Raw genomic sequence first — 288,358 nt, forward strand, 5'->3', positions numbered from 1 at the left:
GAGATGTCAAAAAGCAAGCAAAACGTTTCTCCTCTCTCATTGAAAAAACAAACAAGAAAAAGAAACGGTATTTACAACTATGCATCTCCATAATGTTCCGTTATTTTAACACAAATCTATCAAAATAAATTCGTAGGTACATACATATGGGTACATAGTTCGCAAGTATTGTATTCTTATTGCAGTTTAATAAATCCTTGGAAGGTTATTTTCCGCATACCGCAATTTATCGAATATTAATTCAAACTTTAAAAATTCTCCTTGGAAATGTGCAAAAGTGAATTTCTACTTTAATACAGTGCAAAGTGCGTAAGGAAAGGAACTCCGAGCCTCATGATCGTCATCGACATTCATATTTGAAATATCTTAAATTAAATTTTGTAAATTTTATTTTTCCTACATTTTTGTAGATAATTTTCTTTCTATTGCCCGTGTGTTGTGTCCGCGTCTATTCTCAACCCTGAGCCTGATACTGAGACTAAGATCTACGCTTATCTTATTTGAAAAACGATAACAGAAAGACTCAAATATTTAAATAAAGTTTGTATGGAAAAAGTGAGCATCGTGTCGGTTTGGTTGTGTCTGCTGTCAGTGAATTGGATAAGAATTCAGTTCGTATTTAGTTTTGTTTCATTAAAATTATTTTAATTTCAAATTCCAATACAAATTCGAGTCGTTTATTTTATTGTTGTTAAAATTATTTAAAAACTATCAAGAACAAAAGTGCGGGGAAAACTTTGTTTATACGAAAATAACAAGATACCTACCAAGTCAACATAAAAAGTTAAGGAAATAAAAATGGACAAAAAGGAGGACTCACCATTTGTTATGTAAGTACAAACTATCAAAGTGTTCTTTTGTTTTGCTTAATAATATTTTTAAATTTTTAAATGAAGCTACTATTTAAACTATTTTAAAGCAAAGTAAGTGTGATTTCGTTTTTTAAGTTTTGTTTAAAGTTTTCAGCAATTTATCCTCGTGAGAATATAGTTCAGATAGTTACATTATTTATTGATATAATGAAATTGTCAGAAAAAAGGAGCTTTAAAACCAAGGTTTAGAATGAGGTCTTGGTATTATAAAAGGTGCAACAAAACAAAAGAGAATAGTTTTTTTTAGTTTGACACAAAGTAGATGAGTGTTGGCTATCCGCCCCAAAAAAAGAAGCAATGTAACAACTCACAGTATAGAATAAGTAAATAGGGCATTCTCTAAGCTAGTGGCTACGTAGGCAAAGGGATTCTGCTTGGCTAAATGCATCTACAAGAGTAGTTGAAATTTTCCCTCCGACCAACGCACGGCTACGAAGTTAGTGGACACTGGTTTTGACTGATTTTAACGTTTCGGAATTCGGAATTTTGCTATTAAAATACAAACGTAAATCAGTCATATTATATTTTCTATTTGGTTTTATTGAATTTAAAAAGAAGAAAAAAAGTTTTAAGTTCTGAAAACCCAAATGTTTCTTATATTTTATGTATTTATCATTAATATGACAGCTAAGAATTGACTAGCTTTGTAGTGCAATTTTGCATTCGCAAAGCTAGTTGAATTTTTTCTAAGTAGTTACCCACTAGCTATGAATGCCCCCAAAAAACATCACACAGGAAAAAGTCCTTAATTTGGACAAATGGTAAACGAATCTGCCGTCTTCTGACATTTGACGAGTAAAAACTGAGCCAACACTGGATGGCTTCAACAATGCATTTAAATTGTTAAAATTCACTACAAAATTGGTCAGTATTTTTGTTACGTTCGCGACCTACCAAACAAATCCCAGGGGATATTCAGACGACATAAGGTGCTTAAAAGTTTCTAGTATCTGATTGGCCAACTGCCAAAAAAGCTGAACTTTATTGCTCTGTGCTTTATTTTTTTTTCACAAATCTGTTTATTATTAGTAATGATTATCTTTGTAAATATTTTTGAAATGTGAAATATTTATTATATTTCAAATATACGAGCACAGATAATAAATTTATACAGATGTCTCATCCCAGCAGGAAAAAATGAAACATTTTTTTCTCTTAACAGACAAGCCTTAACAGACAAGAGCTTTTAAAAATAAAGCTGAGAAAGCTCTTTTTGCCTTGCTATTTTTTTTCGTTTTAGAAACTTTTCTCTTCTCATTTGTTATTTTGTTTGCCAACGAATACAAAAACAAAGTCTAGTCCGTTGCAAACAAATGTATTTCTTTTTTTTATGCGCGTTTTGATGCGTAAAAGAAGAAAGGGGTGATAATGTTGGATCTTTTTTTTGTTTATTTTTTTGTGAATGTCGATTGTTAGGTGTCCGGTAAGGAGAATAGAAGAAGTTGCTTGTGCATTGCTATATGAAAATATTGTGTGGGCAAGAAGGGGCAAGTGAATGTGCAGATGATTTGGTTTCTGTGTTTTACGTTCGTACGATCGTATGATCGTACCTTCGCGACGTTTTTCTCGTCGTCCATAGCTCAAAATCAGAAGAGATATCGACTTCAAATAAATGTTGATATACAGATAAAAATATATTTTTTGAAAAAAATCCAATTAAAGGTTTTTTATAAATCAAAAAAAAACTAAACAATGTTACCTCGAAAATTTTACGAATACAAAATTATTTTATCTCCAAACCAATTTTGTGCAACGAAAAATAAAGTTTTTAACATCTGGTAAAATTTTGAGAAAAATCTAATTGACAGTTTTTTTTTTTATAAAAAATAAAAACCTGAGAAAACACTACTCAAAGTTTTTAAAAATTGAATTTCGACTCAAATATCTTTTCAAAACTTTTAGATATTTGCTTTAAACTACTTTTTAATTTAAAAAAATATTGTTGTCAACATTCAGTAAAATTTTGAGAAAAATCGAATTGACAGTTTTTCTTACAAAAAATAAAAAATTAAAAAACAACTCAATAAAAGTTGGTAAAATTGATTTTCGACTCAAATATCTTTTCAAAAATTTGAGATCATGGTTTCCAACCAATTTTAATTTATAAGAAATATTGTTTTCAACATTCTGAAAATTTTTTAGAGAAATCAAATTGACAGTTTTTTTTTACAAAAAATAAAAACCTTAACAAGAAAATTAATAAAATTTGGTAAAATTTGATTTTTGACTCAATACAATTTTGAGAAAAATAGAACTGAAAGTTTAAAAAAAATGTTAAAACCTAACAAAAAAACAATTTTAAAACTTCGTAAAAATTTACTTTCGACTCAAATAGCTTTTCAAAATTAAAAATATTGTCTTCAACTCTTTCTTATTTCACAGAAAATATTGTTTTCGATAATTAGCAGTTTTTTTTATTAAAATCAAACATTCCGTTTTTCATAAAAAAAAATCTGCAAGAAATAGTACGCAAATTTGGTAAAAATGGTGTTCGTTTCTTTGATTTTTTGAACGGTATGGGAAGTAATCAGTGTGGGCCGCATCCGAGCCTTTTTTTAATATCTGACAGACAATAATGGTAGATTATAAGGTTGGGTTGCATCACAGTCTGATTCAAGAATCTCAAGACTAAGATACTTGAAAAAAAAACTTTGAAAAAACTGGACGAAAAGCAAAACAATTGAAATGCACGATTGGATCGCACGAACCTGCTCATATAATGGCTTGTGCAGAAAAAAAAATCGGTTCATTAGTTCTAGAGAAAACTTAAAAACGAAATAACGGTTCTTTTCTGGAGAAATACAAAAATATGACAAATCAAAAATCTAAAATAAACATGTTACAGAAAATTAGTCGACTTAAAAAGAGTAAAAAAAGGCTTTGGTCTGATGAAAAGAATTCTCTCGAAAGAGAAATCGATTTAATGGAAGGTACAAATCAAAACACCAAGACTTTTGCGAAACTTATTTTATCGCAAACGTTCGTCCTGCAGTTTCAACTTTCTCAGAGATCAACCAGGATTACACTTGCCCCATCCATCTTCCTTATATAGACGTTACAATATATAATACCTATACAATTTAATTGAAGTCTCTAGCGTTATTGGTTCGTGAGATATTTAGGGTTAACCAAAATGTTCGCCTTTTGTTTTAACTGCTTTTGTAAAAAAAAACCACCCACTCAATTGCATCTTTCTACAGTATTATCTGCATAACAAAATTTGCAGTCGATATCTCTTCTGGTTCTTGAGCTATGGACAGCAAAAAAAAGTCGCGAACTTACGAACGTAGGTACACACGCACAGACATTTTCCCAAAATGCTTTTATTTCCACTATATGGACCTTAAAAACGTCGAGAAATGTCAACATTTTCAATTCGACAAATCGGACCCATTACAATAATCAAAAAGGAACACGTTTTTTGTATACAGTTATGTCAAGGAAACATACAAATCAGACAATACAAATCTACAGGAAGACCCTTATTCGAAAACAGTACATATTTTATTTTTTGCTGTACAAAATCTACTTGTCCATTTTGAATAAAAAAAATAAGATCAGTTCTTTTTAAACTAGAAAACAAATATTATTTTAATTGTTGACACATTATGTACAATGAGGTACATACATGTACATTGGACATATGTAGGTACCTCATCATCCAATTGACACCAGTCAACAACACTTCATTACGTTTAAAAACATATAAAACAGAAAAATTTATTGGTGGAGATTTTACAAAATTGAAGAAAAAGAAGAATTTATAAAAAAAATCCACATGAATGCACGCAACTAGCATTTACATTATAAGAACTCGAGCTATAAAGACAACCTTGTCCTAGCTTTGTTTCTATTTCCAAAGACAACTGTAAATATTTTTTTTCTCGTCGTCGACAAGCGATCAACTCTCCTGCACCTATTTTCAACGCATCACCACCAGCCACACCACACCACAAAAAATCAAAATAAAACAGTTTTGTTTTCATTTGTGAAGAATGATCTTGGTGTATTATGTGTAACTGTGCATTAGGATTATGAGAGGAAAAGAACGTACAAAAAGATTTCAGATTTTTCTTTGCCTTAGTTTTCATTCATAGGAGAAAAGACGAGCAACATAGCTTTCGGGTATTCATTTAGTGAATGTGTTGAACTTTTTGAAAAAGCTCTTTTTTTGGTTGATTTCAGTTTCATATATCATTTCTCGCCATAAGGGTGAGACATCTGTATATTTATTATCTGTGATACGAGTATATACATACAAAGCCAGATTAATTTGTTTTTGCAATCAGAGCTTGCGCTTCTGAATAATGTGACCGAGCTAACGTCCCTTATATTTCGCGAGAGGTCTGACACAAATTTAAGTTCAAACTGTACTGAGCCTTTATACATATTCAGTTACAAATTTGATATTTGTAAAAAGATTTAAAATGTGAAGTGAGGTCTTGCAAAACCAAGTAAGGTCTGGAGATTTCAAGCTAGGTCTAAACAAATCAAGGGAGGTCTGGAAATATCAAGGAAGGTCTAGAGATTTCAAGGGAGGTCTAGACAAATGAAGGGAGGTCTGGAGATTTCAAGGGAGGTCTAGAAAAATCAAGGGAGGTCTGGATATTTCAAGGGAGGTCTAGAAAAATACAGGGAGGTCTGGATATATCAAGGGAGGTCTAGAAAAATGAAGGGAGGTATGGAAATATTAAGGGAGTTCTGAAGATTTCAAGGGAAATCTGGAATTATCAAGGGAGGTCTAGAGATTTCAAGGGAGGTCTGGAAATATCTAGGGAGGTCTAGAGATTTCAAGGGAGGTCTGGAGATTTCAAGGGAAGTCTAGACAAATGAAGGGAGGTCTGGAAATATCAAGGGAGGTCTGGAGATTTCAAGGGAAGTCTAGACAAATGAAAGGAGGTCTGGACATATCAAGGGAGTTCTAGACAAATGAAGGGAGGTCTAGAGATTTTAAGGGAGGTCTAGAAAAATTAAGGGAGGTCTGGAAATATCAAGGGAGGACTGGAGATATCAAGGGAGGTCTGGAAATATCAAGGGAGGTCTGGAAATATCAAGGGAGGTCTAGAGATTTCAAGGGAGGTCTACAGATTTCAAGGAAGGTCTGGAAATATCAAGGGAAGTCTGGACAAATGAAGGAAGGTCTGGAAATATCAAGGGAGGATTGGAAATATCAAGGGAGGTCTGGACAAATGAAGGGAGTCCTGGAAATATCAAGGGAGGACTGGAAATATCAAGGGAGGTCTGGAAATATCGAGAGAGGTCTAGAGATTTCAAGGGAGGTCTGGAGATTTCAAGGAAGGTCTAATAAAATCAAGGGAGGTCTGGAAATATCAAGAGAGGTATAGACAAATGAGGGAGGTCTGGAAATATCAAGGGATGTCTGGAGATTTCAAGCTAAGTCTAAACAAATCAAGGGAGGTCTGGAAATATCAAGGGAGGTCTAAAGATTTCAAGGTAGGTCTGGAGATTTCAAGGAAGGTCTAATAAAATCAAAAGAGGTCTGGAAATACCAAGGGAGGTCTGGACAAATGAAGGGAGGTCTGGAAATATCAAGGGAGGACTGGAAATATTAAGGGAGGTCTATAAATATCAAGAGAGGTCTGGAGATTTTAAGGGAGATCTAGAAATATCAAGGAAGGTCTAGTAAAATCAAGGGAGGTCTGGAAATATCAAGGGAGGTCTAGACAAATGAGGGAGGTCTGGAAATATCAAGGGAGTTCTGGAGATTTTAAGCTAAGTTTAAACAAATCAAGGGAGGTCTGGAAATATCAAGGGAGGTCTAGAGATTTCAAGGAAGGTCCTATTAAATCAAGGGAGGTCTGGAAATACCAAGGGAGGTCTAGACAAATGAAGGGAGGTCTAGAAATACCAAGGGAGGTCTGGAAATTTCAAGGGAGGTCTGAATATCTCAAGAGAGGTCTGGAAATATCAAGGGAGGACTGGAAGTATCAAGGGAGGTCTGGAAATATCAAGAGAGGTCTGGAGATTTTAAGGGAGATCTGGAAATATCAAGGAAGGTCTAGTAAAACCAAGGGAGGTCTGGAATTATCAAGGGAGGTTCAGACAAATGATTGAGGTCTGGAAATATCAAGGGAGGTCTGGATATTTCAAGTCTAAACAAATCAAGGGAGGTCTGGAAATATCAAGGGAGGTCTAGAGATTTCAAGGGAGGTCTTGAGATTTCAAGGATGGTCTAATAAAATCAAAGGAGGTCTGGAAATATCAAGGGAGGTCTAGACAAATGAAGGGAGGTCTGGAGATTTCAAGGGACATCTGGAGATTTTAAGGGAGGTATAGTTTGTACCATTACTTATGTATGAGACACCCTGTATACAAAGAAATCAGCATATCACTTTTGGACATACAAAAACCAGCTGTTCAAGATAAAAATGAATTACATTTTTATGGAGAAATAGCTGTGCAATTAAACTTTTTTTCTCAACCAATTTTTTGTGCGATTTCCGATCGATCAGCACATAATGTGCATTTCTAATCAAAAGGAAACATAGTCAACTATCCATTAAATTTGTTTTCCAAATTTGTTTCAATGATAGCTATAACTGACATTCTTCGTATCTTAAATCGATATTTAGCGTTTTATAGAACAAATATCGATCTGAAGGCTATCTTTTAACTTGCTGGTAAATTTTGGGAGCAGAATTATTCAAAATTGTTTTTTTTTTATCTGTAAATAATGACGTCAACAACACACAATCACAATCACTTAATTTACGTCGAAATTAAAATTTGTATAATTTCAGGTCTCGAATGCCATTTTTTTCGATTAAAAAATATAAAAATTAAAATCTTTTATTTTCTTGCATTTCCCCATAGGTTAGGTAAGGTTAAAGTGGTTGTCTATCATGGAATCGGACACACTTAGGCCAGTTTAATGGCCCATTGAATGAATCTTGAGGCTTTCTCCTAAGCTCAATGGAACCAGTTTGAGCCCCTACGAAACGTGGGAGGCTCATTATGCTAATATTATTTAGATCTTAGATTCTTGCGTTTTCGAGCTAGAGCAGGGCATGTGCAGAGATGATGAAGAACTGTTTCCTCCTCTTCCTCTCCCATACAGCTTCTGCACATTTGACAATACGCCCAGCGTGCTGTCCTATTAGACAGTGTCCGGTTATGGCACCTATTTTCGAGCTTATATGCCATCTGCTTAGAGACAGCAAGCACCGTGATCGCTTTAAATCTAGCGTTGGCCAGATGTTTTTTTGACCTGACACAAGGTGGTGTTGTTCCACCTTGTGTTTCCTCCTTCTTCATAGCGTCTTGCATTTGCAATAGTTTACAAGTAGCGATTGGTATGCCAGCATTTGCCAAACGTGGTAAAATGGGCTGTACTGTACTGTTCCTGGCGAGTTCACCTGCCTTACAGTTACCTGGAATGTCTCTATGGCCCGGCACCCAGAAAAGGTGAATTTTAAACTGTTGTGCCATCTCCATTAGAGATGGTCGAGTTAATAAATTTTAAAACTGAAAAAAGGTTACTAAATTTTTTCAATCATGTTTTTTATAACACATACATATATGTATGTATGTAGGTTTAAAGACTGACTTTGTCAATCCGACAAAGCATAACCTTAGTGTGTTATAAAAATTCATAACTATCCAGGGTAAAATTCACAGTTCCAAAAAGTACTTATCAAAGTTTTACTGACGACAAATTTTTATTTTAAAACGTCTACGTTTGAATCACCCTGTAGTTTCTTATCTTGATTTTTATTTTAAAACAATTTTTTAACATGCAAATCAACTTTAAACTATTTTAATAAGTAGAAAATATTATTATTTTGTTTGTATAGATTATATAGTGTTCTATATAAAAATAAAATAAAATACTTCGAGCAATGTCTTTTTTTATTACCTCAGATTCGTATCTCAAAAAGATGCTCTTCTTTCGATTCAGATTACTTCTTCCAGTAAAAAGAGTTTGTCTGATAAAATTTAGAGGAAGCACAGTTTTAAATTGTGAAAGAGAAGTAATTTAAAATTTTAATATTGACATTGCACACGGAACACATTTGTGCTTAACATACAAAAAATACGTATAAAGAAAGCACATGGTTTTTCTTATAGTCTGAGAATTACAGTAGATTGAAAAAATATTTTTGAGATGCTGAAATTATTTTTGAAGATACAGTTTTTTTATGTAAACAACAATTTCCACCAAAAGAGAACTTGAATTCAAATTTTCAATGCGATAGGTATATAGATAGCAATATTTGGATATGTAGCCAAAATACGGGACGGATGGCGTTATATTCTTTTAAAACTTTAATATATTCTTTTATCACTATGAAATTCACAATTTTGAAAATTATATTTGTGAGCAAAAAAATCGACACTGGCATCCCCTGTCTAAGAAAGTCATTTAAAAAAAGAAAAGAAAATATTTTTTTTTTAATCAGGCCTTCGCTGGTTTTTAAGTCCAACAAGAGCTCAGAAAAATACGAGGATTGGCTGGACAGCTGAATAAAGACTTAACCTTCAAGCGAAATGCTAGCTAAAAATCGACATCAGCCCACGGAGAAGCCCGTCTACGATTTGCCAAAAGACGACGTTATTTCGACTGACGAACATTAGAGCTCCGTTCTCTTCCCAAACAAAAGTATAGAGTGTAGACTGACGAACATTAGACCTCCGTTCTCTTCCCAAACAAAAGTATGTATAGAGTGTGCCCGCAAAGTAGCGATAGAAAACATAAAGAATACAAAAGACAGAAAGATTGGCCCTAGTATTGCATAAAAGAAAAGGGTGTTTTCGAAGGAGGTTTATGTATGATTTGGGCACGTTTTTCAATGGAAGCAAAAGCCAAGTTAGTTTTTATTCAAACTGACGGTTGAGCGGGGGATTAACCGTCAAATAGAAAAAAATGTAAGGGATTAATCCGTTCCCTACTTCAGATTCATGCTCAAAAACTTCGTCCTAATGCGGTACAATGCCCATCGACATACTGCAAATTCGGTACGGATCCATTTATGTCGAAATTACAGCTATGGAAAATCCTAAACAGCATTTTTAGGATGAAATTAAGAGAACATTCGGGTTATTTATCATTCACAAGTTAAAACTACCTTCCCTGCAGAATTGAAGGGCATCGGACAAGAACGCTTACAAAACTTATTAAAACCATGAAAAAGCGATTAAAAGCTGTTTTAAAACCAGGTTTATTTTATGCTTATACAAATTATTTCTGTTCGTACCAATTTTTCAAGATCTTCTTAAGTATGTACATACATATATTGAAAGTTATTTTTCGAAGCCTTGCCTTTGTGTTATTTAAGAAACCTCCATAAAGTCTTAAAAACTACAAATGCCTTGTAATATGAATAAAACTAAATTTGTAACTCTACTTCCTTGACTATCCTGTTAATGTGTGCTAACAATTTATCTTGGATTTGGATTATTCATAACACGGCTCTTCTTAAGATAACAAAAATGATGTTACACGCTTATTCTATATCAACCCAACTAGTTATTTAAAAATCATGAAACCGTATTCAAGTGTTGCTTTTCCTGTTCATGTTTTGTCTCCCGATAGATCGTGGGTGCGATTAATTGACTCAAAGTATGTTCTTATAAATCTTTTTATAAAAATTCCTTATTTTTAGTAAATTTTCTTAAAAAGAAAATCCAAAAATAAAAAAAATCATAATTTTTTTAAATTTTAGTATCTAATGTAGTTTTCAAAAAGATTTTCCAGTAAGAACAAAAGGATTGGAATATAACAGTCAAACAGTTTTATGTGTTAAGACTTTTTGATGACATAATTTTGTGTTAAAAATGACATATCTTTCAAATTGACAAAAGATAAAGCTTTAATTATCTTGGGCACATAAAAAGAATTAGGTTACCGAAATTCGCATGTCTTAAGGTTCCTTAGCTCTATTTACCAAATAAACAATTTATAAGAAGTAACTTTGTTTAAAAAAATAAAAAAAAAGAGGCTGGGATGAGACCCATACTGATAACTTCCCATCTCGTCTGTCGATTTGTCTTGCTTAAAAGTTTGTCTATATGTATTTTTACCAAATTTGCACACTATTTTTTGTAGATTTTATTTTTTATGAAAAAAACGGACTGTTGGATTTTTATATAAAAATTACTGAATATTGAAAACAATATTTTCTCTGAAATAAAATAAGTTTGAAGAAAATATTTTTAATTTTTGAAAAGCTATTTGAGCCGAAAGTAAATTTTTACCAAGTTTTAGTAGTTATTTTTTTTTTAAATTTTATTTTTTGTAAAAAAACTGTCAATTCGAATTTTTTAAAAATTTTACCAAATGTTGAAAACAATATTTCTTATAAGATAAAATTAGTTTGAAGCCAATATTTAAAATTTTTGAAGAGATATTTGAGTCGAAAGTCAATTTTTACCAACTTTTATACATTTTTTTCAGGTTTTTATTTTTTGTAAAAAAAACTGTCAATTCGATTTTTCTCAAAATTTGTCCTAATGTTGAAAACAATATTTCTTATAAGAAAAAATTAGTTAAAACCTATTATCTCAAAGTTTTTAAAAAATATTTGAGTCGAAAATCATTTTTTACAAACTTTTGCTATTTTTTTTTCGATTTTTATTTTTTTGTAAAAAAACTGTCAATTCGCTTTTTTTCAAGCTTTAACTGAATGTTGACAAGAAGATGTTTTGAAAGATAAAAGTAAATTAAAGCCAATATCTCAAAGTTTTGAAAAGATATTTGAGTCGAAAATCAATTTTTACCAACTTTTATACATTTTTTTTTTAGGTTTTAATTTTTTGTAAAAAAAACTGTCAATTAGATTTTTCTCAAAATTTTATCAGATGTCAAAAACATTATTCTTCGTTTCACAAAATTGTTTTAGAGATGAAATCATATTTCAGTCGTAAAATTTTGGAGGTGACAAATTTTTTTTTTTCAGTTTTATTGATTTATAAAAAAAACCTGTAAAAAACCTCAAAAAATATACCGGTTTAGTATCACGTTACAATATATTATATAAAATTAAATTCAAGTCTCTAGCGTTTTTGGTTCGTAAGATATTTAAGGTTCACCAAAATTTTCACCTTTTTTTCAAACTGCTATGGTAAAAAAACCACCCACGCAATTTTCTTGAGAGCCCTTTCTGCATTTTTCTGCCTTATTATCTGTATAACAAAATTTATTTGATCAAATTTTTACAGAATGTTGAAAACAATATTTCTTATAAGATAAAATTAGTTTCAAGCCATAATCTCAAATTTTTGAAAATATATGAGTCGAAAATCAATTTTTACCAACTTTTAATAATGTTTTTGGGGAGAGTACGATAACTTTGGCGACAAAGTTTGGTAAAGGATTTGTATAGAACAGTTAAAAACAAGCATTTTTTATTATGGGAGGGGGGGTGTCTATCTCCCCCCGTTTAGGCGGTAGGGGCAATTTACAAAAATATGTACAATAAATGGAAATAATATAATTAAAAAATAACGGTAATACTTACAATTAAGTATTATACTTTTTTTTAAAGCCAGCATTTTTGTCTATCAGCTTGTTTTTAAATCAAGTCAAAACTATGCATAGTTTTTGAAAAAAAACAGTTTTTAAGTCAAAATTTGTAATATAGTAAAAAATTGTTGTATTAAGCCCCTCTACCAAAAGCCGTTATTATATCTTGTCGCCAAAGTTATCGTACTCGTGCCATGTTTTTTTTAGGTTTTTATTTTTTGTAAAAAAATATCTTAAATTTTTGAAAAGATATTTGAGTCGAAAGTCAATTTTTTACCAACTTATCTTTTTTATTTTTCGTTAAAAAAAACTGTCACTTAGATTTTTCTCAGAATTTCACCAAATATCAAAAACCTTATTTCTCGTTACATTAAAATATTTTGGAGACAAAATGTTTTTTCTTCGTAAAATATTCGAGGTGAAAGATATTTTTTTTCAGTTTTTTTCATTTATAAAAAAACAGTTGGTTGGAATTTTTCCAAAAATATATAGGTTTGGTATAACATTGCAATATATATTAAAAAAATTAATTCAAGCCGTTTTAACCAAAATGTTTACCTTTTTTAAACTGCTATGGTAAAAAACCACTCACGCATTTTTTTGAGAACCCTTTCTGCATCTTTCTGCATTATTATCTGTATAACAAAATTTATTTGAAGTCGATATCTCTTCTGGTTCTTGAGCTATGGACTACGATAAAAACGTCGCGACACAGACATCTCTCTAAAAATTTCGACCCTAGGGACCTTGAAACGTCGAGAAAAGTCAAAATTTTCAATTTGACAATTTTGGGAAGTTAATAATTAATTTCTAATGGACTAAATTAAACCATACATACCTAGACGGCATGTGGTACCAGCAGAACACCGCTAAGTGCCACACAGCAAACGCCACGAAATCGACCCGACCTTATTGAAAAACCCTATATTATGGAAAACTCCCTTATCTTATCGGAATCCTTAATTCATAGACTTTACCATAAATATACGAGAATATGTATGTATGTTTGAGTTGAACATGCACTTTATCTTAAATCCATCTTTCATAATTATTATTTTTCAAAAAGAATAATACCCCAGACCCACCTATAATATATCACCTTTTTTGATTAAGTGAACACTGAAAGTCCGATAACTTCTATACTTTCCCTCATTCTCATGGTGTCTCGCCCAATCAAAACATACATCATTCAGATTTTAATGACCAATTTCTTGATCCTTAAAATGCAATAAAAAATATTTTATCGTTTCTTGTGGCCTATTCCCTGAAAATTATCATAATTGACCACAAGCAAAAAAAGTAGAACTAAAGATTTATTGCAAAAATATTTTGCACTAAAAAATAAAGAAGACCTCAAAACATTTGTAAGGATTTCAGGTGGAAAGTCTTTTGGAAATATTTTGATAAAATTACACATAAAAATCAAAATCAAATCTTACATAAATCTTGAGTCCTTTTTGTTTTTCAATTTGTTTTTGTCTTACGGAAACACATTTATTTATAATCCTTTCGCTCTTTGAAAGTAGATAATATTCAAATGAAGTCAATATTCAATAATATAATTTATGCACTCTGCACTCTCTGTCTTCTTTGGTTTTATATATATGGACGTTGTTTGGGTTGAAGCCAAAGCTAATTCAGTTCTTGATCTTCCTTCGACCAAAAGTCCTTGTCATGAATTTCCTTTAAACTCCAACAATACCTCTTTCAATACCTATACCTAACTATTCTGTTGTATAAGATTCGATAAAAGGATATAGAGTTTGTCGATGCCTAAAATAAGGATATTCGCCGGTTTGGCACGAGCAGCTGGAAATGACTTAAACTTCGTTTCGTTAAGGAATAGATGTACATCTTCTATAAGTCTGTTGTAGTACGTGTTCGATTCTTGCATTCAAAAGAGCACACCACCAATATCTATACCTATACCACCCGCCAGCTCGCGTCACCCCAAAAGAAACTTCCTGTCGATGTCCTGTGCACACTTAAAAGTTTCTCCAAAAAAAAAAAAAAAGAATGACAACTAAAAAGGAACAAGAACTCCTTAAGGAATACAATTCAAGGTGTGTAATAAAATAAGGATTATCGGATTGCACACGAATAAGATGTCAATATATGAAGGAGTAAGAGGTTTTGGCAATGGAGATTTCTCAATTTTTGTTGTTGTTTTTTTTAAGAGAGAACAGGGCAGAGGTTAAGATGAAGAAGGACGACCCATAAAGACGACGACAACGAGGACGATGATGACGATGAAAACGTGTCCTCGTGTAGTCATAATAATTCAATTTTATATTTTCCTGGAACAGAGAGTTGGCGGTGTTCGACAGGATTTCCTTTTTACGATTCCAAGTGACTAGTCATAGAAATATTATGTTGATTTTCTCCCCTATCATACCTTCTTAAGGACCTGCTTCTTAAAATCTATATAAGAACTCGAGATAGGTATGAGAAGATCACACCAGGTCTAGCCGATTCTTTTCACTGATGGAAATAATATTTCTATGCGATTTTCTAATAAAAGGCTCAAGGATGAGTGATAATAATCTGTGCTATATGAACAAGAGAGAGACATGGAGGGAGGGTGATTTGAATACTTTTCTCAAGGACTCAAAGCGTGAGACGTCAGAAAATCACTTTAAGCCAATCATCGATAACGTTTTGATCTACCCAATGAATATCATTATTGTCGTTATACACCAGGTACACGTATTCCGAGCACCGAGTACAGTTCTACACCCATATGTACATTGTACATATCTGTAGGTACATTAGGGCTTTGAAAAATTCAGACTTTTTTGCTCCATAACAAGTAAGGTGGTGCGCGTAGGAAGACGGGCTCCAAATTGAATGAATAACATATTATGTTAAATTCTATAAAAAATAGAAGAAAGTCTTTTGGAACTGGAAGAGAACATTTTGCGGGAAGTGGGAATGAAAGAGAAAGAGGATACCAAGCCTGATGGTTTAATGGGGAGTTATGGGAGCTGGCTGGAGCTGGTGGCAGTGGGTATATATCTAAGTAATATAAAGAACGAAAATATGTAAATAAGTTCAAGTATATATCCGAACGTGTCGCATTCATATTTGAGTTCACCAGGTGTGTGCTAAAGTGAAATGGTGTTGAAGAGGAATTTATTCGAGGCGATATGGAGAGGTTGAGGTTCAGGGTTGGTTTGGTTTGGTTGTTGTATTTTCGATGTTATGTTGGCACATGAAGGCGATAGGTACGAGTAACCTACAAGGATATCAATTTCAAGTAGGTTTAGGTATAGATGAGCGTGGAGGGGTGTTTCAATAGGTTTTTACCTATACACAGCTTTATATATAGCTTATAGGTATCTTAACTATATTGTGATAGAGTCTTTGGGTTTGTTGATTGAATATAAATGAGGAATTGCTTTGCATATATTTATTTAGTATAAGTAAACATGAACAATAATAAAAGTAAAGTAAAAAAAAAATACACGCATATATAAATAAAACCAAAACGTGATTCATGAAGAATTTACTAACTTTACAGGGTTTTCTAAACACATTTTATATCAAAATGTTGAAATATTGATATATGTAGAGGCATAAGGTGTACGAGTATATCAGTTTTTCTTATAAGAAAAAAAAATGAAGGTACCTACCGTGACAAGTATCTGACATAAGAAGCAATAAGAAAATACAAGAAACCTGACCCGAATAAGAAAATACACATAAATCCAGGTTAAGCTTAAATCTTTGATCGAAGGTCCGTTAAAGAAACTCTTGAGTTGATGAGAAAAAAATGATAAGTGTTATTTATTTTTGAAATTTCATCAAATACATACTAAATAGGTTTTTGAAGAAATTAAGAGCTTAAAGGTAAAGAAAATAAAAGGAACATCCAATTTTCAGAAATGTTCAATGTGTGACATTTCTTATGCCACTTTTTCCACACAAAATACGAATTCCTAAGAAAGTATTTCTTCGGTAACCTAGAAGAACTCGAAGGATAGATACATAGATAGATATAGATATTCTTCATTTTCGTAACAGTTACATTTGGTATGATATGTCGATATATATTCTGATATGTCGATGTCCAAGCGCCTCTGACCTGTCCTACGCCACAATTTCTGGACCAGCGAATTTTAAGGATGTGACGCAGACAGCGGTTCACAAAAGCCTGCGATTTTCTCGAGATGGTGCCGAGACTTTCCATGTTTCACAAACATATAATAGCACGGATTTCACATTGGATTCGAAGAATCCCAGTTTAGTGCGTAAGGAGACTTGACTGGATTTCCAAATTCGGAACAGAGCTACAAAGGCAACGCGAACTTTATTTATTCTGCTTTTTACGTCCAGATCCATAGCACCATTTGCTGATACAATACTTCCGAGGTAATTAAATTGTTCGACCTCTTCAACAGGCGTGTCATGCAGAATAATACGATGTTGAGTTGGGGGGCCTGTTGGCATTATTTTTGTCTTTTTGCTATTTATTTTAAGACCGCACGATTCTCCTTTCACCCGTAAACACCTTGCATTGTTGTAGGGCTCCTTTATAATGGCAACAATTTTTGGCGGAATTCCTCTCCCAAGAAGTGATCTCCATATACATTCTCGGTTAACTCGGTCAAAGGCTTTCCCAAAATCTACAAACATGAGTTTTAGCGGTGTTTGAAATTCTGCAAACTGCTCAAGAACAATGCGTAAGGTGTTGATATGTTCAACGCACGACCGACCGCTGCGGAAGCCAGCCTGATTTCTCTTGAGTGTAGTCTCAATTCTAGCCTTTATCCTTATTTACTTACTTAAGGTGGCGCTACAGTCCTGTGTGAACTAGGGCCTCACCCAACAAACTTCTCCATCTAGCTCAGTTCCTAGCTAGATGTCTCCAGTGTTTCGCGCTCCAAGTTGGGTGAGGTCACCTTCTACTTGTGCGCGCCATGTGATCCGCTGTCTTCCTCTACTGCGCTGTCCTGTGGGTGCGGATTCGAAGACTTTCCGGATCGGAGTATTGGTTTCCATGCGCTCTACGTGACCCAGCCATCTTATTCGTTGGTCTTTTACCCTTATGGCTAAGTCTCTCGTCGTTCCATCTTCTCCTCCACTCCCCTTCGATGCATACGGAATCGTAGATCACACGAAGAACTTTTCTCTCGAAGCGACCCAAGGTGCTTTCATCCTCTTTTGTCATGGTCCATGCTTCTGCAACGTATAGCCTTTATCCGTTCCAGAATTAAAGTTGCCATTAGCTTTGGGAAAACGGACAACACGGTAATACCACGCCAATTATTGCAGTTCTTGAGATCATCTTTTTTTGGCAGCTTAACAATCACTCCATCCTTCCATTCCCTGGGATAGGTTTCGTTTTCCCAAACAGTTTGTATAAGCGGATGCAAGATACTAGCTGCTGTGGCGGGATCAGCTTTCAGGAATTCCGCTGGTACTTCGTCAAGCCCGGCTGCTTTGTTCTTTTTGTTCTGTTTCAATTTCCGCAACTGAAGGGGGTTCGATGTCAATACCCCTGCAGGATCTGCGTATCTCATTAAGTTGGGGCACTTCAGCACTCTGTTCAACGGGGTCCTCATTTAACAGGGCACAAAAGTGATACTTCCATCTTGCGAAGTTGATCTTCAATTGATACCAATAGTATTTCATCCACATCCATTACAGGATGATTGTTGTTGCTTTTTTTCCCGGCAACTTCTTTGGCTATTTGGTACAATTCTCGGATATCTCCTCTTATTGCAGCGTTTTCAGCATTATCAGCGAGTCCATCTATCCTCACTCTCCTGTCACGTCTCACACAACGATAGAACATCTTGTGTGCAATCCGATATTCGTTTCGCAATTCAGCCTTTCGTTGAGCGTCTGTCTCGGCGTTTATTTGCAGCTTCAACGATTTACGAAGCGCGATTTTTTCCCAGGTGTTTTGGGATGTCCAAGAGTCACTAACTTTCGTAAGCTTAGGTACAGTCTCGGATCCTGCCTCCATAAAAACACTTTTAATTTAACCCCACATCTCGTCAACATCTGAGTCAACACTCAAATTTAATGACGAAGCTCTGTAGTTAAGGGTGTTGATATAGCTACGACTTATGTTGGGATCAGTTAAAGCATTCGTATTGAATTTTGGATTTCTTGCTGCATTCTGCGATTGTCTTAATTCAGCCGCGGTTTTCAATTTGAGACTCATGACAACCAAATGGTGGTCGCTTCCCACATCGGCATTTCTTATATTTCTGACATCACACATAGACTTCCTCCATCGATGCTGAATCATGTTGTAATCAAGTGTGACCATCTGGGTGCACCCATTTGACTTTGTTGCACGTCTCATGTTTAAATACACCCCCACCAATTAAAAGACGACAAGCATGTCACCATTTTCATTACGTGACCCCAAGGCATTTTTTCCCATAACTCGTTCCAGACCGTAATTGTGCCGTCCCACGGGATTAGATTTGAAGACCTTTCGGACTGCAGCGTCGTTGGATTTATATTCTTTTCAGTCGGTATCACTGTACAGCCAGCTCGTCGTTGTACCTTCTCCTCCACAGTTCATCTATGCAGACGGGACCAATAATCACCCGAAGATTTTTTCTCTCGAAGCATAATAAGATGCTCTCATCTCTTTTTGACAGAGTCCAGTGGTCAGTGTTACCACAAATGTGCCCATTAAATTAGCAAAGAATTAAAAAGAAATAAGCAAGACAAAATTGCTCTTATACAATTTTTGATTAAATTAACTAAACAAAATGTCCACATAAGCAAACAAAATGAACGCAATATAAATTTTCCTGTCATTAAATTCCTTTTTGAGTGCTCTATCATAAGACTACCAATGCTAGCTATTCAAATTTTCTCCGATATGCGTCTTAAAGTTGCCTGCGTTGGGCGCCATCCAGGACCTAAATCTACAAAATAAAAATAAAACATGTAATGTAACCCAATACAAAACACTCGAAGTCCAGAAATAAAAATAACCTTTACACAACTAGTATCTGTATAGTAACAAACTTGTCTGTGGGTTTATTTCCACACATAAACCAGATCTTTTACTAAAAGTGTTTTCCAAAAAAAAGTAACCAAATCATTCTTGATGCATTTTCAATACCTACATAAATGTATATACATTTTTACCCATATGTTGATATTGATGCTGATATTTTAAAGATTCATCCATCTTCTTATTACACCCGATGGCAAAAAAAGCAAAGAAAAACTTGAAACTCATGACGAGCAAAATTCAGTTGAAAACTTACCATCAACATACACACACTAAAAACTTCTTAAAAACAAAAATCTCAGAAAAAATGTACCCTTTTGCTGTTTAAACTGAACTGACTCTTCTGGTCGGGGAACCAGAAAAAATAAGAAGTAGAAGAAACAAAAAAGGACTAACAGCAGAGCTCATTGAAAGCCCTTAAGCTCTATCACCTTTCCAAAGTCCGGAAGTTCTTCATAAACATTGGACGAGAAATTTTCAACATCAGTTTTGCGTCCCCATCTCGCCATCACTGGAGACTTTTGAAGTAAGGGAAAAAATGGCAACACATCCGTATCCCGCCATCATTATATAGCTTTTTGCATTCACTGCCTGCGATGCATTGCGATGATTTCAACAACAAAAAAAAAGTAAAATAGAATAAAACAAAACTTTTTCTCTGCAATTCTCAAGCGATATTGTTTTCTTCACTTGAACAATACGTTAAAATCTAAATAAACTTGTGCGGTGGTTGATGGTGGACTTGGACTTGGACTATGGTCGGAGATGGACCAAAGTTTTCTCATCATTCTTTTTATTGAATTTTTTTTTTCATTTTCATACAACAATCAGAAAACCTCGCATCCTTATTTTTCTTTCATCTTGATTCTTGATTCCCGATCCTGAATCCTGAGTCCTGAGATGGTTGATGTTGCGAATTCAACTCAATCCTCAGCGGTCAGTGTTAGACGTTTTGTTTGCCTTAGTTTCAGCGTCAGCCAGTGTGGTTGGCAGCAATATGGTGGATTGGTGGGTGATTGTGTAGGTGTTTGTGTTGGGCGGAAAGATGTGAAATAAAGAAAAAGAAGTTAAAAGGAAAGAAGTGATATCCCGCATGCATCCCTGGCAACATTCTCTCTAGAGTCCTTTGCGTATACTCGTAGTACTAGTACAATAAAAGTTTTGTATGAGCTTAACCATTTTCATGTCTGGTCTTAAAATTTATTTATACCTAAATGCATGAGCATTATTCATGGTTGCCACTTTCCTAAAATACATTTTTGATATCGCAATATTTATATCAGTTTGGGAGGTTTTTCTAGACTTAAAATAGGTATTTTTCCAAATTTCTTAAAAAAATATTAATAAACTTCCATTTTTCTTTCAGGAAAAAATAAAAACATCACAAATGTCAAAGTTTGAATTATCTATCGAACACATTTTTCTAGCCATTTTTAAGTGTCATCTTTCTCTTCACGGTTAATATCTTGACTGCTAAATTCAAGGATAATATTATGCAATGACACTTTTCTAACTTGTGATAACTGTCATAGTTGTCCCTTTGATTTGATTTTAGAATAAGTTGTCAACATTTCCAATGTTTTGAGCAATTAAAGTTTGATCAAAAAAATTAACGTCAAAATTATGAAGTTTTTGAGCAATGCTAACAGTAACCGATCTCAAACTGCGAGAAGAATTAAGTGTCAAAATTGCAAAATTTTCAAAATGTTTGAACTAATTTAAGAATTTGATACCCAAGGTAGGTAGGTAGAAATGGCGATCTCAAGGCAACCTAGCCTAAGATCCAATTAGCGCTGTAGTGCGCCGTTTTGATACCAAAAACTCGTTTGACCTTTGATTGAAAGGGATAGATTGATAGAGAAGCTTCATAGCGATTATGTTAGAGCCATTTTGTCGCATTGAGAAAAAAGATTAGGTCTCTAATCTTTGTCTCAGATAGCTAAAGTTCTTGAAAGAATGCTTTTCCAAAGCATTTCATTCTGGTGTTTGCCAAAGCAGGACATTTGCAGAGGAAATGGATTATGGTTTCACTTTCTCTTCGGTCACTACAGCTACGGCAAAAGGTGTTGTAAGAGGCACCCAACTTCTCTGCATGAACTCCTATAGGCCAATGTCCGGTATAAACAGCAACAATGCTGGCTATGTCTTGCCTTGGCCTGCATAGAAGATCATTTGTACGGGTTTTGTTATAGGTGGGCCATATCTTCCTAGATATAATGCAGTTGGGTAAATTGCTCCACCTTCGGTTTGATTCAGTTTGGTAGATAGAAAAGATTTTACCCTTCATAGCACCAAGAGGAATGTTAACCATTTTCGCAAGTGAGCTATGAAGGGCCGATCCTTGCCTGGCTAGCTCGTCAGCAGATCAGGGTGACACCGAGGTTAATATTCAGGTTCGCAAGCTCATCGCGACATTGCTGGACCAATTTACATGATCATATGGCCGAGTTAATGGCTTTGACAGCTGCCTGACTGTCTGTAAAGATAGCCACATTTTGGTTTTGGTTTGGGTTTTGTTTAAGTATCTTACACGCCCCCCTTTTTGCCAGCAGTTTGGGCTGAAAAACGCTAGCAAATTCAGGAAGCCTAAAGGATTTGGCTACATTTAGGGACTCAGAAAAGATCCCAGAACCAACTTCGCACTGGATCTTTGAGCCGTTAGTAAAGATGGTTGTGTCGAAACCTATCGACACAATGTCATCTTCCCAATCTTCTCTGGATGGGAAAATAACCTTAAAACCCTTACTTAGGCTCAAAGTAGGAGTACAGTAGTCAGTGTCTACCGAGATAATATCTGAGGGAAACAATTTCGTTGTGTTGCTGTGACCATAAGGTTTTGACAACCAGCTGTTTGATTTAACGAGAATTGCATCCATGACCAGAAGCCATAGAAGAGGCGAAAGGACACCACCCTGGGGTGTTCCCCTACTCATGTGTTTTGTTGCGATTGTATTGCCTAGAGTGGCTCGAATCTGCCTACCACTGAGTATGGAAATAATCCATTCTCCAATGAAGTCTTCTTCACCGAAATTAACGAGCGATTCTTCTATGGATTCTGTAAGGACGTTGTTAAAAGCACCTTCTATGTCTAGGAAGGTGGCAAGAGTAAATTCTTTATAATGGATTGTTTGTTCTACAGTACGCACTACCTCATGGAGGGCAGTCTCCGTAGATTTGCCCTTAAGATAAGCATGCTGAGAGCTTTCGAGAGGTCGTCCAACTAGGATTTCTGTAATATGGTAATCAAGAATTAGCTCCAAGGTTTTAAGCACAAAAGATGTTAAGAGATTCCGCTGGAGAGGCTGTCTAGGTTCCATCAGGCTTTTTTAGAAATGAAGGATTACAATGTTCCTTCGACAAAACTTTGCGGAGTCCTTTATGTCTTCGATTGATTGACAGTATTCTCTCCAGCCTTGTCTTTTGGCTGATGACTTTTTTAAGAGAGTCTTTATACGGTTGGTAAAACTTATGTTTGTGGCAGAAATTGTCCTCGTCATTTTCCTAAGACTGGACAGTTCTTCATTCCACCAAGAAGGAAGTGTTTTACGGCTATATTTAACTGGGCAAGACACTCTAAAAGCTTTACTTATAGAAGTTTCAAAGGTTTTCACCTTTGATTCAAGGTCTCCTATCGATTCAGTGATACCCAAGTTACAAAACTCTTGACCTGTCACAGCAGTTCGTTTTTAAGTAAATTGATATATTAAAATTTCAGAACTTACAAGTTTCTTTATTGACAGGAGACGGGAAAGAGTTGAGTACCAAAATTATTATTTTTAAAGCTAAAATTATTAAAATGCTTATGAAATATTTAAATATTGTCAAACCAAATAGAATTTGTACCTGTTCGAAATTATGGGTGTTATTTTTTGTCTTGTTGTATTGCTTTTTCGAAGTTGGCCTATTTAATAGGTGTCACTTTCTTTATGCTCAGATTGGTGACGTGAAATACAGCCGAGTGAAATGAGGCCAAATTTCAAGAATTGATCTTATTTCACTTTTGTTAAGTGACTCAATTGACTCAATTGTCAAGTAATCATTATAACTTTTACAAAAGCTAATTTTAATTAATTTTTAAGCATTGGCTTAGCCGTCAGCTCGACTGGTAACTTTAAAATATTTAAGTATACAATTAAACAAGTACATATGTTTAATGTTATAAAATTAAAAAAAGGAGAAAATGTATGATTTGATTTTATAAATATTTACCTTAAATGTTTTATGTATATTCCGTTATTATAAGCATTCTGTAGTGGTAGCTAGCTCTGACAAATTTGACAAGGTTTGCCCTATTTGATCCATTTAAAATTTAAATCGTTTCCTGTACTGATGGGGATGGTTTACCAAAGCTTACTCTTCTTTGCTGGATAAGAATTGGACACACACTGATGAAATGAAAGCAATCTTCTTTAGCTCCCAAGTTAAATTGCAAAATTGGTCAAAGCTTTCGTTGTATGGTTTTCCATTTAAATGTAGAAGTTCGCATCTTGATTTAAAAGTTAGGGAAATATCTTTATAGGAGAAAGAATCTTGGAAGTAGTGCTTGTCACAGAAGTTATACCTATGCTGGATATAGAGTTATCTGCTCTCCGATTGAAGGGCATATTCAATCATCTGATTTCGGTTAGATTCTTCAAGTTTTTGGATGATTTCGTAGAACTTCGTTTTCATCTGAACAATATTGCTGAGATTGATCTGCACAACTTCCCCACAGGAAGCAGCAATGTTTTCCCATGTCCTCATCCACCAGTCCTTATTCCGAATATCGTAGACCATCATTATCTTACATAACCTAGTTTCCTGAAGGCCAAGCACTTTTATTAAATAATCAGCCTGTAATTTTAGACTTAGGGTAAAAAGTTTTGACAGGCCTATTTTCAAATAATATTGGGAATATTCAATATTTTCTTTAAGACATTTCTTTGAAACCTCATATTTGTGCCGCATAACAAAGCGAAGATTTCACGACTGCATTGAAAATATTATATTTTGTTGAAAGGTTTATGTGATCGTTAGGAAAAATCTTCTTCCAAGTACCATTAATTAAGCTTTGTGAAGTTTTTGTGTTTTCTAAAGGTTGCTTGCTATAATCCAGGGTTGGATGTAGTAAAACTCCCAAACGCTTGTATTCTTGCGATATTTCTAAACGACTTCCATTAAGTATCCAGGTGATCCTAACTTCACTCACATTGGAACGCGAAAAGACCATTACGTTCGTTTTGTCTGTGTTGATGACTAGGCCCCACTTGACACAATAGTCAGTAAGACGATTAACCATCAATTACAGGGTTTCTGCTGATTCGGATAACAAAAGAAGGTCATCAGCGTAGAGTGATCTATTTAGTACGATACCCGCAATTCGGACACCTCCTGGAGTGTGCGTAGCTGTATCATTAATAAAACAAGCAAATAGAAGAGCATTGAGTAGACATCCCTGCTTTACTCCACTAAGTGATTTAAATGGTTTTGAATAAGTTTGGCCATCCCAGACTGGAACTTCAGTATCTGCGTACAACCAACGGATTATTCAGATGAATTTTGTTGACACTCCAAGTTGGGAAAGTTAATAAAGCATTTCGATTCACCTAATCAAATGCAGCCTTAAAATCCAAAACAATGTGTATACTTTTTTGTTTCTATCTGGAAATGTTTTTTGTATTGATGTTAAAGTAAATCTGTGGTCAACCGTCGAATAGTTCTTTCTAAAGCCTACTTTTATAAAGTGTAATTATGCTAATTTCGAACATTTGTTCTTATTTCACTTTTGTAAAGGTTATTTCACTTTCAACGGTATGGTTTGTCATTAATACAAAGAATATTTACATGCTCTCTACCTCGCACCTACCCCAAATCCTATAGTGTGCGCAAGAAAGAGGTTTCCAGAGGGCACCTTGACCCCTTAACATACCACACCGTAAAAGTAGTTTGGTTTTATTTTTCAAAAAGAAGTTTGGAATTATTTAGCTTCGTCAGCGTGCAATGTAATCAACTGCTGAAAATTGGCCTTATTTCACTTTTGTAAAGTGCAATAAGGCCAAGTCTTGAAATTTCTTTTTGGAAAAAGTGTTATTATTTATTTGCACTTACAAAAAATTGAATGTCAAGATTATTATTTTTTTAAAAAACAACATTTCACACATAACGTTTTTTTGAACAGTCACAACATTTTTAGGCTTTAACAAAAATCATTGTCAAAATGAATGGTTTTTAAAAAAGCCTCGATTCGTAGAGTTTCTAAAACGGGTTTCAACACAAAAATATGGATTAAAAGTATTTTTGTTTTTGTAACGAATCCGTCGTCTAAACAATTTAATTCATATCACGTTTCGAAAACAGGTATTTTTAAAACTTGAGATATTGAAATTCAAAGAAATGAGCACTCAAAATTAGATCAAAAACGTATTTTTAAAAACTATGGAAGTATTAGATACAGGGTTTGTACAAAGCTTCATAGAGAGCATTTTCAAAATGAGATATTTAAACAAACTTATGATACAGAAATACTTAAACAGGAGATGGAATCTATGAGTTGCTAGTCCTTTAAAAGTGTTGTTTTGTTTATGCAACAGAAACTTGCCGAATAGTGTAATTTAAATACTTAAAAGCATTACTACTTACTTAAGGTGGCGCTATAGTCCTGTGTGAAATGGGGCCTCACCCAAAAAACTTCTTCATCTAGCTCGGTCTCTAGCTAGATGTCTTCAGTTTCGCGTTCCAACTTGGGTGAGGTCACTTTCCACTTCTGCGTGCCACCTAATTTGCGGTCTTTTTCTACTGCGCTATCCTGTGGGTGTGGCTTCAACGACTTTGCGGGCCGTAGCATTGGTTTCCATGCGCTCTAAGTGCCCCAGCCATCTTATGCGTTGGACTTCTATCCTTTTGGCTAAGTCTGCGTTTCTGTACAGCCCATACAGCTTGTTGTTTCAATTGTCCCTCCACTCCACTTTAATGCATTCGGAACCGTATATCACTCGAAAAACTTTTCTCTCGAAACGTCCCTTGCTCTGCACCGTAAATCAGGTCGGAGATAATGAGGGCCCCATATAGCGACACTTTGGTCATTCGTGAGAGGGCTTTTCTCCTTAGTAGCTTTCTTAGCCCAAACCAAAGCTGTTAGCAAGATTTATTCTTCATTTGATTTCAGCGCTGGTGCTGTTTTCTGCGTTCATAGCAGAGCCTTGGTAGACGAAGTCTTTAACTACCTCAAAGTTACGTCTATCGATGGTGACAGTGCATCACCTTGTCTAAAGCCTTTTTTGACATCGAAAGGTTCTGTTAAGTTGTTTCAAACTTTAATGAAGCATTGTCATCTTCCACAAACGGAAGAGTTTGGCAGGGATGCCAAAACCAGACATGGCTCTATACAGCTCGTCCCTGTATATGCTGTCATATGCGACCTTGAAATCGATAAAAAGATGTGGATTTTCCTGGTCTAAAACCATAAGGGTCTATCACGTTGTTAACGATGAGCTTTAGACGTTCACATATTACGGCAGATTTTGTAAGCGATGTTAAGTAGACTGATTCCTCTATAGTTGGTGCAGTTTAGAGGGTCTCCTTTTTCAGAATCGGGCAAAAAATACTGAGGTTCCATTCATCGGGCATGCTTTCTTTCGATAATATCTTACAGATAAGTTGGTGCATGCTTGTTAACAAATTATCGCCATCTGCTTTGAAGACCTCGGCATTCAAGCCATTTGCTTCAGAGGCTTCATTAGACTTCAGCTTAGATATGACAAACTTTATTTAGTCTAAGTCGGGGGGACGGGATTGCTGGCTTTCGTCGTCTATGTTGAATGGATCATCCTGCCTGTGAGCGGAATTGGGTTCATCGCCACCGTTATACAGTCTGCAGAAGTGGTCCTTCCATATAGTCAGCATTGACTGCGGTTCCGCTATGATGTTTCCAATTTCGTCTTTGCAGCCATCGGTTCTAGGTTTGTGGACTTGTGAATTCCGTTCATAAAACTTTCGAACTTCAATCCTGCTTTTGAACCTCTCAACATCTTTGACCGCACGCTTCTCATGCTCTCTCGCTGTTCCTCTCGCTTCTTCTGATAATAGAGTTCATGAACAGCTCTCGTCCTCTTATTGCAGCGCCGCTTTGCGTGCCTGTTGTTTGGCTGCATTTGCCTGCCGACATTCCTACTCAAACCAGGTGTTCCTTGTTGGTGGCTGCTTGAAACCCAGTATGTCAGAGGCAGCTTCTCTGATGGCATCTTGGCAATGTTGCCACTGGTTTTCGATACATTGTGTTGGCTGCAGAGAACTTCAACAGAGTTTACTTGTAACTCGGTCGGAGAAGGATTTGGCGATCTCTTGCGATTGTAGCCGTTCGACGTTCTACCTTCTCCCAGCATCTCCCTGTTTTGCTTTGGGTCTGGAAACCCGAAGTGCTACCTTGGCTATAACGAGGTAGCGATTCTAGTCGATGTAAGCTCCTCGGAAAGTTCGGACATCCATGATGCTAAAAGTGTGTCTAGCGTCGATCGCAATCTGGTCAATCTGGTTGACGGTAGATTGATCTGGAGAACTCCAAGTTCCTTTGTGGATGTTGAGGTGTGAAAAACTCGTACTGGCTACCATGACGTTTCGCCTAAATCCGTTGTCGGAAGTGTTGTCATGCAGGCTGTTCTTCCCGATTATTCCACCAAAGATATCTTCCCTTCCTAGCTTGGCATTTAAATCGCCCGGAACAGTTTTAATATCGAAGGTAGGACACTGCTCATATGTTTTGTCTAAGAGCTCGAGGAACAAATCTTTGGTGTTGTCAACCTTCTCTTCTGTGGGGGCGTGCGCGCATATCTGGCTAATGTTTCCGAATTTACTCTTGATGCGGATGGTCATGGGGTGCTCGTTGGTGCACCTGTAGCTCAAGTCTTGTTGCCTAAGTCTGGCATGGTTTTCTCGGTAGCAGTCACCACAGTAAATGTCGCAGTTTTTCATCCTGGATGGCGTTGATGTCTGCTTTATAACAGTCTAGCGCCTGCGCTTATTCTTCGGCCGCACGTAGTCTGTTAAGGGACCACGTACAGATCCGAAGTTCGTTGTCCTTATTTCGTTTGCTTGGGTTGTCAACAGTGAATCCCTCCATATCCAGGAAGTCACCCCGACGGCACAACCCCTAACCTAAAGGGGCCAGATCCTTAGTATAAATCCAAGGACGCGGAGCCAGATAAACCGCTCGTTATAGGTCTGGGCTGCGAATACGCCGTAGAAGCTATATAACGTGTTCACTAAGTAGTTCAGCCTTACTGGAACTGCAGACGTTACCGTTGATTCCATCTCTGGAATTCCGCCGCTGCCGTCTGGATAAGGAGAGGAGCCTTAGTGGAAACACCGCCCCCATCTTCTGTTTAAAAGCATTGCTATTAATATATACAAGTTTATAATGAACTACCTTCCACAAATATTCATCGAATTAAAAAATAATTCATAAATATTGAATATAAATCTAACCTAAAATGGCAACCATATTCTATATAGCTTCTATTTCTCTAGATATCTATATAAGGTCGTATGGAAGTCGACTTTTTACTATCAATCACTGCACTTTAGACTCGTTTGTCTAAATTTCCTGAAGAGTTAGACAATCCCAAAGGAAAACAAACAATCATCAGGATATTTGATTTTGCACAAGAAAAGAAAAGAAGAATCGACTCTTGGATAGGAATTCCTTTTCTCATATCCTATATTTCCAGGTATACCTATACCTTACCTATTCTTAGTTCTTGGTCCAAAGGACCAAAATAAAAGCGTGCGATTTTTTTTTCGTCCTCGGTTTTATTTTCTTTGCTTTTTCATTGTTGCAACTAAGAAAGAAAAAAAAAAACAAAAAGAACTTTGAGGCAATTCTTATATTTTTGTTGGCACTTGAGATTGCGAAAGAGAGTAAAAAAAGAAAACTGGAAGGGAATTGGACACATTGGACCATGGACCACAAATATTGGCAGAAGCCAATACAGCGGAAAAATGGGATGACACAAAGGAGCAAATAATAAAAAAACTAGATGAATATCCTTCTTCGATAACGATGTTGCCTATTCTCTTGCCTGTGCCTGATGCTGATGATCATCATATCATTTTTCTTGATGGAGGCCGTCTTCGTCGTCGTGGTCGTGGTCGTAGTCACTGTAAGTATGTGCCTATGGTTTTCTATAAGGACTTAAGAGAAGCAGCAGTGCAGTCAGACAGTAGCGTAAACTACAATGTTCAAAGAAGCGTATAAGAATGATAGACGAGAATAAAGGTACCCATGCTCTACCTGCCTATACACCGACCGGGCTTTTGGCCGTCCAACAAAGCCAACGGTGATACCACACTCGACAGGCATGCAAACTCTCCCTTTAGTCCCTATATAATATGGCAATGAATTCATCTTTCGAGTATGAGATGGGAATTCTCTTTTTGAAAAGTCCTCAACTCAAAGTTGTGATAGGGTTCCGGACCAAGTGATTTTGTTGGTTGGGCTTGGGATGTTGGTCCACACGGAGTGGTGGAGTTATTCTGATGCTCTGCTGCTGGCTGATGATGATGACGTTGTGATATCATTGCCAGGGGGTTATTTGCGGATAAACTTTGTGATAAAGAAGAAGAAAAACTTTTGCCAAAGATTTTTCTTTTTGTTTTTTAAGATATTTTTTTTACTTCGTCGTTGATGTTGGCCCTGGTATGTTTATTCTCGTAAACTCAATGCTTAAGTTCGGTGGGTTTTTAACCTCTCAGTATCTTTTGTTTTGTGTAAACATAAAAAACGTGGCATTTTTTTTTGTATCTCAATCTGACAATGCGGTGATGGTGGTAAGAACATCGTGTATCTTGTATCTTAGTATCTTTTTGTATCAATAAATATACGAGGGTGGTTGATAGTGAAAGAATTTTGGCTCATATTCGTGGTCTTAATAATGTTTTCCTTAGTTAAACATAAAATAAAGAGGTAACGGTGTATGTTTAAATATAATATACATTTCCTTGTTAGTCAGGAACTCGGTCGACAGCAGCTTTGCCGATGGTAAAAACATAGAAAACTTAGTCTAACTTATTGCAACCGATTACTCTAATTGGCTTACAATCTAAAAAAGAGGCTGCCGATTTGTCTTGTTAAAATCTTTAACAAAATGTTCACAAGAATATTTTGTTTGAGACAAGTAATTTGAAGTCATTTGATTTTTAAGTTTCCATAGGATATTTAGTAATTGGTTTGATTTGTCAAATTGAAAATTTTGACATTTCTAGACGTCGAAATAAAAGATTTTTTGAGAGATGTCTGTGCGTACGTGTTTACGTACATTCGTACGTTCGCGACGTTTTTTTCGCCGTCCATAGCTCAAGAACCAACAGAAAGGATTCTCAAAAAAATGTCAGTTTCAATTTACTTATTTATAAAGCTTACACGGTAAGACAACAGATATCTTATAAATTTGTAAAAGCCTATCACTTAACTTAACTATTCAAAATACAAAAGCAAATAACATAGAATTAAATTAAAATAAAGTTAAAGAAAAAAGAAAAACTAAAGTTATCGAAAAAATATTATTTACTTGAAAACAAAGAAATAATAGAAATAGAAGAAGAAAAAAAGGAGAAACAGATAGTTAGAGTTAAGAAGAGAGGATAAGCTAAGTTAAGTTAGTTGCTTTGGTTAAAAAAGAAAATTTTAATACTTTTTTGGAAAATGTGCATATCACTTATATCCCGCAGATGAGGGGTAGTGAGTTCCAGAGGCGACATGCAGCGATGAAAAATTGCCTTTCTGAGTTCAAACACGAAAAGCGTGGCAAAATTACCGATGTCGATCTGTTCGATGTTGACATTCTGATTTTTTCAAAGAGATAGACTGGTTGACGTGTTTTCAAGATTTTAAAAAACAGTATCAATGTTCGATGCTTCATAAAGTCGTTTAAAGGCATATTAAGTAGTAGTAGTACCCGTGGCATAATGGTTAGTGCGTTGAACTCTCATGTCAGATGTCTTGGGTTCGATCCCTGCCTATGTCATCTTAAGTCTTTTCACGGGTACTGCCTCTTGCGAGGAATTGACAAATTCTCCAAGAGTAACTCTTTTCATGAAAAATTGCTTTCTCAAATTAGCCGTTCGGAATCGGCATATAAACTGTAGGTCCCCTCCATTCCTGACAACATTACTCGCACACAGGAATGGTTGAGAGTTGTAAGTCACTAGGCCCTAGTTCTCAACGGACTGTTTCGCCATCCAATTTATTTATAAGTAGTAGTAGTATCTTGCAAATGTGAAACTTGGTCGTACCTTCTTCATCCAAAGATGAATCGAATGATACTTTTAAAGGCTATGTTTACTTTATTTTTGCTCATGGAATCGCAGTTGTAAAAAATTTCGCATCCATGAGTGAGAACAGGTATAACTAGGGTCCTTGCTAGCATTAATTTGGTTTTAAATGGAGTGATGTTTTGGGCGGTCCACAGCGTTCTAAGCGTTCCATAAGTTTTACCTACTAATTGGTTGATGTGGTCATTCCAGGTCAATGTTTTATTGAAGATTACTCCTAGATTTTTACTGAAATTTACGAATTCTAATGGGTTCTCGTTTAAAATTATGGAAAGAAAGTATGTTAAGTCTAATTCTTTTCTTGATATAACCAGGCATTTGCATTTGTTTGCGTTGAGAACCAACCCATTGCACGACGCCCAGTAGGATATCTTTTCTAGTTCTTGGTTCAGATTGAAAGCGCAGTCTTCAATTAAACCCAAATGACAGATTTGTAAGAGAGATTTGAGATTTGAATGTCATCGTCATAAAAATGTTTTGATACTTTATTTATAATGAAACCGATTTCTTTGAAATATAATAAAAATAAAAGAGGGGATAAAATTGATCCTTGGGGAACTCCTTGTTGAATCGGAAAAAATCGGAGAGATTTTCATTTAAGAAAACGGCTTTCTTTCTATCATCAAAAAGGAAGAAAGCAGTTTAAAAGCTTCTGAAGATATGTTGAATATGTGACGCAGTTTATTCAGAAGTATCGAGTGATTCACCATGTCGAATGCTTTTGAAAAGTCTAGGACTAAAAAAGTTACTTTGTCAATATGGAGTTCAGTATCTATGTCTTCGATTATTTTAGTGCCGTAATACAGCTGTGAACGAAAACCCGATTGAACATCGACTGAAAGGTTGTTTCGACTGATAAAGCTGCTTAATTGTTTTTGCAATATCCTTTCACATACTTTAGATAGGAAAGGAAGTATTGAAATCGGTCTAAATTAATTACAAATCGAGTTATTGCGAATAGAAATTATTATGGCTTTTTTTCATTGATGTGGAAAAATGTCAGTGGTAATGATTGTATTTATTACATGTGTAAAGTAAGGCAGAAGCAGTGGAAGAATAGTTTTAATGAAAATTGGATTCAAATCATCAGCACCAGTGGCATTGAACTTTATACTTATGCAACTTTCAACTATGTCTAAGGCGGTCACACAATCGAAACTGAACAAAGTTTCTGTAGAAGTTGGTGGTATGGTATTGAGAGATACATGATCTCTTGGAGTTACTAAAGGTGTAGAAGCAAATTTACTGTATATTTATATATTTATTGCAGCTGGAAAACTATTTCTTTGTTTACCTTTTCCTACGCTTAAAGTGGAATTGTAATTTTGGGCGTCTAAACTTTTGAACTACTTTATTTCGCAGTGATTTGTACGACACACTGAGCTCGTTTACACGGAAACGTTTCCAGCGATCACGCCGATTTATTAGGTCTTTAATCCTACTAGTAAACCATTGTATTTTTTTCCCCGAATCCTAGTTTGTATTTTCAATTAAACGTGTTGATTAAAAAAATTACTAAGATTTGTGTTTAAAAACTTGACTTGGTCATCTGGTGAAGGCATTAGGAAAATGTCATTCCATGGTATCATGTTTATTTTCAAGATGTGTTTTATTGATATTCTTAAAATCTCTAAACTGAATTCTAGAAATCACTTAGTTTACACTTGAATTGAAATAAGATCGTGTCTAGAAAAAATTGGACTTTCGAGCTGATCATATAAAAGTACTCGATCGATTTTACTTACATAGTAATGATCTAATAGCGTACAAGATGACTGAGAAAAATGGGTTGGTTGAGTATATTTAGTAGTATATTTTTGAAATTCCAACTAACGGTTTTTTTATAAATCAAAAAAAAAAACTAAACAAAAAATATTTGTCACCTCGAACATTGAAAAATAAAAGATGTTATCTCCAACATAATTGTATGCAACGAGAAATAACTTCTCTGAAATCCAGTAACATTTTGAGAAAAATCGAATGGAGAGTTTTTTACGAAAAATAAAAAAAATAATAAAAGTTCGTAAAAATTGATGAATATCCTTTCAAAAGTTTAAGATTATGGCTTCAAACTAATTTTATAAGAAATATTGTTTTTAACATTCGGTAAATTTTTGAAAAAATCAAATTGATAATTTTTCTTACAAAAAGTAAAAACCTAAAAAAAGCTACTAAAACTTGTTAAACATTTACTTTTGACTCAAATAACTTTTCATAAATTAAAAATATTGGCTTCAAAATAATTTTATATCACAGAAAATTGGATTTTTCTAAGAAAATTAAGCACATAATGAAATCATTTTGAAATCAATACCTTTATTTATTCACTAGATATTCAGAATCGAACATCAATTTTTACCAATTTAGAGTACAATTTTTTGTAAATCCTAATTTTTATGAAAAAAATTGATTGTCTAATTTTAATAAAAATTTTACCGAATGTCAACTTCAATATTTTCTATGAGTTGTTATTAGTTTGAAGCCAATATCTTAAATTTTTGAAATGAATTTTAAGTCGAAAATAATTATTTACCAATTTGTAGTAATGTTTTCTGTTTAGACCAGATGTCAAAAACGTTATTCTGCGTTGCATACAATTATTTTGAACATAAAATCTTTTTATTTTTCGTAAAATATTGGAAGTGACTAATATTTTTTTTAAGTTTTTTTGTTTTATTAAAAAAACATTCCTGAATTTTTTCAAAATCGTTTATTTAGACTCTAGGGACCTTGGAACTTCGAGAAATGTCAAAACTTTTAATTCGACAAATTACCAATCATAATAACTTCCTGTGAGAAGTTAATAACAAAAGAGACCAAGATGCGTACCACACTGAAAACGTCCATTCGTGCCTGCCTGTAGATATTTCTAAAAGTTTTACAAAATATTAGATAATAACAATATTTTGTGTGAGATACAAAATTTTAAGTCAATATATTTCTTTGTTTTCATGATACTTTAGTCGAAACGATTTCTCATCAGTTTATCGTTATTTTGAGAGATGTTTGAGCAACAAATAAATACCCACTTAATTTTTTTAAAGTCCTTTATAAATCTGGCGATGATATTATTTATAAAACACCATACATATATTTAAAGTCGATATTTCTGCTCGTTTTCGAGATGTGGCCGACGAAAAAAGTAAGTTAAGTTAAAGAGAGGATGTATTGCGACACACACTGTCAAATTCCCATTGGTCATATTAAAAATTTGCAAATAAAGGGTTTTTCAATAAGGTTGGGTAGATGTTAAAATGGAATAGAAAAAGCTTTGTGTGAGGTATTATCCGAAAATTGTTTTTATTTAAAAGGCTCATGTATGTCATTAAGTGTGAAATATGACATCAATCAAATGCCCGTCTTAGCTTCTTACGGTGGCTCGGACCCGAGTTGTTCAATTTTCCATGACCCTTCCGCATAGATCTGGTTGAATTTGAGCGATGGCCTGTGTTATGTTCACCTTTAGGGCATCGGTTGATTGTGATTTATTTGCATAGACCTGCGACTTCAAGAAACCCCACCGGAAAAAGTCTAGCTGGGTCAAATTGCATGACCTTGGCCATTCACATCACCCCTGCGAGAAATAACCTTATCCTGAAGTCGTTCATGCAAAATGTCAATCGTGGCGTTTGTTGTGCGGCACGTAGCGCCGCGCTGCCGCCGTCCTGCTGGAACCACTTGTCGTCCAGGTCCACATGGTTCAATTTAAGCCATACAAATTTGTTATAACCGTTATGTAGCGGCCGCTATTGACTGAGCGCCACACTAACGTCGTTTTCCAAAAAGTACATAACAATTATACCGTCGGCCCAAAATTTACACCAAACGGTAACTTTTTGACTATGCTTTATCACTTCGTGAACCTCGCGTGGGTTGACTACATCATCCCCCAACTGCAATTCGACAGCAATTTCCAGATTTCTATACCTCCCAGATCTTTTTGGGAGGATAGGACATATCTGGATGATGGGTCACTGAATTTGTATAGATGATAGAGACATTCCAGGTAACTGTAAGGCAGATAAACTCGCAAGGACCGGTTTGGCTTATACTGGCATACCAATCGTTACTCGTAAACTGTTGCTAATGCAAGACGCTATGAAGAAGGCAAACACCGGGTGGAACAACATCACCACGTAACAGGTGACAAAAAACATCTGACCAAAACTACTCGTTTAAGCAGATCGCATATATGCTCGATAATAGTTTGTCATAACCGGAAACTGTCAATTTCAAATATAATCGCAGATTATTTAAAAGCTGCCTTTGAAGATTTTTCTTCTACAAGGACTTTAGAAAGGTATTTGAAAAATTCTTCTTTTCCTTAATAAATAAAATATGATTAGAATTAGTGCAGCGACCGTTACGCTATCTGGATTTAATTGTATATTGAAGATAAATATTATGGCGTCATGTTCAAGAGTAATCTTCTCATCAATTAAAAGTCAATTCTGGTGTACCTCAAGGAAGTCAACTTGGTCCATTGCTGTTTATTTTTTCTTACGAATGATTTACTTTCTGTTCTACATTATTCTACGAGTATATCGCTCATCTTTGCAGATAGTATTAAAATACTTCGAATTATTAACTTCATCATTTTGACATGCACTAAAAATCGTTTGATTTTAAATATTGACAAAAGCAAGACAATATGTAATACAACAAATTATGACTGCTTTTCAAACTTGTCAAGTTTCAACAGAGAATCCAGTTCTTTCGATTTGGTGTTGAGCTAGACTAAACTATAAACAAATTGTTACCCCATTAACCAGAACCTCTGCTACATGCAGAGCATTCCTTACAATTTAAATGACATCTTCAGTGCTTTTTCTAAAATGCTAATGTGTTCAGAGGATTATGTCCTTTGTAATGAGCAGTCTTTTTTGTGAAAACATCATATGTTGCGAATCTGTACTTTATATTAAAGTTTTGACCTCTCACTGTTTAAAAAAAAGAAAGCCTTAGATTCTCTTACTCTAAGGCTAAGCTAAAGCTGACTCTCTTTTATTATATAAATTTAATCCAAATTCTTCAACTACTGTTGTATACCTATATCGTATATGCGATGAAAACTTATGCTCAAGCTGTCAACGGATTAAGACTTTCCCACACTTTATCACTCAATCATTTTACCTTTTTTTTTATTCTGTTGTATCTTGAATAATAAATCCTGGATGATAAGATTCTTCAAACTAATTTAAAGTTTTTTTCTGTCCCTCCTCTCAATCCTTACTTCTGTATATCACAAGGTATAGTTAGGTGTAAAGGTGTATACGGATCAAAGCATAACCAAGAGTAGCACCTTTAAAAGTTCTTTCATTCTTTTTTCTATTTTTTGTTTAATCTTTCCGATTTTGTAGGTGGAAAGGAAAGTTCCAACAACAGTTTTATAAAAGATAGATAGACAGACATTAGCATTAATAAAAAGTACATTTCCTGGTGAAATGATTGCAAAAATTCTTCCTTGGAAGCATTTACAGATAGTCTGTGTGTCTCTGTTTCGGTTTTCTTTTTAACTCCTCCTCAGTCCTTCTGACCATGGACATCACCAACTCTTCATACACATACACAACAACTCTATAACTCTCGCTCTTTCATTGAGAATTAAAACGGATGCAATGTGAAATGCCAGGTGATGGTCAAAAAGGAGTTATCCTTTTTTTTATTTGAGCCATCATCATTATCATCATTGCCGTTGCAGCCGCCACCTCCGTCAACCGTTTGTCCGTCGTCGGTTGTCAGTTGGTGTGTTAAAATATGCAAAACCTTTTATTGTCTTGTGGATGAAGGACTTTCCCATTTTTTTTCTTCCTTTCCATCTATTTTGACAACAGAAGGAAGGAGAGGGAGGAATGAGTTTGCTTAAGTATTTAAACCTTCTTTTGCTATTTTTTCACTTTTCTATTCATATTCCGTTCGTTTAAAAGAAAATATGAATTCATAAATCCTTCTTTTTTTTTTTCTTACGACCGACGACGGCGAAGGATGTGAAGGACGACATCGCATCGGCGGCGGCGGACCAAAAGAGCACAAGGTGGCAAATCCTGATTGCATTTCCCACCCACATAGCCTATCTAATACTTACTGCGCCTCACTGATGAGGATGACCTCAGCTATCATTATGGATTATTGCCCCAGAATTAGGTTATAGATAATTCGCAGTAATTAGCGCAGCATCAATTTCCTACTTGTTGAATGTTTTCTGTAGGGTTTAAGTCCTTCGTCTTATAACCATCTATACTATCGTGTAAACCTACTTCTGGTTGGAATTAACGAGAAAACTTTTTGAACAGACCCTTGAAATCTTTAAAATTCTATTGGAGTTTGTAAAGAGATTTAAGATACGAGTACTCGCATTGACTGCGGGGGTTTTGAGTATCAGAACAAAATAAAATAAAAATCAAATCTATGGCATTAAGAAGAAACTTTTTCATCGATGAAAAAGTTGAATTCGTTCTATCTCTTTCACTCTGCTTCTAAATGGATCAGGACCAAATACCCGCAGGATTGCAATTCAATCGTTTTCTATTGTTCAATGATTTTCCGCATTAACCAAACAATACTCAGTTCAGCTCAAGTTCAAAAATAAAGTACCATAAAATCGATTCTGGTTTGGTTTGGTTTTCCTTTAAAGTTTTCTATTTGTATATTTATCCTTTTTCTATTTACATTTTAAGTTAATTCAAAACAAAACGAAAGAACACAAAACAAAGCAAATATAGTTTTATACTCGTACTTCGAAAATAAAAGTTATGTACTTACATTATTTTTGGGGGGTGTTTACATTTTCCAGCAACAAGAAGTTTGAATGCAGAAGAAAAAGATTAAGTTGATCCTTGATAGACATCATCATAATATTATGAAGAAAAGTAAATCAAATAAATATAAACACAAAGAGATTTTTGACACCGTTGTGACAGATATAAGGCCACGAGTTTATGTACTTCAGATTCTGTGTCTGTTGTGTTGGATGCTGGACAACGTGTTTTTTTTATACCATGATTTATGAATTTTGACAAATGGTTAGGAAAATAATAAAGACACTTGTGGAATGTACTGCATCAGAAGGAAGCATCAGATTTGCTTAAATCTCATCAAAATGACATAAACCTAATGACTGCGTCTTATTTGATGGGAAAGATTTTGGTGAATTTGTAAAGAAAATCTTTTTAGATTAAGAGTAATATGTTGGCTTTTTGCATTCTATGGCTGAAAGAAATAACTTGTGGTCAAGCTGTTTGTATGATGATTAATTTTAGGATCTTTTAATGTAAGTGCTAAAACCACCGTGTATTGAGAAATGTTGTCTTACCAATTAGGTAATCATAGGAATATTATCATGAATGTTGATTTATCTATGAATTTTTGGTGATCTCTCTTGTGATGTGACTATCTTGTATTATTGTGTTAATAAAATATCATACTTTTGTTAATAGAATTAAAAAATATTCTTGACTTTTAATTAACGGACCAATAATAGAAATATTGGTTATATATAATCAACAATGTCTGTCGCACCGCCAATCACGTCGGACAAAACCTTCATGGATTTGTTCACTGCGTTGATAACAAACCGGAATACTTTAATTGGTAAACTGGTCGAACAAGTGATTGCAGAGAAGAACGAAATGTCATCTCCAAAGTATGTCTTGGAAGTATTCAACAAGAACATTCAGGAATTCAGATTTGACAAGGCAAGAGGTACAACTTTCGAGCTTTGGTACGTGCTCTACAAATCCTTGTTTGACAAGGATGCACATGTGCTGGACGATGCTGCATCAGACATCACAATAATACCAAGCACAATCTGGAAACAAATCGGACGACTATAATTGGAGCCAAACAACCAATCTGCCAAAGATGCTCAATATAACCAAACAAGAATGAAAGGTGTACTGAGAGCTACTCAGAATCGACTAAGTGAAAGGTATAAAATCTCGAATTCGACCTCTTCAAAACGAGTTTGCAGATGTATTTAAATGCACCATGGGCCACTGTACAAAAGAGTCGTTCCAATAGTCCGCGCGAAACGTTCGGTTCCCTATGCATCATTACCAGCCATCGACGAAGAGCTATCCAGATTAGAACAGTCAGGTTTGTTAACACCTGTTGATTTCTTAGCCTGGGCAGCGCATGTCGCTCGTAGCGGTGGGAAAGGCCAATGGTAGTGTAAGATCTGTGCGGACTATTGAACAATGAACAGGTCTTAACTACGCGCTTCAACCTCATCATCATCCTCTTCCACTTCCCGAGTATATTCTCATCAAGCGTGCAGGAGGAAAGATTTTAAGCCACATAGACCTGCGGGATGCATAATTGCAAGTCGAAGTTGAAGACGAATGTAAGGAATGGCTTACCATCAACACTCATCGAGAATTGTTTCGTGTGAATCGTCTTCCTCCTGGTGTAAAACCTCCATCTGGAACATTCTAACAGCTGATGGATCAGATCTAGTCTTTAAGGGAATCGATGGTGTGTCTCCATACCTTGATGGCATCCTGGTATCAGCCAATAATGGAGAGGAAGATTTACTGAGACTCAAATAAGTCTTTACCCGTTTTCGTGAGTGTTTTAGATTAAACTTGAAAAATGTCCCTTCTTTCAAGGCAAAGGCGTTGATCCAGAAAAGGCGAAGGCAATCATGGCAATGCCAGAGCCTCAAAACATCTCACAGCTTTGTTCGTTCCTGGGAGTAGTTAATATCTACAGCCGTTTCATCCCAAAAATAAGGAGGGTCAGCGCTCCACTCAATAAGCTTCTTACAAAAGACACCAATTGGGATTGGACTCCAACGCCTTCAGAGAATTTAAAAATATTTTTTCATCGGATCTGGGTTTAATGTATTACAACCAGCAGTTACTTGTGTCAGTTATCTTGTAAGCCGACGCATCAAACAAAGGACTTGGAGCCTGCATTTCACATCGGCTCTTCAACGGATCTTTCAAAGCTTTGTAACTTGCTTCAGTCTTACGCAATCAGAGCAGAACTGCAGCCAGGTTGAGAAGGAAGGACTGGCTATCGTCTTCGCAATAAAAATAAAATGCACGACTGGGTCGCACGAACTTGCAAAAAGTCTGTTTAAAAAGTACTTATATAATATTTTAAAATATACCTGTAAAATAAGTTTGTCTTCAAAGATAAAAAGCCCATTTGATTTGTCAAAAAAACCCGCAATTCATCCCAAGACACAACCCATACTAGGACATTGCATCCCGCAAGTGAAATATACTTGTAAGCGTACTTAACGAAAGCAATTGTTTATGTATTCAACTATTTCGTTCAATTGGATAGCCTTATTTTAATTTCATATTAGAAGAACCAGGATGGAAAGTAAATTATCTGAAGATAAGAAAGAGGAAGAATATGTATGTTTAAATTGTAAAGCGATCGCCTATTGGTTATGTGGTTAGATAGGTGTCTAAAACGAACATAGAATAGTTCACTTGGCGTGCTAGCTTTATGCAGATAGATAAATAATGACTTTTTTATGATGATAGTGAAAGAATGTTATTGGTAGGTAGAAGATACTTACTACATTCCTTGTTTCCTACAAGTTTTCAGACAAACATGGATTTATTACGTTCAGTTTATTTTTGTCATTAAAGTACAAGAAATTGCTATTCATGTGTTGGTTACAGTCAGGCTCTTGTGCGTTTTGGATTTTAGTTATGAAGTGACACGTAAGCAGTAGTTGTAGAGGTTCTACGTTTCTTTAACTAGTACTTAGTATTGCCTTTATAGGCAAGTAAAATATGTGTTAAACAACTTTATTCTTAAAGAGTAATATGTTAAAATCATATAATACAAAAGTACCAAGATATTAATTCTTGATAGGCACTTTAAAATAGATTGTTGATTAAACATATCATATTCGTTTATATGATGCAGTGGCGCTACACGGCCGTAGTTTGTATTTACAATAGTTATAGTTATAAAAATCCATAAATATGTACAAAATGCATTAATTTGGATAAAAGATAGAATTGTAATTAAAATATTTTCAAAATAATTTACTTTAAATACAGTAAAAATAATTAAAAAAAATTTAATATTCAAAATTTCACCCGACAAATAAGTTTGTTTTTAAAACTTTAAATGCCATTTTATAAATCAGAAAACCGTTGATTTTTCAAATTATTTTTTTGAAAATCGTTAGAGCGGTTTTTTTTAAAATAATTTTTTATATATAAAATTTTTAAATTTTGTTCTAAAAATATTGTTGGTATGCAGTTGTTTAGAAATTAAAAATATACGGTTTACATTTGAATTTTGTAAAAAAATATTAACCCGTTTTTGAGATATTGAATTTTGAAAAAAAAATTTCAATATTTTTTTAAAAATCCAAGCAATAAAAAATTGCACTTTTGATAATCAAATATTATGAAGGCAATATTAGCAATGAAGGTACTTCGTGAGTCAAAACCTAGAATGAAAATCTTCGTCAAGGACGATAGGCTGCATGTGGAAGATGCTGTTTTTATACGGTATGAATCGCTTGGGCTCAAGAATGGGAGAAATAAGGACAGTTTGGCTATAATAAACCACTTCATGGAGGAGATTCCTCTTTCTCTAACAATATTATTAAACAAATTGCAATTTGAAAATATAAACAACAATAATGAAGTTTCAATGTCAGCCACTGTCAAACTGCAAAATGTAAGAGGTGCAACCACAATGGAACCTAGAACCGCTTCATCCAACTGAGAAGAATCCGTCTGCCAGGCGAACTTTAATGTTTTAGCACATAAAATCATGAGCTATAATGTCGCCGCGCCGAAGCTTCAATGGAAAGACAGCTATGGAGAGCTATTCCAAAGAAACCTAAACAGATCGAAATGGTAAACAGCGTGAAAAACTTAATGAAGTTCTCGAAAGAAATTAGGCTTGTGAGTGGAAAGAAGGAACCAGCAACAGTACTGCACATTGAATGAGGTAAAAATACTTATTGATAAAGCAAAAAAAGATAAAGCCACAGGAAAAGATAGAATACCGTATGAATATTTAAAAATATTACACCAGATTTCTTACGGCTTCTAACTTTGGAGCACAACAGAATTTTCGACACCGCTGACGTCGATCCATTAAATTATAGAGACATCTAAATACAGCAGTAAAAATCAATGGCTCGGTATTATATAATAGACTCAACGAGTGGCTCGAATCTGAGGAAATATTAAACGTATTCCAAGCTGGCTTTACGAAAAACTGCTCGACAATTGACCAAATTTGTTCATTAATAAATATTTCTGATATTTATAAAAGTAAAGTAAAAAAGCTTAACACTTTTTTGTGGATTTTCGAGCAACCTTCGATTCAATTCCCCGGGAAGAACTTTTTTACAAGCTTTATAAATATGGAATCTCAACTAAACTTATATAAGAGCCATATCCGAAGAAAATGTCGCACGAGTTTGGGATGGAAATTCTCTTTCAGATGAGTTTGGTACATCAATGGGCGTTAAGCAAGGAAGCGTTTTAAGTACTCTTCACTTTATCTTATACAATATACATAAATGACAACTGATTCGGTGAAAGGTGGTATTGATATAAGAGGAAAGAATATTGCCGGACTGTTGTTCGCGGACGATATAGTTTTCTTGGCTGAAACTATAGACAGGATGCAGCTAATGATAAATAGGCTTCAAATTTATTACAAAACATGGAATCTGGCAGTAAATCTTTCTAAATCAAAAATAATTATATTCAGAAACTGTTGTCGGAGATATTCGAGGAGGGAGAAGTGGACGTTTGATGAGAAACCGATAGAAATAGTAAAGGAATACTAGTATCTGGACGTTTGGATTGCACTTAACTTGAATCTAGAAAAACATTTACAATCCAAATTATCTAAACCAAAGCGTGCTATGTGTTCTGTGTGGAGAAGCTGCATTCTAAGAAATAGCGTTTCGCACTTAGCTAAATTCAAAGTATTTCGAGCTACCGTAATTGCAATACTGTTTTACGGAGCGCAAGTATGGGGGTATCGATCGTGGAAGCGGTGGAAAAGTTCCTCCGTTTTTTTTTTAAATTAAAAGTACTTTTAAGTTGACAAGTACGACGCCCAACTATATGTTACATCTTGAAACAGGACTAGGACCCCTCTTTTTAGACACAAATAAATTACATTTCAACAAAGTGTAAGGAGTTTAAGCGATGTGTTACGAAAGAACAAGCTATCAATTCTAAAGTTTCGTGTGTTAAAGAGTGGAAGAAACTGGCAAATAAATGCTCAACTACGTTTTCAATATCAGCAGAAGAAAGTATCGAGGTGATTAAGTTGAATTTTGATAACTTGTTGAAAAAAGTCGGCAACAAGATGTACGATAAGTTTATGAGTGAAGCTGAAGAATCTATTTACAGATCTTACTACAGTAAAGTTAACCATTTCTTGAACCTCAACACCTACTTCTTGGCCAAAAAAAGTACACAAAAAATAAGCTTGTTATTTAAAGTAAGAGGTGAACTCATCAATTTAAACTACATTCCTCACCGTCCAGAATTGCCCATATTGTGCCATTTATGCAATCGCAAAGAACGTGAAGATGTATTTCATTCCATGGGAGTTTGTCCAATACTCAAGGAGTTCCGAAAACGCTATTTTGGGATAGATATACTCGGTTTAGAAGAAACGATCAACATCTTGAATGGAAAACTAGGTTGCGACCTTCTGTATGAATACTCATTGAATGCTCTTTGCTATAGAACCAGAATAGTTAAAGACATTTTTTAAGGTTTTAAAGTTTGAAAATTATAAAGATTATTTTATTGAATTGTTTCTAATCAGCTTTTTTTCGTATAAATATTTATATAAATTAAAAAAAAAATGTCAGTCTGGTAGACGGCGCCTTCGGCCAAACCACTTAAAGACTTGTGCAATCTTACCATTAAGAATGTAATGTTTTGTATCTTTTGAAGTCAATAAAACTAAACTAACTAACTTATTGTAAGTTACCTAATATAGAGGAAATTTTGGACAAACTTGGAAGAAGTATGTATCTCAGTAGCAGTACCCTTGACTTATCTTCCGGTTTTCACCAGATTGAAATTGACCACACAGATGTTGGTAAAACAGCCTCCACAGTAGACAATGGCCACTTTGAACTCCTTCGTATGCCATTGTGCTAAAAAACGCTCCATGTACGTTTCAAAGAGTTTAATAAATTTCGATTTATTTCTTTTTGTCTTAAAAAATTATATAAGAACCATAGATGCCGAAAAAAACAGTCGGTCAAAAAGTATACATTTCCATACTGCGTTGATATTAATTTACACAGTTATCTTACTAATATTCTAGGCAATTTGTTTAATTTTATTTTTTTTAAATGACGACACGAGTTTCAGCAAATCACGGTTCTTGAAGTTATAGACGTTCTTTGATTTTTCCCGAGCTGCGTTTTGTGTGTGACCCCTTTTTTTTTTAAACAAACATATGAAAAATGTTTATATCTTATATTTTTTTTGCCCACTTGAAGAAGGCATTTTGAAAATTAATGATTTTTCGAGACTGAGATGGTGAAATGAGATAAGCCGTTTGAATATCATTTTTTTAATTTTTTAATATCTGTTTTTGTTCCTGAGATGTTTGGTCGAAATGAAATTTTTATATAAAATAACACAGATAAGACCATTGCCTTATGTTGACAAAAGAATTTAGCCTAGAATGAAATCATTATGAGGTCAATACCTTCTCGAAATATCAAAAGTCGAACATCAATTTTTACTTATTTTGTGTAGTATTTTTTTAGATTTATATTTTACATTTTTTAGGTTAACAATTGTCAATTGCTTTTTCTAAAAATTTGATAAGTGGTTAAAAATAATGTTTTATAAGATAAAATAAGCTTGAAGCCAATATCCTTTATTGTTGCCTAGAAATTCGATTCGAAAATCTATTTTTACTAACTTCGACTATAAAATAACTTTGTCTTCAAAAATTTAATTACCTACCAGATTTATATATCATTTAAACCGGTTTTTATTTTTGACAAAAGGAGCAAAATAACGTTTTTATGGGAGCAATAGGAAAGAAACTTCTAACGCAAATCTTAACACTGAAGTACACGCGCCCTATTTTTGTACACCAATGCACGCGTGGCCTACTATGGTAGACCATTTAATAATGTTAATAATGTTTTATTTTCAAAACATATAAATGAAATAAATATTTATACGTAATATTCAATTAGCCTTAAACATTTAATAACCATAATTTATGAATTTTAGATTGGAGTGTAAAGTAAAATAAAAATTATTTGAATTCTTATGTTAAGTTATGAAGAAAACTATTACTGTGGTCTACTATAGAAGGCCACGCGTGCACTCCAGTGTTAATTTTTATTTGAACTCAATCGATCAAATTGTTTGGGCTGTATGGGCGAGGACAAACAGACGGATAAAGTTGATGGACCCATATTTTTTTCGACATCATTACCATCGTTATGTCATGTTCAATTAAAATCTGGACCTTGGATTTTTTTTTTGCCATATAGTTGATCAATCAACCGTCAACCAGATTGACCACATTGCGATCGACGCACGACACTTCTCCAGTATACAGGATATTCCGAGAGGCCAACATTGACTCGGATTACTGCCTCGTTGTAGCCAAGGTGCGTCTACGGATATCCCGATCCAAGCCATGAGCCATTTTATCAAATTAAATACATGTCACTCGGAACATTTTACTATACCTTCTCACAAGCAGAGGGTGCAATTTTCATTTTTTCGGTTCGTATTTTTGAATTGTTTAATGTTTGTGCCATGGCAGGTAAATATCGTCAGTTTAAATTAAAACAAGGTGAAGAAAAAAAAACAGAAAATTTATATAGAACAAGGAATGTCTTAATAGTGAACTGGTTATGTCGATAAGTTTTTGATACGAGCCGAGAGTATGTGTATAAGGAACTTCCGGAATTAAAATTATAAAATTTGTGTATAGTTTTTTTGTTTTGGTTATTTGGGGTATTAATTTATTTATGATTATTGCTCTTGTGGTTTTATAGGTTTTTGAAGATGTTTTTTAGTGAAGATATTTTGTTAAGTGTTAAGAAATGTAGACATTTTCTTTTATCCATTATATATATACTACTCCTTTGCTTGCAGTTCTGTTCTGGAGCCCATCTGGTTATGACAGTTATTGGCTTCTCGTGTTTATGTAATGAGCATATTATTCGTAATGATGCTCAAATGGTAGACATGTACATTCAAGAGGACACAAGCGTCCACAAGTTTTCCTCAAAGCCCACCTCTGTCTAGCAGCAAACGAGAGAGTGGGGAGAGTTTTTTCAACTAAGGCGCTTCTAATTATCCAGACGGCCGCGGATGAGTTCTTGAGATGGAATCAACGGTGGCGTCTACAGTTCCAGTAAGGTTGAACTACTTAGTGAACACCTTATAGGGCTCCTTCGACATATTCGGAGCCAAGGCCTATAAGCAGCAGTTTATCCGGTTCCCCATCCTTGAAGTTATACTAAGGATCTGGCCCTCCAGGTTGGGGGTTGTGCCGTCGGGGTGACTTCCAGGCGACGTACAAAATTCCTTACTTGCGAAGCACCAACAAGCCTCGGATACAGACGGATTCACTGTTGACAACCCACGCAAACAAAATAAGGACAACGAACTTCGGATCTGTAAGTGGAATGTTAGGTCCCTTAACAGACCACGTGCAGTCGAACAATTAGCGGAAACCCTAAACTGCTGCAAGGCAGATATTATCGCCATCCAAGAAGTTCGATGCGATAGACCTGGCAAACGCGAACTAAAAGACTGCGATATCTACTACGGCGACCGCTACCGAGAAAAAAGGAAGTGTCTATTTGGGTGTGGATTTGTTGTTGAAACTAGACTCAGGCAAAAAGCCTTGAGTTTTAACAATGTGACCGAGCGCATCACGACAATTCGCATCAAGGCTAAATTCGCCAACATAAGCCTAATATGCGCGCATGCCCCAACAGAGGAGAAAGATGAAGACACCAAAGACATTTTCTCGAGCTCCTGGACAAGACATATGAGCAGTGTCCCGGTTATGACATTAAAATTGTCTTAGGAGATTTTAATATCAAGCTAGGAAGAGAAGACATCTTTAGTGGCATAATCGGAAGGTACAGCCTGCACGATACCATTCTCGACAACGGATTCAGGCTGATCGATTTCGCTGCAAGGCGAGACGTTCTGGTAGCCAGTACGCAGTTCACACATATCAATATCCACAAGGGGACATGGAAATATCCTGATCAATCAACCTTCAACCAGATTGACCACATTGGGATCGACGCACGACACTTCTTCAGTAAACAGGATATTCCGAGGGGGCCAACATTGACTCGGACCACTATGTCGTTGTAGCCAAGGTACGGCTACGGATATCCCGATCCAAGCCAAAACAAGAAAGTACTATGAGAAGATTCGACGTTAGACGTCTACAATTGCAAGAGACTGCCATGTCCTTTTCTGATCGAGTCTGTAATAACCTCTTAAGGAGTCCTATGCTGCCTACATTAAGCATTGAAAACCAGTGGCAACATTGCCTTGCAGCCATCAGAGATGCCGCCTCTGAGAGAGCATGAGAAGCGCGCGATCGAAGAGATAGAGGGATGTCACAACAGGAATGAGGTTCGTAAATTTTACCAAAAGATAAAAAAAGCTCCCAAGGGTACCAGCCACGAACCGAAGCCTGTAAAGACGATCAGAAGAATATCGTAGTAGAACCGCAGTCGATGCTGAGAATATGGAAAGATCACTTCTCCAAATTATATAACGATGACGAACCGAATTCCGCTGTAAGGGAGATAGAACCACTCAACCTCGGCGACGCAAATCAACAATTCCGCCTACCTACCCGACCTTGACGAAGTGAAGATAGCTATATCTAAACTTAAGTCAAACAAAGCTGCTGGAGCTAACGGCATCGCTGCCGAACTATTCAAAGCAGCAGGCGATGACTTGTTATTGAGCATTCACGAACTCATCTGCAAATTATAATCCAAGAGCTTCAATAGGGAAGAGCTCTACAAAGCAATGTCTACTTTTTGCATCCCTGTCAAGCTTATTCGTTTGTGCAGAATGACGATAGAGAATGCACGCTGCTCTATCAAGGTCGGAAAAAATCTTACCGATGAATTTGATGTCAAAAAAGGTTTTAGACAAGGCGATGCACTGTCATGCGACTTCTTCAACATCGTTCTGGAAAGAATTGTGCAAAACTCAACCGTCAATACTAGAGGCACATTCTTCCAAAGGTCCATCCAATAACTCGGATAAATAGATGATATTAACATAATTGGAAGATCAAAGCGTGATGTCAGTGGAGCATTTTTGAGCATTGCAACGGAAGCGAAGAAGATGAGTTTAGTGGTCAATGAGGGCAAGACCAATTATATATATAAAGGACACTAAGCGACGACGTCTTGGACAAAACGTCACTATTGACAGCTATAATTTTGAAGTAGTTAAGGACTTTGTCTACCTAGGCACCGCTATTAACACAGACAACGACACCAGCGCTGAAATAAAACGAAGAATAACTCTTGCAAATCGCTGCTTCTTTGGACTTAGAAGGCAATTGAGAAGTAAAGTCCTCTCTCGAGCATCTAAACCATCATCTATACGACACTCATCATCCCGGTTCTCATTTATGGCGCTGAGGCCTGGACCCTGTCAAAGAAAGATGAGAGCGTCATAGGATGCTTCCAAAGAAAAATTCTTCGGGTGATTTTTGGTCTCGTACGCATAGATGGAGAATGGAGGAGAAGATATAAAGACGAACTGTACTGGCTGTACAGCGACACGACCCAGTTAGCAGAATTAAAGTCTTGGGAGCGGAGACTGTAATGAATTTTCACAATTTCAACGCGTTTTTGAAGCGAGTGTCGGTCGTTCCATTTTTTGTAAAGGCGTGATATTTCTTGGTGGAATATCTGTCTCCTCTCTATCTTAAACTAAATAGTCGTCATATATTAATGCAATACAAAAATCTTACATAAATGTAGGATAAATGTTACCGTAAATAAAGCCTATTTACCCATGTAACATTCAAAATATCACGACCAAATTGACCTTTTTGTTCAATTGTTGAATTTTAATACCATTTTTTAGTTACTCACCATGTTCAGTTTCGTCAGTATTTTATGATCCAAAAGGGTATATTAAAGTTTACACCAATGGTTTAACAATGAGATGGTGGTTTTGCCCAGTGAAGCCATTAACATACCCTTTATGGGTTTATGGAATTACTAAATATTGTGACATACTCTCTAAATCTTTTTGCAGCTGTCATGCAGAAGTCATTGTTATAACATAGCAATTCGAAAAAAAGTCTTTGCTATTTCTTCCAATCATAAAAAAAGAGAATGTTACGCATACGCCACAGTGAACATTTTTTAAAAGACTTTTCCCCATTTGGATCTCTAGCTTAAGCTCAAATTTAGTGAATTTATTTCTTAACCTTGAATTCAAATTGCCTGCATCATCTTTTGCATCGATGAGTAAAGCTAAAATTTCTGTAAATTTCAAAGTTTTATGGTCTGTAACCCTTCGGCTTCTATTAACTCCAGACGACTGTCTAGAGTTTTTGACCTATGCAGATATACAAATCTTGTGATCAAAATCCTTTCCATTTAAACCTAAGCCAAAACAATCTTCCATAAACTTGGCCATGAAACTTCTAACTAAGAATATTAAAAATAAGAAAAGGCATCTCAACAAAACTGTCGAGACACCTCAAAACCCCTTAAAAACAATATTCTTACAATGAGATATTTTATAAAATTTATATTTACTACAATATATTTCGCAATGCTGTCACTTGCAACAATTATAGGTTTTCTCCTGCCCGCCAAGCTTAGTTCATTTTCATTCAAAACTTTTAAACAACTGGAGTACAAATTTTCAATTGCATATAAAATTAATGAAAATTTAACTTTTCGTCTTCTTCTATAAAGTAAACGTTTTCACATCGTTTTCTTATACCTAACAACATATGTATACATTACATACATATAGCTTGAATATTTATGAAAAATAATTCGTTAGCACTGTTTTTGGCATCTTTTATCCATAACTAAAAAAGTGTTCATAAGCCATCAAGCACGCCACACCACACCACACCATTAGGGTCTGCAGAGAGGTATAGGTTTGTCTGTATATTTGCTTTGACATGCCCAAAATTTATAGCAAGCAAGTTTCAGATGCAAAAGTAATTTTAGCAAACTATTTCAATATTGTTCTACTTTCAAAAATAAATTCAAAGAAAAGTGCAAAAAAAAGGAAATGTCAAAAATGTTTGTTTTCTTGCCTCACTCTGCTTTTTCACCCTTTTGTCTATACCTTAAAAGTTGTAGTTTTTTGGTTTCATTTTAGTTTCTTTTTGACATGATAAACATTAAAAAATGTCAACTACTTTAGTTTAAAGTTCATGAAATGATTTTGTGAAGGTTTAAGAAAAGGTATAAAATGCACTCCCATCTACGAAACTTAACTACCTGCATAATATACGGAGTCGAAAGTACCTATTGGAATTGCATTCAAAATTGCAATCACTTTTCTTATTTTTCGTTTTCGTTTTCGCACTTTAGAACTCTCAAAACTTGCATATAGGAACATTATATGACTTTGATTCCATATAGAACATTGCTTCGTCGTCATCTTCGTTTTCGTCTTTCTTGAGGATCTGAAAACGAATCCCATTCTAACAGACTTTATTTCGAATCTAATTTTGAAAATAAATAAAAGAAACAGAGAAAAAACTTACTGCAAGAGAAAAAGAAAGGAAGTAAACGAAGAAAAGGTCGAGCAACGATATGTGTGTGTACTCGTACGTATGGCAGCGAAAGGAGAAATATCCTTTTTTATTATGCGAAGCGTATAAAAATGTGAATTTCATTTTAACTGCGAACGTAAACGGAAGCAAGAGGTGATATTTTTTTCTTCATTTATTCGTTGTCGAAGTATTTTAAAAGATGTACACACACCACCGACAAAATGTGTATAAGGATATGTTGCACCTTGGATTGTTTAGTTTGCATACAGTTGTGGTCATATATATTAAGCCAATGAAATTAAAGTAATCTTACTTACTTTCTTAAGGTGGCGCTAGCCATCTTAGTCGTTGAACTTTTACCCTTCATTCCATCTTCTCCTCCACTCCCATTCGATGCATACGGGACCGTAGATCACACGAATAACTTTTTTCGCGAAACGACCCTAGGGGCTTTCATCCGCTTTTTGTCATAGTCTATGGCTCTGCACGGTATAGCAGGTCGGGGATGATGAGGGCCTTATATAGAAACACTTTGGTGGCTCGAGAGAGAGCCTTGCTACTTAATTGTTTCCTTATCCCAACGAAACAGCAGTTAGCAAGATATATTCTTCGTTTGATCTCAGCGCTGGTGTTCTTTTCTGCGTTTATAGCGGAGCCAAGGTAGACCTAGTTCTTGACGACCTCGAAGTTACGTCTGTCGAAGTGACGGTTTGACCAAGACGTCGTTGTTGTAGGTCCTTTCTTGACGACAGCATGTACTTTGTTTTGCCCTCATTAACGGTTAAGCCCATTTTTGCCGCCTCTGCCTCAATACTCACAAAAGCTCCATTGACATCACGCTGAGTTCTTCCGATTATGTCAATGTCATCAGCATATGCTAGTAATTTCTTTCAAGCAAGATGTTAAAAAAATCGCATGACAGCGCCTTAAACCTTTTTGACATCGAAATGTTCTGTTAAGTTGTTTCCAACATTTATGGATCAGCGTGAATTCTCCATGGTCATTCTACACAAACTGACGAGTTTGCCAGGAATGCTTACACTAAAATTGATCTTTACAGCTCTTCCCTTTAGATACTGTCATACGTGGCCTTGAAATCGATGAAAAGATGGTGGGTGTCAATTTGTTGTTCTTGGGTTGTTTTGCAGGATCTGCCGTAATATGAATATTTGATCGACTTTGGACTTTCCTGATCTAAAACCACACTAATAAGGACCTGTCAGGTTGTTGACGATGGACGTTCACATATTACGGCAGAGAAGATATTGTAGGCGATGTTAAGAAGACTGATTCCTCTATAGTTGGTGCAGTCTAGAGGGTCTCCTTTTTTCAGGATCGGGTAAACAATACTGAGGTTCCATTCATCGGGCATGCTTTCTTCCTACCATATCTTAAAGATTAGCATGCTTCTTACCAAATTATCTCCAGCTGCTTTGAACAGGTAGGTATTCAAGCCATCTGCTCCTGCGGCTTTATTAGACTTCAGCTTAGATATGGCAAACTTTACTTTGTCTAAATCGAGGGAAGGGGATTGTTGGCTTTCGTCGTCTATGTTGAATGGATCATCCTGGCTGTGAGCGGAATTCGGTTCGTCGTCGCCATTATATAGTCTGCAGAAGTGGTCCTTTCATATCCTCAGCATTGACTGCAGATCCACTATGATGCTCCTACTTTCGTCTTTGCAGCCTTCGGTTTTAGGTTAATGTACTTGTGAATTTCGTTTTACCTGTTCATAAATCTTCCGAACTTCACTTCTTCTTTTAAACCTCTCTCTCTTCGATCTCACGCTTTTCTTGCCCTCTCTTTATCCTTCTGAGAAGCCGGTGTTCCTCTCGCCTCTTCTGCTGATAGAGCTCATGAGCAGCTCTCGATCTTTTATGCAGCGCAGCTTTGGAGTAACCGTTTTTACTTTTTTTAAAAATTAAGTATTGGTTCGATGAGTTTTTCCAACATTTAAGGCCGTACATCGCAAATATTGTCCTCCGGTTAATCGGTTTAGGCTTGTCGATATAGACTATCGACTTTATACATCCCCATACAGATAATAGTCAAACGACGTTAAGTTTCACGATCTTGAAGGCTAATTCACGGATCCGTAACATAAAAATATGAGGTTATGTAACGTATCTTTATACTAATCAATAAAAAAGTCAGTAATCACTGACAACATAATTTTTAAAGAAGTACGGACTTATTTTTCCACCCATCTATAGATCCATAAAGCACGTTTAACAGTCAGTTCTTGTAGTTAAATACATGAAGCCCAAGTAGGTGAGAATTCCGATTCTGCTGAATTTTGTATTCATGGGTATGGCTTGGTGCCTTTGCCATCATATCCTCGCCAAATACATTAGGAACGATGTTGCTTATCAGATCTTGCCACAATATAAACTTTGCAGCTACTATTTCCTTCATTTACCTCTAATAAGTATATCATTCTCTATTGCTTTCTTTATTGAAGCCCTTATCTAGACAGAGTAAGAAGCTCCCGTGAATTTGATTATTTGTCTGATTCCATCCAAAGAATTGTTTTGTTGTCCTCTGCTCGCACTGAAATAGTAGTTACAGGCGATTTTAATATACACAACGTACACCATTCTTCTAACATTCAATTAGACCTACGGAAAACGCATGGTTCGATGCGGGCTGTACAAAAGTTTCCATTGTTATGAAGGCCACTTTTGAAAGTGGGAAAAGCTTTAAGCAAGTTAGGAAGGCCTGCAACGCCCGACGGCAAAAAATACTGCAATGTCCCAAAATTAGTACAAATTAGTTGGTCCTTCGTAAAAAACATGAGCAATTTTTCATCTTTCTCGGTTAATAAGCTCGTTGTCAATTACTCGGTCTTCCTCGGTTAATAAGCTCGTTGTCAATGACAACCCATTTGTTAGCCTTTTAGAGAAAGCAAATCTCTTTGCTAGATAGTTCGCAGCCAATTTATCGCTGCCAGTGAGTTTTATGATTTAGCCTGTACTTGAGCCTGTTAGTTATTCCATGGGACCAATCTTTATTCGCACTTGTACTTTGGTCAGTGACAGTCCTTAGAGATCTTAACTCACATAAATGCGTTGGTACGGCTGATCTCTCCGCTAATGTTCTTCAACGCTGGCAAAACTACTTCGTAAGCTTTTTCATCTGTCTTATTCCTTTAAACTCGATCCGAGCTGGTGAAAAACAGCATTTGTGCAGCCCATCCCCATAAAAGGCGAATCTTCTTCACCCTCTAGTTACTGAACGATTGCACTTACGTCCCTTCCTTCCAAAGCCATGGAAATATTGATTAATTATCAGTTCAAGAAATATCACGAAGACCGAAAGCCTCTTAATGATCATCTCAACGATAAGTGGAGTAAATCTGTACATCGCTTTGGAGGAAGTAAGATTATTACACTTTATATTGCACAAGAATTTGATAGAATTTTACATCAGGACCTCTTTGGGTTTTCATGAATCCCTCCTTCATTGGATGAGTATTGAGTAATTACATTCCGGATTGTTCAATTCAAATAGTTTTGGATGGGTATAGGTCTGAAAACCACAAAATAAATACTGGTGTGCCATAAGATTCTACTCTAGCTCTAATGAACTCCTTTCAGCAAACGCTCATCCAGTACATTGTTTCGCTGACGATAGTACTCTTAGCTTTTCACAATCCTTTTTTCGTTGATACAATGGCACCAAGTCTCTAAATGCTTTAAATCACGTTTTACAATTTATGCAGCTGGTTTTTCGTTGGAAATATTTTTTTGTCGCATAACTTCTGCACATATTTTCGCCACTGTATCGATTAGCCAAATTATTTTTTCCAAGAGTAAAACCAATTTGCTTACTCTAAGGGAAAATCAGTAGAATCAGCATTTCACTCGCTGGTACGTATCATTGAACATTCCCTCGAATACAAAAAATTTAACTTAGTAGCGTTCCTAGATATTGAAGAAGCTTTCAACAACGTCAGTTACCAGCCGATCACAAAAGCAATGGATAAGCTGAAATTAGAGAAATCACTCATAGATCTTATAAGTCTCATGCTCAAAAGCAGAACAATAATTTCTAACATGAGAAGTTTTACTACCACCAGATCGGTGAATCGAGGCACTCCCCAAGGTGGGGTCCTATCGCCTCTTTTATGGAACATGGTAGTAAACGACCTACTTACATCATTGGAAGCAGAGGGTTTTAAGGTGATTGCCTATGCTGACGACGACGTTGCGATATCCGTATCTGGGAAGCACCACCAAGTTCTCTCGGAACTCCTACAAATGCCCTAAACAGGCTAACTAAATGGGCTAAGCAATGTGAATTGGACGTCAACCCACACAAAACAGAATTAATACTCTTTTCGAGAAGATATAAAATTCCTCAGATTAGCCAGATTAGCCCACCCAAGATTAGAGGAATAACATTAAGCTTTTCCGACGAAGATAAATATTTAGGCCTCATTTTAGACAACAAAACTAAATTGGAAGGCAAATATTGATGAAAGAGTAAAAAAAGGCTACTGTAGCGCTTTTTACTTGTAAAAAGGCCATAGGATCAAAATGGGGCTTCTCCCGAAAAATAACCCATTGGCTATACACTTCGGTAATCAGACCGATACTCATTTATGGTGCTGTCATATGGTAGACCGCACTGGACAAGATGGTAAATCTAAATAAGCTCATCAAAGTCCAGCAGTCAGCAGGTATGTGCATCACAGGAGCACTTCGGTTAATACCAACCGCAGCACTGGAAGTGCTTTTAAACCTAACACCTCTTGACATCTTCTCCAAAATGGTGGCCGCCAACTCATATGTAAGGCTCAAAGATACCTCTCAATGGACCAGTAACAATACTGGACATACTACTATTCTAGACAGTTTCAGATCTATCCCAGATCGCTTAGACTATACCACCCCAAAAATGGTATTCGGTAAAAGCTTCCATGTGTCCATCCCTTCAAGATCCTCCTGGGAAGAAGAAAGACCCTTGGAAGACGATAGGGTACACTTCTATACAGACCGTTCAAAGACCGATCATGGAGCTGGAAGTGGTATCTTTTCGGAACAACTGAATCTCAGTCTATCCTATAGACTTCCCAATCAATGCAGTGTATTCCAGGCAGAAGTAATGGCGACAAAAGAAGCACTATCCTGGCTCAAAGAAAACGTTATATCTTATAAGGATATACGAATCTTCTCAAACAGCCAAGCTGCTCCTAAATCTCTCGCGCCTGTCTCCACAAACTCTCAAACAGTCCACGATTGTCAATCATCTCTGTAGCAAGACTACTGACATTTTTCTTAACTCCCAATCATTTCCACACGACGTATTCGTTTTGACAGAAACGTGGCTTAATTCAAGCTTTTCCGACACTGAACTTTTTAGTCAAGAGTTCGAAGTTTACAGAAAAGATCGTCATGTTGGTAATGCAAAGGATTTAGGTGGAGGTGTTCTCATAGCGGTAAAAAATACATATTTCTCTTCTTCTGTATCTTTTCCATTTGTATTATCAATTGAACTGGTATGTGTAAAGATAATGGTACAGACTAAGACTTTTTTCATTTTAAACGTTTACATTCCTCCAAAAAGTTTGGAGTCTGTTTATAACGATCTCTCCTTGGCATTAGACTATCTTATAAATTTGTCCAGCTCTGACACCAATATCTTACTTTTAGGTGATTTTAATTTACCACACATTGACTGGATTCCATCCGAAGACGAATCCTGCCTTGAAGCCTCTCCTTCTTCTTCACAAATGGGACTATCTCTTCTCGATAAAGTCCTTCTTACTGACTTACAGCAAACAAGCTGTATTAAAAACTCAAAAAATCGAATTCTCGATTTAGTCTTTTCTTCTGACGCTATTAGTACTCTTGTTCTAGAGTCTAGATCAGGAATTACTAATATTGACAAATATCACCCCCCTTTGGACATTTTTTTTGATTTAAGTAATCACCTTACTAAACACAGTAATTCTTTTGATTGCTTATATAATTTTGATTTCAGAAGAGCCAATTTCCAGCAGTTGTCTGAAGATTTAACCAGTTCTGGAATTGCTGATACACTATCATTTTCTAACATTGACGAAGCAGTTTCAACTTTTTATAGGATCCTTAATTGTTGTTTTGGAAAAAATGTACCGATAAAGAAATCAAGAAATACAAACTTTAGCCATCCTTGGTACACGAAAGAATTGCGTTTACTGCGTAACAAAAGAAATAAGGCATGGAAATCGTATCTCAAAACTCTGTCTCCAGTCAACTTCTCTTTTTATGTTGAACTCTTTAACCAATTTAAATCTCTTTCTAATTATTTATATGCTTGTTATGTTACTGATATGGGCACCTCTTTGAAAGAGAATCCTAAAAAATTTTGGAATTTTGTAAACTCAAAGAAAAAATCAGATGGCTTTCCAGTTATCTTCAATTACAAGAACCTTTCGTTAGATAAAACTTTTGACATCTGTAACGCTTTCGCGACGAATTTCCGTGAGTCATTTGTTAATAGCCCTCAAGAAGTTGATGAAGTATATTTTCATAATAATCACACTTTTTCGCAAACTAGCTGTAGCCACATACCTGTGCTACAGAGTACGGTCCTTGATCTTTTATCTACGTTGAATGATGACTGCTCAGCCGGTCCTGTTGGTATTCCCCCGATAGTACTAAAAAAGTGTAGTAATGTTTTAGTTGAACCCCTTACGTTTTTATTCCAACTTTCCCTAAAAACAGGCAAATTTCCCAGTATATGGAAGAAGTCATTTCTTACACCAATTTTCAAGAAAGGTAACAAGTCGGATATAAGCAACTACAGGCCCATTGCAAAGCTTTCTTGCATTCCTAAAGTATTTGAACAAGTTGTTTGTGAAAGCATAGCATATTTTAGTAAAAATATCATTTGCGAACAGCAACATGGTTTTGTGAAAAAAAGATCAACCGTTACTAATCTCCTCACATTCTCAAACATATGTTCAAACGCTTTAGAACAAGGTTATGAAGTTGATTGTGTATACACCGACTTTTCTAAAGCTTTTGACCAACTAAGCCACGAAATTATTTTATTTAAACTTAAGGCTCTTGGTTTTCCACCATTTTTCTTAGCTTGGATTAAGTCATACCTTGAAAACAGATCCTACGAGGTAAAATTTAGAAATTGTCATTCTGAACCTTTCGTTGCTCAATCTGGTGTTCCCCAGGGAAGCCATCTTGGCCCTTTTCTGTTCATCCTGTCTATTAACGATGTATCGTCATGTCTACGCTCAAGTGAACTTCTTATTTTTGCTGACGATATGAAGATTTTCAAAATAATAAAGTCAAACCATGATCGTATTCTTTTACAAGCCGACATTGATAGTTTCACATTTTGGTGTGGGAAAAATAGCCTTTTACTCAACCCTTTAAAATGCCAGACTATAACTTTCACTAAAAAACTAATCAGTAACGTATTTGACTACTGTATATCACAGCAAAAACTCTGTCGTGTCTCCACATTTAAAGACTTAGGTGTACATTTCTGTTCCAACTTAGAGTTTACACATCACATTAATGTTATTGTTAATAAAGCAAGTTCTATGCTTGGTTTTATAAAACGCTGGGCAAAGGAGTTCAATGATCCCTATGTTACCCTTTCTTTGTATAATTGCCATGTTCGTCCTCATCTTGAATATGCTTCGCAGGTATGGACTCCCTATTACGAAATTCATAGAAAACGTATTGAATCAATTCAACATAATTTCATTCGCTTTGCTCTAAAAGGTCTTCCTTGGGAAGATCCCTATGATCTGCCTCCCTATGAACATCGTATTCTACTTCTTCAAATGCAATCTCTCCATCAAAGGCGTGTTAATAATGACTTAGTATTTTTTCATCAACTCATTAATGGTGAAATTGATGCACCTTATTTGCTATCTTGTGTACATTTGAATTACCGGGGCGGAACTCATCACCTGCGCACGTTTGATTTTATACATATTGACTTCCATAGAACTAACTATGGCAAGAATGAAGCTTTAAGTCGAATGAGCATTTTATATAACTTAAACTGTTCATCGATAGATTTAAATTTAAATAAGGTGGGATTAAAATCATTGTTTAGAACCAGTGCTTCACTATCGTAATTTTTTGTTCTGTAATAGTTAAATGCTAATTTTGTTTTGTATTTTGTGCGTGTGTTAGGCTATATTTGTATTATTTTTTACTAACAACTAACACATGCACTTATGATGAGCCTCTGATCGTAGTTTGACGCTTGCTATAAGCTTACTACTTTCTGAAATTCTGAAGTGTAAAAAAAAAAAGAATGAGATGACGGAACAGTTTAACATTCACCTCATTTGGGTGCCGGGCCACAGAGACATTCCGGGAAATTGAAAAGCCGAGAGCTCGCCAAAAACGGAACACTTCTGCCTAATGTTAGATAAAAACATAACAAAGGAACACCACTGACTACATGCAAATATCTTCTCAAGCAATATGCTCTAGAAACAACAAATGCTAGATGGTCACAGAGTACCACCTGCCTAGCAACCAAGCAAATATGGCCAAGTATTGACTTAAAACGGTCAAAAGGCTTGATATCACTTAGCAGACAAAGTATAAGCTCTACAATTTGCCTCATAGACAGCCACTCCAACCTAACCTAACCTAAGACCAATTTGTAGCAGCACAACTACTCTTTGAAAAAACTTTCTTAAATTGTCCATAGGGCTTATATCAAGAATTTGGGCAAACCACATTTGGATTTTAATTGAATCGAATTCGAACCAATGTTTGACAATCCGAGAGTACTGCTTCGGATCGTTATCTAGTTGAAACTAGGGTACTGGTACGGAAACTCCTGCAACCAAATTTTGCTTCCAAGTGAAATTATTCAAGCTTTTTGTCCAGCCCATCCCCAATTAAGTCTCAATTTGTCTTGCCTTTTATAAAGTTATTTCCACCTACCTGAAATTTATCCTAAATCATCAACAGAAACGTTATAAGTTATCATGGTTCCTTAGATATAAAAAATACGCATTGCTTAATTCTAGTTTAAATATCCCAAAAAATTAATTCTTCATCCACGCTAATAAAACATTCAATAATCATTTGAATTAACCTTAAACACTAACAGGAAATGAAAAGATACAAACCGTTAATCTGCAATAATATTGATTACCTGTGTTACATTTTTCTTCGGATAAGTTTGTTTGCTGCTTTGACGACACAGCCCACTAGACAAAACATTCCGTACGCTTTCATCCCCTGGTCTAGCTCATCTTAATACCACTTGTAACGTAAGAAAGAACTCATCCCAAAAATTATGAAATACGGGGATACTAACTTATCGTAAGAAAATGGTTTGTGCATTCGATTCATTTGTTCAAATATACAAACCATTTATATTGATATATTATTTTCCCAGTATTTTAAATTTACATTGTAGGAAAATGTTAAAGTTTTCAATAATTCTTAAAGTATATTCAATAAAAATACAGTTCACGAAATCTATTTACAATTTTCTTTCTTTTGACAACTTATTTGATAAAATTGATTGTCAGAAAAGGGGACTTATCATAACTTCTAAACACTTTGAAATCGAAACGATCATTGTCCAAAAACAAAAGCTTCTCTAAAGATGTCTTAGCGTAGAACGATGGCTTCGACAAGTTTTTTACTTTACCAAGTTTCTTTTTTTTTTTTAATTTTGGGAACAAATCTTAGATTGTAGTTACTTTGACAAAGTTTTTGAGTTTTTTTTTTATAGCATTTCCAGACAATTATTGTGTTCCATGAAGTTTAGCCCATTGAAGTAAAGTATTACTTTTTTTTTGTAAAACTACACTTCAAATAAATAATCGGATCAAAAAAAAATCAAATGGGGTGGCGCAACAGTCCTTTGTGAACCAGGGCCTAGTGACTTACAACTCTCAACCATTCCTGTGTGCGAGTAATGTGGTCAGGAATGGAGGGGACCTACAATTTTTATGCCGAATCCGAACGGCTAGTTTGAGAAAGCACTTTTTCATGACAAGAATTACTCTTGAAGGATTTGTCAATTCCTCGCAAGAGGCAGTACCCGCGAAAATTATTTTTTTTTTTAAAATTAAGGTGACACAGGCAGGGATTGAACCCAAGACCCCTTGCATGACAGTCCAACGCACTAACCATCATGCCACGGGTACTACAAATAAATAATCAGATAGTTTGAAAATATTGTTAAAAAAATGTCTTTGTTCATCTTGTGGCTTAATTATGTGTCAAAAACTGTATGTGTGTAAGACTTAGAATATATATTGCTCAGACAAACGACCTACTGTCCCAGACTGCAAACTGCATTTATCGTCTTTTCGTATTTTTTCATTCTTTTTCTTTTTATTTTGGAATGGAAATGGAAACTAAAATAAAATGAAATAAAATAAACATAAATAGAACTTTATTATAGAAGACAGAAGGAAGAAAATGAAGCTATTTCTATTGCATTTTGAGTTCACTTGGTAAATTGTACAAGTTTTAATAAATATTCGTAATATTTTTTCTTTTAAATTCTAGATTTCTTTTACTTACCTATTTTTGTGATGAATTTATTATCTGAACTATGAGTTTAATAAAAATAAATAAACTCTTTCAAAATACATATAAATATTTTTTTAAAGTTAATTGGAAATCTATTTAATTTCTTGATTAATCTTCTGAGTTGACGAAAGTTAATTTCGTTAAAAATAATCAACACGACTTTTTATATGCATTTTGGAAAATGAAATTTCTAAGGCAAGTTCCATAATTTGCAATGATTTACATTACTATTTTTAGTAGTTTGAGTATTTGTTCATTCGTAAAAAGGATTTTTATCTAAAGAGTGATTAAATAAATAGCTATGATAATTTTTATAATTCTTAAGGTTTTGAACTAATTAACTAACTTATAGTTTGCTATTCGTTAATGCTTGCTGATGACACAAGACTGATAAATTTTAATTGGTACTCTCAAAAATGTTTAAATGATATTTTTTGTGATCAATAATATTTTGTTTCAAAGACATTTAATCGAAAATTGAAGATTAAGATGTTTTCTAAAAAATGTTTACAAAATTTTACCAAATTTTCCGAATATCGAGTTTAAAAATATTTGTTTGAATTTTTTTTTTTGATTTATACAAAATTTGTTAACTTCCCATAGGACTTTATTGTAATGGGTCTGTTCTTGGCGCTTCAAGATCTCTTAATCAAAGGTTGTTGGAGAGATATCTAAGCTTGCATGTGTACGGAGGTATAGGTGTCCTTCTGATAACTTTTTTTGTCAGTTAGTCTAAGGGACCATTACCACCAAATATTTGTCACCTCTAATATTTCGAGGTCCGCAAGAATATTTGAATGCATTAAAGAATAAGATTGGATTAGATTAGGTTGATTTTATCTAAACATACTATTAAGTCCATTGGGAACCCCTTAAGGGTCTCTACTACGCCTACGCAAATCGTGTACGGTTTCCGGAGATGTGTTTCAGCTCCCTCCAACTCTAGCCTAGTGACGCTGATTCCGCCTTGACTATCTTGCGCTATGTGCTTCTCGGTCGTCCAGCTCTTCTTTCTTCTTGTGTTAGCGGATACCACTGGATTGCTTGGCCTGCAATGCAGTCGTTCGAAGCGTATGTCCAATACATTGCCACTTACGTCTTCGTTTTATAGATTCTATACACGGAAAGAATAAATACATTGCAAATATTACAATTTCAGTATGAGTGTGAACGCAATACTGTATGGCTTGATTAAAACTGTATCTTAGTTATTTAAGTTGAGGTAAGGTAAGGCACTACAGTCCTGTGTGAACTAGGGCCTCACCAAAAAAACTTCTCCATCTAGCTCGGTCCCTAGCTAGATGTCTTCAGTTTCGCGCTCCAAGTTAGATGAGATCACTTTTCACTTGTAGCCGCCACCCGATCCTCGGTCTTCCTCTACTGCGCTGTCATGTGGATGTGAATTCGAAAACTTTCCGGTCGGAGTATTGGCTTCCATGCCCTCTACGTGACCCAGCCATCTAAGTCGTTGGACTTTTACCCTTTTGGCTAAGTCTACGTCCCAGCTTGCTGTTCCATTGTCTCCTCCACTCCCCTTCTATGCATACGGGACCGTATACCACATGAAGAACTTTTCTCTCGAAATGCCCAAATAGCTTTCATTCGCGTTTGTCATAGTCCATGGCTCTGCAAAGAACAGCAGGTGGAGGATGATGAAGGCCTTATATAGGGATACTTTGGTCCCTCGAGAGAGGGCTTTTCTACTTTATTGCTTTCTTAGACCAAAGAAACATCGGTTAGCAAGAGATATTCTTCGTTTGATCTCACCGCTGGTGTTTTTTTCTGCGTTCATAGCGAAAATTAGGTAGACGGAGTCCTTAACTACCTCATAGTTACGTCTGTCGATGGTGACGTTTTGACTGAGACTCCTCGTCATCGGTGTTGTAAGTCCTTTCCTAATGACAGTATGTACTTTGTTTTGTCCTCATTAACCGTTAAGACATCACGCTGAGTTTTTCCATTTATGTCCATGTCATCAGCATATGCTAGTAATTGGTCAGATTGTTGAAAGATAGTGCCTCTAGTGTTGACGTAGGAGCTCTTCGCTATTTTTTCAAGTACAATGTTAAAAAAATCGAATGACAGCGAATCACCTTTTCTAAAGCCTTTTTACCATCGAAAGTTTCTGTTAAGTTGTTAACAACCTTTATCTACGAGTTTGGTAGGGATGCCGAAACAAGGCATGGCTCTATACAGATCGTCCCTGTAGATGCTGTCATATGCGGCTTTGAAATCAATGAAAAGAGGGTGGGTGTCGCTTTGATGTTTTTGGATTTTTTTGCAGGATCTGCCGTAATGTGAATATTTGATCGACCGTGGACTTTCCTGGTCTAAAACCACAATGATAAGGACCTATCGGATTGTTGCGATGCTAAGTAGACTGATGTCTGTATAGTTTAGAAGGTCTCCTTTTTTCAGAATCGGACAAACAATTTATCGGGCGTGCTTTTTTCCGACTATATCTTACAAAGAAGTTGATGCATTCTCCTTACCAAATTATTTCCAGCTGCTTTAAGGAGCTTGGCATTCAAGCCATCGGCTTTGTTAGACTTGAGCTAGAGTATGGCAATCTTTACTTCATCTTAGTCGTGAAGACGGTATTGTTGCCTTTCTTCGTCGATGTTGATTCGGTTCGTCGCGTCGTCGCCTTTATAAAGTCTGCAGAAGTGGTCAATCCATTTCCTCAGCATTGACTGCGGTTCCACTATGATGTTTCCACTTTCGTCATTGCAGCTATCGGTTCGAGGTTTATGTACCTGTGAATTTCGTTTTACCTGTTCATAAAACTTTCGAACTTTATTTTTGCTTTTAAACGTCTCAACATCTTCAACCGCACACTTCTATGTCCTTCTATGCAGCGCCACGTTCCGTGCCTGTTTCTTAAAACCAGGGTTTCCTTGTTGGTGGTTGTTTGAAACCCAGCACATGATAGCGACTTCTGTTATAGTGTCTTGGCAATGTTGCCACTGGTTCTTAATATATGGTGTTGTCGACAGAGACCGTCGAGAGAGGTTACTCAGTCGAAGAATGATTAGCGATCTCTTGTGATTTTAGCTGTTCGACGTTTTATCTTCTCCCAGCACCCTTGTTTTGACTTGGGTCTAGAAACCATTAATTAATTATATATATAAAATGAAAAAAAAACCCTTTTGAAAAGTTATGTTTCCATAATTCTTAAGCTTTGATTGCAATTTTAGATTTTTGAATCCTGCGAACACAATAATATGTATAAGACTTGTATGTAATAACTCCTCTTAATCTTAAATAATTGTTTTTATTTTAATTATTTTCTTGTATCTTAATCCTTGCAAATTTTAAAATTGACTCCAATTCTTAAATAATGTAAACGAATAAGTTGACATTTTCAAAAAGACAGCATCCTCAAACCCAGTTTAGACTTCTGACCCGGGAATTGTTTTTGTTTGTCTATTATTTTCTTATGTTTACTTATTTGTATCTTATATTTTACTTTTCTTTCTTTATCCTTTGTCTATGTCTATAAAACTAAATTGTTTACCTTAAGACAGGAAATTTCACTTTTTATTGAAAAAGTTTTATAATTGGTTTAAGATAGACTGGGATTTTATAAACAGTCTCCTTTCCGAGTAAATATGCCTGCGGTTAATAAATTTATATTCAAGCAATTAATTTCGAATACATGTTTTATTAAAGAACAAAAAAAAAATGTTATTGATATTTTGAATTTATTTGTTTTTTCTTGTTTTCTTTTGTAATTTCAGTGATTTTAAAAGCACAAATTATGGAACGGCTAGCAATAATAACATTTCTTCTTCGAATCGTGGAACTTGCTGCAGTGGTGTTAGTTCTGGTAGCGTTGCAACTCCCGGAACACCAACAACGATCTATTGTCTACATGGCCAAGAACATATTGAATGTGAGTTTTTTTAAAAGATTTTTTTTAAACTTCAGAATTTTTCCAGAAAGCAGTAAGCTTATAGCAAGCGTCAGGCTACAATCAGTGGCTTATCATAGGTGCAAGTGTTAGTTGTTAGTAAGCAAAATAATAGAATTATGAATTTTATGATTTTTATGAATTTCGCAAAATTGAGTCCATACTTGTGAAGCTTATTCAAGATAAAGTCGATCATGGTAACTGTTTAAAAAGAGGGTAACATAGGGATCATTAAACTTATTTCCACAAGCATAGAACTTGCTTTATTGACAATACAATTAATGTGATGCGTAAATTATTAGTTCTAACAGTAATAAATTCATTAATCCTTTCAAATGTAGAAACTATAGAGCTTTCGCTGTGAAATACAATAACTAAATAACGATTTACGATTCTTTTTTTTAAAGGTATCGTCAAGTATATCAAAGGGTGATTGAGGAAAGGGCTATTTTTCTTAAACCATAAAACAAAGAGCCCGGGCTCTATTATTTTTAAAATTTTTATCATCAAAAAAGAGAATCTCACTTGAATGTAAATATGACCTAACGTTGTTAATAGGCAAGCGTTAAGATCGTTTACTTGGGGAACACTAAAGCAACAAACGGTTCTAAATGACAATTTCTAAATTTGACCCCATAAAATCTATTTTTAAGGTAAGATTTGATCCAGGCCAAGAAAGTGATAGAAAACCAAGACCTTCAATTTGTATAAAATAATTCCGTGGCTAAGTTAGTCAATAGCATCAGAAAAGTCAATGTATACACAGTTAACTTGATGACCTTGTTGTAAAGCGTTTAAAAATATGTTTGAGAATGTGAGGAGATTTTTAAGGATTAATTCTTTTTTTTCAAGAATCCGCGTTTCTGTTGGCAAAAAAAGTTTTTACTGAAAAATCCACAATTCTCACATATAACTTTTTCAAAAAGTTTAAGAATGCAAGAAGTAATGTTGGGTTAATCAGCTTGGCTCTTGAAGATTTTGAATCTCTTTGTAAGAAAAGACAACCAAATGCAATTTAGAACAAGTGGTTCTTTATTAATTAAATTAGTTTAAAGAAGATTAAAATTCCTGAAATATATTGTTATGCTTTTAAAGTAATAATAATATGATTTAATAATAAACTTACTTTATGGTTTAGAAACCAAGGATTCAAGCACAAATTTAAGATTATTAATCAGACAAAGTATAATCAGTTTGGATTGAATTTGTAAGATTAAATTATAAGTAATTCAAGACATCGGAAGTAAAATGAAAATGAATATTATAATATATATAAGATTAAGTTAAAAAATATTAAGAAAAAAGGGTATAAGAAAGTTTGAAACGAAATGTAGTAGAATAAGTTACAGGGTGTTGACAGTGGCGGTAACAAGTAAGTTTGGGCCCGTATGTTGCTGTGTCCGTCTTGTTACCTGTCTTGAATATTGACATAAGAAATTACTTCTTTCATATATTGTCAATTCTTCCAGTTTTGAAAGAAAGTTTTAAGGGGTTCAACTGAAGCATGTCTAGATGCTAGACGGGACGCAATCATCATTTAACACGGCAGAAGATCAAAGACCATGTTCTGTTGCACAGGGACATGACTAAACTTCATCAACTACTTCAGGACTATTAACAAATGAAATGAAATTAATTGTGACAGCGGGGAAGACATCAACTGTTCTTACAAGTTTCCCAATTTTTAAAGGATTCATATTTTAAATTCAGTAAAGCGTTTATAAAAAAAGATTTTAGTTGGGTACATAGGGAAGTTTGCACTGCCTTATTTCTTTTGATTCGCAGTGCAGGCATTTTTTTTTTCATTTTTTTTTCAATTTTTTCCAAACAATTTTTAGGGATTTCATAAAAATTTAAAATTGCTTCGTCAATATTATATAATCCTAATATATCAGCAATTCCAAAAATCGTTAAATCTTCAGCTTAAATTAAACCCTTTGTAAGTTTGATTGATAGTACCCGAAGCGTGATGGTTAGTGTGTTGGACTGTCTTGCCAGAGGTCTTGGGTTCGACTCCTGCCTGTGCCATCTGAAGTTTTTTTCACGGATATTGTCTCTTGCGAGGAATTGACAAATCCTCCAAAAGTAGTACTTGTCATGAAAATTGCTTTTTCAAATTAGCCCTTCAGATTCGGCTTACAATTGTAGGTCCACTCCATCCCCGACAACATTACTTGCACACAAGATCGTTGAGAATTGTAAGTCAGTAGGCCCTAGCTGTCAACGAGCTGCTGAGCCACTTAATTTAATTCTTTATTTTTTAATCTCGATTAATAAAGCCAAATTGGTTGCACCACAGTTGTTTTTGAATCGACGTTACCGGAGAGTGTTATGAGTCCTGTTGTTCTTGAGAGCTTACACCATTTTATGGGACAAGTCTTCTTTCGCAATCGTGTAGTTGCAAGAGTACTGAAATACCTTGACACACACAAATCCGCTGGCCCGTATAGTATCACCTATTGTTCTGAAGAGGTGTTGTTCAACGCTATTTAAACCACTGTGTAATATTTTTTATCTGTCCTACTTTTCATGACTCCTACCGAGCAAATGGAAAACAGCATTTCTCCAGCCCATCCCCAAAAAAGGCGAATCTTCCTCACCCCCTAATTACCGACCGATTGTGCTTACGTCCCTTCTTTCCAACGTCATTGAAACACTGATTATTTTATCAGCTTAAGAAATAAGTCTAAGAACGATAGCTTGACCGGGCTGCGGCGGTATGGCATTGATAGCAATAAGTCCACTGGAACAAATATTTACACTTGATATTTCAAAAGCATCAAGCGGGAATTTATCGTGTCCTCGACTCCCATTAAAAATCTACGGAAAATCTCATCGTTAGGTTTGTAACGGTTAAAATGTCTTACGGTCTCTCTTCGACTACTAAATTTCTATAACAGAAAATGAATGAGTCCGTACTACAGGTTTAGGCAATTTCAATGTGGATTGCTCTTTTCTATCTTACGGCCATAGACAATGTCAAATGGACCACCTTACGAAAGTGTTAAAATTACCGGTTCCGGAGGGGTCACCTTGGCTAAATTCATCTTGCAGCGAAAACAGTGTTTCCTCACGCAATTTCGTTTCCGATTCTTTATTTGAATAAAAAAATATATTTGTGTGATCGCAGAAGATCACAATCAACAATTAAATAAAACGCATTCATGTATTTTAAACTTAATATTATTTATTAAATCAAAGCTTCAGATCCCTTACCACTGGTGGGGGGAAGAATGACTAACTGTGCACTCAACTTGAATTGATCGATGAAACCCTTTTTATACTTATAAAATGTTTACTAAGCAAATCTATCTTCGACTGAAGATCGTTTGCTTTCCTTTGTCTTTTAAAATTGCTGACACAAGAATTCTTTTAGAATTATTTAAGATGCTTTGGACACACAAGTTACTGAAGGCAAAATGTGCTGATATGATATTTATAATATCGGATATCATCATTCGCTATGAGATGAAATTATGAATCAATGTGTGAGCATTACATTTTGTTTATATAAAGATACTTTGTATCTTTCTTCATTATTATAGGGTGTTTAATAATTTTACAAAGTTATGTGAGGGTCAAACATTTTTGTCAAAAACGACATTATATCCGAACTTCGTGGAAACATATAACTTTGCGAACAAAAATTACAAATAAACACCTTATTGTTTCACACAAACGATTTAGTCAAATTAACGAAAAAAAACAAATTAAACATTAATTATAAATGACTTACACGTGAATGCATTTCGGACGCTTCAGTGGCGCTCATCATCAGCACTAACTCAATTGACCCAAACAATTATTAGTTTTGGTAAATCCAGAGCGAAGAAGAAACAGTTACATTTTTTGTAAGTAAAAACTATACAAGAGAGAACAAAGGTGATTGAATGTCTCCTCCATCCACATTCAAATTGTTGTTTTCTTTTTCAATAAAATAGCTTTCATAAGCATCAAGTCTATTAAAGTTGTTTACATTTTTTAGTAATGTTATGATATGCTCTCTCTCATCAGAACCATGACCTTCCGCAATTACATGATCGGCAAAAGCCGATTGTTTTTGTTTTTTCTTTTTGATGCAATTGCAATGTTCTTTAAATCTTATATTCAAGCTTCTTTTTGTTTGTCCAATGTAACGTCGTTTGCAAACTCCACATTCAATAGCGTAAATTCCCGATTTTTGTTCTTGGTCAACTTTATCTTTTGTAGATGCAAAAATGTTTTTTAATTTTTGGCTATTAGAGAACACTGGTGAAATGTTATGTTTATTTAAACGGTTTTTAAATTTGTTCATTATTTCTGGAACATAATTAAAGACTTCTCTTTTCATTTCATTCCTGGAATCCAAACAATTTTTCTTAAACAAAGTTGATTTTTCATTTTGGTACACTTTCATTGAATGCTTTTTTATAATGGAATCCACAAGAGTCTTGGAATAACCATTTAAAATAGCTACATCAAGTATGTACTCATATTCTTTTTTAAAATTTACTATAGATAGTGGGAGATTGACAATACGATGTGCCATGGAATGAAACGACGCGTGTTTATGTTGAATAGGGCAATAAGAATCACTAGTTATTATTCTTTTTGTACTAGTTGGCTTATGGAATATTGCCACATCAATTTTGTCCAACTTTCTTGTCAGTTCCAAGTCTAAAAAGGCTAGTTTTTTATCCACTTCTTTTTCACTTGTGAATTTTATTGATTCGCATTGATTATTTAAAAGATTTAAAAAATTATCACTTTCTGACTCTTTTAAAATTGTAAAAATGTCATCCACATACCGATAAAAAACTTCTGGTAAACTACCTTCAGCTTTCAATTTCATTTCAAGCTTTGCCATATAAATTTCAGCAATGAAGGGGCTTAGTGGGTTACCAATACTTGTACCTTTTGTTGACTTAAAATATTCACTGCGAAACTGGAAAAAACTATGGTTCATACACATGTTGGCAGCTTTTGTATAAACAGATCTTTTGTATAAACAGATCTTTTTTCACTTGGCACATTATTTTCTATAAGATAATCATCTAATGCCTTAATAGCTTCATCAACAGGCACACTCGGAAAAAGAGACACAACATCATACGAAAACATCTTTTCACCCGGTCTTAAAACTAGGTTTTGTATATTTTTACAAAACTGTAGAGAATTTTTCACCGATGCACTTTTAATGGGATTTAAACAACTCATTTCCCGTACCAACCACTTAGCCACTTTGCTACACGCAGTATCTATGCTCGGAATTATGGGTCGTAAAGAATTTCCCGGCTTGTGAATTTTTGGCAAACCGTGAATACGAGCAACTTTTGGGTTGGGTACAATTAACGAAAACTGCAATTTTTTGTTATTAAACACATCACTTATTTCTTTTCTTAGGCTATTCACTTCATCTATCATTTTTGGCAAGGGATTTTTTTTAACTTTTTGATAATTTCCTTCTTCAATTAAATTTTTTTTTTTTTTTTTTTTTTTTTTTTTTTTTTTTTTTTTTATGTGAGGGTGTTCTGATAATGTAACCACGCGTTTCAGCAGTTGTCGTAGTTTCGGGATGAAATATTTTTTTCTTAAGTGGTTCACGACAGATTCGTAGTTGATATGTCGGAGTTTCTCCTGATAATGTCGAAAAAAGAGTCTTGTTGCTTGATTATTGTCGGGGAGTATTACTGGACATCTTGTGTATATGTTCAGCCACTGCATTATCAATTCGACTCATGGATCTCATTAATCCGTTTTCGTCTAAATAGGGTTTCATTGGGAATATGATACTCGAACACTGGGCTGTCTTCTTTGTAAAGTTTCTCGGTGATGAATCGAATTCCAATTCCGATGATGTTGGGAAAACAGATTGCACTTTCTGTAATTCACGTAACCAGCGTAACCAGTCTTTTGATATTCGTCTAAGATCTCGTCGCCCCAACTTACATCTTGCATCAAAACTTTCAAATAACTCGTAAAATGGTCAATCAAACCCAGAGGATCGAAGATCGACATCATGATTCTTAGCATCTCGCGCTTAGTTGGTTTTATGGTACCGTTGAGGACTCCTTGGTTTCCTTTGTTAAACTTTTAGGAGGAAGTCACTCTCGGTATCCCACCACATTCCAAGAACTTTCTCAGTGGAGTACATTGGTTCTATATCAAGATCGATTCGATTATCGGGCGTCGACGTAATTTCGTTCATCGCAGCCGTCACTTCTTTTGAGTTGGACTTCCATTTACGAATGTGAAACCCACCTGTGGAGTGTTGGCTTGAAAGTAGATGATGTTAGTTTGAAAGCTGATGCTGTTGGTTTGACAACTGAATTTGCTACTTTGACAGCAGATGGTTTGAACGCTAGAAATGCTGAAACGATCACGTTTCGACCTCGTTGTTGTTCGCCTGCCTCACAATCGCAGTCCACTTCTTCATCACTCGCCTCGTCTAGTAGCTCATTAAAAAGTTCCTCTTGACGTTTGATAAGCTCTTCATCTTTTCGCAAGTTATCGCGTTGTTCCTTGAGGAGGTCCCTTTGTTGTTGGGTTGATTGAGTTCAAGCTTGGAAATTTCATCCATTTGCTAAACATTATCATCTGTCGTCAAAATTAACCACTCAAGGTCGTTTGTATACGTTCACGGTAAACTGAGGATTTGTTCCCTTTTCCTACTGTCTTCAATTTCAGTTAAAATTTTCTATAAAGGTCTGAAAAATTCTCTAGAAAGCTGGAGGCAAGTCCCAGAAATTTAAAGGGAGATATCGATGTATAGTCTTGTAATTCGAGAATAGATCCAGATTTGAAGGAATTTTTGTTTATCTTAGGAGGTCTGATCTCAAGAGACAAGCTACAATGGGCTCTCAACAGCTTTAAACCTTTTAAATCTGCAGGACCAGATGTTATAATACCAGCCGAGCTACAAAAGACTTCTGACATAATTGCACCAATCCTTGAGGCAATTTTTATCAGCTGTCTTTCCCTGGTCTATGTTCCCTCGGCATGAAAAGAAGTTAAAGATGTTTTTATACCCAAATCAGGTAAATGCTCGCAAGTCATCTATCATCATTCCTTCTAAAGACCTTGGAAAGATTGATTGATATCCATTTAAAGGCAATTAATGATAAAAGACTTGTCTTGGTCTCAATATGCCTACTGTACGCACCGTCAAATATTCCCTCCATCATAAAGAGTTTACTATGGTTGCTTTCCTTGGCATCAAAGGTGCCTTTAACAACGTGGACACATCTGCAATCACATCTGCACTAACAATAGTTCATTCATTTAATGCTGAGTAGCAGAATAATTTACTCAAAACTAGGCAACTCTTCTGGCAGACGAATGGTTTCAGACGGATGTTTTCAGAGTGATAGCCTATGCGGACGACGTTGCTATAGCATTTTCAGAAAAGCATCTTAACAGCATAAAAGAACTCTTACAAAATGCCTTGGACAGACTAATACTTTGGGCTGATCGGTGTGGACTGGGTGTTAACCCACACAAAACCGATCTGGTCTTATTTTCGAGGAGATACAAAATTCCATTTATCAACCATCCCTATATTAAAGGAATCCAATTAAAATTCTCAGACTAGGCTAAATACCTGGGTCTTGTCTTAGATAAAAAACTAAATTGGAAACACAACGTACAGGAAAGAGTCAAAAAAGCTACTGTAGCTCGCTTTTCTTGCATTAAAAGCTATTGGTAATAAATGGGGCTTACAACCCAGAATCAAGCATAGGCCTTACACATCGGTAATTAGACCGATTTCAATGTACGGTGTGGCAGTATAACGGCACCAGTCTGTCTAATAAGAAAGCCTCAAGAATCATATGGTATCACAATGAGTATGTCCGTTTTCATCTTGGACAGCCACTTTAACCTAACCAAACCTAGGAGCGCGAGTATTATGTTTAAACTGTTTAAGAGGAGGAATGTAACTGGTTATTTTTCTATAGCGTAAACCGTTAAAATATCGGTAAGAAAATTTAGGCAAGAATGAACCATTGATAATATTATCAGTTATCACTACTCAATTTAAATGCTCTACGTTCAATACTTTCCAAGAGGCTTAAGGAAGTCTTAGGAGCACCAGCCCCGGTATTTTTAGCTATTTTTCGGCTTCTTTTCTTAGAAGGCCTTTCTTTTTTGTCAGACACACTTTTTGAGTTATTAACACTTGAACCTGATTGCATAAGAATAGCTACATCTGAAGAGTAGAAAGTATTGGGACTCATCACTAATGATGGATGAATGACTTAAAGACCTTTTCAAAATCTTTGGAAAGTTTTAAAATGTCAGAATTCAAAAACGATTCTTTTTAAAATCTAGTTGGAATATAGAGAGCTTTCAGCAGTCGTTTCAGTATCAGTAAATAAATTTCGAATTAGCCATTTTTTAATGAATGAATTCGTTGAGACAACACATTTTCGTATTTTTCTTGGTAAAGAATACCTCAGTTTCCGAAACAGGAAAATAGAATATTAGTATTTAAATACTCTTGGACATTTTTATTGCAGACATCAACACACAAAATAAGTTGTATTGATTGTCCAATGTCCTTTTAGCTTTTCGGAAAGACTGTACAGAAATCCTTCGATATTTAAAATTGATTTTAAGAATTATTCCAAAAAATATAGAAAAATATTTATTTTAAAGCTTTGACCACTCAAATTCTTTAATCTCCAAAAAGTCCATGGCCACCACCTCGCTCTATCTCGCTCTCTGTCTCGTTTTAACCAAATCCACGTCCAATATTTCATTTTTTCCAACAAGCTCATTTAAAAAAAATAATCTTCAAATTGATAATAAAACAAAAATACAAAAATCACATATCCTTGAAATATGAGAATAAAAAAAAACGAAAAAATCATTGTCAGTTATATGTACTCAAACAATACGCAGCTATATACATCAGTAAAAACCTCAAAGATCATCCTTCTACCCTTAATAACAATCATTCATCCTTGAACGTCATTTTTCTGCACACATATGCGGACGAACGCTACGTTATATTGCTGCAGCAGCACTTTTATCAGCCACTAACGCACATGTACATATTGAGAAGCAGAACCCACTCCGCCCTTTCTCACGACCTTTCATAACTTGGTGTATAAGGTTTCCTCTATCCAACTCGACTGACGGCGACCGACGACCGAAGTAGGAAAATTCCCTCTCTTGAGCATCTGCCTCACCATTTATCTACATATAGGTTTCATTACACTTACGTCTATTCGAAGGACATATGGTTTTAAGTTAGGTATCCAAGCTTTCCAACCACCACAACCAATACCACCTTCCAACTTTTGTCGGGGCTCATAAAAAAGCCAACTAATCTGAATTCATTCGTTCGTGGGAGTAGGTTGATGGTTGGTGTAGTTGAAGTATATAGGAAGTATCAGAAACTAGTGTTTGAATGTCCATGGATGAACATCAGAGAGAAAGTCCTTCGGCTCATAAATCTACGAAAAATCCTCATATTTTATGATATTCCTGTCAAAGTATAGTACTTGGTGCGATGCGGTGCAAAGTGGGGTGGGGTAGAGCAACGCGAAGCTACGTCGCTCGTCGTCGTCGTTGACGTCGACATCGCTTGGCAGGAGCAGCAACAGCAGCCATGGTCAGGAGATGATGATTCATCTGGGAGTTGAAGTGCTGGTCAATGCAAACGGACGGGCTGACTCAATGGGCTCTTTTCAAAATCCTGCGTTACATATAACCAAAATAATTTTTGACATACTATATGTGTACCCTTAGCTACACAACAGACTTAAATATGTGTTGGTATGTATATCTGGAGAACCACACAATGGATTTGGAAGAACTTTTTCGCCTTGCAACCCTGACCATCAGAAATGTGTCGACCATTTTTTTTTTCAGATGGGATATAAAGAGTTTTGGTTTCAGAAGGGGATACAAAATGAGAGGGGGTTGGTGGTGTATAAAGTCCAGTGGATTGTAAATTATCCCGCTGATGCTTCTCTATACCACCTCCCCTCTACTGTGCACTGCTGATGGGGTTTGTAATAGCGGATGTGTTGTGGTGAATTTTTTGATTAACGATGAAAGGTGAAATGAAAAGTTGCATGTCTAATATTTTAGTTGGCAGAGGGATTTTATTTTTATTTATTTCAATTTTATTTTTTGCTAAAAAAGATATAAAATAATTTGAAAAAGGCTTCAATTGAATGAAGGAGAGTGGTGCTGTGGTGCTTTGCTTGCTTGTTTTTGAAGGTGAAGAGCATTCTCTGTGCTGGGAGTTTGTGGTTTTAATTAAAGTTTTCATTTGGTGGATTATGATGTGGTGCATAAGGCGTACAAGTAACATAGACATATGTAAATGTTTCGTTTCAATGTGTGTGTTGTTATGTTTTTTTTGTATTTTGTTATATATTAAAAATAATATTTTTGAATTATTTCAATGGAATTAGTTATGAAATTTTACTAAAAGTTGAAGTTTTTATTGTAGGAGGTATAAAGTTATGTTTATATAAAGGTGCACTTTTAAGGAATTTATAAAATTCAAGCGACTAATTTTTTATAGGATCTCCTACCTAAGTGTACATAATATGATTATTAAGGAAAATACAAAATTATAATTTTGTTATTTGAGCGATTATTAGCTTTGAATTTCGTTAGTTTTTTTTATAGTAGAAATGAGAGACTTTAACTTTAAGGGGGCTTCAAATACGAATGTCTATAGAGAGAAAAAGTGCATTACTGACTGTAAAAAAGGCTCTGATGGTTTCTAATTCCGCCATACACGTGTATTGCATTCGTACCAAAATTCTAACTGAAGATTTTGATTAAACATTAAATCGCCCAAAACCATATCGCTCAATTTCAAAAATGGCACAGCGCCAAAAACTATTTTATTAATATTTTGTTGTTGTATGATTTGGGCAATATTACCAAACCCTTCGTCGTTAAAACTTTTGTTAGGTTTATGACATTCCAAGTAAAAAGAAGGTGTGTTGCCCCATAAAACAACGCCCAAAACTTTGTCAGAAGAAAATGGCAGAAAGCCCAAAATCAGTGTCATTTTGCTCAAATCAATGTTTATAAGCGTCTCAAAGCCCACAACCACCCAAAATGTTTGCTAATTTAAAATGTTTGGGTGATATGACATTTTATTTGGGCTTTGTTATGTTTTCTTAATGATATTTTTAACGACTTTTCATTTGTTGGACTTTATGTTTTGGGTTATATGTCATTAGATAATAAGACATAAGACATAAGACATAAGACATAAGACATAAGACATAAGACATAAGACATAAGACATAAGACATAAGACATAAGACATAAGACATAAGACATAAGACATAAGACATAAGACATAAGACATAAGACATAAGACATAAGACATAAGACATAAGACATAAGACATAAGACATAAGACATAAGACATAAGACATAAGACATAAGACATAAGACATAAGACATAAGACATAAGACATAAGACATAAGACATAAGACATAAGACATAAGACATAAGACATAAGACATAAGACATAAGACATAAGACATAAGACATAAGACATAAGACATAAGACATAAGACATAAGACATAAGACATAAGACATAAGACATAAGACATAAGACATAAGACATAAGACATAAGACATAAGACATAAGACATAAGACATAAGACATAAGACATAAGACATAAGACATAAGACATAAGACATAAGACATAAGACATAAGACATAAGACATAAGACATAAGACATAAGACATAAGACATAAGACATAAGACATAAGACATAAGACATAAGACATAAGACATAAGACATAAGACATAAGACATAAGACATAAGACATAAGACATAAGACATAAGACATAAGACATAAGACATAAGACATAAGACATAAGACATAAGACATAAGACATAAGACATAAGACATAAGACATAAGACATAAGACATAAGACATAAGACATAAGACATAAGACATAAGACATAAGACATAAGACATAAGACATAAGACATAAGACATAAGACATAAGACATAAGACATAAGACATAAGACATAAGACATAAGACATAAGACATAAGACATAAGACATAAGACATAAGACATAAGACATAAGACATAAGACATAAGACATAAGACATAAGACATAAGACATAAGACATAAGACATAAGACATAAGACATAAGACATAAGACATAAGACATAAGACATAAGACATAAGACATAAGACATAAGACATAAGACATAAGACATAAGACATAAGACATAAGACATAAGACATAAGACATAAGACATAAGACATAAGACATAAGACATAAGACATAAGACATAAGACATAAGACATAAGACATAAGACATAAGACATAAGACATAAGACATAAGACATAAGACATAAGACATAAGACATAAGAAACGATAGAAATCATAACTGTTGTAATTTCCAAAATAAATGTCCAACCCCTGTGTCACACCCAAATTCAACATTCTTTTGGGTGAATAGACAAGTAACTAATTGGGCTTTTTTTCTTAAAAATGTATTTTGGGCTTTTGTTTACAGGCAATTTTTTTTTACTTTTTAAACTTTGTGACCAATTTTGGGCTTTATGACATTTTAGGATTCGGGTGCTATGGTTTTGGGCGAAAAAACCTAACGTCTAAAGAGAAGTTGAAGAAAGATTGCCGAACGATTTCAACCGTATGCCTGCCAATCCTCTCCAATACAGTCTAAGCCATTGGGTCGTTAAAGTTCAAAGTTTGAAATTAAAGTTTTAAGAAGATTTGAATTGGGCATTTATTTTCAGTTTATTTAAGACCAAAAATATAACAGTATTCCCCATCATACAATTTTTTTTAAAAATTTGAAAATTCGAATGAACTCAAAACCGGCTAGATGGGAACTAATTTCCGATTTGAATATACATTTTTCTGAACAAAGAATATTTTTTACTAAGAAATGTCAAATTTGTTTGGAGTTTTAAAAAATTTTAACTTTTTTTCAATATTCTTGGTCTCGAAAACGGGTCAAAATAATGGTAGTATTTTGAAGCAGGCTCTTTAGATACAGTGCAAGTTCGTCAAGATTCTTTTAGAAATACGTTTAAGCCTACTTCAAAATTAACTTTTGAAAGCCCTAAGCACAAAACCAAGAAAAAATTATTGTGAATTCGCTTCTATTTGCAAAAATTCTGTTTAAAATTTCTAAGGCAGGTCTGAAAATTCCAAAATGGACCTAGAAATTGAATCTGCAGACTTTAAACCAATACTTGAAAATTTAAAGCAAGCTCTAGCAATTAAGAGGGAAAATGAATTTATGCTCTTGTAATCCTACAGTCCTGAAGATCTGTAGAAAGGGACGGATAGAATTTTTGATAAGAGTTCCTATCCCTTTTACTCTTCAGAATAGGCTTGACAATTATGGGTCTATGCAATAACTTCTAATGCATTTATGTCTAACAAAAGAATTAAATAAAATCTAATGTTTTTCGTACAATATTAGAAGTAAATTCACATGAATGAAGACCTAATTGATAAGGAATATCATCAGTGTCAGATTTGTTTCCATTTGCTATTGTTGGAAAATATTCCATGATGAAAAAGCTTTAAACAGTAGAGAAATGAAATATGTCCTAATAAGAAGTTATTTCATTTTCCTTAGAATTATGTTCATTTTCGTAGATTTTCATTTTGTACACTGTTTTTCAAATCAAATAGGGTGGCGCAACAGTCCGTTGTGAACCAGGGCCTAGTGACTTACAACTCTCAACCATTCCTGTGTGCGAGTACTGTTGTCAGGAATGGTTTAATTTTGTATTCCTAACAGGAGTTGTGAGAAGCAATACGTGGCACGCACTCGCACCTATGCGAAAATGTTTTAACTTGCCCCAGGAAGCTTTAACTTGAAATTTGATTTTTATTCAAAGTGGTTGACGTTATCCCGGTTATTTGAATCAAGTTTTTATCCACACTGTAGATTTTCCTTGAAAAACATATCCCTGGACCTTGTTTCACCGAACACTTCACTTTGCAACTTTGCAAAAATAAAAAAAAATATCCTGCAAAGTAAAGTGCAAAGTGTTTCACAAAGTTTACAAAGTAAAAGGACTTTAGAAAATTTGCAAAGTAAATCTTAGATTAAGTTCATTAAGATGAAAAATATGCGTTGAAAAAAATTGGTAAATTTCGAGGCTATGTCTGAACAATTTGATGCCCAGAAATTGTATTAGAAAGAAATTCATCAATGACAACATTCGACACTTAATAATCTGCTCTGCAGACAGTTGCCTTGCTTATTCCGTTCATAGATGCAACACTGTGATATTGGGCTCCATTCGCAGCCCAAAGTAATGTACACAAAATTTCTAACAATAGACTTAGACACATATTCCTTTGGCTTTTTGATTGTAGGTTGTTTATAATTATAGAAAACCCACATTCGATAGTACTTTACGTTAATCAAAAACTTTATTTTGTCAAAAAATCTTTTCCGATATCGAAGTTAGTTTTTAGCATCACTGTTTTTAACTTTTAGTTTAATTACAACAGCTTTTCAAAAGAAGCATTTTCTTGCTATAAACTGTCAGTTTTCATCGAAGGATGGTTGCGACGTTGATGGATTAAAAAACTCTTTCATAATAAGAAATTTTTAAATTCAGTTTAATCAACGCATAAAACCTAAAATTGTATATATGCTTTCGACAACTTTTTTAAACAAATTCATATTAGCAAGAACAAATATTCTTAGGTTACTGATAAACTTTCAAAATTCTGAATAAAATTTGAAAAGTTAATTGTTTGTTGAAACAATAAGAACAGTAAAATAATAAAACTTTTCACTTTTCCAAAAATACTCGGAACTTTGCAAATTTGGCTTTTTGATAAGAGGTAAAGTTTTCAATTCGTTAATTTGCAAAGTAAGAGACTAAAGTTGGAGAGCGAAAAGTGTTTGTTGAAACAGAGCCCTGTTTTAAAACCCACAAACTTAACCTGCGAAATCTAGATCTCCCTTAAAAAATAGAACTTTCTTGAAAACTTAAGCCTAATTTTCAAATCTCCAGCTTTGTAGAAGCTACCATTATTAAAAATCAGACACTCTTAATCATTCATTAAATCTGTCCTGAAATTCTTGAAGATCGACTTTGATTAATCTAGTTGTTCTTCGTAGTTTCATTTGTGTCCACTACTTCTATATTTCTTTTTCTATACCTATTGAAGAATTGCAATCTATTTCAATCTACTGTTTCGTTATCAAAGCAGATTAACGACTGTAATAAGTTTACACTAAAGCGTATTCTCTAATTTTCCTGTACCAACCTTATTTTGTGGACATTACTTTGGCTTTTTTTGCTGAGCCTGCTTCAAAAGAACCATCTCTGGTTTCGGTTTTTCCTCAGTCGACTCTGCTGATGTTGTTGAATCAATTCTCTTAATTTAATCAAAAGCCGTTGGTATTGACGATATACATCCATCATTTCTCAAAACTTTACTGCCTGTTCTTCTACCTTACTTAACCCATATTTTTAACATCATCATGATGTCTGATCAATATTCTATGCAATGCAAGCTAGCGAAAATCTTTCCAAAAAATTCAAAAGGGATAGAGTCTAGGCCAATTGGTATTTTGTCCTTTTTGTCTAAAGTCTTTAAAAGACTCATTCAAAAACAATTTAATAATATTCTTAATGCCAACAATCTAATTACTCCTATGCAATCTGGTTTCCGGAAGAAACATAGTTGTATCACTGCCCTTATCAATGTTATTAAAGACTTGAGGATGTCAATGGATAAAAATCATGTGTCATTTTTAGTTGACCACACATTATTACGCAGTAAACTTATTAATGAAATAAATTGTTGTTCTGAGGCAGCAAACTTAATTTGTTCATACCTTACAGGTAGATCACAAGAAGAAGAAATAAATGGCTCGCTATCAAATTTCCTTTTGAATTTAAATGGTGTTCCACAAGGCTCCATTCTAGGTCCATAGTTGTTTTCAATGTATATTCATTCAATTCCAAAGTTCCTTAGATTTGTACGCCTATGATGTGCAGCTTTACTTAAATTGAATTAAATTGAACACTACATTGAATACTTAAAGGATCTTGAAAGTATCAATAGGTATTTCCCGAAAACCTCTTGATCTGTCTTACTTTCCTCGTATTGTCATGAACCATATCCCGATAGAATTCGTTGAGACGGCTAAAAATGTAGGAATAATATTTAACCGTTTTTTAACATGGGACAGCCACATAATCAACATAGTTGGTAAGACTTATAGAGCCCTGCGTCCATTGCTTGCTCTACTCCCATAAAAACGCGTCTTTTAACTGCCAAAACCTTGATAATACCAATTCTTACTTATGGATGCAATTTTTTTTCTTCTTGTAGTTACCAAAGTAAACGAAAACTTACAGTCGCATTTAACAATACTGCCCGCTTTATTTTTGGACTTCGAAGATATGATCACATCTCAGAAATTTCAAATCATATTCTAAACATGTCAATGGAAAACAAGCTCAATTTTTGGACATTGTCCTTGCTTTCTGATATCATACTTTCACAGAAACCTCTCTATCTCTTCGACAGAGTACGACGAACCTCATCTGGCAGATCATTTCAACTTAATTTAATAATTTTGTAAAAAGCCCTCTGCAATGTAGTACCTTTTATATACAGTTCCATATTTTTGTTTGATACTACACTTATCACTAGCTTATAAGATATCTTATCTTAATGTGTATAAGTTTTCGAAATTGAAATAAATAAATAAATTATCTATTGAATTTCAAATAGTAGAACAACGTCTAACGGGCCAGCTAGTTGAAATTAATAAGCAGCTCAGTTGCTCCCTATTGATCGTTTGAAAATAAAAGCTACCTGGATAACGATTTAAGAGGGGTGGTGTCTCAAAAACCATTATAATTGGCAACAAAATATTTTATTAATAAGTACTATTACAGTTTCAATTCTATTACTATTCTTTACCAAAACGATAGCTTAGTTCATTAGCCCATAGATTGTGAGACACACATAAACACAATTTTTGCCGAGTCTAATTGTCTTGCCCCAAATTACAAAATTTTGTTTTGGACGCTGAATTGTAGTAAACTCTTTGGAAAAATACAAAATTATCTCCTGAAGATCTCCAAAAAACTCGGCTCATGCGACATCGTACAAGAAACAGATGTTTTTTTTTTTAAGAACCAAACTTGTTCTTCATATTGCCCTTTCTTTAAAGTTCACCACCATCTCGGTTGAAAGAACTTTTAGCGCCTTGAGGAGAGTTAAAACTATGATCTAAGATCAACCATAATTCAAGATCGTTAGAATGGTATATTTGAATAATCTCAAAATCATAGCTTGTAAATATATGTTTGAATGTTTTAAGTTTCGGGACTCACCTGGCGTCGCTTGGCCTTTATATAACAATAATGATATAAATTGTTAATCTGTATTAAATACATAAATACAAACAAATTTACAAAAATTCTTGTTAAGTTCTTGAATGAGTTTTAACCAACACCCCCGCCACATTCGTAGATCTTCGTTCAAAGCTCAAATGCCATACTTCGTAACACTGATTATAAAAACTGCACAAGAAAAAACAACAATCTGGTTGAAATTTTAGTACAAATTCTATTCAAAGAAACCTTTGATATAAACACCTTTGGATGGCAGCAATTTCTATCTTAGTAAATAAGTTTCTACATTGGTCAAACTTGTAAAGTAAAATAAATTCACAATCATTTTAAAAACAAATATTCAGCTTGGCGTCCTGACAAAAATTTATAAATTTCTATAGAATTTAAAGATAAATATTGGAACTCAAAAATCTGAAATGTTCCATAACACTTTTTGAAGCCACGTGAACTAAATAACAATAGCTTTATAGAATGTACTTAGGGCTTGAAAAATAAAACTAAATTCTATTGAAATCAACTCGAACTTGAAAAGCTTCCTCTATATACATACAGTACTGTGCAAAACATTTCCAACTAGAACCTTCAACCTTTTTCATTAAAAAAAATATTGTTTAGAAAATCAAACAGCAAAATTCTTACTATAGTTTTCTAAACTTTTTTATATTGCGTTATAATTGTTGGAAAAAAATTAACACTCTTCACTTAAACAAAAAATAACTAGCTAAATACTTCAATAGTCGGTAAAATTTCTGTGCAAAATATTTAAAACTGAGACCTCACAACTAAATTTCAAACTATTTTCTTACTTCATGTCAAGGAAATGTTAATATTTAATTGCGTACCCTTTATTTTTTCAAAGGCTGTTTATGGTCTTGGCATCGAAGTTATAAGGTTATTAATAACTGTTTTGGAATGTCATTTCACTATCTCTGAATTCCAGCGAATAGGTCACTTTTGTGCTAAAAAATGTTGTTTACAATTCTTCTCTTCACAATTTCCCACAGGTTCTCTATTGGGTTTAGGTCGGAGAATTGGGATGGGCGTGGTAAAACCTCAATTTGTTTTTCTGTATTCCACTTTGTGTAAAACTTCGACTTATATTTGGGATCATTGTTTGAACCTCCATTTTACAATAAGGCATAAGGCAGCATGATGTTACAAAGGACATCTACATGGTCTTCAGACTTCATACTGCCCTCCACGTTTCGAATTGGCCCGATTCCTTGGCCAGAGAAGCAATCCAAGACCAAAATTGAACCACCTCCATGTTTGACCCTTAAGTGTATTTTCGATTTAGTCTATCAGCTTTTGGCCTCCTGACATATTATTTTCTATCCAATCCGTGTATATTGAACTTTGATTCGTCAGAAAACAAGACCATTTCCCATTTTTGGTGACTCCAATTGAGATGAGTTTTTGCAAAAGCCAAATAAGCTTTAACAATTTTTTAAGAAATATTGGCTCTTTTGCTATAAGAAAACCACGCAATCCGGCCTGCAGTGCATGGCGTCTGATAGTTGATGGGCCAATGGGTAACCTAAGTTCAATTTTTGCTTCCCTGGATGATGCCATGGGGTTTCTTGGGAAGAAGTCCCACGAGGCCTTCCTCCTCTATGATGGCATAACACCTCTTCACTTTTGATGATTGTACAAAAAGTTGATATATTAATACGGAATATTTCTTTAAAATTTCTTTTTGTGATGCTCCTCTTTTAAAACCACTCAAAATTCTGGATTTTATATGCGATAAATATTGTTTTTGTAAAACCAGTGCATTTGTAGAATTTGCCTTTCGAACAGTGCTTTAAGATTATGAACAGTAAGGTGAAACATATTAAGACAACTTTTATACATAATACGAATGTTCGTTTTTTTGATAGGCGGTGATAGTTTTGCACAGTACTGTATATTATTTGTGTTGCTTTTATTCCTTTAAAAACTATGTAAATATGCAAATTCTGTCAAAGCTCCCACACAGAGGCATCCGAATCCTTACCAAGGACCACAGACCAGTTAAAACTTCCCACTTTTCAAAAATTAAAAAAAAATATAAATCATAACATTTCATATAAATGTGTTCTTACTGCAAGAATGCAGTTGATTTTCAACAAAAGAGCACAAAGAAAAACAAAAATATTACCATACCGTACCATAACCACCACTGTACACTACACCACCGCCCGTCGAATATTATTTTCTAGGATGTGAACTATCCACTCTCCTTGTCCGCACACAAAACCATTTAAAATCTTTTATTTTCCGCATATAAATCAAAACCATTCCAGCATATGATTTCATAATGATTTACTGCAGCTTCAACTCATTAACATTTCGAGTTAATGAATCGCTAACTCTTCTCCATATAACCGAGCGACTGTGAACTGATTTTAGCCAGCTGCACCATACCAACTACTCAAAAACATAAGAGTGAGAGAGATGTAGGATAAGAGAAAGAGAAAAAGACCCTTCAATAATAATATAAATATAAATGTAGTTCAGTCTCCAATTCAAACCCTTTTGTACTATTACACCCTATACTCTACACCGCCATTGCCATAGACCCTTCCTCGTCGTCGCGTCGTCGGTCGTCATATCGTGCCATTCTATTTGGTTTAATTATAAATTTCCTTTAGCTTTTGCTTTTTCTAGGACCAGCTATGGATGAATCGAATGGATTTGCGTATGTTAATTAAATTCAACCTCGATTCTATGAGTGCAACTTTCATCAACGTCGTCGGTCGTTGGAACAAGTACCATCATCCAATAACAATTGTACAGAATATCTGGGATTGTGGTTTGAGCATTTGCTCGTAAAATCTGTAGCACCTACTACTACTCTTTCTCTCTATAAAATAAATGCTATCGTAGACGTACGGTCTGAATCTCAATTTGAACACAATTTGTTTTCCTGAAATTTGCATTAAATGAGCTAATTTCTAGGGAACAACGAGCATTTGATTTTGGCGGTGGCCAACAGCCGGGGCCGGCCGGACGGAGTGAATGCAGAGGTGCAGCTTTTCAAAAACATCAAATATACAGAGTTTAAAGGGTTTAACGAGTAACCTCAATGCACATCATGAAGAAGGGGCGAAAAAGTTTCAGCCCTCATCATCATCATTATCATCGTCATAAATATTATGCATAAATTTTGATTTGAACCAACGCAACTTGCAACGATTCTGCAGCTGATGAAGCATCAAGAGTTGATGTCCCTATTTGTCTGTCCGCGCTTCGCTTTCTAGTACTGTAGTCAATGGCCAGTTGTTCTCATAGAAACCACATCCATCGATGATGATGATGATGGATTTGAAATTCTAGGATGATGGTCATTATTTTGATGCAAGGTTCATATATAAAATCTAACTGGAGAGACAGAGAGAGAAAGAGAGACACAGTCAGAATGTTCCTGTCACATTTACATTGTATAGAACGGAAGCTCGGCTTTATATTAGTTCTGTTTGTTTTCGTTTTTTATTTTTGCTTTTTAAAACTTTCATTTCAAAAGATCCTTTTGTTTATGGATTTGGTTTTAATTAGTGTCCGGTTTTGGAAATTTTCAACAAACATGACACATTAAAAAGTTGGGGGTGTTGGGAATGTGAGCTGCAGTTGACATTTGCCTTGAATTGAAGTGAATATTGTTTTTTCAAAATGATGTAAAAGTTTTGCTGTTGTGGTATTTATGTATATGTGTAGCAGATTTACTGATTAATAAAAGTGAAATATGAACAAATGGAAAAGAATTGGTGAAAACCACGTTAAAGAGGTTTTGAAGGATTCCGTCCAAGCATTATTGCACTTTGTTTTTACAAACGTCAAAGTCATCATTTTGTGGAAACTGACATTTTTATCAATAAACATGTTTTTAATAACAATAATTGTTTATTCACACTAATCCAGTTTTTTAACATTAAAATATCAAAATGATGATCTAAACCTTTACGAGTAACTGATGTGAAATGTTAATTTTATCTCTTATCTTCTGTCACTTTTATCAGAATTGACTAAAATGGCTGCAAATGGTTCATTAGTTATGGGTGGGTCATAGTTAGTTTTAGTTTTAATTACTTAGTTAGTTTTATTGACTTCAAAAGATACAAGAACAAAACATTATATTCTTAATTGAAGGCCGTCTACCAGACTGATTTTTTTTTTAATTTATATATACGAAAAAAAGTTAATAGATAAAATTTAATAAAATCTATACTTACTTTTTTAATATTATAAATGCAAATGTAAGTTTGTTTGTTACGCTTTCACGCAAAAATTACTTAATCGATCATCATGAAACTTTGCACATACACTCTTGAAGGTATTAGAAGTAACATAGGATACTTTTTATTAAAAAAAAATTACGAAAAATAAGAAAATTGTGTGTCAAAATATCGTCAAATTTAGCTACTTCAACGCCATCTAGCATCATAGTAATGAAGTTTCAACCCTGAATACTGTAATACCAACCCACTGTATTACCGACGGTGACGACAATATCTAGTTCAATATATAATTCAATTGAATATAGTTTCAACTGTTTCTAATTTTTCTATATTTATTGTTATTTTCTTCTGTCGTTACATGCAGTATAATACTATTCACATTTTTGAGGTTATCCGTAATTTTTGTGGTTAGCAAACCAAACTTACATTCGCATTTATAATATTAGTATAAATGTCCGTCAGGAAAGACCAAAAAATAGCAGTTGCTGTAGCTTCGTTAGGTATTGCCACGACGCTATTAAAGGGCGGTCGTACGCCACATTCCGTTTTAAAATAACCATTGAATTTGGCACAGGAAGATTCGCCCATCTGTAATTTTAGTAAAAATAGTTCACGAGGTAGGATGCTGCGAGAATGCAAGCTTTTAGTGTGGGATTCAAGTGCAATTTCTCACAAGAAGGCTATAGAAGCCTTAAACCGGACCCTCCAGGACTTGCTAGATAGTACAGATATAATGGGAGGCATGGTAGTTTTATTGGCTGGTGATTTCCGTCAAACCTTCCCAGTGATTCAAAGGGGGACATTAGGAGATGATATTCAAGCGTGCATTAAATCATCAAGCTTATGGCCGACAGTTGAAAAACTCCGCCTGAAAACGAATATGAGAGTGCATCTTCAAGGTAAGGGTAGGGAAATAGTGTTATAATACCTCGGATACCAATTATTCCCACTGACCTTCCATTCCAATTTAAAAGGGTTCAGTTTCCCGTCAAGCTTAGCTTTGCTGTTACTATAAACAAGGCACAAGGACAAACATTACAGGTAGCAGGAGTGCATTTAGAAAACCCATGCTTCTCTCATGGTCAACTTTATGTAGCCTGTTCACGTGTATCTAATGCCCGCAATTTACACATATTTGCACCAGACGGGAAAACTTATAACATTGTCTATAAAAATATCATAAATTAATACTTTGTATTTTATTTTTTTAAATTGTTAGAATTCAGAATTATTTATTTTTGTTACGGTGAAATATATTTTAACATTTGTTGTTGCATTTCAATATATGCTTATTGAAGGTGTTGAAACTTTATTGTCTGTAGTAGTTTTAAAAAATTGTTGATCTCAGCCAAGCAATAAAATTTAGTTGGTATATTGATTCATTTCTATTATTACACCCACCCTTTATCTTTCATTGTTATTTAATTTCTCCACTGCGGGCGAAGCTGCGGGTAAAAAGCTAGTAATCTTTATAATTTTTAAACTTTAATCCTTACAAATTTTCTTCAACTATTCTGGTTCTATAGAGAAGAGCGTTCAATGAGTATTCATACAGAAGGTCCCAACCTAGTTCTCCATTCAAGATGTTAATCGTTTTTTTTAAACTCTTACTCTTACTTTAAATAACAATCTGATTTTTTGTGTACTGTTTTTGGCCAAGAAGAAGGTGTTGTGGTTAAAGAAATGGTTAAGATCTGTAAATAGATGCTTCGGCTTCACTTATAAACTTATCGTACATCATGTTGCCGACTTTTTTCAGCAAGTTATCAAAATTCGACTTAATCACCTCGATACTTTCGTCATCTAATATTAAAAAACTAGTTGAGCAATGAATTGCCAGTTTCTTCCACTCTTTAACACACGAAACTTCAGAATTGTGTTAGTGCTATTCGCGGAATTCTTTCGTAACCCATCCCTAAAACTCTTGACACGTTGTTAAAATTGTAGTTTTTCCTAAAGCCAGCTTGGAATTCGTTTAATACTTGCTCATTATTTGAGCCACGGGTTGGCCCTATAGTGGTTTCTTTTTGATTCATTGGTTATTTTGACACTGAAAGCTGTTTCCCGCTCTAAATCTTTTGATAGAAATTAAGTACCATATATTTGAGGAACGAAATGAGTCGCTTTACACAGGAAAAACATTCGGGAACATTGAAAACTTATTATATGAGTGTTGTGAAGCTCAAATAGTCGTTTTGAACTTCTCATATTAAGTTATTCCAAGCGAAGCGGTCCGATGTGTCGAATTGAAAATTATGACATTTCCTGAAGTTTCAAGGTTAATCGAATCTAGATCAAACGTGTGTTTGCCCGTAGGTTAGAAAAAATCTAAAAATGATGGTTGTTGACTTTAAAATTATTATATTCTAAGGAAAAGTTTAAAAAAGGGGGAATTTTTTCATAATTAATAAAAACTTCCAACAAATGCTAATAAAAAGATAAGTAAGTACAAACTGGTTTCCGAAAAAATTATCACGGGAATTAAAACAGATATTGAATTAAAACTTATTTTATGATATATAAAATATTGTTGCTAACTTTTATTTATTACCATATTTCAAAATTATAAATGATTTATGGGCATTTGAAAATGCATCATGGATTTTGTAAAGAATCAAGTCCAATCAAAGCACATCTTGACGGATATGAAGGAGTATCAATTCTCCATTTCAGTTGCCTACCAACGAATCTTGTGAAAGCCTTCTGAACTCTTTCAATACGAGTTATCCCAATGGAAGTAGAAGGATACTAAATAATTGAACAATGTTCAAGGATCGGACGACTTAATGACATGTACATTGATTTCAGAACTCGTTGCAGTTTCGCTTGACGAAACCAAGCATTGAATTAGCCCTTGCAATTACATAATCTATATGTAACGAAAAAGACAACTTCGGATTAAAATTGACTCCAAGACCACGAATCTCAGATTAGCGATCGAGAATCTTGTTGAACATATGGTAGTTGTATATCATTGGAACTTAAATACGATGTGCCGTTAACACATTACATTTTGTGATATTTAATGGAAGGATATCCCTATCACACCAATCAGATATAACATTAATATCATTTTGAAAATTTTGCTGATCAATTCTATTTTTGATACAAAGAAAAAGGAACTCCTTATGAAGCTTGTATGATATTAGAGAAGAATTTTGTTGTTTTATAAAGGTAGCTGGAAATCCACTTCAGAAGCAATCCGTGAATGCCAAAAGCTCGAAGTTTAGCTAGAAGAATTTCATGACAAATAAAATCAAATGCTTTTATAAAGTCTGTGTAGATATTATCTACCTGATAACCAGAATTTAATGAATCGACGACCTATTTACAATAAAGCATGAGATTTGTTGAAGTAGACTTGTCTGACATAAACCCATGTTGTTCAACCCAAATATGCTCTTTTATACTAAAATACAAACGATTTTTTACTATAACCTCAAATAATTTAGATATTGCAGAGAACTAAGTTATAGCGCTGTAATTTGTTACAAGATTTTTTGGACCAGCTTTGTAATTAGGTCTTATATATGAGAACTTCCACTCATCAAGAATTTTGCCAGTACAGAGGGATTTATTAAAAATTATTAGAGAAGGAATTCCATCTGGACCAGGATTTGAACTAGATTTTAATTTTGAGATACCATTAAGAATGTCAGACTCAAAGAGATGAAGTTTTGAGATATTAGCATTGTTAATGCATACATTTTTTGTTTGATGAAGTTTCAATTCGGAATGTTGAAAAAAACCGACTTAAAAAATTTGAGAAAAGTCACACTAACTCTGTAAATCAGAAGAAATACTACCATCAAATTCCATATTTTCTTGAAGAGCTAAAGAACGTTTCTTTCCATTTAAAAACGTTCAAAAAGTTTTGGAACCCGAAGAAATACGGCTTTGAATGTTGAATATGTATTGCTTGTAAACTGCTACTAATGCAAGACGCTGCGAGGAGGGCAGGCACCAGGTGGACCAACATCACCACGTGTCAAGCCACAAAAAACATCTGGCCAACACTGGATTTAAAACGTTGAAGGTCGATAATAGGTGTCATAACCGGACACTGTCTAATAGAAAAGCACGTCACGAGACTAGGCGTATTCTCAAATGACTTTTGCAGAAGCTGTATGGACGAGGAAGAGGAAGAAACGGTTCTTCATCTTCTCTGCACATGCCCTGCTCTAGCTCGAACACGCAAGAATTACCTAGGAGAATTCTTTTTTAACGATCTAATCATATCAATATAATCAGCCTCTCACGTTTCGTAAAGGACCCTAACTGGTTCCATTGAGCTTAGGAGGAAGCCTCAAGATTCATGTGGTATATCACAATGGACCATTAAACTGGCCTAAGTGTGTCCGTTTCCATCTTGGACAGCCACTATAACCTAACCTAACCTAACCCTATTGCTTGTGCCAACATTTGTTTAGAAAATCATATTCTTTACGAAATTTGAAGAAAAGCTTTCTTTCCGCTTCAGAATTTGATTTTTAAATTTTTTTAAAGGTTTATTTTTAACAGTTTTTAAATTAACTAATCGTTTATTAGACCAAGGTGTCTTAAATGATTTCAAACATTTTAATATTTTGCATATAATGAATTAGTTTGGTTTTAAAATCTATTTTTGTCGAAAAATAATTTTTACCAACTTTTAGTAATGCTTTTTTTTAGGGTTTTATCTTTTGTAAAATGTTTGCCAATAAACAAACATTATTTCTTATAGAATATAATTATCTAAAAGCCATAATATTAATTATGGCTTATTTGACTCGAAAATCAATTTTTACCAACTTTGAGTAATGTTTTTTTTATTTTTTATATAGAAACAACTGTCACTTCGATATCAATTTGGTATTGCGTTACAATAAATAATATAAAATTTAATTCAAGTTTCTAGCGTTATTGGTTTGTGAGATATTTAGGGTTAACTGAAATGTTCACCTTTTGCTATGGTAAAAAATACCACCCACTCAATTTTTTTGAGAGCCCTTTTCGCATAATAATCTGTATAACAAAACTAATTTGAAGTGGATATCCCTTGCCAACGTACGGACGTACGAACGTACGTACACACGTACGCACGCACATACATCTATCTAAAAATCTTTTATTTCGACCCTAGGGACCTTGAAACGTTGAGTAATGGCAAAATTTTCAATTCGATAAATCGGACCGATTACAATAAATTCTTATAGGAAGTTAACTAGGAATTATCGTGCAAGTGGTTTTGTAATAATGTGTCATTTGAAGAAGCCACATTTTGACAACGAGTTTGTCCGTTTCCTTTGTCTCTGTTACGATTTTTTTCCTGTAAGTCGTTCCTGGTTCATGGTTCTGATAACATTATTATCATGGCGAATGAAGTTTTTTTCTTAAGTTTAACGAAGGTGAAGCAATCCAAGTTAAAAGTTACAATCAAGTTCGTAATTACAAAACTCAAATCGGTACCGTCACGTTGTGCACTCAAACAAAGGCTCTAAAATAAGTATATTCCACGAACAATGGCTGTTGTACCGGAAGAAAATGCAATATCAGGTTGAATCGACACTAAAATTAGTGGCTGAAGCTTTTGGTGACAGTTGTGATGAGCTATTTGACTGTAGCGGGAAGTGAATTTATGAATAGGGTTTCTCAGCTGGTTTCCTAACAGAATTTTCGACAATTTATTGATTGATAGATTTTAAACCAGAATTTGACAAAGTCAATAGAGAGGCTTTAATTTAAAAATTGACATCGACAAATGCAATGGTAAGGAATAGATACGATTTCTCAAAAGAGTTCCAAACAAAAGCAGGTTTTCCTTAAGGATGTATTGAAAGCTGTTACTGTTTTTTTTTGTACTTGAATGATATCTGTGATCTCCTTTCCATAGTAGCTTTTTTTTGTCAACATTGGCATTATGTATTGTTATATGCTGACGATTTGACAATGTTAGCGGACGATCCGTTTTCTCTTCAATTTCACATAAACCATCTTTCTTCATTCTCTGAGACCTGAAATCTGCAAGTTAATGTCCAAAAAAATAATATTGTCCCTTTTAAAACGAGACAATCAAGAAAACGTTCTGAAGACAAGTGGTTTCTTAATAACACACGTATATATGTATATTGTGTAAGAATTTAAGTATTTGAGTGTCACAATTGAAGCTATGTCAAGAACTCTTAGGCAAAAATGTTGAGGCTAAATTGACACCAAATATAATACGGCTAAAGTTTTATTTCAATCCAAAAATTGATCATACGTCGTATTATAAAGTATTAAACGCAGCTCTTAACTCTTGTATTTCTTATGGTGTACAAGTTTTATAGACCTCGAAGCTTTTGAAACCGGGCAAATATATTTCTGTAAGCGCCTATTTCGTTTGCTGAATTCAATATCAAATTATGCCTTATATGTAAAAAAAAAGTTGTTCCCAAATAATGCATCCATATATAACACACATTTTTACCGAAATCAAATTCGAGCTATTGTAATTTATCTCATAATAAAAGTAAAAACAGTGCTAGTGACACTTGGTGAGAGGCCTACCAAATCAGCATCGACATTTTGCATTGATTCTTCCCTGCCTTGACTATCCAGGCAAAATTGACAAACGAACAATGTGAAATTCTAAGAAAAAGTACTGAAGACATTGGGCAGGTATGCCAAAACTGGACATGGCTCTATACAGCTCGTCCCTCTAGATGTTGTCATAGGTTGCCTAGAAATCGATAAAAAATGGAGTGTCGATTTGGTGTTCTTGGGTTTTTTCCAGTATCTGCCGCAATGTGAATATTTAATCGACTGTGGACTTTCCTGGTCTAAAACCACACTGATAAGGACCTATCACGTTGTTTACGATGTGCTTCAAACGTTCACATATTACGGCAGAGAAGATTTTATAGTTCTCTGTAGTTGGTGCAGTTTAAAGGGTCTCCTTTTTTTAGGATCGGGCAAACAATACTGAGGTTCCATTCATCGGGCATGCTTTCTTTCGACCACATCTTACAGATAAGTTGGTGCATGCTCCTAACCAACTTATCTCCAGCTGGTCTTAAGAGCTCGGCATTCAAGCCATCCGCTCCAGCTGCTCTGTTAGATTTCAGCTTAGATATGGCAATTATTACTTCGTCTAAGTCAGGAGGACGGAATTGTTGGCTTTCGTCGTCTATATTGAATGGATCATCCTGCCTGACAGCGTATTTCAATTCGTCGTCGTCGTTTTACAGTCTGCAGAAGTGGTTCTTCCATATCCTCAGCATTAACTGCGCTTCCACTATGATGTTTCCGCTTTCGCCCTTGCAGCCTTCGGTTCTAGTTTTATAGATTTGTGAATTCCGTTTCACCGGCTCATCACCATTTCAAAATTCATTCCTGCTTTTAAATCTGCTTTGCATGCCTGCTGTTTGGCTGCATTTCCCTGCAGATATTCCTTATCAAACCAGGGGTTCCTTGTTGATGGTTTCTTGAAAAACAGCACATCAGAAGCGGCTTCTCCGATTGCATCTTGGCAATGTTGCCAATGGTTATCGATACATGGTGTTGGCGGCAGAGAACTTCGAGAGAGGTTACTTGCAACTCGGTCGGAGAAGGATTTGGCGATCTCTTGCGATTGTATCCGTTCAACGTTGGACTTTCCCCCAGGATCTCCCTGTTTTGCCTTGGATCTGGAAACCCGAAGTGCTACCTTGGCTACAACGGAGTAATGGTCCGAGTCGATATTAGCGGTGTAGCTAAAAGGGAAAGTAATTTCGTCAAGCTCAGTGAGAAAAAGGCTAGTGGAAAACAGGATTTCGAGCACTTAAGCAGGTACTGAAGCCGGATTTTCCAAAAAGATTCAAAGACAAACGAATGCTCTGGGCTCAGAAGCACCCAAGCTGGACTCAAGACATGTGAAACAATGTCATCTTTTCGGACGAATCAAATTTCAAGCTCCATGTTGGAGATAGAAGGATCATAGAAAAATCTCAAAATTCGCATTGTATCATAAAACGATTTGAACAGCATAATAAAACAAAACCTTATAAAATATGTTGTTATTTCTACACATATGCAAAATTTGAAAAAAAAAAAATCGGGAAGAAAAGTTTGACCAACATTTTTCGAACGGCACTGTATGTATATAATTCAATTTTAATTAAATTCGTTTCTTAATTTATTGCAAAAATCAAAATGAAAAAAAAGGAAATATTAAGATTTAGTAAGTACCGAATAATTGCATTAAAAACCATTAAAAAACTTTCAAAATTTTATTGGCGAATCGTGTTTCCAACTAAAACGAGTTAATCACACTCATTCTGAAAACAATGAAAAATTTCTGGCATTTTTTCAAACTCATATAAAAACTACTTAATGTTTGAAAATATTCTACAATTGCCAATTGATATTTCAAAAATTATAAACCTTATAACCCTCTAATAAATTTTGTGCTCATATAATAATTGTCCATAAACGTTAAGGAAAAGATATAATTTACTTTTTGTTTCATTTTATTTTTTCATTAAAATCTATGAAAACCCGGATGTATGATGAAGCAATAATCAAAGTGGGTGCTCTTTTGCCATATTATCGTTCCAAATATATAATAAAATCATAGAACTGAACAAGATATTTTTATGGACAACCATTTCAGCACACCATTCATTCTAAAATAGCAAATGAAATAAAAAAATGGAATTTTCAACTCCTGTTGCACATTGGAGTCACCAGTCATAGTCACAATAGCAGTCACAGTCACATCGAGGACGAGGACACCCTTGAAAATAGAATTTCTAAATGTAGACATTAAAATAGTTTTCCTGCATTCCGAATCCTCTTCTCGCCTCGTTCCACTTCCTCTCGGGCCATATTCTCCTCGTTGTTGGTGGCGTCAACTGTGTGTGTGTTTGTGGATATATATTAACGTTGCAACTCGAAATGAATGACCATTTTAATTTATACCCATTCTTTTGCCAACATGGCGGCCATCCTTATTGCAACGGTTATCGACCGTCACATTATTTTATTGCCCTGGTCATTTTATACACGATGACAGAAAACTCCCTCCAAACGATATGGTGTGATGAAAAAACACTCAAACACAAAGAAGGATCTACAAAAAGGATATGGAATACCAAGGATGACATCCCCAACGAATGACATTCAATTTGCTTGTGCCAAGCACGTTAAATTTTTGTGGTCCTATAGCTGCTTCTAGCTTCGTGATCCTGATATTGAACGACGAAGGAGGTAGACTTTGTAGAGAACTAGAACATTGCCCATTGCCCACACACTAACTGGGACTGGGAGGATCGAGGACGTTCCAAGCCTAGCATTGATTTGTGACAACCATTGATGGGACAAATTAAAAGAAAGAGATAAATATATATGTATATGTGTCTATGCTGTAGACATATAGAGACATCGTCGTTGTCGAGAGGCGATGGAATATTCTTAATCCTGATGGGTACTTGTGCTACTGCTGGTGCATCCCATCCTAGTCTTCGTAGTCAGCATCATCCTAAAGTATGCTATAGTTACTAGCAGCCGTTGTACCCGTCCTCCTCGTCGTCGTCGTCATCACTCGTTGTTTCCTGAGAAAGATTGTATGACTTCGCATATCCTGCAATGCAACAGTAATATGTGCGGAATTAAAATTAAAGTGTGTTTTTTCTGTTCGTGTTTGTTTTTTTCTTTCTTTGTCTGTATTTTCACTTACAACAGTCATTCATCGTATATTTGTTCACATTCTTGAATCTAATATCATGCTTTCCTATCGCCTGATATTGGCAATTGAGAAATTTAATTAAAAATGGAATATATACGATCTGGGATGGAGAAGAGGAAAAACTTCACAGTTGAGTACCTACTTTATGCAGGAACCGGAAACGGAAGCCATGGTGACTTGACTATAAGTTGCAAGTAAACAGGAAAAATTTAACACACATTTTTAAATATTTACATTTTTTCATTCATCATACTTAAGCAAAACTTCTAAAACAATCCGATTATGCGTTCTGTATTTTTTTAAATTTCCAAATACGGTAGAAAGTTTAAACATTTTCTTTGTTTCTGTCGAAAATTAAATTTAGAACAAAAAACAGTCTTAAAATTCTCGGAAGATGGTCACCCTCATAAATAAGGACCCATTTGTAAGAAGCATTTAATATGGGGATGGGGAATGAAAGATTGCAAGTGGTCTTACCAAACGTGTAATGAATTTCTTAAATCTATATTTTTAAATCACATGGAAGAAATCATGACTTAGTAATTTTATTTTTAATACGAAATGAACGTTGCCTTTCTAAAATAGGAAGGAAGTACAAAATTAAACTAAATTATATAAAAGCACATAAAGTTTGAATTCATATATAAAAGTTCGATGACATAAAACACACAATATACATCAAATTTTAAAATATGATAGTCTAAAATTCAAATGGTAGACATGTGCATTCAAGAGGACACAAGCGTCCATAGGTTTTTCTCAAAACCTACCTCTGTCTATCAACTCCTACTCTCACCTCCCCGCGGTGAACATCGGGTGCCTAGTACCTCAACTGGAGATTGGGTTCTAACCCCAGTGGAAAGTTGTTGGGGGCAGCAAACGAGAGAGGGGGGAGAGGTGTTTCCACAAAGGCACCTCTCCTTATCCAGGCGGCAGCGGACGAATTCTCGAGATATAATCAACGGTAGCGTCTACAGTTCCAGTAAGGTTGAACTACTTAGTGAACACCTTATAGGGCTTCTACGACTTATTTGGAGCTCAGGCCTATAAGGAGCTCCCCGTCCTTGGAGTTGTACTAAGGCTCTGGCCCTGCAGGTTGGGGGTTGTGCCGTCTCGGGGTGACTTTCTGACCATGTAAAAATACCTTAGTTGCGAAACACCAACAAGCCTCAGATACGGACGGATTTACTGTTGACAACCCAATCAAACGAAATTAGGACAACGAACTTCGGATCTAAACGTAGAATGTTAGGTCCCTTAACAGACCACGTGCAGCCGAACAATTAGCGGAAGACCTAATCGGCTGCAAGGCAGATATTAACGCCACACACATCTTAATACCCATAAGGGAGCATGAAAAACTCCGGATCAATGAACTGTCAACCAGATTGACCACAATTCGAACGAGCCACGACACTTCTCCAGTATACAGGATGTCCGATCATTTCAAGGGGCCAACATTGACTCAGACCACAACCACGTTGTAGCCAACGTAAGGCTACTGAAATCCCGATCCAAGCCAAAACAAGGAAGAACTGTGAAAAGTTACGACGTTAGACGGCTACAATCTCAAGAGACTGCCATGTACTTTTCTGATCGAGTCTCTAATAACCTCTTAAAAAATTCTATGCTACTATTGAAAATCAGTGGCAACATTGTCTTGCAGCCATCAGAGATGCAGCCTCTGAAGTGCTAAGTTTCACACGGCCACTACGGCGAAACCCCTGGTTTGACGACGAATGCTGGCAAGAGCAAGGAGTTAAACAACAGTCATAGAAAACTGCTCTGCATAGAAAGACCAGAGCTGCTCAACAGCTCTACGAGCAGAAGAGAAGAGATAAAATTGGTTATATTGACATAATTGGAAGGGAGGTCTGGAGATTTCAAGTTAGATTTGGAAATATCAAGGGAGGTCTGGAAATATCAAGGGAGATCTAGAAAAACCAAGGGAGATCTGCAGATTTTGAGGAAGGGTTGAAACTATCAAGGGAGGTCTGGAGATATCAAGGAAGGTCTGGAGATTTCAATGGAGGTGTGGAAATATCAAGTTAGATCTGGAAATATTAAGGGAGGTCTAGAAAAATCGAGGGAGGTCTGAAGATATCAAAGGAGGTCTAAAGATTTCAAGGGAGGGTTGGCAATATCAAGGGAGGTCTGGAGATATCAAGGGAGGTCTAGAAAAATCCAGGGAGGTCTGGAAATATCAAGCGAGTTCTAGAAAAATCAAGGGGGATCTGGAAATATCAAGCGAGTTCTAGAAAAATCAAGGGAGGTTTGGAAATATCAAGGGAGATCTAGAAAAATCAAGAGAGGTCTGCAAATATCAAAGAAGGTCTGGAAATATCAAGGGAGGTCTAGAAATATCAAGGGAAGTCTGGAAATATCAAGGGAGGTCTGGAAATTTCAAGGGAAGTCTAGAAAAATTAAGGGAGGTCTGGAAATATCAAGGGAGGTCTGGAAATTTCAAGGGAAATCATGAAATATCAAGGAAGGTCTGGAGATTTCAAGAGAGGTCTGGAAATATCAAGGTAGACCTAGAAAAATTAAGTTAGGTCTAGAAATATCAAGGGAGGTCTGGAGATATCATGGGAGGTCTCGAGATTTCATGGACGGTCTGGAAATATCAAGGGAGGCCTAGAAAAATCAATATAGGTCTAGAAATATTAAGGGAAGTCTGGAAATATCAAGGGAGGTCTGGAAATTTCAAGGGAAGTCTAGAAAAATTAAGGGAGGTCTGGAAATATCAAGGGAGGTCTGGAGATTTCAAGGTAGGTTTAAAAAAATTAAGAGACTGAAGTAACATATTCTACTCGAGTTTTTGACAAACATGGGATTTATAATTTGTAGCCAGATTAGAAGGATTAAAAAAACTTCATGAACTTTTTACAAATATATGTTTTGTGATGGACAACCTAAAACATGGTTTTTGATTGTATAATGAAAGACATACATTCCAAGGTCAAAAATGTGAATTTAAAGAGGGGTATGAAAAGCTCAGGGTACCTTGTGGTCAGCGAAACAAATTAGTGGATTAGATGTTTCCGACAAAAGAACATAAATAAAAAGAAAGTGTTTCTGAGACAAAACTTAGCCCGTTTACTTATCAGCGTTTATTTTGTATATATCATATTGGAACCCGTACAATACTCCTTGAGTAAAACGGTTTGAAAGGGCGATCACCCAATCAAAGGACAAAAAAAGAATTGAAATATTCAGAAAACCTGCCTATTAAAATTTAAATCTTATCTTTACAGTCATCACAAACAGGTTTTAAAAAAATGTATAAGCCTTAAACAATTGTGAAAACAATAAACTTATTAACAGGTCACTCATTCATTACTTTTTTTATAAGATATGAATTTATTTTATAAGCTACTCATCATCACTGACTTTTTTTTGCACTCATTTCAAATAACAATAAGAACAATTCCAATTTGCACACGTTGCTTATGAAATACAATATTTTTGTAAGTCAGCTGTTTTCGGAAAGTTCAAATATTTTTCTGCTTCATCTATCAAATGTTGGAATTCTAATGAAAACTGATACTATACATAAATCAGTTACTACTATAATATTATATTACTTGTACTACCCACCTGTCGAATAATAATTTATCCATAGGAATGTATATCTAAAAGATACATAAGGTAAGAACTAGTTTATTTTTAAACAGAAGGGTTCTGATTGTGCTTTGAAAGTCATTGCAGTCAGTGGTGTCGTCGGATAATAAAACCACTCCTCACCACAGTAGATTTACCCAATTCAACTCATCCCGTAGATGTATCTCAATCCATTGATAAACACTGCACTCGTTCCGTTCTGGCAACATCATCGTGACCGTGTGTTGTCGTCAAATTCAAATAGAAGCTACAAAAAATTCCAACAATGACGAATGTTTATCTTTCGTAGTCGCGATATTATATCTCATAATAATATGCTTTGACAATACAACAATAATAAAGGCGGGATATCTACATATATTTGTTTGAAGTTAGATACTTTTTTTTCCACATTTGTACCCGCAGATACATCTCAATCTGTGGGTTTGTTTTGATCTACATATGTAAATGAATACCACCTTTACTCGTATTGACATTTGTTTTATCAATGAATATAGTTTATTACTTTAAATGATTGACAGAGGTTTTATTTATAAAAATGAATGATCATAACGATTTAATTAGAGACTTCGTGATTTAATTTGATACCTTTTTTAGGTCGGACTAGATCGCATGAACTCGCTTTTGTAGTTGAAGGAATTAAGTTTTAATAGTTTTTTTTATATTTGTACAACAAAATTTTGAGAACATCTTTCAGTCTGCTCTTAAAATTTTAAAAAATGAGATATCCTTCATGATTGTTCCGAAAGTAATATCTATCCGTTTTTCGGATACAATATTTTAAAAAGTCGTTTTTTATGACATTTTCTTAGTATTAAATATAAGCGATTAAGTATAAATTTTCAAAAATATTTACTTAATTTTTTTATTAGGGCAATTCAAAATAAAAATCCATTTTACTCAAATTTGTCATGAACAAATATTGCTATCATCTTTTTAGTCAAATGTTATTGTACTGATAATGACACCATAAAGAATAAAATAACAGAAAAGTCTGCTCTGATATTGTCTTCAAATCAATTTTATGCTACACACGCTGATGAAATTAATATAATTGGTAAACATTATTTAAAAAAAGGCTAATTATGTGGCCTACATTCTGAATATTCTGAAAATCATCAATTTATTTAGCAGAATTTGTATCTACAGAACTTAAAATGTGAAATACGAATTTGAAGCTTAAACTATTTTCTGTCCAGATATTCCAGATATTTAACCAATTTGGTAATATTTTTAATTTGACTTTTTGATTTAAAATATTTGATATATTCAAATTACGCAATTCTACAGTGGAAATGTACAGAGGCTTGCTTTGACTCTGTTGTCACAAAACTTCTAAATAAAATAGCAAAATAAAATTCTATGATAAAAACTAAAGGTAAAGGTTAGTTTGATTTTCACGGAAATATACAATTTTTTAATATTAATTTTCCTTTTATAAAAGGTATTCAATCAAAGTTTTCAGATGAAGCTTAATATTAAGGTCTCATTTTAGAAAAAGGAAACTAATTTGGAAACATTATATATAAGGTGATTTTTTAGCTATTATATTTTTGGCAACACTGGTTTAAACAGCTGACGCACGTTTCGTGCTTTGTTTCACTGTCAAACATCTTCAGTTTGGTCTTTATTTTAACCATTAATCGTGTTACAAACGAACAACGCTTGAAAATTATTGAATTTGATTATCAAAATGCGTGCTCTGTTAAGAAATTTTATCGCGCGCTTCTTCCATTTTATGGTCAGTTTAATCGATCCACTGAAGCAACTATTCCGGCTATTGTGGCTACATTTCGCACCAAATTTCAATTGTTGGACATTTTACCACCAACAAGTTTCGTCGTCGTTCGCAGCAATTGGGCCTCTGTTACTTAAGAATGTGGAAAATTTTGCGGAACGATTAAGGCGTGATGTCTTTCAAAATACAGCTAGTGCAAGAATTGAAGCCAAATGATTTACTGCAATGTACAATTTTTGGTGAATGCGCTCTTGGAAAGTTGGCCGAAGATCCACTTTTTAACCGAAAAAATGTGTTCAACGTCGAAGCTCATTTTTGGCTCAATAGGTACGTAAATAAGCAGAATTGTCGATTTAGGAATGAATTTCAGATAGAAGAATTGCAAGAGCTATCAATGCATCCACAATAAGTCGCATTTTGGCGCGGTTTATGGTCTGGTGGTATCATTGGACCGTACTTCTTCAAAGATGATTCGAATCGTAACGTAACTGTGAATGGTGAGCGGTACCGTGAGATGATATCCAATTTTTTTTTTGCCCAAAATGCAAGAGCTTGACTTGCATGACATGTCGTTTCAACAAGAAGGTGTCACACAGCACGCGCATCAATGGATTGAGAGGCGAGTTCGGTGAACATTTTATTTCACGTTCGGGACTGGTCAATTGGCCGTCTAAATTTTGCGAATTAACGCCTTTGTTTGTGGGGCTGTGTTAAAGCTCATGTCTATAGAGACAAGCTAGCTTCAATTGACGCATTGGAAGACAACATTAAAGGATTTATTCGTGAGATAATGGACGAAATGTTGGAAAGAGTATGTATGGACTAAGCAGATGGACCACTTGAGGCGCAGTCAAGGTCAACATTTGCATTAAATAATCCTCAAACATTAAATTATAACAAGATTTCATGTATTTTGCAAAAAAGCCATTAGTACCAAATGGGTCATGAAACCCCGAACTACGCATTGGTTATACTCAGCAGTTATCAGACCAGTTCTACTGTACGGTAAAAACTGCAATAAGCTTAGCAGAATTCAGCGTTCAGCTTGCTTACGCATAAGCGGATCTCTTCTGGACACCCTACTTATTTATTATGATAAAACGAGTCAATCCGCTTTTATTCAGATGAACCAAAAACTAATGAACTTATAGCGACAAAAGCAGTCTTGACCTGATGACTCAAAGAAAACGTGATATCAACATCTGATATCTGGACTTTCCCGGATAGATAGGCTGCAATCTTTGGACTCTGTCCCCAAAAACTCTATAATATCTCAGAAACGTCTTTTATTTCTAATGAAGTTGACATAGCAGTTTAACATTCATCTTTGCTGATAGAGACATTCCAGGAAATTGTAAAGCAGACACTTACAATGTTGCCCATTCTACCCTTTCATATCAATCGTTACTTGTAAGTGTTTGCTGAATCAAGATGCTATAAAAAAAAACTAACATCAAGTAAAATGACATCACCACCTGTCAGGCCTCTTAAGATCAAGCTTGATATCTCTAAGGAGATTACATTTAAGCTCAATAATCGGTGTCATAACCGCACACTGCTTAATAGGAAAGCAAACCAAGCGGCGAGGCTTATTCTCAATGACGTTTGTAGAAGCTGTATCTTCACAGAGGACTGTACGCTTACTGTTCTACCTCAAAAACGAAAGACCTAAGTAAGAAAATAATTATGATTACTTTGTCCTTTGTGACGTCACTAAAACTTGGATTGTTAGTGGTATTGAGAGGAGTGCTAGTATTTTACACACGACGCCGCTTTTGGTGTTGGTGTGGCCCCATCTAGAGATACTTTTTGCGCATTCAACGCCAGAGGTTTTCTGCGGTATCCCTCCATTTATACCCAAGATGCCTTCAGAATTCTTGTAGCTTACCGCCTTTGTGTTAATAGGCTTTTTGAGAGTCTCTCCTTTCATTTCTGGACTTTTGTAATAGTGGTGTACTCTCAGCAGTAATGGTAGGACGATTGATCACAACTTTGCCACTATTAGGATTAGGTATCGCTACCTTTCTGTTCTTTTTGCTTCCAACAACAGAAGAGGGTTTATGGATAACCACTGCTCCCTTTTCTATGTTGGCCGCAACAGAAACGGCAAAAGACCTCATCTCTTTACTTCTTTTTTTTTTATTTTGGTTTATATTGCTCCCAGGAATTGCGAAGAAAGTTAGTTCCGTCAGTACAGAGATTCAAATTATACTGAGCTATTTTTTTTTAATTGGGCCCCCAGCCAGGCTTATCATCGGCACGGGTCGTTTAGCACCTTACATCCAGCCCAATAGTAATAAGATGCAGTTGGAAGGAAGAGATAGGGTGACTCAGTTGATGTTAAGAAAATCAGGCAGGGATTCAACCCAAGACCTCCGGCATGACAGTCCAACGCATTAACCATCATGCCACGGGATCAGTAAACAGGTAAGCTATATTGCCTAGGGTTAGAAGAAATACCGGAGAAAGAAGCTTTATAGCGTGAGAGATGGGATGAAAATGAGATCAGGGCGGGCTTGTATGCCGTGCTTATGTGGGAGTGGGTATAATGTTTGTGGAAGGGTAGAGGATATGAACGTCCTTTGGTTTCATGACTCATCTGGAGAAAGTTATCGAGAATATTGGCCTTATTCAACTTCTACAACTCGACAAGTTCAACGCTCAAGTAGAAGTCTTTACACTTTTAAGGAGTCAAAACTTTTTTGCACTTTCAAAAATTCAAAACCTGGAATTGACATCGTCTGCCATATGTAGAGGAAAAATGTTTTCGGCTATTTAATTCTCATTACTCAAAATAAACTCGGATGTATTATTTTCAAATTTGTGTTCAAATAAAATGATTTAACGATTTTTTGAAATCTTATTTGATTCTTTTTTAGATACTAACCCACTGTACGATTCTCAATTCATTTCGTATACTGAGAGTGATATAGAAATGAACATTAAAATGTCTTCTAGAGAAACGATAATAGTAAACGTTAAATAGACGGAAAATTCTTCAAACTATCTTCCAGAATTAGATTCCAAACTTTTTTACAAATTATTTTAAGTCTGTCTCAGAAGGTTTTTCTTCTTTAAGCACCTTTTATCTTATTTTTTCTAACACAAAAAAAAATAAAGTCACCTTACATCAAACAATGTATCTATGTATATCTGTTTCGGTCCTGGTCCCAATGGACAACGATAATCAATTTTGAAAAAAAGTGTCTTATGTTTCCTATCCACTGTTTTTTTTTCAACGTTATAAGTTCTCTGATCTTTGGAAATATTTATACCGCTAACGCCATGTCAGTCCATAAAAAAGGTTCTACAAATTTAGTTACGAATTATCGTTCTAAATTGTTTGAATCCCTTGTCTGCGACACAATTTCTTTTAATTGTTGTTCTGTTAGATGTTAAAATCAGCGTGGGTTTGTGAAAAAAAAATCAACTATCAATAATTCATTACAAGTATTTGCTTTTTGTTGGGATGCATTTGAAGCAAGTCGATTGCATTTTAAAAGACTTTAACAAGGCATTTGACAAATTATAAATCAAAGAATCATAGTCATAAAATTCTTAATAAATTTAGTGGAATTGAACTTAACGAGCATTTCGTTATGTTGATTTTGTCATATTAAATCTAGTGTACCTCAAGCGAGTCATCATCTTCTGTAGAGATAGATAGATAGATAAATTCTTTATTTTAAAAGAAGATTTTACAATATAATTTCCTAAGAATAAGGACATGGCATTGACTGCCGTCTGCCTGAATTGACATTTCTTAAGTAATACAAAAATATATAAATTAAAAAGAAAATGTAAAATTATTAAAATAAAAATATTAAAATAATTCGAACAATTTGTACGTAATTTGAAACACAAAAATACAATTTATAAAAATAATACAATTTTTTGAATAGTAGGCTTTACTCAAAGTAAAGTTTTGACAATTTTTACGTGATTTGAAACCCAAAAAAGACAATTTTGTATGATTTGCAAAATCTAATGAGATAGGCTAAAAATTAAATTAATAAGTGAAACTATTCCGTTAGTTAAGAGCTTGTCGACAAAATTTGAATACGTTTAGCCAACCTAGTGCTCCATTTAGGATTTCGTAAAATTCTTGCATTGCTAAAATACTTTTCCGAAAGTGTAATCTACGAAATATTTGTAAACTTGGACAAATAGCTAAAAAGTGGTAGATATCTTCGATTTCTCTTCAGTTGCAAAGGTCACATAGCTGAGGCAAATCACTTTGGTGTGGTATAAAGTTTAGGTTTAAGATTTCTACTCTGGCTTTAAAAATAATACTTATCTGAGCAACTGAGCAATGATTTCTGAAGTAGTTCATGTCTGAATTCAATTGATGATTTAAGTTTCTATAAACGTTTCTGAGGAAGTTGCACTAAAAAGATTTTCTATATACAACTTTTGGTCAAACTTAGCAATAACACCTTCGAAATTTTCTTGCCAGTCGTCAGCATTGGTTTCCGAAAGGTTGAGGGAAGATTCTGTTGCTATTGCGAGTTGGTTCCAGTCTTTAAACGGAGATGCATTCGACTGCAGCAAATTTTTTCAAAATTATTTTGTGAAGGCACAGTTCGCTTCTTTTCATCACCTGAACAATAAAATCCGAATTAGACTTTACATTTTTTATATAAATAAGGGTGATGCCTGACTCTACGTAAATGGCGTAATTTGGAGTTGAGATAGGCAAACGAAACAAGCGCTTAAAAAAGTGCTTTTGCAAGCTCTCGAAAGCATCTAGGTTCAAAAAACCGAAAACTTGAATTTATTGTTGCATTAAAGACTTTATATTTAGATATGTACTAGATTAATGTTGGAGTTGGAGAAGAACTTAGGCCACATTAAATTTAGTGCCAACTTGGCTTCTTTATTTTTTATTTTAGCATTTTTAGCGAAATCTAAATTGTGGGTAAGAAAAACACCCAAGTATTTAAATTCCTGGACTATTTCGATAACGGTGTTATTGAGCCGGTTAATTTGCATCTGTAGCGATACTGGATTGTCGGCAAACATAACCAAATCGTCGGCATATAATAAAACTTTGACAATGCTGTTACCAAAAGAGACTCCACCAGAAAGATGATCACAAATATCATTAATGAAGAGAGAAAACAGTAAAGGGCTCAAAATACAACCTTGCGGCATACCGGCTGTTGTTTCGAAACTGTTCCAGAAATCATAACCATCCCATACCCTTGCATTTGATGCGAAAATTAGATTTTCGTACTTTAATAAAAACTTGCGAGACACAGCTACGCAGGACATTTTATAAATTAAAGCCTATCTGTTGACTTTGTCAAAAGCAGCTTTAAAATCGGCAGGTTGAGTAGAGTATCGAGTCCTTGGTATTGACCTAGATTCAAAATTAATGTTAGCATTTAACGTATTCGAAAAGTATAAATAAAATTCATTTATAATTGTCAAAATCAAACTAACAATTTAAACTCACCCTACACCACCAAAAGGTAAGATTTTTGCATTCGGAACCACACTACACTTTATTTTGCTGTTGATGATAATGATAATGTTGCTGTTGCTGTCTGTCAACCCATTTATACATTTGCATCACAGAGATACATGTTCCTAAACATGTATACTTACTCATCTCTCGATCGTAAACAATTTATCTTCGTTTAATTGGGGCCTATGATTTGATTAAATTACCTGGAGAGTGTAATTTCGCGTATATTAATTCTATACAAACAATCATATGGGGGTTAGGTGATGAATTGCTAAGAATCATTTCTTTTCTGTAAGACAACACAATCGTTTGGTTTTTTAATAACAATAACTCAATTATTTGTGGGGCTTTGAACGCTACGGTTACCCGGTTTGATACAGCGCAGCAAAGACTTAAAGCGTGTTTTTTTATTGTATTATAATATTGTTTAAAATAGTTTGTGCTTTGTAATTAGTGTTAATTTTGTTTCTATTCTGTTTTTTAAATAATAAACTAATTGTGCGGTTAAGTGAATAAATCAACTTAAGTTTATTCAGCTAAAGATAAATAGAGAGACGTTAAAGTTAATAAATTTCTTGAGTGTTCAATTAAAATTACATTGTCTCTATTAAGTGTGTTTATATTATACCCACCAGTGTTGAAATTGATAATATACAACTTAATTGAAATGGAAAATAATGATGTACAAATTAGAATTGAAGTATTGGGGAAAGGAGGTAGGTTTGCATAATGCAGAACTAATATAATTATAACTTATTAAAATGTTTTTTTGTTTTTATGTGAGTTTTTGAGATAAACGCTTTTTTGTTTTTTAACTCTTTTTTCCTAATGGCATTGGATTAAAAATATGCTATAAAAACATGTAAACAATAAATACAAACCATTTGAAGGTTGTTTACCTTAGTTCAATCAATCACAATTGACAATCATCAACGATTTTAAAATAACGTATTTTTTTTTCTGAGATGATTGATGGAAGAATAGTGTGTTGTTTTATTCTTCAATAAAACGACATAGAATTTAAGAGCTGTAAACATCCAATAAATTGAATTAATTTTAAGTTAAATATTTTAAAAGTCAAATTTCCATTATTTCAATATGATGAATTTGTAAGTGTCTTAACTTCAGAATTTTGTGAGTTTATACTGTAAAACGGGGTTACTTGTCTCCCTCTATTTTTCGGACCATTTTTAGAAATATTTTGAAAATTATAAAAATATAGAAATAATTAGTATTTTTATAAAAAAGATATTAAATAAAGAAAACGATTTTTTTTTAATGATTAAAATGCCCTTTCTTGGAATCTCGCTTTTAAGTTTTTCTAATACATCAGGTTTTAAAAATATGCTGTTTCAAAATTGCTTAAAACAACTACCAACAAATTGTATGATGATTTTTCAAAGAAAAAATATTTATCTTCTAGACACAGTTTACATAATTTTAGTATATTACTTAAGTTCTAAAAATTCTCATAAGTTATGAGTCTTTATTTGACCCTAAATAAAGAATTCCTACGTAAATTAATAAAAAAGAGGCTGGGATGCGACCCACACGTCTGTCGATTGGTCTTGCTTAAAAGTTTGTAGGTTTTCGTGTTTCGTCAAAAAGGTTGACAGTTGAGTTATTGTTAAAATTTTAAAGATTACCAACAATATAATGAAAAAGTTTGATTACAATTTTTTTTTGTTAACAAGATTTTTAGTCGAAAACCAATTGTTACCAATTTTAGTAGCTTTCTTAAAAGTTTTTTTTTCTTATATAAATTGAGTGAGAGAAATCAATTTAAAGTCAATATCTTCTATTGTTCACGAGATATCGAGAACCGAACATTAATTTTTATCAAATTTGCTTACTATTTTTTGTAGATTTAATTTTTTTTAGGAAAAAACGGATTGTTGGATTTTTATAAAAAAATTACTGAATGTCGAAAACAATATTTTCTGTGAGATAAAATAAGTTTAAAGGCCATATTTTAAAAAGATATGGGCCGAAGGAAAATGTTTACCAAATTTTAGTATTGCGTTTTTAGGTATTTATTTTTTGTAAAAAAGTTGTCAAAACGATTTTTCTTAAAATTTATCTGAAATTTTTGAAGATTCGAAAATCAATGCATAGAATGCTGTCATATGGCTTCAATGATCTCTCTGATGTTTTGGTATTGCTGTCGTTCTGTGCAGATTCTATGGTGGGTTTTTCTTTATTTGTTTGGTGTCGTATACGGTTTGCCTTCTGTATCACTGAGAAACAGTCGATCTACTATTATTTACCCCAGCTTCTGCCTTGAAGTTTGACCTTACATTCATTGAGGACCATGTTAATGGCGTCCCCAAAGTTTTTCCACACAGTGTCCTTATAGGAAGCTTATACTCCTTACAATCATGCATCCCAGAAACCTCAAATTCTCTCGATCTCTTTTTACAATTTGTTAATTTAGTTCATGCATCCAATCCTATTCAATGTTTGTTTTTAGATGATTGCCTGCCAGATCAAATTTTGGTTTTCTCGTTATTGATAGGAATTTGGCTAACTTTTTTCGAAAAATCCGTCAATACTGACAGATCTTCCAATGGCGTATACTTAACTTAAGATCTGAGAGATTTCTGTATTCTTTGAACTTCTTTGTTACTTTTGCTGTCAGAAATTTGAGAATAGATAATTTTGTATTTGATTTATGAATTATTGAATATTGAATAGTGTTTATATTTTGTTCTTCTGTTCTTTCAATCCATTTGAGAAAATTCTTAGAATTCTAAAATAGTCAAACGTAAATTTAAATCTTTTCAATATTTTCTTAATTTTATTTTATTGTTATGTTATTTTTGTTTTGGTTTCGATTTTAATATTAAAGGATTAAAAATATTTAGTTTACTATTATAGCTTGAAGTTTTTTTATATATTATTTCGGGAATTTGTCTATTATCTGTCATGTTTTTGTGAATGTGGACTTCTTGACTTAATTTATTTAAAAAAATGTTTGAGTTAAGGTCACTCAGTTGTGTTCTGAAAGTCTAATTTTCAATATTTCGGAGTTCCTGATTTGGTATTCAAGTATTTGAAGTCAATATTTTTAATTTTTCAAAAGTTATTTGAGTCAGAAGTAAATTTTTACCAAGTTTTAAAATTGTTGTTTTTTTAGGCTTTATTTTTTGTAAGAAAATTGTCAATTCGATTTTTTTCAAAATTTTATCGAATATTGCAAAACAATGTTTTAAATTATTTAAGAGCCAATTTATCAAACTTTTGAAAAGATAGTACAGTTGAAAATCAATTTTAACCAACTTTTATTGATTTTGTTTAGATTTTCGTTTTTTTTTTTATAAAAAAAACTGTCAATTCGATTTTTCTCAAAATTTTTCTGAATGCTGAAAAAAATATTTCTTAAAAGATAAAATTAGTTTGAAACCAATATTTTAATTTTTAAAAAGATATTTGTAACGAAAATGAATTTTTACCAATTTTTTTTGTTTTATTTTAGGTTTTTAATTTAAAAAAACTGTCAATTCAATTTTTCAAAATTTTACTGAATGTTGACTGCAATATTTTTTTAAAGGATAAAATTAGTTAAGAGCTAATGTCTTAAAGTTTTGAAAAGATGTTTGAGTCGAAAATCAATTTTTACTAACTTTTAGTCATGTTTTTTTAGGTTTTTATTTTCTATAAAAGAAACTGTCAATTCCATTTTTAATTTGAAGCCAACTTTTATTAATTTTGTTTTTAGGTTTTTAGGATTGAGTTCAAATTTGAAAATTAAGGTTTTGAGCAGATTCGCGTTAGGAGTTTTTTTATTTTCTTTTTAAGATCAAAACTATCAAAAAACGAAAATGTGAATTTTCTCAAAAACAAACCAAAAGTTTTTTTTTAATAACTATTGTCGACGTTACTATTATGGCCAAATTAACTATGCTTACAAATTTGTATCCAATGGAAATCGTGCCTTTCCAAAATCTTCATGTTGCTGATTAGTAGAAAAAAGAACGCCAGTGAATTCTTCGAGTGATGAGAAAATTTCCATTGTAGTAGTCAGCCCCAGAACCCATTTGCTAAGTACACTATCAGTGATTCCACGCCCCGCCCTGTTGTCAAGCCACCCACACTCTTCATTCCACGCATTAGAGTTTGTTCAATCGTCTGGTCCGACCGCACCCCCAAAATCGGTCAGTTCTTCTCATAGTAAAGAAACCCTCTTGCACAAAGTTTTTAAATTCATCTGGGTTCATCACAGAAGGCAGTTATATCATGTCCTGCAAATACAGGTGACATGATTTGGTGCACAAGAAGTGTCATGGAATCAGATTCTTCACACAGTCGATATGGGCATTTCAATCGCCAGACCGCTAAGCGTGAAAAATATCTTTAAGCAATGCTATCATTATCATATTGAACAACTGAATCCATAAGGCTTCTGTCCATTTGATTTGAGTTTGTTAAGATTTGTTTGTAGGTTCTCAATATTGGATCAAATGAAGGTTTTGCTTAAATGCACATAACGATGGATAATTTATGTGATGCAACTGATCCTTGCATTCAACAGAAACCGGGCCGCATATAGTACTCATTAACTATTTGCAGGCCACTTCCACTCACCAGAAAATCTATTGGAATTGGAACGGGACTCAGATGAAGCTGCGGAAACGATTTCTTTACTTTGTATATAAAGATACTGGTCAAATGTTACCACCAATTTGCAATGCAGTGTAAAGTTTATTATAGTCCGAACGTGGAGAGTTTATGAACGGAAGAGGAATGATTTTAGTTTTTGCACTAAACAAGTCTGTTGTTATTGAGTGTATGTACCCTTTCCAACCTGGAACATCTTTAATGCCAATAAACTTTAATGTGGATCAAAGAGTGTCATATGGTTTCGCCTGTAACATTCCTTCGGACATGCATTCACATTCTCAAAAACCGCCATCTATTTCCAAAGGAAGTTGATTTAGCACAAGGTAGTTTTTTTTCAGCTTTTGCCTTCGTGTGTTTTCTTCCTATGGAAGTAGATACAGCAATGCATCTTATTCCGCCCAAAGAATGTATTGTATTTAGTCCATCTAACGTTGTGACTTTATCCATATTATCAAACAGAAATTGGTTAAATGAACCACTTGAATCTGATCGCATGTGGCAAATAGCTGATATCTTCAACAACTGGGCTTCATAACATTTTCAATGTTCGTTTTCTTTATTTTATAAACTAAAACAAAATTAATATCATAATTCTTTAGAAAATTTAATGAGCTTTTCTTTTGTAGAAGATTATTTTTTTAATACGACAAATAGTTTTCAAGATAAACCCGAAAAACCTAAAAAAACGTATGTTTCCTTTGAGTGCCCCTAAAGTTATTTTATAAACTATAACAGATACGAACAAAATTATGAAACTTTTTTTTATAAAGTTTAATGAGCTTTGTGGAACAAATTTTTTTTGATACGACAAATAGTTTTAGAGATAAACGTGAATAACTGAAACAATCTCCTTGTTTCTCTTAACTGCCGCTAGAGCTCACGTCAGATTTTTGGGTCATCACCAGACAGCCCTAAGTAAGTGTGCCAAGTTTCAAAACTGTTGCATTTTTTTGAGGTGAAGGCTTGAATGTATTCGTAATGAAACATTTTTTTTTTGCTCTGGGTTCCGGTTTGGGAAATACCGTCATAAGCTATATTAGCTACGTAGGCCATATTTGCGGCACTTACTCTAAACGTCTTAAAAAACGGGAGGCTTAGGACGATTTTCAAACAAACAAAATTGAACAATGGAGGTTTTTGTGTCAAATCAAATGGCGCTTATATCTTTGAAGACAAACTTATTTTACAGGTATATTTTTAAACCTTATATATGTACTTTTTTAAACAGACTTTTTGCATACAGAAGCAAGTTCGTGCGACCCAGTCGTGCATTTTATTAACTTCCCATAGGAAGTTATTGTAATGTGTCCGATTTGTCAAACTGAAAATTCCGACATTTCTCGACGTTTCAAGGTCCCTAGAGTCGAAATAAAAGATTTTTAGAAAGATGTCCTTGCGTGCGTGTGTACGACACGTACGTTCGCGACGTTTTTGTTCGTTGTCCATAGCTCAAGAACCAGAAGAGATATCGCTTTCAAATAAATTTTTTTATACAGATAATAAGGCAGAAAGATGCAGAAAAGGCTCTCAAAAAAATGCGTGGGTGGTTTCTTTTTTACCATAGCAGTTTGAAAGAAAGGTGAACATTTTGGTTAACCCTAAATATGGTACAAACCAAAAACGCTAGAGACTTGAATTAAATTTTATATGATAAATTGTAACGTGGTATTAAAGAAGTATGTTTTTGAAAAAAAATCCATTTAACCGTTTTTTTATAAATCAAAAAAACTGAAAAAAAATTTGTCACCTCCAAAATTTTACGACTGAAATATGATTTCATCTCCAAAACAATTTTGTGCAACGAAGAATAATGTTTTTGACATCTGATAAAATTTTGAGAAAAATCGAATTGACAGTTTTTTTTAATAAAAATCTAAAAAGAACATTACAAAAAGTTGGTAAAAATTGAATATCGATTCAAATATCTTTTCAAAAACTTGAAATTATGGCTTCAAATTTATTTTTCCTTATAAGAAATATTGTTTTTAACATTCTGAAAAATGTTGAGAAAAATCTACTTGACAGTTTTTTTTTTACAAAAAATAAAAACCTTAAAAAAATATGTAAAAGTTGGAGAAAATTGACTTAAGACTCAAATATCTTTTCAAATATTGTAGATATTGGCTTCAAACTAATTTTATCTTATAAGAAATATTGTTTTCAACATTCGGACAAATTTTGAGAAAAATAGAATTGACAGGTTTTTCACAAAAAATAAAACTCTAGACAAAAAAACAATACTAAAACTTGGTAAAAATTTACTTTTGATTCAAATAGCTTTTCAAAAATTAAAAATATTGGCTTCAAACTTATTTTATTTCACAGAAAATAATGTTTTCGATATTCAGTAATTTTTATATAAAAATCCAACTGTCCTTTTTTATAAAAAGTGTTTTAAGCAAGACAATCGACAGGCTATGGTAAAAAAACCACTAAATCAGTTGTTTTGAGAGTCCTTTCTGTATCTTTTTGCTTTATTATCTGTATTACAACATTTATTTGAAGTCGATATCTCTAATTGTTCTTGAGCTATGGACCAAGAAAAAAACCGTCGCGGACATCTCTCTAAAAAAAACTTTTATATCGACTTTGAAACGTCGAGAAATGTCATTCCAGGGGGGTCTGCATTCCCCTGGGATCTGCCAATGTATAAAAATCAAACTATTAAATCCCAAAAAAAATTACTTAAACTCTTAAATGATGTCTTTCAAGTATATGTTTTCGGTCCTTTAGTAAATCTGACAGTTTGAAGACTTAATTTTCAACACTTTTTTAAAATCTAATTTTTATAAAAAAGCTTAAATTGTCTATATAACGCTGACTATTAAAAGCAATGACATATCATGGAATTGTTAAACTTTTATAGAAGTTTTATTGCGTTTTTTCTTAAGTCCAATAGCCTTTTTAGTATCAAAATTTGCAAACAAAAAAAACATAAATTCTTCTAATAAAACTTCAAAACGATTTCGTTATGTCAATAATTTTTCATTTAAAATCCAACAACTGTTATCCTTTTGTATACATAAAATAATTTTCAAAACAAACCATTAATGTGTTCAAAGCTATAAATGATGTATTAAATAAAACATACCTTTTCATGTAGAAAATTACCTTTTGCTCTTGTCGTTTATTATACTTACGAGTATATATTATGTATGTATGCCTCTTTCTCTGAATTCACATAAATATTTACTGATGTTTTTCTAAAATGAACATAAATTCGCTATGTTATTTTCCCACACTATATTCACCTATAACACCACCTTTTCACTTTTCCACCTTCCCTCCAAACTCATAAATTATATCCTAATAAAGGATTATTATTTTCACAGAATTTCAAAAACGATTTAGATTTGAACGTAAACCAAACGTACCTATATAAACAAACCTTTGTATAGGTATTTTTGGAAAACTTAATAATTCGTATCCAAAGGCAATAATCCTTTTACACACCATAAATTTAATGGTTTTGGTTTACATATAAATGTTTATTTTTTTTTGTTTTATTAAAATGTTGAACGTCGTTTGTTATTTATGTGATGTTTTTATAAAAAAAAATATTTGTTTTCTTCGTTTATATTTTTGGTAAAAAGGACTAACATTTTGCACCCCCTTTACTGGAATAGATTTATATCACACATATAATATTTTTTGTTGATTTAAATTTTTGTCAAAAGAATAAATCAATCCTTTCGGCTTTAGTTAATGTTTGACACGTTTACCAGGAATTAGCCTCAAAAATCCGAGATTGACTTGTTCCTTTTTTTTCCTTCCAAAAAAAGGAAACAACAAACTAAAACAAAAACCAACACATGGCTAGAAAATGAAATAAATTTCGTGGTCCTGGTTCCGAAACGAATAATGGGGAACATACACAAAAAAAATGAAAGCACCCAAAGCCCCAAAATTCCAGAGACACATTTCCCGAGGCTGCGACTGCAATTTTAATCGTCGCACCCTACACAGACTACTTCTCGTCTCTCTCTCTCTCTCTCTCTTGTCCAATATTCAAGCGAACACCTACATAATATTTCATTTGCTTTGCCATAGGATTATCCTTGTGTGTTATTGTCGCAGAATTCGCCTTTTCCTTTTTAGTCAGTGTGTTAAAAACATACAGAAACACCATATCATCCACCATAAGGCTCCTTCCCGCTTTCCAATTCCCTGTCGTATGTAGTGTTTGGTGTAGGTATAGGGTGCAGTACGGCCTGGGAAAACTTGAGCCTTTGTACGGGTACGGTTATGGGTAATGGCACAACTTTTGCTTATAATAAATGATGCAAAAATGCAGAAGAATATAGCCGAATTGTATGCGCATTGTATATTAATTGTTATCCTGAATTTATTATCCTGATTCTTGTTTTTTCTTCTTCTGTGTACACGATGCAAAATCAAGAACTACCACCGCCAAAATTCTGCATCCTTGTTGTCCTCGTTCTCGTCGCTTTTTAACCAAATATTACTGCATGAGGTAATTTTCTTTCCAAAAAAGTGGGTGCACCGATATTTTCTTTTTGTTGGTTTATTTAATGAAAAAATAAAAAACTCTAAGGATTAAGTAATTTTCCAAATTATCTTGCAGACATATGTTTTGTTTTTTGGTTGGTATTTTTGCTTTGTACTTTGTTTAATTCTCAAGAAATTATTATTCTATTTTTACGCCTTGGAACGAGGACGAAATACGAGAAAATTAATGCAAAAGTTTTCCTTAAAATTCAATTTCCATATTAGTTTAAGTTTTCATCGTGTTTTCTTCAGCAATTTGTAGTTATTTTATTTCTTTTATTTTGTGAAAAGAGACAAAATAGAAAATTTTCTTGAACTCCTGCCAGGATATAATTTTTTCGTTTTATTTTGTTTTTTGGATCTTTTTAAACAAAAATTAAGTTTGATTAATTATTTTTTTTAACGTTTCGTTCGTCGTTGCTTGCAAGGACACAAATAAAAAGAAACATCAGAAACTTCTTTTACTAACTTGTTTTTATTTAATTTGTTTTTTCAAATAATATTTTTGTGATATTTATGTATTTTTTTTTAATTTCAGTAAGAGGACATTGCCATCGCCAAAGAAGTGAAGGCGTCGATGTGAAAGCACGAAAGAAACTCATTATAGCCAGTATTTTATGTGTATTCTTTATGGTAGCGGAAATTATTGGTAAGTTTTTTTTATTTTGTTTTTCTGTTGTTTTCCTTTTTCGTATGTCTAGAAGTTTTGTTTGAATGCATAGATATTTTCTTATATAGTGACAGTTAAGTGGTACTCGTTATGGTTTTTCTTTTTTTGAGCAATTAGTTATTACTTTCGTAAAGAAGGACATTCATTATAAAAAGGATGTCTTCAACTTTTTTACATGAATAGAATTTCAAGACATTTTGGTAGTAAAGAAAAACAACATTGATAAAAAAACAGAAGAACGCATAGTGAAAACTTTGTTTGTTATTTAACAATACTGATGGTCAACAAGGTTTTTTGACTAGCAATCAATTTATACTTTTCCTACGGATTTTGATATTCTGATGGCCTAAGTTTGAATACGACTTCAAAATTGATCGATGGGGTTATATTCAAAGGATATATTTTTTTAAGACTATTTCAAAATTTATAATCTTTATATTCAATATTCCGTCAAAATATTTTGAGTACCCTATTACCTTTTCAAAAACATCCCCATTATGTATTAGGCTTTAGTTGTATACATACACCTTAAATGACCGGAGACTTATTTATGTTGGAACGGTTTTTAACAGAAAAATTAATAGTGATCCAAAAGTTCTTGGGTGTTAGGTCTTTTCGCCCAAAATTATATTGCCCGAATTAAAAATGTCTTAGTACCCAAAAATGGATCTTTTTTCCAAACACTTTTTGTCTAGCCCACAAAAAGTCTAGTGGTTCAACATTTAGGTATTTTAACAAAATTTTTAAGATCCGTAAAGCTGGAAACACCAGAATCGAATTTCAAATTCTAATGATGCAGAGATTTATGGCTCTTTTTGTGTTAATTAAGTGCTCTAATCACGACTTGGTTCAAAATCCCCCCCCTCACACTTGTGGTGTTCCCAGCTTGACGTCAAGCTGGAAACACCACACTTTTAAATTCATAATTTCAAAAAACTGATGATTATGGAATTTAGGGCTCTTTTCCACTCCTAAGTAAGTGAAATCCAATTTGGTATCTTAAGCCCTTTCTCCCTTAATCACGTCGCAAAGTTGAAATTTGTGGAGACTTTTTAAACCAAACAAAATTTTAAAAATTCAATGATGGGGTAATTTAGGGCTCATTTTATGCTAGTTTAGTGCTCTTATCCCCGTTAGGTTCAAGAATCCCTTCCCCCTAAAAATTAATTTCAATTTCAAAATGTTTTGTATTGCATTACCCTAACGAAATTTGAACAATCTTTAAATTTGAAACTTAAAATAAAATTCTGTACCCGTCTTAGACTTAGCCCTATAGGAAATAATCTAACGGCGTCAAATCGGTCCAGCGGTTCGGCGACTTCGTGAGACAACACGTTATCCAAACTTGGCTTCCAATAAACTGATTATGACATTTGCTGGTGGGTTGTGGCGCAGTCCTGTTGAAACCAAATGTTCTCCAAGTGCATGTCATCCAATTGGGGCTAAAAATATTCGGGTATCATTGGACGGTAGCGATCCCCATTCACAGTAACGTGCCGGTCTTGATCATCATGGAAGATGTACGGATTGCTGTCTGACCAATTCCGCATATTTTGTTTATTGATAAGCCATTCAGCCAGAAGTGAGCCTCATCGCGAAGATGATTTTTCTATGAAAATCCGAATTATTTTGAAGTTGTTGCTCAGTGGTCAAGCGGATTCAGTTCTTGTAACGATGTAAGCCAAGATCTTTTCGCAAAATTCGTCACAACTACGATGTCACAGAGAAGCCCGACGCTTGAGAACGATGTGTGAGGGACACATTTGGGCTTTCTGCAACTTTTGGTATAGGTGCGAGGTTGTGCGTGAATGCAAAGTTTTTTTAAATCGAGATTATTTTCTCAACTTCGCATTTTACCCAAATCCTATAACAGCCCATTCATTGAAATTGCACGGGTTAGCATATCCCCCATAAATACCTCACTCTTTATTCGTCTCTCAAAGCTCAACCAGCAAAATTGTTTGCTAGATAAAAACAAATTTTGGAAGTTGTGACATTTATTCATTTTTTCTTTACGACATTCAAAATTGGTTTGTGTGATTTGACACTTGGTATGGGCTTGTGACGTTTTCTTGATGGTGTTTTGTATGAAGTTTTGGTCATATTTTATGATTTGGGTTATGTGTCGCTGGGTGACAAGACGTAAGAAACGATAGAAGTCATAATTATCCTAATGTCTAAAATAGATGTCACAAAGCCCAACCCTCATTTCATTGGATCCAAATTCAAAATTAATAATTTGTTCGGGCAAAATGAAAACTAACAATTTTAGCGTTACGACATTGTGACTTTTTTTTGGGGTTTTGTGGCCAGGTTTGGGTTTTATGACATGAAAGATTTAGACGAAAAAACTAACTTCAAGATTATCGCTCTAAGTTTTTGTATTTTTTTAAATACGTTGATAAAATTTGTAAAACATTGATAAAAATGCTCGAAATGAGTATTTTTAAATTTCAGCATTATTAAATCCAGCATTATTAAATCCAAGCATGATTGGTGAAAAGGTTCTTCATTCGCAATGGTATGGGTTTAAGGCTGGCGGTATGATTGCACTCCACTTGCAAAAGGGTGAGTTTTTAAAAGCTATAAGAAAGTTTTTCAAACAAAAACACAAACAATTCAAAAATTGAATACAATCTTCATTTGAATCAATAGTACGGTCCATATCATTTAATGCTTGAAGATTACTTCATGCAAATGTTGACCTTAGCTGCGTCTCAAATTTTCTATCCGCTTAGTCCAATTTTGGGCATACTGTTTCCAACATTTCGGCCGGTATATCACGAATAAATGGGTCAATGTTGTCTTCTAAAGAGTCGTCTTGTTGAGACCACTTTTCATGCAAGTCAAGCTTTTGCATTTTGACAAAAAAAAGTTCGATATCATCTCGCGGTAGGGCTCACCATTCCGATTCGCTTCTTCTTTGAAGAAGTACAGTCCAATGATGCCACCAGCATGTAAGCCGCATCAAACTGTGGCTTTTTCTAGATGCATTGGATGCAATGCTTCTGGCTGATATTTACTACAAAAACGACACATCTGCTTATTTACGTACCCGTTAAGCCTTTCTTAACAGAGAATGCATTTTGATAATAAAATTCAATAATTCGCAAGCCCTCTTCGTTTGTAAGACGATTCCTGGTTAAATTATAGACCAAACTAAAGATGTTTGATAGTGAAACAAAACATGAAACGAGCGTCAGCTGTTTAAACCAGTGTTGCCAAGAAGATAACAGCTAAAAATCACCCGTCATAACGATGAATTCATTCATTGTGCTTAATTTAGCCTTAAATATGGAAAATAGTCCTAGACATTTTCAGTTAAAGGAAATGGTGCTGCAATCGTAGATGTGGCGTCTTTTGTTAATAGCAAACCAACCTCTTTACAGCAAAATAAAAACTCATTGATTCACTCAATATTAAAATGAAACCTCTTGAAGTCTTTTTTAGAATTAATTTGTTTTAGATATGTAGTGACAACTTAATAACTTAGATTTAATTTGACAAATGTTTGTTAAATTGTCTGTGGCCAATTTTGTTTTTTATATGCAAATATTGATGGCATGTTATTTCAACTTTAGATGCACACATTTTTGTTGAACAATGGAATGGTTAGCAAATGTAAATTAATTCTGCATAAAATTCCGTTGTAAGCAACTGGTACAATTTTTGAAAAATAATATTAATTTCCTCACTTTACTAAACTAAAAAAAATATTCAGAAGATAATACTACAAATTGGTAAAAATAGTGTTTTGACTCAATATTGACCTTGGAATAAATTTACTTTATGTTGTTTACATCTCAGTCCTTATTTAACTTCCCATTAGATGTTAATGAAATTTGAAGTCAATATATTTATTCATTCTTCTAATACTTGAGCGAAAAACCATTTCTAATCATTTTACTTTTCTTGTTTTTGTAGATTTTCGTTTTTTTGTAAAAAGAGCTTAATAATTGGATATTTGTAGAAAAGTAATCAAAAGTTAGAAACAATATAAGTTTGATTTAAAATACTGTTTTTTTTTTCTGGAGATTTTTTATTCTAAAGTCAATTTTTACCAAAAAAATGTTAATACTAACAAAAAAAAAAACAAAAATAAAAACAATGACACTTTTAATCATCAAATATTATTATTGAACCATCAAAAGAGCTCTTGCAGAGAAAAAAATATTGAAATTGGTTAGTTTGTTTTTATCAAAAGAATTTTTTTTAAATATTTCCGTTCGTTTAAAAAATAAATTAAAATTTTCGATTTTTGGTACAAAAATTTGGATGTAGATTAGATTTTGCTTACGAAGAACAACGAAATTCAAAACGGAATGAAAAAAAATTGAAATTTTGAATTCGTCAAAGCTTCCAACTTGGAGATATTAATTATACATGACTTAACTATGGTAAATAAGCCGAAGAAGTGTGTCCCCCGATTCGTCCAAAACCATTTTGTCGACTGACTTCAAATTTAGAAATTAAAATGTTTAGTCTATTCGCGTTGAAGGTTTCCTTTTTTAAATTTTTGTTTAACATTAAAAATAACTGTAATTCACATATAAATTTTTGGTCAAAATCGAAAATTTGAATTTTCTTAAAAACGAACCTATAGATTTTTATTAATTTTCATTTCTTACTTTGGCTTCTCTCAATAAAAAAATGTACTTTTATTGCTCCAGAAGGGTACCTACCCCCCATAGAACCCTATGTTTTTTAAAAGTGTTCTTTAGAACTAACTATTTCAATAATTTATATACATTCTCAATAATGCAAAATTTGCATTTTTTTTTGACATTCGACATGTTAGAAAAGGGTAGTAATTTTCTAACGAAATTAAAATTTGAAATGTATATTGATAAGCTCGAAATAACTGCATACTTAAAATATTTTTAAAATAAAACTGAAACATTTTTACCTACAAAAAATAATTTAAAAAAATAACGCTCTATCGATGTTCAAATACAAATTTTTAAAAATTAAGGTTTTCTTTTTGAAAATCAAATAGCATTCAAATTTTTGAATACAAACATATAGCAAATATTTTTAAACGGACTCTTTTGATACATGATCAAGTTCTTGAGACCCAGTTGGTCATTTTATTTCAAATGATATTCAGAAACGAACATAGATATTTAGCAATGTTGTGTAGTATTTTTTGCAGATTTGAATTTCTGACATTTTTAGAAAAATTTGACCGAATATATTTTTATATCATTCTTAGTAATTTTTTTAAAGTTTTTATTTTTTGTAAAAAAACCGTCAATTTGATTTTTTTTTCAAAATTTTACGAGATGTCGTCCTTGCATATATTTATTTTGGAGGTGAAAACATTTATTGTTACAAATATTTGTTTTATTTTTATTGATTTAAAAAAAAACTGTTAATTGATTTTTTCTTTTAATAATATAAATTTGGTATTACGTTATTGTATTAGTATATAGTATTGACACTTGCTTTATAGCCTTTTCACACCAAACCCGAAACCGGGTTTTCGACAGAAAGTTTTGGAAAACCCGAAAATCATTCACATCGAACATTTCCATGTTTTCATTTGACATTTAAATTTGTTTAAAACCGGCAGTCAAATTTTGTATTGATGAAAAAAAATGTGAGTAAAAATTTTTGTTCTTCTAAAATTATTTGTGAAAATAAAATGAATTCTAACTAATTCAATTTAATTTTAATACATAAAAGAAAGTTAAACAAAATATGAAGATTTTGTTAAACTTTTTTTCATTATCTCAAGCCTCCATCATTAAAAAACCGTCGTTTTCTTTTGCAAATTCTGGAACTTCGCAAAGAGAAAAAAGCTTCAATCGTGGACAAAGGTTAGCTCGTTCTAACAATTCAATAAATAGAAAGCTATGCATATACCTAAATATTTTATGCATGTATAATAGGTACTTATCAAGTTGATTTTCAGGAAGACAAAGATCTATACGAGCTCCAAAAGAACGAATGGGATCACATTATTGAGTGGTTTAACAAACGTTTCAATACGAATATACAAACAAATCCCAGGATATCACCACCCACCGTCTCGAATGCGGATAAAATGAATGTATCCAAATATTTCCTTTCACGCAGTAAAGATGTTCTGTATAGTAGTGGAAGTCCAAACATCCCCTAAGAATTTAGCTTTGCCGTCGACTTCCTTAAGTCGATAATCCTTTCCGTGTCTTTTCTTGGGCATCAGCGCAGACAAGGCAGTAACACTAGCTCGTCTCGAAGAAGAGTTTCAACTGAAGTTCTGGGGACGGGTGAAATGGGCTCAAGACATGAACCAACAAGAACTACAAGTTTGCTTAGCTGCAGCTATGCTCTTTGTTCACTTCAACCGGTCCCAGCCCTTCACTAAGCTTATTGTCTAGAAAATATATCATAAAATCAACATCAAACAAAACTGTTACAGATATCAAAGACATGCTTAACGTGAACACTTTCCGTTTAGGACTCATTTCACGGTGGGCCTACCCACAATATCAGGACCAAGAAGAGTACTACCCCAGTACAATTTCCACAGTCATGCGTAAGGCATTAACTGCATCCCTTGTTTAAGAGCGAGGTCTATCTTGCACCTCTTGTATTCTAAGGGCCATAGGTGTTAAACAGAACCTTTAGAAAACCATTTAGCTCCGCATACGGCAACCACAGGCACTACGATGCTCCCACTAGGGGGCCTACCTCTCAGACAGGTGGTATCAGGTCGCCCAGTGTATATGAAACACTAGAAACAACAAGAACCAGGGCTCCTGTCTCCCGTGGTACCCGAATATAGCTTCAGGTCGAGCTTCGCAATCGTTAAGGTTACTTCCAGATAGACTCCTTACAGTCCAAGGCCTGGCAGCCCTCATGTTATCCTGCTCGACCACCAGTTTAGTACTGGTAGTAATGCAGGACAACATCACGATGCAAATAAACAACAGTAGAGAACAGCGACAATTACATGATACAGCCTAGAACAACCTAAAGCAACCTAACAAATGCTGCTAGATTTGCAGTAGCCTCCACATTGAAGAGGATGCCACTGAAATTCCAGCTTCCCTCGGAACCTTCTACTCCCATACAAGAGAGATCCCTTATATCCTCGTAGTGGGATTATTCGGTAATAACGTGTAGCCAATTCTCGAACGCCCCTCCACAAGAACATCCAGACGTCAAGGCACGATTAATTTTATGCAAAAATGCATTAAAAGAGCCGTGCCATGTCAACAAAAAACCTAAGAACATTGAAAAACCAATGTTCCCCCTACTAAATGCCTGCCTTACATTGGGAAGGAACTCAAAAGTAGTCCTTCCCTCCTCACAACTAGTCCATCTAGATTGCCATCTAGCAAGTCAAACTCCTGGAGAAAGAATTTCGCTTCCCTACTTCTCAAACCTACAGCACCTGAAGCCTCTTCCCAGTCAGTTGTAGCCAAGCTCATTCCTCTTTTCAACCTGAAGGCAATACCAAGACGTACTGCCACCAGGTCAAGAGGTGACGCCCCAGCCAATATTTGCAATGCCACCGTAGAGGCAATGCGACACACTGGCAAGCAACCAGGAGCATGACCCTCTGATAGGAAAGAATTTTCTTCCTACCCAAGACCTGTTTGGCAGTGTCACACCAGATTGGCGCACCAAATGTTGCACAAGCAACAAATAGCCTCTCGTAAATGAGGCAAACTGCACTCCTGGTTAGGTCCCAATGCGCCTAACCATTTGCATGACCGCGTTCAGTTTATTTTTCACCCGGACGAAATGTGGGAGAAAATTCAACCTCTCACCAAAAGTGATACCAAGATACGTAAATTCCTTCACATAGCTTAGCGAAACTTCGCCAACTCTTACAGTACGATTTCTAGTGTCCGATAATTTGCCTTTGAGCAACATCATGGACGTCTTATCGACCGTTATTTCAACACCTACACTCTCGCCCCAAGCACGTACTCTACTCATGACCTCCGTGCCCCTGTGCTCTATGATGGCACGAGATTGGCCTTCAACAAGAACAAGGAGATCATCAGCAAAAGCGCTACAACTAACGCCCTCAAATTCAGTGCTAACACTGACAAGCAGGGGATCCATCATCAGGTTCTAAATAAATGGACCTGCAATCGGCCCCTGCGGACAACCCCGCTCTACCCTAACCGACACTTCATCTAACCTACCAGCTACTCTGGCCTTCTTTTTCGAGAAATAGCTATCCCAGAGAGCCAGTTCATGACAACCGAGCTCGACTAACCTCGACCTGACCGAATTCCAATTTAAGTAATCGAAAGCGCCCTTAAAGTCGACAACAAAACTTTTACAATAAGAATTCATTTTATTTAAACAATTTTTTCTTTCACAACAAATTCAATCCAATCTGTTAGCCAAATGTGCCTTAAGAATCGAAATATATTGTGGCCTTCCGAGCAAATTTTCCTAGCCCGCTGCGATTTTCTTTCATACTTATTCTCCTCCACAAATAAACATATATCATATCTCCCAAACCCTTGTGATTGAACGGAGTTATCGGAAAGTCATTCTCCAGGTAGTAAGCAAAAGCGTCGAACATATTTGTGTTGACGAGTTCGAAGACGAAGCACTTGGAAACGTCATTACGAACTATAAGCAAGTGTTCCTCGTCCTTGGGGCTGTCACGCCAGTGGCCATAGTGAATCCCGGTTCCTCGCTTAACAAAGAGCGTTTGAAACTCTGGGAGATCATAAAAGAACTACCAGTGCCGTAAATAGTCACCAGGGCTTTTACTCTCGACGTTGTCAAATTTTCTCTCAATTTTTGCTGTTGCCACGCAGCTCCTCCAAAGTTTCCTTTTTTTGTTTTTTTTTTCGCTTCCATATTCTGTATATAAAAAACAAAAAGCAATAATTCTTGTTTTGTAAGGAATTTGTATAAATAATATTACTAACCACGACCAAATTTATTTCAAAATAGAATATTTGACAACAGCCATCAGCTGTTTTGTTTACATTAATTTGAGCGCTGAATGTTTCGAAAGGTTTGTTTGTATAGTTAAACTTTGAATTGCTACTAGTTTTTGAGAGAGTTTTTATATAAAACTTGCGGTTTACCAAAAATGTATCTGAATTTCAGGAAAACCGGGTTTTGGACTTGGTGTGAAAAGCGACTTTCTAAAATTCTGAACTGTAATAACAAAAATTAAATAAAGTACACAAATGCACTAATCACACATAGCCCTCTTAATACAATCCAAATAACTGTCAATCACTTCTTGATTGATATCACTATCACTTTCTGATTGATGTTTATTTTTTTAACAATCAAACTACTAATTAGATATGTGAAAGTGAAACATTTTCATTAGCGGAGCTATTATATTCAATACAAAGAAAATTGTTATTTTATTCTCATCCTATCCTTATACACCACCATGCATTTTAATGTTTTTTTCTAGAAATGTTTAAGGCCTAAGTATTTCAATTCTAACGTCAAAATTTATAAATATACTATTTGGTCACATCAGAGAACTTTTATAATAAAATAAAATTTTATCTCTATACATCACTCTGATAATGACGTTTAATATTATGTTAATATTTGAGTTATACATGTGCTGCGTAAAATGACAATAAATTATGCAAATGAACAATCTCTCTCTAGTCTCATTGTATATATGTAGCAATCGATTGTTGTAATGCAAAATAACGAGCATCATTTCAAACAATAACTTGGCTCTTCCAACTTCTATACTACCAACTTCAAGCTCTACAAACCACAACAGCAACACACGTGAATGAATTTACGAGCATCAAGCTCAAATAATGTAAAAGCCTACATGCCTCCTCACCCTTAAATATTTTACTTACATATATATATATGTATGTTCTTATGCCAAAGGTAGATGTAAATTGTAAACCTACAATTATCTACACATAAAGGTAGAGACGTAGAGAGTGTCAACTGTTACTAATTAAATTGAATTAACAAACATTTTCACAAACTCAATGTAAGTAACACTTCCGAGTGACACCATGAGTTAAGTTGATTTGAGCTCGAATATACATATATTTGTATCTATATAATAAGTTGAGACATTCAATAGGTAAACTGATGCTCGTATAACATGTACACGACACCGACATCGAGACCCCGAGACTTAGACGTATCTAACGACTCAAAGTATCTATGTATGTAAGTATCTTTGATGTGCTGCAATGTTTAATTCATGAAAATTATAGCCATCAAGCAAAGCATCAGTGATGAAGAGTCGAATTCAAATAATAATTATTATTGATGATTTGTTAATAAGTACTTTTGTTTAAGAATTCAATTATTTACGACTTTACGAGCAAGTGCGGATTTGAGTGACAATTAATTTGTAAGAAAAAATGTCTCATCTAAGATGAATCGATTAAAGCTGTTTAAAGTTTGGGTAGGTCTTGAGTATAAGCGACAGGCTCTATGTCTACCACAAACCTAATCTATTATAAATCTGTTTTAATATTTAGACATGACAACTTTGAACTTGATTTTTAAGATTCAAACTTGACAACTTTTAATTTTAGCTTTTGAAAATATACTTTAAGAAACTTTTTTACCAGGCGGAGGTTTATAAAAAAATTATTATTAGGTATTATTATGTATTTATTTAAAGTCATATAAAATTACAGAAAATAATAAATAAAAATCGTTAACATTTGTAGCCATCAGCTTTCGTTTTTAAATTTGTACTAATGTAAAAAAGGAAATAGAATTGCGTTAGATATAGGAATATTAAAAATTACAAATTTGAAATTAAATTAATCTTTTTCATAAATGCAATTACTTTGATGCAATAGTCTAATGAAGGGTTTTTGCTGAGTTCTAAACGGTGTCCCAAAACTAACGCAAGATTTGAATTTGCCGCCATTTGTGCAGTGAAGTGTTGGCAACCCTGAAAAAAAGCAATTTGACAGCTAACAGTATAGGGTTATTAAAAATGTAGCGTTACATGATAGAACAACGTGTCTTCATTATTAAAGAATATTTCAAAAATAGTGAAAGCTTGGCGGCTGCAGTTTGAAAATATCATACAAAATATGGTCGGAATAGTGTTTTAACTTCGTCAACTGTGAAGAGATTAATTGAAAAATTCATGGAGACTGGATCTGTTGGAGACGCCAAACACACTGGTCGTCCAAAAACAAGCCGTTCAAATGTGAATGTCGAAGCAGTGCGTGAGAGTGTTGCTGACAATCCAGGAACCTCAATTCGACTTCGTGGACAAGAATTGCAAATTTCAAGAACCTCTCTACAGCGTATACTTACCAAAGATCTGTGTCTTCATGCAGCCTAATGACCATGGACAGAGGAGAGAGTTCGTTGAATGGATTATTGAACATCAACAAATGGACCCTGATTTTTCGAGCAAAGTCATCCTAAGCGATGAAGCACATTTACATCTTGATGGCTTTGTCAATCGCCAAAATTGCCGCATTTGGGATTCGGAGAACCCACATGTGATTGTCGAAAAACAAATGCATCCACAACGCGTGACTGTATGGTGTGGATTTTGGGCTGAAGGCATAATTGGGCCATATTTTTATGAAAATGATGCTGGTCAAGCAGTGACTGTTACTGGTGCTCGATATCGCGACATGATTACACAGTTCTTTCTGCCAAAATTGGATGATATTGATGTGTCCAATATGTGGTTTCAACAAGACGGTGCCACATGTCATACAGCCCGTGAAACAATTCAATTACTGCATGAGACATTTCCAGGTCGTGTACTCTCTCGTTTCGGTGATCAAAATTGGCCTCCTAGATCGTGTGATTTAACACCATTAGACTTCTGTTTATGGGGTTATTTGAAATCACAAGTCTATGTCAACAAGCCCACAACCACCCGTGCATTAAAGGAGGAGATTCAACGCTGCATCAACGATATTCAGCCACATTTATGCAGAATGGTCATGGAAAATTTCAACAAAAGAGTGCGTATGTGCATGCAAAGCCGTGGAGGCCATTTGTCCGATGTGTTATTCCATACATAACCCTATCCTATGTACTTTACGAGTCAATAAAAATATAACTATGAAAAAACTAAAAACGGCGTTTTCTATTTAATTCAAATCTTGCGTTAATTTTGGGACACCCTTTAGTAAGGCGAAACTGTTTTGATTTGCTTGAAAGATAGGGTAGGTGGTTAGAAGGTGTTCGATTGTAATTTTTGTGGGTTGCTGAGCAGGAAACATTTCTGAGGTTACGATCAAATAGGTGCTGATGAGTGAGGCGTGTGTGGCTCAGTCTCAGTTTCAGAATGGCTGTAGTTTTTTGTCGTGATGTGGTGGATATTTGACTGGAATTCACAGAGGCTAAATAAGGTTTAAATTATAATTATTTATACCTATTAAAGTTTGGATGTTCGTTTCATTCAAAGATGACGTTGTATATATTTGAGACTGGATACGAAGAGTTGGTAGCTTGCTTGGCAGCATAGTCATCTGCTTCATTACCTGCTATGCCTATGTGGCCTGGAATCCAGGATAATTTAAGTTTGTCGGGGTATTGGGATAATTTGTTACTAATCTTTGTAATCGGAAGTTGGTTATTATTTAAGTTGAGAACTGCCTTCAAAGTTTAGAGGCTATCTGAGGAAATACAGAAATGACCACGTTTCCTTTCTGCAAAGTCAATAGCACTAATTATGGCAGCGGATTCAGCTGTAAATATTGAGCTGAGTTCAATAAAAATATTGTTTGAATCGTATTTCCTCGTTGATCAACGACTGCGTGTGCCGAGGTGTTGCTTATTTTTGAGTCGTCAGTGTTCCAAAAGACAAAATTGTTCGATGCAAGATGGTGTCCAAGTTCATTGTAAAGCTGTTTGAAGATGGCAGGATCCAAAGAGGTTTTTTGATATGCAGCAAGAGTTGATGTTGATGCTATAATTTTGTAGACACCAAGTCGGATAAGGGCATGGCTTTGGATTAATATAATTCATTCCAATGTGAAGGTCATTCACGCTTTTCTTAGCGTGAGTTTAAGATATTTATGTATACGTGAACCTTGAGAGGTTAGAAGCTTTGGTATAGTTTTGGCTGTGCAAATTTAATACGATTTTCTAAAAAGGGAAAACCAGATTCGGCGAGCTTGTTAAAAACTGGGGTGGTAAGATATGCATTTAACGCAATTCGAATTGCAACGTGGTAGGGTGATTTTAGTTTTCCTAAATCGGTCTTGGAGTTGTTGCCATAAATTGGGAGAGAATAGTCAAATTTAGAAAGAATTAGGACTTGCACTGGATTTAATAGGGTGTTGATAAACACACCACTTTTTATTGCGCAAAAATATTTAATGATATTTAGGCGGAGTATGAGTGAGTTTTTCTGTTTAAGAAGACCATTGATACGATCTATTGATAGCGAGACCCAATAAAGTTAGTTCAGTGATGTTTTTGACGATGATGTATGGGAAAAAGTTTAAGGTAAAATTTGTCCAACTTGTCTTGCGGCACAAATGCAAATGTTTGCTTTTTTCTAAAGATAGCTTTGCTCCAGACGACTCTGTCCAAGTTTTGAACTCTTTTAAATGATTCTTGTATGAGAGCTTGGTCTTTAACTTGGCAATTATTATGAGGTCGTCAGCGTATAGACCTTGTTCAATAATTTCTCAGTATTGATGATTGTACTGATATTGTTGAACGCAATTATGAATCGCATCACCGATAGCGGTGATCCTTGGGGAATCTCTTTCTTCATTAGATGTATTTGGGAATACTCATTGTTAACCCTGGTTCCGAACTTGTGATTGTTAAGAAAATTTTGTATACATTATATAATTTTTGGGCCTAGCTACCATTCTTCTAGCTGATTTAGAATATTGTGAGTTCCGATCCTTTCAAAATCGATGGCTACTAGAGGGCCATGGTTGATTGTGTAATCCATATGAAGCAGTGTGTCTAGAGTACCTTTTCTTGGTCTAAATGCCACTTGGGATATGTTTTATAAAATGTCTTTTGCTTAGGAAACCAAATCAGTCTTTTTGAAATTATTTTTTCTAGCATTTTAGCAAGACTGGGAAGGACCGAAATCGAGCGATATTATAGTAGCGCGCGTTTTGGTTTAGAAATTGGAAGAAGAGTCGTAAACACTGCGAACACCCGAAATTTCTCCATCTGGGACGGGCAACGTTGAACCACACAGGACAACCATAAACGATATTCGGCCGTATGAGGGCCATGTAGCAAATTACCTTCACTCTGGGGTCAAGCCGACTGCTGTAAAACAGCCGTTTCGTCAGAGCGAAGGCTTCTTTGACCCTGGTCAGAGCACCATTTATATGTCTGTCGAAATATAAATACTGATCTAACCAGATACCGAGGTATTTCACTACACTTTTCCTCGTTAATTTCTGTCCGGAAAGATCAACGAAGACCACCTTGCGCCACTTCTGCATGTATCCCTCGTGGCCCTAGCCAACGCAGTCCGGAAAAGAATTGCCTTCGACTTCTGGACATTTAATTCAGTTTCCAGTCGTGGCAATACCGCTGAATCTTGCCGAAATCACGCTGCAAGAGAATTTAAATAACCTCAACCTTGCTGTACGCAATTAGATTGTAGGCGTACGTAATTGCCTTTGTAAGACTACCTTTAAGACACTAGAGAGATGTCTCTGCGTGCAGACAGATAATAATGCAGAAAGATGCAGGGCTCTCAAAATAATTGAGTAGGTGGTTTTTTTACCTAAGCAATCTAAGAAATAAGGCAAAAATTCTGGTTAATCCAAAATGTTTCTCGAACCAATAACGCTAGAGACTTGAATTCAATTTTAAATTATAAATTATAACGTGGTTCTAAACAAATGTATTTTTGGAAAAAAATCCAATGACGAGTTTTTTCTTAAATCAAAAAAAAAAAATAATTGTCACCTTGAATATTTTACAAAAAAAATACTGATTTTGTCCCCAAAATAATTTCATGCAACGAGAATAATATTTTTGTCATCTGGTAAAATTTTAAGAAAAATCGAATTGAAAGTTTTTTTTTCATAAAAACCAAAAACCTAAACATTATACTCAGAGTTTTTAAAAATTTAATTTCGATTCAAATATCTTTTAAAAACTTTTATCCTTTAAAAAATTGTTGTCAACATTCAGTAAAATTGAGAAAAATCGAATTGAAAGTTTGTTTTATAAAAAATAAAAACCTAAAAAAAAACATTACTAAAACTTGGTGAAAATGATTTGCACCTCAAATATATTTTCAAAAATTTGGTATATTGGATAATATATTTATTGTATTCCACATTCGGTAAAAGTTTAAGAAAAATCCAATCTATAGTTTCTTACAAAAAATAAAAACCAACAAAAAAAATCATTACTGAAGGTTGGTAAAAATTAATTTTCGACTTAAATATATTTTCCGAAATGTACTATTATAATTTTTTCCCAAAGAAAATATTGTTTTCGACATTTAGTATTTTATAATCCAACATTCAGTTTTTTTTATAAAAAAAAAATAAAATATACATAAAGTAGTACGTAAGTTTGATAATATTGATGTTTGGTTCTCGATATCTCGTGAACAATAGAAGATATTGACATCAAATTAATTTCTCTCTTCCAATTTATATAAGATATAAAAACTTTAAGGAAAGCTACTAAAATTGGTGAAAATTGGTTTTCGAAGAAATGGAAAGTTTTCAGTGTGGTTCGCATCCCAGCTTTTTTTTTTAATAATGAAATTTCAGACAATTGTTTATCACGTTAGTCTATGGTCTCTAAATGTAATTGTATTACGATTGTTTGGGTTCTTGAATCCGTTTCTCTTGCAAAATCGTGACGATACTTCTTTATCAGGCCTGATGGTATACCAGCTACTATTTTCAAAAATTATTCAAGTCGCCTTTCGTTTTCTTTGTCCTTTCTTTTAACTTCTCACTATATTCTTGTACGAGTATGTTTCATTTATTTTAAAAAGCTCCTATAATATCCCCTCATAAACCCCTCACATAAAAAAAATAAAAAAGACGAAGTTAGGACTTACAGACCTATTGCTACATTATCTGTTATTCCTAAACTCTTTGAGTCTATGGTTTGTGAATCACCAAGTTTTTAAATCTGTGATCGTTACAAATTAACACGGTTTTACAAAAGGGGTGTTCCACAGTAACTTTTTTAATGAAAATATCTTAAAACTGTATTGACTCATTTCAAAGCTGGATTTTATTAAAGCATTTGCTAAACTCTCACATTAAGTTTTGCTAGTTAAATAATTAAGAAAGCTGGGTTTTAGAAAATGTTTTTTAAAAATGGCCTCAATCTTATTTATTGCAAAGATCATTGTCCATACTTTTCAATAGTTTTGAATCAAACAAGTTCAAAGTTATCTCTGAAATTCCTCAAGATAGTCATTTAAACCCTATTCTATTTACTTTATTTATAAACGATTTACCATCTGTGATGAAAATCTGCACTTAAAATTAACTCCAAAAGGTATGTTTCAAATCTATGACAATATTAAATTCAAGGTTTAATAAAAACTTCATGCAGGTAGAGTAGTATAAAGACTCATTACGTACTAATGGGAGTTTTCAGAAAATGATTTAAACTCTATCTTGAAGACAAATATTTGTACCGTGCAATATCATAATACAGTGTATTGTTAGGAATATGTTGATTTTAAATAAGAATTTATAAAAAACTGTTTTTGGTTGTCTTTAGTATTTAAAATTGTGATATTTTGAAAATCTTATTTAAAGTATATATATAGCATATACGAGTATTATATAAAACTTTCGTATATTAAGAAGTTGGCGTATTTTTCCTACTTAGGTTTTCCTGCTTTTTCCAAAGTCTTGTACCTGATGAAAAATTTCACATTTCTTCAGTGCATTACGTCAAATTTTAAAGTTTTGTCATTGGTCACACATCAAACTTCATCTAAAAGTATTCATTTCATATGATTTAGAAGGTTTTCTACTGAATGATCACAAATAAATAAAATATGGGGCGGATACCACGCCCGCTGAGAGTATGTTCTCAGATTTTGTATTTCTATTTTTGAATGAAAATGAACCACTTTCACTCTGGTAAGTTGTATTATTCCGAAAGGATTAGAAGTATTTCATGGTATACCGCTCCCAATTAGTGCATAACCTCATATTATAAGAAATTGTTTAGGTACGCGCTTTTTGTTAACACATTGACAACTTCCCCTGCGTTAATTTGCATTATCATAAAAGTTCCTTGTAAATAACAAAAAATCCTTGAAAACTGGGTGCATACCACGCCACCTGTTTGTGCAATTTGTGTGCCATGTGTTAGGGACATTGTTGAATGTTTGTTGGTTGAAAAGGCCCAAAAATAAGTTAAAACCTTTCCTTTGTCAAATAACACAATATCGAATATAGTCGAATTGGAGACTTAGCGGAGAATTTGAAAGCTACTTTACTTTCACGAATAAAAGTCACAAAATTTGCGCTGCAAATGGATGATTCCACAGATGTTGAAGGATTGGCTATTTTATTAGAAATTGTGCGCTTTCAATATCTACACAGACCTTTCAAGAAGATCTACTTTTGTGCAAGCCGTTGCCAACTACCTCAACTGGTACTGAAATTTTTAATTTGATTGACAAATTGTAAATGATATACCATGGGTTAACTGGAAAAACGTCCGCTGCCGTCGCAAGAATAAAACAAATTGTCAAAGGATGCATCAGTAGCCATTGCGTTCTACATTGCCTGCAATGAAAAAAATGCCGGTCTCCCTTTTAAATCACGGCCAAAGGATACAACCATTTTTTAAGTATTGTGTGATGACATGGGTAGTCTACACAAGTCGTTACACCTTCACCTGGAAGTAAGGTGGCGGAAAAACACTGACGCGGTTTTCGAAATGGAAGCTGAAATTAGAACCTTCCTCATTGACGACAAATTATAATGCATATAGCATAAATATGTAATGCCTTATTAAGATAAGTTGACATTGTTCTTGCGTTTTTCGCTGTAGGAACTGTTTCTTGAATTCAATATAATTAACGAAATTTGAAAAAAAAAGTTTGCTACTACATGTAACTACGAAAAATGGCATATGCGCATCGAAGTGGTCTCCGTGAAATTTCTACCGCAAAAAGTGCTCCGCGACTAAGAAAGATTGGGAACCGCTGCTCTAATCTATTGAAATGGTTTGAGTTGTATCTGAAATCTGAGTAATCGAACCCAATTGGTTCGTATTGGCAATAGGGTTTTGATGCTATTATAGTTACATCCGGTGTCTCCCAAAGAAGTCATCAGGGTTCTTTGTTGTTTCTTCTACTTGCCAATGATATTCAGAAGTTCTAGTTCATTCACAATGTATTATGTTTGTTGACGATTTGAAAATGTACTGCATCGAAAAAAATGTATCAGATTGTTTAGAGTTGCAAACAGACTTATTCAATTTATATTATTGGTGTTTAAACAATAAGCTATTTTTAAATGTATCTAGTCAGAGCCTTACATTCTGTTGTCGTTCATCACCTACATATGTTTTGAATAATGTAATGTAATGTAATGTAATGTAAGAAATGTTTGACTAAGTGTAATTTTAATAGTCACATAGATTATCTAGCTGCCAAATCAAGTTCTATGTTAGGATTTATTAGAAGAAATTGGAAGGAATTTAAGGATCCCTTCACTCTTAAAACCCTGTATTTCTCATACGTGAGGTCTATTTCGGAATATAGTTGTATAGTATGGAATCCTTTTTATTCCATTCACTCAAATAGACTAGAAAGAATTCAAAAATGCTTTCTAGATACATGTTTTATCTATATTATGTTGGAATATTCTTCAACGTTGATATGATGCCCGATGTTTGCTTTTTGGACTACAAAGTCTTGAAATTCGACGAAAATATGTTGATGTAATGTTTAATAGAAACTTAATACATTCTAAAATTGATTGTCCATTTTTGCTAAGAAAAGTTTGATTTAATTGTTCGGGGTTTACTTTAAGAGTGTTTTATACCTTTCGTGTTCCTCAACACAGAGTAAATTAGGGCTTAAATGAGCCAATTTCCCGTTGTTTAAGACAGGCAAATTCAGTGTTTAAAAATTAAAATGTAGATTTTTTCCAATGTTAAATATATTTTTAAGTCATATTTAATGTTTTTTTTTGAGCTATGAAGTTTAATAATTTGTGTTACTATAGTTTATTATTATTATTTATCATTTTGTAATAAGGAGTCTATAAGAGCTGTGTACTCTACTTGATGAAATATATGTAAATATATAATAAATAAATTTAAAAAAAATAGCTTATAAGTGTTCCAAGCGTAAAAAGAGAGTAGTTACTGAACTTTGCTGGGCACTACCATAGCTTTTGATTATTACCCTTGGTATTTCTAATTGATCAGACTAAACTACATTTGGGACCGTTCAATATAAATTGGATTTAATTCTTATAGATCTGATATCCACAAAATAAGTGCTGGTATACTACAGGGCTATGTCTTTTGTCCTACACACTTTTTCATTTTCATTGTCGCTTGTCTGAAACTTTTAATCCTATAACTTTCTTCACCAACTGCAGTTGTCTTAGTAATTGAGCTTTTCATATCCCTTTTTTTGATTCACAACGATGCTCTCCGAATGCGGATCTTAAACGACAATTGATAAGAAGCTTAATAAGTTGTATCTTTTATAGCATTTTTGTATGGGAAATAAAAACAAGTAGAAAAGTTAATGTGTCGAAAAATAAACAGAACTTCAACGCGTAGAACGATCACTTAAATGTCAATAATTTGACAGAAAAGTTGACATTTTCCGTTTAAAAGAAATCAGTTTAATCTTGGATCAAATGCCTGTTTTCGATAGAAACAAGCAAAATTTAATCCGATCAATTTGCTTTATAGGGAATTGGTCTTTTCGATAATTTAAAGATTTAATACTTTTTTAACTTTTTGTTTGGAACTTGGTTAAATTATAGCTCAACTTCTTAGCTCTTTTTTAAAATTAACCACCCAATGAGGCGAAAACCTTCTGTACGCGTTTCTATTTCCGTTACATTTTTTTTTTTTTTTTTTGGAATTGAAACTCAACTCCTATCGAGCCTAAAGAATTTTCATTTCCGAAAAATTCATATTCTATTCTATTTGATATAATGTTGTATTCTACTTTGCATGAAATCCACCTTAAAAATTAAAATGGCTCTCTCCATATTGCATAGACGCAGACAGTAAAATTGTTTCCAGAGTTTAGCCGACAAAAGCATAAGACAAAAAAAACCTAAAACTCAGGAAATGTTCTTTCGTATTTTATAGAATTAGAAACTTACTTCCCCATTAGACCAAAGAAAAAAAAGAAAAAAATGTACAAAGAAAAAAGACACAACTTTGAATACGAATACAAAGGAAAAAACAGCGCACCAGATGCAAACTTTCACATTTTTCACTTTATTTCAAATTTCCGGAAAAAATTGACGAAAGTTGCTTCACTGCAAAAACCATATTCCACTTCCACTTCCACTGTATTTCCAGGACTCGCCAACACATCGCTCCCATCTTCTTCAATCTAACTACAATGTAGGAATATATAAATATACATCCTCCAGCTCCTCGCGCATAGCTCCTTAACAGTTCCTTATCTTTCTTACTCCGTTTTTGAATTTGAATCCATTTGCACAAAAGACCAACTAACACACCAACTATCCCATAGAATAAGTTTTTCTATTCTTAAAGTGCCAAAACAATTTTGTTGAAAATAATATGAGATAGAAAAACTCTCGGCTGTCAGACAAAACTGACAGACGACGAGCGGCTCATGGTCGAAAGTGAGAGAGAGAGAGATGCATATACAAATGCATATGCCTAAGTCTATACATACCGTTATGCAAAGCAACTTCTATACAAAACTGCAATTCACAGCATCAGCGGTTACAATCAGTGCTGCGCGCATCCAACGAACAAAACGAACAGAACTTGCGAACGAACGAACCAACGAAATAATGCAAATAATAATAATACGCTCGAACACCGTTTTGCCAAAAATAGCGAAAAACTTATGAAGCTGAAGCATCTAAGAATCCAAACTTTCCAGCTGGCTGACTGACCAAAGATGGATTTAAAATGTATTTTAGAGGAAATGAAAATGAAGATGGCGATGAGATGAGAATTTCCCTTGGGGGTTTTTATTTTTTGTTTCGGTGTTTTGTTTCTTGAAAATTTTGTTTCTGCGATAAGAATGATTCCTTGAGTATTTTATTTTTTTTATGGTTAATTTCATATTCGCCTTGAGAAAAGACATTAAGCTAGATTGTTGTATAACACGGATGCTATGTTGTATAAATTAACATATGTAGCGGGTGTTTATTTTTATTTTTTAAAGGCATAGGACTTTAAGTTGGCAACACTATTTTAATAGGTGGCCAATTTGTCAGCTGTGAAGTGATTTGTTCTCAGTTTTATTTGTCATTTCAACGTGAATATGTTTTAGTTGCGACTTATAAGAACTTTATTGCAAGTTTTATTAATTAGGTGGTACATCATTCCACATAATTTATTTATTTTTTAATTTTTATTTGTGACACATTTTAGACTTTATGACAAATTTTGGACTTTGTGACATCTAAGGATTTGAGACTTATGGTTTTGAGCTAATAGACCTAACGCTTTTTTGAGAGATGAAATGTCATTTACATTTTTGAAGAACAAATCGTGCATTTTATTTTATAAACGAAGTTAAATGGGTACTGCAATAAAATAGTCCTCGAATTTTCAATGTTTGGTGGCCAAATTGAATACGACCGATTTAGTTTACAATCAGCCAACACCCGTACGTTCAAGGAACGCGCGATCGGCCGAGAACATCACCTAGGTCCGAATGTTAAATTAGTTCACGTCACGTTCAAAGAAATACGACATTACCACGATCTTATCACAACTCAAGTTTTAAAAGATAAACCCCCAATTAACATCCAACAACTCGAATTTATAATAACGCATGCCTTAACCCTAGAACTTTAGCAATGTTTGGAGCAGACATTTAGTACCCTGGGTGCCACGGCACCCTGTTTTTTATTTCAAGGTATTTTATTAAATAAAAGTACTTTAAAACTTTAAGAATACTTTTATTAAAATTTCTATTTAACACATTTAGTATTTTAATTTGAGGGCCTCCACAAATATTATCTATCAAATAAGTTACAGGGTGATGCAGCATCATGGGTAGGGTTTAAGGAGTAATTTAAGATATTTAAAAGCCACTGACAACATTTTAGCCACCAATAGAAGGAACAATAACAGACCAATATCGCATTTATATTAATCATTCTTAAAGTTTTTAAAAGAACTCCTTTTGAAAATGTTTAGCAAAATAATAGAAGAAAGTTGACTTAGCCGAAACCATCAGTTTTGATTTAGAAATAAATATTCGACAATACACCAAGTACATTGTACATAGCTTACAGCTATCTTTTTCACTTGAAGAAAAATAAGATGAAGAAAAAGTACGGCCGAAATTCCTCGGATATAAAGAAAATAGAATTAGGTGTAACACAAAGAAGTGTCCTGGGACCAACCTTTTATCTTTCACATACATCCAGTGGATATCAACGCTACCATATAAACCTTTACTTTACTGATATTACTGCAATGTTGTTGCCACACAGATGCTTTTCAAAGATTACGCAAAAATTCCTAAATGTAGTTAATAATGTTGGCGTTGTAATACAAAAATGGCGTATCAAACGAAATGAAACAAGTGGACAAACATTTTTAGTTCTAGCTCCACAGGTAACAGGAACTTCTACACGCGCAATTTGAAGAGTACTGACTCGTCAGGGAACCCCTATAGTTTCATCGGTAGGTTTAAAGTTAGGTTAGGTAGCTTTTAGATTTTAACTTAGTTTTTTAGATAGCGACGAAGAGTAATAATTAAAATCCCAGCCTTAACTTTAAATCTGTTGTTTTATTTGAGAGTAAGTTGAACGGTTTGGCTGTGCCCAAATATCTCATCCTTTAGCTCTTGAATTGTTGCTTTCTCATCGAAGTACACCTTTTCTTTGTTAAAAAAAAACTCCAAAGAAAGAAGTTCATCGGTGTCAAATCGCATGATCTTGGCGGCCATAGCCACACGTCCATTAAATCACACAAAAGAGTTATTCTTCCGTTGGATGTGTGTGTAGTGCCACCGTCCTGTTGAAACCACATATCGTCCACATCCATTTCTTTCCTTTCGAGCTATACAAAGTTCTTTCTCATCTCACGACAGCGAAAAACCTATTTAGTAAATTTTTCTACACATTTGTCATTTGGACGATTAAATTGGCCAACAAAATTACGAGGTTCACGGTATGCATTTTGTTTTGAGGGCTCATATTCTTAATAAGCCTGGATAACTTTAACGCGTTGCTCGCTTGTGTATCATTCCATTGTTGAAATTAAATAAGTCTGAAATTGAGAAATGTCAAATAAAATGTGGTTCACATTTCACATCGGCCCCTAAAATTTAACCACCCCTTAAATTGCTTAAAATGTTTCCTTAATTATGAATGTACACTAAGGCGTATGCGTACTTAAAAAAAAAAAAACTATTTTTTCGCCTGGTTTAAAATAAATTTTTACTCAAATGCAATTAATCCTACTGAAATCCATCCTCATGAAGGATTGTAGGACTTAATGATACTTTGAAAAATCCAAAAGCTTCTTATCCAAATTTGACTTACTTTTTAGTTTAAGTGTATACCTTTGCCACGTACAATTCCATACATGCATATCTTATTTTCACACAAAAACCCAATTTTTCTCACAACGAGTGACAATACAATTTGTATTTCCAAATCTCTATACATACATACATACAAAGGACAGAAAACAGGTAAGTTATGTCGCTATGTGATGGTAAGTACAATGCACTCCAATAATCTTTAAGTGTTATACCTAACAAATAACCCATCAAAAATCGAAGAAAGAAAGCATAAACATCCTTGATTCCTTGTTAAAGGAAAAAGGATACTCACTCGAGTGAATTGTGATATTTTCAATTGCACACTCGAATACCTTTTCTATATAAGTAAAAAGGACCTACCTATGCTTTTCGAATATACCTATGTACTCTTATATTATTTTTGAATGACTATTCGGCATGAAAAAAATCTATCACAATGTCTGAAATTCCTTCTGGTCCTTATTTTTCAAATGCTTTTATTTTTTTGAATTGCAGGTGGCTACTTATCGAATAGTTTGGCCATAGCAACAGATGCAGCACATTTACTAACAGATTTTGCCAGTTTTATGATATCATTGTTTGCCATATGGATTGCAGGACGACCATCTACTCAAAGGTAAGTGCATAATATACCATAGCTTTTTAGTAAAGGTACATAAGGATATATATTACAAGAACAACAAACTGAATATTGAAAGAAAAATCAAAGATTCTACACATGTCCTGAATGGTAACATACGACGGCTGCATGTAGCTGTGTAGGTATATAAAAAGGATGTATCTATCTGAAGGATCATTATAAATGTGTCCTGTGCCCAACAATAATAATTCCTTGTCATTTTGCAATTGTAGGTATATCTCAAGTGGTTTTCATCCTGCCAAGGATTCTTCCTTTTCAGTTTCCCACAGAAGTAAAATCAGGAAAATTTTGTATTGTGCACAGTTAACTTTTTCTTACTTTTGTGTATGTGTGGTTTGTTTGTTGTAATAAAGGGTTTTCGGGTTGGTTAAAGGAAGAGTAAAAAGAACGACAACAAACACCGAACATCGAACGAAGACACAACGATGAACACAAAAGTGATTGGAAAAAAAGGATGTGGTTGAGAATTTTTATGAAATTTTGATTTTCATCCTTAAAAATAGATGTGTTTGCCATTTATCCTGAAATGGCAACGACGACGATTACGACAAAGACGTAGACCAAGACGAAAACGAAGGCAACGTGAACGTGAACGACGACGATGAAGACAATGACGATGATGGCGATGATTGCAATGATGAGATTGCAAATTTGTTTCCTTCATGTTTGTTTGCTTGTTTTGTTTTTTTGTTTTTTTGTTTTTTTCCTTTTTTTTATTTTTATGACCAATGAAATTTTGGTATTGATGATATTTTGTTTTTGTTTACATGCAAAATCTACACAAGGAACCTAAAATGTTTGGTTTTATTATTCATTCACTGAATTGGTATAAATGAGAAACGGAAGGACTCTATAGGCAAGAAAATGTACATAACGATATTATCGTTGTGGAATTTTACTTTTTTTATTAATCACAAAATATGATTTGAATTTTCTAGATACATTATGCATAATGTTCATCATATGCATAAATATAGCTGAAGGGTTGTTAATTTAAAGAGAACCTTATTCCAATTCAATTTTTATGTCCTTAAAGAGAAAATAAATTTTGATTTATGATTTTAAAGGGAGTATGTGCAGGTGCACAGATCGAATTGTTAATATTTATGTATTTTTTATTTTTTTTTTTTTTTGAAAATTGGATTGTTTTTATTGAAAATCTAATTTCCCATTATTTTTAATTTTGGCATTTTGAAGTCAATATTTTTGAAAAAAAATCACAATTTTTTTGTAAATAACGGGGTGAGAAATTTTGAAAATAGTATGATTTAATCATAGATTTAATTTACCGTATTAAAGCAGCATCGTAGGTCCGCTTTTTTGAAACATTTTTTTATTTACTAAAAAATCAAGTAGTCCTAACTTCAAGCGTAAAACTTGTTTGGAAACATATGCATTTAGGATCTTTTCCTACAATTGAAACAAAAATTATTGAATAAATACATAAATTCGATGACCATACAGGGATGGAGAAACAGGGATAAGAAAACACTCTTCAAGTTTTCGATTCTTGTTCATTCCTCGCAAGAGACAGCACCTGTAAAAAATTTGTAGGTCGCACCAAAAACTTTTAAAATAGAAACAACTTGAATTTTGTAACAAAAACATTTAAAAATGTTTAACGATTTTAATCAAAGAATTTTAAGCCTCAAACTTTCTTTGACTGCCAGCAACAAGGAATCACACACGAGGAAGAGCAAGTGGAGGAAGTTTCCTAGGATTTAAAAAAAAACTTAATGCAAGCTGCGATATTTCGATTATAGAATTTAAAACTTACAACATACGTCTTACGGTACTACCGATGTATTCGAATTGTAACAACTGCGAAGACGACGTCGACTCTATCATAGCAGAAGATTGGGAACCGTTCGTGACAGATTTTTAGTACACCGCAGTATCATATTCAGACCAAATTCCTGTTGTTGTGACAATACAACTTCAAACTAAGCATGCTGGGCGGTTCCTGCCCAAACTGAAATTGAAAGAGGCTTAGGCTCAGGAATATCGACGATCTTTAGACTTGGAACTCCAATCACTTCAAATCGAGGACTTTTCCCTCTTAGAACGGATTGTGAAAGCCTTATACCCACAAGAAGGTCTCAACCAAATGAAAAAAAAATACAAAAAAAGAAGTCTGGTTTGACGAAGAATGTCTAAAACATTATTTGATTGGTTGAGGATCTTCCGTTACTCCACCCAAGGATTATTTATGGGTTGAAATATAGAGGCCAGTAAGAAGTTTAAAGAGCTTTGTTAGACAAAAAAAAGGTATACGCTGAAAAGCAAGCGTCTTGTAAGAGTTCCGCTGATTTTTCGAAACTGGCTAGGGAGCTGAATGGAAAACGTTTTACTATCCACACAAAATTGTCTTCAAATGTAATACACTCCCATTTTAAGGATCTTTTAAATCCTGTAATAACGCCGACAAAGTGGCAATCCGCAGCACCTGGATTCGTAGTCGCCTCTCTGGACTGTGCATTTACATTTAGCGAGTTAGAAGAAACACTGGGGACGCTTAAAGATAGAAAAGCAGCCGGTTCGAATGGTATTCCAGTGGAATTTTTTAAATATGGGACTGTCATGCATGAAAGTCAATGAAGAACTCGAAGTAGATCCATGAAAAAAGATAACATATTTGCAGAAAAATGGACATCATACAGCGCAGATAATACCTTTCAAGAGAATGTTCTAGCAAACAAGTTAAACTTCGATCTACCAACTCTTCCTCCAAACCAAGACTCTTGATATCTCCTTACAGAAAAGATTGAACTTATCGAACTGGAAATGACACTTAAAACAGCAAAAGGAAGCAGCCCGGGTGGAGACAAAATCACCTACAAGATGGTTGAAGTTAGCGATACTAGCCTCAAAAACAGAATCTGTGCATTATTCAATGATATTTTATCGACTGGGAATTTCTACATGACTGGAAAAGAGCAAAACTCAAGCCGATACTAATTGATTTTTTGAATACCGCCCGATCTCACTTCTCCCCGTTCTCTCCAAGATTTTTAAAAAAATCTTAGCGAGACGAATTTATTGGTTACTACAGAAAAAGGTTAGCACCGAACAACAGGCTTACAGGCCAAATAGAGGAGTATCAACGCTTTTGCATCTATTAGAACATAAACTAGCAGAAAATTTGTCGAAAACTAAGCACAGTATTGTTGTGTCATCGGACTTAGAAAAAGCTTTTGACAGAGTAACAATGGTTCCCGTAATCGAGCAGCTTTACAAATGGAACCTTTAAAGTAAACGTGGATGGATACGATTCTATTCTTAGGAAATTGGACAATGGCACACCTCAAGGTTCACCACTTTCAGTAGTGGTACAACGCATGCATAGACTCCTTGATAGCTATTTTATGGAGAAGCCCGATTTTCGATCCTTTTTTTTTTTAGACATTTGGGGCGCTTGTCAGTCAACAATAGCGCGCCGAACATTTTCTTTAAAAGCGTCAATAGTCTCGGTTTTATCTGGCTGGACTAGCGACAGCACACAATCCAATACAAAATAAATAGTCTAGCTGTGTTCAATTGCACAAAATTTTAGGATATGACCAATGCCAATGGTGAAATATAACAGGTTATTTATTTGCAGTTGCAAAAGTGTAAGGCTGCAATTCACCGTCACCGTCGACGACTTGGAGAACATGTGCTTTATTTACGTTTACTTTTGAAACCGCAAAATGGATAACCCTGTAAAAACAATTATGGACCAACATCATTATCACAATAATATATAAAGTATACTCCAAATGCCTGTAACGTAGACGTGAAACTACATTCAACTGTAACCAACTAAAATATCAAGCAGGTTTTCGGTCAGAATATTCTACAACCGGCGTCTGTAGAACATGTTAAAATAATATAAGGCTAGAAACTAAAGCTATCCCACATGAAATCAATCCAATCTGGAGAATATCAAAAATAATAACTGATTTTTAAGGGCCAGCTTTTACAAAAGATCTTTATCATCAGCACTCACTTATTTGTGCAATGTTAGAAGAAATATTAGAGGCATAGACATTGAATAAATTGGGCTTAAAATAGACGGAAAAACTGTCTAATTTTCGTTTTATAGACAATATACTTCTTTTTGCATAAAATCTAAAAAAAAAAATTAAAACATTTTCAGAAAGTTGTAAAACAACATGATTTTTAAAATCTTGTCATATCAAATCAGACTAAAACTAAACTTATGACTAACAGTGTAAAAATTCAAATAAGATAGGAAGCGATTTACTCGAAAAAGTCCAAGAATATATCTTCTTGGTGCAAATCATATCTTGGAGAAAGAGCCATAAGGATTGAATTAAAAATAAGTAAAGCATCAAGAAAATATGTGTTCGACATAACTGTCCTTCTTGTTTTAACTAATGGATCACAAACCTCGAGCTTGAAAGAGTTTGAAAAAAAAACTCGAAATTCGACTATAGAAAGATCACATCTGAACATATTAGAAAAAAATTATTGAAATCGTCTTATGAGTTCGTAAGAAAGTTCAAAAAAAAATAACGGCTTTTTGAAGCAATTCAAAAATAATTTTTTTTATTGAAAGAAGACAAGTTAAGAAAAAAAATTTTAGAGAAAATGTAATAAGATCTATCGGTTTGTTTTTGAATTAAATCGATTTTCGATGTTGCACAGAAAAGTTTATTTGTTGACTACTGTTGTTTTTTATCTTAAGAAAATGCAAACGTGAAATCTGTTTTAAACCTTAACTTGCAATTTTAAACTTAATCGACCCAATGACGACAGACATACGAACGGACGGAATCGTGGAACCCTCTTATGTCAACTTCTCTGCCATCGTGAAAAATTGTTTTAAAATGTTTACGAATGCTGTTTGTACGACATACAAACAAAAAGAGGCTGGAATGCGACCCACATTGATAACTTCCAATCCCGTCTGTCGATTTGTCTTGCTTAAAAGTTTGTATGTTTTCGTGTTGAGACAAAAGTTGTCAGTTAAATTATTCTTAAAATATTTAATATTACCAACAATTTTTTCCATATAAAGAAATAGTTTAGTCTGAAAATCTAGTTTTGTTAAATAGATTTTCAGTCGAAAACACATTTCTACCAATTTAAGTAGCATTTCTTAAATTTTTATTAATTGGATGAATGAAATTAATTTGAGATATATCAAGAACCGAACATCAATTTTTACCAAATTTGAGCACTATTTTTTGTATATTTTTTTTTTGTGAAAAAACTAACTGTTGGATTGAAAAAAAATATTTTCTGTGAAATAAAAAAAGTTTGAAGACAATATTTTAAATTTTTGAAATGATATTTGATTCCAAAATCAATTTTTATCAACTTTTATTACTTTTTTTGTTTATGTTTTTATTTTTAGTAAAAAAAACTGTTAATTTGATTTTTCTAAACATTTATCTGGAAATTGACAACAATATTTTTCAAAAGATAAAATTAGTTTAAAGGCAATATGTCAAAGTTTTGAAAAGATATTTGAGTCGAAAATCAATTTTTACCAACTTTTAATAATTTTTTTAAGTGTTTATTTTTTTTTTGTAAAAAAACTGTCAATTCTGTAACATTTTTCTTAAAATGTTACAGAAAGTTGAAAACAATATTTCTTATAAGATAAAATAAGTTTGAAGCCATAATCATTTTTTTTTAGGTTTTTAATTTTATTTTTTTTAATTTCTATAAAAAAAAAACTGTCAATTTAATTTTTCCAGATGTTAAAAACGTTATTTTTCTTTGCACAAAATTGTTTTGGAGTTGAAATAATTTCGTATTCGTAAAATTTTTGGTTTGACAAAGTTTTCTTTTCAGCTTTTTTGATTTATAAAAAATCCGTTAATTGGATTTTTAACAAAAATATATTGGTTTGTTATCACGTTACAAAATATAAAATAAAATTAAATTCAAGTCTCTAGTGTCATTGATTTAATTGAGAGCCCTTCCCGCATCTTTCTGCATATCTAGTCTAGCCATAAGTTCTGTTACACGATTTCAAGAGTGCATTGCTTAAACTTCCACTAGAATTAGTACCGATAATTATTTTTTTTGAAACACGTCATCTTATAAGTAAAGAATGGAAGCTTGTTTGGATTCAGCTTTTGATTGGAAATCAGGGAATGGGGCCGTATTACATAAGTGGGGAAAAAATTCAAATCAAATTTTCCAACTTTTAAAATCTTTTTGTTTATGGCGAATGTTTGTGGATCGTACGTTTTGATGAACTGTGAAGAGTAGAGGACAGACCAAGAAGTGGTCGTCCACGCGTCGTTCGAACGAGCGCAAAAGTTAAATCTGTGCGTGACGAATTCGTAGGAATCCTCTCCGGAAGCAGAAGATCATGTCCAGACAATTGGATATATATACCCTAGATCCATGTCAAGGCCATATGAAAGCCTTTTGTCGAGCTACAGGACATCTTTTAACTCCAAGTCTTAAAAAATAAGACTTGAAAGTAGCAAAAAGTATTTGCAGTGGCATGCGGTTAATGGACATACAAATATCTTGTTAACGGATGAAAAAATCTTCACAATAGAAGAACTTTATAATAAACAAAATGATAGAATTAATGCGACATCATCAAAAGAAACTAAAAAAGTTGTTCCAATAATTCAGCGTGGACACCACCCCGCTTCAGTAATGGTTTGGTGAGGGGTTTCCCATAAAGGTGTCACATCACTACACTTTTGTAAAAAAGGCGTGAAAACCGATGCAAAAGTGTATCAGGAGAATGTTCTCTAGGGTGAGATTATTAAATACTCTCTTCGACGGGGAAAGATGGGTCTACCAAAAAGACTGTGCTCCAGCACACAAGGCCGATACCACACAAGAGTGGCCTAAAACAAATATTCCAGATTTTATTGCAGATTTGCCGCTGAGTCCAGATTTGAATCCATTAGATTACAGTTTGTGGTCCGAACTGGAGAACATGTCTGTAAGACTCCCCACCGAAATTTGGATAGCCTAAAAGCTGCTTTGTGAACAGCAACGTCATCGATACCTATGGACACAGTCCGTGCCGCTTTAGACCAGTGGCCACATCGTTTGAAAACCTGCATTGAGGCTAAAGGCGCCCATTTTGAGTAAAACTTTTTTTTTCTTAAAACTAATATTGTGAACTAATAAAAAAAATTTATGACATAAAATGTACTAGATTTTTTTTATTGCGCTGTTAAAATGTAACAGAACTTAAGGCTGGACTATGTATTATCTGTACAACAAAATTTATTTAAAGTCGATATCTCTTGTGGTTCTTGAGCTATGGACGACGAAAAAAACGTCAAGAACGTGCGAACATTCATTTTATTTCGACTCTAGGGACCTTGAAGCGGCGAGAAATTTCAAAATTTTTAATTCCACAAATTGGACTCATTACAATAACTACCTATGAAAATTTGCTTATAAAGTGTGTTTAAGCTTTATTATAAAAATAGGGGCTTGCATTATGTTTTGAAAATAACTTCGGGCAAGTGGATGCCACGACTTGGTTCAATAAATTCCAGCCATACCAAAACTCTCTGAATTCTTTCTTTCAAGGTGTCAATAGTGACTGAGTTATCGTTAAGAGCAAGCGACTTCACATAACCACACAAAAAAGGGTAAAGCGGTGTTGAATCCTACGATATATTAGAGTACGCGAAATACTGGTGACAATCCGCTCACCAAAGGTCGCCGTCAATAAATTGATTGTTTCGTTGAATTGTTGCATTATGAAAATGCAAACCAAAGTGAGCAAACATAAATCAAGTGACATCTGTCAAAAAGATTGACTCCGACCAAAGTTATTGCTAGATTAAAAACCACAAACAAAGACAAAAATGTTTCTTTAAGTGCTGTGAAGAGTGAAGTTGGTTCCAAAATTGGATAAAGTTAGTAAATCTAGGACTAATGAAGATTAAAATGCATATATGGAACATAAAGATAAATTTGCCAACTACAATACTTTTATCATTTCAGAATTTATTGCAAGAACTGAAAGTTAACTTAAATCAAATCCAAAATATTTTTAGAAATAAGTGGATAGTAAAAGAAAATTGGCGGTTAACCATTAACTTTGACCCATGAAGCAGTCATATTCCAGAGATTATATCTAAAATGTTTGCGGGTATTTCGAAAAGTGCCTTCGTCCATTCTTTGTCTGCAGATGCAACAGACAATTGTTCCACAACGGAAGAGTTTTCTCATCTGTCGTTACTTAAGTTTTCAATGTCTGGGGACTAAATCGTAAGATCGCTTACCTGCTTTTGTTCTGTTTTAACCATTTTATCTCTTGTTCAATGAGTTGTTAAAATGCTCAAAATTGTCTACTGTATGAAAATATACTTACCTCCGACCGATTCATACAAATTTCCGTAAGAATTTGGTGACTAATTATCGTATACTTAAGCCAAACTGTCTGTTCTTCCAAAACTTTTTGAGTTGTTAGTATGTGACATCTTACTTTCAATTTCTGGATTTCTAAAGAACAAATCGACGATAGCAAACTTACTAAGCTTACAATGTTTAATAATTGAGATTATATGAGGTCCCATATCTTCTACAGTGCTGGATCGACTGGATTTTGATGTTGGGTGTGCTGGTGTGAGGAAAAAAAAGAAACACCAGCTTGTGTGGTTTTTAGTTTTGAGGAGGGTTTTATGTCTTTTCAAGATTTATGTAGTTTTCTGTTAGTTACGAAATAAAATATTATTTCCTCCTTTCTAGGAGCTTCCTGGTTCCTACAAAAAATACCTGTTCTTACTTAATTAAAAAAAATATATTGAACTTAAAAAAATAGTATTCTCACCCCAAAAACAGCTTGGGAATATTGAAATTCAAGTTTTTCTTTCAATATTGATAAACGACGAGGACCTGAAAATTACAAAAAAAAAATAAAATTCTTCTTCCAAAAACTTTTTTCTTTTTCTTTTCTTACAAAATCTTTCTGCAAATATCCTTAAGTAAATTTCTATTACGAAGATAAAAGAAATACCCATCAGAGAAAAACAGAACAAAAATCCCAAAAACTCAAGTTTTATACTTTCAAACTATTGACAAAACATGTCAAACAACATTATATTTGCCAAACATACCTCCAGGTATTCCACATACTTTTACTCTTTGCTCTCAGTAACTTCTTTCATATTGATACCAAATCGAAAGAAAAATCACTTGAATAAAACTTTTTCCTATTTTCTTTTTTTGGAAAAATATAAAAAAGAAAAACACATGAAACAAAAAATTAATCTTTTACCCAAAGAGTTATCCTTGATTCTCCGGTGTATATGTTGTCGCCGTAATGCCCTGTGGAGGAGCTCTCCAAACACGAAACGATACGACACAGGCTTATAAAAAGAGTATCCTCCGAATATAACTACATGCGCCAAAGTTTATCCAATAAAAATCAATCCATAAGGACGAACGAATGTTTCCTTCCGTTTTAGATGTTTCTGTTCCTACTTTTTGTATAACATCTAGTTATGTTGTTTGTTGTGTAGGTAGGAACCCAACTAATGTGTTATGCCTTACAAATGTTTACCTTTTATGTAGGTAAGAGTCTTATGTTTGTTTTTGTATTGAGAAGAAGAAGACACAATTCTTGAAAGTCGCCTGATGGTGGTATTTCAACATTAGTCCCCACACCCTTAACCACTATACAGAAAGATAAGATGTCTCCAGGTCCTCTAGCAATGAAATTTATAAAAAACGTTTCCCAACGAAGAAAACCGTTTCACTAGAATGACCAACCAACAATATAATAAAAAGTACTAATGTTAAGGACATCAACATGACCATGAATGCACCTGATGTCCTATTGAAAAGTTTTGCCCCCAACCAAAAGAAATATGTATACGTATCTACATGGACACGGACACGAATCCTTCTAAGCTATGTGTTCATAATATATAAATACGTGTATATGTTTGTGTTTCTTTTTAACCTCTTTGATAATTTATTGTTTGTTCAGGACATTGAATATGTGGGCAAAGGGCATTTAGCTGGCCGGTTATCCTTTTATAAAACTTAAACTTTATAATATAGGAAGTTTGAAATAGGTGCGGCGGAAACCCTCCCGCCTCATAACAGTATATTTTCTAAATAACAAGGGAAATCCAATTTTTATTATTTTTTTTCTCGTTTTTTAAACATTTGCCGACCAAAAGCACTCCATCATGGCAAAATACACTTCTTGCCGGCTGCTGGCAGTGCTGGCTGCTGATGGTTTGAGAAAAAGTTATTCTCTTCAACCACACACACAAACTCATACATCCCCTATCGTCCACACACACACTACGGATTATGTAGGTATATATACTCATATGTCAGGATATCCTCAAACACGGAAGGCAATTAACCTCAACGCATATCAAACACACAAAGGCTTTACTATAGGTTTATGTATAACTTATACGATATAAAGCTGTGCTCTTGAGTACCACAAGTCCAGACCGGTAGCGGAACTGACATTTATGATAGCTTAAGGCAATTTGAAACGACAACGACGACGACGATGACTGCGACTCTATCTATTCCTTATGGTATTGAGATTGAAGATTTTTCATATGAAAAGATGATTTGGTCCTGAATATGCATTACTTTGCTTAAATTTCATTCAATATCATTCAATATGGTTCTTTGGAAAATGTTAGTTTATTTCATTCATTGTAAATTTAATTCAAATGAAATCGGTTTGACTCTTTGTTCATTGAAAATAAGGAAATGTCAATGTCCAACCAACATTTTAAAGTGCGAGTAAACAAAAAATACAAAAACAACAAAATAAATGTCTTGATTTGTATTTAGGAATATGGGTTCATTCGTTAAACTACGTCGCTCGTCGTTATTCTATTAAAAAAGAAGGGGATTCTTAAAAAAAAAAACACTTCTATCAAAAACACATTTAATCTTAAACTTATGTTTGTAATTGCCTAAGGCGAAAAAAGGAGATAAATCTAAGTTTTGAAATCAAAATTGATCTTGCCAGTACTGAAACCTTTAGTTTTCAATTTTAAAACTATGGGCTTCAAGTATTAGAACTTTTATGGTTTACCGATGCCATAAATATAGTTTTTCTCATTGTCGAATTTATGAAGAATTGGTTTTCATGTGTTTTTCCTTTGATATTTAAAAATAGCTTTTTTTTGAAAAGTTAGTCTATGCCAAATTAACTCCTTCTCTTAAAGCGATGGTTTCACCATAGGTTAGGTTGGAGTGGCTGTCCAGATGTCATTGACGCACGTAGACCTCAAGGGTCCATTGTGATACCACTAATGAGGTTACTCATGGGAGAGTAATGAACTTAAACAAACCATTTCATACTTTTAATAAAGTTGGAGAGACGTTTTGTGTCAATCGTTGCCAGTTCACTGGTGTTATCGAAGAAGGGATTACCGAGTAAATTATTACTTCTAATGGAGAGTGCTGGACATGTACATAGAAGGTGTTGCACCGTTTCCTCTTCCTCCTCGTCCATGCAGCTTCTACAGAACCCTAGCCTCAGAGCATGTCTTCCTATGAGGCAGTGTCCTGTTATTACTCCAATTGCAGAGCTTATACTTTGTCTGCTCAGTGATATCAAGCCTTTTGACCGTTTTAAGTCTATACTTGGCCATATTTGAATATTTGATTGGTTTCGAGGCAGGTGGTACTCTGTGACCATCTAGCATTTGTTGTTTCTACAGCATATTGCTTGAGAAAATATTTGCATGTAGCAAGTGGTGTTCCTATGTTATGTTTTTTTGTCTAACATTAGGTAGAAGTGTTCCGTTTTTGGCGAGCTCATCGGCTTTGCAATTTGCCGGAATGTCTCTGTGGCCCGGTACCCAAATGAGGTGAATATTAAACTATTCCGTCATCTCATTCAGAGATGATCGACAATTGTGGACCGTTTTAGAGTTTGTGGAGACAGACGCGAGATATTTAAGAGCGGCTTGGCTGTCTGAGAAGATTCGTATATCCTTACAAGATATAACGTTTTCTTTGAGCCAGGATAGTGCATCTTTAATCGCCATTTCTTCTGCCTGGAATACACTGCATTGACTGGGAAGTCTATAGGATAGACTGAGATTCAGTTGTTCCGAAAAAATACCACTTCCAACTCCGTGATCGGTCTTTGAACCGTCTGTAAAGAAGTGTACCGCATCGTCTTCCAGGGGTCTCTCTTCTTCCCAGGAGGATCTTGAAGGGATAGATACATGGAAGCTTTTACCGAATACCATTTTTGGGTTGGTATAGTCTAAGCGATCTGAGATAGATCTGAAACTGTCTAGAATAGTAGTATGTCCAGTATTGTTACTAGTCCATTGAGAGGTGGCTCTAAGCCTCACACATGAGTTGGCTGCCACCATTTTGGAGAAGATGTCAAGAGGTGTTAGGTTTAAAAGCACTTCCAGTGCTGTGATTGGTGTTAAGTGAAGTGCTCCTGTGATGCACATACCCGCTGACCTCTGGACTGATGAGCTTATTTAGATTTACCATCTTGTCTAGTGCGGTCCACCATACGACAGCTCCATTAATGAGTATCGGTCTGATTACCGAAGTGTATAGCCAGTGGGTTATTTTTGGGTTTCACCATACCAACATGGTTTTGTAGCTGATAGATCCACTGCAAATAACCTCACTATTTTTAGTAATTTAGTCTTGAATGCACTTGAGAAACGTTATCAGTACGATGTTGTCTGTACTGACTTTTCTAAAGCTTTTGACAGAGTCAATCATGATGCTTTACTTATAAAGATAAATAAAATAGGTTTTCACTCAAACTTTTTAAAATGGCTAAATTCATACTTAGGGGATCGTATTCAGTACGTTGCGTTCGTATAAATAACATTTATTCTGCACCGGTATATGTTACAACAGGTGTTCCGCCAGGAAGCCATCTTGGTCCTCTTCTTTTTTTTTTTGTTTATAAACGACATTCCTGATATGTTTTTAAATTCAAAGTGCTTGATGTACGCAGATGATCTTATGGTATTTCGTTGTATAAATTCTGAACATGATTGTTTTCTTCTGCAAAAATGTTTTGATCTTTTATCGGACTTGTGTTTAGCTAACTGTTTACTTAAAAACATTTCCAAATGCCAGAGCCTAACGTTTTCTCGAAACCATTGTCCAATAAAATCAATCATATACCATTGTCCGTTATAACCTTTAAGAAAGATCTTGGTGTGATTTTTGACAGAAAACTTGTGTCTTAACATTCGTAGAAAGTATACGGAGGTTATGTTCATTCGTGACATAGTAGCAAATCTTATTGATTTTGTTCACAAATTTTAGCTCTAATTGGGATTAATGTTACTGCGAGATTGCTTAGAAACCAACCGTTTTTTAAAGCTCCATATCATAGAACTGTGTATGCTTCCAATGAACCAATATCCAGTTGTTTAAGAGAAACAAATACTGTTTGCAACATGATTGATTTCAATGTTTGTAGATATTTATTTAAATCAAATTTATTGTTAATTCAAAATAACTTTGCTAATGGTAATGTTTAAAATTTGAAATTGTATGTATTATAATATCTAGTAATCACTCAAGTACCTATTGTAACTTTGCTTGATGAATAAACTAAACTAAGCTAGAATTAGAATACAAAATTATACTAGACACTTTTAACTGTCTCCTAAACTCGTTATTTTGATAAATCAGAACTCGCTGCCATCATTTCTTCATCAAGTTCTGTTCTTCAGTCTGATATAAAACTTTGATTGAATGGGGGTCTAGGATATTAAAACTTTGTTTAGCAATGTTTTTACTTATTCCAAATTTTGAAAGTGCAATAATATAATATTTTTAGAAAATATATAAAAATGGCAGGTGTGCATAGTTTTAATTATGTCGAGAAATTACATCCTATCTAAAATACATGACCTAATAAAAGTTTAGATAAATCTGTTTAAGACAAGACGCCCATTTTGACATTATGTGCACCTGAAGAAATATTTAAAAATACAAACATTTTATCAATATTGTTTCATTTTCCATTTCGACAGTAATCTTTTTAAGCTAAATCTACTAAGCACACTATATCTTGAATTTAAATGTTAACATGTTTGAAGTTGATAGTTTTCGGAATTCGATTTTTTAAATTGTTTGGTAGTAATTTTCGTGGATTAATCTTGGTTGCAAAAAATCTATCAATTGATTTTTTTTTTAGTTTTAAAAAAATGTCAAATCGTCTTTCTTATATGCATGCATAAAATTATTCTGAAGATAATGTAACTTTTTGTTCATAAAATATTCAATCTAATGCAATTTTTTTTCTGTTTTTATTTTTTTTACAACCTTTTTTTTTAATTCTTTCCAATTTTGAATGGCGTTGTAAATAATGTATTTATTGGTTCGTAGGTCAACCGAATGTTTCTTCTTTTTTTTTTTAATTGTTAGCATAATAAACCTAACACATTTTTATTAAAGTCCTTAGCCCACATTTTGATGCTTTTAGCCTTAAAACATAATATATTTGAAGCCCTTCTCTCAGCTGATTTTTATGTATAGCAATCTAAACAATGTATCAAAAAATACGGAAGTACAAAAGAACACATAAAGACATCTCTCCGAAGTCAATATATTTCGATCTTAGGATTGCTAAATCGACGCAAAATGTCAAAATTTTAAAGATTTCAATAGAAGAAAATGGATGGCCTAGAGCCCTTAATAACTTTCAAATGTAATAAGTGTCTGATGCAAATTTGTCATATAATTCTAAATTAAAAAACAATGATTTGTACGCCTTTTAAGCTTTACGTATTTTTTACAAATATACAGTTCTTGAAACATTGAGGCAAGAAACAAAGTATTTAAGAAGTTTTTAGACATTTCTTTTATTTTAAGCCTTATTGTATCTGATTAATCAATTAAGAGGACTTTTAGCGCCTGTTTTTCGGTTGAGGGATAATTAATCAATATAGACAATATCGGTTGAAGCAACCTAATCACAAATTAGGGTCATAATAACGATGTACAAAGAACCCTTATGTACGTGATTGTATCCTTCTCAAAGGGTGATTTTTTAAAAGCTATAGAAAAGTTTAAAAAAAAAACACATACAATTCATAAAATCTTTATTTGAATCGATAGTACGGTCCATATAATTTGATGTTTCGAACTCCTTAGACTAATTATGGCATACTCTTTCCAACATTGAAGCGAGCTTCTGTATAGACATGAACTTTAACATAGCCCCACACAAAATAGTCTAAAGACCAGTCCCGCACGTGAAATAAAATGTTCACCGAACTCTTCTCTCACTAAGTCCATTGTCGTGCGTGCTGCGTGGCATGTGGCACCGTCTTATTGAAACCACATGTTATGCAAGTCAAGTTCTTGTATTTTGGGCAAACAAAATTTGATATCATCTCAACGTAGCGCTCACCATTCACAGTTACGTCACGATTTGCATCATCTTAGAAGACGTACGGCTGATATTCACTCCAAAATCGACAATACTGATTATTTACGCACCCATTGAGCCAAAAATGAGCTTCGTCGCTGAGCACAATTTTTCGGTAAGAAAAGTGCATCTTCGGCCAACTTTCCGAGAGCCCATTCACCAAAAATGTTACTTTTCAATAAGTCGTTCGGCTTCAATTCCTGCACCAGCTGTATTTTTTTTATTACTACCTTTATTATGCAGAGGCACAGGGTGAGCACTAGGAAGAGGAGAGAGACTAGGAAAGACAGAGTGTGGTAAGGCATTCCACATTCGCGTAGTACGGCTAAAGAACGAATCTCTGTATTTGACAGTACGGCCGAAGTTGGGCTCGAGGGTATACTGATGAGCATTCCTAGAGCATAAGCCTGTTAAAATAACGGTAAAGAAGGGTCAAACAAGGGACCTTACCACGATGTTCAAGCGACGTAAATGAACTTATGATGATATTATCATCTATCAATTTACTCTACATTCAATACTATCCAAGAGGCTTAAGTAAGTTGCAGGAGCACCAGCTCAGAAATGAGAGTTATACTCTACCTTTGGATGTATGTACCGATATTCTCGGTATTTGTGTTACCAACATTCCACAAGAGGTGGTTGGTAACACAAATACCGAGAGTGTTCACTCTCATTGATGCAAGTGCCATCCATGGATAATGGCAAGGATAATGAAAAATGCTGTTTAGGTCGGAATTTAATGAGTTTATCATATTATGTCGTTGCAGTTAAAGATTCGAAGAAGAGGGATGTATATCTGAAAGGCATCATACCTAAATCCTTCCAGAAAATTTTCATCATTAACACTGCGATATTTCCTCCAGTTCGCACTTTAAGCAAGTGGTTTAATGTCCAACAAGGTAAATTTGGTGCGAAATTTAGTCGCAATAGCCCAAATAGCAGCTTCAGTGGATCGATTAAACTGACTATAAAATCAGAAATTAAATAACTTGCAAGCCTTGTTCGCTTGTAAGACGATTCATGGTTAAATAATAGATCAAACTGTAGATGTTTGACAGTGAAACAAAAATAGAAACATTCATCATCTGTTTAAACCAGTATTGACAAAAAGATAATAGCTTAAAAATCATCCTTTACTATTGTAAATCTATGGCATATGCATAATGTTGTTTTTTTTATTTCGTCTTTAAATTTTATTTGTAAAACTTGTTTGTTTGTTTCAAAAGCTATGCCTTCAAGTGAACATTTTGGAAACTACTCATTTTCCGAGTCTTATATTCAGTTTAAAGATCAAAAACTTTTTGGAATATAAAATGGCACTTTTCCAAGTATTACAGCACCTTTGCTTTCAGAAAAGTTATTTTATATGATCGATTCGTTATTGATAATAAGAGTAACACGATCTGTTTTACGCTTTCAACCATTTTCCTTTCAAAATAAGTTAGATTTTTTTTTAAGAAATTAAAATAAGAAGATTCCAACTTCATTTCAGATACGTTTGATATGTCTTATTTACACTATGCCAAAACTATAATTTTATTTTTCAACATTCATTTTTAGGGAGTTATAAATATGCAAGATTGATTAACTCTTAAGTATGAAATCGACAGTTAAAAATGTCCATTTGAAGTGAATAAAAACAAAATCACGAGTTGATAATAAAAATCCTCAAGTGATGTTCAACTTTGACTTAACAAAATCGACCATAATGCATCCCTGTTAATTTAGTGTAGTAACTTAAATAGCTGATTAAATTAACATTTATTGATTTCAAACTCATAACGATTTTTTAAAAATCTAGATAACTGTACACAGACACAATTTAAAGAAATAATACTCGTAAATGCGGGTGGTGGTTATGTTAATAAGGCTTAAATGACATGGGGAATAGCGGTAGCATCCGAATTCATTACATCATAGGCATTGTATTCAACTCCATTCAGCTGATTTAAGCTAAAAGGTGGAATGAAGCAGAGTTCGTGGGGAAACAGACATAATCATTTATCAAACTTGTTAAGTGTTATCAAATAACTCAATAAAAGATGAGTTCAACCATTTCTCAGTTAGCACGATAACATCCATGAGAGATTTTATTTATATTTTTATTAACCTTACATGTTTTCGTCTTTATAGTCCATTGACATTAAGGTTGTAAATAAGTACTTAAATAACAATAATTGGGTGGCGCAACAATCTGTTGAGAGTGACTTACAACTTTCAACCATTCATGTGTGCGAGTATACAGTTGTCATTGGGGGAGCGGACCTACAGTTTTATGCCGAATCCATACGGCTTATTTTAGAAAGAACTTTTCATGACAAGAATTACTCTTTGAGAGTTTGTCAATTCCTCGCAAGAGGAAGTACCCGTGAAAAAAACTTAAGATGACATAGGCAGGGATCGAACCCAAGACTTCGGACATAACAGTCCAACGCATCATGCCACATGTACTACGTAAACTTGTGTATGCTACTTCGAATTTCTGAATTTTGGCAAACTTGAGTCTAAAATATTAGTTTTTGAATGAATATCAAAGCGTAGACTTGAAATCTTCTCTTCTGATCTTTATATGCATTTAGCCCCTAAAATAAGTATAATAATTAAAACTGTTTAAATTAAAAACTTCCAAAGTTTTTACCATGAAAATGTGAAAAAAGCGGAAAAAATGGTTATGAATGATAGCCGGATCACAATCAGAGAAGTTTTTGATGAAGTTGGCATATCAATTGTCTCATCTAATCACATTTTTTCAAATTTTTTGGGCATGAAACGAGTGACAGCAAAATTCAATCCAAAACTGCTGAATTTTGACCAAAAAAACAATCGCATGAGCATCGCTCAGGAGCTGTTAAATGACGTCAACGAAGATAACTGGTGATGAAACATGGTGTTGAAACCAAAGCACAATCGTCCACCTAGAAGCAACCATCGTCACTAAGAGCGAAAAAAGCACGTCAACGATTGAATGTGAAGATTTTGCTTACTGTTTTCTTCGATTATAATGGCATAGTGCATCAAGAGTTCTTACCACAAGGTCCTACACGTAACAAGAAGTATTACCTTCAATTGAAGTGACGTTTGCGTGAAGCAATCCGAAAAAAAACGCTCAGATTTATGGAAAAGCAATTCATGGCTTTTGCACCACGATAGCGCACATGCTCACTCGTCGTTGCTTGTTCGTAATTTTCTGGCCAAGAACAATACCGTAGTCATGCCCCAACCTAAATATTCACCAGACATGGCTTCGTGTGACTTTTTCCTTTTTCCAAAATTGAAGAAAGGACGCTGTTTTTCCTCGATTAAAGAATTAAAAACCGCTGAATGCTCAAGGACATATCGAAAACTGAATATCAAGAGTACTTCGAAGATTGAAAAAATCGCTTGCGTAAGTGTTTTATGTCTGGGGGTAACTATTTTGAAGGGAACCACATCGATGTAAACGAATAAATATATATTTTTTTATAAAAACTAAAATTCCGGGTTCTTTTTGAACAGACCTCGTATATTCTTAAATAAACCCTTTTAAAAAAATCATACTACTCGTCCTTTTAACCGACAATTAAGAAATGTATTTGTAAGAAAAATACAAATTAGACATTGAAGCATTTATTGGTGAGATACCGGCTGAAACGTTGAAAAGACTAAGCGGATGGACCATTTGAGGCACAGTAAAGGTCAACATTTGCATGAAATAATCTTCAAACATTAAATTATAAAGATTGTACTATCTTTTTAAATAAAGATTTCATGTATTTTTCTGAATTGTACGTGTGTTTTATTTTTGAAAAACTTTCCTATAGCTTTCAAAAAATCACCCTATTACCGCCATACTCACAAAGACTTTCTCTCACAAACCTTCCTTCTTTGTCAAATCATAGAAAGTTATTCCAACTTTGTTTGAATATTCAGCAAGCCACACAACTCGACTTTATTAGGTACAAAAATTGTTGGTAGGGAAGTTTTAGTTTTTGGGGATTTTAGTTGATAGCTAGTATCATGCGATTTGACTTCTAGAGCAAAACCAACATTACATACCAGAGATATCGGCAGAAATAAACAAGAAGAGGTGTAAATTGTTTGGCGTTAGGAAAAGGACGTCCAAAAATTGCATTTTATATTTTTGATTTAGTATAACGGCCTTTTGTGTGTCTCTTTCGTGTAATACGAACAACTTGAGCTTAAAACAACTGCTAACATTCGTTTTAATTTGGTGTTAAACCTCAATCAACTGAGGTATTTAAAAAAAAAAAATGTAACCATTCTTTTAGTACATGCTATTAGATTTTACTTAAACTAGGATTCGTGTTGCATGGATACCTTAAGAATAGCGCTAAGCAGTGGTTAACTCTGCCATGATACTTTCCTTAAACCATTTAACACATTTGAAGCAAAATTTTAAGTTAAAACCCTTAAGCCATCCCATAAAAACAACTTTTTAAATTAAAAAATGTAATGTTTGAAAGTAGATTTCTACTTTAAGTGATTTATTTATGCCTAAACTGACCTTTGATCCTTCAAACTCCTTTAAAAAAAAAAAAAAAAAAAAAACAAAACAAAGATATAACTTTTTCAAAAAACGAAAAGTAGCATAAGCTTTCAAATGGACCCGTCAGAACTGATTTTTTAGGAAATTAATTTATTTTCTAAGAAGAAAACATCAGGAACCAGCCCTGGACAAAAAGAAAAAACAAACTTTTCTAACAATCATGTCACGCCTAATTTATCAAACAACAAAACTAGGTAGGCAAGTACCTACCTACCTACAATCGTTGTACCATTTCCTGATGGCTTAAAATTTTTTCTCTTCATTTTTTAAAACTTTAATGTTCTGCTGGTTTAATTCAGGGTATAGGTTAGGTCTAGGGGGTACATATATTTCTTATTTCTTCTAAGAAAACTATAGCCATTCGACTTAGACAGGCACGTGAAATATTTATTTTTTAATCTTCTCACCATGCAATACGTGAATTAAATCCAATACAACAACAAAAATACATGTAATCGGAATCAACATAACTGAACTGATTGCTCACAATGACTAACCAACCTTATAATGTTCAAATAAATGTGGTAACATTACTTCAAATCACAATCAACTTACCTATAGCTGAGGTAAATTTTGTTATTTAGAATATTTTAACTATGAAAATGGATATCATTTAGGTAAAGGGGGATTGGGATCTTGAATTTCAAGAATACAATTTCCCGCAGTTGCAGATAGGAATGTGAAATTTTTTTAGTGCGTCTTATAGGTATAGAAGAAATAAAAGTTCCTACCTACATTCCTCTACGTAACATTTATATATTCGTACATAGGTACATTTGAATAAAAATCGAATTTTTTGAAATTCTCTTTTAAAAGCTCATTTCTATGTCAGCAATGGAACAGCATTAAATAGTGTGAGAAGTCGAGTTTTCTTGTTTCAAAATTTAAATGCCTTATAACTTCTAGAAAGGTGAAAATAACAAAAGTTGTGTTAAGGTCAACTTGATAGGAACTAATTTTCCAAAGAGATATCATAAAAAAATATGTCTGTAGGACGTCTAGAAGCTGAGATATTCGCAAAAAACTATAATACAAGATGGCTGTCGCTTCTCAACACCATCTATGTTCCGTTTAAACGTTACCTCCGCGACTATTTGCAATGTAGACCTCTTGAACCTGCACACACAAATAGGCACACAATAATATACATAGCTTCTTCTGGTCTTTTGTGGTTTTATATGCATTTTGTTGAACTGTTGCATAACCGTTTCCTAGCGATAAAACCTCAGGATGTATGTTTTCATGTGCGATGTGTAGTTGTGTATGATGTTGTTTAGGCTTGAAAAAGAATACGCTTTCAACTTCATTTACGTTTGGAATTTTGTGTTAAAGTGGTACAAAGTGGTTATTCGATATCATTGAAGCCAAAAACCCATATCCATCGCCAGTGACGTGCGGCAGTCCATTTGACTGGGTAGACACAAATTTTGATTCATTATTTCGCATTGTAATAATGAATTAATAGTTATCTTATCTTCTATAGGTAGCATTGAAAACTTTACATTTGTATCATTTGAGAAATACTCAAAAATATCACCATTTCCTGAAAAATCCATTTTACAAATATGTACTGATTTACACAATACAGGTTGGCAATCTCAAAAATTTACAACCTTAACTTGTCCTGTCAGAGTTCAATATCAAAATGAAATGAAAATAATTTAATTCACATGTAAGACGCAACGTCTTCCGACAGAGCTCAATATCGATAATTCGATTTTTTTTTTTCAAAAACAAACCGATAGATTTTTTTAAATTCTTGCTAAAATTTGTGTTCTTAGTTTAGCTTCTTTCAATATAAAAATATATAAAGGCTATCCCATCCCAGCTAAAACCGTTATTTTGTTTTTAAGTTTTCTCAAGAACTAAACTTTTTTTTTCTGCAAAAAATATCATTGGTTTTTATTTTTAATTTAAAAAACAAATATTATTCTTTTCGAAATTTGATTTCTTGAAAATGGGTTATCATTTTTTACAAAATTGAAATGCCAGTCGTCTAATAATAAGTTCAAAATTATATTCCAAAAATATTTTTAAACTAAAATTCAATAACTATTTTCAAACGCAAGTTTAAAAAAATTGTATTTTTTCTTGAGAAATCAAATGGCATTTACATTTTTGAAAACAAATTTTTTTGCAGGTACATTTTAATTTAATACAGGAAATAGTTTTAGACAGACATTTTTGAATACATGAGCGAGTTCATGCGAACCAGTCGTGCATTTTATTAACTTCCCATAGGAAGTTATTGTAATGGGTCCGATTTGTCAAATTGAAAATTTTGACATTTCTCGACGTTTCAAGGTCCCTAGAGTCGAAATAAAAGATTTTTAGAAAGATGTCTGTGCGTGCGTGTGTACGTACGTTTGTACGTCCGTACGTCCGTACGTCCGTACGTCCGTACGTCCGTACGTCCGTACGTTCGCGACGTTTTTTTCGTCGTCCATAGCTCAAGAACCAGAAGAGATATCGACTTCAAATAAATTTTGTTATACAGATAATAAGGCAGAAAGATGCAGAAAGGGCTCTCAAGAAAATTGCGTTTGTGGTTTTTTTACCATAGCAGTTTGAAAAAAAGGTGAAAATTTTGGTTAACCCTAAATATCTTACGAACCAAAAACGCTAGAGACTTGAATTAAATTTTATATAATATATTGTAACGTGATACAAAACAGGTATATTTTTTGAAAAGAATCAATATAACGGTTTTTTTTATAAATCAAAAAAACTAAAAAAAAAAATTTGTAACCTCCAAAATTTTACGACTGAAATATGATTTCATCTCTAAAACAGTTTTGTGCAACGACGTATAATGTTTTTGACATCTGATAAAATTTTGAGAAAAATCTAATTGACAGTTTTTTTTACAAAAAATAAAAACCTAAAAAAAAATGTATAAAAGTTAGTAAAAATTGATTTTCGACTCAAATATCTTTTCAAAACTTTGAAATATTGGCTAAAATTTACTTTTATCTTTCAAAAAATATTGTTGTCAACATTCAGTAAAATTTTAAACAAAATCGAATTGACAGTTTTTTTTATAAAAAATTAAAAACCGAACATAAATTAACAAAAGTTGGTAAAAATTGAATATGGATTCAAATATCTTTTCAAAAGCTTGAAAGTTAGACTTCAAACTTATTTTATCTTATAAGAAATATTGCTTTAAGCATTCTGAAAGATGTTGAGAAAAATCTAATTGACAGTTTTTTTACAAAAAATAAAAACCTTAAAAAAAAATTATAAAAGTTTGTAAAAATTGATTTTCGACTTAAATATCTTTTCAAAAATTGTAGATATTGGCTTTTAACTACTTTTATCTTTCAAAAAATATTGTTGTTAACATTTAGTAAAATGTTGAAAAAAATCGAATTGATAGTTTTTGTACCAAAAATTAAATACCTAAAAAAAATTAACAAAAGTTGGTAAAAATTGATTTTCGAATCAAATATCTTTTCAAAACTATAAAATATTGGCTTCAAACAAATTTTATCTTATAGAAAATATTGTTTTCAACATTCGATAGAATTTTGAAGAAAATCGAATTGACGTTTTTTTTACAAAAAATAAAACTCTAAAAAAAAACAATACTAAATCTTGGTAAAAATTTACTTTCGGCTCAAATAGCTTTTCAAAAATTAAAAATATTGGCTTCAAACTTATTTTATTTCAGAGAAAATATTGTTTTCAATATTCAGTAATTTTTATATAAAAATCCAACAGTCTGTTTTTTTCATAAAAAATAAAATCTACAAACAATAGTGCGCAAATTTGGTAAAAATACATATATGTAGACAAACTTTTAAGCAAGACAAATCGACAGACGGGATGGGAAGTTATCAGTGTGGGTCGCATCCCAGCCTCTTTTTTTTTTTGTTTGTTACAGTTTTAAGTTATGCCCTAGTCTTATTTTGGATTTGATTGTTTGTTTTCAATATCAAAAGATATTTTCAAGTTGTCTAAAAACAAAGATAAAAGGTTTGTTGATGTACTAAAATTGTATTACGATTCCAATAACTATTTCTTGAAGAACTCGTCCTTTGCAATAAAAACATCCTAAAGTCATTTGATATTACCAACACTATCCCAATCTTTGCTTTTTCGTTGCTAACAAGCAAGATTTAATTTAAGAAATGTTACATTAACATCTTGAAGTATATGATATGAAGCCTTAAATAATTAATTTTTTTTTCTATTTTTTATTGAAATAATATAATTTAAAAATATGTAGAATAATTAAGAAAAAGTTAATTTTTGAAATCTACTTCCATTTTTCTCAATCTACTTCACTTTTTTCCTAAAATCTACTTCCACTTTTTTTTGAGAAGTGGTAACACTTGCCTGCTGCCGCTGCCGCTGCGTGCTGCGTTGATCACATTCACTGTGCTACTTACTCCTCCTGACTGACACTCGTTCTCTTCATGAAAAATTCGAATTAAGAATTTACTTTCAAAACAAACAAGCGATTAGACAGATTCACTTATGTCTACTAGCTTCCATACAAAATCAGTTTTTGGGAATGATAAGCTAACCCTTTTCCCTTCATATAACTTTAAAGGGAAACAAAGACACTGTCTTCGTCTTTACTCGTGTGTCGTCAGTCGTGTCGTGCCATTTCGTACTTTCGGTATTCGGTGTTCGTTCGGGAGGTTCGTTAATAGAAGTCAGTCATATATGTAGAGCCAAGCTATCCATCATAGCATAGCATGATGTTGGTATATGTGAGGTAGTGATAAATAAAAGTAGAAATAGGTGTGAATGTAGATTGTAGATACACATATAAATGGGTTAGACAAAAAATGACAAGAAGTAGGTACTATGGGATAGGAAATATTATTCTTAATGAAATCAAAATAGGAATTAGTATAATTAGGTACAAATTTTTGTTTTTTTCCACGCATATATCATTTTTAAAGTTATGTATTTAGGTACTGTAGAGAGTAAAGTATTGTTTCAAATCTGAAGGGTAGACACTGTCTAAAACGTCTTATTGACGCACCGTCACTGTCCATCGCATTGCTATCCAAACCTATCTACAATTTCAAACTTAAATGCACCAAAAGTACACACGCCTACTTCTGCAAACGTATACGAACATACAAACATACAGATATACATACATACATACATACATAAGTAAATTACTCTATTAGATTGGAAAAGTAGGAGAAAATTCATTTTGGATTCCGGTTTGGGAAAACTGTTATTACATTTTCTTTTTGCCTTTTCTCTGTGATGTCTAGATTCTGTGCGGTTCTATATTATGTCCTCACGACCTGATAGCCTAGGTCTAGCAATATGTAGAGGAGGTGTAGAGGTTCATACCCAATACCAGACTCGTATATTTTTGACTGGCCTGGCCTCATCCCGTTGGCATTTTAGCGGCAAGGAAAACAGCAATATGTGTTTTTATGATACCTATAGTCTCTCGGTTAATAGTTCAGGGCGGAGGACATACTCGTAATATAGTTATGTGGACGCTGTTGGGTGGAGGCAGTGGGAAAGGTAGGTACTATTTGTTAGGAAAAGAACTTTTTGAAAATCAATTGAGGTTTAATGTCGGGCAATTAGAAAGTTTTTGGTTGATTCGTTTTTCAACTTTTATGAATGGATACGTAACATTTTGTATTATGGGCGGACGCAGAGCGATAGAGTTGAATAGGTCTTGATTTTTGTTTGTTTGTTTTTTAATTTAAGTTGATAATGATCTGACTGCAGAGGTGTTGTTTGAGGTCTTAAGTTTCCTCAAAAATAGAATGAGTTTAGATTTACTGTAATTTTTTTGGAAAGTTATAATGATACCTGCGAGAAATTTTATTTTGAATTTCTTCTCGTTTTTTTTTTTATTGTTGGTAATAAAAATGTAATAGACAATTTTGATTTACCTGGAAAAGGAAATAATAGAAGTTTTCAAGTTTTGATAGCAAATATGAATTTCAAAGACACTTTTCTTGTGTTATTTAAGTTGAGATGTTTTTGAAGATTAGGTTAACTTATTTTGATTGTTTTGAGTGGTTTGTTTTGAGTTTTGTAATTTTATTGCGATTTTTCAAAAAGTGTTTGACTTCTTTTCTGATTTTTTGTTTAAATGTATGTTTCTCAAAACTTTGTTGTACAAATATTTACAAACAAAATACTATGTTTCAATTAGGCCTTTTCTAGCACTTCTATTATTCTGCTATGAAACCCTCGGATTGCTGCTTAACAGCACTAGTGGCCAGTGCCCTTTCACTGTTGAAGATGAGTAGAAGAGTAGAGAGGGTATAAGTAAAATATATTTAGAAATCGTTTAACGTTAAATATAATAAAACGATTTTAGGTTTTCAACAATTGGCGTTCAGTAGACGTTATGTATAAGATCCGGTTACATCCAAGGCGCTATAATGACAAAACTACTTACTCTATTGGTATTTTTAAAACGGTTTTAAGTCATGAATTTTTAATTAACTCTGCTTGGAATCATTTTGTTAGAAAAGTCAAAAATATTTGTCTTTTATTCTCCTACGATAATTAAGAGATTTTCGCACACTGATTACCAAAACAGGAAATCGAAAAAGATTTTTTTAAAGTTAGAATTTTCGTGAGGTCATAACATAATTCTTAGATAATTTTCTTAAAGATTATGGCATTCCGAATTAGAATTAATAAGGTATTTTTTGACATCTCCAACATTTATATTGAAAATCATAAAAGAATATCAGAGTAACAGAATAAAAGACCTCTTCGAAAAGGCCTAAATAGTTTAATAGATATTCAAACCAAATAAAAGTACGTATGAGGATCAAAATCACCAAGGTTAGGTTAGGTTAGGTTATAGTGGCTGTCCAAAATGGAAACGGACACACTTAGGCCAGTTTAATGGCCCATTGTGATACCACATGAATCTTGAGGCTTCCTCCCAACCTCAATGGAACCAGCTTGAATCCCTTACGAAACATGAGAAGCTGATTATGCTAATATGATTTAGATCGTTAAAGAAGAATTCTCTTAGGTAATTCTTGCGTTTTTGAGCTAGAACAGAGCATGTACAGAGAAGATGAAGAACTGTTTCCTTCTCTTCCTTGTCCATACAGGCTCTGCAAAAGTTATTTTTGAATACGCCTAGTCTCGTGGCATGCTTTCCTATTAGACAGTGTCCGGTTATGACACCTATTATCGAGCTTATATGCGATCTGCTTAGAGAGAGCAAGCACCTTGAACGTTTTAAATCCAGTGTTGGCCAGATATTTTTTGTGGCTTGACACGTGGTGATGTTGTTCCACCTGGTGCCTGCCCTCCTCACAGCGTCTTGCATTAGCAGTAGTTTACAAGTAGCGATTGGTATGCCAGTACTTGCCAAACGTGGTAGGATAGGCTGTACTGTACCGTTCCTGGCTAGTTCATCTGTACCTGGAATGTCTCTATGGCCCGGCACCCAGCAAAGGTGAATATTAAACTGTTGCGCCATCTGCATTAGAGATGATCGACAGTTATGGGCTGTTATAGAGTTTGTAGAGACAGAGTCCAGAGATTTGATAGCGGCATGGCTGTCGGAAAAAATACGGATATCAGATGTTGATATTACGTTTTCTTTGAACCAAGACAAGACTTCCTTAATCGCCAAAAGTTCCGCCTGGAACACGCTACAATGATTGGGAAGGCGGGATGAGAGACTTAATTTCAGTCGTTCAGAGTACACACCACCACCAACCCCTTCTTTGGACTTTGAGCCATCTGTGTAAAAGTGGATTGACTCATCCTCTAAGAATGTCCTATCCTCCCAAAAAGATCTGGTAGGTATAGAAATCTGGAAATTCCTGTCGAATTGTAGTTGGGTGATGGTGAAGTCTGTGTGCTTTGGAATTGATTCTAAGTACCTTAGAATTACGGAGTGGCCAATGTTGTTGTTAGTCCACTGCGACGAAGCATTGAGGCGAATAGCAGAGCTTGCAGCTATTTGTTTACTAAATATGTCAAGAGGTGTAAGGTAGAGCAAGGTGTCCAGTGCCGCAGACGGGGTCGTGCGAAGTGATCCGCTTATACATAGGCAGGCTGAACGTTGGACTTTATTTAACTTATCCCTGTTTATACCTTTCTCTAAAGCAGTCCACCATACTGCCACACCGTACGTTAAAATCGGTCTGATTACCGATGTGCATAGCCAATGCGTGATTCTGGGTTGTAAACCCCATTTATTACCAATAACTTTTTTGCAAGAAAAGAGAGCTTCAGTAGCTTTTTTGACTCTTTCCTGTACGTTGCGTTTCCAATTTAGTTTTTTGTCTAAGACAAGACCTAGTTATTTAGCCTCGTCTGAGAATTTTAATTAGATTCCTTTAATATAACGAGGGTTGACAAATGGAATTTTGTATCTACTCGAAAATCGGTTTTGTGTGGGTTAACACCCAGTCCACACCGATCAGCCCAAAGTATTAGTCTGTCCAAGGCATTTTGTAAGAGTTCTTTTAGGATATTAAGATGCTTTCCTGAAACTGCTATAGCAACGTCGTCCGCATAGGCTATCACTCTGAAACACTCCGCATCCAGACTAGTTAGGATTTCATTCACCACTAGGTTCCAGAGGAGAAGGGATAGAACACCACCTTGCGGTGTCCCTCTACTAACGAATCGTCTGCTAGAAGAATTGCCCAGTTTTGAGTTAATTATTCTGCTAGTAAGCATTAAATGAATTAACTCCCGAAGCGAACTCTCTACATTTAGAGATGTCAGTGCAGAAATGATTGCAGATATGTCCACGTTGTTAAAGGCACCTTCGATATCAAGGAAAGCAACCATAGTGAACTCTTTATGATGGAGGGAATATTCGATGGTGCGTACTAAAGTGTGTAACGCTGTTTCCACCGATTTACCCTTCCAGTAGGCATGTTGAGACGAAGACAGAAGTCTTGTATCGATACGTGCCCTTAAATAGATATCAATCAATCTTTCCATGGTCTTAAGAAGGAATGATGATAGACTTAGAGGTTGCAAATTTCAAAATTGGTTTTATGGCAGACAAAATTGCAAGCTAAAATGATGACAGGGCTAAAACTTTGACGGGGCAGCGCACAGAATTCTATACTTTATTAGAATATTGTTTAGTATTAAATATCTTATAGAATTCGGGAACTTTTTTCCTAAGTGTAATAAAATCAACAAGAAAAAAACAAAGCACATACTTTAAGCTTTGATTTATAACATGGGTGTATTATGTATCTATATTTAATAAGCAATAATGAAAACGATACATACAAAATCTTCTACAAAGAAAATACGTCAAATCATGTCCGGGAACGTTCACGAAATGACGATTGCAAATAAAAGCGCCCTGTGATTATCAGCGGCCATCTTAAATGCGATCTGACTTTGTCAATAGGAACATATTTGAGGTTTCTTTGTTATTCCGAGTCGTAATAAAGAATTTCATCAATAATTAAATGTAATAAATACGTTCACGGAATGACGGACTATTGATGTACGCTCTACGAATAATGAATAGAAAGGTACTTAACATTTAGATATAATTTATTTTAAGACAGCCGGCTTTGTTATTGTTGTCTTCCTCGACTGACGTTTGACACCGAATGGCTAGACTTACTTAAAATTATTTTTGATCGATTATCGATATGTTCACTGAAATGACTTGTGCGGAATTGGATAAACTATTTTTGGAATTTTATAATTAAAAATAAATAATATATTAGTATCCTCTCTAAAACTAGATCTTGTATAAAATATACGACCGGGGTTAAATACCTTAAATTTTTCAATTAAATTTTGGACTTGTTATTGAAAATTGTAAATAAGGACGCGTTCCCGAAATGATTTTAATAATTTATTGATAAATTATATAGTTTGATGGACACACAAAACAGTTTAGTTTTAGTATTTTATTCATTTTTTTTCAATTAAGTCAAAATTTAAAGCATTGCTAGCAAAGCCAATTCTGCACTTTGGTGATTTTGAGTCATAAGCTTAAGAGTACAATTCTGCGTCTGTTAGAATTAATATGGTGATATTTTAAGACCAAAGTCCTTAAGGTAATTTCAGTTTGTTAATGTCTGTATTCTGGCGATATAGTTTTGAGATTATAAAGTTTATGTTCTTTTCAAATAATGTCCCGTTTTTATTAGGTTCCCTTTTTTAATTTATGGCATGGATTTTTAACTTCCCATAGGAAATTTCTCGACGTTTCAAGGTCCCTAGAGTCGAAACAAAAAATGTTTAAGGAGATATCTGTGCGTTCGTGTGTACGTACGTTCATACGTCCGTATTTTCTAGACATTTATCGTCGTCCATAGCTCAAGATAATATTGCAGAAAGATGCAGAAAGTACTTTCAAAACAAATGCGTGGGTGTTTTTTTTTACCATAGCAATTTAAAAAAAAACAATAACTAAATAAATATATTTTTGGGAAAAATTATGATTAACGGTTTTTTTTGTAAATACAAACAAAACTGAAAAAAAATATAACAAAAATGATTTTATCTCCAAAATAATTGTTTGCAACAAAAAATAAGGTTTTTAAAATCTGGTAAATTTTTAGGAAAAATCAAATTCAAAGTTTTTTTTTTTACAAAAAAATGAATACCTACTTAAAAAAATATACGTATTAGTAAAAGTTAGTAAACATTAATTTTCGACTCAAATACCACTTTAAAACTTTGAGATATTGGCCTTAAACTAATTTTATGTCTTAAAAAATTAAAAACCTTAAATAATTAACAAAAGTTGGTAAAAATTAATTTTCGAATTAAATATCTTTACAAAAGTTAAAAATATTGGCTTAAAACATATTTTATCTCAAAAAAAAATATTGTTTTCGAAATTCAGTTAATTGTTTATAAAAATCCAATAGTCCGATTTTTCATAAATAAACAAAATCTACAAAAAATAGTGCGCAAATTTGTTAAAAATTGTATTCTATTCTCGATATCTCGAGAACAATAGAAGATATTAACTACAAATAAATTTCATCCAATTTGTATATGCTTATACATATAAGAAATAAAAACTTTGTTTTAGAATAATTAAGTACGCAACTTTTTTTTAACAAAACACGAAACCTACAAACCTTTTAACCAAGACAAATCGACAGACGGGATGGGAAGTTATCAGTGTGGGTCGCATCCCAGCATTTTTTGTATCTTTAAAATGAGAATGAATTCAGAAATTTTTTCTCCAACCGTATCATTACCAAATCACAAGTTCTCTAATATTTTCTTTGAGCACATTCCCTTAGCTGTATTATAGATGTACCGCTTTTTCTATAATATGTATATGTATATATTATTATATGGGAATGTAATCCAAATTTTCAAAAAGCACGTAATTCGTCAATAACTGTTTACATAGAACCAAATATATCTGCGTTTTTTTAAATTCTACTCTCGTACAGCCAATATTTGTTAGATCGTTACTTACTTCCTTTACCGGCTTGCACAGTGTTTAGTGACTTTGTCATATATGCCACAACCTGGATTCGGTCCTGGCCTTGTTCAACATGCTTTCCCACCTTTTTCTGTTGTGGCCTAATGCTATCCAGATTCCGAGCTGAGGCAATGTCTTTCCCGATGTTTTCTACCATAAGTTGAACAGCAAAGGGCTTTTAAGTGGGCTTTTTTTAGCCCACCGGAGTCTACCAAGCTTTATATCAATGAAAAGGAAAGGACGTAGGTCGCTCATCGAATTGTTCGAGCCAATTAACTATTGGTTTGGATAGCAATCCGGAATCATCCTCCATAGTCTTATCAGTTTATTTGGGATACCAAATTGTCTTCAAATTATTTAGAGTTTCCCCATCTTTAGTAGGCACTCAAGGTATGTACTTCTTTTTATAATCTGAATTCGTCAACTTACTGACTTAATTAATACATAATAATACATACGCTTTTTTTACTCGCTGGTATAGGGTTTTTAAATTGGGGCCCCGCCGCCGTGGCGACCATTTTGTTTTGGTGGCTTCTGTCAAATCTTTTGTTTATATTATTCAGCTGTTTTTGTCAAATCATCATAGCAAGTTACACGATTGAACAGCACGTTCAAATGATAAAACTTTATCATCAAAATAAGTGTTCGTTAACGCAAACGTTGCGCGAATTCCACTGGTTCAGTAAGCAATCAGCAAACACACGTACTATCAACGAATGCAAGATCGGCCGAGAACATCGCCGCGTTCCGTGAAAGTGTACAGCTAAATCAGAGATAGTCTATTCCTTTACTTTAACTTAGCGAATTTTGCTTTTGTGTCGGGACTTGGGCCTACACCCGAACAAGACAACGCCGTTTGTTCCCCGACCAGGTTTCGAATCGTTTGGAAGAGGACCCCAATTTTGACTTGAAAAATCATCTTTAGTGACGAGGCACTTCACCAGGTTATAATGCATCTTCAAAAAGGTACCAATTGGTGTGGATTAAGGGCCAGTTGGGTAATTGGTCCGTCTTTAAAAACGACATAAGCGAGCTCTGTATAACGATGATAACTAATTTCTTAGGGCCCAAATTGAAACATAAGGAACTAGACGACAGGTGGTTTGAGCAGGACGGAAGTACGTACCACACAGCGAACGCCACGACATATACACATAAACTTTTAAACATGAACTGAAAATTTGAAGCTAATTTTGTAGGCGTGACTTTCAATTGATACTAAGCTCTTATGCTCTTGACTAGAAATATTCTGTTGTCTAGGATTTTGTTTGCATTTTTTAATAAAACTTTTTTTTTCAATTCCGAGAAATTTTTACAGGAATAAGAAATCCTAACATATGTATATATATGTCTTCATATAAAGTTCTTCATTGATGTACTATTGAGCCAGAAAGAAGGTTTACAATTTTCTGGAAATCGTTTACTGATATTTTCCAGATCTTGTATCAGTATATTAGTACTGTTTCGATGTTTAATCGGAATAGTCGTAGCTTTGTCTTTAAGCCTAGAGAGGTGAGAGCAGTCCTAGATTTTTCCATACCCTCAGCGTTTTATTGTTTGGTTCCACTTTCATTAGAGATAACACTTGGATTCTTTTTACTTTTTCTACTGGTTGCTGAGCAATGTTAATCAGGGAGGATGATTTGGTGATTCCGAGGGTCAACACCTAAGTTTTGCCCCGTGTTGTTTTTCAGTCTTACAACTTCTGCATATGTTATCATTTGAAGGAGATCAATGATTACTCCGTTTCCTGCTAAGGCTGCCCTCAGATCATCACTAAATCCATTAAGAACAGAATTGGTGATATTAAGCAACGCTATCTGTCTTCACTTTAGACATCAAACTCTACGGATAATCTTTACTCGTCTAAGACGTGAATTGTAGACCCATCATAAATTACCTTTATAATTGAAATAAGTTTATTCGGTATAAACCTTCCCCGTAAAGCAGCCCACATAAAAGCCTGCTCAAAGTGGATGAGCAGCAGTTGAGGTGGTGCTATATGACGCAAGGGTTCAATGCAGAAGGATCTAGTGCAAAATTTTGTATGTTGAGTGTTCTCCTTTCACAATAATTAATTAATCCACTGTTACAGAAAGAGTTCAGGGCCACATTCTATTTCCATAAGCGTTTGCAGCATTTCGTCTAATGAAGTTAGCGCCTTTGTTGTTCTGCAGTGCTTTGATAGTGTATATGTGTTTTTCGTTCTGGAATTTGTTGCATTTGGCAACTCAAAATATGTCAGTTGCGTGTTGCTTTTGAATACATTGCTTAAAACCAAAGCAACAAGTTTTGTGCACCTTCTTAAATGTTTCTCATCCGAAATCAGCAGGCAACCATCTATATCTTCCACGGGGTTTTGTTTTGAGCTCTACAGACAGTGTTCTCTGTCGCACCAATTAGTTGCAAATTCTTCTGTTTCTTGAGCCAAAACCTTAGTGTAATTGCACTTATCACGTCTTATGATAAGTTAAACGCCTTTCGTCTTCATCCGGTTCATGGAGATTCAAGCTCGTTTCTATATTCACTTTGAGCAGCTTCTAAATAATTCGATAGCTTTCACAATTTTCAAATGGTAGACATGTGCATTCAAGAGGACACAGGCGTCCACAGGTTTTTCTCAAAACCCACCTCTGTCTATCAACTCCTACTCTCACCTACCCGAACATCGGGTGCCTAGTACCTCAACTGGAGATTGGGTTCCAACCCCAGTGGAAAGTTGTTGGGGGCAGCAAACGAGAGAGGGGGGAGAGGTGTTTCCACTAAGGCACCTCTCCTTATCCAGGCGGCAGCGGACGAATTCTCGAGATATAATCAACGGTAGCGTCTACAGTTCCAGTAAGGTTGAACTACTTAGTGAACACCTTATAGGGCTTCTTCGACTTCCTGGCCACGTAAAAATACCTTAAGTTTCGAAGCACCAAACACGCTCGGATACGGACGGATTCACTGTTGACAACCCACGCAAACGAAATAAGGACAACGAACTTCGGATATGTACGTGGATTGTTAGGTCCCTTAACAGACCACGTGCAGCCGAACAATTAGCGGAAGCCCTAAACTGCTGCAAGGCAGATATTACAGCCATCAAGAAGTGCGATGGGATGGACCGGACAAACGCAAACTAAAAGACTGCGATATCTACTACGGCGACTGCTACCGAGAACAAAGACAGCGTCTATTTGGGTGTGGATTTGTTGTTGGAACTAGGCTCAGGCAAAAAGTCTTGAGTTTCAACAGTGTGAGCGAGCGCATCACGACAATCCGCATCAAGGCTAAATTCGCCAACATAAGCCTAATATGCGCGCATGCCCCAACAGAAGAGAAAGATGAAGACACCAAAGACATATTCTTCGAGCTTTTGGACAAGACATATGAGCAGTGCCCTGGCTATGACATTAAAATTGTCTTAGGAGATTTTAATGCCAAGCTAGGAAGAGAAGACATCTTTTGTGGGATAATCGGGAGATACAGCCTGCACGACACCACCTCCGACAACGGATTCAGGCTGGTCGATTTCGCTGCGTGGCAACCAGATTGACTACATTGCGATCGACGCACGACACTTCTCCAGTATCCAGATATCCGAACATTCCGAGAGGCCAACATTGACTCCGACCACTACCTCGTTGTAGCCAAGGTACGGCTACGGATATCCCCATCCAAGCCAAAACAAGGAAGTACTGTGAGAAGATTCGACGTTAGACGGCTACAATCGCAAGAGACTGCCATGTCCTTTTCCGATCGAGTCCCTAATAACCTCTTAAGGAGTCCTATGCTTCCTGCATTAAGCATTGAAAACCAGTGGCAACATTGCCTTGCAGCCATCAGAGATGCCGCCTCTGAAGTGCTAGGTTTCACTCGGCCACCATAGCGAAACCACTGGTTTGACGACGAATGCCGGCAAGCGCACGCAGCGAAACAAGAGGCATACAAACGACGCTGCACAAAAGGACTAGAGCTGCTAGCGAGCTCTACAAGCAGAAGAGGAGAGATAAACACCGGCTTCTTAGAAGGAAAAAAAGAGAGCATGAGAAGCGCGCGATCGAGGAGATAGAGGGATGTCACAACAGGAATGAGGTTCGTAAATTTTACCAAAAGGTAAAAAACTCTCAAGGGTACCAGCCACGAACCGAAGCCTGTAAAGACGATCAGGGGAACATCGTAGTAGAACCGCAGTCGATGCTGAGAATATGGAAAGATCACTTCTCCAAATTATATAACGGCGATGACGAACCGAATTCCGCTGTAAGGGAGATAGAACCGCTCAACCTCGGCGACGCAGATCAACAATTCCGCCTACCCGACCTTGACGAAGTGAAGATAGCTATATCTAAACTTAAGTCAAACAAAGCTGCTGGAGCTGACGGCATCGCTGCCGAACTATTCAAAGCAGCAGGCGATGACTTGGTACGGAGCATGCACCAACTCATCTGCAAAATATGGTCGGAAGAAAGCATGCCCGATGAGTGGAATCTCAGCATAGTGTGCCCGATACATAAAAAAGGACACCCTCTAAACTGCACCAACTACAGAGGCATCAGTCTCCTTAACATTGCGTATAAGATCCTCTCTGCCGTATTATGTGAACGTCTGAAGCCATTCGTCAACAACCTGATTGGTCCTTATCAGTGTGGCTTCAGACCAGGAAAGTCCACTATCGACCAAATATTCACACTACGGCAGATCTTGGAAAAAACCCAGGAGCTTCAAATCGATACCCACCATATTTTTATCGATTTTAAAGCTGCGTATGACAGCATCTATAGGGAAGAGCTCTACCGAGCAATATCTAGTTTTGGCATCCCTGTCAAACTTATCCGTTTGTGCAGAATGACGATGGAGAATGCACGCTGCTCTATCAAGGTCGGAAAAGATCTTACCGATGCATTTGATGTCAAAAAAGGTTTTAGACAAGGCGATGCACTGTCATACGACTTCTTCAACATCGTCCTGAAAAGAATTGTGCAAAACTCAACCGTCAACACTAGAGGCACAATGTTCCAAAGATCCATCCAATTACTCGGATACGCAGATGACATTGACATAATTGGAAGATCAAAGCGTGATGTCAGTGGAGCGTTTTTGAGCATTGCGACGGAAGCGAAGAAGATGGGTTTAGTGGTCAATGAGGGCAAGACCAAGTATATGCTGTCATCAAAAAAGGACACTGAACGACGACGTCCTGGACAAAACGTCACCATGGACAGCTATAACTTTGAGGTAGTTAAGGACTTTGTCTACCTAGGCACCGCTATTAATGCAGACAACGACATCAGCGCTGAAATCAAACGAAGAATAACTCTTGCAAATCGCTGCTTCTTTGGACTTAGAAGGCAATTGAGAAGTAAAGTCCTCTCTCGAGCATGTAAAATCACCATCTATAAGACACTCATCATCCCGGTTCTCATTTATGGCGCTGAGGCCTGGACCCTGCCAAAGAAAGATGAGAGCGTTTTAGGATGCTTCGAGAGAAAAATTCTTCGGGGGATTTTTGGTCCCGTACGCATAAATGGAGAACGAAGGAGAAGATATAACGACGAACTGTACGGGCTGTACAGCGACACTGACCTAGTTAGCAGAATTAAAGTCCAACGGCTTAGATGGCTAGGTCATGTTCATGTAGAGCGGATGGACATCAACGCTCCAGCCCGGAAGGTCTTCGAATCTAATCCTGAGGGGCGGCTCAGTAGAGGAAGACCGCGACTCAGGTGGCGCACGCAGGGGGGAGAGGACCTCAACCAACTTGGCGTGCGAAACTGGAGACAGCTAGCTAGGGACCGAGCTATCTGGAGACGCTTGTTGGTTGAGGCCCAGGTCCGCCCCGGACTGTAGCGCCACCTTAAGTAAGTAAGTTTCACAATTTTACATTTTTTGATACAATAAATAAACTTGGTGGCACAACATTCGTTTGTGTCCTTGTTCCTTTGTGCGCGAATCTAATTTCGTATAGTTACCGAAAAAAAATATTTTTTTGTAATGTGTATTTTTATCTTAAATATTTATTTAAGTTTTATTAATTATTATTTGAAAATCAAATTTAAAAACATTCACTTCTACATTTTTCAGAATGTCCTTTGGTTGGTATCGAGCGGAAGTAATTGGAGCTCTAGCATCCGTTGTTATGATCTGGTTCATTACCGCCATTTTAGTTTGGCTTGCCATTCAACGTGTCATTCATGGCGAGTTTGAAGTCGATGCTGAAATAATGCTGATAACTTCAGCACTTGCTATTATAGTCAATCTCATGTGAGTACTATACCTATACATAAACACAAATAACACACATTCAAAAAAATTGCCCAAAAAATAAAAGAAAAAAAAACATTTCAATCAAATTTAAAATTGAATTTAAAAATCCTTGCACGTTTAAAAATCCCCATAAAACTCAACTAGCATCCTAAATCTCTCCAACAAAACACAATCCAGGTGGAGGTTTAAGGTACTTTATGTCTATCGTTTAGAAAATAGAAAATATACACCCCACCAAAAAAATGTACATATAACAAAAACATATAGATATATACATATGATATGTATATAAGTGTATAACGGAAACAAATTCAGCGCCATCAGCTCTTTTTGTGATGGTTTCCGGTTATGTTGATTTTTTGTGTGCTGTAGCTGGTGCTTTGCTATGGTGCGACGCTTCGACGGCTCGGCGGCGTGAGGGGCTATTGCAACGCCTCTGTTTGATTTACGTGACGAGACGATAGTGCCTATTCGAGTTTCGAGCACCTCTAGACTATTTGTCAGTGCTGGCGCATATACATAGCTTTGGGTGGTTTGCTCTCGGATAAAAGGAAACTAAAATAAAATTGAAAACTAAAAAAAATAAAGATCTCGCGGTATTTGAATTGTTAGAATCCTCGCCTCTCTAGAAAATAGTAAAATATTTAAGAGCGAGATATCCTTTTTTTTCTTCCTTTGTCAACTAACTCTCAATCCATGCCAACATCAACATGGTGTGGACTTTGGAATAGTTGATTCAGCAAAGTAAACATTTGAAGGCTCTTCCTCGTCGTCATTGTGGGTCTATATATTGATGTGAATAGGTGCTATACACTATATATAGACAAATATGCAGACATGTGTGTATATCTGTATCAAAGGACACTCAGGAAGGGGTTTTACCATCTGTGTACTATGCTGCTCTATGATGACGTATGTTTTTTCTTTTTATTATTTTATATATTTTTTCCCTTAAAAAAGTTGTACGGAAATGAATTGTCAGGCCTGATGATGTGTCTATGAGGTGAGAGATGATAGTTTTGTTTTGTGAATTGAATGATGATGACAAAATGTGCAATTCCCACTTTGAGTTTGAGCTTGACTGCCAAAATGGATTTTAGCCAAGTGAGGGCGATTAGGGTCAATTTGTATAATAGGGCAGGACAGTTGGATAGGTATAGTAGTCAATCACAAACAAAGGATATTGTTATTGATATGGAATAATAAATATTTTTGTTTTGCTTTCAAAAGTTGACAAGGTCGATGAGATTCTATTTGAATAAATAAAGGGTGATTTTTTAAAAGTTATAGGAAAATTTTTCCAAAAAAAACACACGTACTATTCAGAAAAATGCATGGAATCTTTATTTGAATCGATAGTACAATTTATTGTTTAAAGATTATTTCATGGAAATGTTGACCTTGAGTGCGCCTTAAATGGTCCATCCGCTTAGTCCAATTTTGGTATACTCTTTCCATTTCTTTTCGGCCGGTATATCTTACAAATAAATGATTCAATGTTGTCTTCTAATGCGTCAATTGAAGCGGGCTTCAAACGTTAATTGGCGTTAAATTGCACGATCTAGGCGGCCAATTGACCGGTCCCGAACGTGAAATACAATGTTCACCAAACTCCCCCTTAATAAGTCCATTTTTTGCGCGCGCTGTGTGGAATGTGGCACCGTCTTGTTGAAACCACAAGTCATGCCAGTCAAGCTCTTGCATTTTAGGCAAAAAAAGTTGGATATCATCTCACGGTAGCACTTACCATTCACAGTTACGTTACGATTCGCATCATCTTTGAAGACGTAGGGCCCAATGATGCGACCAGCCCATAAACCGCACCATACTTCTGGCTAATATTCACTCCAAAATCAACAATGCTTACTTACGTACCCATTGAGCCAAAAATCATCTTCGTCGCTGAACACATTTTTTCGTTAAAAAAGTTTATCTTCGGCCAACTTTCCAAGAGCCCATTCATAAAACATTTTATGCAGTAGGTCGTTCGGCTTTAATTCTTGCACCAACTGTATTTTGAAAGGCATCACACCTAAATATTTCCGTACAATTTTCCACGTTTGTTGAGGCAGACAGAGGCCCAATTGCTGCGAACGGCGACGAATCGCTAATTGATGACATTTTCTTCAATTCGCACTCTACGTAATCGTGTTGGTGGTTTGATATCCAACAATGTAAATTTGGTGCGAAATTTAGTCAAAATAGCTGGAACAGCCGCTTCAGTGGGTCGATTAAACTGACCATAAAATGGAAGAAACGAGCAATGAAATTTTTTAACAGCGCACGCATTTTGATAATCAAATTCAATAATTTGCAACCGTTGTTCGTTTGTAAGACGATTCATGGTTAAATTATAGACCAATTTGAAGATGTTTGGCAGTGAAACAAAAAAACACGAAACATGCGTCAGCTGTTTAAACCCGAGTTGGCAACAAGATAATAGCTAAAAAATCACCCTTTATTTTTTGAGGTTTAAAGTTGAATGTCAAATCTCTTACCTGTTGAGAACAAAGTTTTAGCAAATGGTTAAAGTTTTTCGAAAGTAGTCAACAACTTATGAATACCATCGATTACAAGGTTAAATGTCAAACGGTTGATAAATTTTCCATCGTCATCGACTCGACCTGAGTCTGGTTCTAGTCTCATTTAAAAGGTCATTACACTTATGATACTAGAAGTTTTTACACTATTAACTTAGGATAATAAACTTAGGTTTGTCAAATTAAAAAGAGGCTGGGATGCCACCCACATTTATAACTTCCCATCCCGTCTATCAATTTGTCTTGCTTAAAAGTTTGTCTGTATGTGCTCCTATCAATTTTTACCAAATTTGCGTACTATTTTTGTAGATTTTATTTTTCATGAAAAAACGGACTGTTGGATTTTTATATAAAAATTACTAAATATCGAAAACAATATTTTCTGTGAAATAAGTTTGAAGCCAATATTTTTAATTTTTGAAAAGCTATTTGAGTCGCAAGTAAATTTTTACCAAGTTTAAGTATTGTTTTTTTTTAGAGTTTTATTTTTTGTAAAAAAGTCAATTCGATTTTTTTTCAAAATTTTATCGAATGTTGAAAACAATATTTCTTATAAGATAAAATTAGTTTGAAGCCAATACTTTAAATTTTTGACAATTTTTGGGTCGAAAATCAATTTTTACCAACTTTTGTTAATTTTTTTTCGGTTGTTATTTTTTTGTAAAAAAACTGTCAATTCGATTTTTCTCAAAATTCGGCCTCATGTTTAAAACAAAATTTCTTTTAAGTAAAAATTAGTAAGAAGCTATTATCTCAAATTTTTGAAAAGATATTTGAGTTGAAAACCATTTTTTACCATTTTTTGTTAATTTTTTGTCGGTTTTTATTTTTTCTAAGAAAACTGTTAGTACGATTTTTTCAAAAATTTACTGAATGTTGTCAACAATATTTTTTAAAAGATGAAAGTAAATTAAAGCCAATATCTCAAAGGTTTGAAAAGATATTTGAGTCGAAAATCAATTTTTCCCAACTTTTATTAATTTTTTTTAGGTTTCTATTTTTTTGTAAAAAAAAACTGTCAATTCGATTTTTTCAACATTTTTCAGAATGTTGAAAACAATATTTCTTATAAGATAAAATAAGTTTGAAGCCTTAATTTCAAGTTTTTGAAAAGATATTTGAATCGATATTCAATTTTTATCAACTTTGCGTAATGTTTTTTTTAGATTTTTATTTTTTATAAAAAAAACTGTCAATTCGATTTCTCTAAAAATTTTATCAAATGGCAAAAACATTATTGTTCGTTGCACAAAATTGTTTTGGAGATAAAATCATATTTTAGTCGTAAAATTTTGGAGGTGACAAATTTTTGTTTCAGTTATTTTGATTTATAAAAAAAAATCGTTAAATGGAATTTTTTTCAAAAATATACTTCTTTGATATCACGTTACAAGATATTTAGGGCTAACCAAAATATTCACCTTTTTTTCAAACTGCTATGGTAAAAAAACCACCCACCCAATTTTCTTGAGAGCCCTTTCTGCATCTCGCTGCCTTATTATCTGTATAATAACATTTATTTGAAATCGATATCTCTTCTGATTATTGAGCTATGGACGACGAAAAAAACGTCGCGAATGTTCGGACGTACGAGCGTACGTACACACGCACGCACAGACATCTTTCTTAAATTTTTTTATTTCGACTCTAGGAACCTTGAAACGTCGAGAAATGTCAAAATTTTCAATTTGACAAATCCGACCCATTACAATAACTTCCTATGGGAAGTTAAAAATTGACGTTTCTCGACACTTCAAGGAGATAGACCGATATCGTGTTTGAGTGTTTCATATCTCAAGAGTTAGCAGATACATATATCGAGTTAAATAAATTTTGTATGATAGATAATAATACCCAAAGATAGAGAAAAGACTTTCAAAGAAATTGAGTGAATGTTTTTTGCTATAGTATTTTTAAAAAAAATTGACAAATTTGACTGACTCAAATACTTCTCGAATATTTACGCTAACTACTTTAATAAAAAGAGGCTGGGATACGACCCACACTGATAACTTCCCATCCCGTCTGTTTATTTGTCTTGCTTAAAAGTTTGTTGTGGTTCAACAATTTGTTAGTTGAATTATTCTTACAAATTTTAAAATTACCAACAATATTTTTCATATAAAGAAATAGTTTTATTTAAAAATCTAGTTTTGTTAAAAAGATTTTTAGTGGAAAACAAATTTTAACCAATTAACCAGGGACATTTTAAAATCTTAAAATACAGCACATATTTTTAAACAGACTCTTTGGATACATGAGCAATGGCGTCTGACTTAGTCGTGCATTTTACTTTCATTACAACAGTATCACTTATCACTGAGTTTACACGGCCCAAATCTGTATTTTTCAGGAGCCACCTAGAGGTGGTGTAATAAAGGGATGCCAACGATTGGTTTACATAGATCACCCTAAGATGACTCAAGTTATTCAATCAAATACAAACACCGGTTTGACTTCCACACTTGGCTACAACAGACCCTTTCTTGTGTACCGTACGATATATTACCGCGACTTTGAGTGTTGTGCAACCAGCACACCAGCCGCACGAACTTTTGCAGAACACATTTCCATATAAAAAGCGCACTGTTTGAACTGCTGTTTGGAATATAATTTTTCAACATTTCGCTACGCTTCGGGAAAGAGCTACATTTCGAAATAACCTGTGAGGTCTGTAAATAAATAAATAAATAAAGTGGCGCAACAGACCTTTGAGAACTAGGGCCTAGTGTAGTGACTTACAACTCTCAACCATTGCTGTGTGCGAGTATTGTTGACAGGAATGGAGAAATCATACAGTTTCAAGCTGATTCCGAACGACTTATTTAAGAAATCACTTTTTATGACAAGAATTACTTTTGAAGCATTTGTCAATTCCTCGCAAGATTCAAAATAATTCATTTTAATTAATTGAATCTTGAAACAATCTTAAAGCTAGACAAAAATGTATAAAACTAGCCTAATTAACCATAACTTACAACTAACTTACTGGTACTTACTCTAAGTTAAACAATAATACTTAATATTAATGCCTTTCGGCAATAAAATCCATTTTACTACAATTCCATTTTATTTATTTTTGTATTTATTAGAAAAAAAAACTAATTTTAATATATTTTTTCATTTTTACTTAAAAACTACTTTATATAAGGTCCTTAAACTTAAACTAAATATTCTACCTATAAACTACTTAAAACTAGAGCAACCACAGAAGCAAATCTAACTATCTAACATTTTTTTTTCTCTTTTTTTTTTCTTATTCCATGTTTTTTTTTTAAATTTTGTTTGTAATAATTTTTGTTTGTGCCACCATGCCTATTCTACTTAAAACTAAACGCTAAAACTATACAACAAGAATGTAAGCCGGCCAAGGCTTAAAACCTCCCATCCCGACTACCCACCATCAAGTGCCGATTAAAGCAACCAAAACTGGTTCTACTGCTTCACCCTATCAGTTCGGTCCCGTTCGGACACACCCCTACTGAACCGAAGGAGCTTTTCTCCGTCTTGTGGCATGACGTCCTGATTGTACAGGAGTTGCCTATCCACGGTTTGTCGTCTGACGGGGAAGATTAGCGAAACTGCCAATCTATTCTGTATCAGACCTCATTTGTCTAAAAAGAGAAATGCCTCTGGTGGAATGAAGCCGCTCAAGCGTGCACTCTCAAAATACTCGACGTTCGGATAGAAGGCCCAAAAAATAAATAGCGCTTGCAATGTGACCTCGAACGAGTTTTACCACGAAATTGTCAATTCTGTTGATTCGAGCCCCGTTGTATAGGACCTCGTTGTAGTAGTAATGTACGTAAGAACATTCCGCTGTTCGATATAAGCCGGTACAGCGTCGTAAACACTGCCGCTCGAACACCCGAAACTTCTCCATTTGGGAATGGGCAACGTTGAACCTCACATCCTGTAGGACAACCATAAACGATCAACGGCCGTAGGAGGCACATGCAGCAAATTACCTTCACTCTGGGGTCGAGCCGACTGCTGTAAAACAGCCTTTTCATCAACGCGAAGGCTCCTTTAGCCCTGGTCAGAGTATTATTTATATGTCTGTCGAAATAAAAATACTGATCTAACCACATACCGAGGTACTTCACTACACTTTTGCTAGCTAACGGCTGCCCGTGAAGATCAACGATGACCATCTTGCGTCAATTCTTGCACGTATCCCTCGTGACCCTATGAGATCCGGATGAGAATTGAAAATGAGCTGAAGCTCAATCTTCGTCACTAACAAGGGACTTGGTCCCCTTGCTCGGCGATTATAACATTTGCCAAGGAATCGTCATTGAACCGCATGAAACCGCGGTTCTCAGATCGCCATTGTGTCATATCATTTCGAAGGCAAAAGTGATTAAGTAGGGCTCTGTTTTCCAGATCGTGGTTGGGGCGAATGCTAACATTCACCTTGTACACTTGCTGGAAAGCAGCTCTTACCGCTTCCACTTTTTCCTTCGGATCTTCAATTATAAAAAAAGTCATTATCAAAGATGGCTTTTTCTGAACCTATTAGCGCTGTCGTCTCTTTTCTAGTCGTTTCTTTGGAGTTTCAGACTCGGAAGGTCATTGTCGTTCTTTTTCCTGAATATCTTGTTGATTTTAGGGAACATACTTGGGTCACTTGAGTGACCTGACCGGATCTTACGGTCCCAGTACTTCTTAATTGATATCATATAATTCTCCTTAATCAACAGATTGACATTTTTTATTGAAGACTTCAGTGTCCTAACCTCCAAGTTGTGTGGGCCTGTAAGTCGTCTGTATAAGTTTTTAAGTCTTGTCAGTAAGCCACTCCAGTCGGTCCCGTTCTTTTTACTTTGGTATTGTCCATTACATCGTTCGTTTTATTGTTTCGTCCATCTGTTGTAAATGTTGGTCAATTTCTGTATGTGTCAGGTTTCTGTTGTTTGGTGGGGCTATGTCACTCGAACGAAGTACTCTCGCTTAGGCGTTGGTGAAACGAGGCCTAACCATCACGCCACGGGTACTACAGTTTTTTTTGTTTAAACTACTATCTAACAAACGATATTGAAATTTTGTTAATCATAAATATCGTGTTTTCTAACAGAAGCCATAAATCAAAAAATAGATACAGCAAAAGTCTTGCTCAAATCATTTAACTCATCAATGATTTGTGTGGTGCTAAATATAGAAGTCGACTTATTTTGTTGGTGAGTACAAAAACCCTTAATCAGATAATTAAATCTCATGAAGACATGTTGTGGTTTTCTTGGAAACTATTTCTTAAAGCCTTTTTGTTGACTGTAAGTCAATAACTCTGATGGTGATGGGCGAGTTTGTCTATACGTTAGTTACGTACCCTACATATGTTTGTGATTTATAAACTTCTAAGATTTTTCACCAAACATACTCCTAAGCTCACTCTCCCCTTTTCATTAGTATTCCATCATGTAGTAGGTATAATAAATTTTCATTTCACCACCCCAATTCAATAAGACATATCAAATTGGACATACCTATACACATAAAGGACGAAAACTTCGAAGGTCAAAAATGAACAAATTCGTCTTCATAAACATTAGTTTCCTATAGATAGATACCCATATTTGGCTCTAGCCAATCAGCCACACCCGTTTTAGCAACCATCAGCCATAACGTCAAGGTACATATACATATAGATATATTTTTCTTACCATAAATCCTTCTTGAATAAAATGAAAAAAGTACCTACTAACATGAACTCAACAAATAAAACAAAACAAAATAAAGCCCCAATCCCTCTCACGAAAAAGTGTCAAACAAAAGTTTCTAAGTTTCCGCACCAGATCACCCCGCTAATGCCCTTGCTGCTTAACACAATTGTGTCCGCACATAACTCAAGCTATACCATCACTAAACACCTGGACCTGGAAGTTTGAAATTCGGTAATAATTCTTCTATCTTTCTTTCTATACATGAAGCATGTCCTTCAAACTATTTTTATACGAAAACGAGCATTAATAAATTTAATGCAATTCATCTTTGGGAATCAGCAAAGCTCAAGAAGTCAAGCACTATAAATACGGTGTGTGTGTGTGTGTGTTTACGAGTTAGACAGTTATAATTTGAGTTCAGTCATTTAAGGACTACAAAAGGACATAAATACCAATGTGTCTCTGTCTGGCTTTCTCTGATGGTGTTGTCGTTGAGGTCGAGTTCAAAATCCTAACAACTCAAGGACTTTATTACTTTATCTCTATAACGTAAGTCTATCAAAAGGACAAAGTACCTTATTAGGTACCTAAATAAAAAGGTTTTGTGTTGCATACAAGCGAATAAAAGTCGCATAACGAACATAATTTTGTTCGTGCAATCATAACGCAGCAGGGCAGCAGCGCAGCAGGCGACTAATTAAAACATTCTTGCGTAACTTCCATCATTCGAAGGATCATGGAACTAATCTGATGGTGATATAATCTTGTTTATAACCAAGCGACTTGGGTGTCCTTTTTGTACAATAAATCTCATATTGCAACACAAACACAAGTGAATGAAAAAAAGCTCTACATTTTATCTTTATTCAACCATAAGCATTGGGTACATATATGGCAAAAGAGTTACATCCTGCCTCCTACAAAAAGTTATCCCCGTTCGTCCTTTTTCCATATAACTTACTAACAAACTAACTAACTAACTGAGTTCATGTTACAGTTACTGATGCTGGGCAAAAGCTAAAAGCGTGTGGTGATATATGTTCGTTGTCAATTAAATCAGGACATGAGACTCTCGCTCTTGATTTTCTCAACAAAATCAAGGATGAGTCAAGTAAATTGTGGTGGGGGAGCGGGTGCAGGGTTGAGGTTTTGTACGATTTATAGAAATGGTGATGAAATGACTTTAAAACTTTCAGCGGTATAAACTCGGAGTTAGTTCAATTCATAGACTTAGAGTCGTCTCACACGAACATTTTCACCAGATTGCAGGTTCATGAGAGAGATGGTTATCGATAGAAGACACACCATAAGGAGTCATCTCGACTCGGTCCTTCTACTGTCTCCTCTAATTCTAAAATGGAAGATGCAGAAAATCAAATGAATCAGAATGCATCGGTTTGGTTTGATGGTTCCTTGCACGTTGCGTCTTAGGTCGTAACTCGTCGTATTCGTCGCCCTAGAAGCACACAACATATTGACTTAAACGAAACAATCTTTCTTCTGTTGAGAGGTGACAGCACCAGGACAAGGATGAGGATAAGGACGAACACGACAAAAGACAAAAGCCAAAGTCACGAGATACCAAGTCGTTAAATTCATTTCAAGTCTGATCTCTGACTGAGTGAACTTTATTATTATATAAGAAGATTCATAAAAGATGCCCCTTTTATATACTTTGTGTGATGTGAATGTGATGTGCCTGGATGATTTACAAAGTTAAACAAAGAAAGCGCCCATAATCCTTCTTTGGTCGTAAAGTTAACGACAATTAGTGTGACGAAATGTTGTTTGATAGCTGTTTTTTTTTTGCTGTTTTACTGAGAGGATTTTATTTAGTGAAGTTGGAAGTTCTTTTGTGATGTTGTATATGATTGGTGGTTTAAGGACTTCATTTTTGTTTGCTTGTTTGTTTGTTTGCTTGCTTGTTTGAAGCAGAGATATCAAAAAGTAAATGCTTTTTAACGTGCAAAGTTTTTGTCAATGATTAAGACGAGAACAACGACAATGATGACATCGTAGAGGGTATTGAGTTCGACAGAGATAAAAAAAAGGTTGTTTGTGTTATGTTTTTGTGGCTTGTTGGGTTTGATGTGTGTTTTTTTTAAAACAATGACAACAACTTAACTTGAATTAAGGTACTTGAAAATTTTAGGGATGTTGAAAGGAAAGTTCTTGAAATATAGAAATTTCCATTGAAGAGACAATAAAAAAAACGTAAAATATTGTATTTGAAACTTCGTTAGCCTTCCGCTTGAAGTTTATGTTTCTTTTTTTAAAACACTGTCAGACCCTTGCGTAAGAAAGACGAAAGAATTTTCAACAGAAAAAATTTGCTTAATTTTCTCATCTTTAGGTCTTTTTGCCCAAAACCGCATATCACCCAAATAAAAATGTCTTATCGCCAAAAATAATTTTATTAACATCTTGTTGTTGTACAATTTGTGCAATAGTACCGAACTTTTGGCCGTTTAAACTTTTTTGAGTTTTATAAAATTCCAAATAAAAAGAAGCTTTCGGTGTTATTGTTAAAAAAAATAAGATCAAAATATTAAAAATGTCATATCACCCATAAATTCTTTAGGCTTTAGGGCAAAATGACAACTAACAATTTGGGCGTTCCTTTATTTAAAATGTATTTGGCCGTTACGATATTCGCTTTAAGTGGGTTGGCGATTTGTTTTTTACCTTTTTAGGCTTTGTGAGCAATTTTGGTAAAAAGGTCTAACGTTATTTTAAAGATAGGAAGAATAAGGAATAAAGCCAATTGCCTTCAGATTAAATGCGATAATATCATAAGCAAGTTGTTCAAAAACTTAGAATAATCAAAGTGAAATTAAGTCTCTGTGTCATGAACTTTGAAACGAAAGCTGCAAAGATGAACATGAACAAATCATACTAGAACTGCAGTCAATGCTGAGGATATGGAAGGTACACTTCTGCAGACTGTATAACGTCGATGTCGAACAGAGCTTGGACTCAATATAGACGACGAAAGCCAACAATCCCATCTTCCTGATTTAGACGAAATAGGGATTGCCTTATCTAAGCTGGAGTCTAACAAAGTCACTGGAGCAAGATTGCCTTTCAAAGCAGCTAGATTTGGTCTGGAGCATGCAAAAACTTATCTATAATTATGGCGAAAGAAACATGTCCGATAAATGGAATCTCGATGGAAGCGAAAGGGATGACCGATACTGAAAAAAGGAGACTTTTAACTGCACCAACTAAAGATGAATCAGTCTCCTCAACAGCACATACAAAATATTTCCCGCTGTAATGTATGAACGTCTAAAGCACATCGTCAACAAAGTGATATGTCCCTATCAGTGTGATTTAGGACCAAAAAACAGTCGATACAAAAAATTCACATTACGGAAGATCCTGCAAAAAAAACCTAAGAACATAGAATCGACACCCACCATCTCTTCATCGATTTCAAGGCTGCATATGTTCGCATTTACAGTGACGAACTGTATAGAGCCACGTTTTGCATCCCTGCCGTTTTGTGCAAGATGAATTCGCTCTGCTCCATATGGTACAACTTACCCAAACATTTCGATGTCAAAAAAGGCTTTAGATAAGGTGATGCGATTTTTTTAATCGGAAGAATCGTGATGGTAATAGGACTTTTGTGAGTATTGAGACAGAGACGGCCACTCATCTCATCGAACAGTGGAGCATATCTTTACATAGCTTTAGCGAAAGTAAGATTTGATATTTCAAAAGCATTTGATAGCGTTTGGCATCAAGCTCTCTTTTCGAAAATGCCTGCTTTCGGTTTTCATGAATCCCTACTTCATTGGATTAGTAATTACCTTTCGCATCGTTCAATACAAGTTGTATTGGATTCAAGTCTGAAAATTACAAAATAAATGCTGGTGTGCCCCAGGGCTCTATTCTATCTCCAACACTCTTTTTAATTTTTATTAATGATCTCCTTTCGCTGAATATAGTACTCTTAGATTTTCATATTCGTTTTCAGGTTCACATCCCTCTTCTTCGGATGTGGAACTGGAACATCAAAATATAATAAGCTCATTAAATTCCAACCTAAACAGCATTGTACAATGGGGAATAAAAAACAATGCTTGTACAATGCTTCAAAAAACCCAATGCTGATCTCCATTTACTGAGTATGTATATCAACAACCACCTTTATGGAAGGATCACATATGCGATGTTGCCAAAATGCCGCAAGATGTTTGGGTTGAACAAGCAGTTTTTCTCCACCTCTGATCTGGCTTTTATCTACAAAACTTGTATACGTCCAAAGCTTGAGTATAACTCTCATCTTTGGGCTGGTGCACCTGCAACCTTCTTAAGCTTCTTGGGCAGTATTGAACGTAGAGCATTTAGATTGATTGGTGATATACGTCGCTTGAACATCGTCGATATTTGTCACCCTATTTTCCCTATTTATTTTAACGGTTTAATCTCTAGCGAAATAACCAGTTGCATTTCTCCCCTTAAACAGTCCAACATTAATACTCGCGCTTCTAGGAATGCTCATCAGTATACCCTCGAGTCCAACTTCGGTCGTATTGTCAAGTACAGGGATTCATTCTTTAGCCGTACTACGCTAATGTGGAATGCCTTTCCACACTTTGTCTTTCCCTGTCATTGCAATATTCAGGAATTCAAAACTTTCTCCCACTTTCCTAGTTCTCACACTGTGTCTTAATAATAAGGAAAGTATTATCCCTTTGAGTGTGCGCTTATTATAAAAAAAAGCAATTGAATAGTAGGTCTCTCTAGTAACCTAAGTTTCCCTATAGAACCTAATCATCCCCGTCTGACTAAGATGAAAGCACTTTGAGTCGTCTCGAAAAAAAGTTCTTTGAGTGATCTACGGGCCAGTATGCATTAAAGGAAATGGTAGGATAAGATGAAACATCGAACTGTTCAGCTATGTAAACTCAGCCAGAAGTATAAAAGTCCAACGCATGGCTGTGTCACGTAGAACGCATGGAAACCATGGAAATCCACGCTCACAGGACAAAGCAGTAGAGGGAGGCCGTGAATCAGGCCTCTCGCATGAATGGAAAGTGACCTCTCGCAACTTGAAGAGCTCAACTAAAGGCCCTCAGCTATAGGTTCCGATCTAGTTTGTTGGGTGTGACCTTAGTTTACACAGGACTGTAGGGCAACCTTAAGTAAGAAAGTGTCTATGGCTACATTTACATCAATGTTTTCCGGACTTCTTACGCACTTTTCTAAAAATATTTACAGAAAGCTTACTGCGGATGAACAAAGTAATTTTGTTCTTAATTTTGATGCCATTTCAAGTTCTGCTAAGACTTTTAATAAGACTTAGAATCTTAAAGTTTTTTTAATAAGGTATTTGGTATTCAAATTTTTATAAATAGAACTTAAAAACATTTGATTGTGCTTTCATTTTCAATTGTTACCATATAATAGCAAAAAACATTACAAAATTTGCAAACTTTGACAGTAAAAATAGTTTCGCAAATTTGCAAATTCTGCTAATGCAATTTTTAGACAGCCAAATGAATTAAATTTCATTAAATTTGTTGAGGCAATCAGGTAAACTATAATAAAAATAAAATCGCATAGTAATAAATATTTTAAGGTAAAATGAAATTTTGCGAAACGTAAAATTTTCCTGTCAAATAACCAAAAGTAAGATCTTTAATTCTCAAATTTAAAAATCAAGAGAAATTTTATTCAAGTTCTACAGTATTCCATTTCATTAAAGTTGTAAAGTGCGAACTTTAAATTTATATTTGCGATTGCAAAACGTTGAGAAATGGGGGAAACTCACATTTTTCACATACATCACAATTAATTAAATTGGTTTATTAGCTCAACAAAAAAACAAAACAAATAAATAAAACAAATCTTCTTTAATCTTCTTGCAGCATGGGATTCCAATTGCAGCATTCGCATTCCCATGGTGGCGGTGCTGTTTCGAGTGGTGCCGGTCACGGCCAGGCACATGGTGGTGACACTACAAAGACAAAGAAACCATCATTAACAGAAGCAGCAGAAGTTCCTTCCATTCGTTCAATTGATTCTCTTCCATATCCAGTGGCACCACCACCAACAAGAATACCAACACCAGGATCATCTACAACGCCATCGGCCATTTTACATAATTCTGAAAATGGTCTTATCTTGGCCGAAACAAATCTCTCTACAAACAAAAAGACATACTCCTACCAAAATAGCGATGGTCATGAGCATGATATAGGACTAGCAGCAGGACCTACAAACGAAGTCGAGAATATTAATGTACGCGCCGCACTCATTCATGTCGTGGGCGATGTCCTGCAGAGTGTCGGTGTATTCCTCGCCGCAGTGGTGATTTATTTCAAGCCCGAATGGGCTATTGCGGATCCAATTTGTACATTTGTGTTCTCTGTGATTGTCCTGTTTACAACGTTCTCCATTATGAAAGACGCACTTTTGGTAAGCCAAACCACCACACCGAACTCCCCATTGTAGTATTTTAGTATAGTTGTTGCGATGATGGGTTATAATGCCACGCTGCCTCTACTACGTCAACCCAACCAAAAGACACAACACTACACGAGACGAGACGAGACTGAATTGTTTTAATTTTCCATCCCAATTTGTCAAATCCTTGTAGTTCGTATGTCTATAGTAAGTTCGAGTTCTTATTTGGTACTGGAACTTGCAAACAAGTGTAGTGGCAAGGAAGTCCTCGTCATGATGGTTGGCGACGCTATGAGACGGCGGCTGTAGCGTTATATATCCTTGTTGAATGTACCTTTGGCAATAATTTTTCATGTATTCTTTTTTATTTTGTTTTTCTTTTTTGACAAATATAGGTCCTTATGGAGGGTTCACCCAGCTATTTACATTACACCGAAGTTATGGAATTATTTTTAAATATTCAGGGTGTAGAACGTGTGCACAACCTGAGGATATGGGCCTTGAGTATTAATAAAATTGCACTCTCCGCACATTTGGCTGTTGGTAAGTTCAAAATTCTCCACTTATGTACCTTCTTACATCACATATCTTAAGAATTTAAGTTAACCTCGTTAAATATGATGAAAAAAAAACTTCCCAAAACCAACAATCATCACATAAGGGAAGACCCAAGGTCTTAAACGACGTTGAAATAGTTTGTATCCTTTTTGTAAGACCTATTTTTACACTGTGACTAGGGCTAATTTACCTAAAATTTCATAGGTATAAGTTATAAATCTTTTATATATATATCAAATTTACCCTTTTCTGAGTCAAGGCATATGTAGTGTTAAAATTTAAAGTCCCACCGCGACACTTTAATTTATCGCACAGCACAACACGAAACATGGCAGTGAGACTCCAAAGTCATCTTACAGCGTGAATCCTGAAAACTAAAACATGACTGAAAATTGTGAAAACATGTGTACTGACTTGAGTTTGTATTATGGTGTAGTATAGTGTAGAAGAGGGAGTGTTAGTTTAAGTATGTGTGGGACAGTTAGTTAGCTAGCTTCCTTTGATTTTACCTCGTACTCTGTTTATGTGTCCCAAGGACAATTTGATATTCTAAAAGTAATAATAATAATAAAGTTTCACTATCGTTTATGTTCTTATGTTGTATAGGCAAGGTAATGGTGGTTATAAGAGCAAACAAAGAAGATACAGTGTATTTTTTGGTTCATTGTGTTATGTTGAAGGACGATTTCACCAGGTCTTTCATGTGGAAAATGTGACGTTTTGGTTTTAATAATCAAATAATTACTTACAAACTTTGGGGTTTGCTTTCTCAGAAAATAATAATTATCAATATTTTAAACGTTTTTTAAATTTGGAAAAATAATAATGATTTTTGGAAGACAAATCTTTGCTTTCAATTTTTTTGTTTACTATTTTGTGGGTGTTACAAAATGTGTATTAAATCATGACTCAAACCATGTTTTTTAAATAAGTTCAGATTCATTTCCGAACGATCGAAATTGGTTTGTTTCAACTTTGCTAAACTAAATTTTAAAATTGAAAAGTTAAAATGTTTCACCGGATTCAAATACAATGAATTCGTGTTTTGAAAAGTAGCGAAGTTAGATTGTGTTTATTAAGATCAAATCTCCATTGTAAAAATTGGTGAATCATATCTACATAATACTGCAAAATATCAAACCTTTTCATTTTTATGAAAAAAAACTACCACAAAGTGAAATGTTTTGTTATTTTGCAAAATATATTTTCTTTTGTTTCACCAAAAAATAAACTTCGCAAATTATATATAGAATTTTGTGAAACTTTTCAGTAATAAGCAAGTTTCGAATCTTATGGTTTACGCTTTGATTTATCTCAATTTCACAAATGTCTGATTTTTTAGAAGTTTTGTAATCCATCGAAATCGTAGCCATTCTTAGATGCAGCGCCGGATTAAGATTTTTTGAGCCCCAGGCTTGAAGAGTAAATGGTGCCCCCTTCATACAAAATTAAATACATACTCAAGAAAACAAATTACAACGAATTCCATAAAACTAAAATTAATTTTATTTATACTGGTAGTTACAAGAATCACACGAAACGCTGGGCACAGGCTAAAACTTAACTTATCGATAATAATATAAAAAGCGTTTATTTGAAACTTATCCTTCGAGCTTAAATCATCAGGTAGAATTTCCTTAGAACGCATTTTAGTAGTGTCGAAATTATCACGTATATTCTCCAGTTGATCGGACAATGATCTATACAAATTCGAGCATGTCAGTAGTGTTACGTATTCGCTTTTCTGAACCTTACTGACTTTTTGAAAACTTTGTAAATCCAAATCACAAGCATTAAGACAAATTCTAGTTCATTCATTTTGTTTAGTAGATCACCAGCTTCCTTTCTAGCATCGCCTTTTAAGAGCAGATTTTTTGCCATCTACTAGTTGATGCAGAAAAAGAATTGTAAAACGAGTGTACGACAGAAAAAAATTCATAGACATACATAGACTGCATGTAGATTTGTCAGTAGAATTTGCTGTTGCATCCCTTTATACTGACCGGACATAACCAAAAACGTTAAGAAGTGTTCAATAGGCAGGCCATCTTCAAACATACCGCCTAAAAATACTCAATTGATCCACATGAGACAAATCTGGCGTAGAATCTACAGACGAGCTAAAATACCCAGAAATTTGTATCTGTTTAATGATTTCCTAACGAGCCCTTTTGAGCCATTATTTCAATCAATTCCTCATACACAGTTCTTCATCATCGCTTCTTAATGAGAACTCGATTTTTCATGATTATTTATTAAATTCACATTTTTGCAATCAGAAAAACCTTCACGATTTATTAAAGTTATTCCTGGTCTACTGAAATCAGGAAATAGCTTACAATAAAAGCAGAACAATACTCCTTTTGAGATGTAATACAAAATCCATTCACGTTGATAGTTTTCGCCATTTGCTTTTTTACCAATAAAATAAGACGATTGGCAAAAAAGGACCATCATGATTATTGCACTTGCTAGGTCCAGAGACGATCCAATATTCAATATCATCAGCGGAAAACTTACTCCAGGGTCAGGATTTGTATTTTCATCAGCTCTTTTATTTCATTCGTTTCATTTCCCGATTTTCCATTGTTTATCATACTGTCCGATCCAGATGGAACGTCATCTACATTTCCATGAGTACCTTAATTTGAAGATTTGTTAAAATCTATTATCCATTTTAATTTTATGAGTAATAAAGATTCAGTTGCTTCTACTTACTTTTATGGTCCCTTTTTCGTGATGGCCCAGGTCAGGGCCTGGTTGGCCTAAGGGTAAATCCTGGGCTGCTTGGATGGAATTCGATAGTTCATAGCAAAGCAAGGTATCTTTCGAAAAACTGTTGTCAATAAAGCGAAAAACTTAAAATTAGTGACCAAAGAGTAGTGAAACTAAAAATAAACTTCGATACCGAAAATGATTTTTCGACAGAAGAGAGTTTTCGGTTAACGAAAACAAGTTATTGCTTAAAATTAGACATAAACTACAATTCAATAGCCAAAGGATTATTAGTTTTAGTCCCTTGCAACAACTTTTGTGAACACTACAATGGGCTGAGAATGATGGAGCCCAATATCACGGTAGTACATCTATTTAAAGAATAAGCAAAGCAACCGTAATAGAATGTCGAATATAAGCATTGATAAATTTCTCTCTAACACCATTTGCTGGGCACAAAATTTTTCAAACATTGATTTAAAAATGTTTACCCAAGGATATATTGATTCACAATCTAAGATTGTCCATTCAAATTACAAAGTTGTATTTCAAATCAGTGAAACATTTTTACTTTTCACTTTTTAAATAAATTCTGAAAAATTAAAAAGCGAAAAGTCGAGAAGTTCAAAATTTTCTAGAAAAATATTTTTTTTAAGACTAATTCTAAAATTACGACATTTCAAGCAGACTTAATCAGTGATCCCGATATCTAACTTTGGAAATTTTACTTACTTTTGTACGTAAGACAAATTTTTCAAAAATGTTGTTCAACATTCCCTGAAAAATGTGGAACACAGAAAGTATCCTGAATAATTCAAAAAATATTTTGAAATAAAAAATCATTGCATTAATTTGTCAAAAGTCTAATCATAAATTTTTAAATGTTCATTACAGAAAAAAAAAACTTAAACTTTAAACTTGTCTAAACAAAACTGTCTTATTCTGATTTTGAAATTTAAGTGGCTTTTTAAATATTTTAAAAATCTTTGAACAAATTGTCGCTACCAATGATTTTCAACCATTAATGCCTAGCAGAGAAAACGGAATTATAGAATTTAAAAAACAGAAGTCGAAAGGTTACCAAATTGAATAAACTGTATTGCTCTGATTCCATTATTAAGCATATTTTGCGGTATTAATAAATATTGAAACTTATAGGTTTTGGGAAGAAAGAATTTAGTACCGATTCGAATACTTTAAATGATACAGTAACAAGATTTGACCTTGTTTTGAGTAGTTCCTTAGAATAGAGTCCTACTTTATACTCGGTCCCAAATTGATAAGTACTGGTATGAAGAAATGAGTTTATACCGATTTAAGTACTTGTTGTAGAACTGGTGCCGATAATAATGTTGACATGAAATAAGCAATGTACAAATTAAAGGAGAGAGTTAGCTTGATTTTTCAATTTTGCGGTTCCTGCAACATTTTAAAGTGCGTACATAAAAATCCAGGGGAGTCATTCCGTAAAACGATTATAGTTTAACGATAGTGTTTTGACGATAGTCTCACTTCACGTTAGACGATACTCGTCAAAGTGATATCGTAAAAACTATAGCGTTTGCACGATAGCTAAATAGGTATCATCTGAATACCGTTATGGAGATAGTTAAGAGATAAATCAGACACTCTATCTCATTTAACCTATGTGTAAGCATTTTCGTTTTTTATTTCTAACTTGTCGGCAAATAATTTAAACCATTTTAGTTTTGTTCAAAGTTTTTTAAAAGAGGCCTTTATAAAGATATTGGAAATAATGAATTTGCCATACGGTTTTCTGTGACTATTAAAACTTTGAGAGGCTGAGAGTACCAATGTTCTTGCACGAAGCACATTATACAAAAAAGTTTCAGACATATGTAAATAACTTACATGTTGAAATTATAGATACATCGTTGGCAAAAAATAAAAACTGTAACAATAAGAATAAACACCGCAAAATAGTTGGTAAGTTTCGTAAAAAGCTATTTGTTGCAAATTTTCATAACTATCCAGACAAAAACCAAGGTTAATAACATTTTCAAGTTATCGAAGAAGCATTATCATTTGTTGAGTTTATTTTCACATTTATCTTATCTTGTACTAAAAATGATAGACGAGACGATAGTGACAAAGTTACTTAAAGCAAATTGTTGATGATATCGTTAATGATAATCGTTTTGAAAATTTTGGAATGTCTCCCCAATATTTTTCTAACATCTTGCAGAATTGTTATATTTATAAGACATTTAAGCATGATTTTCGAAGCTTTTTATTTTTTTACTTACATTTTTTGTATTTAATTGACATGTACTCGTATGACATCAAAAACAAGTAAAAATTGTTCCAATTCTTTATGACTTATTCTTTAAAATAATAAGGGTTATGTGACTTGTGATTCACTTAAAATTGCTATACTATTTTCTTGGAAATTCAGATTCAACAGTATACATTTTTTAATTTGACATCTAATTGTCTGTGTTTTCTATCTAAAATTATTCTTCTTAAGCCTAGTGTGGTTCTTGGTCGGATTAACTCTTACTCTAGAATAAAAATATCTTAATAGCTTGAACACTTTATTTGGGCGATTTTTAAACGAACTGCCACTTTGTATACCGAAACAAATTGGGTTATATACTTTTAAAATGTATTCCAGAAGTGTTACCAAGTTATCAGTCAGATTTGATGTTGTTTACAATCTTGAATGGGTCAATTTCCTCAGATTCCTGTTTCGGAGATTTATAGGAATCCTTTTATAGAGTTTGAAATAAATATATGTCATTCGTATTTTTTATATTCTTGATACCTGGAAATTGTATAAACAGATAGTTTGTTTAGGTCTAGGCTTATGTCTGAAAAGAAGGAATTTATCAAATCGACTATTTTGTTCATTGTCTAAGATTATAAGAAACTACCTCTGTGAGCATTAACATGCTTTTGCTCAAGTCATTTTGTAAACAGAAAACCTCTTTTCAATGTTATGTTACTTTGAACCAAAAGCCTGGTTAAAATTTCGTCGTTTCATCTATTATTAAAAAACAACAACAATTCCATTAAAAATACAAGAAAGTCATAATTTCCTTGTAGTTTTAATAGCCAGTCCGATCGCATTTTTGCAAACTCTAGAGTTAATGAAGGGAGCCATCTTGGTCTTTTGATATTATTGTCTTAACTATTAACGACTTTATTAATACTAATGACGATTCATTGATGACATAAGAATAGTGAAGACTATTTTTATCCATGTGATTCTTACATACGATATATTACTCCAAAACGATCTTTACTCATTTCATACTTGGTGTGACAAAGTGTTTTACAACTCATCGTTGCTTAACGCCAATTTATAACATTCACCAATTCAAAGTAATAACTGCGAGTACTTCCTTCCCCAACTAACAGTCTGCATGAATCAGCTCATTAACCAGGTTAATTCATAACCTGGTTTCATTACGCGTTGGTCTTACGAATTCTCACTCTCAAAGAATTGAATCTATACAACACAAATTTTTAACTTCCAATAGGAAGTTATTTTGATTTGCTTTCGGTCGTCTTCCTTGGGTGATATTCTAAACTGTTCATACCACCTTATCAAGATCGTTAAAAACTTACTAATCCATAAACTCTTCAAGAGCAACACGAAGTCACTGATTTTTTCTTTGTACATCGTCTTTAAGCTGTAGATTGACAATTTCTGTTGTTGCGTTTGCTGTGTGGCACATAGTGCCGTCCTGCTGGAACCACATGGTTCCCTTAGGCCATACGAAATTAGTCATCATTGCTATGTAGCGCTCGCTGTTGACCTGACAGCCTCAATGACGTAGTTTTCAAAAAAGGACGGACAAATTACACCGCCGCCGCGGCTGGACCGAAACCCACCCAAAACATAACTTTTTGAGGATGCTTTATAACCTGGTGAAACTCGGTGTGGGTTGGTGTCGTCTGATATACTGCAATTTTGCTTGTTAACACAGCCATTCATCTAAAAGATGATTTTTCTTTCAAACGGTTCGAAGCCCAGTCAGCGAAAAAACGGCGGCGTTGTCTGGTTCAGGGTCTTGAACGGGTCCCGAAGCAAATTTGTCATGCTGAAGTCTGTGAAAGGTCGAGTTCTTGTGCACTGCGAGGAATAGACTGCCTCGGGTTCTAATGTACACTTTCACGGACCACAGCGATGTTCTCTGCCGATCTTGCGTTCAGTGAACGTACGGGTGTTTTTAACTAAACCGCGCGACGTTTGTGTTAACGAACACTCATTTTGATAATAAAGTTTTATCATTTGAAAGTGCTGTTCAATTGTGTAACTTGCAAGGATGATTTGAAATAAACAAAAGATTTGACAGATGTCACAAAAACAAAATGGCCGCTTAATCCACAGAACTTTAGAAATGCTGCATCTTTCACCTTAAATACTGATAATAAAATTAGAAAGTCAATTTGCTTGTTTCTTTGTCCATCCTTCACGTCGCAACGGAGCAATATTATGACATTACTTTTTGTGTGAAAGTATACGCAAGGCTGGATAGAGTTTTGATATACTTTTTACTACGGTAGAATATTTCATTAAATAAATAATTTTTTTGAAACACTAATTAGTAGCATATCATTAGGTGCTTCCAGCTTTTGCACCTATCATCGTTGCCTAAAAATAGGAGATACATACATACATGACGATCAATTTCTCCGTCAAATTGCGATTTCAGCACCAAAAACCGATATTGTTTTGAAAATAAATCCAAACATATTTGATGAAGTATCAGAACAGAGCACTCCATAGCCAAAAAAGTTTAAATCACTTAAGCTTTCCGGTTTGCCCTTACATAAGTTGCAATTGAAATTAGGATTGCCAGCAATGCTGCCTGTGCCACTTTATGTTTTTGTTCACGGGTACTGCCCCTTGCCATTAATTGACAAATTCTCCAAGAGTAACTCGTGTCATGAAAAGTACTATCTCAAATTAGCCGTTCAGATTTGGCATAAATACTCTAGGTCCCCTCCAGTCCTGCAATAACTCGCACACAGGAATGGTTGAGAGTTGTAAGTCACTAGGCTCTAGTTTTCTACGGACTATTGCGCCACCTATTTTACTTTATTTTTACAGGAATGTTATTCATAAATTTAGATGCCCCTCGATTATATAACGGTACAAGACTTTGTGTCACACAACTTGGGCGAAACATTATTAGTTCTAATATATCAACCGACTGCCGTCGTTGAAAAGGGTCCTAATGATTTCTCCGGGCTTACTTCTCCAATTCAAATGGCTTCAGTTCCCCATTACAGTTAGTTTCGCTAAGACTGTTATTCAGGCGCAAGGGCCAACATTAAAAGTAGAGGGGGTTGACCAAGAAAAGTCATGCTTCAGAATAGACAGCGTTACTTTGGTTCAATTTTGTATATTTTCATTGTGAAAAGCTTACCAACTTAACTCATGTACACTTGCCCCTAGAATATCTATAGGTGATATTGTAACATTCTTTTCCAACGCAGCAAAGTTGCGTCCACATTGAAGGTCCCATGGACATTATTGCCATCGATATTATTTCAACGCAATGAAATATTTTGTATTTTACATAAAATGCTTTAATTGTAAATATCTCTGTAACCAACTCTGCTAACTATTTAAACAAATTTATAAAACATACCTTGACCTTAAAGCAAAGTAAATTTAAAATTTCTTCAATTCACATTCCAAGTCGTCTTAGTACATCGCTCCAACAACCATCTAAAGCGGTTTGTTGAAATTTACTCATTAAATTCAGAATTTAATAAATCTGACCTCGAAGTCTATCCACGAAAATGGAGGTTATCATCATCTCATCATCATCGTCATCACCATCATCATTATAACCATTATTATCTTTGCATAAACGGTATGTACTCAAAGCATCCTACCAACTAACCGAATGTCATTATAGTATAGTGTTTCTAGTCCAAAGCCAACCACCCCCCGCAATGACAACAATTTTCGGTGGTCATTCATAATTGATTTTCATGGTCCTTGTAACTCTTTCCTTGATGGCGGGTGGTTGGCGGTCCTGGTCATATACATTCTTACATGTTGAACGAGGTGAACAAGGAGCTAAAGCAGCTCCTTCTTTCTTGAGTATGAATACCAAAAATTCTCAAGATAAAACAAAATCCCACTTGTGTGTCTCCTCGGCGCAGCCACCTCCTCTCCGCCACCACGTTCAGGCCAAAGCGACGCAACCAAGAAGATGATAAAATGTTAAAAGTTCTTCCTACGGTAAAATTCAAGGAAATGGGGGTGTATAAGGATAATTTACTGTTTGCTTCTTTTTAATTCTCCCAATTAAGGCTAGAGAAGGCGCAGAAGGATGCCATGCTAAGGATGACGCAGTCCGTGGGTAATGGAAATGGAAGTGGTTGGATGTGTGATGGCACTTCGGTATTCGAATGATGGGTAATCCTGTTTTAAAGGTGCCATAGGAAGAATGAGAATTAGGAACAAGTTACTAACGCTACCGAATTCCAACACCGTCAATGCTTTATACGAAAAAAGAAAACAATTTTATGCAAGTTGTACGGAAAATATGTAATCCTTGAAAACGAATCCTTCTCTTTTTGATGATGGTGATGTGATGGTATGATGGTTGTGCTGTGGGTATGGTGGTTTTTGAATTAACTTCTATTTTTGGAAATTAAAACCAACACAAATAACAAAAAAAAACTTATGAAGTTACGTTTTGGAACAGAACAGAAAATGGAAATAAAATTTATACTTCGTTGCAATGGCTGGATGAGTTTTATTACGAATCCTTTTTATTGTCCTTGCTCTCTTTAATTTACAATGGCACACAAAATTTTCTCCTTCGCGTGTTCTTTTCGATTTAGTTAGTTTAGAAAAGACAAAATAATAATAAAAGACTAAAAAATTAAATTCTTTTTCTCCTTCTACTAATGACGAAATAACGAGATAGAAAGAGAAGGAAGGGATTGAATTCTTAAAAGAAAAACAGGGATAGAACGCAAATGAACAGGGAATTTACGACATGGAAAAGATTTGTGATCCTGAACCATTTGGAAACATTTACATTGTTTTTACTTTTTTGGTTCCCTTGTTTTCGAGCTCGAGTCGTCTTCTTTACATTACATACTTTTGAGGTTAAGGGTCACCAAAGTTATGAGATAAATTGTCACAAAATTTTTAAGATGATATTTCAATTTCAAAAAAAGGTCGCAGAAAACGAGAAGAATGAAAATTTTAACTTCTCTTCAACAGGAGATCTTAATTGTTGGAAAAGTTTTTCACGATTTTTGTTTTTGTTCAGGTTGCTTTTAGATTTATTCGTTTTTGAGTTATATTTCTTAGACTTTAAATAAGTCTAATATTTTCTTTTTACTTCTGCAAAGTTATTATCTATCTATTGCTTGACGTTTGACAACGATGGCAACATAAACTTTGTCTTTTTGTAATCCAATTTAAAATCTAACCAACTTTCACTGTCGCTCCATCATTTGAAGTACTTACTTTTGAATACGTTACTGCTACATAAGTCGGTAGGGTGTAATATTTCTCAATATTCTTGCAATGAATATTATTATTAATAATATTATTTTAGTTTTTATTAATTTTTAAAAATAGAACCTTGAAAACTGGCAAGGGGAAAACCAGTAGTAGAATGGATGTTCAAATGGTAGCCATGTGAATTCAAGGGGACACAAGCGTCCAGAGGTTTTTTCTCAAAAATTACCTCTGTCTATCAACTCCTACTCTTAGCTCCCCGTGGTGAACATCGGGTGCCTATAGTATCTCAACTGGAGATTGAATTCTAACCCCAGTGGAAAGTTGTTGGGGGCAGCAAACGATAGAGGGGGTGACAGTTTTTCCACTAAGGCATGGCAGCGGACGAATTTCGGAGATGGAATCAACGTTGGCGTCTACAGTTCGTGTAAGGTTGAACTACTTAGTAGTCCTTATGGGACTTCTGCTACATATTTGGACCCATGGCCTATAAGAAGCCGTCTATCCCGCTTCCCTGTCCTTTGAGATAAACGAATGTCGTTTGAAAAGTCCGTGCAAAGTCAGACAGATGGCACTACTGATGCATATCGAGGTTATTTACAGTTAGTAGCATGTCTTGAAAGACCACACCAAGTCGGTCTATTGGTTTGTGTTTGACATTCCTTTGAATTGAAGAAGTCAAAAAAATTAACGAAAAAGAATTTCGTGTGTTGGTTAATCATTACTTTATGAAAGGTAAAACTCCTCAGGAGACTAAACAGAAGCTTGATATACATTATAGAGACTGCGCCCCTTCTAGTAGAACAGTTTACAAGTGGTTTCAAAATTTTCGGAGTGGCTATATGAGCACAACAGACTCTGAACGTTCTGGACGTCGGCTGGGAAGTTTATGGCGACTATCATCGACTATCTGAAAAAAGGGTAAAACCATTAAAAATTAAATTGGGTGGCGCAACGGTCCAGGGCCTAGTGACTTACAACTCTCAACCATTCCTGTGTGCGAGTACTGTTGTTAGGAATGGAAGGGACCTACAGTTTTAGGCCGAATCCGAACGGCTAATTTTGAGAAAGTACTTTTTCATGACAAGATTTATTCTTGAAGGATTTGTCAATTCCTCGCAAGAGGCAGTTCCAACGAAAATATTTTTTTTTTTTAAATTAAGGTGGCACAGGCAGGGATTACACCCAAGACCCCTTGCATGACAGTCCAACGCACTAACCATCATGGCACGGGTACTACATATGAAGAAATTGCTGGAGATAAAAAAAATTATATTCAAACGAGGAGGTGATTGCAGAAACCAATGACTACTTTACAGACTTGGACAAATCCTATTATTCGGAAGGGATCAACAAACTAAAGCAGCGTTGGACAAAGTGTATAAGCCTGAATGGAGACTACGTTGAAAAATAAAAAAGGTTTTTTCCAAACAAATTAAGCAGTTTTTATTTTCGCACGGACTTTTAAAATGACCCTCGTACTAAGGATCTTGCCCCCTCCAGGTTATGGGTTGTTTTGTTTTATACAAATATCCTAATTGCGAAGCACCAACAAGTCCCGAATACTGATGGATTTACTGACATTCGACATCAATCAAGCGATATAAAGACATCGAACTTTGGAACTGTACGTGGAATGTTAGGTCCCTTAATAGACCACATACAGCCTAACAGTTTACGGAAGCCATAAACTGCTGCACGGCAGAAAAAACCGCCATCCAAAAAGTGCGATGGAATTGTCTTAGGAGACCCACAAATAGTTCAAGCTAATCGATTTCACTTTGGGGTTCAGACGTATGGTTCACACATCCCCATATCTACAAAGGGACATGGAAACTTGCTGATCAATTAACTATCAGCCAAAATTACCACATCGTGATCGACACAAAACACTTCTCTAGTGCACAGGATGTTCAAACATTCCGAGGGGCAAACATTTACTCGGACCTCTACCTCATTGTACCAAAGGTGCAGCTACAGATATCCCGATCCAAGCCAAAACAAGGGCGTACCGTGAGAAGATTTGACGCTAGATGGCTAGAATTGCAAGAGACTGTCATATCCCTTTCCGATCGACCGACCAGTGGCAACATTGTCTTGCACCCATCAGAGATGCGCCCCTGAAATGCACAGAAGGATAAGAGCTGCTCGCTAGCTCTACCAGTAGAATATTAAAGTGAAGCCCCGGCTTCTAAAATATTGAAGAATGTCAAAACAGGTATTGTATTTAACCAAAAGGTAAACAAAAACATCCAAGAGGTACTAGCCACGAACCGAACCCTGTTAAGACGATCAGGAGAACATCGTAGTAAAATCACAGTCTATACTCAGAATATGGAAAGACGACTTCTCGAAATTTAATAACAGAGATGTAGATTTGAATTGTAAGGGAAATAGAACCACGCAACCTAGGCAATTCATCAATTCCGCCTACCCAACCTCGCTGAACTGAAGATAGCCTTTAAACTGAAGCCCAACAAATGTGCTAGAACTTACGGCATCGTTACGGAAAAACCAGCAATGCAATGACCGCAATAACTCATCTGAGAAATATGGTCGCGGCCAATTGAATCTAAGCACAGGTTTCCCAACACTCAAGAAAGGAAACACTCTGTCCCTCAACATCAAATTTTGCTTTCTTTCCTCAATAACCTTATAGTTCCATTTCAGTGTGGCCTCAGACCAGGAAAGACCACCGTTTATATTCAGATTACGGCAGATCTTGGAAAGAAACTCGGGAACTTCTAATCTGACAGAATGCCGCAGTTTTGGCGTTCCCGTCAATCTTAAGCGTTTGTGCAGAATGATCATTGGGAATGCAGGCTGCTCTATCAAGGTTGGAAAAAATATCACTGATACATTTGATATCAAAAAATTTTCAAGACAAGTCAATGTACTTTCATGCGATTTCTGATGTCAGTGGCGTGTCTTTGAGTATTCCGACGGAAGCGGTGAAGATGGGATTAATGACCAATGAGGGCAAGACCAATTTTAAGGTATCACCAAAAAAGGACATTGAACGACGACATCTTGGACAAAACGTCACCTTGCACAGCTATAACTTTAAGGTAGTTAGGGACTTTGTCTACGTAGGCCATCGCTAAAAATTCAGACAACGACACAGGCGCTGAATTCAAACGGATAAAAACTCTTGCGAAGTATTAAAGACCTCTCTCTGGCATCTACTCGTAAAGTCGCCATCGCATTTTTGGCGCTAAGGCCTGGTCCCTATTTGTTCTCATTAAACGTAACGTCGAATTGACTTCAATCGATAAATATCATCGCCATTTACCGAATCACAGGCTCGTTCAAAATTTTCTAGACATTTACGGGCATCACAAGCCTTATCACCGGCCTCAGCCTTTTGCTTTTGTATAATGTTGTATATCTCCGAATTTCGCTTTAAGGAAAGCATTTGGACAGGATCTAGTTCTTTGCAATTGTTGTAAACGGCAACGTTTTTTTCAAGAATCTTAAGGTTTGAATCGATATCAGTTTTTTCTTCTGCTAAAGATACAAGCTGGTTCGTGAAAGTTCTTACAATTTCGATTTGTACATTTTCAATCTTAGTAGAAAGCTTTACGGAATTTTTCAGAGTTTTCAAAACTATCGCACTTCTCAAATACTTAAGATGACCTTTTTGATTTTCGTGAATTAAATGAATCTTAAAAATTAAACGATTAAAGATAGGAATGATATCGAAAATAGAAGATTGATAATAAGTTCACTATTACACTTACACTGTGATACAAATTTCATATAGTTAGGAAAAAAATAACAATTTGGAAGCCCGAAATTTCTCTTTTTTATTCAATTCTATTTTTTAGCCGTGTAATATGGAACATCGAAAAATTGCCACTTGTGAGGTTTTTCCACATTGAACTTATATTTTATGCATCTTCTGCTAAATGTCCCTTCCATATATTGTGTGCAGTGAATTATTGGCGAAGCATATTTAAAGCATATACTTCTTGCACCAAAATATGCCCGACCCACTGTACTTGAGGCAAAATCATTGACATTTTGTAGACAATTTAGAAATTCTTGTTCACATTCACATTTCATTCTGAAAATATTTTAAAAAATATGTGATTTATAAAAATATTTACATTTTGAGATGGTATAAATATCGAATTACAAACCTTGGAAACATGTCCGGATTGAACAGTGAATATTTTGTACTGCCAGATTCGATTGTCTCGGGACAGTGATCGTGTGCTCGACAACACTTATCCGTTTCACGGAATCTTCCCAAATCATCATAGTTTGCTGATGTATTGCCAGGACCACACCATTTAGTGCCAGGAACTGTCATTCCAGAATAAGGAAGTGGAGGAAGAGCTCGATTATAAATATCTTCCTCTTCGAATATTGCTTCATCTTGAAATGCTGTCACCATCAAGACATTAGTGATTATGATTAGAATGGGAATAAAATAATTCAAACTAGTTTTCATTCTGATGCAGTGTTGTTGATGAAGTTGATAGCTTGAGAGAACTGAGTGATGATTAAAACTGGAGCAAACAGCTAATTGTTGTGACTGTTTTGAGTCGCGATTGATATACTAAGTGAGTGCGAAAATTATTAAGTATTTAAGGGCAGAATTCTGACCTAGAAATTAAGATTCAGAGACTAATAGGAGATAAGAATAGTAATGAGAAGACTCTGAGAAGTGAAAGATCATGATTTTGTTTTTAATTGATACTTAAACACACCGCCCGTAGCCGCGCGCCGGTTAATTCGGTGTGGCAATGAATTATTGTCGGAAGATTATTTACTAAGATAAGACGACGACGGTGACGACATATAAGTGAACTTTTGAGTTTGGTTTTCAGCTGTGACGGTGAAATGCATTGTGCTGACCGACATTAAGGTTGCTTTTCGTTCCTTATCAGTCAAAGTTTTATATGGGTATAAAAATTAAGGTAAAACTTGAGCAAGGGTAATGCATGCATTTTCGTAGTTCAAGCCATTTTAACCATTGTGAAATTGTGGCGTAGTGAGATTAAGTAAATATTTTGTAGTTAATATTGACCAAGTATTTTCTATGTATAAAGAGTTCTGTGTTCAATCTATATATATTTGATACCGTTTAGATCGTTATAGAAGATTTCTTCTAGGTAGGCCTTGCACTTTTGAGCTTGAGCAGGGCATGTACAGAAGTGGAGAAATGTTTCTTCTTCGTCCACACAGCTTCTGCAAAAATCTGGAAATTTCTATTGCAGTTGGGAGTTGATGCCATATGCTTTAGAACTACAGAGTGGACAAAGCTGTTTTTATAAAGCTCTGAGGCAAATAACAAGACTTTCAGTTTTTGGTCTGCTCCGTATATCTAAAAATGTCAAAGCGAGTAGAACTAAATTGGTATTGCGAGCTTAACACCTAATCCACACCGATCAGCTAGCCTAGAAGGATTTTTTTGGAGTTCTTTTAGAATATCACGATGTTTCTATGAAACTCTAAAAGCCTCCTTATCCAGACAAGACTAACTACCAGGTTCCAGAGGAGTAAAGACATAAAAACGCCTTGAGCCGTACCTTTGCTAGAAACCCTTCTGTGCAAAAGAGTCCCCTATTTCTGAATTTAAATTTAAAGGTTATTGAATTTCTGTATTCTCATTTCGCATAAAATTACAGTTCTCCTTGAGGAGATGCTTGAAAGCCATGAATAAAGGTGTTAAACATTCTTGTTTTATATTTTAAAAACTCAATTCATATTAAATTAATTTTTAAAGGCAGATTGTTGAAGTAACTTAATCGTTTTCAACGTTTTCTACACCTGAATAAAAACGAGTGAGACATTTGTATGTTTCAATTTGGTCAAAAGAGCCTGGGATGCGACCACACTGATAACATCCCATCCGTACCCGTCTATCAATACTTTGTGTGAATTTGAAGTTAATATTGTTTTTTAATCTCACAATATTTAAGTCAAAAACGTGTTTTGTAAAAAAAAGTTGTTACTAGAATATTTCTAGAACAATAACTAAAAGTGAGAAACAATACTTTTCATATGATTAAATAATTTTGATTTAATGGTCTGCTTTTTCTCCTAACGTTTTTAATCAAAAACATTTTTTTATAAACTTAAGCAAAATATTTGTAAAGTTTTTATTTCTAATAAAAACATACAGGGTGAATATTTTTAAGATTATTATCTTGAGTTAAAAACAAGATTTTGCATAGAATTAAATAATATTGAATAAAATTATTCTCGAGATATTTTGCGTAGTATTTCTTGTAGATTCTTAAAAAACTGACAGCTAGGTTTTTTGAAATTTTCAACGAACGTTTAACATTATTTTGTATAAAAAACAACGTTTTTGATCTCTTTAATTTTAGTCATGGTATTTAGATCGAAAATTGTTTTTTACCAACAATTAGTGTTTTTATTATTTTAGGTTTAAATTGTTTTGTAAAACAAACGTAGATTACAATTTTATGAAAATTTTCCAGAACGTCAAAAACGTTATTCTTTGTTACAAAATTCTTCTGGAGTTCATATGATTTTTGGTTGGTAAATTTTTCGGGGTGAAAAATATATAAGATATTTATAATTCGTATAATAAAAGAAAAACCCTCATTTTTTCTTGCAACATATTAGAACTGTATGGCTAGTTCTATCAACCCGGTCCATATTATATCGGCATGGAGAGAAGTTAAAGTTGCTTATATACCCAAAGCAGGTAAATTCTCGAAGTCAATCCTAAAGATTTACGACCTATAAGTCTATCATCATTTCTTCTTAATATCTTAGCAAGATTGATTGATATCAATTTATGGCAAGTGTTGATACAAGACTTCTGTCTTTGTCTAAACATGCCTACGGTTAAGGTAAATCGGTTGAAACGGCGTTATACAACTTAGTACGCACCATCAAATATTCCCTCCATCATAAAGAGTTCACTATGGTTGCTTTTCCTTGCCATCGAAGGTGCCTTTAACAACGTGGACACATCTGCAATCATTTCTGCACTAACATCTCTAAACATAGAGAGTTTGCTTGGAGAGTCAATTCATTTAATGCTGACTAGCAGAATACTTTACTCAAAACTATACAACTCTTCTAGCAGACGATTCATTATTAGAGGAAAAACGCAAGGTGTATTCTATCGGCTCTCCTATGGAACCTAGTGGTGAATGAAATCCTAACCAGTCTGGATGCGGAGAGTTACAGAGTGATCGCCTATGCGGACGACGTTGTTTAGCGGTTTCAGCAAAGCATCTTAACACCTTAAAAGAACTTTTAGAAAATGCCTTAGACAGACTAATACTTTGGGCTGATCAGTGTGGACTATATGTTTACCCACACAAAACCGATTTAGACAGGACACTGTCTAAAAGGAAAGCAAGCCACTCGGCTAGGCGTATTCACAAATAGCTTTTGCAGAACCTGTATGGACAAAGAAGAGGAGGAAACAGTTCTTCATCTTCTCTGTACATGCCCTGCTCTAGCTCAAAAACGCAAGAATTACCTAAGAGAATTCTTCTTTAACGATCTAAATTATATTAGCATAATAAGCCTCTCACGTTTCGTAAGGGACTCAAACTGGTTCCATTGAGCTTAGGAGGAAGCCTCAAGATTCATGTGGTATCACAATGGGCCATTAAACTGGCCTAAGTGTGTCCGATTCCATCATGGACAGCCGTTTTAATCTAACCTAATCTATGGCAAGTTCTGCTTCGTAAAAAATTTGTATTTGAGATTTTAATCGATAAAAATGGGTCCCCGATACCTTTCGTCTGTCCCGCCCTTATAGCTCAAACCACTGGGTCGATTAAGTTCAAACGTGGATCTTAAGTTTTTTTTTTAAGGTTTTATATTAATTTTGTAAGACTAAAAATATCTGTAAAATTGAAATTTTCTCAATTCTTTTAATAAAAACATATGTTTGCATTGCTCCATCACAGCAACCTCCTTAAAACCTTTTTTATTGTTTTGAAATTTTGTCAAGAACGATTGAACCGATTTCAGTAATTTCTTTTTTGACCAAGCAACCGTCTAAATAATATTTGATGATCAACAATTTATTTGGTTTGTTATGTTTTCGATATGATAAAAAAAATTCTCAATGAACTTAAGTAAAAGTCCTTTCTGCACTTTCGATTATGCTATCATGAAAGCAAGCGAGAAGTCGATGGTTTTTGAGATACGGAAGACTTCAGTGGTTGAGAATTTTCAAAATTCGTATTCTAAAATTTGTTGGAAGTTATGAAACGGTATTTTTTTTTTTCGTCACCAAAAGACTTTTAAAGAGTGGTTACAATTTTAGGGCCGATTTTGAATATGAACCTATGCATGAAGTTTTGTTCTGCATTTCAATTCTCAATTTCAGAATAATTCAAATTAAACCATGAAATGATACAGAATCGAGCAACGCATTTAAGTTATTTAGACTTATTAAATTCCCATAGTAAGTTATTGTAATGGGTGCGATTTGTCAAATTGAAAATGTTGACATTTCTCCAAGTTTCAAGGCACGTAGAGTCGAAATAAAAGATTTTTAGAAAACTCAAGAACCAGAAAAGATATCGACTTCAAATACATTTTGTTATACAGATAATGTAGAAAAATGCAGAAAGGGCTCCTAAGAAAATTGTGAGGGTGTTTTTTTTACCATACCAGTTTAAAAAAAGGTTAACATTTTGGTAAACCCTAAATATCTTACGAACCAAAAACGTATATTTTTTGAAGAAATCCAATCATCGTTTTTTTATAAATCAAAAAAACTGAAAAAAAATTTGTCACCACGAAAATTTTACGAATACAAAATGATTTTATCTCCAAAACAATTTTGTGAAACGAAAAACAACGTTTTTAACATCTGGTAAAAATCTGTCAATTCTATTTTTTTTATAAAAAATAAAAACCTAAAAAAAATAAATAATAAACGTTGGTAAATATTGATTTTCCACTAAAATATCTTCAAAACTTTGAGATATTGCCTTTACACTACTTTTGTCTTTTAAAAATTATTGCTGTCAATATTCAGTAAAATTTTGAGAAAAATATAATTCACAGTTTTTTTTACAAAAAATAAAAACCTAACAAAAAACGGTACTAATACTTGTTAAAAACCTAGTTTCGATTCAAAGAGCTTTTCAAAAAATTAAAAATATTGTCTTCAATTTATTTTTATTTCACAGAAAATAATGTTTTCGATATTCAGGAGTTTATTTAAAAAAAAAAATCCAAATGCCCGTTTTTTCATAAAAAATAATATCTAAAAATAGTACGCAAATTCAGTAAAAATTGATGATCGGTTCTTGATATCTCTCAAATTATTTTCATTTATCCAATTTGTAAAAATCTATGAAATGCTACTAAAATTGGTAAACAAAATCTTTCGACTAAAAATCTATTTAACAAAACTAAATTTTCAAACTAAACTATTTCTTTATTTGAAAAATATTTTTGGTAGTTTTTAAATTTTTAAGAATAATTCAACTAACAACTTTTTTAACCCAACACTAAAAGTTACAAGCTTTTAAGGAAGACAAACCGACAGACGGGATGGGAAGTTATAAAATTTTCGTTCAAATCAAAAAGAGTACTTTGCACTTCGTAGCTTTTTTGGTTAATTAAATCCATATGTTCGTACAATCGGAAGAATAGTGCAAAAATTTGAGCAAACCAGGTCTGTTTGAAATGTGCACTTGCATAATGACACTCCAACGCACTAACTATCACGCTACGCGTACAATTTACCCAAGAATTAAAGTCTCTTGACAATTTTAAGCGTCGCGTTGTAAATGGCAACAGGGTTTTCGAAAAAAAAAAATCTTCAGTGATGAGGCACATTTTCACCTCAGTGGATTCGATGATAAGCAGAATTGCCGTACTTGAGCTAACGATAATTTAAGAGTGAAAAACGAACGCACCCACAAAAATCGGCCCTTAAAATTTAACCACCGTTAACAAGTTGTTTTTTTTCACAAAAAAGAAAAAAATCATACTTATCAACACGATTTTTCACTAAAAATCAGTGAAAAATAATGTTCTCACTAATTTGATTAGCCTTTAAACAAGAAACGTATAGAAGTAAATATTTGGGCAAATATAGGTGTTTTTAAGTCTTTTTCAATATTTAATAGATTATTTTTAACTTTCCTCGAATACTTTATTTATCCTAGTTGCTTTGTTTTTTTTTTTTTTAAATCCTCTGCGTCACCATATTTTTGATTTGATTTTTGATAAATAAATAAATTAGTTTTTTTTAAATATGGAACAATTATTTTGTTTTAAAACAGAAAAAAATGTTCATGTGAAAATTACATAATGTATAATAAAAATTAATGATATCTCTTATTTAATTATTCTGAGAAGCTATATGAAAAAAATTGTTATTCTCGGAAACATGAGTCCTTAAAAACGACTGGATTCATGTTTCGGTTTCTTATTAAGAGTTTAATTAATCAAACCATACCTTAACTTACCTATAGTATAAATTTCCTATTCAAAGAGAAAAACACTTCTGCATTTAATATAATGAAAATATTTATTTATGTCTGTTACTTCATCAGAAGAACATTAATTTACAATACAAAAATTGATTTTAACCCAAAGCAAATGAGTAATATGGAACATCAAAGTATTGATACATTTTTGGTTGGGTTTCGTTAAATTTATAATTAACACACCTTTTGCCAGCTCCCAATGGTCCCGATTGATATTCAACACATTCAACTACTGGATGTTCTTCGGCAAAGCATTTGTCCACAAGACCGAAATAAGCTTCTCCAAAAATATTCGAAGGTGTATCGTTGGTTTCCTTGAGGCAATTAAGAAGGTCTTCTTCACATTGGCAGCTGAATCTATAAATTCAATAAAAATGATTAATGTTAAATACTGATTCTTTTATGTTGATAGGTTTTTTTAAATACTTTTTAATTAATGATGGATTTTCAAGTGTATGCAAAGTTCCAATTGGTTCGATCACTTCTTCGCATTGTTGATGAGCAAGGCAGCAACTATCAGTTGCATTGAGTGGTCCCATAGCTGTTAATGCGGTGGGTGGGCTAACACCGATTCCACACCAATTACTAGTGCCGGGGAAAATACTGCTTACAACTGGAGGCATTGTTGGTAAAGGTAACAAGCTGACAATATCGGGTACTCGGTTTTCAATTGATGCAAGATCGACTAACATCAAATTTGCTGTCAAGAGCAAAGTTATTCCGATGAAATAATTCATTTTTTAAAAATGTAAGACACGATTTGAAATTTAGATTGAAAGTTTTTTTCTGTTGAAAATGTACTCCTAGAAGTTCTAACACTGATGAAGGTTGCACTTGGAATGGTTGTAGTTTGAGAGAAAATTACTGTATTTAAGGGAAATTCAGTGACCTACAATCGAAAATAATGGTTATAGACTTTATCGTCGAAATAGTTGAAATTGAAATTTACGATACTCGAGGGTGATAATTTTATCACTTATTGGGCTCAAGTAGTTTTATTGCTTAACTGATATTGGACATTTTTTTAAGAATTAACCGACAGATGAAGAGTCTTGCTGCAGTCTTAATAAAATTGTTTATCTGTCCATTACGACCTTTTACAATAGAGGTATAAAATTAAGAAATGTTGTGTCATGGAATACAAAAAATTAGTTTGATCTTTAGAAATTTTGTCAAACAGTTTTTATTATAGTTTCATAAAAGTTTAAAGGTAAAAATGTTACTTAACTCTTTGACCTATTGGTCTGATTATTACTAAACTTTATGATTACGATGACTCATGACAAAATTTCATACTTTTTAATTCGATATTTTATGAGCTAAGAGTTGTAAAGAAAATCATTTTTTGATATTCATTTAAAGACTATTTTATTTGTTAGTTTGAAGTTTATTTGTACTGTGTGGTAGCTTTTTATCAATTGAAATAACGACATTTTTTTAAATTATAAAATTTGTATGAAATCAGTCATGTTCGCTGTTTAGGTTTGTTGTTTAGGTTTTCGTGTTTTCTATTTTCATTCTTGTTTTGTATCCGAGATTCTAAGAAGACACCCAATTTTATGCAATTTTAGTAGTTTGTATTTGTAGTTTATATTTCTTATAAAAAAAACACAGATTGTATTATTCTTTGAACATTATCTTACGTTAGCAACAAATGTTGTATAAAATAAGACAATGTTGAATTAACTCTCGAGAGATTTGAACCGAACACCAGTTCTTACTAACTTTGTGTAGTAGTTTTTATAGATTTTTATTTTAAAAAAAAGGACAGTTGGAAAATTTAATAAATAAAAAAAACAATAGTTGCGAAGATATTCAAGTTTTGCAGGTTTTTATTTTCTGTAAAAAACTGTCACTTCGATGTTATTAAAAAGTTACCAGATGTTAGAAAAGTTGTTTGCATACAATTATGTTGAATTTAATTTCGTTTTTTTTTATGGCAAAATATTTAAGGTATCAAACATTTTTTTTCAGTTCTTTTGATTTATTAAAAAAAGCCTTTGGTGATATGCTTTGAACTTCGAAATTACAATTTAGTAGTATTACGCCACAATGAGTATTATAAAATTCGATTGAAGTCGAAAGCGTTATTGGTTCTAGAGAAATTTGGGGTCAACCTAAGATCACTTATTACTTGCCAACTATAAGAAGATTATAACATGTTTTCCATTCGTAAAACATTTTGAACTTGAGATTTTAATCAAACATAACAATACGATACGATGGTAAAGAAGTCAGTCCTGCTATTCCGCCCGTGTGTCTATCTAAATGGCCGATTGAGTTCAAGCTTTGAAGTTAAGCTTATAAGCAGATTTGCGTAAGGAGTTTTTTTTTATTTTTTTTAAGATTAAAAATAATAATAGTCCCCATACATTTTTGTATATGATTTTTATAAAAAATAAATGTCAAGAACTCATGAACAAATTTCCGTAGTTTTTCTTTTCTGCCCAGGCTTTTATTATTTTCTTGATAATATTTGATGATCAGGAATGTCAAACAGTTTTTTTATATTTTTATCTCGATAACGGTTCAACATTTTTTTTACTAAATCAAATTTATATTAATGTGTTTGTTTAGTTTCATACAAAAAATATCTGTTTATTAAAATTGAAAAAGAATTATATAAAAAAACAGCGCTTACTGTTTTCAAAAACATATGAAATGCACGACTGGATCGTACGAACTTTCTCCTGCATTCAGACATTTTTTACAAATAATGCATACACTTTCAAATTTTTAAAAATTTGCTTTTAAATAAGTTGTTTTCAAAAACACAAATTCGTTTTATTAATTTTTTTTTCCGAAAATCGTTACAGCGTTTATTTTTAATTAATGTTGTTATGTTGAAAACTGTCCATTAATTCTTGAGAAAACTTAAAAACTCAAAATCGCTTCTATGGGCGGTACCCTTCTGGAGCATTTTTTTTTTATTTAGGAAAAAACATTTTAAGAAAATTTAATAAAAATCTATCGGTTGGTTTTTGAAAAAATTCGAATGTTCGATTCTTGGCCAACAAATTTACATGGAGACTGATATTTTCAGTCTTAAAAAAAATGAAAAAACTTTTACCTCGAATCTGCTTAAAACTCTCTGTAAGGGTGAGGACAGACAGATAAATAGACGACATAAAAGCACCCGCTTTTCTTCGAATTTTCTAATACATCGTAATGTTTAAAATCTCTATTACGAAATATTTTACGAATGCGATACTTACCATATACATGGATACATAGTTAACACAAGCAAAAGTTAAAAAATCAATGATTTTTTTAAGTAATCAAATGGCATTTAAATTTTAAAATTTTAGGTATATTATCCTCAAACCGACTCTTTTAATGCCGAAGCAATTTCATGCCGTACCTAGTTTTGTATTTTATTTTAAAAGTCCTAAATCTTTTGATGTAATTATATGTAAAACAAAATTATTTGAAGTCGATATCAATAAAATCTTTGGGGAAGTTCAATAAGACAATACAATTATTTTGAATTATTAATTCACTAAGTTCAAGAATAAGATTATTATGTTATTTTTATATGCAGATTGTGTTGCTTTTAAGCGTGCGGTTTTCAAAACAAAATAAAACGCCAATATGTTAAAGTTATGGAAACAAATCAAGACAAGGGTTTGCCATTATGTTTGAAAATGATTGGCTTGACTAAATTTTGGCCGAAAAGTCTAATTTTCGATTACTTTTTTCTTTAATTGGGTTTTGTATGTCAACAATAAAATGCAGAATATTCTCTTGTAAAGTTTCAATCATCTCGGGCTTTTCCGTGTTGACATGGGACTTAACATAACCCCACAAAAAAAAAACTTCACCTAGGATACAGACTTTCAATCTACACTTTTGAAAGCAACATTAACAAAAGTTGATTTTTATTTAATTAATAATTTTCTCACTCACTAACTGAAGAGTCGAAGAGAGAATACTGCGACGAAATGCTTTTGATAGACTAGGATTCAAAACCACCATACGATTTATTTTATGTTTAGATTTGTAAAACACGTTAAATTCTAACGTTAAGTTATTGAATCTAAACTTTAAACTATCATAATTTTACTTAAAGCTTGCAGATTTGAGATGACATTTAGTTTTCACGATTAAATGATTAGGAGCACTGTTAAAATTTGTATAAGTTAGCCAAACTGAGATTAAAGTTCAATTGACCAAGAATAAGTGGACAAGTGGATAAGCAGAATTGAAAGTACTCTCTGTGACCAGACTTTTGAGTCTAAAACAACACCAAGGTCGGAAGCCCTGGATTATCTCTTTAAACTTGACGCCATAATTAATTATATTACGACTCCATGAAATACACATTGTTTTACATTTGTTAGTATTCAAAATTAAACGATTTTTTTTGGACCATTCCCAAAATTGATTTAGATCTTCTTGTAGTCCCTTACAATCCTTCACGGAGCTAATAGATCAAAATATTTTACCATCATCTGCATACATAGGATTCTTTAAAACAGAAGACATATCATTAATAAATAAATTAAGCATCAATGGACCAAGGTGACTCCCTTGAGGTATACCAGAATTGGCTTTCGTAGCAATAGGTCGACTGGTGATCTTATGGTTCATCTCACCGAACAATGGAACACCATTTTAGAAAAAGTAAGGTTATTGGACTTGATATTTCAAAAGCATTTGATGCGGGCTTTCCGTTTTCATGAATCCCTTCTTCATTAGATTAGTAATTACCTTTCGAATCGTTCAATAAAAGTTGTATTGCATAGATTTAAGTCTAAAAAACACAAAATAAATGCTGGTGTGCCCCAGGGCTCTGTTCTATCTCCAACACTCTTTCTCATTTTTATTAATAATCTCCTGTCTGCAACTTCTAATCCAATACATTGATTCGCTGACGATTGTACTCTTAGCTTTTCATATTCGTTTTCAGATTCACATCCATCTTCTTCTGATGTGGCAGTGCAACGTCAAAATATGATAAGCTCATTAAATTCCGGCCTAAACATCATTGTACAATGGGGAATGAGAAACCTCGTTGAATTTAATGCTTCGAAAATGCAATGCTGTCTTGTATCTTTAAAGCGAGATATACCCCTTTGGCATTATTCTTAGATTGAACTTGCATCGTCGAGACTGAACATCTCGATATTCTAGGTATGTGTATCACCAACCACCTTTTGTGGAGTGATCACATACGCGATGTCCCCAAAAATTCTGCAAGATGTTTGGGGTTTCTAAGGCGATGCATACGTCCAAAGCTTGAGTATAACTTCCATATCTGGACTGGTGCTCCTGCACCTTATTTTATCTCCTTGGACAGAATTGAACGAAGAGCATTTACATTGAATGTTGATATTAACATCACTAGATCACTTAAGTCGCTTAAACGTTGTCGAAATGTTTCTTGTCTCACCCTCTTTTACCGTCAACTTTGGTCGTACTGTCAAGTAAAGAGACTCGTTCTTTAGCCGTCCTAAGCGAATGTGGAATGCCTTGCCACACTCTGTGTTTCCCAGCCATTGCAATATTCAGGACACATCCTTTCAACCCCTCTCTCCCTTTCCTAGTGCTCACACTGGGTCTAAATAAAAAGGGTAGTGTTGTCCTGTTGAGTGTGCGCTTATCATATAAAAACAAAAATTAAACTCAATTTGTCAAGAAGAATTTCATAGCTTTTTTCAGTAAGACGCCTTATTAAAGATACAATCGAGTTGAAAGTGTTTTCGAATGCATCCCAACAAAAATTAGAAATTATTAATTGTAGATCTTTTTTCACAACTCTATGTTGACTTTTACATAATACTGAAACATTCATTTGGCTTTAAAATATTGTCATGTATAGTTGTCCTTAAAAATTGAAAAATCAATTGATGTAAGATGACTACATTCTTGTACGTTAGGAGAAATAAGAGAATAGGTGCTTATAGAAGTAAAATCTTTAAAGGCAGTCTTTAAATAATATGTGAACATGTTCGAAATGGCCTCTGGAAGATGGCTTCAGGAATTTTGAAAGTCCATACTAGTTCGATATCCGTCATATTACCAAAACGCAATATTTCAAATAAATTAAAAGGACAAAATGTTTTAATTCGTCACTATTTCGTGTTTTGGAATGAACTTTGTCATACAATTTAGCTCATGTTATTTAGATTTTAAGTCTAAGGTCACAAGTTGTCAGTTTTACCATAACAAACTTATTTACTTACTGCTCTCTACAATAAGCTTGTGAAATAAAATAAAAACAACCGCAACGAATTTTGCAATTATTCAATACATGTTTTCTACTCTTTTGCTGCTGCTGCCTCTCAATAACCTATACCTGCGCCTTACCAAATCTACCTTAATTTATCAAACTTGCATTTTAATTCTACATATTTGCCACTTTTCAGCTTTCCATCTGTAGGTACATATGTGTAAAGGTATGGTGTATAAAGGAATACCATATACATATGTGTACATCCTTGCTAAAATTAAAACCACAACCACACTTGAAATTTTAATCCAAAAATTCTTCTTCTATCTAAACAAAAATTAAACAATTAGGTAAGTGGCTACACTTGCTACGGTAATACTTGCTTTAGCAGCAAAAATAAACATTTTATCTACTCTACTATATATCCTTATTGCTGCATCTTCGTCGTCCTTAAACTGCAACGTTTTCATGTTCCATTCATTTGTATAGGTATCGGAAAAGAAATGAACAACAACAAAAAACAAATAATAAACTTAACAACACGTGCAAGGACATTGTCACATCTCTCTCTTCATAACCTAATAACGATTTATATGTATTCATATAAACTGAGTACGTATATATTTATCGGGAACAGGATAAAAAGTTTTTCCTATGTTTTTAAGTTCATCTCGAGTGCTTCTCCTCTCTCTCTGCAAATATCTGCATTTTCCTGCTTTTCCGAACAATTTCTTGTCGTTTCGGCAAATTTTCCGTGTGTTTATTTGATTATGGTACACAACAATGTGCATTGTCCTTGCAAAATACAGAAATACACAATCCAACTTTTGTCATTACGTGAACGAAACATCCCGAGTCGAAGGGAGGTCCTTTTTACCTCCTTCCTTCCTTCCAAAAAAAAAAGTTTTCTTTTCTTCTCCTTTATTTACTGATTAAGTTATCTGGGTAGATTTTTATTTCCACTAACCGTCCATCGTCGTCTTCATCTTCGTCTCATGCTCTTTTCTCTTTGCTCTGTGGGTCTGGTCTGTTGTTTGTTGTCCTCTTGCATATCCTTTGGATATTTTCCTGCCTAGGGGTATTTATTTTTGTTTTATTTTAAATTTTAAATTGTGTTAAATATTTTTTTGTATTTGTATTTAATGTTGATATACATATACTAACATTTGTATTGTATTTTGTTTTTTTTTTTAACTTATTTTTAGCGCCCGGTGCCAATGCAAAGAAAATCCTGCAGGATGCAACCACTGCAGTGCATCTTAAGTACAATTTCTTTGAGACAACAATTCAGATTGAGGATTTCACGCCAGAAATGGAAGATTGCCAACAGTGCACTGTTCCCGTTAGTTAGGCGAAGGATTCTTCAGTAGTTTATATATTTATATAGATATATGAAATACATATATGTATATATGCATGTGTATGTGTGCATGCATTTCTTTTTATATTTTCTACTTTTTTTGTTTGTAGTTTTATGAGTTAAAAATATTGTTATTTGTAGAAAAAATTCTTATGCCAATGCTAATTACTGCTTATTGTTTCTTTTTAACAATTATTTTTTGGTTTCTTTGAAAATATTCTTATTGCCATTTTGTCACAAATATATTGTTATATATTTGCTAAATTAACTTCAATAATGATGTATGTTTATTTTTGCAATATTTTTAGATCTTAGTATAAAACTAATACGCATCTTAGTTAATATAACTAAAATAAGTACCTATGCATATGAAGACTTAATAAAATGTGTATATTATGTTGTTGAAAGAACAAACAAATATCTGTTCAAAATTCTAGCATTGAAATTTTTAAATTCTAGAAATGGGGGCGTGACAAGTGGGTAACAACTTATTTATCTTTAAAATAAAAAATATATTAGATATTGGAAATTGCACAATTACCCGATACTGGTAGCATCGAAAACAAATTTCTAAATTAGAAGCTTATTATAGGTTCTTAGCATTTATTAAGAATTTTAAGTGTTTAATTTATTTTCTGGATCGTTTTTTTGTATATGTAAGCCAAATGTTAATATTTTATCTTGATGCACTGTGAGATATTTTGCTTCAGGTTTCCATTCTATAATTGTGCCATCTATAAGAAGATTATTACTTTGTAAAAAGCACTCTTTTCTTTTTAGAGTGAAAAAGATTGATTCTTATTTTCCAGTCATGGAAGAAGCTTTCTATAATATTTAGACTAGATTGCAGATTTTTTTCGATTATGAAACCAACTAAATCCGAAGAAAAGATAAAAGGGGCTGGGACGCAACCCACACTGATAACTTCTAATCCCGTCTGTCGATTTGTCTTGCTTAAAAGCTTGTAGGTTTTTTGTGTTTTGTTAAAAAAGTTGTCAGTTGAATTATTATAAAAATTTAAAAATTACCAACAATATTTTGAATATAATAAAATAGTTTGATTTCAAAATCTATTTTTTCCGACGAGATTTTTACTGGAAAACCAATTTTAATAGCATTTCTTAAAAAAATGTATTTATTATATAAAAAAAATAAAATTTGGATGAATGAAATAAAATTAAAGTCAATACCTTTCATTGTTCACGAAATTTAGAAAACCGAACATCAATTTTTGCAGATTTTAATTTTTTATGAAAAAGTGATTTTTTGGATTTTTTGTAAAAATTTACTTAATGTCGAAACAATATTTTCTGTTAGATAAAATTAGTTTGAAGCCAATGATTTTAATTTTTGAAAAGATATTTGTACTAATTTTTAACATTGCATTTTTTTAAGGTTTTTATTCTTTTCCGTTTTTCTCAAAATTGTACTTAAGTTGAAAATAATATTTCTAATACGACGAAATTATTTAGAAGCCATTTGAAAAGATATTTGAGCGAAAAATACATTTTTACCAACTTTTTTTCATTTTTCTTAGATTTTTCTCAAAATATTACCGATTATTTGTAAACAAATTAATTTAAACCCAATATCTAAAATTTTTTAAAAGATATTTGAGTCGGAAATACATTTTTACGAACTTTAAGTAAGGTTATTATTTTGTTTTAACTGTCAATTCGCCTTTTCTCAAAATGTTGCTGAATGTTGATATAATATTTCTTATAAGACAAAATTAGTTTGAAGCAATAACCTGAAATTTTTAAAAAGATATTTGAGTCGAAAATGAATTTTAACCAACTTTTAGTAATGTTTTTTCTAGGTTTTTATTTTTTATCATCATATTTATTTATTTAAAATCATATTTTGCTCGAAGGATATTCGAGGTGACAAATATTTGTTTTCATTTTGCTTATTATAAAAAAACGTTAAATCGATTTTTTTTCCAATGATACAAAGTCACTAGCGTTATTGGTTCGTGAGATATTTCTGTCAATCAAAGTGTTCACCTTTTTTTTTAAATTGATGCGGTAGAAAAACCACCCACGCAATTGTTTGAGAGTCGTTTCTGCATCTTTCTGCATTATAATCTTTAAAACAAAATTTATTTGAAGTCGACATCTCTACTGGTTCTTGAGCTATGGACGACGAAAAATACGTCGCGAACATACGGACGTACGTACACATGTACGCACAGATATCTCTCTAAAAATCTTTTGTATCGAGCCTATAAACTTCGAAAAATGTCAACATTTTCAATTTGACAAATCGGACCGATTACAATAACTTTCTGAAGGAAGTTAACAAGTGTCATCTGCAAAAGTTGGTGTTTTACAAAAAGGAAGTAATAGAAAATCGGAAGTAAATATTGAGTATAGAATAGGACCAAAAACTGATCCTTGTGGCACACCTGCCGTTGTATCGTTTCTTTCAGAAAACCAGTTATTGACTGAAACCTTAAATTTCCTTGAAGTTAAAATGATTGAATTAATTTTATTAAAAATACGTTGAAGTTGAGTATCAATAATTTATGTAACAGTGCATTATGCCAGACCGTGTCGAATGCTTTTTCGACATCAAGAAGTACCTTAAGTTACTTTTTATGTGCTTAGTAATCCTATGTACTTAATGGACTGTACTGTGATGCAATCCGAAACCGAACTGCTCGTTTGGTAAAATATTATTGTTGGTTAAGTGTAAATTTATTCTAGCTTTAATTACTTGGTCAAAGCATTTACTAATTTAACTTAATAAACTAATGGGTCTGTAACTATTAGGTACATAGATTAGCGTTTTTAACAGGTTTTAAAATCGGTATTATCTGGACAGTTTTCCAATTTTTTGGAAAATAGCCAATTTTAAGACACTTATTGAATAACACTTGCAATCATTTCAAACCCACTGTTGGCATGCTTTTCAAATATATATTTTTAAATGCTATCAAAACCAGCTGATTTTCTTGCTTTAATATTTGGAAGTATACCTATGATCTTATCTAGCAAAATCTCTTTTTTGAGGTTTTGATTAATTGAGTTGCTGACAATTGATAGAACATATAGAATTTTGTTTAAGGGTAAACTAATGAGGGGTATTACCGATGAAATGTTTGAGGCGTAGCAATACAACTGGCTATTTCACTAAAGTATTGATTTTAAAAATAGCAATAAATTAATGACAGACAAGAAACCTTGCGATGGTGCTTAGAAATACAAAAGTTTCAGTTATTCAAGAGACTCAAATGGGGTATTGGAGTACCTGCCCAGATATGGGAGTTGTACTCAATTTTAAAACGAATATGTATATGGTTTATAAATTAAAGCCAGATTAGAAGGGGTAAAAAACTTCTTGTATAGTCGGAGAAAACCTAACCTAAAGATTTAGCAGCGTTTTTGTCGACTTCAAAATCTCCACAAGAGATGGTTTGTTATGCTTATACTAAAAAGTATTCGGTCTGTTCAATGGATAGTGGCATTATTGGAGGGTTACGCTTTTGCTACGGTAGACAGCATTTTGAGTTTTCGAAGCATTAAATTCTATACGGTTCTTGATTCCACATTGGACTTTACTGTCAAGATTAGAATTTAATGAGCTATCATACGCTGCTGTTGGAAGTCCAAATCCGAGGAACAAGGATGAGAATCTAGAAACGAATATGAGAAGCTGTGGGCACTGTCATCAGCGAAACAATTAAGTGGGTTAGAAGTTTCAGACAAAATATCATTTTTTTAAATAAGATAGAGTGTCGGAGACAAAACAGAGCCTTGGGGTACACCAGCATTTATTTTGTGGATATCAGTTTTGAACGCGTCCAATATTACTTGAATTGAACGGTCCGAAAGGTAATATCTAACCCAACAAAGAAGAGATTCATCGACACCAAAAGCACACATTTTTGAAAAGAGAGCTTGTTGCCAAACTCTATAAAATGCCTTTAAAATATCAAGTGGAATAATCTTACTTACAAAACAATGTAAAGATTTGCTCCACTGTTCGGTTTGATGACCATAAGATTAACAGTGAAACTATTGCTACGAAAGCCATATTGCCACTCATTAAGATGTTTTTTTTTCAAGATATTTCTTAAGCTGAAAATTGATCAGCGTTTCCATAACCTTGAAAAAAAGGATCGTAAGTGCAATTGGACGATATTAAGAGATAGAGAGGATTCGTCGGACAAATCCAATTTTCCATCCAATCGGAAAGAGACCTGTAGAACAGGAAAAAAAAGGTTTTGCCAGCGTTAAAGAGCACCTAATCGAACTATAGCGGGGATACTATCCGGGCCAGCGGATTTGTGAATATCAAGATCTGTTGTTCTTTCTCTTCTGTCCTTCTGTTTTGTAATAATGTCTTGTGTTGTTATCACCTTACATAGTCTAGTTGCTCAAGGTGCTGTGTTCTCTACTCTGCACATTTATTGCAAACAAAATACAAACAATCTTCCTGGTTTAAATCTATTGAGAACAGATTTCAAGCCTATGTTAAAAATCTTGAAACAGCCCTATAAAATTTACATCTTGTTCAATCGAAAATAGTTGCTATCTTATAAAAGACTACATCTATGAAGCTAATGGAATAAGTTGCGATCAAAATTTTAAAAAAATAAAGAAGATTTAATATACATATGTAGATGCTGCCAAAAATTTCAACAAAAAGTTATGTGTGAGAAAAAAAGACGTGAATACTAGAACGTTATCATTAAGGTTTATATCCCACTTTCAACTACTTCTTTCGGAACCAGTGGAGTCAATACCATCGTATCCTGAAGTACTTGCAACTAGCATCACCACTTTTAAAAGTAAAAAAGCCCCTGGCACGGATGGAATACCGTACGAATTTTACAACAATACCCTGTTTAAAGAAACGTACAGGTTATTCATAGGCATTTATGAAACAACAATCATTTGAACCTCTTTCGAAAAACCGCTATTGAAAAAAGGCAACGCTAATGATGCCACAACCTATAGTGGATTGTCCTTCTTGGACACTTTGTATAAAATGTTTCCGTCTGTTCTCCTTAATAGGCTTGTGTTACAGAAAATAACATTTTGAACGTATATCAAGCTGCGTGTCTCAAAAGTCGACCAGGTCTACAATTTAACTTGCCATATTCAGCTTCAATGGAGTCAAAAGATGAATCTCTACACCTTTTATTGTCGATCTAAAAGCTGCATTTGACAACTAACACAGTAACCCACTTTGAATGTGCTATGAGTGCACTTCTTTTTATTCTATTCTTGCACGAATTTCCAACACGATTCATTTTGAAAGATCTAAGTGCTTCTAAACTGCAAATTCGTAAAGACAGTTTTATTAACTACTGTGCTAAATGGAGTTTAACAGTCGTTCTTGACTTGACAAATCAGAAATAGTGATCTTTCGCAATGGAGGCCCAAGAAAACTATTTTTTTTTCTGTGGTGTGGAGAACCATTACATGTGAATATCTTGAAGTTATTTCAAAGTATAACATGACTTGGACAGAGCACATAAATAACAGATTAAGTATTTCTAAAAATGCTAAAAAATCTACATGATCTGAGTTTCTAAATAAAAGTATCCGATACTCAGCTGAATTCGAAGTCCATGATGCGGCTTCCAGATGCTGTACAAGTGTAGGGCTACAAGGAGTATGGAGTACCAAATAATGTATTACACTTAGAAATGGAATTTCAAAAATCGATCTTGACAAACTTTAAACTGAATTTTTAAAGTATTCTCAGAGTCATGGAGCTACTAAATAATAACCTTCCCAAAATCGTTTATTAAATTATTATTCTACTGGGACAACTAAGGAAGGATGCTTTTTTCAGAAACGTCAATCGAAAACCCCTTCACACTTAATATACTGCAGATACGTAACTCATAAAAAAATCTGCTGAGAATTCTTAGAAGAAAACATCGGAGTATATTCATAAGCAACTGATAGCAGTCCATGAAGATTACTATAACTCATCCTACACTAAGGTCCCCAAATAATTTTGGGATTCGAATCTACAAGAGAAATATTAGGGTTACGTACTTTAAATGCAAGAGCTTTCCAAAATTGCACCATTAAATTATGAACGATTTGTAACCTCAAAGCAACCCAAAGTACATAAAACTTTGGTGGAGTTTTTCACATATTCCGGGAAACAACTTATCGGAAGCCATCATTTAAACAGATTTCAGTTCCTAGATTGCTCAAATGGTCAAAACCATTGTAATTTATATTTAGTTTTAAAATATGCCTTTAATATCGACATCGAATAAAGATTAAATTTTTAAAAAATTCACGTCATGTGAGCTCACAATGTCTTAATTTATCAAGCCTTTTTGAACCTGATATCCAACTAATATTAGCTGTGGTAAAATTAATTTTAGAACAAACAAAACTGTTTTTATATAATTAAATAATATATGGAAAAGCTGAAATGGAGACTTTTGATAAACCACTTAATTTTGTATACTTAAAAACTATTGGAGGAGTTTTTGAAAAAATAAGTTTTTCATCAATTTTTTCTTTCTAAAAAATTAATTTTAGAACTGTCCAGTATAAGTTTATGTCAACTAACAAGGAAATTTTGTCCAATAACAAGAAAAAAAATGCGCATGTTCTCACAATAATTAACTCTACAAATGTCATTAAAATTTGTGTAGTTGTTTCCGAGAATATTTGCTAAAAAAATGCTAATTAAAAGTAAATATTATCTAACAAGCAACATTTCTTGTGGGTGGTTTGATTTAAAGTGTTTAATTGGCTGACCAGCGTCGTTTCTAAGAAACCAATAACATAATCAGAAAATATATGTAAGTTGTGGTAATGTGGGCGAACTTTAATTCAAACTCATTTTATTTCATAAATGTCATCAAAATATAAAAAAATCGTTTCACAAAGAAGTATCAAATAATCCCGCAAATACGCTACAAATGAGTGACTGCACAAAGAGCGGAAATTTAATTGGAAACGCTGTGGATATTTCTGAGAAATCCTGGAGAGCGTATTTAAAATTGGATGAATTTAATTGAAACACTAGTTTTTAGTTTTTTTTTTTTTTCAAATAAATAGTTGTCAAAGATTTAATTTTGTTTATACAAAAATGAATGTTATTTAGGAAAAAAATATTCGTCTACGAATGATAACTTATACATGAATTCATGTGTTTATGAATTTGCTTGTGATATGAAATTTTGACCATGAAGAAATATTTTACATTAAAAAATTGAAGAAAAAAAGTTATATAACAAATACTGTTAAACATTTCAGTAATTAAAGGAAAGAGAAAAATTTACAAATTTGTAGTATTGTGAAACTTATTTTTCGGTGCTTCTCTTTTCGAAGTTTAAGACATTGATTGGTTATAACTTGATTTAAAAACCAATTGTTTTACAAATTTTAGTAGTTTCGTATGTGCAAAAAACTCCAGTATCTTATTTAAGCAAAGAAGAGCTTTTGTGATTACTTAAAAATCGTGCCAATAATTTTTGCTCCTCATTTTCTTTACTGTTTTGTTTTTATAACTCGAGTACTCTCAAAGGGTTTTGAATACTTCGAAAACACAGGAACGGAGATCTTCGTACGAGTATATTGGTTTTGAATTTTTGAACATTTCAATGACAGGGAAAGACAGAGTGTGGTTAGACGTTCCAAATTCGCGCAGTAGAGCTAAAGAACGAATATCTGTACTAGTGTACTTCACAGTACTGATGTTGAACTCAATGGTAATGGCAATCTTAGAAGTGCGATTAATACGGTCGAACTTTTTAAGGGGAGAGATGCAAAGGGCTATTTAACTAGAGCATATGATGTTAATATAGGGTAATTTTTTAAAAGCTATAGGAAAGAAACACATGCAATTCAGAAAAATGCATGAAATCTTTATTTTAATCGATAGCACGGTTCATATAAATTAATGTTTGAGGAATATTTCTTGCAAATTTTGACTTGACTGCGCCTCAAATGGTCCATCCGCTTAGTCCAATTTTGGCATACTCTTTCCAATATTTCGGCTGATATCTCACGAATAAAAGCTTCAATGCTGACATCCAATGGGTGAATTGTCTGTATAGATATGAGCATTAACATAACCCCACAAAAAACCGTCTCAAGGTGTTAAATCGCACGATCTAGGCGGCCAATTGATTGGTCCCGAACATGAAATAAAATGTTCACCGAACTCGCCTCTCTATAACTCCATTTTTGCGCGTGCTGTGTGGCATGTGGCACTGTCTTGTTGAAACTACATGCCATGCAAGTCAAGCTCTTGCATTTTGGGCAAAAGAAAATTGGATATCATCTCACGGTAGCGCTCACCATTCACAGTTACGTTACAATTCGCATCATCTTAGAAGAATTACGGTCGCACCAAACCACACCTTTTCTGGATGCATAGGTAGTTCATTCAATGCTTCTGGCTGATATTCACTCCAAATTCGACAATTCTACAATACAATTTTTCGGTAAAAAAGTTGATCTCTGTCTAACTTTCCAAGAGCCCATTCACCAAAAATTTGTGTGTCGTTCAGCTTTAATTCTTGCACCATCTGTATTTTTAATCCTAAAGCAAATTTTTCCACGTTTTAAAGTAACAGAGGCCCAATTGGTTTGAACGGTAACGAATCGATAATTGATGGTCATCATTAACACTGGCCGATATAACTGCGATAGTCTCTTCAGTTCGCACTTTACGTAAGCGTGTTGGTGGTTTAATGTCTAACAAGGTAAATTTGGTGTGAATAGCCCGAATAGCCCCTTCAGTGGGCCGATTAACAGAGGACATATTTTAATAATAAAATTCAATAATTTGCAAACGTTGTTCGTTTGTAAGACAATTCATGGTTAAATTATAGACCAAACTGAAGATGTTTGACAGTGAAACAAAACTCGAAACGTTCGTCAGGTGTCACAACCAGTGTTGCCAAAAAGATAATAGCTAAAAAATCACCCTTTATTTCACAATTTTCCAAGTCTTGGGAAATAAACTTGTCCCTTTTGAGAGGGTACTTGTTTAGAGGCTTCAGTTTATTTATAACAGTATCCAAGAATCAAAAGATTCAATACAAATATTTGCACGAAAGGGTATTTTTTTAGGAGGGGGGCACATGAGAGTTATTTGAACTATATATCATTGTTCTTAGTTTAAGGTTGTTTTACTTATTCTGGTAACCTGTTGCAGACTTGTAAAGTGTAATTTTATCAATTCTGCTTCACTTCCATTGGTTTCGAACTTAGAAAGTTGTTACGTACCTGTTATTCATTAAAGTATAAATTGCGAAGTTCCGTATGCCAACTTAACCCCTTATTAAAAAGTTCCACCAGTGAAATTATAAATACCCTAACTGTTTAAGTTCAAATTAAATGTCTTACTTAAAGTCAAGTCATTATTTTAAATCCTTCAAATGCAAGAACAAAAATACATTTATAAAAAGGACTATAGACTATAGGGAGTAGGTTTAATAAGTTTTTAATAAAAGCTCCTTAAAAAAAATATATAAATTCCTTCAAAGTTTTTCTTCATACAGAAACGAGTATACGAACTTATTCAAGTATACTTTACCTCATAAGAAGAATTGCTGCTGGGGAAGAAAAATAAATATATTTTCTACCCGAATGACTTCAATTTATATCTTTCAGAGAATTATTGCACTTTTCTGTGGCTGCACCAGAAAAACTCTGTTTTATAGCGCCAACTTTTATAAATTTCAGACTTATTGTTTTGTAGGCACTACAGGCAGCAAACAGAAATAGCAGCAACAGCACTAAAAGCTGTAGCAGTAGCAGCAGCAGCAACAAAAGAAAAAGCAACAAGCACCAGAAATGCGTTGATACATTGTACTTAGCTACCTACCTCCATATACCTACTCCTTCACAATAATGTTCTCAATCTTTAAGGTACCCCAAGCTATTTCTCATCTTAAAGCTAAGGGCTGCTGCTACCGTCATCGTCGCTGCCGCAAATGCTGCTGCTTTCATCGCGCTATGCTATATTTCTCTCTCGCTCTCCTTTGATGGCACGTCGTCGTCGTCTATCCCGCCTCCCCCATAAATACCAACAGCCTGCAGCCGCTTTGTTAATTACTAGTATTTATCCCTGTTATCCTTTTTGAAAATTCAACTAGATTTTCGCAAAAGAAAAGGTCCTTGCTTAACCTCTTTTTGTGTTGGGCCTGTGCATAGATCCCGACATCTCGTCCGCCGACCAGACTTGTGAATTGAAATAGAATGGGTATTGTCGGTTACTTTTTTGTTGTGTTTTTTAATTTCTGAAGGACCTCATTCATCCCTGTGCTGCCGAGCCTCACCAGGACTACCGAAGGCCAAAATAAGTATTAATGCGGCTTAAACTGAGCATTACCATAGCTTCTTTAGTGTTTTCTCTCTAGAAGATATTTGTATAGGGACTCTTCAGGTCTCCACCATATCCTTCATCATACCGCGCGGCACCTACAACATTTCTCCTCAGCTCAACTGAGCTCAGGAAAGACAAGAATAATGCCTTACTTAATATTTTTTTCGGGAATTTAATTTACGGGAATTTTATTTTGTCTACTGACGCAGAGTTGAAACAAAAGTATAAAAATATTTTTCTTTACGGAGGAACTCAAAAAATGTAATACAGCAGGCATCATTTTGAGATTTAGGGGGGAGGGGGGTGGAGCAAATCGGAAGGACACAAAAAGATTTATACATTTTATTGGATTTTCTATTCCCTGTTCCCATATTCCCAGATTTCTGAGTATTCTGCGTGTCTTTTAGCCAAAAAGTTTGATTTAACACTTTTACTTGAAATAAACAAATATAAAGGATGTCAAGATAAAGATGAAAATGTTGGCATCCTGTCGAGGAATAAGATGGTCAATGGAATGAGGAGGGGATGTAGAAATATAGATAGAGGTGATGTAGTAAGCTTTTATATAAGAGGGATAGAGGTCTTTCTCTGCGATGATGATAACTTTAAGAACTCTCACCCTCCCCTAAGATCCTTAACTTACTTTCTTCTTGAATTTATATTTCTTGTTGTGTTTAACGAAAGAAGAAGATTTGATTAGGTAATCTGTTTCTGCTTAAATAATAATAATAAAAGCTGATTTTATTCGGATTTGCATTAAAGAAAAGCATCAGATGACAACTGAATTTATAGAAAATACAACAAGAAGTATTGTAAAAGTTGAAGAAGTTGTTTTCTTTTTTAAAACATCAAAGGTGATTAATGGCTTATGGTTGTTCTTGTTTGGGGTTTAGCGTAAAATTTAATTTGAAGGCAATTTTGTTTTGGTTTTGTTTTTGTATTTGTAAAGAGATATTTAAATGAGAAATAATATAACTTTAGTTGAAGAGGAGAGATATTCAATCAAAAATATATAAATAAAAGATTTTTTTAAATTGTAAATCTTGTCTTTTCAAATTGAATAACAATGAGTAAAGAAATTATTTAAATATTAAAATGAAAGAATTGTAAACAACATTATTTTGGTAAGGTAACTAAATTTTGATTGTATGAATTAGTTTTAAATTTTTTTTAATACTTACTTACTTAGTTCCTCAGACCTTTTAAGTCCGTTGGGAACTCTTAAGGGACATAGGGCCTTTACTACCTCTACGCGCCATCGTGTACGGTTTCGGGAGATGTGTTTCAGCTCCCTCCAACTTTTGCCTAGTTTCCGCCTCGACTGTCCTGCTCCATGGACTTCTCGGTTTTTCTCGGATTCCACTGCATTGCTTGGCCTACAATGCAGTCATTACCTTTTCAAAGCGTATGTCCAATCCATTGCCTTCGTATTATGGAGTCTCCAGGTTCCTGGCCTGTCCTTCTATGAAGGACCTCATTTGATATACGGTTTGGCCAGAAAATCATAAAGATTTTACGAAGACATCTATTCACGAAGGTTTGCATCTTTCTTTTAATGGCTGAAATAACTTTACAAGTGCTGCCGCCATAAAGACACATATTCGACATTTGTGTGAAAAATTCGTAGCTTTGTTCTAAAGCTATTAGAGTTATTACTCCCAATTTTCGACAACAAACCAAACGCCGCTTTTGATTTGCCGATGCGGCAGGTGACGTCTTGTTCGGTTCCACCTTCGATGGAGACGATACTTCAATAGTATGGAAAGATCTCCACTTTTTCCAACTGTTTTTTTCGGGTTCCGATGCTGATCGTTTTTGTTTTGCTGGAATTAATTTTCAGACCCACAACTTGTGCTTCTCTCTCCACACTTGTTCTCATTTGATGGAGATCCATGATCCTATGAGAGAGTAAGCAAACATCGTCCGCGTAATCCAAATGCTTAAAATAGTATGTCAAAGTCCATTGGATCCCTCCGCTACCTTACAAAGCTATACGCAGTACATCGCTTTTCACTATAACAAAAACAATATTGGTGACAGAATACAGCCCTGTCTGACTCCGCTACGGATTTCGAAATCATTTGACAGCTTACCATCGTGCAGGACGTGGCACTTGGATACATCATATGTTGCTTTAATAATATAGCAATTAGTTTTTCGGGGATGCCTCTCCTCCGCAAAGCTGACCAGATATACTCCCTTCTAACGCTATCAAAGGCCTTCTTGAAGTCGATGAACAGCAGGTCTATTTTTTAATGATTGATATGAATATATGTTAAAATTATTTAAGTGGAATTTCGAAAACTAATTTGCATATAGCTCTCAGTAGTTTCTCAAAAACTCACCTGATCGCACTTCCACAGTGCAAAGAAACAAGTCTAAGTCTTAAAACAAAATCCACTTGTTGAGTATCAGATTTTTTAGATTTGTTCTGTTTTGTTGATTGCCGTCAAATCAAGGTAGAGAGGGACCGTAAAAGCCATGGACAAGTGCTTACATCAGGAATGGAATTTTTTAATTATCTTAGGAATTCCCTTGATTCCAAACATGTTTGTATTGCGCTAATCGATAAGAGCTTGAGAGTGATATTTTTTACTAAGGGCTGGACGGAGAACACAATATCAATTGAACATTTTCCAATCGCATTGCTCAATATCATCAAATTTTAACCAATGGAGGATACAGGGGATGTCAAATGAGCTTAGTTACAAAAGCAAAGATTTCATCTACCGATTTTTCTGTCAAAAACAAATTAAATCCTTGTTATAATCTTAAATTATTTTCATAAGATCTTTTCTGGTATAAAGACTATATATTAAGATTTTTAAGAAGAAACGTAGAATAGGAGATCGTCAATTCGATATTATATTTTGAGAAAACAGTATTTTTTATTTACTTAACAAAACTGAAATTACCTTCAAATTCCTGAAACTATTCTTCAATTCCATATTATTTCTTTTGACTTACAAAGAGAGCTAAGTCTTACACTAAAAGCGTTTCTTTAAAAAGTGATGCATCTTTTGTGCACAAAAAATTTTAAGGTCCGAAGTGAATTTGCTTTAGTCTAAAAGTAAGATTTTAACATGAATTTTAGGAATATAAATGGAAATTATGTACCGAAGAACAAAACTTATTTTTCACTCCAATTTTTATTTTTTTACTTCTTATTGATCAAAATATTTTTAAATGGTCTTCTAGCATCAACTTCAATCTAGAAGTAAGCAAACTATAGTTGCAATAGGCCTCCGGAAATTGCGTCGCAAGAAAATACGCCAAACAAATTCTGAAAATTCTTTATCTTAAAAATACTGTTTTATTTTCCTAGAAAACAAGATGAAAATTTGTTGCCAACATTTTGGGTTTTGCATCTAATTTTTTGTAGGGGTTTTTCCATTTATAGAAATGGGAACAAAAATACTATATTTTATTTTTTGGAAAATCAACATTTCAGTTGCTATAATCCTACGACACATTTCTTTAGAAAAACCCTTATATAGGGTCCGCCAAATAACTTTTTTTTTTTTAAACAAGGTGCAAAACATCTAGTGTAGCTTCAGCTGTGTGGCTTATACCGCGGTCCTGTTGAAACCAAATGTTGCCAATATCCTCCTCTTCAGTTTTTGTGAACAAAAATTCGTTCAACATGATAGCGATCGCCATTGACTGTAACGGCCATTCTCTGCTCATTTTCGAAAAATGGCCCAATTATGCCACTGGACAAAAATCCGCACCAAACAGTGACTGGTTTGGGGTGTATCGGCTTTTCAATGTATTTGTGTGGGTTTTTTGTGCCCCAAATGCAACAATGTTACTTGTTAACATACCCACCAAGATCAAAATGAGCTTCTTCTAAAAAGATAATTTTTTTGGCAAAATCGGCATCTTCTCTAAGTCGATCGCAGTCAATATTTCCCAGCGTTGTTCGAGCGTATGCACAACCATACTTGTTCAGCGGAAGTTTACCATTCTCGAAATAAGCACTATTTAAAAAAAACGTAAGATGGCGGATCGTGAAAAATTTAACTAAAAAATTATGTATTACGGGTAAACCGTGACCACCCTTGGTCCAATTTTCAGTCAATTCAGTTTAAGAAAAAACAAATCGCTCTGTTTTCAGAATTTTAAAAATTTCTTTGTCCACGATTACTTTTCAATACGGTTCGAAAATTGAGTTAAAAAATTAGGAAATGAGGAATAGTTACTGTCCCCTGTTACCTCCCAGCCTGGGCTGGATTGGATTTGAAGTTGCTTCTTTATATTAGGAGAATGCAATGTTTCAAGTTTTATATACACAAAATATATTGCTTTTGATTTGCAATACTTATACCTAAAAATTCATGCATATATAAATTGGTCACAAATAATTGAACATTTTGAAATTCAGAAGAAACTTAACCAATACAATTTGTTCAGGATTACAATCCCAAAAAGCACGAAGTACTATTCACAGAAGTATTACACCTTCTAAAACGCAGCTTTCCTGCTTTGAGACCGGTTTCAATTCCCAAAAGTTGCAAATGGGTTGTCCGATAGAAGGAATTAAGAAGATAAAATGTTTCTAAGGATCTACTTTATTGAGTATCACATTAATTTCAATTGTATGTATTTTTATTTCATTCGAAAATAAAAATAATTTTTTTTAATACTTTTTGAAATTATTGTTTTTTGTTTGTGCCACCATTTTTCTTGAAACTAATCACTTAGACTATATATGTAAGCCGGCCAAGGCTTAAAAAACCATCCTGACAGGGGCATCAAAATTAGTTCTATTGCAATGCGGTTCATGCAGATATACAAAGCCCTACTGGACCAAAGAAGCTCTGCTCCGTCTTATGCCAGGCGTGTTTTGACGAAGGTAAAGGAGCCACCGCCTGCCGCCACCGGTCAACAGTTTTTAGTCCGATATTGTAGATTATCGGAGCTGCTAATATATCCTGTGTTAGATCGCACCTGTCTCAGCAGAGGAATGCATGAAGTCGCTCAAGTGTTCGTCGTTCGGAAGGAACACCTCCTAAGTAGCCAAACGCGAATATTTCTAAATCCCTAATTACTAAGGATTGTTTTTCGACTCGAGTAACTTTTTCAACAACAATGACATTAACGCCGGGAAAAATAAGCTGGCTTCTAAATTCATGTTAACATTTTTATTATCTCATTGGACTAATTTTTTAGTGATACAAAAAGAAAACAGTGCAAACTTCGTATTTTTTTAGATATTTAAATGACTATTTAGCTTTCTATAAAAAAAATACCAACTGAACATTTTAAACGACCCTAAGTTAAATTATTCACCTTTTTTAATTAAGTTTGATGTGTGGGTTTTGACATTTCTTGACATGAAGCAAAAGAAAAGCTGTAAATTATATCTAAACAATTTTGATTTTATACGACGAAAAATGATACAAAGTCGAATATCTTGACAACAGCTTAAATTTCAATAAATATATTGCATACGTTTTGGAGTTTTCAAAGAATGGCAATTAAAACTATAATTAAAAACATCAGGTCGAAGTTATGAGTAGAATCCCTCCTCTTATTTAACTGTCCCTTTAAGGAGACAGTCTCAAAAAATCGTATTTTTTGCGTACGTCCGTACGTTCGCGTCGTTTTTTTCGTTGTCCATAGCTCAAGGACCAGTAGAGATATCGACTTCAAATAAATTTTGTTATGCAGAAAAGGGCTCTTAAGAAAATTGCGTGGGTGGTTTTTTTTACCATAGCAGTTTAAAAAAAAACATTTAGAGACTTGAAATTCATTTTATATAATATATTGTAACGTGATACCAAACAAATATATTTTATGAAAAAAAAATCTAATTAATGTTTTTTTTATAAATCAAAAAAACTGAAAAAAAAAATTGTCTCCTCGATAATTTTACGAATACAAAATGATTTTAACTCCAAAATAATTGTGTACAACGATGAGTAACGTTTTTAACATCTGGCCCAAAGCCCAATTGACAGTTTTTTTTTTTATAAAAAAATAAAATCCAAAAAAAACATTGCTCAAAGTTAGTAAAAATTGAATTTCGACTTAAAAATTTTTTTTAAAAATTTAAGATTATGAATTCCAACTGATTATAACTTATAAAAAATATTGTTTTTAACATTCGGACAAATTTTGAGAAAAAAACGAATTGACAGTTTTTTGACAAAAAATATAAACCTAAACAAAAAAATTAATAAAAGTTGGTAGAAATTGATTTTCGACTCAAATATCTTTTCAAAACTTTTAGATATTATATTTAATCTACTTTTATCTTTAAAAAAAAATGCTGTCAACATTCAGTACAATTTTAAGAAATATCAAATTGACAATTTTTTTACAAAAAATAAAAATTTAAAAGAAAATTTAGCAAAAGTTGGTAAAAATTGATTTTCGTCTCAAATATCTTTTCAAAACTTTAAGATATTGACTTTAAACTACTTTTATCTTTTAAAAAATAATGTTGTCAACACTCATTAAAATTTTGAGGAAAATCTAATTAACAGTTTTTTTTTTACAAAATAAAACAATATTAAAGCTTGGTAAAAAATTACTTTGCACTCAAATAGCTTTTAAAAAATTAAAAATATTGTCTTCAAACTTTTTTTTATTTCTCACAAAATATTGTTCATGATATTCAGTAGATTTTGTTTTTAAATCCAACAGTCCGTTTTTTATAATAAAATAATTAAACCTACAAAAATAGTACGCACATTTGGTAAAAATTGATGTTCGGTTCTTGATATCTCTCAAATTAATGTTATTCATCCAATTTATAAAAATTTAAGAAATGCTTCTAAAATTTGTACAAATTTGTTTCGACTTAAAATCTATTTAAAAAAATTACCTAATATTGTTGGTAATTTTAAAATTTGTAAGAATAATTCAATTGACAAATTTGTTAACCCAACACGAAAACCTACAAACTTTTAAGCAAGACAAATCGACGGACGGGATTTGAAGTTATCAGTGTGGGTCGCATCCCAGCCTCTTTTTTAGTATGAAATGAAAATTTTTATGCAAATGAAAGTTTTCAATGTTCGAGAAATGGAAACATTCCGAGTTAATTCAGTATTCAAGACAGCCGCCAATAAATATTGTAATGAAAGCTTTCTTAGTGCATCAATCTCCTTCATTTATGATTTTCTTGTCAGCTTTAAATGCAAATATGTCAAAGTGCAACAAATAGATTAAGGAACTTGCCGAACCAATTCTTCAATTCCTGAAAAGTTTTGTTCATAATAGCTTCCATCATTTAAATCCAGAACTGGTAGAAAATCAAAGTTATGTGAGAGTTAATTAAAATTGTCCTTTTTCTTTGTTCTCGACTATGGTAGTTGTAACGTTATGTTTATTTTTGTTCGTCCTGGATACGCTTTCTATCGTTTATTGCTTACAAACATAGAAATATGTTCCCATTCATAAATACAAATTATAAAAAAAACCAATAACCGATTATTATCAACCCTATTGTAATATCACACACACTTTTTTACTTGGAAAAACAAATTAATCCTTGAGGTTATACATTGTCCTATTGCACCATATCAAAGTTGTATCTGTATGTAAAAGGTATGAAGTTTTTTCCCTTTGTCATTCGTAGCTATAAGAGTAAACACATGCGTCATCGATTTCATGGAAAACATGCATATATATAGATTTTCAACATACAACATCAACATCCATTCACATTATCCCGCAAAGATATGAAATCTGCATCAAAAGCAATCCAATCTTCTTTGTTACACAGAGACAGAGAGAAAAGAACTGATGACTTTAACAGGATATCGAACTGGAAAATTGCTACTAGGTACGAGTTCTCGAGAACGTATGAACTGAACAACATACTCGTCTCGTATATCAGTTTTTCAAAAAATAAATCGAACAAAAAACAACAACAACAAAACGAAAGGAAAAGAAAAGAAATCCTTCCTAACTCGTCAGGTATTATTAGATATGTTCAGGACGACTGACTGAACGGAACCGGAAACATTGGGAATCGTTAAAGGCATCCGTGCATTTTTCTCGGATTTCGCTTGATGCATCTTCAAGCATATTTCCTCCTCCGTTTTTCCGAATGCAACACGTCAACTAAAACCAAACTGTATATTGCTACACTGCACTGTCTGGTTGCAAACTTTACCATACACCCCTACATACATCCTCACAAAGACTGATGCAATGCCAGGGTAATAATACGCAGCTTACAAAAAGGACCTTTTTTCTGCTGTTGTTAAAGCCACCAACCTATACGTGTGGGGTGGTTACATGCAATACCACATCCGGGTCCGGGTTGGAAAAAAAAGGAAAAATCTTTTGAAACTATAAATGGCAGAGTGTAATCGCGAAGCGTGGAATAGAAAGGATAAACTATGTATTCCTGTCCTGGCAGCTGTTACTTTGGAAAAGCGATCGCTGCTCTGCTGTTGTATAGATGCGTATGTGTTGCGATGGTTCTTTTTTGTTCGAACAACAAAGTGAGTTTGTGTTGATGTGAGTGTGGTGGGTTAGGGGCTATATGGGGACGACAAATGGGGAGGTATTGCAATTTTCATCATTTTCCATTCACAGTAATTTTACAAAGGAACATTGGAACACCACAACGAGGAAAAGAGAACAAAAAGAAATAAAACGATTTTGGGTAATTCGCGTGCATTTAATTCGGGAATGACGAACATCGGATTGAGTGAAACAATAAAAGAGACATGGCGTCGCGTCGCGGCGCATTGCACTGTCAATGTGCTGGAAAAGGGAATTTTCTTCTCAGAAATCCCTTTTTTGAGGAGCTTATCTACCTCAAACACAGAAACATAATCACCTGTGATTTAAAATCTTAACGTTTCATACCGATCATGTGGAATAATTATAACTATGTTCCTTATTCTTAATAATGTGGGGATGTGGGGATATGTGTTGAAGCAGAAGCAATATTAAACTTTATTCTTAACACCCACAGCTTCAACGATAAATAAAATCGAGCTTTTTAATGAAAAGACTGAGGTTTTTTGCTTTTAATTTAATTATTTTCGATACATTTTAGGTACCGGTCATGTCACAAGTATCCGACCACCGTTTTTGTTAAAAAGATTACTATGTCCAGTTTTTAGAATAAACGGCACCAGTATACGGCCACATAACTGTATGTAAAATTATTTTTTTTTGTAAAAAATGATTCAAGAAACTGCTGCAGAAGAATCAAAAGAATCACTTGCTGTTAAGTGAAAATACCTTAAGCCATAGAAAAGCGGCTTCGAAACATAATGTACCAAGAAGTTCGTTGCAGGATAGGTTATAATGATAAAGTTGATGACTCTTGTCAAACTAAAGGGCTTGATACTTATTTAAACAAATAACAGACTTAAATGTAGCAAAGTGCGGGTTCCCTTAAAAAAAATCTGATCTTTTAAACACCGCCGGTCAAAGAATAATCAAGTCTAAAAAAGAGATAATCCGTTTAAACATTAACGCCCAGCCAGACCGATGCTTAGACCTTTTTTTTAAACGTAATACATTCTTAAGCTTTTTATATGCCTAATTTTTGTAATCATGAAGTGTTAATGATGGTTTTTTGGTAATAACTAATAACAAAGTGCCTTTAAAAAGTGTTAAAATGCGTCTTGGACACACATTTTTTGAATCAGCGGAATTTGTCTGATATTTTGCTATATGATTGTTTTGGTTATGGTTAACAGGAAAAAAGTTATTAAGGATCTAATTTGCAAAATTCGTTTAAAAAATGTTAAAATGCGTTTGGCAAGGGGAAGGCTGAAAGAAAAACGTTTTGGACAAACTTTTTGTGACATCGGGGCACCATAACCTATTGTTTATATATCCATTTAAGTGGTTATCAATTCGACCCCAAAATTGAAATAATTACCATTTTCGAACGCCTACCCCCGCCCCCGGTAAAAAAAAAACCTGCCAGACGGTTGAGTTTGGCATAATGTTACGTATCATCACTCTACTCCTAAAATTTGATGCCGGCTTTTAGACTATTAGGAAAGCTAAGACTTTATAAAAGGGCAGATAGTGGTGACAAAAAAATAGTGTTGAGAAATGGTTTCGCTATGTCAACAGTTTCCTTAAAGAACAACAGACACGAAGATCCCAATAGAATTTCCAAAGGAAACGAGTTTTACACTGTGCCCTAAAACAAGTAAAGAAGGTTCACCAAACGGTTTAAAAGTATGTACCAAGTACAATTGATGAAAGAAAAAGACAAAATTACAGTGCTCCCCATTATATTATTTAACCTACTACCTCAAGACACAGCTCATCGTCTTCAACCAGCTGACGTACGGGTATTTACCCCAAAACGACGATTGGGAGAAAACGGTTCGAGAATGGCATAATATAAATATTGGATCCGTTCTCACACAGAAGGATTTCTGTCCTCTTTTGGAGACTGTCCTTAGAAAAAATAAAAATGTGGCACAAACAGCTAAAAACTTGTTTCGAAAATGTGAACTTTTTTTATTTAGTTCGGATACTGTGGATTATAATAAATGTATTCAAGCCATGCTAGAAAACTTTTCTTTCTAACATGAAGAAGAAATCTCCTTGCAAACATTGCAGCATTTTTCAACCTTGAACACATTTGAAGAGAATTGTATTAGCATCTGTGGAAGAATTTCAAGAGACCGAAAATAAAGATCGTGTCTCACTTAATATCAACGTGGTTTTTGATATGAACGATAAAGGGATACTGCAGTTATCTGCAGATTTAGGTACTGATCAACAAAAGATTTCGGAACATGCTAACATAGCACTACAACTTCCAAAACCGAGTTTTTATAACCAGTATCGGGAAATCCTCTTCTTCATAAATTTACACGATAACACCAACTTCTTCAAAAATATCTCGTCTTAACTCTTTACCAGCAAATGTTTTTTAAACTTCAAGATTCAACTCGTTATAGATTCCCTATCACTTAAAAAACAGTCTATAAACCTTGAAAATATTATTGCAAATAAAAGTAGACTTTTATCCTGTTCGCCGTTCCGCGTAATATCACCGAGTTGCCTATCCAAACATTTGTTTACCCCGAACCTTTTAAAAACAAAGGTAGCACACAAACTTGTCGATCTATTAGTGTAATTTCTTCATAGGCTTGAAGTTTTATCTTTAAGAGCAATCAAGGTATGATTGATAGCAAAACTCTAGGAATGATGAAGAACCAAGAAGAAAAAGACGAGAAGAAATCAAATGGACGAAACAAACAAAAATGCAAAAAAAAAATCAACAACAACAAGTGTCAAGAAATTCTGGCAAGTGATGCGGTAGAAGACGGGAATCACCATTTGGCTACAATGGTTTAAACAGCTTACGCACGTTTCGTATTTTGTTTCACTGTCAAACATTTTCAGTTTGGTCTAAAATTTAACCCTGAATCGATTTAAAAACGAACAACGCTTGCCACTGAAGCGGCCATTCGGGCTATTGTGACTTAATTTCGCACCAAATTTACATTGTTGGATATTAAACCACCAACAAGCTTACGTAGAGTGCGAACTGAAGAAAATATCGCAGCTTTATCGGCCAGTGTTAATGATGACCAGAAATAATTGATTCGTCGCCGCCGTTATCAGCAACTGGGCCTCTTTTACTCAACAACGTGGAAAATTTTGCAAGATTTAAAGCCGAACGACCTACTTCAACGTAAAATTTTTTGGTAAATGGGCTTTTGGAAAGTTGGCCAAAGATCCACTTTTTACCTAAAAATTGTGTTCAGCGACGAAGCTCATTTTTGCTCAAAGGGTACGAAAATGAGTAAAATGAAGATTTTGGAGTAAATATCAGCCAGAAGCATCGCAAGAGCTACCAATGCATCCAGAAAAAGTAACTGTATGGTTCGGTTTATGGCCTGGTGGCGTCATTAGACCGTACTTCTTGAAAGATGATGCGAATTGTAATGTAACTGTGAATGGTAAGCGATACCGTGACATGATATCCAACTTTTTTTGTGCCCAAAATGCAAGAGCTTGACTTGCATGACATGTGGTTCAACAAGACGGTGCCACATGCCACACAGTACGAGCAACAATGGAATTATTGAGAGGAGAGTTCGGTGAACATTTTAATTCACGTTCGGGACCGGTCAGTTGGTTGCCTAGATCGTGCGATTTAACGCCTTGAGACTATTTTTTGTGGGGTTATGTTAAAGCTCGTGTCTATACAGACAAGCTCGTTTCAATTGGCAAAGAAAACATTGAAGCATTTATTCGTGAGATACTGGCTGAAATGTTGGAAAGAGTTAGCTAAAATTTAACTAAGCGGATAGACCATTTAAGGCGCAGTCAAGGTCAACATTTCCACGAAATAATATGCAAAAATTAAACTATATGGACCGTACTATCGATTCAAATACAGATTTCATGAATTTTTCTGAATTGTATGTTTATTTTGAAAAACTTTCTTAAAGCTTTCTTATAGCTTTATTACACTCTTAATAAATATGAATGCGAGTAGTTTGTAATGGCCAATGGAACGTTTTTTAAAATATCTAAAAATGTGAGTTCCATTTCTTGAATAATCATTATTTTGGAATAAAAGTGATGGCATTTTTAAAATTCCCTGCCAAAAATTTCATAAGTAAAATAAAAAAAGAGGCTGTAATGCGACCCACACTGATAACTTCCCATCCTGGCTTAAAAGTTTGTGTATATATCCGCGTATCAATTTTTACCAAATTTGCGTACTAGTTTTTCTAGATTTTATTTTTTATGAAAAAACGGACTGTTGGATTTGTATACAAAAATTACTGAATATCGAAAACAATATTTTCTGTGAAATAAAATAAGTTTGAAGCCAATATTTTTAATTTTTGAAAAGCTATTTGAGTCGAAAGTAAATTTGTATTAAGTTTTAGTATTGTTTTTTTTTAGAGTTCTATTTTTTTTTTAAACTGTCAAAAAGATTTTTTCATAATTTTAAGGAATGTTGAAAACAATATTTCTTATAAGATATAATCAGTTTAGTAAATTTTTGATAAGATATTTGAGTCGAAAATCAGTTTTTACCACTTTTGTTCCATTTTTTTTAGGTTTTTAATTTTTTGTAAAAAAAATTGTCTTTTCGATTTTATTCAAAATTTTACTGAATGTTGACAAAAATATTTTTTGAAAGATAAAAGTTAATTTAAGCCAATATCTCAAAGTTTTGAAAAAATATTTCAGTCGAAAATCAATTTTTACCAACTTTTATTAATTTTTGTTAGGTTTTCATTTTTTGTAGAAAAACTGTCAATTCAATTTTTCTAAACATTTTTCAAAATGTTGAAAACAATATTTCTTATAAGATAAAATAAATTTGAAGCCCAAATTTCAAGTTTTTGAAAAGATATTTGAATCGATATTCAATTTTTACCAACTTTGAGTAATGTTTTTTTTGGATTTTTATTTTTTTTTATAAAAAAAACTGTCGATTCGACTTTCTCAAAATTTTATCAGATGTCAAAAACATTATTTTTCGTTTTACAAAATTGTTTTGGAGCTGAAATTATATTTTAGTCGTAAAATTTTGGAGGTGAAAAAAATGTTTTTTTTTTCAGTTTTTTTTTTTATTTATAAAAATAACCGTAGATTGGATATTTTTCAAAAAATATATTTGTGTGGTATCACGTTACAATATATTATATAAATTCTAATTCAAATCCCTAGCGTTTATGGTTCGTAAGATATTTAGGGTTAACCAAAATGTTCATCTTTTTTCAAACTGCTATGGTAAAAAAACCACCCACGCAATTTTCTTGAGAGCCCTTTCTGCCTCTTTCTGCCTCATTATCTGTATAACGAAGTTTTTTTGAAATCGATATCTCTTCTGGTTCTTGAGCTTTGGACGGCGAATAAAACGTCGCTTAAATTAAAAGAAAAGTACTTGATCTGATAGTTCAACAGGATTAGAGTTGAAAATGTAATCTAATGAAATAGGAATATGGTTGTAATGAAAAACTGATAAAACGTTGTCAAAAGTGTTATTTCAAAATGTTCGATGTGTATTAAGACAATAAATAATTTAAAAGTGCTTATACTATTTCTCCTTCATTCGAACTAACTCTCTAATTCCTAATTGCTCTGCCTCTCCTTTCCACAAGTATTCCCACATCAAAATAATAAATAAGAAGTACTGTTTTAAGAGGTTACATTACTATCAACATGTTCCATAAGTATTATGAGACAAATATATTCAATCATAGCACCAGGCTACCATGTTGCAAAGCAGGTATTCCTTTCAGTTTCTGATTTAATGATTTGATGCAGCTTCTCTTACTTTTCCATCTCGTACAATGTAAAAAAGTACATTTCGTGTAGAAGTAGTTGTATTCTTTAATGAATGAAGTAGAAAGGAAGAATAATCAGTCTATGGGCGTGGTTTATCCTTTTCTTAGTATGAGGGAGAATAAAGAATAAAATGAAGAAAGAAATTAATTAAACTTGTGAAGATGTGTTTGTTTCTTGTTTCAATACTGTGGCGATCGTGGGCTAAGCGGCAACACTTCTAAATATTTTTGTTAGTGTAAGTGAAAACTACGAATTGAAGGGAGCATGAGGAGAAGGAAATGAACCATAGAAAAAAACAACAACACAGATAGTTACGTAGTTGTTATGACCAAATGCGAAGCAAAACAAAAGAAGAATTTTAAATGTCTTTCTTGTCAGCATGATTGCCTGGTACATCATTTGGTTTCTGTGAGGACTCCGGTAGAGTTTCAGAGTATAAATTGTATTTATTCACAGGCAATCATGTTGCGCAGCAGGTATCCTGTCGTTGTTTTGCTTTATTTATCATCAATACTTTCAAACAAAACAAAAAGAAATAGAAACATTATACAATTGCAATACCAAATTAGTGTAGAAGCAAAAATAGATTATTCTTATTGTTCTTAATGCAAAAACGAGATAGAAGTAGTACAACCTTACCTAAATATTTACTGTGGTGAGAAGTGAGAGACAAAAGAAACAAACAAAAATGTGTATGTACTTCTTTTGTCAGCATGAACGCCTGGTACATAATGTTAATCGAATTGAGTGGCAGTCCGAATTAATTGTTATAGAAGGCACCTTTTATAATCATGAATCTCAAACCAACTCATTTCGACTCAAACCGAAAATATAGCAACAAAATAATTATGTCTGAACTTGAGTCAATCAACGAAAGAAGTTATTGTATTAACTAGGCGGACATGTTGAGAAGCAGGTATTTTGCATGTTAATTTGTTTAGTTGGTATAATGAATCAGATCTGATCAAATCGCTCGTAATCTCACTCATTACTTCTGATGTATTAGGCGATCATGCCAAAGAGGATGGTTTAAATATTTGGTGTTGTTTTTATCTCTCTTTAAGATTCTTAATATTGAAACGAATTGGGAAAATATGAGTTTCTAAATATTACAATAGTATTGGCGATCGTGATTGTAATGTTATTATAGGAAGAAGACACTAACACTTGCATATGTTCTTTTGCTTGCGTTCTCTTTGGAAGTAGTACTGAATATTCAGCGTTACCACTTTACTTCAATTGAAGTAGATCTACTTCTTTTTTTTCAAATAAATCTAAAATCTACTTCCTACTTCGCACCATTATCAAAGTATTGAAATCTACTTCATTTTCAATATCTGGTTTTTTACCTACTTTAATTTTAATAAAAATAGACTGAATCTACTTTTGTATGTAGTCTTAAATTTTTCTAGAGAAATAAAAATCGCTTGAATATTTGCATTTGCAGTGAAGTTACGTCTTATCTAATGTATTCTAGTGTAACCCTTTTGTCATTTTCGACATACATGAAAGGGCCTAGAAGGACCTTTATCATAATTTCCAGTCAAAAAAGCTGTTGAAAATGTCTAGGCCGTATTTCAATAACAACGACTTGATTTTAGAATATAATGCCCTAATTCTCATCGTTTCCCTATTAAATAGACGAAAATTATGTATTCGTTTTCAAACAATTCTTAACGACGTTTTCAAAGCTTATCGATCTCCCAATAACAAATTTACATAGTTTGATTTTGTAAATATCTTTATCTATCATACATATAAGGTCTGTATGGCAAGTTTTGCATTCGTAAACAAATTCGAATTCGAGATTTTAATCAAACATCACATTACGATGGTAGAAAAGACGAAAAAAGTGGTCCCCCGATTTTTTTAAACTAAAAATAACAGTAGTTTCAATACAAATTTGTACGGTCAAAAATCGATAATTCGATTTTTTTCAAAAACAAATCGATAGATTTTTTTAAATTCTTGCTAAAATTTGTGTTCTTAGTTTAGCTTCTTTCAATATAAAAAATATATAAAGGCAATTCCATGCCAGCTAGAACCGTTATTTTGTTTTTAAGTTTTCTCAAGAACTAAACTATTCATTTTATGTGCCAAAAATATCATTGTTTTTTTTTTGAAATTTGATTTCTTGAAAATGGGTTGTCATTTTTTACAAAATTGAAATCCCAGTCGTCTAATAATAAGTTCAAAATTATATACCAAAAATATTTTTAAACTAAAATTAGATTTTCAAACTCAAATTTAAAATTTTTTAATTCTTTTTTTTTGAGAAATCAAATGGCATTTACATTTTTGAAAACAAACTTTTTTGCAGGTACATTTTAATTCAATACAGGAAATAGTTTTACACGGACATTTTTGAATACATGAGCAAGTTCATGCGAACCAGTCGCGTATTTTATTTTTTTCTGCTTGTTAAAGTTTTAAGTTGTGCCCTAGTTTTATTTTGGATTTTTTTTTATTGAAATAATGTAATTTAAAAATATGTTGAATAATATGAAAAAGTTAATTTTTGAAATCTACTTCGATTTTTCTCTATCTACTTCACTTTTTTCTTAAAATCTACTACCACTTTTTTTTTGAGAAGTGGTAACGCTACTACTGATGTATGGAATGCAGAAAAAAAGAGAAAAGAATACCTCCTTTGCAACATGATTGCCTGGTGATTGGACAAAATTTGACCATGAAATTTTTGATGCACTGAATTCTGAAAATTTAATACAAAAAAAGCAACAAAAATCAAATTATTTACCAGGCAATCATGTTGAAAAGGAAGGTGTTATGTTTAGAATATCATAACATAATATCAACAATTTGTGATCTTTTCTGTATTTGTTTTCTCTCACTTTGGCCTTCCTGAAAATACTATTCAAAAACAAGTGAAAATTGTAAACGTGTTGATTATTGTATCCGCATAGTATAAACCAAATAAAACTAGCACACACATGCAAATTGTTAATATCGTTCTAGTTTCCATATTCCTATTTGTTTCTCCTACCCATAAATAATACAGAAAGAAATTGTAAGGAATGGGCGTGGTTGATATTACAATAGTATTTCCATTGTCTGTCGTAACAAAACTCATTTTTTTACTTTTCTTGTGTTCTCTTTGGAAAGAAAAAAAAAACATTTTTGCTGAGTAGCATGATCACCTGGTGTAATAAATTTAATAAAAAACAATGGGAAGAAAGTGTAGTGAAAAACATGTAAAAATAAGTGACAACTTTTTTTAAAATACCACCTTTAATGTTTGAAATATACCGGTTCAGAAGGATTCTTTAAGAAATCTACAAATGTACTTTTAAAGTTTACGACAGACCTACTAAGCTGTTTACCCTGGATGTTTAAGCTGTGCGGTGGCGGCGGCCGGCGGCATTAATTTGACCTCTGTTGTCTATTCAATAATTGACAGGTAACTCAAAATAAAATACGATATATAACATTTCTTTATTTGAAGTAAATTAAAATTATTAATTAAAGTAAACTGTGTAAAAGTTTGTTAAAAATTTTGTTTTCGTACGTTCTTAAAGTTTTTTCGTCGTTTGTATCTCAAGAAAGAGTTTCGACTTCAAATAAATTTTGTTATACAGATAATGACACAAAAAGATGAAGAAATGACTTTTAAAAAAAGAGGCTGCGATGCGACCCACACTGATAACTTCTTATCCTTTCTGTCGATTTGTCTTGCTTAAAAGGTTTTTAGGTTTTAGTGTTTTGTTTAAAAATTTGTCAATTGAATTATTCCTAAAAAATTTAAAATGAATAACACAATTTTGCTTATGATGAAATAGTTTAATTTTAAAATCTATTTTTGTTAACGAGATTTTTTAGTCGTCAACCAATTTTCACCAATTTAAGTAGCATTTCTTGAAAGTTTTTATTTCTTATAAACAAATACAAATTTGTTGAATGAAATTAATTTGAAGTCAATACTTTCTATTGTGCATGTGATATCGAGAGCCGAACATCATTTTTAACAAATGTTCGTACTGGTTTTCTAGGTTTTTGTTATGAAAAAACTCACTGAATATGGAAAACAATATTTTTAATTTTTGAAAAGGTATTTGAGTCGGAAATCAAATTTTACGAACTTTTAGAAATGCTTTTTTTAGGTTTTTATTTTTTTGCTAAAAAAATTTTAATTCTATTTTTCTTAAAATGTTACTCAATTTCGCCAACAATATTTAAAAAAAAAATAAAATTAGTTTAAAGCCAATGCCTCAACATTTTGAAAAATTATTTGAGTTGAAAATCAATTTTTGTAAAAAAAACTGTCAATATTTCTTATAAGATAAAATAAGTTTGGAAGCAAAAATCTCAAATTTCTGAAAAGATATTTGAGTGGAAGTTCAATTTTTACCAACTTAAAGTAATATTTTGTTTATGTTTTTATTTTTTACAAAAAAAAACTGTCAATTCGATTTTTCTCAAAATGTTACCAGATGTTGAAAACGTTATTTTTCTCTGCACAAAATAGTTTTGGAGAAAAAATAATCTTGTATTCCTAAAGTTTTCTAGGTGGCACATTTTTTTTCAGTTGTTTTGATTAAAAAAAAAACGTTAATTGGACTTTTTCAAAAAAAATATATTTCATGAGATAACCAAAATGTTCACCTTTTTTAAACTGCTTTGTTAAAAAAATCACCCACGGAATTTTCTTGAAAGCTCTTTCTTCATCTTTCTGCATTAGTATCTATATCTGTAAAATGTATTTAAAGTCGATACGTCTTCTGGTTCCTGAGCTATGGACGACGAAAAAAACGTAGCGAACGTACGGACTTGCGGACGTACGAACGAACGTACACACGCACGCACAGACATCTTTCTAAAAATCTTTTATTTCGACTCTAGGGACCTTTAAACATCTACAAATGTTAACATTTTTAATTCGACAAATAGAACCCATTATACAATAACTTCCTATGGGAAGTTAAAAATGTGTTGCTAAAATTTTTTAAAGCTAAGGTATGGTAAAATTTTGAAGGGCCGATGTTGAATGTGATCCTATACCTAAACGTAAAGTTTTTTTCTACAGTTCATTTGACATTTCTTAATTTCAGACTAATTCAATTTGAATTATCTAAATATACATAATGGAGCAACGCGTTATAATATTGTTCAAGCTCGTTTCAAATTCAAATTCAAATTCTTATCATGCATTTCGCGATTTTTTCAATCAATTTATTTGTCAAAATGTGCGTATAATCGAAAAATCACAACCCTTTCTAATTTTTTAAGCCAAGTTTTGGCTTTTTTTCTACAGATAGTTAGAAAACAGAAGTTTCAAAAATAGGGTTTTTATTGATTTTTTGTTTTGTTTTTAGAATATATTTTTCTATACGTACAGAATCTTGAAGTTACCACGGTTTCATACAGCATTTTTACTATACGTCTGAAAAATTAAAGACGGTCTCTGTTTTGGAGGTGGTATGACTTTGAAGTCACTTATTGTGTAATACAGGTGTTTCTTAACTGCTTATGTTACCATTTCAATTTTATAGTCATGATTTTATTATGGTGATAGATCGCAATTTTTGTATACCAAGGAGCATTTTCTTTGTTTTTTATTAACTTGCCATAGAAAGTTTTAGTAATCGATCCGATTTGTCGAATTGAATTTTAAAACATTTTGCGACGTTTCAAAATCCCTGAAATCTAAATGAAAGATTAGAAACCTCTGTGTGTGGGATTGTACTTACGTTTCAAATACAATTTTGAAATATCAACTTCAAATGGATTTTGGTATCCATTGAAAGATACAAAAAGGACAAATTGAGTGGGTGTTTTTATACTATGCATATTTTAGTTAACCCTATATATTTAACTAATAACGCTAGCGACTTCAATTATATTTAATATTATGCAATGTGAAGTGGTATTGAATGACTACTCGTATAATTAAAAAAAAACTCATTCATAATTAATTTATTGTAGATTAAGGTACAAAAGTCTTACAGGTAACTTACATTCTTAAGAGTTTTAGAACTTAACATTTTGTTCTTTTTAGCTTTATTACATTTGTATACAATAAAAAATAGATGAATTTATATAATATTACTTATAATCTAAATTGGACATATGTAGGTAATTTTTTAGACTGTTGTCCAAGAATTTACATTTATACATAAAATCTGATACATATTTTATAGAAAGGCTAGCAACAAGTTTGGCATTAGTTTTTTCATGTAATTTCAATGTTGAAAATCGTTTAGGTAATTTAAGAATTATTTTAAGTACTTTATTTTGTATTATTTGTAATTTTTTTTATGACTGGTCGCGCAATTGTACCAGACAGGAACACCGTACAAAAAGATAGGTTAAAAGATTGTTTTATATACAATGAGTTTGTTTTCTGCACTAAGCTTTGAACTTCGACTAATAAATGGGTAAGGTATTCTAATATACATATTGATTTTTTGTATGGTATCTATAGTATGTATTTGAAAATTTACTTTTTATCGAATGTGATACCCAAATATTTACATTTACTTTCCCACTGTATATTGGTATTATACAATTTAAGGCAAATTGATGGTAAATATCTGCTATTCCTGTGACGTGTAAGGAAAATGGCTTGAGACTTAGTAGCATTTGCTTTAATTTTCCATTACTTAAAATAGTTTTCAATCTATTTAAGTGATGTTTGCAATAAAGACATTTATTGTTACATGTAACCCTAAAATTTGACACACAAATATTGAAGAGGATCGCACCCAAAACTGATCCTTGAACAACGCCAAAAGGAATATCCAAATATTCTAAATTACGGTCTCCAATAAAAAAAGTCTGTCTTTCAAAAAACTTTGGATCATTTTGATCAAGAATAGAGGAAATCTACACATTTTATAAAAAAAAGTGCTTCATGCCAAACAGTGCCAAATGCTTTCTCAATGTCAAACAAAACCAACCCTGTAGACATTTTTGAAGCCAAGCTTTTTTTGAAAAATAAAAACTCAATTACATATTTTTTTTAAATATGAAAACTGACAAAAACAAATAAATCACTTCCATTATTTTTCGAACAAGAAATGAAATTTATTCCAAAATTGTATATAACGAAAAAAAAAACGTTTTAAACACCTGGAGGCCTACTTCACCAAACATTTGCATTTTGCAACTTTTCAAAAAAAACTTATCCTCAAAAGTAAAGTGTTTCAAATTATTTCACGAAAATTGCAAACTGAAAAGCCTTTTCTCCTTTTAATGTCAGCCTTTACTTGAAAACTGAAAAGTAAAAGTGTTTCACTAATTTAACATACAATTTTGGATATAATTAAATTGAGTCGGTCCGAAAAAAAAATTGTAAGTTAGCCGTCTTGGATGTTTTTACAAATTAAAAGTTTATTTATCAATGATAATATTCGACATTCGATGACCTGTTCTGCAGACGGTTTCTTTAATTATTCTATAACGAACTATACTTTAATTCCATGTTTTCTATTAAAATAGGATCAATTTTATTCCTTCTATGAAAATAACAAGTATACGCCCGAGTGAACTTTTTCATAAGGTATTAAATTTCCCATATATCTTTGATTTGATTCACTCTGGCATATGTTCCCTTTCACACCCGAACTCGTTTTGAATCCAACCGCTACAGATCGTTCAAACCATTCAAGAACGGTAATGAAAGGGTTGTCCACTTCCTTTAGCAACTTGTAGGCCTGCTGGCACACGCTCGTCCTATCTAGTCGACGGGCTGGGATCTGGTTGCCGAAAATGGATGGTGTTACGTTTTTATTTTGGGCTTTAATATTCGAAGCTGTCATTCGAGAAATATAAGATATTGTATTAAGAGTTGTGGAAATTTTGATTACCCAAAGAAAAGATCGTCATACTAGTTGAGAACATAGATGGTAGGGTTCCCTGCGTCTTATACGCACTCCTGACCTCATAAATAAACACAAAATAATTCATATTGAGACGTACCTATGGTTGTTGACAGGACTCCTTATACGTCAATAACCGTTATAATGAATTCAAACTTGCTTACAAACGGTATTCCGCTGAAAGTCTCTATCACCTTCCTTTGATCTCACATCCTTAGTTTTTTTACTCAAAGCCTCATATTAGTTTAATCTATAACAAACATTTTTTTGACAAACCAGTTAAAACTTACTAAACCTGTAACATCGATAATTGTATGGTATTTAGAATGCAAAAACTGCCATAAAAAAAGTTTTATGCTGCATGAAAATTTCATAAACAAAAACTTCAATTTAATAAGTTTTTAGTAAAGTAGATTTTTACAATATACAATATAATTCTTCTTTAACTATTCTTATGTGTTAAGGGAAAGACGTGGTTTCATTTACTGATTAGGATACGGATAGGAAACAAAATTTTAAAGAGATGAAATATGTTTTTAAAGATACAACATCTGTCTTTTTTTATAAACTTTACTGGTTACAAATATAATAAAATATAAATTTTGTTATAAAGTAGTTTTAAATTTACTTACATTGTTCCTTAATTGAACTTACTGCTGGGACTCCCGGTGAAAACTGCGCTCGGTTTTAACTGGATTCGGTAAATTTTAATTTTCTTTCAAATTTAAAAATTATAGTTATTTATAATAATTGCATTTTCAATTCCGATCTATTGGAGTAAAACTTAAGGGGAATTGATGTTTTTGGGCCGTTTTTTCTTGGTTTTAGTTAAAAATTGCTCCTAATGTTTGTTGTTGCGTTTATCTCAATTACGTCGGTGTATGGGTTTCTCTAGTGCTCGTTTTGTTCCGAACTTAGGTGAAGTGACTATCGATGGAACCAAATAGTTACTTATACATAGGTTAGTTAGGTTGATATAATTCTTTCCACCCACCCGCGTGGCTCTTTTTGGAACTTGGTGTGTCAAACCAAATAAGTTCAACTGGTGCCTCTTGCTTTTTTCCGATAACAATTCAGACAGAGTACTGAAGAATGATGATTAAAAAAAAATACGTCTACCAAAAATAAAACCTGAGAGTTTTACCTAAAATGGAATTTTACCAACTTACATTAAATGCCAACCTGGCTATAGCATCACTCGGTTTAATTCTGACACCTAGATTTTCAATTTATTCTTAATTGAGATGACATTAAAATATTTACCCACCAGTTAAACTTAAAATAAAATCGTATAGCTTAGGCACACTTTCACTTTACTTTAGATTTGTATATATAGATTGAATTTACTAACCTATTATTCTTTCGTGTATGTGGAAGAAATATTTCTCAATTTGTTTGTTGAATCTTGTGACGAAATGTGTTAAAGATATACAAATTATTTAAGTACAAATTTTATGATAACACTATAAAATTAAAGTTTGAATGTACCTTATTATATCTTTGCAATAAAGTTACGGTATTAAATATAAAAAAAATACTAATTTAAGGCTTTTAGAACTTGTGTCCTCTTCGTTCACAAATTATGCATCAACTTAACCTAATCGCGCTGGTCACTTTCCTAATTTCTTGTATTATAAAGAAAATTATGAGAACTTAAAATTCTGTGCAAAACTTACGATTAACTTGCACTGCAGAAGTCCATTTTCTGACGTTCCGCTGCGGTATCAATATTCCTTACTTTCATTTAATTCGTTGTACATACAAAAGATTACTTTTCCATCACTTTATCTAAATTTCTAATATTGACTGTGTAAGTAGAAGAGTTTTGTTTGGTTGAAGCTGTATTTTATCCTATTTTCATATTTATATTAAATATAACTTTGTTTGACCAAAGTGATTTCCCAACAATTCTGTGCATTTATTTAACACCGTTAAATTGAGTTCCATTCCCAGTCCAATGTATTGTATGCAAAAGTTATTGTAAGTGACTTAAACACATATTCCTTTGCCAACTGAATTGTACAAAACTAAAAGCCCAAACCCGTAACTAACCAAATTAAAAATGCCTCAGCATCCTCTATTTGGGGAAAATTACAAAACCCTTGGACGGTTAAGCTTTTTTTGGGTTTTATAAAATAAAAAGAATCTTTCGCTCAAATCGTTCAATAAAATATTGCCATGATATTAAATGTCATATAATTTTAGAAGAAAATGCCACAAAGCCCAAAATCAATGTCATATTGCCCAAATGAATAATTTAAAAATATCATTACATCCAAATTACTATAGATGACAGATCGCTCAAAACATGTCAAATTTTTTAAAATTTGGGTATTATAACTTTTGTTTATTTTGGGCCCTACGACATTTTGAGGTATAAATTGTATCACCGAAACGTAAACATTAAACGAAAAAAAAGTCAGATCGCTAAAAACTCAGAACGTCAAGAAAACTTTATTTCCTTATTTTCGGAAAGCGAAATATGACCAATTTTCAATTTCCTTTACTACGGATGAGTTAATTTGTCTGTATACTTTCTTTTTTTTTTTTTGATGTGCTCTTTTTATTTAAACTATTATCCAAAGTAATTTCAAGGTATTTGACAATATTGGAGTATGGTATATCTGTACTGTTTATAAAATCGAAATATTATTTATATTTTTGTTGGTAAGTTTTATATGCATTGATTTTGTTTCAATTAGTTTAATACGAAATTTGTACTTTATCAGCAAAGGCGGACAGGAAAACGTTGGCACCAATGGAATATCCCCTGAAAGATTCAAGTTTGGTCCTAAGACACTTCCTTGCGGTACATCGACTTTTATTTTCTTTAGTTCCGAGTTTGTTTGGTCGTAAAGTAATCTAAAGAGCGGTTGATAACATATATGATTTCATTATTTTGTAGAATTGCTTGTGAAGGTCCCTATGCATATTATTTTCAAAACATAAGTACAAAACCTTGTTAAAGTTTTAAGAATATAGCCAAGCAAAGCCTTTTCTCACCACATCTATAATAAGATGTACTTTGTACATTTTGGAATGTTGATTTCTAAACTCAAATTGATAGTTTAAAATAAGTCTCCTTTCTTCTATTATTTTGCTGAGCCTTTTCAGCAGTAGTATTTCGAAAACTTGATTGGTATAAGCGATATTGGTCTGAAGTATGTAACTTCCGTTGGTTGCTTACCTTGTTTAGATATTACAATGACTTCTGCAACTTTTTAATGATGATTACATATCATAGTTAAAAGCATGCTTTTATTATAAATTAGTGTTTTTTGAAGGCCATTTAAGTATATGTAAGAACCTTCAAAATTCGATTAATATCGAAAATTGCAATCCGAAAAATTCGATTAAAGCAAAACATATGTCTTTCCGTACGCTGTTGTGTACATTCTTTCGTTTACTCATAACCATATTTCCAAATGAATTCATAATAGTTTTGGTAAGCAAACAGTAGAATATGAGTTTTTACAACCTTAGGTTATTTTGACCTTTTAAAATTCCTTAAAATATGCATTAATATAACTCTGTAATTTTATTTTAACACACATATTCATTGCCATCAAAAGATTGATATACAAGTAGGTTTAAAATGGTTTCAACTATGCAAGCGAATTAATTATTGGTTAACTTATATTCTGATCGTATAAAACAATCAGTCTTTTTCTCAATCGTCTTGTTATTTTTGTTTAAAATTCCGAAGAATTTCTGGAAAATATCCATAAATACAATTGGATCCACTTAAAACCAAGCCAAACAAAAAATTAAGCCAAATTCAAATATTCCTCATAAATAATAAACAAAAAATTCCCATTATCCACCCCGGCCTTTATACGAACATATAAAATAATACCAACCCACACCCACCTACTCCAAGTAATACATTACTGCGGCAGGACTTGTTCTGGATGGTCACAGGTCAGAGTCAGATACATTTTACTCACAAGTCACAACAATCAGGAAGAGAGAATTTTTCGGACAAAACACTCTGTCTCATTGATAAAAATTCAAAGAGGTCCTTATGTTCATACTGCGCATATCCTTGCTCAGAGATAATGCAGAGAGAGAATTTTCCCAGAGAGACCGAGAGGAAAGAGTCCTTTTTCGAGATAAAGAGTCCTTAATAGTTGGTACGTTGCGATACAGTATCTCAGTTGGTATAATGTGTACCAACAACCTATAACATGAAGATATAATGCCTTACACCTGATTAAAGATGTAGGTGTCATATGACAGCCTCTCCCATTCGATTAACCCTTTTGGCAAAAAAATAAACACACACACAAAAACACACATTGTGTGTATTCGTAGTTAAAAGAAGGTCATCGTCCTTATAGAAAGTTTTTCCTTCAACTCTTTATGAGTGCGGTTGCAATATGATGACACAGAAACAGAGATCCTCCTCGTCCTTATATCCTGCGTGGTGCTATATGACAAACTTTTCTATATAAACACTGTTATAATTCGCAGAGGGTCCTTGAGGTTTGTTTTTCTGTTTATTTTGTGTATCATCTCGGTGTTTGTGTGTGTGTGTGGGTTGAGGATTTTTTGTTTTAATTTAATGATTCAACTTAGTTATGCATAGAAGAATGTCCTTATTTGCATACCTCTGCCTGCATGAGATGAATGAAGGGAGATGAGCAATGAGGACGACGACGACGATGTGCGAGGGTAGATTGTGACCTTGAAATTAATTGGGAATCTCGTTGAGCAATTGGTAATTTACATTAATACCAAGGTTAGGTATAATTTTAGCCAAGAGATAGATAGATGTTTTATGTGCATTTAAGGGGGAAAGGGATTCACCGGCACCGCCGGATAGAGCCTCTAGACCCTGAAAAATAGATATAAAACAAATCATAATCCTACCAATTTGATAAAAAAAAGAATGATAGGTATAGTATAGATGTAGGTATATCCTTTTACCTTATTTATTGTCGATCAATTTTTTCCACAGAGAGAACAAGAAACATTGTGATGGGCTTTTATATCCACCAGCACACCATCATCATGAACGTCCTTGGACTTTGTCTCGTTTCGTGATTGAGCAAATTAAAAAAAAAGATAAATGATTACACAAACAATATTGAACGACCCGCTTTTGGAATTTGATTGGGAGAACGGGTTAATTGGATTCGGTACAAAAAAGGAGGACACAAACAGAATTTTTTAGTATTTCGTGTCGATGAAGAAGAATTTTGGTGTTGAAAGGGGGGTGGACTATAAATGGGGCTATGGGGTTTTTTCGGAGGTCAATTTGGTTGAATTTTTATTTTTTCCTTTCAAGAAATGTTTTATTGTGTTTGTTTTATTTTTCTGGGTGTTTGTTTTGTTTTGTTTTTTATTTTTTGTTTTTTGTCAAGTGAAAGATGTGTTGGGAATTTTTAAATTCAAGGTTGAAAAAAACGCGCGTTTTTGAATACGCTTTTATATTGAAATTCAATTTATAATTGAGACAAGGATATGGATTTGAGTGAGTGTGATAAATTTAAATATCACATAGAGAAAATATTTTAATAGACTTTCTATAGTTGTTGTTAAGATAACGCAATGGCTTGAGGTCTTCCAGTAACATGTATACTTCTTAAAGTGGTTAGTATCTTATGGTCAAGGGTGGATCCAGACACATTTAACATAAAGACGAGTTTTTGGGTACCTTTTAATAGTTTGAGAAGTTTTGAGTGCATGAATGCAGAAATATAGCAAAGTTTGTGGAAATCTAGCTTCATTTTAAAATAAAATATTCTTTGGTAGCTTAGAAAGCTACCAAAAATAAAGATGCAAAAACCCAAAAAATAAAAAAGTTTGCGAAACCAGTTTGACATTTTTTTCTAGGCTTTTGTTAGCGTATTTTCTTCTGACGCAATTTCCAGGAGTCTAATATTTTTACCACTTTCAGTCTATTGACTAGTAGATTGGGGCTGATGTTGGAAGACAAATATTAAAAAAAAAATACTGTTTTGAGCGAAGCTTTTTAAAATATTTGGGTAAACAGTAATCAACAAAACTTGAAAATTCAAGAAAGAAATAGTTGTTTCTTGAATTTAAAGCTATAGTTCCATTAAGGTATATTTTTTCTCTAAAAACTTAAAACAAAAAAAAAAGCTGGGATGCGACCTACACTGATAACTTCCCATCCGGTCTGTAGATTTGTCTTGTTTAAAAGCCTGAAGGTTTTCGTGTTGGGTTAAAAAAGTTTTGAGTTGAATTATTTTTAAAAAAATCAAAAATGATTTTCTTATAAAGAAAAGTAGTTCTTAAATTTTTACAAATTGGATGAATGAAATTAATTTGATAGATATCAAGAATCGAACATCAATGATTTTAATTTTTAAAGTAATTATCTTAAAGTTTTTAAAAGATTTGTAAGCCGAAAATTAATGTTTACTAACTCTTATTAATTTGTTTTTTAAGGTTTTTATTTTTTTACAAAAACTGTCGATTTGATTTTGTTTTCCAATTTTTTAACTTAAAATTAGTTGTTAAATTTTTTATAGTTTTTTTAGGTTTTACAAAATATAAATGAATATTTAAAACAAATTTTTTAAGATAAAATTACTTGGAAGCTATAACCTCAAATTTTTGAAAAGATATTTAAGTTGAAATTGAAATTTTACAAAGTTTTAGTATTGTTTTTTTGTTTAGGTTTTTATTTTTTATAAAAAAAAAACTGTTAATTTGATTATTTTTCAAAATTATGCCAGATGTTGAAAACGTTATTTTTCGTTGCACAAATTGTTTTTGGAGATGAAATCGTTTTTATTCGTAAAATTTAGGAGGTGAAAAATTTTTCTTATCAGTTTTTTTGATGTATAAAAGGACAATTTTCCAATTTTCCAATTTTCGACTTGACTCGACTGAAAATTGGAAACGAATACAGATACTGGAATCTTACTTATTTTATCTCGTGCAAAATAGAATATCTTTTTTTAGAAAAATTCAATTAACAATTTCGTACAAATAACGAATCCTACAAAAACAACAAAAAAAAAACTGATAAGCAATGGTTTTCGACTCAAGTATTTAGAGAACTAAGAAAGATATTGACTTCATATTGAACTGATCCCGAAAACTAAATCCTTCGCTAAAAATATATTCTTCACTCCCAGTCCTATGTAAGAGGCTCACCGACTGGGTTGAAACCAACCAAATTCTTAATTAGTTCCAAGCTGGCTCTCGCAGAGGTTACTCTACAGAAGATACAATAAAAAACTGTATTCATTTTTGGTTGACTTGCTGACATTGTCATATTAGCAGATACAGCAGAATTGCTTCAACTGATGATAAATAGACTGGCAGAGTATTGTAGAATATGGAGCTTAGAAGTCAACATAGATAAGTCTAAAGTTATGATTTTCCAGCAGCACTGCCTTTCAACTCTTTTTCGCTCCCTTTAAATACTCCAAAATATATGTTTTACTTGGAAAGTGGTCTAGCAACATTCTTTTCTTAACACTTAAGCTGAACGCCGATTATCTGATCAGGATAAGCAAAATTCCAGATTGAGACAGAGAAAGCTTTCCGTGGACTGTGAAACCACCTTTATTGAAATTGGGACGAATCACTACGAACTGAAGAAATTACTGTATAAAATTATGCAGTTTACTGATGAGAACGAAAGGTATGGTTTCAAAGAAAGTGCGAGAGCATCAACAGAACATTTTATTCAAAGTTGAAATACAATCTTAATGTACGGAACTACCGAATTTCACCGAATTTCAAACCGTAAGCCATCAGGGCAATTTTTATTAGGAGAGATGTTGCCGCTTAATTTCATATCTCGCCGAAATGATTTGGAAGTTATTTGCAATCTCTGCAACTTAAATAAAAGGAAAATGTTGGACACTTTCTGAGTGAACCTTCGATTCAAAGGCAAAAACAAAGCTGGGATGTGACCCACACTGATAACTTCTCATCCCGTCTGTCGATTTGTCTTGCTTAAAAAGTTGTAGGTTTTCGTGTTTTGTTAAAAAAATTCTCAGTTCAATTTTAAAATTTATTTTTGTTAACGAAATTTTCGGCCGAAAACCAATTTTCAAACATTTTAGAAGCATTTCTTAAATTAAAACAAAATGGGTGAATGAAAATAATTTGATGTCAAATCTTCTATTGCCAATTTGAGTACCTACTCTTTTTTTTGTAGATTTTATTTTTGTAAGAAAAAACTAGTTGTTAGATTTTTATTAAATAAATTAAATGGCGAACAAAAATATTTTCTGTGAGATAAAATTAGTTTCAAGTCGATATTTTTAATTTTTGAAAAGATAATTAAGTCGAAAATCAATGCTTACGTACTTTTAGCACAGCTTTTGTTTCGAGTAGGTTATTATTTTTGAAAAAAAACCGTCAGATCGATTTTTCACAAAATATCACTAAATGTTGACAACAATATACTTGTTTGTGTATCACGTTACAATTTATAATATAAAATCTAATTCAAGTCTCTAGCGTCATTGGTTCGAGAGATATTTTGTGTTAACCAACATTTTCACCTTTTTTTGTGCTATGGTAAAAAAAAAAACCTCCCAGTCAATTGAGAGCCCTTTCTGCAATATTATCTATATACTAAAATTTATTTGAAGTCGATATCTTTTCTGGTTCTTTAGCTAAGGACGACGAAAAAACATCGAGAACGTACGATAGTACGCACACACATAAATCTTTTATTTTGACTCTAGGGACCTTGAAACGTCGAGAAATGTCAAAATTTTCAATTCGACCAATCAGACCCATTAAAATAACTTTCTATGAAAAGTTAATTAACTAAGGTTAAAACGTAAGTTAGTAAGAATCTTTTGTGTAGTATTCACAAATTACATACGTCAATTCTCGAGGATTATACGTTTTATATTAATTAATATTAATATTATTATAATATTAATGAAACGTACATTATCTATTTCAATTAGTTATAAGTTTAACAAAAGCGTTACTTTTGATTTTGCTGAGAAATGTATGTTCCTGAGATTCAAATTTAAATTTTAATTCAAGAGCATCGAAGGCAAATTCAATTCAAAAAGTCGATTCCTACAATTTATTAAAATTAAAAGCATTATTAAAATTTTTCCAAATTTAAATTTTGTATGAAAACCTTTAAGATTATTTCAAGGATCTAAGTTGTTTTTGTAAATGTTCCCGTGGCATGATGGTTAGTGCGTTGGAATGTCATGCCAGAGGTCTTGGGTTCGATCCCTGCCTTCGCCATCTAAAGTCTTTTCACGGGTACTTCCTCTTACGAGGAATTGACAAATTCTCCGAAAGTAACTCTTGTCATGACAAAGTGCTTTCTCAATATTAGCCGTTCGGACTCGGCACATAAACTGTAGTTCACCTCTATTCCTGACAACAATACTCGCACATATTAATGGTTGAGAGTTGTAAGTCACTAGGCCCTAGTTTTCATAAGTTGTTTTTGACCGAAGGAGAATTTTTTTTTGTAGAATATCATTAAATTAATAAAAAATCTGTTGATGAAATCTTTGCATAAGAAACTAAACTGTTTGAGCTGTATGGCTCATATGAACTCCCCTGGCTGTCCCCTGGTAAATAGTTGACGATTCGAGTAGGACTGGGTTTCCGATTCTTTTTGTGTCCTTGGTCCAGTCCTTAGTTAGAAGTAGCCTTTTTTAGCCAAAGAGCGAAAAGTTCTTAAATACAATTTTTATTTTTATAAATAATAAACAATTATTATTTAAAAATACGATTCATTTTGAAATCAAGAGAGTTCCTATGAAAATTAAAAAACCTATCCATATTTATATTTATTTATAAGGTGGTACCCGTGGCATGATGGTTAGTGCGTTGGACTGTCATGCTAGAGGTCTTGGGTTCGATCCCTGCCTATGCCATCTAAAGTCTTTTCACGGGTACTGCCTCTTGCGAGGAATTGACAAATTCTCCAAGAGTAACTATTGTCATGAAAAAGTGCTTTCTCAAAATTAGCCGTTCGGAGTCGGCATATAAACTGTAGGTCCCCTCCATTCCTGACAACATTACTCGCACACAGGAATGGTTGAGAGTTGTAAGTCACTAGGCCTTGGTTCTCAATGGACTGTCGCGCCACCCAATTTATTTTATTTTTTTATCCATATTTATAAAGAAAAGGGTCTTTCATTCGTGACTATATATCGATATTTCTAATCTTTCTTTATTCTCATAATATTTGTGTCTACATTCATTTTTTAACTGTTTTTAGTTTTTTTTGTAAAAAATTAATTTGATTTTTATAAAAAAAAATAGGTAAAAGGTATCAGCAACATTTTTCGTACGATAGAATAAGTTTGATTAAATGTCAGTTTTCCAATTTTGTGTAGTATGTCTTGTAGATTTTTATTTTTGTAATCATTTTTTTTTCTAAACAAGAGTACTAAATGTGAAGAACAACGAGTTTTAAAAGTTTAAATAAGTTTTGAGCTAATCGAAAAATATTTTGTACAAACTTTTTGTTATGTGTTTATTTTTTATAAAATAAATGTCACTTTGATGTTCTTAAAATTAGTCAAAAACGTAATTTTTTAATCAATTCAATTAATTTTGAGGTAATACAATTTTTTGTTGGCAAAATATTCTAGTTGAAAAATATTTTGTTTTCAGTTTTTTGGTCTATAACAGAAACTATTGACTTAATTGGTTCGAGAGATTTTTGAGGTTAATCTATTTTTCCACTTTTTTTTTTAAATTGTCTATAATAAAAAAACACCAACTCATTTTTACAATGTAAGTTTTGCATTCGTGCAAAATTTCGAACTCGAGATTTTAATCGAACATGATATTGCGATGTTAGAGAAGTCGAAAGAAGTGGGTACCGCGATTCCATCCGGTGGGTTTTGCCTGTCTGTCCACTCTCCTCCAGCCTAAACCATTGGGTCGATTGAGTTCAAACTTGGAAGTTAAAGTTTTAAGCAGATTTGCGTTATATGATATGTTTAACCAACAATCTATTTTAAAGTGTCTGTCAAGAAGTATTATGTTGGTACCGTTGTATATAAGATTTTAAAATATAATTCTTTAAGAATAAGATTGTTTCACACATATTTTTGTTGCCTTCGCTTATATTAAACAATAAAAACTTAGTACAGGTTAAAGAAACGTACAGCCTCTACAACTATTGCTTACGTGTTACTTCATAACCAAAATCCAAAACGCACAAGAGCCTGACTGTAAACAACACATGAATAGCAATTTCTTGTACCAGATCGTAGGATTGTTCTTTTTTAAACTTTAACGAAAAAAAAACTGAACGTAATAACTCCATGTTTTTCTTCTACCAATAACATTCCTTTATTATCATCATAAACATGTCTATCTATCTATCTGCTGGGTGAGCCAATGAACTGTTCTTTATCTGTTATAGATACCTACCTAACTACAAAACCAAAAGGTGATCGCTTTACAATTTTAACATACATGTTCTCCCTCTTTCTTATCTCCAGATAATTTATTTTCCATCCTGGTTCTTCCAATATGAAATTAAAATAAAGCTATCCAAAAGAAAAAGCTTTGAACGAACAAGTTGAATACACAAACGATTGTTTTCGTTAAGTATGCTTACAAGTATTTTTCATTTCCGGGATGAAATGTCCTAGGATGAGTTGTGTCTTGGGATGAATCGCGTGGTTTTTTTGACAAATCAAATGGCATTTATATCTTTGAAGACAAACTTATATAACATGTATATTCTTCAATCTTGTATAGATACTTTTTTAAACATACTCTTTTTATACATGAGTATGGAAAGTTAAAAAATGTATTTTACTATAAAGTTTGAGCTATGTTATTAAGTATATAAATTATTTTATTGAAATCGCGCTTTCGGAAGTTTTGCAAAATGTAATTCTTATTTTTACATTTTTAACTACTTTTCAAGCACATTTTAAGTGGTGTCTCAGCTGATGTTGATATTATGGGAAGAGGCCGTATTTAGTAGGCTGTTGTGCCGTCTCGCTGAAACCACTATTGCCCAAGTGATGATATTCAACAACCTGCCAGGAAATCGGATATCATCGTATTAACTGAAACCTTCTGCCCTTTTGCATCTTAGAAAAAATGCGTACTAATGACACATTTAAATTACCGAGAATACTTTACAGTCTGGATGGAGGAACACCTTTTTGATCATTTGTAGATTTCTGAGATAACATGCATATTCACCAAGTGAGAAACAAAATGTTGCTCGAAATATCTGTGTGTCTCAACATCATGGAAGTTTCTCGACGTTCTTGCAATTGTCACCATGCCTCAATTTTTGCATAATTTGAATTTAGTAATGTGTTATGTGCTTAAATTCACAAGACCAGCTATTGAAATAGTTTCAACTGAAACTGAGTTATTTCAAGCTATAGTCGTGGAGTAAATAGTGCGCAAGAGTGGTTTTAAGCTGTAAGATAATATCTCCAACAGGTCTTCACAACTACCTGAATATGCGGACGACATCGAAATTATCATTGGCATTAACAATTAACTGTTCTAGAAGCATTCACAGCTATGGATGAACAGGTAAAAGACGTTTATATTGAAGTTACGGCGGAACCCAGAGCTGGACGATAAGTAGAAATCCTTCGACGGATATTATGTACTATATGCAAAAAGAATATAGACTAAGTCCCCTTTTTTTATCAACCGATTACCCTTACGTCTCTTCTTTGCAAGATCATGGAAATGCTGATCAAAGACCGAAAGCTTCTTAATGACGACAGTATGGCTATTGTAGCAATAGGTTCATAAGTGATCTCATGGTTCATTTCAGCGAATCTTTACATCTTTTTGGAAAAGAAAGATTATTGCACTTTATATTTCAAAAGCATCAAGCCTTCTTATGGAAAATAGATGCTTTCGGTTTAGATGCACCCTTCTTCGTTTCATAAGAAATAATGTTTCTGTCCGTTGAATTCAAGTAGTATTGGATGGTTTCAAATCTTTAATCCACAAAATAAACGGTGGTGTGTCCCAGGTTTCTGTTTTGTGTCCGAAACTTTTTCTTATTTTTACTATTAATCTCCGGTCTCTTCTTCTGACCTAGCTACAATCTATAAAGCTTATATACATCCAATGCTCGTGTATATCTCCCGTCTCCGTGCTTCAGTTACTGACTTAAGCCTCTAGGACAGTATTTACAAAGAAGTTTAAAAATTATTGGTGTTAACAACATCATAAACTTATTACGTCACCCGATCTTCACCCTTCCTTACCCTGAATAAGCCCGTTGCATTACTCCCATTTTAGGAATGCCCATCAGTTTACCCTTAATCTTTAACTATGTGAAGTACGGAATGCTGCCTTAGCACACTTTTTCTTTCCCAGTGAATGCAATATTTAAGAATTCAAAACCATGCACACCGACATCTCTTTCCCTTACTTACTTACTTAAGGTGGCGCTACAGTCCTGTGTGAACTAGGGCCTCACCCAACAAACTTCCCAATCTAGCTCGGTCCCTAGCTAGATATCTCCAGTTTCGCGCTCCAAGTTGGGTGAGGTCACCTTCCACTTGTGCGCGCCACCTGATCCGCGGTCTTCCTCTACTGCGCTGTCCTGTGGGTGTGGATTCGAAGACTTTCCGGGCCGGAGCATTGGTTTCCATGCGCTCTACGTGACCCAGCCATCTTAGTCGATGGACTTTTACCCTTCTGGCTAAGTCTACGTCGCTGTACAGCCCGTACAGCTCGTCGTTCAATCTTCTCCTCCACTCCCTTCGATGCTCCACGGGACCGTAGATCACACGAAGAACTTTTCTCTCGAAGCGACCCAAGGTGCTTTCATCCGCTTTTGTCATGGTCCATGCTTCTGCACAGGATAGCAGGACGGGGATGATTAGGGTCTTATATAGGAACACTTTGGTCCCTCGAGAGAGGACTTTACCACTCAATTGCTTTCTTAGTCCAAAGAAACAGCGGTTAGCAAGAGTTATTCTGCGTTTGATCTCAGCGCTGGTGTTGTTTTCTGCGTTTACAGCGGAGCCTAGGTAGACGAAGTCCTTGACTACCTCAAAGTTACGTCTGTCAATTGTGACGTTTTGACCAAAACGTCGGTGTTGTAAGTCCTTTCTAGACGACAGCATGTACTTTGTTTTGCCCTCATTAACCGTTAAACCCATTTTTGCCCTCAATACTCACAAAAGCCCCATTGAAATCACGCTGAGTTCTTCCGATTATGTCAATGTCATCAGCATATGCCAGTAATTAGACAGACTTTTGAAAGATAGTGACTCTAGTGTTGACGAGTGAGCTCTGCACTATTCTTTCAAGCACGATGTTAAAAAAATCGCATGACAGCGCATCACCTTGTCTAAAGCCTTTTTTGACATCAAAAGGTTCTGTTAAGTTGTTTCCAACCTTTATGGAGCAGCGTGAATTCTCCATTGTCATCCTGCACAAACGGACAAGTTTGGCAGGGATGCCAAAACTAGACATGGCTCTATACAGTTCGTCCCTGTAGATGCTGTAATATGCGGCCTTTAAATCGATGAAAAGATGGTGGGTGTCGATTTGGTGCTCTTGAGTTTTTTCCAGGATCTGCCGTAATGTGAATATTTGATCAACTGTGGACTTTCCTGGTCTAAAACCACACTGATGAGGACCTATCAGGTTGTTGACGATGGGCTTTAGACGTTCACATATTACAGCAGAGAAGATTTAATAGGCGATGTTAAGTAGACTTATTCCTCTATAGTTGGTGCAGTTTAGAGGGTCTCCTTTTTTCAGGATCGGGCAAACAATACTGAGGTTCCATTCATCGGGCATGTTTTCTTCCGACCATATCTTACAGATAAGTTGGTGCATGCTCCTAACCAACTTATCTCCAGCTGCTTTAAAGAGCTCGGCATTCAAGCCATCTGCTCCAGCGGCTTTATTAGACTTCAACTTAGATATGGCAATCTTTACTTCGTCTAAGTCGGGAGGACGGGATTGTTGGCTTTCGTCGTCTATATCGAATGGGTCATCCTGCCTGACAGCGGAATTCAGTTCTTCGTCGCCGTTATACAGTCTGCAGAAGTGGTCCTTCCATATCCTCAGCATTGACTGCGGTTCCACTATAATGTTTCCACTGTCTTTGCAGCCTTCGGTTCTAGGTTTATGTACCTCTGAATTTCGTTTCACCTGTTCATAAAACTTTCGAACCTCATTCCTGCTCTTATACCTCTCAACATCTTTGACCGCACGGTTTTCATGCCCTCTCTTTTTCCTTCTGAGAAGTCGGCGTTCCTCTCGCCTCTTTTGCTCATAGAACTCACGAGCAGCGCTCGTCCTTTTATGCAGCGCCACTCTGCGTGCCTGTTGTTTGGCTGCATTTGGCTGCCGACATTCCTCATCAAACCAGGGGTTCCTTGTTGGTGGCTGTTTGAAACCCAGCAAATCAGATGTGGCTTCTCTGATTGCATCTTGGCACTGTTGGCACTGGTTTTCGATACATTGTGTTGGCGGCAGAGAACTTCAACAGAGGTTACTTGTAACTCGGTCGGAAAAGGATTTGGCGATCTCTGGCGATTGTAGCCGTTCGACGTTGTATCTTCTTCCAGCACCTCCCTGTTTTATCTTGGGTCTGGAAATCCGAAGTGCTACCTTGGCTACAACGAAGTAGTGGTCCGAGTCGATGTTAGCTCCACCGAAAGTTCGTACATCCATAATGCTGGAAGCGTGTCTAGCGTCGATCGCAATATGGTCAATCTGGTTGACGGTAGATTGATCTGGAGAAGTCCTTTGTAGATGTTGAGTTGTGGAAAACGCGTACTGGCTACCATGACGTTTCGCCCCGCAGCAAAATCTATGAGCCTGAATCCGTTGTCGGAAGTGTTGTCGTTCAGGCTGTTCTTCCGATTATTCCATCAAAGATGGATTATTTTAATATCGTAGCTAGGGCACTGCTCATATGTTTTGTCTAAGAGCTCGAAGAACATATCTTTGGTGTTGTCGTCTTTCTCTTCTGTGGGGGCGTGCGCGCATATCAGGCTAATGTTGCCGAATTTAGCCTTGATGCGTATGGTCATGAGGCGCTCATTGATGCACCTATAGCTCAAGACTTCTTGCCTAAGTCTGGCTCCAATGACGAATCCGCATCCAAATAAGCGCTGTTGGTTTTCGTGGTAGCAGTCACCATAGTAAATATCGCAGTTTTTCATCCTCTTTTTGCCCGGCCCATCCCATCGTATTTCCTGGATGGCGGTGATATCTGCTTTATATCGTTCTAGGGCCTCCGCTAACTCTTCGGCCGCACGTGGTCTGTTCAGGGACCTAACATTCCACGTGCATATGAGAAGTTCGTTGTCCTTTATTCGTTTGCGTTGGTTGTCAACAGTAAATCCGTCCGTATCCGAGGCTTGTTGGTGCTTCGCAACTTTGAAAGCTTTTACGTGGCCAGGAAGTCACCCCGACGCACAACCCCCAACCTGGAGGGCCAGATCCTAAGTATAATTCCAAGGATGGGGAGCCGGATGAAACCGCTTCTTACAGGCCTGGGCTCCGAATAAGTCGAAGAAGCCCTATAAGGTGTTTACTAAGTAGTTCAACCTTACTGGAACTGTAGACGAAACCGTTGATTCCATCTCGGGAATTCCTCCGCTACTGTCTGTATAAGGAGAGGTGTCTTAGTGGAAACATCTCTCCCCCCCTCTCTCGTTTGCTGCCACCAACAACTTTCCACTGGGGTTGGAACCCAATCTCCAGTTGAGGTAGTAAGCACCCGATGTTCACCGCGGGGAGGTGAGAGTAGGAGTTGATAGACAGAGGTTGGTTTTATGAAAAACCTGTGGACGCTTGTGTCCTCTTGAATGCACATGTCTACCATTTGAACATCAACATCTCTTTTCCACCAATTCTTTATTTCCTAATGTACACACTGTGGTTCTGTCATATTAAAGGAATCCAAAATCCATTGACTGCTCAAGTCGTCTCAGTTGGCTGCTATTCGCTTTTGCTTTATTATTCGTGTCGCATATTTTTTCTTAATCAGATGTCTTCGAATATTGTCCAGCTCTAAAAAGCTAGTAAGTAATTCATGTATTGATACACAATTCTCATTACAACGTATGAATTACACATTCTGAATTTTGACGATTTGGCTAAGCCGTTAAAATTAAAACAAGCCGGTTTCTGCTCCTAAAAATGTCTGGAATTCAATAATAGACAAACCAAATCACTTATTAACATTATAACCTGCACTATATGCACCCGATACTTATCTTAAAAGCTCGTTTAAAATTCATGCTTCTTCTTAGTACAGAGCTTCCACATGACTTCACTTCAGTTCACTTTTTACCTCACCAAAAAACCATTGTCAAACACCAAAAGCACTAAAAACCACAACGGCATGCATCTGCTGTCACTGTTCACACAGCATTTCCTAAGTAAAACTGTCAATTCCCGTCACCAACAAACAAAAGGCCATAGCATCCCCCCCCCCCCCAAACAAAAAAAGAAGCAAATTTCCAAAAACCATCATCAGCCAGCATAATGAACAATTCTGTCATCTTCATCTACCTCAACTTACACTCTCACACAGCCATATAAATATAGTACTAAACCAATACCACAAAACCACTATGCATCATCCACAGCATGGAAAATAAAGCCAACTTTGAGAAAATAAAAAAACAAAGAACAAAAATTACCAAAAACAACAACAACAACAAGGACGAAAAACAACAAACTTGTATTGAAGCACATGTTTAAAACCCTCAGTTTACAAAGAACAAGCGTAAATAAGCTCATTGCTGCAACACTTCTTTTGAGTGACTTCCATGGGGTTGCGAGAAGCTTCAACCAAAAAATCAACATGTTAACCCACAGGGCTAGAGGAATGAAGACTGCAGGAGTGAGACAGAGGCAGAGAGAGTGCAAAAAGCATACACAAAATACAACAACAACAAAAACACCCATTCGAGCCCTTATTTTCCCTTAGCCAAAAAATTAGAAAATACGAAAAGACAGAGGGAGAGGGCTGAACAAAAAGAAAAACAAAAACCAGCACCAGGACTAAACAAAAAATAGAACTTAAGGACTAAAGATTGTGGTCCTATTCTGTGTATCCGAGCAGCCACCTACTACAGCCACCGCCTCAGCCGCGCCGCCGTCAAAAGCAGGTGCCACCGAAGACAAGAATAAAGCCTTGCCGTTGAGTGGGTGATTTTAATCGCCTTGTTATTGTGTCAAAAATTACCTTATATACCTCTTTTGATTACGTTTGTGTGTTTGCCTTTTCTATTCCTTTTTTTTCTTACAGACATTTTCACAGGGGACGAAAAGAAAGAAATCATCAGCCCCTAGTTTTCTTTTGATAAGAAGAAAAACAAAATAAAATCATCAGGAAGGGCATCTTATGTACCTTACTGAACCGAGTATGTGTTGCCCTTATTTGGATTCTAATGGCAGACCAAGTAAATGAACTAGCTACTTTAAGGGCAAGTTAGGCACTTCTAAAAAAAAATCAATCATGATCCTTCACCTTAACCTATAGTCAAAAATCCTAAAATAAATTCTCTAATATTTTAGTTGTTGCTTTTGTTACGTAAGTGACACACTTGTGGTTCTTATTCTATTCACACAAAATTCTAGGTAATTTTTTGATTAAGAAATATGAGTTACTTTATTTGTAATATGACGATCTGAACTGCTAGAAATGTATCTATTTCAGTTGTGTTACCGATGTGACCTTTAACAACAATGATGATTTCCTCGAATATAAAACTTTAAACTAAGTTTGAAACTAAATCTAGTCAAGTATACTTTAGAATTTGAAGTCAGAAATCTTAAATAAACTCTTCAGTCTTTTAGATATTGCCTTTGTTACGTTTGTGACACAATTGTGGTTTTTATGTTATTCATAGCAAATTCTAGGTAATTTTTTGATTAAGAAATTCGAGTTATACGTATCCATTTCAGTTGCGTTACCGATGTTACCTTTAAGAACGATAATGATTTCTTCGAATATAAAACTTTAAATTAAACTTGAAGATTATACTCTAACATATGTTTTTTCTTTATTAAAAAAATAATAGGAAGCGATTCAAACGAAAATTAACAACATGCTTTATTATATTTAAAATTGTAACGTTAGTGACAAATTCACATTAACTATTTAGATTGTTTGTGATACTTATGACCTAAAACATCAAGTTCATACAATCAGGTGTTGATGTATGCAGACGATATCGTCATTTTCTCTGAAACCCCGGCAATGATGCAGATAATGATAAATAAACTACAAGCATATTGTCGTCTCTGGAGCCTCATCGTTAATACAAATAAATCAAAAATCATGACCTTTAGAAATAGTGCAGGCAGATTCGCAAGAAATGAGAAGTGGAATTGGGAAAACGTAAACTTAGAGGTGGTTAAAGAGTATAAGTATCTTGGACTTACTATAACATCAAAGCTTTCATTCAACCAACATCTCAATGTAAAACTAACAGAATGGAAAAAAGCTATCAATTGCAATTGGAAGGGGGTCCTCAGAAAAAAATGCCAAATATAAGCCCTTTGAAACGGCGATGAGATCGATTTCTTCAATAAGACCAAGTAAAAAAGCTTTTGAGATACTTTATCAAAAAATATTTTGGCTTGCAGAAAACACCTCTAACTACATGCTACATCTGGAGACTAGACTTTCTCCGCTGTACATCTTTACACCAAAAATGCATTTTAAATACATTTTGAAAGTTAAAGCTCTGCCAAGTCATCGTCTACCCAGGATCATTGCACGGCATCTTCTAATCGTAAATCGTTTTTTAGAGAGTAGATGCTCTTAGAGCAGTCACATAATATTGAATTGATAGAAAGTTGAATTGCTCGCAAGAAATGAAGAAGACAATGTCTGTAAGTTCACCGAGATGGCAGAACCAAGCAACACGCGAAGTATGTACATAGAGTTTACCCTACGCAACCACAGGGTTAGAGAAGACGTACTGCACTTCCTAGCAACGTGCCCTATTCTTCCTGGAATCACAAGAGGGCACTGGGGAAAGAGCGTCTTAACTTTAAATTAAGCCAAAGGAATCCTTAATGGACGTGAGTGGAACGTGTTGAGCAGTTACGTCAAATAGCGCTAAAATACCGATATCAAATCCTGAATGAAGCCTTCTGAACGCACCTGAAATCAACCCTACAAAACGAACCTTATGATTCTTGATACAAATTTGTTTAGTTATCTTTTATATTGCACTCGTTTAGATTATACCCTTTCTCCTGGCTAACGTCAAAAGCAAATGCTACTCGTATGACTGTAAAATTAAAAAAAAACAATGAACAATTAATCTGATAAATGAAATCACATTTTTACTACTTACTACTACTACAATCAGGCACATAAAATTCAATTAGAAGGAAACTCAATAAAGACCATTAAATCCTGAAATCATGGACCCGCAAAATTATGGAAGTAGAAAATTAAGAAAAAAGAAACTTAATTAATTGAGGAACACCCACTTCTTAGAAGAAAAATAAAAACACCATGAGAAGTATGCTATCGAATATTTTGAAAAGTTTAAAAGCAGAAATGAGATTCGAAAGTTTTATGAGCAGGTGTAACGAAATTAACAAGTCCATTAACTTAGAACCAAAAGTTGCCAATTCGAAAGTGGAAACATCATAGTAGAATTACCGTCATGGATAAAGATATGAAAGGATCACTTCTAAAGACTGATAACCCCGACGACCAAATTTTGCTATCAGGTATATCATGATCCATTTTAAAAGCGAAATTGTCTGTCTTCCCAACTTGCATGAAGTAAAGATTGCCATATTTAAGCTAAAGTCTAACAAAATCCCTCGAGCAGATTGCTTGAATGACGAACTCTTCAAAGCAGCTTTAGATAATTTGGTTAAGAGCATGCACCTACTAAATTCTCCAACATAAGCTTAATATGAGCGCATGCCCCAACAGAGGAGCAAGATGAAGACAGCAAAGACATATTCTTCGAGCACTTAGACAAGACATACATACGAGCAGTGCCCTGGCTATGACATTAAAATTGTCTTAGGAGATACAGGGATATCACAACAGGAATAAGATACGTAAATTTTACCAAAAGGTAAAAAAAAGCTCCCAAGGGTACAAGCCACGAACGATCAGTGAAACATCATAGCGGAACCACGAATTCCGCTGTAAGGTAGATAGAACCACTCAACCTCGGCGACGCGGACCAACAATTCCTCCTATCCGACCTTGACGAAGTGAAGATAGCTATATCTATAGTCAAACAAAGCTGCTGGAGCTGACGGCATCGCTGCCGAACTATTCCAGCTAGCAGGCGATGACTTGGCAGGGAGCATACACCAACTCATCTGCAAAATATGGTCGGAAAAAACATGCCCGATGAGTGGAATCTCAGCATAGTGTGGCCGATATATGAGGAAGGAGACCCTCTAAACTGCGCCAACTACAGAGGCATCAGATCCTCTCTTCCGTATTATGTGAACGTCTGAAGCCGTTCGTCAACAACCTGATTGGTCCGCATCAGTGTGGCTTCAGACCAGGAAAGTCCACTATCTACCGAATATTCATACTACGGCAGATCTTGGAAAAAATCCAGGAGCTTCAAATCGATACCCACCATATCTTTATAGATTCTAAAGCCGCGTATGACAGCATCCATAGGGAAGAGCTCTACAGAGCAATAACTTGTTTTGGCATTTCTATCAAACTTACCATGTGTGTAGAATGACGATGGAGAATGCACACTGTTCTATCGAGGTCGGAAAATATTTCACCGATGCATTTGTATTTTTGTATTTATTTATTATCATTAAGCATTTTAAAACAAAGAGTCTTATTTTTAATACTTATTATGTTCAGATTTAAATTTTATCAAATAAAAAGAGGAATCAAATTATTATCAAATTATTATTTTGATGTCGAAAAAGGTTTTAGCCAAGGCGATGCACTGTCATGCAACTTTTTCAATATCGTTATGGAAAGAATTGTTCAAAACTCAACCTTCAACACTAGAGGCACAATCTTGCAAAAGTCCATCCAATTACTCGGATACGCAGATGATATTGACATAATTGGAGGATCAAAGCGTGATGTCAATCGAGCCGTTTTGAGCATTGCGACGGAAGCGAAGAAGATGGGCTTAGTGGTCAATGAGGGCAAGACCAAGTATATGCTGTCATCAAAAAAGGACATTGAACAACGACGTACAAAACGTCACCATGGACAGCTATAACTTTGAACTAGTTAAGGACTTTATCTACCTAGACACCGCTATTAACACAGATAACGACACCAGTGCTGAAAGCAAACGATGAATAACTCTTGCAAATTACTGCTTCTTAGTCAAGGTAATGCGTTGTCATACGATTTCTTTAATATCGTTCTTGAAAGAATAGCGCAAAGCTTCTAGAAGCACTATCTTTGAAAAGTCTGTCAAATTTCTGGAGTATTCTTATGACATTGATTTAATGATGTCAATGGGGCTTCAATGAGAGTAAAGGCAGTTGCGGCAAAAATGGGTTTATTGGTTACTCTTGTTAATAGCGGTTAGCTAAGAAAGCTAAGTAGTAAAGCCCTCTTTCTAAAAACCAAATTGTCACTATATAAGACATTTATCATCCCTGTCCTACTTTACAGTGATGGACAGTCACAAAAGCGGATGAATGTTTCGAGAAAAACATTTTTCGCGTGATCTACGCTCCCATATGCATAGAAGGTGAATAGAAGACAAGCTAGAACGACGAGCTGTACAGCCAAAAGGATAGAAGTCCAACTGGAAAGTACCGAAGCCACGGAACAAGAGAGCGCAGTAGAAGAAGTTTGCGGATCAGGTGGGCCACATTAGTTAAAAGTGACCTCAGCCAACTTGCAGACATCAAACTGGGGACCGAGTTGGATGAAGAAGTTTGTTGGATGAGGACCTAAGAAGCGCAGGACGTCTGGGTTTTTAGATCTTTAGTTTTTGGAAATATTAGTTTTGTTTATTTATTTTTAAGTTTCAGGATTTTTATATCTCAGAATCGTACATTTTTTGCATATTTGTTTTTTAAGGTTCAAGCAGAGATACTATAGTTCCATAACTCTATTATCTGTGGTTCAAGTTAAAATCAAATCAAATGGGGTGGCGCAACAGTCCGTTGTGAACCAGGGCCTAGGGAATTACGACTCTCAACCATTCCTGTGTGCAAGTACTGTTGTCAGGAAGGGAAGGTACCTACAATTTTAGGCCGAATCCGAACGGCTAGTTTTGAGAAAGCACTTTTTCATGACAAGAATTACTCTTGAAGGATTTGTCAATTCCTCGCAAGAGGCAGTACCTGCGAAAATAATTTTTTTTTTTTTAATTAAGGTGGCACAGGCAGGGATTGAACCAAAGACCCCTTGAATGACAGTCCAACGCACTGACCAGCATGCCACGGGTACTACAATTCAAGTTCAAGTTATTGCTATTTTATTTCGCGTAGATGTTCTGAGTCTACTTAAATTTCGTGTGTTGTTTATATTGTGTTTTTGGAGAAACAAATCATTAAACCAACTGCACCAATATATATAAAAACTTAAATCAATGAATCCAAAATCCCCAAAAATCCTTACAGCTCAAGAATAAGCTTTCTAGAATGAACATTTTTTCTTTATTTTATAATATAACTGCTGCAGGTTCCATTAGTAAAGTCATTTGTTTCCGTTTTGAAATATATGCATAAATTCTGGGATATGAATTTTTCCACTCGTAGAATTATTATTTCGAGATTGCTGGATTTCGTATTTCTTTAAAAAAAAGGTGTTAAAAATTGGGGATTTTTGAATAAAAGATTTTTAAGATTTTTGTTTTTCGCCATTTGGTTGTTTTTTCAGATTTTTGGGATTACGGGTTCTTGGAGTTCTGACCTCAACTCTTTTTAGTACACCTTTAAAATCAAAATTCTAAAACTAATCAATAATTCAAGAAACTTAAGTAAACAATATTCCTTCTGTAAGGATTTATTCAATCTTTGCATGGGATTTTAAAAAATCTGATGTGGTCTAAGAAAATAATGAATCTTTCTGGCTTTTTGGATTTTCGTTTTAAAACTTTGAAGATATGAGATGTTTGGGAAATTTTTCATTTAAAGCTTTCTGAATTCGGGAATATACATTTTACACTCCATAGATTTTGGGTTTTTGGATTTAAAACTGTTGTTGTTGAACTTTTATTTGAATTTATTTGTTTTAAGGTTTATGGATAATTTTTTTTTCAACACCTAACTTTTAAATGCACTACTTTGAACTTAATCAAGCTTCTGACTCACCAGTTTCTAAAAGCAAGTTCATACAACTTATTCTTTTACTTAAAATTTCGAAGTTAATAGAGTTTAAGTTGCCTTCTTAGATGCTGGCATCATTTATCCACAAGCTAACGAGCTCTAAGTTAAAGGACACACTCTTGATTTTTCACAAGAAAATCACTCTCTTCCTCCCTTCGCCCTTCTTTGAATTCTACTTCTGAGGATATTTTTGTTGACATTTGTTTAGACGGCATAGAGGGGGAAAATAGTAGAGACAAAAACTTAAATATCTCATGAAGGATGATTGCATGGCGCAATGTTATGCTATGCCCTTGTAAGTTGTTCCAAAAAAAAGTTAAGAAGCTTAGTTGTAACAAGGAAAATACATATGCTTCCTGATCTGATTGACATATGTATGTAACAATGTGCAATGTTCTGAGCAGTATGCATGGGGCCCTACGTTTTTGAAACTTTTCCATAGTTAAATCGCAGGAAATCTTCTTCCATCAAAAAACACAGAAGAAGGAATGTTCGGGTTCGACTTTGCAGCAGAAGTCATCATCTCATGATGTCATTCTCTAAGGACCTCTAGCAGCCACAATCCTATCTTCTGCATACATATATACAAATTTAGGTCAAAACTATTTGGGTAAAAATTTTTGTTTGACATGATTTTGTTGTTACAGTGACATTGGAATGAAAATGGAATGAAACTCTGTAGGTCACAAGACTCAAACGAAACGCAAACTTTAAAGGCATCACAAAACGCCCCTCCTCTTGTGTATAATATTTATACAGTTATGCGCCTTAGGCACCTTCATTCACATTTAACTCCCCACAGAGTTCCCATAGAGTCCCCACAGAGTCCCACCAGAGTTCGAATAAAACATTGATAATTCTCATTTTCATCATCATCACTGCAAGCAAAGGAGAAAAGTTTAATCCTTTTTTGTACTTGATTTTAACAGAGGCGGAGGGTATTATTTTAACAAGCAAATTGGAGAAGCAGTGCATCATAGTGTCCTGATGTCCGTCCATAGTTCGAGGCTGGTTAAATGTGGTCGTGGTGTTGGTTGATTCCTTATACTCCTCTTGCAATGTCTTAATTGCAAGATGAAAACTTTTCCATCTTCAGTGTGGTTGTGATGTCCTGTTTCTTGTTCTAGGTCCTGTTCGTTTTTTTATTCTTTTTGAAAACTTCTTTAGGAAGGGTAAAGTTTTAGAACTGTCTCTGCATGATGAGGTTATCTTGTTTTTTTTTTTTTCTTTGGAGGAAACATTTTTCTTATTTTTGTAAAAATAGAATAAAAAGCAACAAAAATGGATACGAAATAATTCCACAAAATGGCAATCAAGCAAAAACGTTTAAAATAATTTCATATAGGTTAGTTGGTTCCTATGTAGTTGTTGCATAAGGACAAAAACATTAAAGACGTCCGTCGTGGTGCCTTTTGTTGTTTTGTTGATGAAACCAGAGACAGCAAGACAGAACGAAAAAGAGAGAAAAAGATAGAAGGCTTTATATTTTTGTTTGAACGATGAAAAGTTTTATTAAAGAAATTAAATAAAATTGTCAAAACTTTTCACAACTTTCAAGTTTATTTCATATAATCTACTATGTATGCGCACTGAGTTTGTGTGTGTTTTGGTTGTCAACATCAAGAATGCAATTTTAAATGCATATCCAAATTTAAATGAATTTCTTAGAGAGAAGAAGGGGAACTTTAATAAAAAGTTATGAAGTTAAAATAACATATATTGAGTTACGATGTTTCAATAACCTTTTGGGTTTGAATTAGTTTGGTTTACGTTGATTTGTGTTTAGTTAAAAGAGATTTGACAATCACTGACCCGATATTGTTGAAATTTAAAAGATATATTGCTTCCACAAGAAGTTATGCCGGGCAAAATAAATCGAAATTACAAAAACATTAATTAATATACTGACCGTAATAATATGAAAGAATTGTATGTTTTTTTCCACCTCGACAAAAACTTTGTAAATTTCAATATAAAGGTTGATATTAATTAAATAAGTTAAAACAAAATTTACAGTTATTAATGCACTCAAATAAATTTCAATTTTAAACACTTTCGAAAACAGCAAAGTTTGCACTACACTTTTCTTTCGCTTCAAAAAAGAATCGCAGGTTTAACAGCTCCTATAATTTGTACTCCTATAATTTGTGAAGAACGTACGAATTTTGTAATACAAAAGCAAAATTGCCCTTAAAACTAAAGATTATTGTTAATGCAAAATAAGTCTGAAATACACAAATATTCTATAAATAATGTTGCTATAGTTTTAATACTTAAAATAAAAAACCGAGTACTCCAAGGTTTTGCCCGCAGGTAATATTTTGGGACAAAACTTTTAACGTCTTTTGGCACACGAACAATTTTATGATAACGTAGCTTCAAAATCAGCGCAAAGAACAGGCAAATCACTGTTAAATAAGTGGTTTTGATTAGGTTAGGTTAGGTTAACGTGGCTGCGGATTTAGAATCCACACACTTAGGCCAAGAGAAAGGCCCATTGTGATACCACATGAATCTAGAGAATTACTTCTAACTAGTAGAACCATTTTGAGCTTTTTATAAAGCGAAGAAGATATTTAATATCCTTTTTAGCTAGTTCGCTGGGATTATCAAAAGAGTAGTCCCCCAGATGAAGTTTGCGTTTGAGTGAAAGAGCAGGGCAGGTGCATAAGAGATGAGAGACTGTTTCCTCTTCTTCTTCGTCCATGCAGCTCCTACAGAAGAGGCTACGTAAAGTCGTATTGCGTGTCTGCCTATAAGACAGTGTCCTGTAAGGACAACTATTAGGGAGCTAATATGAAGTCTGCTTTGAGATAACAGGTCTTTAGAGCGCTTTGGGTCCAGTGAAGGCCATATGAGTTTTGTGGCTGCGCATGTTGGTAAGCTGTGCCACCTAGAATTTGCTATCGCAAAAGCTGTTTCTTTTAGCATAAGTTTACATGTAGCTATCGGTATACCTATCTTCTCCCTTTCAGGTGAAATAGGTTTGACGGTTCCATTTTTAGCGAGTTCATCGGCTCTACAATTACCTGTGATGTCTCTGTGGCCCGGCACCCAACAGAGGTGAATGTTAAATTGCTGCGCCATCTCCATAAGAGACGATCGACAATCGAGGGCCGTCAAAGATTTGGTCGAGACACCGTCAAGGGATTTGATAGCAGCTTGACTGTCAGAGAAGATGCGGATATCAGAAGTTGATATCACGTTTTCTCTTAGCCAGGAGAGAAGCTCTTTGATCGCCAAAATTTCCGCTCGAAAAACGCTACAATGATTAGGGAGGCGGAATGAGATGCTTAGATTAAGCTTTTCTGAGTACACACCACTACCAACTCCCTCATTTGTCTAAGATCCATCTGTATAAAAATGAATACTTTTGTTATCCAGGAGTTTTTTGTCTTCCCATTCATCTCTGGATGGAATGGATACCTGGAAGTTTTTTCCAAATAGGGGTTTAGGTATAGTGTAGTCTATGTACTTTGGTATAGAACCAAAGAGGTTCAAGATGATGGAGTGTCCCACATTGTTGTTGGTCCATTGAGATGAGGCGTCGAGTCTTATCGCTGTACTCGCTGCCACTTGTTTACTGAAGATGTCGAAGGGTGTCAGATGGAGGAGAGTGTCTAACGCTGCTGAGGGTGTGGTTCTCAATGCCCCGCTTATGCAGAGACATGCAGTGCGCTGAACTCTGCTGAGTATGTCGCAGTATGTGACTTTCTCCAGTGCAGTCCACCATACTGCAACCCCGTACATAAGTATTGGTCGGATGACCGATGTGTATAGCCAGTAGGTTATGCGGGGTTGAAAACCCCATTTGCTTCCTATAGCTTTCTTGCAAAGGAAAAGAGCTACTGTAGCTTTTTTAACTCTTTCCTGTATATTGGATTTCCAACTTAATTTTTTGTCCAATATCAGACCAAGGTATTTGGCTTCATTGGTAAAAATTAGTGGTATACCTTTTATTGAAGGAGGTACAATTACTGGGATCTTGTATTTCCGTGTGAAAAGGACGAGGTCTGTTTTTTGAGGATTAATACTAAGTCCGCAGTTATCAGCCCATCTAGTGAGCACATTGAGTGCATTTTGGAGGAAATCTCTCAGTGTTTTAGGATGTTCCCCTGTGATAGCGATAGCAACATCATCGGCATACGCAACCACTCTGTAGCCATCCCTCTCAAGGGATATTAGTAGTTGATTAACTACTAATTGAGAATGAAAGATGATAGGCTAATAGGTCTTAGGTCCTTAGGGTTGACATGCGAGCATTTGCCCGCCTTGGGAATGAAAACTACCTTTACATCTCTCCAGCGCCGAGGTATATAGACCAGATTTATACAACTTTTAAAGATCATCTCAATGATGGGCGAAGTTAGTTTTGGTTACTTCGAATAAAATGTGTCCCAAAATTAACGCAATTTTATGTCTACAATTACTGAAACCCAAAAAGTGGCTTAAGCAATTCTTAAGAAATTCGATCATATTCTTGTCAATTTCTTACAAGAACTTTTGCATTTTTGGTATGTTTTTGAAGAGCTTAAAAAATACTTGCAATTCAAAATCTCTCCCTAAGAAGTTTCTTTTGCAAATGTGTATGTTAAAGTTTTCATATAAATCATTAAATTAATAATGAGCTCGGCAAGTGGCTGATTTTTAAAGATTTGTTTTCGTTATTCATGTCTCAATAATTGTATAATCAAAAACCGACTTATAAAAGCTTAAAATAAGTTGGAATTATTAAAGTTCTTAATCTTATATGTTCAAGTTATACAAATAAATCGTGTTTTATCAATTGATTAAATTATTGCAAAAGAGCATTTTGTGATGACGATAATCAGATTATATATTTTTCCAAAGATTTCTTTTAACCCTCAATAATTTCTAGTCTGCTTTTATCCTGCACAGTTATCAACTAAGCCTAAGCAAGAATTTTTTTTTACTTCCCACAAATAAGAATTATGTAGTACCGTGGCATGATGGTTAGTGCGTTGGACTGTCATGCTAGAGGTCTTGTGTTCTATCCCTGCCTGTGCCACCTATAGTTTTATTCAAAGGTAGTGCCTCTTGCGAGGAATGGAAAAATTCTCCAAGAGTAATTCTTGTCATGAAAAAATGATGTCCCAAATTTGCAGTTCGGATTCGGCATATAAGCTGTAGGTCCCCACCATCCCTGCAATTACTCGCACACAGGAATGGCTGAGAGTTGTAAGTCACTAGGCTCTGGTTCGCTACAGACTGTTGCGACACCTAATTTATTTATTTATATAGGAATTATATTCCAAGTTTTGCATTTGTAATAGAATTTTAACTTGGAATTTTTATCAAACATTATATTACTATGGAAGGCAGGTGGAAAGAGTGGGTCCCCCATTTCCCATCCATCTGTCTATTTGTCCACTCACTTACAGCCCAAACAATTTGGTCAATTGACTTCAACTTTGGAAATTAAGTTGATTCGCGTCAGGCGTTGTTTCTGATTTTTTTAAAGACTTAGAAAGACTACAAAAGAAAAGAACATTAATGCCCAAACAAATTTTTTGGTCAAAAATCGAAAATTGGAATCGTCTCAAAAACGGAGCGATAGATTTGTATTAAATTTTCTCTGTTTTTTTCTCTAACTAGCTTCTTTCAGTACAAATAATTTTTGTATTATTCCAGAAATGTGCCTCCCTTAGAATCTTTAAAGTTTTCTCTCTAATAAACCGATTTCAAGATTTTTGTTCCACACAAGCTCAATAATATTTTATGGCTAAAAAGAGGCTGGGATGCGACCCACACTGATAACTTCCCATCCCGTCTGTCGATTTGTCTTGCTTAAAAGTTTGTTTATATGTAGGTACTCGTATTAATTTTTACCAAATTTGCGTACTATTTTTTGTAGATTTTATTTTTTATGAAAAAACGGACTGTTGGATTTTTATATAAAAATTACTGAATATCGAAAACAATATTATCTGTGAAATAAAATAAGTTTCAAGGTAATATTTTTAAGTTTTGAAAAGCTTTTTGGGTTGAAAGTAAATTTTTATGAAGTTTTAGTACTGTTTTTTTTTTAGAGTTTTATTTTTGTAAAAAAAACTGTCAATTCGATTTTTTAAAAATTTTACCAAATGTTGGAAACAATATTTCTTATGAGATAAAATTACTTTGAAGCCAATATTTAAAATTTTTAAAGAGATATTTGAGTCGAAAATCAATTTTTACCAACTTTTATACATTTTTTTTTAGGTTTTTATTTTTTGTAAGAAAACTGTTAATTCGATTTTTTTCAAACTTTAACTGAATGTTGACAACAAGATTTTTTGAAATATACCTAATAGTAAATTAAAGCCAATATCTTAAAGTTTTGAAAAGATATTTGAGTCGAAAATCAATTTTTACCAAATTTTATAAATTTTTTTTAGGTTTTTATTTTATGTAAAAAAACTGTCAATTCGATGTTTCTCAACATTTTTCAAAATATTGAAAACAATATTTCTTATAAGATAAAATAAGCTTGAAGCCTAAATTTCAAGTTTTTGAAAAGATATTTGAATCCATATTCAATTTTTACCAACTTTGAGTAATATTTTTTTAGATTTTTATTTTTTATAAAAAAAACTGTCAATTAAATTTTTCTCAAAATGTTATCAGGTGTCAAAAACATTATTGTTCGTTGCACAAAATTGTTTTAGAGATGAAATCATATTTCAGTCGTAAAATTTTGGAGGTGACAAATTTTTTTTTTCAGTTTTATTGATTTTTAAAAAAAACCGCTATATTGATTTTTTTCAAAAAATATACGTGTTTGGTATCACGTTACAATATATTATATAAAATTTAATTCAAGTCTCTAGCGTTTTTGGTTAGTAAGATATTTAGGGTTAACCAAAATTTTCACCTGTTTTTCAAACTGCTATGGTAAAAAAACCACCCACGCAATTTTCTTGAGAGCCCTTTCTGCATCTTTCTGTCTTATTATCTGTATAACAAAATTTATTTGAAGTCGATATCTCTTCTGGTTCTTGAGCTATGGACGACGAAAAAAACGTCGCGAACGTACGGACGTACAAACGTACGTCGGTAAATAAGCAGATCAGCCACGCATGCCTAAGAATATTTAAAAAGGCAAACTGCAATGAGAATAACTGGAATAAGTTCAAACAAGCTAAAAAGACCCGCAACAGTCATATTTGAGAAAATAATGGCTGAATCACAAACACACTTCAGCATCGGCTTCGCCTGCCGTTTACGAGTTCAGCTATAGGAATTCAATGCATGCTATCACAATGGATCTTCTTGACAATCGTAACGTAATGTTACGTAGTGTGACTTCAAACGGAAGCTCTAGTTCAATTTTCTGAACATTTGCTTTGTCTGACAGCTCAAGAGCCGTAAAAAAATGCCAACAAAGAAAATATTTGCTCTTTGGGGGGCATGAAATAATAGAAATGTCATTCAAAGCAACCACGAAGCAGGCCCACCGTAACGCAGTCGAAGTCGAAGCTGAAGCGTGTTTGTGATTCAGACATACATTTTTGCATGACCAGAAATTAGGGCAGAAAATACTACTATATCCGATAGGTAGTAAACATTTTTGGTCATTTTTAAAAAAGAAAGAAGAATGACCACGTTATCCCCGATTATCTTCCCTGTGTAAGGTCGATTGATAAAGCCAATTTGCCTGCAACATAGTTTGCTGTTAATTCGATTGTACCAGAAGGTGGTAAACGATTCTGTGGGACGAATCTTCTTTCTCACTCATCCAGTTACAAGAGTACTAAAAGACCTTGACATACATAAATCGGATGGCCTGGATAGCATCCCCCTATTGTTCTGAAGAGATGTTGTTCAACTCTTGCAAAACCACTGTGTACAATTTTTTACCTCTAATATTTCAAATTCATTTGATAGATTTTATCATAAGCTCTCTTATACAAAATGCGTGCTTTTGGTATCGATGAATCTCTTCTTCTTTGGATTAGAAACTTCCTTTCGAACGGTTGAATACATTTGTTTTGTATGGTTTCAAATTTAGAACTCATAAAATAAATGCTGGTGTCCCCAGGGCTCCGTTTTGTCTCCGCCTCTCTTCCTTATAATCATAAATGATCTTTTGTCTGCCACAAACTGTTTTGACAACGACAGTATCCTCAGCTTCTAATACTATTTTCTAGATTCACATCCTTGTCCTTCGGATGTGGAACTTCAACGGATGCGTATGATTAAATTCTGATCTTGACAGCATTGTACAATGAAGTATAAAAGACAGTGTAGAATTTAATGTTTCTAAAAATCAATGCTTTCTCCTGTCGTTAAAGCTTAACCCACCCCGAATCCGCTATCCATGAGCTGCACTTCCATCAAGGAAACTAATCAGCTTCCAGTACTCGGTATGTGTATCACAGATCATCTCTTATGAAATGGTCACATATTCGATATCGCCAAAAACGTTGCAAGGTGGTTAGGATTTCTCCGTTCGGTGCAAGAAATTATCAACCCATTCTGATCTGGCTGTAATTTACAAAGCCTTCATTCGTTCAAAACTTGAATACAACTCACATATTTGGGCAGGTGCCCCTAAAACAAGTTTAAGTCTTTTAGATAGAAAATAAAACCTTGAAAATGGTAGGCGATATAACTATAACTGAAGCATTTACATCACTCGAACATCTCTGGAATGTTTCAAATACAAATTTTGAAAATAAAGGTTTTTTTTTTGTTCAAATGGCATTCAAATTTTTGAAAACAAATATTTCTTTCAGGTATATTTTTAAATCTTTAAATGTAATAAATATTCTTAT

General features: G+C 34.0%; 3 protein-coding genes across 5 annotated transcripts; 1 reads left to right on the plus strand and 2 right to left on the minus strand.

Annotated features, from left to right (window-relative positions):
• Positions 1–226: 226 nt before the first annotated feature.
• LOC129939081 (proton-coupled zinc antiporter SLC30A2) lies at positions 227–222,936 on the plus strand. 3 transcript variants are annotated; one of them, XM_056046950.1, is made up of 8 exons: positions 227–830; positions 65,670–65,824; positions 117,611–117,721; positions 141,867–141,987; positions 179,401–179,580; positions 193,666–194,215; positions 194,599–194,746; positions 222,776–222,936. In XM_056046950.1, exons 1-8 carry the CDS (start codon positions 799–801, stop codon positions 222,919–222,921), a joined length of 1,443 nt encoding a protein of 480 aa, XP_055902925.1. In that variant the 5' UTR covers positions 227–798; the 3' UTR covers positions 222,922–222,936. The 3 variants fall into 3 exon arrangements, with proteins under 3 accessions (XP_055902925.1, XP_055902924.1, XP_055902926.1); XM_056046949.1 differs by lacking the exon at positions 227–830 and adding an exon at positions 10,362–10,452; XM_056046951.1 differs by lacking the exons at positions 227–830; positions 65,670–65,824 and adding an exon at positions 108,280–108,659.
• LOC129939083 (phospholipase A2-like) lies at positions 208,723–209,506 on the minus strand. The gene is made up of 2 exons (XM_056046953.1): positions 209,084–209,506; positions 208,723–209,007 (listed from the first exon to the last, which is right to left on the minus strand). The coding sequence occupies exons 1-2, from the start codon at positions 209,395–209,397 to the stop codon at positions 208,758–208,760; spliced, it is 564 nt and encodes a 187-aa protein (XP_055902928.1). The 5' UTR covers positions 209,398–209,506; the 3' UTR covers positions 208,723–208,757.
• LOC129939082 (phospholipase A2-like) lies at positions 215,421–216,252 on the minus strand. Its single transcript, XM_056046952.1, has 2 exons — positions 215,825–216,252; positions 215,421–215,755 (listed from the first exon to the last, which is right to left on the minus strand). The coding sequence occupies exons 1-2, from the start codon at positions 216,133–216,135 to the stop codon at positions 215,497–215,499; spliced, it is 570 nt and encodes a 189-aa protein (XP_055902927.1). The 5' UTR covers positions 216,136–216,252; the 3' UTR covers positions 215,421–215,496.
• Positions 222,937–288,358: the final 65,422 nt, after the last annotated feature.

This window comes from Eupeodes corollae, chromosome 1 (assembly GCF_945859685.1).
Source record: "Eupeodes corollae chromosome 1, idEupCoro1.1, whole genome shotgun sequence".
Taxonomy (NCBI): Eukaryota; Metazoa; Arthropoda; class Insecta; order Diptera; family Syrphidae; genus Eupeodes; species Eupeodes corollae.

Excerpts from the sequence above, each read along its gene's own strand:
- LOC129939081 (XM_056046949.1), top strand. The coding sequence starts at position 10,373 with ATGAAACCGTATTCAAGTGTTGCTTTTCCTGTTCATGTTTTGTCTCCC. Across the intron at positions 10,453-65,669 it reads GTGCGATTAATTGACTCAAA|TGATTTTAAAAGCACAAATT; the intron begins GTATGTTCTTAT and ends TTGTAATTTCAG. Across the intron at positions 179,581-193,665 it reads GCTATTATAGTCAATCTCAT|CATGGGATTCCAATTGCAGC; the intron begins GTGAGTACTATA and ends ATCTTCTTGCAG.
- LOC129939083 (XM_056046953.1), bottom strand. The coding sequence starts at position 209,397 with ATGAAAACTAGTTTGAATTATTTTATTCCCATTCTAATCATAATCACT. Across the intron at positions 209,008-209,083 it reads AATCCGGACATGTTTCCAAG|AATGAAATGTGAATGTGAAC; the intron begins GTTTGTAATTCG and ends AAATATTTTCAG.
- LOC129939082 (XM_056046952.1), bottom strand. The coding sequence starts at position 216,135 with ATGAATTATTTCATCGGAATAACTTTGCTCTTGACAGCAAATTTGATG. Across the intron at positions 215,756-215,824 it reads AATCCATCATTAATTAAAAA|ATTCAGCTGCCAATGTGAAG; the intron begins GTATTTAAAAAA and ends TTGAATTTATAG.